The 244,355-nt window shown below is 43.3% G+C and overlaps 5 protein-coding genes and 1 pseudogene across 16 annotated transcripts; 2 read left to right on the top strand and 4 right to left on the bottom strand.

Annotated features, from left to right (window-relative positions):
* Window positions 1–14,460: 14,460 nt before the first annotated feature.
* Window positions 14,461–26,234, bottom strand: LACTBL1 (lactamase beta like 1). Its single transcript, XM_047868743.1, has 6 exons — window positions 26,099–26,234; window positions 23,645–23,754; window positions 21,241–21,398; window positions 20,054–20,292; window positions 16,379–16,484; window positions 14,461–15,439 (listed from the first exon to the last, which is right to left on the bottom strand). Exons 1-6 carry the CDS (start codon window positions 26,145–26,147, stop codon window positions 14,461–14,463), a joined length of 1,641 nt encoding a protein of 546 aa, XP_047724699.1. The 5' UTR covers window positions 26,148–26,234.
* Window positions 26,235–40,208: 13,974 nt separating this feature from the next.
* On the bottom strand, window positions 40,209–43,377 carry TEX46 (testis expressed 46). Its single transcript, XM_047872653.1, has 2 exons — window positions 43,105–43,377; window positions 40,209–41,124 (listed from the first exon to the last, which is right to left on the bottom strand). The coding sequence occupies exons 1-2, from the start codon at window positions 43,294–43,296 to the stop codon at window positions 40,828–40,830; spliced, it is 489 nt and encodes a 162-aa protein (XP_047728609.1). The 5' UTR covers window positions 43,297–43,377; the 3' UTR covers window positions 40,209–40,827.
* Window positions 43,378–43,466: 89 nt separating this feature from the next.
* Window positions 43,467–44,843, top strand: LOC125171786 (ubiquitin-40S ribosomal protein S27a-like; annotated as a pseudogene).
* Window positions 44,844–48,516: 3,673 nt separating this feature from the next.
* Window positions 48,517–110,849, top strand: KDM1A (lysine demethylase 1A). Of its 4 annotated transcripts, XR_007154815.1 has the most exons (21): window positions 48,518–49,019; window positions 57,551–57,716; window positions 71,752–71,811; window positions 77,376–77,509; window positions 82,810–82,888; window positions 83,464–83,556; window positions 84,553–84,659; window positions 86,239–86,320; window positions 87,025–87,119; window positions 97,160–97,302; window positions 97,675–97,765; window positions 98,997–99,131; window positions 100,300–100,373; window positions 101,285–101,396; window positions 104,558–104,690; window positions 106,164–106,351; window positions 106,773–106,887; window positions 108,377–108,504; window positions 109,351–109,497; window positions 110,345–110,719; window positions 110,764–110,849. XR_007154815.1 is itself a non-coding variant. In XM_047871185.1 (20 exons), the coding sequence occupies exons 1-20, from the start codon at window positions 48,666–48,668 to the stop codon at window positions 110,528–110,530; spliced, it is 2,622 nt and encodes an 873-aa protein (XP_047727141.1). In that variant the 5' UTR covers window positions 48,518–48,665; the 3' UTR covers window positions 110,531–110,849. The 4 variants fall into 4 exon arrangements, 3 of the variants coding, with proteins under 3 accessions (XP_047727143.1, XP_047727141.1, XP_047727142.1); XM_047871185.1 differs by having other exon boundaries at window positions 110,345–110,849; XM_047871187.1 differs by lacking the exon at window positions 98,997–99,131 and having other exon boundaries at window positions 48,517–49,019; window positions 110,345–110,849.
* Window positions 110,850–112,301: 1,452 nt separating this feature from the next.
* LUZP1 (leucine zipper protein 1) lies at window positions 112,302–217,758 on the bottom strand. Of its 9 annotated transcripts, XM_047871269.1 has the most exons (6): window positions 210,169–210,271; window positions 149,293–149,399; window positions 144,302–144,414; window positions 142,565–142,653; window positions 117,996–121,183; window positions 112,302–116,195 (listed from the first exon to the last, which is right to left on the bottom strand). In XM_047871269.1, exons 5-6 carry the CDS (start codon window positions 121,062–121,064, stop codon window positions 116,040–116,042), a joined length of 3,225 nt encoding a protein of 1,074 aa, XP_047727225.1. In that variant the 5' UTR covers window positions 121,065–121,183; window positions 142,565–142,653; window positions 144,302–144,414; window positions 149,293–149,399; window positions 210,169–210,271; the 3' UTR covers window positions 112,302–116,039. The 9 variants fall into 9 exon arrangements, with proteins under 9 accessions (XP_047727225.1, XP_047727221.1, XP_047727227.1 ...); XM_047871265.1 differs by lacking the exons at window positions 142,565–142,653; window positions 210,169–210,271 and adding an exon at window positions 217,645–217,758; XM_047871271.1 differs by lacking the exons at window positions 142,565–142,653; window positions 210,169–210,271 and adding an exon at window positions 217,645–217,758 and having other exon boundaries at window positions 144,302–144,391.
* Window positions 217,759–233,854: 16,096 nt separating this feature from the next.
* HTR1D (5-hydroxytryptamine receptor 1D) lies at window positions 233,855–234,988 on the bottom strand. The gene has a single exon (XM_047872906.1). The coding sequence runs from the start codon at window positions 234,986–234,988 to the stop codon at window positions 233,855–233,857; it is 1,134 nt and encodes a 377-aa protein (XP_047728862.1).
* Window positions 234,989–244,355: the final 9,367 nt, after the last annotated feature.

Here is a 244,355-nt window from a genome sequence, read left to right as displayed (position 1 = left end):
TTCCCCCCTGCTGCCAGGCCTCACCAAAGCCAACTGCCACGGGGCCATCTGGGCCGTTCAGAGACCAAGTGAGATTTGGGAGGATGAGGGGCCAAGGTGGAGGGGCACCCCACCCAGGACTGTTTTTGAAAGCACCAGATTGAGAAAGAAGTGAGCCCTAGGGCTGCAGAATCACACGACTTTGCCCACTTCTCCACCCGCCCTCTGCCCCAGTCTGTCCAGTACTTTCTAGACAAATAGGCCCCTTCGAGGTTCCTGAGTGCCCTCGGATGGCCAGAACCCAGTTTCGCCTCTGGGAGCCTAGACTGGGCCCCAGATCATTCACTGTGATATCCCAGCCCTCCAGAGTGTCACCCTCAGAGATGTGTGCAGGCGCTCCTCCCCTCCACTGGGGGGAAAGCGTATGGTTTCTCTCCCACCCCCTCCCCCCACCCCCAGCCCAGACCTTCACCCAGGTCTGAAGGTCTTGGCCGTGGGAAAACCATCAGCCACGAGGTCTGGCTACAAACTCCCTCCTGTGAGCAAATGCAGGCACTTGAGCAGAACAATCGGTTAGTGAACTGAATGGAAATAAACACTTTAGTTATAAAATGACCCCTGTTCTCTGTAAGTTCCAAGAGAGACTCTGGCACCCTGGGGCATGTCAAGTGACCCATGGTGCTCTTTTAAGGGATGCTTCCTTCCCCGGGGTTCTAGAAGGCCCAGGGCTGAGAAAACACATGGAGGACACCAAAGGTCCGCGTGGCCTTTCTGGCTCTGGCTTGTCGAAAGCACGGGCAACAGAAGAAGCAACTTGGAAGTGGCTCGGAATTCACGTTCAATGCCCTGCAAATCAGGATGAGCCGCTTCGGGAGGCATCAGGAGCAGGAGGTTGACAGGGGTGCACTCGGTTCTCCTGGGCCAAAGGAAGGGGGTCCGGGTGTTAGGTAAGCTGTGATAGTGGTAGTGCGAGGGTCCTGGAGTAGCCATGGGTCCCCAGTCAAAGCCACAGGTAAGATCCCCTTATCCTGGTCAACACCAATCTCTGTGCAAATGGGCTCCTACTTACATGTAATCAGAAGTCTTTGTGGAAGGAGGAGGCAGGGAGGCGGATGTGCTGTGGATATCAAGTCTGGCTGAGGAGGGAGAGGCAGAGACACCACATCTCAGGACCTTCCCCTTTGTCCATGGGAGACTGACCAGGAGGAAGGATCCCAGCTGCAGGTGGCCCATGGGGCAGCCTGGCCCAGCCTGTCGTCTGTCACTCACCTGTTCTCAGAGCCCGAGATGTAAAGGGAAGGAAGGGATTAAGAGGGAGCATGGGCCCCTGGGGGGAACAACAGAGTGAGCCACAGGGAAGGCATTGGCTTGCTGCCCACGAACTGGCCAGCCTTGGCCCAGCCAGCTGCCCTTTGTGCCCCAAAGCTGCCCAGCACGGGTGGCAGCTGTCCTAACACACAAGGTCACCTTCTGGAGGGAGCTGCCTTGATGCTCTTCAGATTAACTCCGTCTCCCCAGCCCGCCCCCCCACTACTCTGGGGCCCCACACAGGGCTGGCACTCAGTGCTTCCTGTCAGATGGCTTCCTGTCCTAAGCTGCTAGGCTGGTGCCTGCTCGCCAACTCATTTGCCCATCCACCCTTGAGTGCCGAGTCTTCAGGGGTCCCGGGCCCCCCTGTGCCTGCTTCTCAGAGTGAGGATGCCACCCAGACCCTCTGTGTCCCCACTTCAGGGTAACAGGTATCACTGTGACTGCCTCGGGTGTGGGCAGAAGCCCACCTCTCCCTGCTGCTGGGGCAGCTCTGTCCCCACCACCTCTTGCTTGCTTCTCGGCGGGGAGCAGCAGGCCATTCTGCCAAGCGCCTTCCGCTGATAATACCCACTCGCCTGGGCACACGGCTCCGAGCCTCCCGCTGCCTGGTTACTAATCCTTTCCTGGCTCAACCTCCCCAAGTGCCAGCCCCCACCTGCCCCGCAGTGTCAGAGGACTTTCCGGCTGCTCTGCACACAGTTGGTACTGGAGGAAAGAAAGCCGCCTTGTAAACACGGGCCAGGGCACCATGGAAATGGGGACCAGCTGCTCTCGGAGGGTGTGACAAGCAGACGTGTGTAGGGCCAGGCTGGTACTCCTACTCCACTCCTACTGCCCCGGAAGCCCCCAGAATGGGTTATTGTTGATCAGCAGGTCTCTTCCTGGGGGATGATACTCAAAATTTCTATCAACTGGTAAAATGTGGGCGGATCAATCAGAATAGATGATGGCCTTCGTGCTAGACCAAAAGGCCTCAGAGTAGGGGCTGGGATGTGAGGGCAGTCGGGGACACTTAAGGGACTGGGGCAGTGCTGTTTACTAACCAGTGGTGCCTCCTGCTCAGATGGCATCAGCTGGACTTTGTCCATCATTTCTGGTTGGTCCCCATGCTGCCACCTCTCAGGGAGCTCTCTGCTACCCCCTTGTGTGCAGTCACTAGCCTTGCACCCTCTCAAATCAGGGGCTCATCCCAGAAGACAGGGAGCTCCCAACCATGCCCAGCCAGCCCTTCCTCTGCCTGGCTGAAGCACAGGAAGGACCCAGGATCCAGACCACCACCCACCCCAGTGCTAGCCCTCGGGCACTCCTGGCTCTCTCCTGGGCCCCCATGGTTCCAAGATGGTACTAAAAGGCTGGAAGACTCTTGCCAAATAGGGTAAATGCATTCAAAGGACAGGATGCCCCATGATGCTAGGGGAAATACACCCTGACCCCAGAGTGGCAGCCTTGGTCCTATGACTAACTTGAGACATGAATCTGGATAAGTCATTTGCCTTCACTGAACCTCAGTCTCCCATCTGTAAAGTGAGAAGATGGGACTGGGCGAGCCAGGCATGCGAAACACTTTCTACGCCACCGTCCTGTGAGGAGGGACTATTTTCTCCCATAGGTGGGCGGGGGGGACGGGAGACTGAGGCTCAGAGAGGGGAAGTAGCTTCCTCAGGATTACACAGCCAGGAAGGGACAGAGCAGGGCTGTGTTCATCTGTTCCCAATGCCCACTCCACCACACTCGGGTGACATGAAGCACACGGTCAGTGTCTGACGCTGGTTGGTAAGAGAAGAGAATGCTCAAACCACTGGGGTTGTCAGGGAGGCCTTCGTGGAGGAGGCTGTCTTGAAAATGACAGAAGTTGAGAGGAAGGTCACTCCAGGTGGGAGGTACAGTATAACCAGAGATGCAGAGGCCAGAATTGTCCAGCCATGAGGAGTCAGGTCTGGATGAGCCAAAGGAGTGGTGAGAGGTGGGGGTTGATTGAAGAGGAAGGTGAAGTAGCTTGAACGTGATGCCCAGTCCAGCCACAGCAGGTTCTTGAGCAGAAGAGCAGCAGAAGGAGCATTGGGTTCTAGCAGAAAGAGTCCGTCCAGCCATCAGATGGATGGCAGGATGCCTCATAGCTCCCCCTCTCCTCCTGGAGGAAGAGCCCCCTGGAAAAGCCCTCATTTCTTCCAGGAGAATCCAAGCCCTGCTGCTTCATTGTCCATCCTCACTCACTGAGGCAGATAATCCAAAGAGTCATTTCAGCTGCTTGGAACAGCAGGGTGGGTTTTGTGCTACCTGGTTCCTAATTCAGCTGCACTCACTTGACCCTCACCCCATTTCCGCCAGGCCCCGCTGAGAGCTGCCGGGCACTGAGGGAGCTGCCACTCGGGACCAGAGTTGCGTGGATGCGGATGGCGGTGGTGGCGTGGGAAGGCAGGCCAGCATGCTGGCAGAGCCCTGGGGGCACAGAGCAGAGTGCAGGGGTGAGCAGGGGCTCGGGCTTGGGTGGGTGGCTCGCACACTGCCCAAGGAAGCCTGTCTCTGCCCCGGGAGGCCTGGCCCTGCCGACATTACCCAGACGCGTTGGAAGGGTCTGTCTGGGGTCCTGCCGTTTTCAGTAGTGTGTTGTGCTGGGGAAACCCAGAAAGAAGTTAGGGAGCCACATTGCACACGCCTATACCACTTGCTGGCCTTGACAGACTCCCATGAAATGGCTCCTGCCATATAATTTAGCATGAAGAATGACCTTGGAGCTGGCCAGTTTCCCCTTCAGGGAAACCAAAGACAGTGACTCGTCCTTTGTTCTGGGACACAGGAAGGCTCAGGGATGCTGCCCTGGGAGGCTCACCTCAGGAGGTTGATGCCGCGGGCAGGGTACTAATTGCTGGTACACTGTGTGGGGCTCTTACTGGTGTTATCATCCCCTCTCTGCTGGTGAGGAAACCGATTCCCAGAGGTGATTCCCAGACCATCCCAAGCAAGCCATCTGCCTTTAGTGTTCCCTCCTTCCTGCTTTTGCCATCAGCCACCTGTATTAGAATCTTCTGGGCCGTTCATCTTGCAGATTCCTGGGCTGCACCATGACCCCGTAAGTCAGAACCCCTGAGGCCAGCCTCTATTTTTAATAAACTCCTCTAGGAGACTCCTCCAGACACCGCAATCTCTTCACTTCCCCCACAATGACCTATGCCCTGATGTCTGCAGGGAGGGAGGTTCTGGCGTAGACAGGGATTAGGAAAGAGCAAGACATCGTCAGATAAGATGCCCCAACTCAGACATGGATTAGGACCCATGAAGTGGGGGCTGAGCTGACCCTCAGGAATGTGTTCAGACTGAGCTAAGCTTTCAGGAAAATTAGAAAGACCCCCAGACCCAGAGTCTGTCTGAGTTTAGCTCCACAGCATGAAGGCTGCCTCAGGAAAGCTGATACAGCAAGAAGAAACAGGAATTTAATACTTCACAGGGGCCCAGCAGCCCACCCAGGCCACCCTATGGAGACCCCCACAGATCCCAAGGCTACAATCCAGGCCTGTTCACTCAACACCTGGCCAGGTGGGCCAGGCAAAGTCAGGATGGGTCTTCTAGCTGGGCCCAGAGCATCACATATGCAGCCCCCAACAACCTCTGCTACCCAGACTAAAACATGGCTTTCCCTGGAGGGAGAAGAGGGAGTAAAGGACCCTGTCTCTACTCAGGGTTTAACAGCCCCTGCTGCAGGAGGGGAACGGGAGAGGGAGGAGGTAAGAGCCAGGACCACATGTACTCTGGGGGCCCCGCTGAGACTGTAAAAGTCCAATCTAACATCCCGCAGAGAAAAGATTCCAAGATTCTAAGACTGCAAGCCCCGTGATTCTAAGATTCTAACAGAAGAATTTCATGTTTTTAAGATTCCATCACCCTATGATTCTATGCTGATAGTTCTTAAAATTTCAAGTCCCATCGTTCATCCTCGGTCCTTAAACCGGAGTGCCCTAGCCGTGACGAGAGCGCGAAGAGAGAGTGAGAGACATGGGGAGAAAAACAGCTAATATCAAATATTAGCAACAGCTCCATTCTCTGAGTCAGAGATGGACCCTCGCAAGGGCCCAGGACCCTCCTTTTGAGTGTGACGCTGACTTGCTTTCCTGGGTAAGTGGCAGAATTGCCCGCACCTGGCCCTCCCAGTGGCCAGTGGGATGGTGCCCCAGCTGAGCAAGGCCCTCACACAGGCCACAGTGCCTAAGACAGTCTAACTCAGAAGCCAGGTAGGGACCTCAGTGGCTCCATCTGGGAGGGGACTTACTTATTTGGGGTGGAACATCCCCCTCCCCACCAGAGAGGAAGGTCCAAGGCAAAGAATTGGCTTAGGAAACTGCCCAAGCGCCCCACCTTGCTGTTCAGAGCCAGAGTCTCAACACTGGGCAACCAGAGGGTCTTACTACAAACCCCAGAACCAGGTGCCTTTCCACTGACACTTGGGCTGCAGTGTCCATGGCTACACAGCCCCTGCCTGATGCCAAGGACCCTTCACCCTTTCCGGTGAGGCCACTGCCTGTGGGATCTGGAAGGCCAAGGAGGCGCCTCTGGACTGGTCAGAACGAGTGGTCAGTCTGGCCGCCCTCCCTTCCATGGACAGGGATTCTGCTCAGCAGGGGGCACAAAGCTGAGTCCCTGAGACCAGCCCAGGGCAGGCCTGGCAGGGACACTTCCTGACAACCAGCCTCTTTGGACTCCAGAGAAGAGTAATTACTGGTTGATCATGCCCAGCCCCAAATCCTAATCATAGCTGCTATTTCTTGAGTGCCAACGATGTGCCAGGAAACGCACTTAACTTTTTATACACATTGTCTCGCTTCACCCTCACACAGCTCTGTGAGACAGGTACAATCAGAATTCCCATCCCAGAGACTAGGAACCTCAGAGACGTGTATGGTGGCTTTCCCAGGTCACAGAGCCAGCCAGTGGTCTCTGACCCCAGGATCTGCCCTCATCAACACTATGCTATGCTGCTACCAGTGGCCCCTACTCAGTCCCACCCCCTGTCAGACCCTTTGCCAATGAGATCCAGATCTCTGTGGGGGAACTCTGTTCAGGGCACATTTTCTTTGACCATGGCCTCCTGGAGCCACTGTCAGAGCCATGGGCGGTGGAAGTGAGCATTTGGACTCCTCCCTCCACAACCCAGGTGTCCATTCCAGCCTGGGCCATGCAGGCCAGAGCTCTCAACCAGGGACCAGGGGGTCTGGCAGGGTTTCACTGAACCCTATTCCCTTTGGTCGTGAACATGGGTTTTCCTGACAATGCTGGGGTGTTGGGAAGTGATGCGGCTGGGGTTCCGATGGCTGTGGGTCAGACCTAGCTCCTCCCCACTGCTATGACCAAGGAAATCTCACCAGCTATGTCCATGAGCAACCCTGATCCTGTTACTCCAATGCCTTTGTAGGAGTATTTTTAGCAGAACTTTTTTTTCCAAAATAAATGTGAATTGTAAAAATTATTGCTCTGACTCATGGCTTGTTCGTTTGTTTGTTTCTTTGTTTGTTTTCCCACTGAGGTTTCCCAGGGAACAAATGGGCACCCCTAAATGTTCTTAGCAGAGTTTTGAAGCATGGCTAGGAGTTTTCCAGGGCTTAGAATGGAGCCGGGGCTAGGACTAGAATTGGGGTTGGGGTGGGGATTTGTCCTGGGCTGGAGTAGGGTGTTGAACTGGAACACTACGAAGAACACTCAGTCCCGTTTAAGACTCCCATGTCTCCATCAGGGATCCTAGCCTTGGAATCACAACTCTGCCATTTGTTAGCTATGTGTCCTTGGAGAGGTCGTATAACTGCTCTGAGCCTCATTTTCATGTCTGTAAAATGGGGCAATAAAACCAATCACCTAGAGTGTAGTGAGGATTATATGGCAGAGCCTTAAATATGTGAAAAGGGCTCGTCTAAAAAGCTGTTATCATTTGCAGCCTTTCCCATGCTGGAAAGAGCATTTCATGGAACCAGTGTTCCTGGGAGCAGACTTGGAGAACCAGTGCTTGGGTAATGCTCTGGGGATTAGAGGTAGAGCAGGACTGAGGCTGAAGTCAGGCCTGGGAACGCGATGGGGTCGAAGTCAAAGGGAATGGGATCTAGGAGGTTGTCTTTTGATTCATTCATTCAATACTCATTTATTCAATCAAAAATTACTTACTGTATTCCTAGTACATGAAATGTGCTGTATTAGATACCTGGGGGAAACATAAATGACCCAATGTGCATCCTGCCCTGGAGAGCTCATCAGGGCATTTGGTTGACTTCACTGCACATGAATTGGGCACCCACAGAGTGCCAGACATGAGGCTGGTACTAGGAATACTGTAGTGACTTAGACATGTGCCCTCCCTCATGGAAGTCCCCAGTCAGTGGAGGAAACCAGTAGGCACTCAGGTTATTACAACTCAGGGCAACGCGTGCAACAAAGTGCCTGTAGATTCCAGGAAAGGTGCCATTAACCCTGAATGGGAGCCCCTAGGGGTCCTGACTGGGGTTCTAAAGCATGCCTGGGAGTTCTCCTGGAAGCTAAGGATAAAAGTGTTCCATGTAGAGGCAACAGCAGATACAAAGGTATGAAGTCAACATTGATGTATTTTGTGAATTACTATGTAAGTAATACAAATAGAAACGTGACTACCATGTTAAAAACTAATAAATGATTCTTTATACCAGTTTGTACATACAGACCTCAGGGCTGCCAGCCCCTCTCAGGGCTTAGGGTACCTGGTGGAGGAGACTCTGAGAGCTCACAGTGAGGCCAATTGGGTCACATACCACCTGCGGGCACACAGCACAGTTAGAGCCCAGTGTGCAAACTTAAGACCTTCCTTAGACATCCTGGGGCCTCTGACTCAATGCCAGAGACAGCTTCTGTCTGTCCCAGCCCAGTTCCTCTGAGAAGTATGAATCCCTTACTAGTTCCACTGGCCAGCCCAGGCCCTGGTCCACACCAGGCTCCCCCTAGATCCAGCACAATCTCATGGAGAGTTGCCCCAGCTCAGGGACGCTGCCCCAGGTCTCCTACCCCTCCCCCCAGTTCTTTCACCAAACCCTCTTCTCGCACTTCCTTCCCACCCAAGGAGTAGCTGCAACCTCCCTCTGCCCCTCCTGGCTCTATATGGGCGTCCGTGGTCTCAGTCATTTCACAGGGACAGAGACATCGCAGTGACAAGAGATGTCACCAAGGAGAAAAGAGAAACAGAGGAGTTTTCTCCATAGACTCTCACTAGGTCTGGTGTCAGAGCCATGGAATCCGCTCCCCCCCCCCCCATGCCAGGTGAGACTGTAGAAAAAGTCCATCCCCACCACCACCTCCCCCCCAGTCCCCACCACTCCCATCAGACCAAAGGGTGTGCCTGGGCCAGCCCTGCCCCAGAAACCCTGCTGACTCAGCATGTGGAGTCCTGGGGCCGGTAGCACCCCTGCCTACTGCTGGCATTCCTCCCCTGATGCCCCCTGGATGGAACAGTAATAAAATTTGAGACTATATTAGTGCTGCTGCTGCCATGGCCCCTCCTCCCCCTCCCCCTGGTGATGGAGGGTCCCGAGGCAGCAAGAAATGTGCAGAAGCCTGCCCCAATCCCCTTACCCCAGACCCCACCCCTACATACTCACTCACATGCATAAGGTCCCCTCTCATCCAGGGGCACTCGTGTTTATACACACATATTTTTGCCGTCAGCTACAAACAGGCACGCACCCGCACATTCATGCATGCACACATACACCCATAGCTGCAGGCTCATGTTCAGACTCACCCCATACACATCAAGTCACATATACACAACAATTACCCCACAGCATGACCGCAAGTAACTCTCAGAATACTCCCTCTGTGTCAGGCGTGGTTCTGAGTGCTCTGGACATTATCATCCTGCTTAATCTTTTAAACCCGTGCTTCTCGAACTATCTGTGGTGAAAGACCAGGTTTGCTTGGGGGGGAGGGGGTCTGTTTTGTTTTGTTTTGTTAATTTCCAGTTGTTTGTCGATCAATATAAGGTCTTACTGTGAATTCAACACCCAACCTTGTTTATACCCTGTTACATGAGACCTGTCCCTGATCTCACACTTGGATACTATGGCAATGTCACGATGCTACAAATATTTCTGTAATATCTGTACCTACCTTGTCAGAGACCTGAAACAAACAGTTCTAGGACAGGCACGAGTCCTATCTGTATCTTGAGTAGCAATCCCTTGAAGCATGCCAGAAAGTGGACAACTGGCATTATCCCCATTCAATAAATAAGAAAACAGAGGTAGAGCATTTTGAAGATTGCCCACAGTTACACAGCTAGTAAGGGCAGGAGCCAGGATTAGAACCAGGACGGTCTGCTCCAAAACTGTGCTGCCTCATATCCCTACACACTTGGGCACAGAGTTATACTCACATACACAACAAAAGACACACACCTGCAAATACACATATGGACAAGCACTCCAGACACAAATGTGCATGTATTTATTCGCTATAGTAAACACACAGGTATGCACACAGAACTACAAGCACAAACATACAAATGTGTCTGTTTTGCTAATTATTATGTCCCTGGTGCTAGTACATTGCCTGACACACAATAGGCACTTAGAAAATATTTCTGAACGAATCAATACTTTTATGCCCCATATGCCTTCCTTCCATAAGAACATATTGTCTATGAGTGTATAGATTCTCTTTCATGGAGGGACTAACACAACAGGTTATAAGCACAATCTTTGGGTTCAGGCAGATCACAGTTCAAATCCTGTCTCTGACATTAATGCTGTGTGACATGGGGAAGTTGCTTCACCTCTCTGAGCCTCAATGTCATCATCTAGAAAATGGAGATTTCAGGGGCACCTGGGTGGTTCAGCCGGTTGAGCATCCGACTTCAGCTCAGGTCATGATCTCATGGCTGTGAGTTCGAGCCCCCTGTCCGGCTCCGTGCTGACAGCTCAGAGCCTGGAGCCTGCTTTGGATTCTGTGTCTCCCCCTCTCTGCCCCTGCCCACCCCCCCAGCTTGCACTCTGTCCCTGTCTCTCTCAAAAATACAAAAATGTTAAAAAAAATTTTTTTTTAATTTTTTTTCAACGTTTATTTATTTTTGGGACAGAGAGAGACAGAGCATGAACGGGGGAGGGGCAGAGAGAGAGGGAGACACAGAATCGGAAACAGGCTTCAGGCTTCGAGCCATCAGCCCAGAGCCTGATGCGGGGCTCGAACTCACGGACCGCGAGATCGTGACCTGGCTGAAGTCGGACGCTTAACCGACTGCGCCACCCAGGCGCCCCCAAAAAAATTTTTTTAATAAAATAAAATATAGTGGGCACAGAAGAATGCATGACCTAAGACCTCATTTTTAAAAAGATTAAGGGGGCGCCTGGGTGGCTCAGTCGGTTGAGCGTCCGACTTCAGCTCAGGTCATGATCTCACGGTCCGTGGGTTCGAGCCCCGCGTCGGGCTCTGTGCTGACGGCTCAGAGCCTGGAGCCTGTTTCAGATTCTGTGTCTCCCTCTCTCTCTGACCCACCCCCGTTCATGCTCTGTCTCTCACTGTCTCAAAAATAAACAAAACATTTAAAAAAATAAAATAAAATAAAAAATAAAAAGATTAAGAGCAGCCAAATTAATCAATGGTGGTAGAATTCATGAGTGGTTATTTCCAGGAAGTGGAGAAGGGAACCACAGGAGAGGCTGGAAGTGTTCCACACCTCGGTCTAGGTGGCAGTTACACAGGTGCAGACATAGGTTAAAAAAAAAAATCATCAATTTGCAAGAATGAGTGGTCAGGGAAGGGCTCACAGAGGTGACAGGTGAGTAAACATCGGAGGGAAGGGAGCCGTGAGTGGTTCGCTGGAGAAGGAACCGTGCAGGCAGGACAACAGGAGCAAAGGCCAAGGATACCTGGCAGGTTCAAGGAGCAGCGAGAAGGCCAGAATGGCCGAGGCAGAGAGAACGAGAGGCCAGTGGGAAGAACCGGGGTCCTCTGTAGGCCATGATAAAGACTTTAGTTTTTCTTTGAATGAAATGAAAGCCCTAGGAGTGTCTGAGAACACAAGTGCCGTGATGTGACTTTTAAAAGGATCCCTCTGAGTGTTCTGTAGACTGATGTCTGTGAGTATATTAGTCAGGGTTCTCCAGAGAAACAGAACCGCTAGGATATATATTAAGAGATTTATTTCAAGGAATTGGCTTACATGATGTGGCGGGCAAACCCAAAGTCTGTAGGGAGGCTGAAAGGCTGGAAAGTCTCCAGCGGGAGCTGCCGTCGCATTCAGAGGCCAATTCCTTCTTGCTTGGGAACTGCAGTTTTACTTTTATGGCCTTTCACTGATTAGATGAGGCCCACCCAGGTTATCGATGCTACTCTCCTTTACTTAAAGTTCGCTGATTGTGGATGTTAACCACATCCACAAAATACCCACACAGGAACACCTAGATGAGTGTGTGAATAACCGAGGATCTTAGCCTCGTCACATTGACACAGAAAACTAACCATGACAGGGGGTAAGGATGGAAATGGGGAGACAGGAAGTCACTATAATAACCCTGGAGGGAGAGGATGGTGGCCTGGAAATGGCCAGAAGAGCAGAGGTGGGGAGGAGGGATTGGATTACAGACTCGGTATCTGAGTCTGCATGACCTACGGATGGGATGAATGTGAAAGTGGGGATCCAGGAGTCCAGCCTGGGCAACAGCAGAAGCAGAGCTTCCACTGATTGAGATGGACAGACTACAGGAGGAACTGGTCTGGGGTGAGGCTGACAGTCCCATTTTGGACATAAGGCAGAGATGCATCCTGCATACCCAGTAGGCAGGTGGGCACGTAAGTCTGGAGTCAGAGGAGTAGCCAGGGGTAGAGATACAAATTAGGGAGCCCAGGGTTCGGCCAGGGAAGTATGGTAAAGCCAGAAAGGGACAGAGAAGAGACAATGGCAATGACCCAGGGGCCAAAGCTGTGCAGACAATGAGATAACACCGCACACCTGTTGAGAGCGTTAAGTCTGTTAAGACAAGCTACAGACTGGAACATATTTGAAACCAGGGACTAGTATCTAGAATATGTAAAGAACTCTCAAAACTCAACAATTTCTTAGAAATCCAATCAGGAAATGGGCAAAAGACATAAAGAGACGTTTCACTGAAGAGGATATACAGATGGCAAAAAAGCACATGAAAAGGTATTCAACATCATTCATGATTAAGAAATTACAATTACAAAAATAATAATAGTGACCAATGCTGGCACAAATGCAGGGAAACTATATACATATATAACTGTATATATATATGTGTGTGTGTGTGTGTGTGTGTGTGTGTATACATACATATACATACTGATACATTGCTGATTGGATTATAAAATGGTACAGCCACTCTGGAAAACAGTTCATCAGTTTCTTTAAAAAGAAACAAAAACAAACAAACAAACAAAAGCCCTACCATATGGCTCATCAGTTGCACTCCTGGGCATTTGTCCCAGAGAAATAAAAAAACTTATGTTCACACAGATACCTGTAAACAAACGTTCCTAGCAGCTTTATTCGTAATAGCCTAACATTGGAAACAAGCCAGACATCCTTCATCAAATGAATGGTTAAATAAACTGTGGGGCATCCACACCATGCAACTATTACTCTACAACAAAAAGAAAAAAGCTGTTGATACTTGCAGCCACTTGAAAATCTCCGGAGAATTATGCTGAGTGAAAAAAAAAAGTCCCCCCCAAATTACATATTGTATGACTCCATACATATAATATTCTTGAAATGACAAAATTACAGAAATGGAAACCAGATTGGTGGTTGCTAGGAGTTCAGGAGGGGGTTGTGTTGGTAAGCAACTGGGCATGGCTAGAAAAGGGCAAGAGGGATTCTTGTGATGATGAAAATGTTCTCTATCTTGACTCCATCAATGTCAATGACTCTATCAACTTGCCTACGATATTGTACTACAGTTTTGCAAGATGTTTCCATTGGAGGAAACTGGGTTAATGGCACACTGGTTATTTCTTTCGACTGTATGTGAATCTACAATTACCTCAAAATATAAAGTTTAATTTTTAAACGGACATGCAAAACGCTAGCTTAAATTTTGTATTAGGTCCAACAGGCATAAAAGCCATCAACATTTTAAAACTTCTGCTCTTCACCAAAAGACATCGCTAAGAAACTGGAAAGGCAAACCAAAGACTGAGGGAAAATATTTGCAATACCAGCTCTGACAAAGCACTTGTATCCAGAGCATAGAAAGAATCTCTACAATATGAGCAATACAATGCAATTAAAACCACAGTGGGACAGGACTTCACAACCGCTAGCACGCCTAAAGTTGGAAAGACTGACAATGCTAAGTTTTCACAAAGATGTGGAGTAACAGAAGGGTCACATGTTGCCGGTGGAAATGCAAAATGGTACCGGTGCTTCGGAAAACTTCACGGCTTGCCTAGATATTTACCAAAAGAAATGAAAACACGTATTCACAAAAAGACTTATACAGGAATGCTTTTTCATAGCAGCCCCAATCTGGAAACAACCCAAATGTCCATCGACAGGTGAAGGGATGAGCAAACGTGGTGTACTCATACAGTGGAATGCTACTTCGCAATAGAAAGGAACAAACTTTTGATACACACACAGACATGGGTGAACCTCAAAAACGTCATGCTGGGGGCGGGGGGAGCGACCCAAACGGCTACACTGTATGATTCTATTTATATGAAACTCCAGAACAGGCAAAATCATCCACGATGATAAAAGTAGATCGGTGGCTGGGTGCAGGGAAGGGGACTGACCGCAAAAGAATAGGAAAGACGTTTGAGGGATAATGGAAATTTTCCCTATCTTGATTATAGTGGCATAAATGTCAAAATCATGGAACGGTACCCTGATAACGTGTGCATTTCATTTTATAAAAATTAAAACTCAGTTGATTTTTAGTACGAAGACAAAATACAAGCCCAAAGGGGCTCTATCAACTTGCTATGAAAGTTTCTAAATGTTTACTCTAAATTTCCGTACTGAACTCTCCCACCCCGTGGACAAAAAACAGCTGTGGTCCGCGGTCCACGCTCTGAGCAGCAAACACCCTACCCCACTTTGCCAACTACTCGCTCCTCTAACACATCTCCCCAGCTCCGCCTTTCCAACTCTAGATCGGAAAGCCCGGAGGCCAGCAAGGGGGAGGCTCCCGACAGAGCCCGCGGTCACTGGGTCTTGAATACGGGCTTGCGCTGCAGCCGCAGCACCCGGTAGGTGTTCAGGCCCGGCACGTCGAAGCCAGGGGACAGTCCGTGGCGGTCCAAGGGGTAGAAGTTGACGAGCTGCCCGTGCTGCGCCTCGAGGGAGAGCCAGGCGTCGCCGAGCGGCAGCTCGCAGGGGAACTCGCGGGCCACGTGCAGCTGGAAGACGCGGCCGCGCAGGTGACGCAGCGCCAGCGTGCGGAACGCGGGGGGCACCAGCGCCTCGACGCGGGGCCCGAACTGGCGCAGGCGCAGCTCGCCCTCCGGCCCGGGGCGCACCTCGTAGAAGGTCTGGTTGGCGAAGGTGAAGTAGCCGGCGAAGGGGCGCGCGCTGGGCGGCGGGGCGGGGCTGGGCTCGGCCTCGCGTAGGGCCCTCTCCATGGCGGGCAGGAGCACGTCGTAGGCCTGCGCCACCAGGTCGCGCCCGGGTGGCCGCGGCCCCGCCAGCAGCAGCACGAGGCTCAGGCGCAGCGGCGGCACCAGGGAGAAGGTGGCGGCGTAGCCGTCCAGGTCGCCGTCCTTGCGCACCACGCGGTAGCCCCCCTGCGCGTGGAACTCCCACGGGGTGCCCGTCTCGTTGGCGAAGTAGGCGCCCGAGCAGGCCAGCAGCGGCGCCAGCAGGGCCTTGGCCGCGTCGGGCCGCAGGAGCGGGGGCCCGCCGCCCAGGAGCACCATGGCCAGCTTGGCCAGGTCTGCCGGGGTGGAGTACATCTGGCCGGACGGCCGGTACCAGCCCAGGTCGTAGAGCGGCGCCGGCCGGCCGCTGCCGTAGAAGCCAGCCGCCAGGCGGGCGCGCACTAGGGGCGTGAGGTCGAAGCCCGTGTCCTCCATGCCCAGCGGTTCCAGCACGTTCTCCAGGATCCAGCGCTGGTAGTCGCCCTGAGCAGTGTGCGCTGCGAGGACATGGGCCAGAAGCGAGAAGGCCAGAGTGCTGTAATGGCACCTGGAAGAGGAGGGGTGGAAACTGGGATGCGGCCGTGGGTGAGCATCTCCAGGCCCTGAAGAGCCGGGCCCCACCTGCTCAGACCCAGATGCCACCAGAGGTTCGTTGGACTGGGCGCGGTTGAGAAGGAACCTGCTTCACTGCATCCCAGGTGGTCAGACCCAGCAGAGACCCCAGAGATGATTGACTACAAGGCATTATCCTACATCTGGGAAGACTAAGAACCAAAGAGGGGCAGAACTGCCCAGAATCACACGGCAACTTGGGGAAGAGTTGGACACAGCAACACACCTGGGAAAGTGGTAAAACAAATCTTTTTGGTCCTTTTTACTTTAGTATAATTGATTTTATCAAATGGAAGACTAGAGTCCTGGGGCGCCTCGCTGGCTCAGTCAGTTAAGCATGAGACTCTTGATTTCAGCTCCGGTCATGATCTCACAGTTCATGGGCTCAAGCAGCACAGATCCTGCTTGGGGTTCTTTCTCTCCCTCTCTCTCTCTGCCTTCCCCCTGGATGTGTGCTCTCGCTCTCTCTCTCAAAATAAATAAATGAAACTTAAAAAAAAAAAATAAGTTCACTGTTCACTCACAAGAATGCACACTACATGAGGAAAGGCTGCTTGTAATTGGCTCCCTGCTGTATCTCAGTAGGTAGGTGTTGTATCTCCGTTGAGTAGGTACTCGATAAAAGTTGAGTTGGTGAATTGACAGAATACGAGGTTCACACAGAACTGAACCTGGGCCCAGCTTCCCCCTGCCTTGCGGTGCCAGCCTGTCTGGGCCTGTGTTCCCAGCTGTGGACTAGAGGATGCATTCAGGGATCCCTGCATCTCCCTTGGCTCCAGATGTCTAGGGTGAGGCGACTCAGGCTCTCTCCTAGGAGGGGTGTGTCACCTCTGGAGGTTCCTAATGTCGGTGGGGCCTCAGACACACTCCTCACCTGGTTCCTGGGTCTGCCACCAGCACATCATCCTTGAGCAGGCTCAGGGCCTCCTGGGTGCTGCCCCTCCACAGCAGGGAAGTAGAGCGGAGCCTTCTGGGCAGCCCTGGGGAAGAGCAGTGATCAGAACTGCTGGGCCGGCTGAAGGTGGGAGAGTGGCCCCTGGATGCACTCCCTCCCCCACCTTCCGTGGATTGAGAGATAATGACCGCAGAATCACTTTAAAAAAAAAAAAAAAAAGTCTAGCATGGACTCTAACCCTCCCTGTGTTTGGTTGGGCAAGTCACTTAGCCTCTCTGAGCCCCAGTCTTCCTATCTTCCTATCTTCCCCAGTCTTCCCTTTCCTATCTTCCCGGGGAACACAAGGGAAATCATTTAATTTCCTATATCATAGGGCTCAGGTGAGACAAAATGCTCAGCTTGGGGCCTGGCCATAGTAACTGCTCAAAAAAATAATTGTTATCACCAACCCACAGAAGTTTGATTCCATAAAATTCTTGAGGTCAGTACCCAAACAGGTTTTGCCAAACTGGCTTCTCTGACCACTTGGAATTTTTTGTTTATTGGATGTGACACGTATGGGAAGGATTACAGGACTGGGATTCTTTCCATCCCTCCACCCGGCAATAGTTTTCAAGCACCACGTTTTGTTCCAAGGTCCGTTCTGGGTCCTGGGCATTCAGTAGTGAACAAAACAAAGTCCTTGACCACATGGAGTTTCCATTCTAGTGGAGGGGACAGATGATAAATAAATACTCGTGCTATGGGGTAAGAAAGGAGGAATTGTTATTTGATACAAGGTGATCAGAAGAAGGCCTCACAGAGAAGGTGACCCTTGAGCAGGTGAGAGCTGGAGGAGGAGAGGGGGAGAGCCAAGCAGCAGTGTGAGGGAAGAATGTCATGCAGAGGGAAGGTGTGGAACAGCCAAGTGTGGAGGCCCTGAGGCGGGAGTGACTTAGCTTGTTTGAGGACCAGTGTGGAACAGCCAGTGTGGCTGAAGAGTGAGAAGGGGAAGACTTCGGAGGTGAGAAGTACTGGGGTTGTAGGCACCGGGTGTCATGGGGTGCTATAGGGTACTGGAAGGACTTGGCCTTTTCTCTGAGTCGGATGTGACCATGGCTGGGGTCGTGAGCAGAGGAGTGATGAAATCTGACGTATATTTCATCAGGGTTGCTCTGGTTGCTGTTTGAAAACAGACTTGGCGGGAGGGGGCGGGCAGAAGCAAGGAAGCCTATAAGGAGACTTGAAAAATCCGCATTTTTTTCATGGTGGCTGGGACTCGGGAGCCAGCTGTGGAAGTGGTGAGGACGGGTTGGGTTCTGGATCTACTTTGGGTGTGGAGCCAACGGAATTTGCTACTTGAGGGGATGTGGAAGGTATGGGGGTTGGAGGTATCAGGGGTGACTCAAAGGCTTTTGGCCTGAGCAACTGGGAGATGGAGTCCCAGGCCCCGGGTGTAAGTTCTGACTCTGGAACTTCTTGCTGTGTGGCCACAAACCGTGTACCTTACCTCTCTGAGCCTCTACTTGTTCCTCTTTAAATGGGCTGCAACACCTGCTGTGGTTTCCCTAGGAAGTGTTAGAAGGCTTAACTCAGAGAATGGATGAAAAGCTCCAGGAACGGGAGACAGCTGTAGATTACAGTGAGAGTCGATCATAAAAGACATTGAGAGCCTAGAACAGAGTTATTCAGGCAGCTGTTGCCTCAGCTGGCCCCTTGGGACTGTAGAAGACATGTAGGGTATTTTTAAACTAACCAAGCACCCTGGGCTTGGTTCCCTGGGTATGGATGAAGAAGAGTCCACAATACACCCCTAGAGGGAGCCCTGGAGTCAGAGTTATAACCCAGGTGGCTTGAACAGGATGCCGGAAGAGCCTAAGTAAGCCTGAAGGCTCCTTACCTGCATGGCCCCTTCCAAGGCCTATATCTAACTTGGAATTTTTAATAATGCATTCTTAAAGAGGACCCCTATAATTACCTCCTCATCAGGCCCCACTGCACCTAGGTCTAACCCTGGCTAAAATAACCAAAGCTACATTGACAAGCACCTGCTGTGTGCCAGGAGCTCTGCTAAGTGTTTTACACTCATTATCTCATTTAATCCCCAATAATAAGGCAAACCACAGTCATTTTACAGGGGAGAAAATAAGGCTCAGAGAAGTTCAATGACTTGCCCAAGATCACCCAGCTGGGAGAAGGCAGAGCTGGAAGTTCAGTGCTCATGCCCTTAACCATCAGGCCACCCTCCCCCAAGAAGAGTGACCCTGTCCTGCCTGAGCTGCTTCAGGAGGTTCCATCCTCTCGCTGAACCTCGGGTACACCGCCTGGGCTCAGGAGTGATAACCAGCCATGTCCGTTGACTAAGACCTCAGGCCTTTTGAAACAGTGAAATGGCATCGTTTCAAATGAAATGGCCTGGGTGGCTCAGTGGGTTAAGCGTCTGACTCTTGGTTTTGGCTCAAGGTTCATGAGTTTGAGCCCCCATGTCTGGCTCTACACTGACAGTGTGGAGTCTGCTTGGGATCCTCTGTCTCCTCTCTGCCCCTCTCCCTGCTTGTGCATGCTCTCTCTCTGTCTCTCTCTCTGTCTCTCTCAAAATAAATAAGTAAACTTAAAAAAATGGCAGGCACATGTATGTCAATTTAGTTTATATAAACGTATTATAGAGTAATATGTACATTACACATTCTTATACGTATTCATTCATACACATATGTGCACTTTGCGTGTATATTATTTTATTTATTCAAATAGTAGCATATAATATATGCCGTTTGAGCTTTTTCCCCCACTTAACACTGTATCTTATTCCATCTCAGTACATAGACAACATTATTCCCCTTTTTTCTAACGCTACATCTGATTTGATTATATAGCTGTGTTACAGTTTGTTTAGCCACTCCCCTGCTTATAGATACGTAGGTGTTTCAGTCTTTTGCCGTTACAAACAGCGCTGCAGTGAATGCATGCAGACCTCACACCACACATGTGTGAATACATCTGTAAGAGAATCTCCTAGAAGGGTAATTGCTGAGCCAAAGGATCTATGCATTTTTAATTGTGGTAGATAGTATCATTGTCCCCCACCCAGGTTGCACCAATGTAAATTCCCACCACTGATGCATCAGAGGGTCTAGTTCACCATAACCTCACCAACCCAGTGCACCCGCCATTTTGGCCTTTGCCAAGGGAAAAATGTCTCTCCGTGGTTTTAATTTGCGTTTATGTTGTTATGAATGAGGTTGAACATCTTTTAATATGTTTTCATAGTGTTAAGGGCCATTTGTATTTCCTTTCCTGTGAATTGTCTATTCTGTTCCTATTCTTCACCCATTTTTCTGTCGGGTTGTTAGTCTTTGTATTGATTTGTACGTAATATTTGTATATTGAGGGAAATTAGGTCTTCATTGTAGATCTGTGTACAAATATTGACCTGTTCTTGACCTAATAAGCAGATCTTGACTTTCAACTTGCCACCTGATCTTGATTTGTCCCCTTGATCTAAACTCCCAGATTTCGCCTCCACTTTTACCTCACCAGATCTTTCTACCCCTGGTCCACCATCCAGGGCGGGTGAGAGGGAGGTGTGGCCGGCCTGGCTGCATGAGAACCTGCTGCTCAGTTGCCGCCCCTGAAATGGTTTGGGTTGAGCTGCAAAACTTCAGGGCTGCTCACCTGAGAGCTGGCTGGCCATCCTTCGGAGGGTGACGGACGAAGGCCTTGGGGCTGGGCCCACCTTCTCCAGCTCATCCATCAAGCTCTGTTGTTCAGGGGCTGATGCCATGCCCAACGGGTTGTTAATGGTGAAGGTGCTGGCATACCGCTCCAGAGGGTCATCTAGAGAGGCTACAGTGCCCTCCTCCCACAGCCGATACAGCATGAGGACTGGAAAGATCTTAGAGATGCTGGAGATTCTGGGAAGTGTTAAGCACACAAGGGTGCAGAGGATATACAGTTGGCCTTACAACCTCCGTCCTGCACCCCAGGTCCCAACTTGCACTGAGTCCACCCTCTTCAGTGTCTTTGGGATGTTCAAGAACATAGCACAGTGGCAGGTGGACACTCTTGAGTGCCTACCCCGTGCCAGGCCTTAACCCAAGCCCTTCCCATTCTGGGATAGACGTAGGTTGGGATCATGTACCTCTCCCTCTTACTAGCCAAGTGGTCTTGGGCAAGTACTAGATCTCTCTGTTTCTGTTTCATTGTCCATTTCACAGCTTGTAGAAAAGATTGCACGAGATTGGGCATGTGAAGTGCTTGGCAACATACCTGGAAGGTAGGTAGCAAGTGTTGAGTAAGTGATAGCAAATGCAATTGTGGGCCCAGGCCTGGCACATGGCAGGTGCAGTGTGAATGGAACCTCTGTAATCCTCACAGTGTCTCTGGGAGTGAACGTGTTCCCTTTGCATTGTCAGCTTGGAGGATCCTGCAGGCAGCACCGAGGAGGGGAGACTCTGGGTGTGCCGCAGGGGGTCCCAAGTTTCTTCCGTCTGGACTGCTGCCGCCAACTAACAGCGACCCGGGGCAAGGGCCCAAGAACTGGTTACAGTTCCTTCGTGGCACATAGTAGGGTGTGGGAGGTGGGACACAGGGAGCGTTTTCTAGTTAGGGAGGTTCTGGGCTAAGGGCTCTCCAGAAGAGATTCCTTCCTGACTTGTTACCCCTGTGGTGTGATGTTGGGCACTCTCTGGTCCTCTCTGGCCCTCAGTCTCCTCATCTATAAAATTGTCAGGACTTAATAAAGGGTCCTGGCAGCTTGGACCCCCAGTCATGATTCTCTTGAGTCCCCCTACCTCCTAGGTCTCCCTTGTCCTCCCATCCCATGCCCCCCTCCACAGGACCCCAGAGGTCACCCAGCTGACCGGTACATAGTGTATTCATTGGGGGGCCCAGAGGCCGGGTCTGATCCATTCTTCCTCCCAAAGTTCCCGGTCCAGAGCACGGTGTCATTGTGGATGACAACTGCAGACATGGCAGCCAGGCCCGGGGCAGACAGTGCCTGACGCAGGATCCTGTCCACCTTGGAGGAGAAGAGCAGGAGTGCAGGCGCAGACAAACACCCCTCTGGTCCTGCTTGCCCTACGCATTCCCACACCACACCCTGCACACAGCGCCCCCTGCTGGGACCCCCTCCATTCTCGCCCCCCCCCCGCCCCCCCGCCGTGGCTGGAGCCTCAGACCTCAGGTTCTCAGACCCCCTGGGATTGGACCCCCACCCAGTTACAACCAGAGCAGCTCCTCTAAATTTGTTTTTATGTAGGGCTTCCTCGTAAGATTTCTGTTCAAAGAAAATTTCTTCGGGAAAATGTAAAAGGAGAGAGGGGCTAAACTACTGATGTCGTCGAACCCTTGTCTGCTGCCCTAGAAAACCTCAGGAAGGCCTGGCCTGACCCCCTAATGTTGGAGGATTCACTATAGAGGCCCCTAGACCCTCTTCGAACATTTATTGAAAGGACATTGTTTTCAATAATGAAATACAGTGACAATGTTAACATCCAAAGTTATTGGACATTTGGAATGTGCCAGGCACAATATAAAGTGATTTTCATTCATTGTCTCATTTTTTTTTACATTTTTTAATGGTTTTTTTTTTTTTTTTTTTTGAGAGAGAGAGACAGAGAGACAGAGTGTGAGTGGAGGAGGGGCAGAGAGAGAGAGGGAGACACAGAATCCGAAGCAGGCTCCAGGCTCTGAGCTGTCAGCACAGAGCCCTACACGGGGCTCGAACTCACAAGCTGTGAGATCATGGCCTGAGCTGAAGTCAGACGCTTAGCTGACTGAGCCACCCAGGCACCCCATGCATTGTCTCATTTAATCCACAATAAGCCAGTGCTAAATTTCTCCCTATGTTACAGATGAGAAGATTGAGTCTATGAGATATGAAGCGACTTGCCCAAGTGGCTAATGGTTAGTGGAGTCAGGATTAGGACCCCAGGCTAACTCCAGCCCTAGGTCCTAATTAACTGCCAGACCTCCTTGCCGAGTGATTTAGCAGGTCCAGAATTGAGTTCTGTCCATGTGTGGTTTCCACCCCGGCACTGACTTTGCCTCTGTGTGCCTCAGTTTCCTCCTCTCTAGATAGGGATTCATGAGGCATTTGTGTAAAGAAGCTACCGCATACTCCGTGCCCACTAGAAGCCGGCTACGATGACTGTTGCTATTTCTTGTTTGAATTGCTATGACCCTGGAGCCTCATAGCACCGTTCTGCTCCCTCTCCTTCACTAAAGCTTTTCAGGTACTTGCAGACAGTGATGGTGTCTCTGCCCAGGCCTTCTCTTACATGGACACGTCATCTGCCTTCCCTTCAGCCGTTCCTTGGATGACAGTTTCCCGCCCCTCCCCTGTGCTGCTGCTTGTACACTTCCAGTCGAGTTTCATTTGTCTGTGTGTCTCCTAAGGTGAGTGAGCTGGCCAACAACCCCCTCTAGCGTCAGGCCATCATGCAGTGGTAAGAATTGTGTTATAAGGTGTGTGTGCTTAATTACATTGCAATGGCCTCTGTGATACGGGCTGTGTCCTCCTCCCCCCGTCCCACCTTTCTCCCTCCCCCACCTGCAGCCCCAGCAACCTGAATTCCCTGGTGGTTCTCTGTGTGTGCCTTGCACTCATTCTGCTGCCTCTGGACCTGTGCACATGCTGGTCCCTCTATCTGGAGCACATGCTTCCCTCCCTCAGTCTCCCTTACTGTATGTATAAGTGCATATCACCTGGGTACTTCCTACTTGTTCACATCTCCGTTTAGACATCATTCCCAGGGCATCTGAGTGGCTCAGTCCGACTTCGGCTCAGGTCATGATCTCACTGCTCATGAGTTCAAGTCCCGTGTTGGGCTCTGTGCTGATAGCCTGCAGCTCAGAGCCTGGAGCCTGCTTCCGTTTCTCTCCATCTCTCTTCCCCTCCCCTGCTTACTCTCTGTCTCTGTCTCTCTTTCTCTCTCTCAAATATAAGATTAAAAAAAAAACCATTAAAAAAAAAAAGTAGACACCATTCCCTCCAGAAGCCTTGCCTGACCCCAAAGCCAATTTCTTTGTGCCCCCGCAGTTCCCTAAATGTCCCCTATCCTCACTCTTCCAGACTAGTAGCTTCTTGAGAGCAGGACAGTCTCTTCTTCCTGCCATGTCCCCGGTGCTTAGCCCAAAGTAGGTACTCAAGGAGTATATGTTGAATCCACGAGTAAATGCCCCTGCCACTGCACAGAACGTGCCCTCCCCTTCATCCCCCAGGCCTAGCACACACGCCCAGTTCCCTCTTGGGTCATCACTGACCTTTTCCAGGGCCTCCTTCAACACAGGGAGGGGGTGGGCCAGCGGCACAGGCTCAGGGTGTCGGGGACACATCCTCACAGGGGCAGAGGCCACCTCTGGTCCCAAGGAACCTATAGGGAGCATCACATGGTGAGTGGGGGACAGAGCTCACGGTAGGAGTCTAGGGATCATCCTAGAAGGGGTGGGAAGGTGGCAGCAAAGGCCAGAACCGTGCCTTGGGGCTGGCCCTCCCAGCTGGCAACAGCCTCACCAGGAGATAGATAGCAGGGCACAGCGCCCACCGTGGGGGCGGATGCCTGAGAGGAGAAGGGACAGTCCCACACCCACCACCTGATGATTGGCCTTCAAAATACCAATTAGGCCAAGGCTCCTGGCTGGCAGCCCTTTTCCCTTGTATGACCAGCTTTCTCCCTCCACGTAGTCAGAGGAGTTAGAAAAGTTCTAGCTCCTTGGGGCAGGCTCAACCATGTCTGTCTGTCTGTCTGCCTCTGTTTCTCTAGTTCAGATTATATATTTGAGTGGAGAGGTGGACTTGGGCCCCGCTTAGGCTTCAGGCCTAAATCATAAGGCCAGTGCCTGTGTCACCAGAGCTGTGTGTCTGGAATATCAGGTCTAAGTCCCATTCTGCTTTGGTCCAGGTGTATGTCTTCCTTGGAACCTCTGGGGAGAAGGCGTGGGCCCTGGCAGGACAGGATTCAGGCTGAGAGATCATCGCACGGGCCCCAGAACTCCCCTCATCCTCAGAGAGCAGTGTAGGGTAGTGAGGGTGGAAGCGCCCAGAGGAGCTGCACGCTCCTCAAATCCTACTCAGACCTGAGAGGAGCTTCTCTGTGGGAGGCTCACTATGGCCGCAAATCCTTCCAGCTCCTCCCACCTCTTGAATCCGGCTGGCCTTGTGACTTTGTCAGGACAAATCGATTGTGCACCTTAAGGAAGGTCTCTCAACAAATCCATGACATAGGCTCAATCATTGGAGTAGGGAGGTCTTGGCCAAAACCTAAGCTTTGCTCAGCCTGGGACTCAGGTAGGGCTGGTGCCTACAGCCCTGCATTAACATGCACGTGCACAGGGGCACGTAGGTGGCTCAGCCGTTCTAGCGTCTGACTTCGGCTTGGGTCATGATCTCACAGTTAGTGGGTTCGAGCCCTGCTCTCAGTGAGGAGCCCGCTTCAGATCCTCTGTCCCCCTCTCTCTCTGCCCCTCCCCCGCTCTCAAAAGTTCTCTCCCCAAAATGAATAAAACCTTAAAAAAATATGCACGTGCCCAAAAAGTCATCTGGAAATATTTGAATGCATGTTTGATTCAGTAGATACGGGATGGAGGCAGGGCGTCCTCATTTCTAACAACCTCTCAGGTGGTGCCCATGCAAGGGAGAAGACTTCGATCACTGTGGACAGTGATGGACCCGGTGATGGACCCAAGCAGGTCCACGAACTGTTTGTTTCCCATTTGTGACAAATTAAGTACAAAATTTGAGCGCACATGTTTAGAAACTTCTATAGCAGTTTAATGTGGTAATTTTGTGTGGAATCTTAAAACTTGAGCTTCTGTTCTATAATATTTTTTTCATTTAATTTCGTTTGTACGTATTTATAGTAATAACTGATCTGCTTTGGATTGGTACTTTGACCGTTGGCGAAGCATGGTCCTTTAGGACAGGCTGACCTGCCTACTTGAAGACTGTTTGCTTGAAGGACTGAGAAGCCCCTGATAAAAGAATATACCCTAGAAAGAACGGGTTGGGGTGGGAGAGGAAAAAGCCAGCAAGAAAATAAAAGGAGCCATTTCTGCACAATGTCTCTGTGGGAATTTGGGAGCCCAGGCCACCTCATCGAGCCTTGGGCATCCGTAACACAAGAGGAACGGAGAGAGACATTCTCCCCAGCGTTAGCAGAGAACTGGGATTCTGGATGATCCAGGTTGGAGGGTGCAGGGGTTGCTATAGCAACAAAGGGCCTGGTGGACATTGCCAGCAGCGGTGGCTCACTAGCCAAGCTTTGACCGGCCCAGGATGGAGAGGCTCCAACAAATGGCAGCTTCTGTCCACGGACACCTCGTTGTTCCTCCCAGGGTCTTAGATATAGCTGGGGGGAGATCTTTAAAGGGGTGGGGGGTAGGGCCTGGAGATCCTACCATGGGGGCTGAAGATCAGGCAAGAGAAACTCTGTTTTACCTATTGGGAGTCCCTGAGATTTACAGCCAGACTGGGTGGTTTAAGGAAACTCCAGTGGCATTAGGATCTTCATTTTATACCCAAGGGCAACATGACACAGAAAGGTCCCTTGACTGGTCCAAAGATACACAGCTAGTGAGGGTTGGAGTCAGAATGAAGGCCAGAGCTTCTGAGTCCAAATCTTGTGGTCTTGCCCCTACACCCTCAAATCAGGTGCATCAGCTCCAGGCTCCCAGGCCCCACAGGGATAGGAAGGAAGTCAAGGATGCTTGTGCACTCACTGGTGTCCAGCTTGGGGAGGTGATATTGCCACAGGAAGCAGCCAGTCATAACCACAGAGAGCAGGAAGAAGAAGCTGCAGGAAGCTGGGAAGAGCCACTTCTTTTTCAGTTTCGGCAGGCTGGGCTGCCAACCCACCTGGGAGGGGAAGGACAAGAGCACGGCCCCCAAGGGGGTCAGCCAGAGGGAGGCAGAAGAGGGACCCCTACCATGCCTCAGGTTCACCCAGACATCACAAGAGCCCACAGCTTGGGGCAGATATCACACCTGTAAAACCAAGGTCCTTCCCAGTGTGAGCCCTTCAACAGCTGTGCCACGTGTCTCTCTGCACCTCTGGGCTTTTGCATGGCCTGCTTCCTCTGCTGGGCATGCCATGTCTCTCCTGTGTACTTAGTGAAATAGCTAAGGCCGGCTGAAATGCCGCCTCCTCCAGGAAGCCTTCCCCAACTCTCCTCACCCAGACCCCCTCCAAGGCACTTTGGACAAGCCTCCATTGTGGTGGGAGTCCAGCTCTCTAATACAACGGCTGTTCAGCTAGTATTAGCTGGTGCTCCTGATGGAGTGGGAGTTCTCCAAGGGCACTCACCACTCAAGCTTGTTAGATCTTAACATTTTACCCTGTTTTCCTCATATCTCTACATTTTAAAAAGTACCGCGTCAGCTCCTTGTTTAGTGTATGGTCTGTTCATCCCATCCCATTAGAAAACAGGAGTTCGTTCACTCTCCCCCCTCTTTGTCTGCCCCTGCCCTGCCTGTGCTTGTGCTCTCTCTCCCTCTCAAAATAAATAAATACACATTAAAATGAAAGGAAGGAAGGAAGGAAGGAGGGAGGGAGGGAGGGAAGAAAGAAAGAAAGAAAAAGAAAGAAAGAAAGAAAGAAAGAACAGAGATTCGTGATTTGTTTTACTCACCATGGTATTCCCAGTGCCTAGAACAGTCCCTGAAACATAGCAGACCCTGATAAATAGTTGATGATGAATGAATGAATGAATGAATGGACAAACATTCTGGGTGGAGGCGAAGCCCTTTTTGTGCCACCTGCAGATTCCAGCCTCCTCCCCTTCTTCCCAGAAGTAGCACCCATTGTGATCTTGGTGTTCATCATTACCATGCCTGTTTTCATCCATTTACTGTGTGTTCGTGCCTTCGTAAACAGCACGTAGTATCACTTTGCACATTTTTAAACTTATGTAAACTATAACCTACTGTATTATCCTCCTGAAACTTGCTTTCCTCCCCCCCCCCCCATATGGTACATGTATTCTGTATTATTCGGTTTGACTTCTGTAGAGTATCCTGCTGTGTGAATATACTTCGGAGTATACTAGTTAGAACATGAAGTCTGGGGCCAGGCTGCCTTAAAAACATGACTGTTTTATGCATTTGAGTTGAGAGCACTGTGCCTGGGAGTGAAATTTCTGGGTGGTAAGGGGTGGCCTTTTTCAGGTTCATAGACACTATCCCGTTGCTCTCCAAAGTTGTTCAGTTAACACTCCAGCCACCTGTGACCCTAATTGCTACTTTTTTTTAAGTTTATTTATTTTGAGAGAGAGAGAACACAAGCAGGGGAGGGACGGAGAGAGCGGGAAAGAGAGAATCCCAAGCAGGCTCTGCATTGTCAGCGCAGAGCCCAACGCGGGGCTTGATCCCATGAACCGTGAGATCATGACCTGAGCCGAAACCAAGAATCAGACAGGCGCCCCTCATTGCTATTTTTAACTTGCATTTTCTTGATTACTAATAAGCTTGAATGCATTTTCCTGCGTTTACTGTATATATTTCGGTTTGCTTTTCTGTGAACGGACTGTTCTTATCCATGGCCTATTTGTTCCTATTCAACTTCCCTTGTTTATTAGAGTTCAGTATAAGTTTCAGATACTCTCGCTTGTGTTTTGTCTGTTCCCATTATGTTTATGATAACTTGTTGGAGGCAAAATCATGTAGTGGTGAATCTGTGGCCAGATTGCCTAATTCTGAATCTCAGTTCAACCATTTCCTGGCTGTGTGACCTCAAGAAAGTCACTCAACCTCTCTGTGCCTCAGTTTCTGCACCTGTAAAATGGAAGTGATAATAGTGCTTGCCTCATAAATTAGTAAGGCTTTAGTAGGTTAATATTTTTAAAGTACGTTGTTTTGACACGTCGTAAGCTCTATTAGCTATCGTTGAATAGAGGGATTTGGGTTTGCGTTTTGGTTGCTGCCGATCAAATTCATCCATATTGTCTTTTTTGTTTGCTGTGAGTGTGCGCGGGCGTGTGTGTGTGTGTGTGTGTGTGTGTGTGCGTGCCTGCACGCACAGGAAATACATTATACAGAGGTAAATGTAGATTTCTCTACAGTCACAGACAAAAACTATTTTGGTTATGGTGTAAAGAAGGAAAATCTCATTCTATTTTTTCCATACAGATAATCAGTCATCTCATCACGGATTATTAAATACTCCAGTCCTGGGGCGCCTGGGTGGCTCAGTTGGTTAATCGTCCAACTCTTGATTTTGGCTCAGGTCATGATCTCACAGCTCGTGAGTTCGAGCCCTGTGCGGAGTGTGCCTGCGACTCTCTCTGCCCCACCCCTACTCACGCTCTCTCTCTCAAAATAAATAAGTAAAAATTTAATTAATTAATTCCAGCCCTGTGCCACTGACTTGTATGCCGCTGGCTCTGAAACATACTAAGCGCCTGTCTGTACCAACACCTGCTCTGTAGTCTGTGTTCCGCTAGGGTCTCACTGAGTTTCGATTCCTTCTGTCTCTGTTCAATCCTACATGCTCTTCCATGATGAAGAGAGCTTATACACGGAGCACAGGCACTGTCCTGCAGTAAACAGTCTGGCCAGAGAGGCTTGCTATAATCAGACCCCAGCAGATCCCATGCGGCCATTTCCTGCCTCTCCTCTGCCTCCCCCCTCCCCCTTGCATCTTTAGGCTCCCACACCCCACGTCCCACTCTCCGTTGCTTTGCACCTGCCATTCCCTCTGTGAGGGAGGTTCCCTCTGCAAGGGTCTGTGAGACCCTTTCTATCCTTTTCCACCTGACAAACTTGTGTTCTTCCCTGAAAATACATGGGCATTTGCAGAGCCTTCTGATTCTCCCCCAGACAGAACTGAGGGCCTCTCCTCTCTGCTTCATGCACACCCCTTCTTGCATTGTAACAGTAACCTACACTGGTTACTGCTAGCTTCTTTGTCTGGCTCCCTACTCCGCGTGTCTCCAGCACCAGGATCATTCCTTCTTGGCCTTTATGCCTGTAACAATTGTTACTCTGCCTGGCCCTGGCAGATGTTTCAGAAATATGTTTTGAACTTTACATTGTCCTGCAAGTTGAAAGCCTTGGGTTCAAATCTCAGCCCCACTTCCTGAGTCAGTTATAACTATGGCTGGGTCTCTTCCCCTCTCTGGACCTCTGTGTCTTCAGCTGTTAGCAGGATGGACTGACTATTTGTTGAGTTTACCTTTTACACCTGGAAATCTCACTTGATTTCCAGCTCTAGAATTCGGGGTTCCCACTAAAGCCACTCTTTATTCATAATTTCCAGAGATTGGAAATAACCCAAATGTCCCCCAACTGGTGAGTGGACAAACTGTGATATATCTGTACAATTGGATACTGATCAGCAGGCGTAAAGGAACGGACTACCGATATAGGCAGTAACGCGAATGAATCTCAAACGCATTATGCTAAATGAAACAAGCCAGACTCAAAAAGCCACAGTCTGTGCAACTGCATTTTTGTAACATTCTGGAAAAGGCAAAACTGTAGGGACAGAAGACCATTCAGTGGCTGCCTGGGGGTAGGAATGGGGGAGATGACAAAGGAACAGAAGGGACAGTGGTAGGCAATGGAACCATTCTGTGTCTTGATCGTGGTCGGTCTGGACTGTGTGCATTTGTCAAAACTCAGAATTGTACACCAGAAAGAGTGACTTTTAATGCATGCAAACTATACCTCCATTTTTTAAAAATGAAGCCATTAAGGAGCCCAAGAGCATTAGGATGTCTCCACTGGTGTCATCAGTAACATCAGACACAAGACCGTGCTTCAGCCTCGAGGAGCGGAGGGTGGGGGGGCTCTCTGGTATTGTTTATATGGGAGGGAAGTTGGAAGGTGCTCCCTTTCGAGCACAAGCAAAGGGCCACTGGGGCAGGGCCGGTGGCACTAAGGGAGGGCAGCCTAACCTCCCTCAACAGGCACCTATAGCATGACCAGAATATGGGCATCTCATTTTCAAGCGAAGAATGAAACTCAGAGACCTTAAAATGACTTAACGAAGTCGTGGACAGCACATGACAGAGCTGGGATTCTAGCTCTGTGCTCTGCACCACCGCACCCCCCCTCACATGTGACTCACATGTGAACCGCACCCCCAGTCTCTAGTTCTCCTCTGAAGCCCAGCCTCAGCACCACCGCACCCCCCCTCACATGTGACTCACATGTGAACCGCACCCCCAGTCTCTAGTTCTCCTCTGAAGCCCAGCCTCATCCCATGCCTGTCTCCAATCTCAGGATTTATTCCAACAGACCCAAAGGTGGGGTCAGTATTTAACCTCTAAGCCGCTCACCAGCTGCTCACATTTTGACTCTACAGTAGGAGGCACCAGGCATCTCTCCCCTCTCCCTTCCCAGCTGGAAAATGAGGCAGGGGTAGGGGGTGGGGGTTCAGGAAGAGCCTGGCTCCCCCAAGCCCCACCCGTAACCACAGTTCCCCCACCTCCTTCCCCAGGTGGCCTATGGCCCCAAGACATTCCCCTCCTTTCTCCTCACCGCCCACTCTGGTACAACCCTCCTCGTCCACTTCTTAATCCAGAATGCAATTTCCAAGGGCCATCTGTGTGTTGGGCACAGTGCTATGTCCTGAGGGCACAGAGCCTTTGGCCAACATCTGTCCCCCATGGAGCCGGCAGGACAGCAGACTGGCCACACACCAGGGCTCTGGAACCAGGTGAAGCAAGACTCGATTCTGGTTCTGCCCTTACTGGCTTTGGACGAACGACTTCACCTCGTTGAGTCTCCATTTTCTTGTCTGCCTAATGGGAAGGACCATCGTTCCTACATCTCATAGAATTTAGGTGAGGGTCAATGAGATAATGCATGCAAAGCCCCTAGAACACTGTTCACTAGCTGGTCACTAGTGTCGTAATTTCTCTGGGAGAGAGATGTGAACAGAGCATGTGCATACAGCTCTTGGGTCTCTGAGGTACCCGTGAACTCAGCCTCCGGGTGGGAGGTGGGGGAAAGCTTCACTGAACAGGTAGTAGGGATGAATTGGGGGGCACTCCAGTCAGAGGCCTGGGGATGTGAAGAAGGAGAGGAGTAATTTCTGCTTTGTTTTGAGAATTCAGTGGGTTATTACAGGTAAAACACTCAAAACTGTTCCTGGCCTACAGTGCAAATTCTAGAAATGTTAGCGATGATGATGATGAAGGTGATGAAGGTGATTTGGGTGATTTAGGCCAGTATTTGAAGCAAGTTTCCATGGGCTATGCCTCACCTGGGTCATCATTCTCTCCAAGGTGTGGAAGGTTCCAGCTCCTTGAGGACTCAGGCCTACAGTCCGGGAGACCCTGTGAGTGGGAAATCAAGTCAGAGGAGTGAAGGCAAAGAGAGGTCCTGAAGGCTGGAAAAGAGAGGAGGGGACAGAAAGGCTGGAAGACAAGGATGGGAGGGGGCAAAGCAAACCCTCCCCTTCGTGCAGCTCTGCTTCGAAGGCGGAGGGAACTGAACTCAGAAAACCTGTGAGCTTGACCAGTTGTCCAGGTCTGTCCGGGTCTATCATGACTTTAGCACTGAAAGTCCCAGATCTCTCAGTTCCAGGAAAATCAGGACACTCAGTCAGTGTCCCCACCACTGCCTCCCCGTCCAGCCTCAGAAACAACCCACTCAGACCCCCAGACGCTTAGCCCTAACTCACCCTCTTCTGGAAGGCTCAGGTAGGACAGGGCAGTTCAGGCCCAGCCACAGCTGGCCAGTGCCCTCCAGGAGTCCCCGTGTTCCAGGGGACGGGGATGGCTGGCTGGGCTCTGAGGTGCAGGCTTCACCGAGGCTCCCCAGGGGCTGGCAGATGTGGCGCCGATTACCCCGGCACTAATCCCTCCACGTGCCCTCCGCCATTGGGATTAGTTCCTGGGGTCCCTCAGCAACAGGGAGGGGGGCACATCTGTCAGAGAGCCTGGACAGCACCACGTGATCCAAGATGCTCCAGGCCGGAAGAGGAACGCTCTCTCCAAAAGGAGTGTCTGGCAAGCCCAGTGTGCAAGAGAGATGACCCACAGGCCTCCCAGACCTGTCCATCCCCCACACCAGCTCTTCAGCTGCCTCTGAGGAACCTCAGGCTCCAAGGAACACGGTTTGAAGACTTCCAGGGGTCAACCTAGTTGTTAAATATGCAGATAACCAGTTCTGTCACTGCCTGTGTAGCCTTGGGTAAGGCATGCCCTCTTTGTTTCTTCGTCTACAAAATGGGGATAATAATATCTTGGTTACCATGAGGATTAAATTGCAGGGTGATGGTAAAGCAGTTCGCCCCGGACCTCGCACTGAGTAAGGGCTCTGTAAAGGCCCGTTTCTTGTTATAACTTAGCTTTGTGCCACAACCTCTGCGTCAGAGATCAGATCTTTCTCAGTGAACATTCTAGAAAGTTACTGTCCATTGATTTTATTTTTTTAAGTTTATTTATTTTTGAGAAAGAGAGAGTGGGGGAGGGGGAGAGAGAGAGAGAGAACGAGAGAATCCTAAGTAGGCTCCAAGCTGTTAGCACTGAGCCGGACTTGGGGTTCAATCCCGTGAACTGTGAGATCATGACCTGAGCCAAAATCAAGAATCAGATGCTTAACTGAGACACCCAGGCGCCCCTGTCCGTTGATTTTAGTTGGCCCAAAAAGAGAAAATATATTTACCTTCCCTGACACTCGATATGGCTGCACATTGGGATTACCGGAAGAGCTTTGAAAAACCACTGGTGTTTGGGTCCCACTCTACAGATGCCCAGGGGCGTGGCTTGGTGATTCTACCCTCTGGTCAAGGTTAAGAACCACCGCCCCAAACCAGTGTGTCTCCAACCCACTTTAAATGTGTATAGGAACAGCCTGGGGCGGGGGGGGGGGGGGGGGGCGGTGGCAAATCAAGCTGCAAGTTCTGAGTCAGTGAGTCAGAGCAGGACCCAGGATCCTGCTTCTCTAACCAGCTCCCGGGTGATGCCGGTGCCAGTCCACGCACCACGTTTTGAGCAGCAAGCTCGTGCTGCAATTCATGGATTGCACCAACTTCCATATCACTGTCTCAGTAGGGCCCCACAGTTGCCTCCCAGCCACCCCGTCATTGACAGGGCTTGATTCTCTCCACTGTGCTGATGCTTAGGGTCTGGCATGTAAACGGATGGAGGCAGGCTTTCTGGATCTTAGTCTGTATCCCCCGTGGCCTAGAAATCTGGGCTGGCCTAGAAAATAGGCTAAATTAGGACGAGAAGAGGGCTGGGTGTGATTTTGCCCAAACTCCACATCATATGGCTGGTGAAACAGGCTCTGAGAGGGGAGGTGACTTCCCAGGGTCACACGGTAAGTTTAGTGACAGCGGTGGGGCCGGAACCCTCGTCTTCTTTTCTATTATTGTACCTGGCTGCTTGGTCCATCTTTGCTGAGGCTCAAGCAGGGTGGGAAGCCTGCCTCTGGGTCACGGGTTGCTGTCTGTGTCAGATATAGGTGCTTAGTGCTTCCCGTGTTTTCTCCTTTGGTTTTCACAACAGTCCCACGAGGCATATTCTGTTCTACCCAGGAAGTGGCAGGAACAGGATTTGGACCCAGGAGGCCTGTTTCCCAAACACGATGTACCTCCCCTGTTGTCTCCTTTTCAGACCATGAGGCCCTCTAGGGCAAGGACCATGTCTCACTTCGGTTTGTGTCTCCAAACCAGAGCTGAATATATGAATCAGTCCACCCCGGGGTTCTAGACCTCTGTTGATAAAGATCCTCACCCCCGGGACACCAGCTACTCTCTGAGCTCCTCCCTGGCCCCGTGCCCCAAAGCAGCCACTTCTCACCAACCCAGATCAGCCTCTCCCCCTCCCAAGTGAGTGGTAATCCGTAGCATGTCATACAGCAGAGTGGCCACATGGTGGCAGCAGACGCCCATGTGTAAAATCTTTAGGCCCCGCCTCAGCCTCCTCCGGAGGCTCATCTGTTCATTGAGTGCTTCCCTCACTCCAGGCATTTGTCCCAGAGCTTTCCTTGGCGGAACGAACAAAGATAATCCCCACGACAGCCCTGTGAGGGAGGAGTTATTCATCCTCTTTATACATGAGAGATCATATTAGTCCTTTGCTTAAATAACCTTCCACGGCTGCCCACTGCTCTTTGGAAAAATAAAAACCGGACGCTTGAGTCAGACTGCCAGGGTTCAAATGTCAGCTCCACCGTTTACTACTTATTTGACTTTGGTTGGGTTTGTTGGCTTCTCTTGGACTTCAGTGTGCTGACCTGTAGAGAGTAGTAAAATAGAGCCTACCCCCTTGTGGTGGGAATGAGGATTACATGAGCTAGGACACCCAAAGCGCACAGTCCTGAGCTGGCACAAGTAGGTCCTCAACAAATGTGAGCCAGTGTGATGACCATCGGTCGCTCCCAGTGCTCCCCGCTCATGACCCCACTGGTCTCTTCTCTCTCTCTCTCCATCTCCTGTTTGCCTACTTTCCCCGTCTCCCCTGGCTCCCCTCCCCTGCTCTCTTCCTCCCCATCTTTCTCCCTCCAGTTCCAGAACTCATTCTAGTTGTCCTAACATTTCTTGGAGGTGTTTTCTGAGGTCTCTTCCCTGTGGACCATGTTCAGGTTTTTAGAACTCAGAGCAGGACTTGTTACACAGAGGGGCAGGAGGCTCCAGAGTTCAAGTGCACTGTGGACTTTGGGGATTCCTGCTGGGTTCCTCTTTTTGCCCCCCGTCCCAAAACTTTTCTTCTGAGGTCAACTTCTCCATTTCACATGCTCCCCACATTATTTTGAGGTCACTCTCTTGTCCCCAGATCCACTCCAGAACATCCCCAGAGAAGGAAAACAACTGTCACTACCCTCACCGTCAGGATTAGGAAGAACGAAGAAAGCACCTGAAAACATATCAAGGATAAATTAAACTTGAAAAAGGAAAATATCTCTCCCAAAGGATCTGTGAAGATACTTAGCATCTTTCCCAGTCAGGCCTGGATTGATTAATTGGTTCGTGTGTTTGCACATGTATCCATTGAGTCATCCAACAGACACATATGGAGGGTCTACCGTTCACCAGGTCTTACACTCAGGTCTAGGGGAGGACACAGGGCAATAAGTACTCACCATCAACAGGTTTTTTTTTTAGGATTTATTTAAGTAAGCTCTACACCCAATGTGGGGCTCGAATTCACACCTCCAAGATCAAGAGTCGCATGCTATTCCGACTGAGCCAGCAGGGGTCCCAATACATATTTTCTTGAGCCCCTACTAAGTGCTGGGCACTGTTCGGGGTGCTTGAAGCTATCTCAGTGAACAAGACAGATAAAGATTCCCTGACCTTGTAGAGCTTACATTCCAGCAGAGGCAACAGAATAGATACGTGAAGTGGCATGTTAGAAAGTGTTACGTGCTACGGAAAATAAATAGAGCAGAAGTGATGGGTGCATTATAGTATTAAACTGGGAGGTGAGGATGGCCTCACTGAGAAAGAAATGTCTAGCAAATCAGCTAAAGGAAGTAAGGGAGTTGGGAATATGGCCAGCAGAGGAAGAGAGTCCCTGGTAGGGGGAACATGCAAAGGGCTCTTGGACGGTGAGAGTGTGCCTGGTGCGCTGAAGGAAAAGCAGGGAGATTGGAGGCTGGAGCACACTAGTGAGGGGCAGGGCGGGAGGCCGGGTCAGAAAGGTAATGGGGGACCAGGTCGTGGAGAACTTCATAGGCTGCGGGAAGGACTTTGGTCCTCACTCTGAGTGACATGGGAGCCATTGCAGGGTTTAGAGCAGAGGAGTGGCATGACCCAACTCACATTTTTAAAGGACCACTTGGACTTGTGTGTTGAGAGCCAACTGGAGGGCCAGGGCAGGGGTGGGGAGACCAGGCAGGAACTTGTTCAGATGAAAGATGGTGGGGGTCTGGAAGTGGAGGCAGCTGGAGTCCCAGACTCTGGACATGCTCCAAAGGAGCCAGTAGGGCTCACTTATGAATTAGAGCAGGACATGAGGGAGAATGAGAGGACCAGGAACAGCTCCAGAGTTGGGTTGGGTTGTTTTTTTTTTTTTTTTTTAAGTTTACTTATTTGGAGAGAGACAGAGACAGTGCAAGAGGGGGAGGGGCAGAGAGAGAGAGAGGGCGACAGAGAACCCCAAGCAGGCTCCATGCTGTCAGGGCAGAGCCTGATGCGGGGCTTGAACCCCCAACCCATGACCTGAGCGGAAACCAAGAGTCGGACACTCAACCAACTGTGCCAGCCTGGCACCCCAGCTCCAGAGCTTTGGGCCTAAGCAACTGGAAGGGGGAAGCCTGTGTGTGGGAGGAGTTTGGAGCAAAATTTTGAGATATGCAAGTATCGACATAGGTAATTGGACATTTGATATAGAAAATAACCAGAAAATAGCAGATAATATTTAAAGCCATCACCAGGGAGTGAAACGAAGAAGGGGTCTGAGGACTGAGCCCTGAGGTCCAGGAAACGTGAGTGCTGGACGATCGCAAACGCCACCAAGTCATGGAGGTTTGAGGGTCTGGGCATAGCTGGAGACATCCAGCTGGCGTATGCTTCAGAAGACCCCCCCACACACACACACACAGACCTACTACTCTGTTGTTTTTTAGGCAGTGTGACGTCAGCCTTGTAAGTAAAGAAAAACCGGTCTGAGCTCAGGCACCAGGGAAATTGCTTGCAGTGCTGAAGCCGCCTGAAGACACTGAGGTGAGTGGAGACCATGTGGAATCATTTCAGCTTTGGGGAAGGGAGTCCCTCTGGAGCCCACCTGCTGTCATCTCACCGCTAGAACCTGGAGTGTGCTCCCAGGGTCTTCCAATAGAATCCACATTGCTTTTTTCAAGGTCCATCCCCTGACTAGGGCTCATCAAACACGAGTCTGACCACCGGGGATAGAAATCAACAGGGTAGAAATCAGCTGGTCTCGTAATGGGATTTCCAGCGGTTGTTGGCAAAGCCAGGGGAGACGCTGTGGAAGAAAGGGAGCCTAGAGTGTTAGTCGAGAGTCTGTCGCAGAGGCCTGAGCCATGGAGTCCATGCCAGACGCAAGGACCTCTCTCCAAATCATAAAACAGTTCTGGGGTACAAAGCGCACCGCTCGATACTCTGCCAGTGGACCTTAACACCATCTGAGCGCGGGATGGGAGCATGGTTGTGGAGGCCCAACCAACAGCTGTCGTTGGTTGTGGCCAGGGAGGAGCAATGTCCAAGCCGCCGTCAGAGGGTGAGTCACTGATCAGTCTCCTCTGGCTGGGTATGGTGGGCAGGGGTAAGGGTGAGGGTATGTTCAGTACTGTGATAGGTTCCTGCCACGGGCATTGGCCTAGACAGCTGCTAGAGGCTGTTTGAGCACTGCCTGTCCAAATCTGGAAGAGAAGGCAAGAGGATATTTAGCCCTCCATCTTGGTCTGCTTGCTTATGTTCTTGCTAGATTAGCTGCGGTCTATCATATGCCTAGATGCGCCAGATCATTTGTCCTTTCCCAGAGCATTGACCCTGTAGGAACCCGGGAGTCGGCATTCTGCCTGACACATCAGGTGTGCGCCCCCTCTCTCCCCTAGGTGCCCACAGAGGATGATGCACAGCTGATGTAGCTGCACCTGGAGCGAGCCATAGCAAAGCTCCATTGGACTCACTTGGCTGCAGGTGGCGAGTGGGGAAGCGCAAGTGAATTCTGCGTTGACAAGGCCCACGACTGGGAGGCAGTAGCTATGAACCGAGTTCCATTGTCACATTGTATCATATCGGGGAATTTTAGCCCATGGCCAAGGTGCTCATCAGAACCTTAGGAGTCTGGATGATACCTGCTTGGTGAAGAGAACAGCCACCCCGTGTTCTAAACCAGGTCTATGGTGGTCAGAATCCACGGCAACCAATTTGCCTATTGTGCACTGATCAGATCCCAAAGTCATTGTGCTACACCTCGAGCCACAGGCCAGCACTTCTGGCAAGACGTACTCTGTGAGTGCCAGTGACATCATAGGTAAGTGGATTCTCATCGGGCCACCTCGGACCTCCACGCCGGTTTTTTGTCATTGTGGTGGGTCCAGGCATGGATCTAGAACACCGAGTAGATGTGACGCCATGTAGTTTTGATCAGTCTTTCTGTCCAGAGATTCTGTCAAGGTGCAGTGCCTTATTGTGAGCTTGTTCATTATCACATACAGATGGAGTTTGTGGCTGAATTGCTTTATCTGTTTCCACAGCAGAGGTTACCATGTGGATATGCTCCTAACGCTCCAGTTCTGGGTGGTCCAATGGCCTGGCCATACAGCAAGGCCATCAGCAGTGGCCCGGGACGCTGTGTGAAAGGGATGCTTTACAAAGGTGTGAGCACTATGTATACGGAACCCACAAAGATAGTGTGGTGCCCCTGGGCTGGAAAAATGGAGGGGATGCTACCACCCTCCCCTGGCTCCAAAGGAAACCTGGAAGAAGAAGGTCCTATAAGGAGAGCCTCCCTGAGAGGAGTGATCCTCTGTGAAGGAGCCCAGCCAGCCCTAAACCAGCCTGAGGCAAAGGGTGGAGAGTGCACTTGGAGAGGCAAGGAGAAGACGTTGGACCCACAAGGGAGGGTTGTGATTTTACGTAGGGAGGTCATGGGAGTCCTCAGTAAGAAGGAATCATTTGAGCAAAGACCTGAGGGGATGTGGTAACTCACCTAATGCTCACAACAAGCAATGAGGTTGGTAGCTCTACGCCCCCCCCCCCCGCCCCGCATTTTACAGTTGAGCAAACTGAGGTACAGAGAGAATAAACAACTTAGAATTGTCCGAGATCACACAGCTGGGAGTTGATGGAGTTGGGATTTAAAGCCAAGCAGTTAGGGTCCAGAGATCCTGCTCTTAAATAGGAGGCCATCCTAAAAGGAAATAGGATATAGGTGGCCATCCTAAAAGGAAAGGGCAGAGAAAATGTCAGGACACATAAGACTGTGATCAACAATCAGAGATGCTGTTTCTTGAGCACTGACTATATACTAGCCACAGTGTTGGGTGCTGTGGGGCAATATACAGATGAACAAGATGCTGAGCTTGCCCGCAGAGAGTTTATAATGTAGTTGAAGGGTGGGGAGGGAATATGGAAATGTGCGCAAATCAGATCCCAGCAGATTGTGGTACGTTGAACTGTAGATAGTACTATTGAACTGTAGATAAGATGCTGGGAGCGCACGAATGACAGAGACTACAGCTGGGTTAGGGAAGCGTTCTGGAGGCGTGGTTCAGGAAGCACTAAGGATTGTAATAGCAGAAAGGGGAAGATAAGGGATCCCAGGGCAAGAAAACAAGTGAGCAAAGATGTGGAGGCATTTGGGGGATGACCAGTCGTCTGGTTTGAGTAGAGATGATTTTAGGTGGGGCTCCAACAAGACACTAAAGCCACATTGGATCCCACAGTGAGGTCGTGATTTCCTTCCCAGGGCCCCTTATGGAGACATCTTAGCGCTAATACCTGCTAATCTCTCTTTTTAACCCGAAGTTCCCGGGCTCAGATGCTTCAGCGGACAACCAAGCTCCAACTGGCATTTTAGTAACAGTGTTCTGTCTTCACTGTCTTTTTTTTTTGGGGGGGGGGGGGGGTATGTTCTTTTTAAAACATTTTTTTTAAATGTTTATTTATTTTTGAGAGAGAGAGAGAGAGACAAAGCATGAGCTCGGGAGGGGCAGAGAGAGAGGGACACTGAATCCGAAGCAGGCTCCACGCTCTGAGCTGTCAGCATAGAGCCCAACACGGGGCTCGAACCCAAGAGCTGCAAGATCATGACCTGAGCCAAAGTTGGACGCTCAACCAGCTGAGCCACCCACGTGCCTCTTGACAGTTACGTTCTATTTCAGCCAAATGATAGAGCCTTTTAATGTACAGATAATAATTGTTATTTTTATTATCACTTTCCTTCACAGATAAATTTATTTAAGGAAAAAACCCTTTAAAGGGACAGTATTAGGTTAAACATTCAGGCGGTTCATGGCTCTGGCAAAAATCACAAAGGGGGTACCCCAATGACTGATGTTTAGGGTACTCTGGCACAAGGTATAAAGCATGTGAGGGAGAGTAAGGGGTAGGGGAAGCCTGGAAAGGGGGTCAGATCATGGAGGACCTGAACAGCATGGCAAGGAGTGTGGCTTTTATTCTGTCAACCAAAGCAAGGCATAGGCTCAAAAATAGGCAGTGAACTTGCCCAGAGCTATGCTTGGCAGGCCTTGGCTCTGGCCTCTGAGCAAAAGGGAAGGGGAAAACTGGGGGCGGGGGCAGCCATTGTAAGACTCAAGGTGAACAGGTAGAGGGCCCTGAACTAGGGTTAAGGTGGCCCAACTGAGAGGAAGAGCTGGGTTCTGGAGGCCTGTCAGGTTGTATCTTAGAATGCTGTCTGGCTGACCTAGTGAATACTGATTTCTTTTCCAAAAGTGATCAGCCTTTCAGCCTCGAAGTATGCTCTCCAGTGTGGTTTACTGAGAAAATTCACTAGTCTCTGACTGGGTTTTACTGAGTAAGGGTAACATCAGAAGAGGCCAGCCCACCCCAGTCTCCCTGACCTCATTAAGGGGAATTCGAAGTACAATCAGAGATGATGGAGAAAATTGAGTCGTGCCTCCTCAGTCTGTGTTTCCTCATGGGAAAAGTCCGCTGCCGGCTTGACCTCCTGTGGCGATTCATTCTATTCCATACAGCGAACATCTGATTTTCTAAGACCTTCAGCTTCATTTCGCTGAACATAAGCCGTTCAAGGACCTTGTCCTGGAGGGCAAAGCAGGCATGTAGTCTCTCGACTTCTTTTGTGTTCATGACGCAGCTGTTGGGTTTCGCTTCAGGTGGCTTAGGTTTCTCTGCCTCTTCCTAAGCTCCCCCACCACGAGAAAAGGAAACCTTAGTTAATAGTGATTTATAAACGTCATGTTAATCAGTCCTCACAACCAGCCTGCAAGGAGAGCATCTTTGCCACACCTGGTGGGGGTCTAGGGAGGAAAGGTCCCTTTCTTAGTATCACCCAACCCGCGTTTGGGAGCTCCCTGAACTCCCAAGTACGGGGACCCATACTTGCCTTTTGTTCATAGGAATAAATGCGATGGCCCAGTAATCTGCACTCACAGGGGACATAAGACACTTAACCCAGATATATCTGTTTCCAGAGCTTGTGTTTCACAGTGTGCCCTTCTGAGACTTGAGTCAGGCCTCATAAAATCACCAACTGCCAAGTCTCAGTATATCTCTATAATCCTCATCTGTCCCCATGCAGTTAGTAATACATTTTTTTTCTTTAGGGTTCAGCTACAAATCCCTCATCTTTAAAACCATTTTATTTTTTTAATGTTTTAATTTTTTTAAGTTTATTTTGAGAGAGAAAGTATGAGTGGAGGGAGGGGCAGAGAGAGAGGAGAGAGCAAGAATCCCAAGAAGCCTCCACACCGGCAGCGCAGAGCCCCACGCAGGGCTCGAACTCACAACTGTGAGATCATGACCTGAGCTGAAGTCCAAGCCTTAACCACCTCTTGATTTCGGTTCAGGTCATGATCTTGCCCAGTCATGAGATGGAGCCCCACGTCAGGCTCCCCACTGAGTGTGGAGCTTGCTTGGGGTTTTCTCTCTCTCTCCCTTTCTCTCTCTGTCCTTCCCCAACTTGTGCACATATGCGTGATCTCTCAAAATAAATAAACTTAAAAAATAAATAAAAGTAAAGTTAAATATTTCAGGGATGCAAGACAAGTGACTATTACAGCAAATACCCATGTTTCCGTTCCAGCTTAAGAAATAAAATATGATAAATGTAATGTGAAGTCCCCTGTGGATCCTTCTCCTAAGGTTTCCCTCCCTCCCTGAACCTCATCTCAACTGCAGTCCTGAATTCAGTATTTATTTTTTCCATACATTTCTTTATACCACTGGTTTTCAATGGGAGGCTCTTTTGCCTCCCTACAGGACATTTGGCAGTGTTTGTAGACATTGTTGGTTGTTACAAAAAGGGGGTGAGGGATGCTATTGGCATCTGTGGGTAGAGGCTAAAGATGCTGCTACACATCCAACAGGGCACAAGACAGACCCTTGAAATAAAGAACTATCCAACTCAAAGTAGCAATGGTGCAGAGGTTGAGAAATCCAGCCTTAATATATCTTCATTATACATAGGCATCCATAAACAAGGCACGGTGTTGTTTTGCATGTTTTTTTAAATTTTGTATAAAACATGTCATAATCTGGGTACGTTTCTATTGTTTTCATTATTCTAGAGATGTGTCTATGTTACACAGGTATCTTTAGCTCATCTATTTAAAATTCTCCCGCTTTAAAGTAGTTGTTATTGTTGTCAAACCATGGTGACTGACATCAAACATGAAGCAGAAGAGTCTGGGATGGTCCCTATTTTTATTTTTTATAAGTTTTCCTCTTTTTTTCTTTTTATTGAAGTATAATTAATATACAGTGTTATATTAGTTTCGGGTGCACAATATAAGGATTCGACGACTGTGTACATTTTTCGTGCTCATCAATGTAAGTGTACTCTTAACCCCCTTTATCTATTTCACCCCTCCCCCCACCCACCTCCCCTCCATCAATGACCAGTTCTCTGTATTTTAAGAGTTTGTTTTCTTGTTTGTCTAGGGATGGTCCCTATTTTACAGCCAAGGTAACTGAAGCCTTGTGAAGGAAGTGCTTCGTCCTCCATCACCCAGGTGGGAGCTGAAGAGCAGGGGCTTAGACCAGAGCTGTGGATTCTTCAGTCTTGCCCCATTATCCTGACATCTTCCCTGTCCCCCATCCTCCAGTCTAGCTGTAAATGTCCCATCATCCTTAGCTGAAGCTAAGGCCCCTCTCGCTCACCTGCTGGGGCTCTAGGGGGGTGGGCTGGACTTCATGCTTGACCAACCAGTTGCTAAGCAACAGCAGAAGGAATAGGAACCCAAACAAGGCTGGCTTATAGCTGATCAGCCAAGCCACCAATGCTCCTATGGTGCCCGAGGAAGCAAGTGTCCCATGGAGATTCCTAAAAAGAAGCATTAGTTCCCCCAACATTATGGCTTGGAGGCACCCAGGCCCCAAGACCCTGCCTTGGTGACCCCTCTAGGACAGTTACCCTCCATGACAGGAGCTGTGGCTGCGCCCTCCTCCAAGTCATAACCAGTCCCCCTCCCAGCTGCCGCATAACAATAATATTAACTTCTCCTATGTCTTAAACATCCACTATGTGTCAGACTTTGACAGGCAGTTTGCAAGCAATATCTCATGATGTCCTCACAAGAGCCAGGTGATGTAGACCTTAGTGATACCTCATTTATTCAACAGTACTTCTGGGCCTGGCCACTGGGAATAAAATGGCCAACAGCACAGAGCCCCTGCTCTCATAGTGAGGGAGTCTGCAAAGAAGAGTTACCCAAGATCTGTAAATAAGGCAAAAAGATTACATTGAGCTTGTTCACAGTCATGCTAGAATATTGTCCAGCTGGTCTACCTGTTGGTCACCTGATGCTTTAGGGGAAGGTAACTTTGTTTGACTTACTGTTTGATATTGATTAGGGTACTGACTCTGTAAAGTCAGATGTTAACTTTTTAAAAATTGGATAAGTTGCTCCAGCAATTACATTACTGGGTATATATCCAAAATAACTGAAAGCAGGGTCTTTTTTTTTTCTTAATGTTTATTTATTTATTTTTGAGAGAGGGAGACAGTGAACATATGTGAGCATAGGCCAGGGGTGGGGGCAGAGACGTGGGAGGAAGGAGCAGAGAGTGGGGGAGAGAGAGAAGAATCCCAAGGTACGTGTTGTCAGTGTAGAGCCCAACGTGGGGCTCGATTCCACAAACTGTGAGATCATGACCTGAGCCAAAATCAATCATTGGATGCTCAACCGACTGAGCCATCCAGGCACCCTGAAAGCAGGGTCTTGAAAAGATATTTGTACACCCATGTTCACAGCAGCATTATTCACAATAGCCAGAAGTGGAAGCAACCCCCAAATCCAACAACAGATGAATAAACAAAATGCTGTATATACACATACAATGGAATTATTCAGTCTTAAAAAGGAAGGAAATTCAGAAAACTCTGTTGGTTGTTGCAGTGCTCTCCTTTCCAATCCACCATCTGTGGCGGAAGGTAGAACCACTGTCAAGAGGCAGATTTTCATGAAAACCCTTATGGGAAAGACCATCACTCTTCTGGTTGCACCATAAAATACAGTAGAAAATAAAAGCCAAGATCCAGGATAAGGAAGGAATTCTTCTTGATTAGCAGAGACCGGTCTTTGCTCGCAAGCGACTGGAAGATTGGTGTATTTTGTCTGACAACTACGTTCAAAGGGAATCCAGTCTTCATCTTGTGTTGAGACGTCGTGGTGGTGCTAAGGAAGAAGTCTTACACCACTCCCAAGAAGAAGCAGCATAAGAGAAAGAAGGTTAAGCTGGCTGTCCTGAAATACTGTAAGGTGGATGAAAATGGCAAAATCAGTCATCTTCATCGGGAGTGATGTGGCGCTGGAGTTTTTATGGCTAGCCACTTTAACAGACATTATCATGCCCAATGCTGTCTGACCTATTGCTTCAACAAACTGGAAGACAAGTAATTGTATATGTGTTGATAAAAGACATGAACTAACATTAAAAATGTTTTAAAGGAAGGAAATTCTGTAACATGCTACAACATGGATGAACTCTGAGATTATGCTAAGTGAAATAGGCCAGTCACAAAAACACAAAAGCCATTTGATTCCACTTAATATGAGATATCTCGAGCAGGCAAATCTACAGAGACACAAAGTAGAATGGTGGTTGCCAGGAGCTAGGAGGCAGGGGGAAATGATGAGTTGTGGTTTAATGGACACAGAATTTTATACGAGGAGAGTTCTGGAGATTGTATAACCGTGTGAATATAATTCACACTAGTGAACTATACACTTAAAAATGGTTAAGGTGATGGGTGCCTGGGTGCCGTTGTTGGTCGGGCATCTGACTCTAGATTTCCACTCAGGTCTCACGGTTCCTGCTGATAGTGCAGACCCTGCTTGGGATTCTCTCGCTCCTCTCTCTCTGCCCCTCCCCCATGCACGCGCCCTCTGTCAAAACAGATCAATAAACTTTTTTAAAAAATGTGTAAGGCGAGGGGCACCTGGGTGGCTCAGTTCATCAAGCACCCGACTCTTGATTTCGGCTCAGGTCATGATCTCACGGTTTGTGAGTTCAAGACTCACATCGGGCTCTGCACTGACAGTGCTTGGGATTCCCTCTCTATCCCTCTCTCTCTGCCCCTCCCCCCCCATGCGTACTCCCTCTCTCTCAAAATAAATAAACTTAAAAAAATGGTTAAGGTGATACAGTTTATGTTATGTGTATTTTACCACAACTTTAAAAAATGAAATAAATTAGTTATTTCTAGGAAAAAATGAGTAATTGCAAATCAGTTTTTTGCAAATAGAGGCAAATGAGTTCTGTCCGATAGAAAAGATAATACCTAAGTCTAGTTTTATGGCCTTGTAAGACATTAACCATTTTTTTCTTATTCCAGAATTCTGTTTTCCACTGACTAGTGACTATAGATCAGCTTTTCGTAATTTCTTTTGTTGTTGTTTTAATGTTTTTTTATTTTGAGAGAGTGGGGAGGAGGGGCAGAGACAGAGGGATAGAGAATCCCAAGCAGGCTCCACACTGTCCGAGCAGAGCCAGACATGGAGCTCAATCCCACGAACTTTGAGATCGTGACCCGAGCCGAAATCAAGAGTCAGACGCTCAACCGACTGAGCCACCCAGGCGTCCCTATATTTTCCTTTGAACCAGTGTTATCATCTTGCTGGTTCTCTCAATAATGTGTTAAATAGGGGTGCTTGGGTGGCTCAGTCGGTTAAGCATCGGACTTCAGCTCAGATCTCATGGTTCCTGGGTTCAGGCCCCGAGTAGGCCTGGGTGCTGACAGCTCAGAGCTTGGAGCCTGCTTCCGATTATGTGCCTCCCTCTCTCTCTGCCCCTCCCCAACTCATGCTCTGTTTCTCTGTCTCAAAAATAAATAAACATAAAAACATTTTAAAAATAATGAGTTAAATAAATTTTTGACATAGGATCATTATTTTGTATGAGAGTTCTTCATGTTCAAATGTCAATTTTAATGGCTATGATATTTTAATATATTGAATTAGTGGCCACTTATTGGGCCTTTAGGTTAGTTCTTCTTTATTGTTATTATATATAACCTGAGGTAAACAGCATTAAAGTTAAATCTTTGTACACATACTTAAATCTTTTCCTAGAATGTCTTCTGTAAAGTGGAATTGCTAGGTCAAAGGATACATATATTTTAAAAATCTAATTTTAAGTTTTATAAAATTATTAAATGTGCAAACAATGTGCGTTTAAAACAGTCTTTGATCTCCTATCTCACCCCTTCCCATCCTCAAATTATATGACTCAGATAACTTGTTCCAACTTTTAAACTGTTTCTTCCAGCATTTATCTTGATATGTCTAAATTGTATGCTTGTAGTGTTAATTCTTGATTTCTCATTTAACATTACATATTATCTTTTTATGATGGAAGATGAGGATTTAGCTCCCGTGCAGAACCTCTCCCATTCCCTTTCGTCCCTGCTCTGTAAACCCCTCTCATCTCTCTCCTCCACAAATTTTCTCTTTTCTCCATTCTTTCAATATAATTCCATTACTTTGGTGAAAACAATATTCATTATGTTATTATGGCCACATCAGTGTAGTTCATAGCTGAGCCATATGTTGTACTATGATTACACCTTTTTTTCTCACACAGCTTTTAATTTTCCTGAACGTAACTGCCTTCCTTTTTTTATTTTTGTTTGCATAGTTAAAAAAAATTCAACTTCAGTGAAGTGAAATTGACATAAAGTAAAATATAAAAATATATACAGCATAGTACAGTGAGTTTTGGCTAATGGGTACACCATCCAATCAGGATAAAAAAACATTTCCATCACCCCAGCAAATTCCCTCCTGCTGTTTTGTAGTCAACTCTCACCTTCATCCCAAGGGATCGCTGACTGGATTCTAGCACTAGAGATTAGTTTTACTAGTTCTTGAACTTCATGTAAGTGGAATAATTTTTTGAAAATTACAGTTTGAGGGGCGCCTGGGTGGCGCAGTCGGTTAAGCGTCAGACTTCAGCCAGGTCACGATCTCGCGGTTTATGAGTTCGAGCCCCACGTCGGGCTCTGGGCTGATGGCTCAGAGCCTGGAGCCTGTTTCCGATTCTGTGTCTCCCTCTCTCTCTGCCCCTCCCCCGTTCATGCTCTGTCTCTCTCTGTCCCAAAAATAAATAAACGTTGAAAAAAAAATTAAAAAAAAAAAAGAAAATTACAGTTTGAAGGGGCACTTGGGTGGCTCAGTCAGGAGAGCATGTGACTCTTGATTTCACAGTCGTAAGTTGGACCCCACACTAGGTGTTAACATTGCTAAAAAAAAAAAAAAAAAGACTAAAAAAAGAAAGAAAGAAAATTATAGTTTGAAGAGAGAGATGTGTAAAAAAGCAATTGTAGTTGTGTGTAATAAGTTGAAACAAGCTTGAAGAAGACAAGCTGTTCCAGTGTTGGGTCACTAAAGGAGTCCTGGAGGAATTGAAAAAAATAAGTCACCACCACCATCTGCAGCACTAGAAAGAATTAACCTGGAGTAGAAAGAGGTGTTATGTATGGAACACATAGGGAGTGGGAGGAGGTATGAGTGAGTGAGAGCTAATGGGAAGGAGGTCCAGACAGAAGAATATGAACACAGCCCTGGAGGCAACAGCAATCCAGTTTGGACTCAAACCTGGGCTTCCTAATTTCTGTCCATTTTATTACGAGGAAACTCACTTGCTCTCCCAAGATTTCCCATGTCCGAGCCGGACAATTGCGAAACAGTAAGATGACTTACCAGTTACATTTCAATGTTTTCTCCTCACTAGACTTGTAAGCTCTTTGAAAGCAAAAACTTCATCATTAAACCCTTGTCACGTAGTAAGCATTAATAAATATTGGTTGAGCTGACAAGTGAGTGAATGAATGAATGAGTGAATGAATTTATGTATGTATGCAAGTCCCTGGAGGGAATGGTCACCCGCGGAGGTGCAGTGTGGCCCCCAAGCCCTAGGAGCGAGAAGGTGCTGGGGCCAACGCCAAAGGCCAAGGCGACGCTCTAGGAAAGCATCGTGCTCCGTGCCGTGGTGCCGCTCTAGCCGGGAGGATGCCACTCTATGGCAGCGGGGAAAGGCGGGGCTGTGGGCGTCTCGGGCCTTTTTGTCCGGACGCCGCGGGAGCGCGCTCAGCGCGTGCGTACGCCGTGGCGGTTGGCAGCGAGCTACCTGCGCGAAGTGAGGCGAGGCGAGGCTGCTCCGGACTCACGGACCGACAGACAGAGCGGCCCCTTCGGCCGTCGGCGGCCAGGCGGCCCGAGATGTTGTCTGGGAAGAAGGCCGCGGCGGCGGCTGCGGCGGCGGCAGCGGCGGCGGCGGCCGGGACGGAGGCCGGCCCCGGGGCAGCGGGCGGCGCGGAGAACGGCTCTGAGGTGGCCGCGCCGCCCGCGGGCCTGTCGGGCCCTGCCGAGGCCGGGCCGGGGGTGGCGGGGGAGCGCACTCCCCGCAAGAAAGAGCCTCCGCGGGCCTCCCCTCCCGGGGGCCTGGCCGAGCCACCGGGGTCCGCCGGGCCTCAGGCCGGGCCTACCGTCGTGCCTGGATCTGCGACCCCCATGGAAACGGGAATCGCAGAGACTCCGGAGGGGCGACGGACCAGCCGGCGCAAGCGAGCGAAGGTGAGGCGCGAACCCCTCCCGCACGCCGCAGACCCCGGTTGCTTGGCTTCCTCTAGGTTGTCCGGCCCCCGGCGACCCCCACCGCCCCTTGTCTTGGGCCTCGAGCCGCACGCCCACCCAGACCTCGCAGCCCGTCGGGTCTTCACCGCGCCTCCCCACCAGCTGGGTGGGTGGGTGGGGAGAGGGAGGGAGGGAGGGGAAGGGCCTCGCGGGTGTTGAAAGCAGTCTTTGTGCGGGGACCCGGCCGTCTTGGGAAGGGGGATTGGCGGGGAGGGGTGGTTTACTCCTGGCATCTGTACACCTTTTCATTTTCTGGCCTGGGAAACATGGCTCCCTGACGTGGAGTCCTGGCTGGCGCTGTTGGAGACGGGCATCGCCGGTTGGCCCGCGGATGTGTCTGGAGGCCTCTCGGCGGCGTTTTAAGGAGTTTCAGCTGGGCGCGCACTGGGGCTGGAGGGGCATGCTAAAGAAATGGCCTTGGCTATGGAGACCGAAAAGAAGTGCACATTTTTGTTTGTTTTCAGCCCTGCTGGGCGCTAGTTTTCCTCTTTCCTTTTATTCTCTCAACGATCTTTTGACTTAGGGTTGTTGTGTTTTGTTTGTTTGTTTGTTTTTTTGTTTTTAAACCGGTGAGGAAGCTGATTGAGAGGGCTAATGTCCATTAGTCAAGGTGCAAATACCTAGGAAGGAAAAGACTTGTCACGGAACAGAATATACAGACGGCAGCTGCTTCACATCTCTGGGTGCCAGATGCCGTGTGTTCAGAGAGTCCCTTACGTTTTATTTTTGCTCAGCAGCAGTGGGCAGGTTTTGTGAGCCCCACGTTAGGAAATGAGTAAGCCCCAGTTTCAGCAGCTTGGCCAGAGTCACCCAACTAAGTAAGTGGCAGAACTGGAAGCTGCGTTTCTGTTGCGAGGAGGTAGCCTCAGCCTCAGACAAAGGACCACATGGAACACCCAGCTGTGCAGGGCACCAAGGCAGTACCAGGAGCAGACTTTTTAGACTTGGGTTTTTTCTGGAGATGTATCCTTTTAGAGTACATATTTAAAACCGTGCGATTTTATAAGTTGCGCATACAGCTGTAATTCTTAACGTTTATTTATTTTTGAGACAGAGAGAGACAGAGCATGAACAGGGGAGGAGCAGAGAGAGAGAGGGAGACACAGAATCTGAAACAGGCTTCAGGCTCTGAGCGGTCAGCACAGAGCCCGACGTGGGGCTTGAACTCATGGACCGTGAGATCATGACCTGAGCTGAAGTCGGACGCTTGACCGAGCCGCCCAGGCACCCCTAAAAATGTTTATTTTTAAGAGAGAGAGAGAGAGACAGAGCATGAGCAGGGGAGGGGCAGAGAGAGAGGGAGACACAGAATCTGAAACAGGCTCCAGGCTCTGAGCCGTCAGCACAGAGCCCGACGCGGGGCTCGAACCCACGGACCACGAGATCGTGACCTGAGCCGAAGTCGGACGCTTAACCGACTGAGCCACCCAGGCGCCCCTACAGCTGTAATTTTTAAATGCATGTGCCGAGTCGGTGTGAGCTTCTTGAGATGGGTATTACCCAGACTGAGCCCTCAGATTCAAGTGCCCGCTTGAGAGATCTCTCTGCAAGAGTAAATGCCCCGTGCTGAAAGGAGGAAAGGCTTTTGGCGGCTTTTACTGGGTTAGAAGCCTGGGTTAGAAAAGACACAGATGGGAGACTCCCAGCCCCCAGAAATGAGCTAGAGGGCAGAAGCCCGAGCGTTTTTATTTTACTATTTCAATAGAAAGTATGGCTAGAAAGCATGTGGTAAACCATGTCTTAAAAACGTTTATTGAGATAGTTCACATAGGATAAAATTTACCTTTCTCGGGTGGTACGACTGAATGGTTTTTAGCATGTGTTGCATGTGTAGCAAGTGTTGCAGCCAGTACCACAGTCAGTTTTAATTTTAGGACATTTTCATCACCCCCAAAAGACACTTGGACCACTGGCAGTCATTCTTCGTTCTCCACTCCCCTAGCAGCCACTAACCTACTTTCTGTGGATTTGCCTGTTCTGGACCTTTTATGTAAACAGAATCATAGAATATGTGGTCTTTTGTGTCTGGCTTTGGTTATCTTTTCGGGGTTCATCCATGTTGTATTTCCATTTGGTACTTGACACAACTCCATGGCATAATAATATCCCATTGTATGGATATGCCACATTTTGTTTATCCATTCATCTTTGTGGTGGACATCTGGGTTTCCACTTTTTGGTTATGTGTGATGCTGCCGTGAACATTTACGTACAGTGTTTTGTGTGTATATACTCTCTCGGGTATATAGTTGGAGTGGAATTGCTGCATCATATGGTATCTCAGTGTTTTACCCTTTGAGGAGCTGCCAAACACTTTTCCACATCAGCCACACCGTTTTACGTTTCCGTCAGCAGTAGATGAAGGTTCCAGTTCCCCCATATCCTTGTCTTGAGCTCTCCTAGTGGATGTGAAGGGGTGTCTCATTGTAGTTTTCATATGCGTTACACGGATGACTGATGACATTGAACATCTTTTCTTGTGCTTATTGGCATTTGTTGTATATCTTCTTTGATGAAATGTTGGTTCACATCCTTGGCTCACTTTAAAATTGGGTTGTCTTTATTGCTGAATAATCACAGTTCTTTGTGTATGGTGATTGCAGAAGTTTTTTATTTTAATGTCCGATTTATCTTTTCTTCTTTTTGTCCCTTTTGCTTCTGGTGTTTTGTTTTGTTTTTAAGTTTATTTATTTATTTTGATGGAGCATGAGCTGGGGAGGGGCAGAGAGACTGGGAAAGAGAGAATCCATTCAAGGAGGCTCCTTGTGGTCAGCGTGGGGCCCAGCGTGGGGCCCGAGTCCGTGAACCAAGAGATCATGACCTGAGCTGAAATCAAGAGTCAACGGTTAACTGATTGAGCCACCCAGGCACCTGGGTGTTAGATCCAAGCTTGAGTCACACAGGCACCTGCTTCTGATGTTCAATCCAAGAAACCATTGCTTAATCCAGTGTCATGAAGATTTACTTCCATGTGTTCTCCTAAGAGTTTTATAGTTTTAGCTCTTGGATTTGGATCTGTGATCATTTTGGAGTTAATTTTTGTATGTGGTATGAAGTAGGAGTTCAGCTTCATTCCTTTCCATGTGGATATCCACTTGTCCCAGCACAATTGAAGACTGTTCTCTCCCCCCTTTGAATGGTTGGCATCCTTGTTGGTTAGCCCTAAATATAAGGGTTTATTTCTGGACTCTCAGTTCTGTCCCACTGATCAGTATCTTTGTTCTTGTGTCTGTATCGCACTGTCCCGATCACTGTAACTTTGTGTAATAGATTTTGAAATCAGGAAGTTTGATTTTTCAACTTTGCTCCTTTTTTTTCAAGATTGTTTTGGATGTTCTGAGACCCTTGCCTTTCCATATGAATTTTAGGATCAGTTTATCAGTTTCTGAAAAAAAAAAAAAAAAAGGCAGCTGATATTCTGATTGGCATTGTCTTGAGTATGTAGATTTTTGTCTTTGTAATTATCTTGTGTTTATTTTAATTCCCATTATACTGTTTTTTCTATTGTGATTAGCTTTGAAATTCAAAAGAAAAGTGGGTCACCTGTTTATTTGGGGGAGCAACTAAGAAGGAAGAAACTGGGGACACTGACTTATTCCTAGCCAGTCTTGGGAGCCAGAGAAAACAGACCTCAAGGGATAGAGTATCCATTAAAGGAAGAAAAAATCGAGCTGAGTCCATTGTAGTAGATGGGCCTTACTTCGAGAGTTCAGAGGTATATGTAGGGGTCTTTCTGTATTTGTAGTTATAGATATAACAGACGTAGATACAGATGTATTATATATATTATATATATACATGTACATATATATATATATATATACACACACACAAAATTATGTAACTAAAACCAGGTTCAGGGTATTGGAAGGGGTCCATGCATTTGAGGGTCCCTGAAGGTTAAGTTTTGTAAATTTCAGAATAAATTCACCCCTGAGTGTGTATGCTAACATTATGGCAAAATATTTAAGGGTTGGAATTGTTAAGTTGGGCTGGGACTTTAGGGACACTTCAGCATTCAGCTGGCCTTGAAAAGGTGCAGAATTTAGAAAAGTATTCTGAAAAGGACAGACTTTTTGGAATTGATTTTTCTTGCTATGATTCATTTTCCTCAGGAAGATAAACTCTACCTTGTAAGGCTTTTAGGTTTAGATACAATGTAAACAAAATACAGTGTCTGGCTTATAGTAAGGTGCCCAGTAATTAAGTATTACCAGTGGAGAAAGGAAGTGAAAAACACTTGGCATATTATGCGACAAGGTTTGAGAAGCAGCAGGGAGTCCAGAGTGGAAAACTGAATGTTGGGGACAATGGGCAAATGAATTGGAAATGAGGTTTTTAGGAGCAAGATAGGAGCCAGAGGGATCAGTAACGTTTGGGTTGTAGAGTCATGTTCAGGTTATAGACAAACACTAGATCTGTGTGTTCAGTATGGTAGCCACTAGCCCATGTGACTGGTACAACTGATGAAACTGAGTTTTTACTTTTGATTTAAACCTAAATTACCACATGGTAAGTGCTCAATAGCCACATGTGGCTGGCTAGTGCTGCCACGGTGGAAGCGCAGATGCAAAACGTTGCCATTTTCATAGAAAATTGTATCAGACAGCACTACACTAGACTATGAAATGCAGACCTTAAGTGCTAGGACAGTTCAGAGAAAGGAAAAAAATATATTTGTAAGTTTGGAATAGTTAGGAAATAATTTGTGGAGGAAGGGTGCCTTGAATTTTAAGCATTGGATTAACAGAAAAAGCTTTTAGGAAATTTAGGGATCAGTAGAACATTGAGGACTTTTTCATTAGTGTATTAGAAAATGGCTAAAGGTGTAAGTTTGCATAGTTAGAGCCAGAAAGTTTATCCCTGGTTTGAAAAAGTTGGCATTCATCTTTTAAACTATCTGAAAATAACATGTATGGATTTGGAAAATCAGTCTGGCAGTTGTGCCCTACTGAATTAAAAGGACTAAAGATTCAAACAAAAAGACTGGGGCTTTAAGGTGATTGGGAAGTGGATGAATCATTGTAGTAAGGGTGAGGGAGAGACTAGAGATGTAAATTTGAGAGTTGTCTGTGTAAAGGTGAGAATAATTACCCTACTGACTTATATCTGTCTATTGGATATCTTTATGTCCTTGTTTGTAAGTGGTTGTAGAAGTTCCAAAGTCTTTGAGGATTTTACTTAAGGATGAGAGGTTCCCACTCTTTTGTGTTCAAAGTATCTGTTCCTTTGCTCAGGGGAATAGTTTTTATTTTTTTATTTTTGAGAATTTGTACGATTCTTTCACTTTTTTATTAAGTTGAGAACTTTTTTTTTAAGCTTATTTATCTTGAGAAAGGGAGAGAGTGTGTGTAGAGAGAAAAGAAAGCAAGTGGGGAGAGTCAGAGAGAGAGAATCCCAAAGCAGACTCTGCCTGCCAGTGCAGAGTCCACTGCAGGGCTCGAATTCACCAACCCCAAGATCGTGACCTGAGCCAAAATCAAGAGTCCATTGCTCAACCTACCGAGCCACCCAGACACCGCCCACTAGAGGAACTTTTCTTTGTAAGTAATCTCTACGCCCATTATGGGACTCTGAACTCACGACCCCCAAGATCAAGAGTCACACGCTCCTCTGACTGAACCAGCCAGGTGCCCCTCTTTTTTACAAAATAAAACTTTATATGGAAAATTTCAAAATAAAGTACTATTTGCCTGTCTTATATTCAGTTTAAATTTATAACCCTTATTTTAGTTGTCAGGGTTTCAGAAAATGAGGCTTTTTTTTTTAATAGAGCCAAATTTGAGAATGGAGGTTAAACTTAATAGTTGTAGTCTTATTTAAGTCTCAACCCAATTTTATTTCTGTACTTTGTTTATGAAGCATTGTGAAGACCCAGTGCTTGATAAGTAGTACAAAAGGTTGTTTTTTAGCTTGCCTAGCCATTTCAGGACGCTGCCTTGGTTGAACAGATTGCAGAAGAAATGTCATTCTTAGGTCTACCCAAAATTTACCTAAGCAGTACAAGTTCATGTGTTGTTGGTCTCCAAAGTACTAACACGTATAAGTGTGTATTTAAATGAAATCCTGAAGAATTTTAGGGTTCTGTGGAACACAGATGGTTTTTTCTTGATATTATTGTTTTTAAATACTGCCTTTAGATATTTTTGCTCCTACTTCTAGATATTTTTCTACTCTTCCCCCCTAACCCCCCAAAAACTAAGAACTCTGTATTCCTTCTTAGTAGCTACTACTTCATCAAAACGTTGGATTAAACAATGTTAAAAAGATTGTTTTTGCTGCAAAACTTCTCAGTAACTTTAATGTGCATTGTGGTTCTCCTAGAGGGGGCCCAAACTTGATCATGGATTCCTTTTTCCTTCAAATGGTATACTGTCTTGTGGAACATCCTTTGGAAAGAGCTAAACTACTGCAGTAGAAAGGATCTTACATTATTGTTTCAGAATTTGTTCCAGTAGCTACATGGAAGCCCAGTTCCACAGTAGGCGCTTGTGAAGTGATTATTGATTAAATGGATGAGATTGATGAGCAGAGGATTAAAGAGCTGAATCTTTGGGGGTAGGGAGGGGTCAAGCACTATTGAAAGCTGAAAGAAGAAAGGATACTGCATACTTTAAACATATATTACATTTTCTGACCCCTCTCCCTCTTTGAAACTTTTCCCATGCTGCTTTTTTGCCCATTGTCCTGAGGTTTGCTCCTACAGTTTATCTCAATCAAGTAGAATGAAGTTTAGTGTCTAGACTTCTGGAGGTTTTATTGTAAAATCTTTCTGTGAGATGATTTGCCTGGTAAGAACCATTAGTTTGCAACTGGAATTTCAGCTTATTAAGTGCAGGAAGACTCTCATTTATAATTGTTTTCTCCATTGTGATCATGTACTCCGTGTTTCATATTTGATAGATGAATACTATTATTTGTGTGTTTAAATAAGAATCTTAGAGCATGGGTCAGAACTGTTCAATTTATCCTTAATTTTTGTTTCCATTTTCTGACACAATCCCTCTTACCTTCCCTAGCCTAGCCACCCACTCCCCTGCCCACCTGTGGTCATGTCATTTAAAAAAAAAGAAAAAGATATAAAAGCAGCCAGCCATATGGAACTATTTCAAAGATATTTCAAAAGTTAAAATAGATTACATTTGCTGTAATCCACAGGACTATTAATTTCAGAAATCTAATAAGTTAGGTACATTATTTGTGGAGACCATACTGTCTTTGCTCTGTCTCCATAGCTAATAAATTTTTATTTTATTCATTTTATCTTTTAATTGAATCTGAATAGAGAGCTGTTGTTTCTGTGGCTTTCTGGAATGTTTTTTAAGGGTGGGAGTCACAGTGACATTTTTCCAGTGTTCTAAAGTTGGTGACTATTTGTAATACCATATCATACATTTTGGTAAACAGGTCCATTATAATCTTCCCTATCCTAATGGCTTTACCCCTGATAAGGCTTCCTCTTTCTACTTACTACCTGGTTCTCTCCTTTACACTTAGAATATGAATTAGTAGTATGACCTGTAGTCTCCATTTCCGTTTCACTTCTTAATTTGTTATATTAAGGTTTCTTTGCTCTCATTGTTCAACTCTCTTAGGTCAACAGTTATTATTTTTTAATGTTTATTTATTTTGAGGGAGTGGGGGAGGGGCAGAGAGAGGGAGGGAGAGAATCCCAAGCAGGCTCCTTGGTGTCAGTGCAGAGCCTGAGGCGGAGCTTGATCACATGAACCGTGAAATCAGGTCATTGGTTATTTTTTAAGCAAATGTACCTTTTCATACTTTGAATTTGACTGTTGCCATTTGCGGTTTTTATTACCTGCCATTTTTCCCCATTTGGTTTCTGGAATTTTGCTGTTTTGCCATGGAATAGAAGAAGTACAGGCTTGACATTTGACAGACTTGTTATTCTAGTTGATTATATTTTTATCTCAGGGTTATTTTAGTCTTTTGTTGAAACTTCTAGTGTGATTATGATGTATACATACATATGTATAGATATGCCTACAAACCCACACACACACACACACACACACACACACACACTCACACACACACATTTTAAAAGGTTTTAGGAGTTGTAAAAAGCCTCAGATCCATTGCTCTAAATGTCAGTACTATGATGTAAAATTGATAGGTTGGGGTAAATGTGAACCGACATGAGATTGTTTCATGAGAGATTTTAGGGTTTTGTTTTGTTTTATTTATTTAAGTAATCTCTGCACCTAGTGTGGGGCTTGAACTCATGACCCTGAGATCAAGAGTCCCATGCTCTTCCAACTGAGCCAGCCAGGTGCCCTGAGATTTTGTTTTTAATAACTACCTATTATGGTCTAGCTTGTTCCTTGTTATTTACTTATTTCCCTTAAAATTTGAAGTTAAAAAGCCATTCACATTCACTGTTGGTTCCACATTAAGTCCCTGGTTTTAGATGTTCACTGTATTTAGCTTTCCCTGGTATAATCTCCATATAGGTAGAGTACAGAGAGATGGATGAAAGCTTGGCCAACCTCTCAGAAGATGAATATTATTCAGAAGAAGAGAGAAATGCTAAAGCAGAGAAGGAAAAGAAGCTTCCCCCACCACCTCCTCAAGCCCCACCTGAGGAAGAAAATGAAAGCGAGCCTGAAGAACCATCTGGTGAGTAATAGTAACCAACCAGTTTTGTTTTATCCTGAAAATAAGAGTAAATGAGTTAAATCCTATTCTACAGTGTTATTTATGTCTTTATCTTTGGTTTATATTCTGATATTGGCCATGTGTGTCAGTAGTGCGTGTATGTATGTGTAAATATATATGCACGCACACATACATGCATACATACATATGTAGTTATACTGAAACTTTGTGTGTGTGTGTGTACATATATAGAAGGAAAGTAAAAGATGGGGATGGAAGGATAGTGGCAGTATAAGGCACTCGGAAAGTTGGAGAAATAAACAATTAGAGAAAACATACAGAAAACCAAATCCAAAGAACCAAACCCCTCAGATTTATCTCTGATTAGAGTTTGTAGATAGAAGGGTTCAGAAATTACTCTGGTTAAATCACATATGTATCACATGGTTAGATACTTTCTGATTAAACCCTCAGAGTGGGGATCAGTTTTGAGAATATCCCAGTGAACAAATGTAAAAATATATTATGAGGTCAAAAAGAAAAGGCCTAAGTGCCTGTTACCGTTTAGTATTGAGCCCTCCGATCAAAGGAATGGTAGAAGAAAAGGCTATGAAGAGATTCTAAACTCACACAGTCTTCCTATGACAGTGGAAAGATTATTGGAGACTATAGTATTGGTTTCAGAGCTTCAAACATCTTTAAGGAATTCTCACTAACATCCCCTCAGATTGAATCCTACTGAGGATACCCAGAGCAAGTAGGGATACCCTTCTGGTTTGGATAAAGCAAACAAAAGTAGAGTCTTAATTTTTTGTATCTTCTGTCCTTAATGGCATTGCATTAATTCTTCTTGACTTTGAATTTTTACTAAGTTCTTCTTAAAACACATTTTATATTTCTGTAGCTCCAGGCCCATTTACCTCTTCAATTCTTGTGGTCCTGTATCTTTTAAAAATAGAATGTTTGTTTCAGATCCCATCTGCTATATCTTGCGTGACTTTCATAGGTACCCAGATACAGACATATTTAATTTGAGAAGTTTTATCTTTTGTTTTAGTTTTTTTTCCCCCTCCTCTGTAATGTTATATAAATCACCACATGTTATTTGAAATAATAGGGTTATTATTGATGTATCACTTGAGAAAATTACAAGTCAGTTAAATTAATTTAGATTTAGAATTTATCAAACAGATTCTGGCCAAAACTCTCAAAAATTAAAGCTTGTAATTTTATAGTAATTATAATAAAAACACAGTTTGAGAACATTGAGAACAAGATGATTAGATTCTGGGTTCAGTTTATCTTAGGAATCAGGGTTTTTCTAAGAATGGCTTTCCCAAAACTTTCTTAAAATGACCTCTTGGGCACCTATTGGGAGTGGTATATTAACTCTGGAACTAGTGTCCCTGAGGCAAATGCAGCCTTCCCTGTACCTCAGAACACCTCCTCTCTTTTTGTTGGTATTTTTTTTCTTTCTAGTCTTTTACATTTAGCTCTCTTCCTTTCTTTGTGTCGTTGCCTCCAACTCCTCCCTTGATTCTCTACTCCTTTTTCTTCTGTATTCTTTGGTTCTTGCCTTTCTCTTCTTCTACCTTTGCTGTAGACTTTCTGGTGAGGTACTGGGGAAAAGTCTTTTGATATCTGTGATAGGTCAAGAGACTACTGATTTCTTGGTTCAAAAGCTCTAAGTATTCTTCAGTAGATGTATTTTAGATGCTGCCTCACCCTCTTTTTTTGTGTGACTGTCAGTGTCTCCAGTAAACAACTGACCTAAGTAGGTACCAAGTTAGTATATACTCTGAACATTTTAAACCTGGTATTGGTGTTTTCTTTTTCATGAAAGAGGTGTTTTATTTTGTTTTTTTAATTTGTTTTTCCATAAATGTCAGGCATTGTTGCCCAAGAAGGAAATATCTTATTAAAGTGATCTAGGATTTGGGGAACTGTGTTTATGGTATTATGTTCTGGCTAAATTTTTATCCAGTGGTTTAGTTTAAATAAGTTATCTTAGTATTTGGGGGAAAAGTTAAAGTTTCTTAAGTTTAGAATATCTTCAGTGCTTAGAGATGTGTTGATAACAGCCAAAACTTGCAATATATTATTTGTGATTCTGAAAATAAAATTATTTTTCCTTTAAAACAACTTGAAATTTAAAAAAAATTTCTGGGGTGAATTAGGGAAGTACTTTCCCCAGTAAAGTAGTGGCAACTTACTGGCCTGTGTAATTTAGAATTAAATGGGGCCCTAATAGTGAATCATAAAATACTATCAGGTGAATTCAAGTATTTAGAAACTGTCCAGGGACTCCAGATCTCCTGTCTTATCAGAACTAGCTCTTTCACTTGAGTTTTCATTCAAAAATTGAACAGAACCATTGTCATATGGGTATCTTAAGGTCTTTTGAGAGAAGATGTGGGTCTTGTATTTTACCAAATCTTTTCTTCATCTCAGTCATTTTAGATGAGAAATTAATTTACTCTCTTTAAATATGTAAGTAAGGTTTGAATACGTTTCATTTTTACCAGCTTTTAAGTTTGTTTGGAAAATTTTGCTTTGCTTTCCACGATGTTGAGAATAAAATATTTTGTTAGCACAAGGTTTTGCAAAATCCGTTGGGTCAGATAATATTACTGGAGAAGATTCCTTTAGGAGAATTCTGAGAGGAGGCCAGAAGGGTAGGTTGGAGCCTTCATTACAAGGCTAAGAAATTTGAACTTGTCCTTTAAACACTGAGAGGATCTGGTCAGGGTGGCACTGAGATATTTTGTATTTTGAGTGAGAGGCGTTGTACAAAATACATTTTTTGGAAAAATCAATCTGATGTGCTCTATTAGAGTGAACTAAAGAGGTAAAGAGACTGGCTGGGAGAGATGATTTTGGTTGTTTTGATAATCGAGTTTAGTGAATTTTGGTCAATGGAAAAATCTCAATATCAAAGTTGAACTTTTATGGAAACGATGTTGGTTTTGTTGTTTGTTTGGATTTACGTAATTGGGAAGTTCTATGTTGTGGCTTAAAAATTATTTTTATATTTGTTTGCTTTTGATGATAACTGAATGTGGCCTGTAGTCCTATGGTAGTCACATGAGTAAATAACATATTTTTCATGCTAAGTATTGCTGCTTATACTTAAAATTAAAGTTTTCCTAAATGTTTCTGTGTATTTTTACATTTATACACTTCTGAATGTGTTTGTTTTAACAAATGATGGATTTATTTGGTTTCCTAGTACCTCATCTATCAAGATAAAGGTGTTTTTTAAAGTCATGCCAACTGAACCTGAAAATGTCCTTGGAATCGTGTGGTTATTAGTAATGTCAAATAATATGGGAACATCTATAAAATAGAGTAAAAATCTCAGTTGGTCTTTACTGGTTTCGATACCACTGTTAAAGTGGCCTTCTGTTAGTGAATTTTTTTTTTTTTCCTTTCTTGGCTCAGTTGTTATCCTGTGTATGTTTGATTATTCCTCAAAGACATTTTACTATATTAACTAATTTGTTAGCACTTAGCTTTTTAATTTTAATGCAAAAACATGATTTTTTTCTCCACTGCCTTTCAGCAGTTGAAAATTTTCAGAAAAGTCTTACTAGTAGTTTCTGAATTTAAATTTTGTGTTGGATGGCTGTTTAGGAACTCTGGTTTGGGAAGATATATTTCATTTTGGGTTAGAAATAGCTTAGTTGTATAAAGCTTAACACTTTCATGGAAGCTTGCTTTAAAACAATAAAATGAAATTTGAAATTGCTATTAAAATGCCTTTCTCAAGATGTTAAGTTAATGAATTTCTCAACAGAAATATCAGAAGTATGTTTAAAAATACATATATGTGGGGGAGCCTGGGTGGCTCAGTCGGTTAAGCGACTTCAGCTCAGGTCATGATCTCACGGTCCATGAGTTTGAGCCCCGCGTCAGGCTCTGTGCTGTCAGTTCAGAGCCTGGAGCTCGCTTCGGATTCTGTGTCTCCCTCTCTCTCTGCCCCTCCCCCACTCATGCTCTGTCTATCAAAAAATGAATAAATGTTAAAAAAAAATTTTTTTTAATATATATATGTAAAAGCACATGCATATGTCTGTGTACCAGTTTTCCAGCCTCAGTGGTATGCAAATACTGTAATGAAGCTCAAAGGCTTACGTCAAATTATTGGTTCATTTTGTTAGATATAGTTATTAGATATGGTTAGCTGATTGATGACAGCTCTGTATTATAATCTATTTTATTGAATGACTGTAGGAAGAATCACTTTATCTCCTTGTTTATATTCTTTTAAGAACACATAATAACTCTTACAACAATGTAAATAAAAGAAAGTACCTGCCCTCTCTTCTGTCTTACATGGTAATTTTGGGGGTGTGTGTGTGGTGTGTGTTTGAAAGAGATGTGGGCTGTTTAATGTACAGAAATCATTGATGTGAAAGATTGGTATGACCAAAAAATTTTGTGGTTTTAATAATTTTGGGGCCCTTTTCATGTAATAGTCCTATTGTCGGTTGAAAGAATATTTCACAAAATCACATGAAAGGAGATGCAACATAAATTAGTAAGAATACTAAATTATATAAAATAAATAGAATATGTGTATGGGTAGAAAAGTTTAAAATCCAGTGAAGTTTGATCACAAATACTATTAAAATGAAAATATTTATGACAAAAGATTGATGACCAGATATTTTATGAATTGCTTATTCAGTATAGCAAAAAATCTAAAAGGTAGAATCTTTTGAACTGTCCTTTACAACTTAGTATAATAATAGAATTTGACCAGAGAAGAGCTGAAGATGGATTTGCTTACTTCAAAAGAAAAAAAAGGGCGCCTGGTGGCTCAGTCGGTTGGGTGTCCAACTTCGTCTCAGGTTGTGATCTCATGGCTCGTGGTTTCGAGCCCCGCGTCGGGCTCTGTGCTGACAGCTCGGAGCCTGGAGCCTGCTTCGGATTCTGTGTCTCCCTCTCTCTCTGCCCCTCCCCCGCTCACCCTCTGTCTCTCTCTCTCTCTCCAAAAATGAATAAATGTTAAAAAAAAATTTTGGGGGGGGCGCCTGGGTGGCTCACTCGGTTAAGCGTCTGACTTCGGCTCAGGTCATGATCTCACGGTCAGTGAGTTCAAGCCCCGCGTCCGGCTCTGTGCTGACAGCTCGGAGCCTGGAGCCTGCTTCAGATTCTGTGTCTCCCTCTCTCTCTGACCCTCCCCCCGTTCATGCTCTGTCTCTGTCTCAAAAATAAATAAACATTAAAAAAAAAAAAATTTTTTTTTAATTTTTTTTAGAGGAAAAAAAATAAACGGTGGCCTAATACTTAAGTAACAGTCCTTATATTTTCATAGTTCTTTGTTCTTAGGTGCTGTGAGGCAGTCATACTGAGGTATTCAGTAAAGTCCTGGGTTTGGCGGCATGGCTAGTTACGGTCAGAGTTTGGTGAATAATTTTATCATGCCATAATTATTTTCAAGTGGCTTATCCCAGGCTTTTCTCTCTGATTTCTCTTGTACCTTCAGGTGCAATCAGAGAGCAGGTGTAACTTGCAGGTTTCCTGAAAATGGACTCGGATTACCTCCACAGGGAGAATTATAGAATTCTGTTACAACCCCATACCCAGCAGGAGTCCCTCTTTTGTAGATCTACTAGAAGTTGTTGGGAAATTCATTCCTAGATTGTTTATGTTGCCATTTTGGCCTGCTAGTGTCAAATAAGTGCCTGAAATCACTTTATTTCTCCTTATATGAAATATGATGCATACATTTAGAAAGGAGACCTAGGATTACTTTTCTTGCCCCCTCCCCTTTTTTGTATAGCATCATTTCAGTGTTCTGATTTGGAACTGTGCTTCAGAATAATTTACTGGAAGACTGAGAAAAAAGCGCAGATTAATTCAAAATTTTTATATTTTGAGAGATAACATTTGGACCAAGCTATATATTTTACTATGCAATACATGGTCCCCACTCTCAGATGATTTATAGCCTAGCAGAGATACAGATGTGTACATAAATCTGTAACAAAAGGTAAAATGAACCTGAAATATTAAATTTTAGTATAAAAATTTGGAGGAACTTGGAAAAAGAGTGGGACGAAAGTAAGTCTTCCTAAATTTTTGGCTTACTGGAAGAATTATTTTTAAAAATAGTGTGGAAGTGAAAAAAAAAATTTTTTTTAAAGATTTTATTTTTAAGCAATCTCTACACCGGTCTTGAACTCACAACCTCAAAATCGAGAGTCACCTGCTCCACCAGCTAAGCCCAATGCCCTGGAAGGGAATTTTTTTTTTTTCCCTTAAAGAAGACAGATGGCTCCCTTACTCTTTATTTTTATTTATTTATTTTTTTAATTTGAGAGAGAGTGCAAGCTGGGGAGAGGGGCAGAGGGAGAGAAAAAGAATCCCAAGCAGGGATGGGGCTCGATCTCACAAACTGAGATCATGACCTGAACTGAAATTAAGACTCGGACTCTCAATCACCTGAGCCACCCAGGCGCCCCTGGACAGGAAATTTAAAGAAAAGAAAAGAAAAGAAAAAGTGGAGACATTTTCTACGCAAAGTAAGATTGCCCCAATCTTGGCAGTTCCTCATTGACTTTATTATACACCCGTTAATTGTAAAACTACAGTGCTTTGTTCCTGGCATGGTGCTGCGTTCTGAGGGTGCAGCGCTGAAGACTAGGTCTTTCTGCAAAGAATTCATAGTCCTCTTTAGGGTTACAAATTTAATAACTGGCTACAATGAAGAAACAATATGATAAAAGTGTATTCAAAGTACGGTGAGAACCCAGAAGTTGTTTTTAAATGTTTTTCCCCAAATTGGATTTTGGAAGTTTTACATGAAATGTGAAGGAACTAGGCTTTTATGAAGCAGTTGAGATCCTTGATTCTTTTTTTTTTTTAATTTTTTTTTTAACGTTTATTTATCTTTGAGACAGAGAGAGACAGAGCATGAACGGGGGAGGGGCAGAGAGAGAGGAGACACAGAATCCGAAGCAGGCTCCAGGCTCTGAGCCGTCAGCTCAGAGCCCGACGCAGGGCTCGACACAGGGCTCGAACTCACAGACCGTGAGATCGTGACCTGAGTTGAAGTCGGACGCTTAACTAACTGACTGAGCCACCCAGGCGCCCCTGAGATCCTTGATTCTTAACTGTTAACTGCTTTTGGCCAAAACCACTGAATCAAATGCTACCAGTTTTAGGTTCAGTCTTTGACAGATTGAGCTGCTTTTAATGATTTCATTTCACTGATTGATTAGGTTTTTTTTTTTTTAATTAAGGCAAATTAGTAATTTGTTTAGCTGAGCAACTTTACTTTTATAATTTCCTTTCTTTTTGCTACCATCCTTTTTTGGTCTGCTCATGATATAATAGAACAGATACTTTGTCTATGAGGATTTTCTCATCTGCAAAATGGGACTTGATACGAGAGATCAAAGGAGAAAATATAAATTCCACTTTTGTGTACAAACATCTTGTATTTATTAAACACAGACTTGAACTAGGAATAGGGTTAACAAATGTTAACATTTTGCAGTATTTGCTAATTACGGTGGCCTCAAACATTTGAAGATAGGGTTGTGTTTTTTTCCTTTTTTTTTTTTTTTTTTTTGGCATCTTCTGATGTGAAGATAGAAGAACACATATGATTAATTAATGCCTAAGAAGTCAAATCTCCCTGTAGCAGTGTAGACGCAAATCATACTGAGGTTGGGAAGAGCCTCTGATTGTGGTTTGGGAAGATACAAGATAGCCAGCATTCTGAGAAATTTATTTGAGCAGGAAAAAGGTATTCTCTTGTTGAAATTAATTCATGATTATCAGTTGAGAAAAGTTATTACAGTTCTTTTAATAGCAGGTCCAGGGTAAAATTCACTATTGGCCTTTTTAGAAATAGGTGAGGAATACCTACCTGGCTGGCTTGGTGAGAAGAGCATGTGACTCTTGATCTTGGAGTCCTGAATCCAAGCCCCACGTTAAGCGTAGAGATTGCTTACATACATAAACTTAAAACAAACAAACAAACAGGTGAATAACTAGAAAAGTAAGCTTTGTTGTTAACTACTCAAATTCACATTAAGCTTGGTAGTCGAGCAACATAGCATCTAAATTGTAAACTTTCTTTGGAACATTTTGAAAACTGAACTATAAGCCAAGATTTTACAACAAAATAGGTGAGGAAAATCCCTACTATGGAATGTGGAGGGAAATAGCATATGAAAAAGTCCATTCTTTCCTTTGGCTTCTAAAAGCTTTGCTTTCCTTTTTAGCTTATAGGGCTTTTATTTTGTATAGGATTTCTGGTACTGAGGTTTCTCACTTCTACTCCAATGTTAAAAAGTCTTCAGGTGTAGATCAGCAGTGCTACTGCTCCTCCAATGGTAAAGGGAGAAAATTTTAGGCAGGTTCCTACCTTAAGCAGCACCCTTTTCCTGCTTTCTGGGCCTTGATGACAGTATAACACTAGGATTGCTGTTCTAGTTGGAACCCATAGATTTCATTCTGGATAATTTTGTTGGAGAGTATTGATCAATGTTAGCTGTGTTAACTGCCTATGATGTGCTTCAAAGGAATGCCTGAGGCTTTCCCTTTAGACCAGTTTCATCTATCTCAGGGAACCCAATTCACTTGCTTTTGCATTTCTTTGAACTGCTGTAGATCATTTATTCTGTCCAGAATCATAGTCAAAAAGTTAGGAAAGGGATGCATTAAGAGCAGTGTATTTGAGGTTATTTTTAAAGCCACCTTTCACTATGGAGAGGACTGGAAGGCAGCAGGAAGTGGTTATAGTCACCAATAACTTGCTACCTTTCAATTATTTAAAAAAATTTTTTTGAAACTGTGGCTTTCCTTATGAGATTAGTCATACATTTAAAACTGCTTCAAATTCTCTGACCCTATTGTTACCCCCATGCTATTTTAAGATTTTTTTTAGGGGCGCCTGGGTGGCTCAGTTGGTTAAGCGTCCAACTTCAGCACAGGTCATGATCTTTCTGTTTGTGAGTTCAAGCCCCGCATTGGGCTCTGTGCTGACAGCTCAGAGCCTGGAGCCTGCTTCAGATTCTGTGTCTCCCTCTGTCTCTGTTCCTCCCCCACTCATACTCTGTCTCTGTCTCGCTCTCAAAAATGAATAAAAACATTAAAAAATGTTTTTTAATATTTAAAGTGTCCCCTCTCTTTCTGTCCCTCCCTTCACCCCCTCGTGCTCTGTCTTTCTCTCAAAAATAAACATTAAAAAAAATTTTTTTAAGACTTTAAAGTTTTAGTCCTAAAGTTCTAGTCTTTAATTACTTTAAAGACTGAGTAATTAAGTAAAAAAATATTTCCATTTAATTTTACCTAAATTTTCCCTAAATTTTGCATTTGGTCCACTGCATTACTACTCCTGACTTAAAAGAACTTGGAGCCATCTTGAAAGTCCCTTATCCGTTTTATCAAGTCTGTTGTAAAGTCATGTAACTTCCTGTGCATAGCTTCTTTGACTTGTTATTGTTATGCCCTATCCACTTTCATTGTCATCTTTTTATTCTAGTGAATTTCACTTGATATCTAACTTAATCGGCCTTTCAATTGGATCTCCTTTGTGTAGGTCACCTTTTTTCCTGTAATCCATCTGGTACAAAGTGACCGGATTAGTTTAATTAAAGTATCACTTGTTTTGCTGTTTTCTGTGACAGGTCATACAGTTACCCCATTATTAAGATCAAGTTTAGGTTTTGTCACTGAGGGTGGCCCCTTTTACCTATCCTGCTCTCCCACTTCTGTAAGTACTGTGTCATTCTATACCATGTCTGTGCTTTTCTCCTTGCTTTTATAAGTGTTCTAGACCATATTGGTGGTTTGACTGCCTCCCAGTATATCCAGACCTCTGTGGATTTATTGACAAAAGCTTCCCTGATTCCTCATCTGTATTAGCCTCTTGTTTCCCTTTTTTTAAAAAAAAGTTTCTTGGGGCGCCTGGGTGGCTCAGTCGGTTAAGCGTCCGACTTCGGCTCAGATCATGATCTCATGGTTTGTGAGTTGGAGCCCTGCATCAGGCTCTGCGCTGACAGTTCAGAGCCTGGAGCCTGCTTTGGGTTCTGTGTATGTCTCTCTCTCTGCTCCTCCCCTGCTTGCACTCTGTCTGCCTGTCTGTCTGTCTCTCTTTCTCTCTCTGAAAAATAAACAAACATAAAAAAATAAAATTTAAAAAAGTTTCTTTGTGGATATTTTTTTTTATCTTTCCCCAGGTAGATTATAAGCCCTTTGAAAGTAAGTATTTAACCTGTTCCACTTTCTATTTGTGCTTGGCAGTTTTGAGATAGGTATTTGGTAAACATTGAATTAGTGAAATTATTAAAATATAAACTGAGGTGTTAATAAGAGCAGAAACTTGTGTCTTTTTTTTTTTTTAATTTTTTTTTCAACATTTATTTATTTTTGGGACAGAGAGACAGAGCATGAATGGGGGAGGGGCAGAGAGAGAGGGAGACACAGAATCGGAAACTGGCTCCAGGCTCTGAGCCATCAGCCCAGAGCCTGACGCGGGGCTCGAACTCCCGGACCGCGAGATCGTGACCTGGCTGAAGTCGGACGCTTAACCGACTGCGCCACCCAGGCGCCCCGAAACTTATGTCTTTAAAGATGTTTTAAACTTTAAAGATTTTTCCCCCTCTGCTAACATGTCAGGTTTGATTGAAAACAAGAGCTTGGCAGTCACTTTGTTCTGTAAATTTGGTAAATTTTTGATTAAATAAATTTTAATAAATTGTTGTGTTTTTTTTTTTTGTTTAAAAATTATTGCTTCCCAGAAGAGTTAGGAATTTCTCAAATTGTGTACAAAGTTATCAACATGAATATGATTTCAAGAAACTAAATAGTCACGGGGTGCCTGGGTGGCTCAGTGGGTTGAGCATCTGACTTCGGCTCAGGTTGTGGTCTTGCCCTCTGTGAGTTAGAGCCCCATGTCTGGCTCTGTGCTGACCACTCAGAGCCTGGAGCCTGCTTTGGATTCTGCCCCTTCCCCGCTCATTCTTTGTCTCTCAAAAATAAATAAGCATTAACAAGAAACTAAATAGTCACAGTGTGAGTCTGTTGGTCAGTATGTACCTGAGAACAACACGTCGGTGATCCTGCCCTTCTTGTTGTCAGATAAAAAATACTTGAAAGTCATCTTAGATTTCCTTTTAAGATATTGGCAGAATGGTCTCTTGGGAATCTGAATCGAGACTATAACTACAATGCTTCACTGTTCTTCAAGAATAACCTAACAGGTCTGTAGAAGGTTTATTGGAGGGCAACCGAAGAGCTGCTATGTAAGATAAATCAAAAAGATTTTATCTTCAATTTGTAGAAGATATACACAAATACAGGTCTTAAGGGTCTCCCTTAAACTTGAGTGTGTGTGTGTGTGTGTGTGTGTGTAGTGAGAATGAAAACAAAAGGAGGTCTCCACAGTAGTGCCACAATCAAGGTGATAGGAAAAAGTTGCTTTTGTATATTTTCATTTTCTATTTTGAGTTTGAGCTCATGGAAGATAACAACTATACTTGCCTGCTGTTCCATGTCCTTTTGCAGCAGAGTCCTAGGACAGAAGGACCCAAAGAGCAAATGATATGGCATTTTATATGTTCTAATCAGAGACAATCCTGGATGGAAAGTTAGCTGCAAATATTTGTGTGTGTGTGGTTTTTAAGAAAATGATGGAAGAATTGGTCTATAATATCACTAATAAAGATGATGCTGTTATCATCTGTCTTTGGAGAAGTAGGCACCCTCCAAATACTCATGACTGCGTTATGATTAGAAAATAGCAACCTCCTCTTTTGAACCTTCATCAAGTCAAATGATATATTGTTCCTTTACTTAATGTTAAGCACTTATTTTGTTTTTCATAATTTCTTACATGTTTATATCGCCTGTTTGGTTTTGCTCTATTTCTTTGCTTATGCAATGCTTTGGAGTTTCTTTTTTGACTTTCTGCTGTTAAGAGACATCCCTTTAAAAAAAATCTTCCCAGGGTATTGAATATTTTTCATATTACTCCTATATATTTTTATCAACTAACAGTATATGAATTTTGTTCCTTTTTTCAAAAGCAGAAGACAAAAAAGACTTCCCTGCCTTGTTATAAAAGAGCAATCTTGTTAACCTTTTGAGCACATAAGTCAGGCTTAAGAAATCTGTTTCTATTAAATACCATTGACAGAAAACAGTCAAGAGCTACCTGCAGGTTAAAATAATTTAGCATTCTGTATGACATGTAGCGGGGGGAGAAGGAAAATGATAGAAATGGGAAGGATAAAATAATTCAGACTTAATGGCTAGCATGAAAGTGGTTTTTGTTTTATTTATTTTTAGAAATGGTGAGATGCCTTTGTGACAAGAGACTGTTGCTTTTATTCTTTGCCAAGCTGGGAACGTAATTTGAGAGAGAGGAGCTATATTGTTCCTAATGCTTAAATGTTTCTTGGAAACTGTATTTATTTTATTGTGTTGAGCCCGCCCCCTTGAGTCAGTCTTTTGATCTAGTGGGTTCTGTTTGGAAGAGTTTCTTTAAAAAAACTCTGAAAGATTTTTTATGAATAAATTTAGAAGTAATTAAGAGTGAGTATTTTTTATTTAGACTTTAAAAATTTTAACATAGGGCCTGCATTTTCAAGATGTTTGCAGATTGGATTTTGTAACTGGAGTCATCTCTTCATAATTATATGCCCTTTTTTAAAGGCTGTAAACAACAAATCCTATACCTTGTGCCTTGTATGAGAACCATAACCTTCTAGAACCTAAAGGGCCTGTCAGGAGTATAGTGAGATAGCTTTAGAATGAGATTCTGTTCTACCTTAACAGCAGAGCGTGTACCTTCTAGCAACATATTCTAATGTCAGGAATCATTTCTATCTAGACACTTTGGTATACATGAAGATAGAGATGTCATTTTCACTTTCCTGTTCCCCTTTAATTCAAATGGTAGATAATCAATCTTTCTTGTTGAGATTCTTTTAAAATAAACTATTTAATGAAGCTTGTCCAGTTTTAGATCACTGGAGAGTGTTTTCATATCTTCCAAAGATCATGCTGTAGTTTCCCCATAATGTACCAGGTAGACAGAAGCTTAAGAAGATCATAGCATCTGTTTTGGTGATAGATTTTGGAAGAGTCCGGAAGATCATCTATCCTGACTTTGATTGAACTTTCAAGCTGTGATACTTTTCTTGAAGTTTTCTATATATTAGTTAATGAGGAAAATTTCTTAGGCTTACTGTGTAGCTTGAGGTAGGAGACCCCCTCCCTACCATATCTCCCCCTACCCCCCCCCCACTGTGTGTGTCTATCTAGTTGACTTGGCATATGACTGCAGGGTGTCTTGTGGTACAGTTGAAAGTTTTACTAAGGAGGCCTGGCATATTCAGATCTAGCACTGTCTAGCATGCTTAGTAAATGAAACTTGTTTTGGAGCTGAGTCTTTAAAGTTCTTTGAAGTCAAAGGGAGAATTTTTCATTAAAACTATGTCTTGGGACACCTGAGTGGCTCAGTTGGTCAAGCGTCCAACTCTTGATCTCAGCTCAGGTCTTGATCTCAGGGTCATGAGTTCAGGCCCCACTTTGGGCTCCATGCTGGGCGTGAAGCCTACTTAAAAATACATAAATAAAATTGTAAGTCTTGTCATTTTATGTATATTCTTTTTGGATAGAAAGGTGAAGATAAAGAGATTGAGCAGATGCTGAATTGCTGCAGCTCTAGACCCTAGAGCCCTGCCACACCTACCACTCTTAGCATAGCAACAAGTAGTAAAAGACATCTGGAATCCTTTTTTCCCCCAATCCATGCTGGACTGACAGGAAGGATTTAGTGATTAGAAATACTATGTACTTTGTTCTCCTACTTTTCAACAAGAATCAGTGTGTACAGTTGAAATTTTCTGACCAGAATTTGGAAGACTATGATGTGATTCCCTGGGCCTGATTTGAGAAGAAGGAGCTCTCTTGAATATGGGTTTACTAGTTGGTGGTGAATTTGTGAGTCGCCAACTATTAGGCCTTTATGTCCAGATATTATCTTAATTTATGGAGTAAGGTCCCTGAGTTCTCCTCTTTCCTTCCACAGGGCAAGCAGGAGGACTTCAAGACGACAGTTCTGGAGGGTATGGAGACGGCCAAGCATCAGGTGAGGGTGGCATTAGATGCTTGCCACTTAGTAGCAAGAGCCGCCAAGTCAGGGATTGATGCTTGCAAGAGTTTTTGGCTATGGTATCCACATTTTAGCCAGAAGCACAGGGGAAATTTAACTCGCAGGACAGAGTAGTAGAATAGGAGAGTGTAGCCAGAACAAAGGCAAGCAAAACCTTTTGAAGTCCTCAGGCCGATCTCAGCCCTCCACTCTTCATGTTTTTGAGGAGATGGCAGGTACTTTTCTCCCCAGCAGCTTTTATAGTAACAGTAAACATACAAAACAGAATCATGGGACCTTTAAAAAGAAATATAGCTGAACACACAGAGAGGAGGAGCCATAGGCCAAAAGCCTTCCAAAAAAAAAAAAAAAATAGGACGGAAAGGCATTCTAGGACTAGTCAGATGAATTATGCAGGTAAGGGACTTTTCAGAAATGGTTGTTAGATAGTATTTGGGTACATTTTTTTCAGTTAACATTGCATAATTATTTTGTAGTGTAAACATTTTGTCACATGAAAATTAGTCATTTTTTTAAAAGTCTGCTCAAAATGCTCTTTCTTTTCAGACCAAACTATGAGATTTTTACTTGTAGGAAAAAGTAAAAGGTTAAATGATTTATAGGGCCCATCTGGAGCCATTAAAGTTTGTTCCAGGAATCCAAAGTAGTATGTCTGGATTTCATCCTTTGCCCAGGATGTTTTTGTGTGGTTCAATGCTCAAAACTGACTGATACATGTATATACATTATGATAGAACTGGAATAGGTGTTACTTCACTTTTGGAGTTTGTCACTTTTCAACTGTTAAGTCTACCTTAAAATTATTTGTATTTTGCAGTTTGTGTACACCAGGTCTAGGAAATATTTGTATTTTACTCTCTTGGGTCAAAATTCACTGTTAATGCAGCAATTAGTACTTAGGGGATCCAGAATGTTAGAGGTAGACTTGTTTCAGTGCTGTCCCAAGGATTGGAGGTTGATAATCAGTACATGGTTATTTTAGAGGAGTTAAAATCCTCATTCAGAGTATCTGTGGCAGATAAACCTTTTAAGAATGCTCTTTATTAAATGATGCACAATTGGATCTTCCATGGAACTGTTGAGGATCAGGGATAGCCTTTAGAGCTTTAATCTTGAAGAAATAAATTGAGTTTTCTTGTTGCTTTTTGTTTTAACGTGAGTAAATTTACTCTTTTGCTTTAGTAAATAATATGTTGTATTGCTGAAAGTAAAAACAGACTTTCATATAAAACTGTGGTGCTTCTGACTTACTGTTTAGTAGAACATGATTTTTTTACAGTGTTTCCAAGAGTGGTGGTGACTATTCTAAACCCTTCAAGATCTCTCTTCAGATCTTTGCCATATTCAGAAGCATGCATTTGTAAGATGATCAGTTAGAAGCATGTGCTTGTAAGCGATCAACATTCTTTTTTTTTTTAAATAAAGCCAAATGACCCTCATGAGTATCTTGGGACCAGGATCATATCTTGACTTTTATAAATCCACATCAAGTTGGTGTATACATCTTAAATCTTAAAAGTTAAGGGAACTTGAGGTCATTTTCTCTAACTTCCTGCAGTCAAACAGATATTGTATCCACCCATTTTATGGATGAGGACTTGAAACAGTTAAATGGTATGACCAAGGATACACAAACACTTGGAGGAGTGAGAGAACCCAGAGATCTTCTTTCTTATGCATAGACTAGTCCTTATATCCTCCCTCATAGAATCATTTAAAGTGTGCGTTTACCCTAAAAACAAAAAATCTAAAGCATAAGAAATTATATGATTCTCCTCTTTTTCTTTCCTCTACCCCTATTCTTTATTTTTAAACTATTATAGGACTGAATATGGTGCATCTAGAGTTTACTAATTTAAGTAGTCTTTTGTATGAGGATTCTTGTGAGACTTTTGTTTTCCCTCTTCAACTAGAAATCTAGTTAATTTATCTACCTCGTGAAAAAGAAATGAAAGCTAGTAACTTTTATGGAGGCCTTCTTTTCTTTTAAGTGTTATATCTCTGTTACCTTATTCTACTCAAGGTGCTACTTATATGTCAGAATCAGGGAGGAAATGATTTCATGGAATAGAGTGTCTATATCCTCACCTCCCTCCCGCCCCTTTCTGCTTCTCTAATCTACCCAAAAAGGTCTTTATATTCCCTTAAATATTTTATGACTTTTAACTATGTTTTCAGAGAAAGTGTGAGCCTGTCAGACCATTAGAAAGGCATTTCTGCTTTAGCATGACTGCATTTTGAAAGGTGATGCTGGAATTTCCTGTGTGAAATTGAGAGAAAGGAATTGAACTGAGGGGCAAGATTGATATGTAGGCAGCCTTGAAGCTTTAAAAAAATTAGGATAGCATCTTTGAAACATTCTAAATTTCCGGAATACCAGATTCTGTTAAGAGCACACAAACACTAAGTGTAAATTAGGGCTGAATTATATGTACTACTGGTACTTTTTAATAAGGATATTTTTTTTTTTAAACTTTTTTTTTTTTCAACATTTATTTATTTTTGGGACAGAGAGAGACAGAGCATGAACGGGGGAGGGGCAGAGAGAGAGGGAGACACAGAATCGGAAACAGGCTCCAGGCTCTGAGCCATCAGCCCAGAGCCCGACGCGGGGCTCGAACTCACGGACCGCGAGATCGTGACCTGGCTGAAGTCGGACGCCCAACCGACTGCGCCACCCAGGCGCCCCGATAAGGATATTATTAAAGTCAATTGTATTCTTTAAGGTTTTTCCTTCAAAAGGTGATACTTATGAGTTACATTATCCAGAGTGGTCTGTTAGTTCATTTTGGAAATATCCTATTAAAAGAGTGCTTTACTTAGCTTTTGAACAGCTTAGGTTCCAAGTTAACCTATTTTTTGATTCTTTGATAAAAGGTTAGAATTTTATGTTATACAATTTTCACTTTTATATTGATAGTGGTCTTCCTTCCTTGAAATAATAGTCTTCATCCCTAAAAACCAAGAGGAAGAAAATAATTACAGAGTAGAGACTTTTTTGTTTTTAAAAATTGACAAAGTATTTAAGAATAACTGGGTGTTTTGGATGTTATGTAGAAGAGAGAAATGGAGAAGAATATTACTCCACACATATATTAGTGTCATAACTTTTGGCTTCTTTAATTCCTTTTGATAATCATTTGGTATTTGATTTAAAGGCACTTTTTTTTTTTTTAATGTTTATTTTAGAGAGAGAGCAAGCAGGGGCAGGGCACAGAGAGGGGGAGACAGAGGATCTGAAGCACATTCTACACTGTCAGCATAGAGCCCAATGCAGGGCTTGATCCCACGAACAATGAGATCATGACCTGAGCTGGAGTCGGACGCTTACTGACTAAACCACCTAGGTACCCCTAAAGATACTTCTAAAACTGCCACATGAATTATGTAAATTAAAAAAAAAATTATTCATTTTTGAGAGACAGAAAGTGAGTAAGGGAGGGGCAGAGAGAGAGGGAGACACAGAATCTGAAGCAGGCTCCAGGCTCTGAGCTGTCAGCACAGAACCCCAGGTAGGGCTCAAACTCATGGAGCCACGAGATCGTGACCTGAGCCAAAATCAGATGCTTAACTAACTGAGCCACTTAGGCGCCCCTAAATTTTTTAAATTGTTACATATTCTCAAGATTCTCAAAGTTAGCCAACTATTTTAGAGTGATTTTTGACATACAAGCACTTGGAATGAGGAGCCAAGTATCATAAAATTTAGTGTTTTTCCCTATGTGGTTTTTTGACTGACAGTAATATTTTGCAGTAGGATTACTGTTCAGTGATGACTTAATAAGCATGTAGAAATTAGTATAGCTAAAAAAGAAAACTACCCGTTTTGGGGAGGAAGAAGTACGGTTTGTAGAGTTCGTTGGTTTTCATGTTAATCGTATACACTTATGAAGGTAACCTATTTTAAGAGATATTTGTTCTGAGTACTCAGGATTATTGTGTAGATAATGCCCATTATAATGAGACATGTTTTTGGTCTTGGTTTTAATTTTTGTTTATTTTGATTGGGTGGTAGGTGACTAGGGACATCAAAGCTATATATAGTTTTAGAAAATTTCACATTACTGAAATAACCTATATCCCTGATAGCCAGCCTTTTTTTTTTCTTGCCTTAATTTCATGTTCTACCCTCAGTAGTATGGCTCTTACTGATTATTTTTTTCCTTAGGGAATAATTAATTGTCCTGACAGTTTTTAAGTTAGATTCATTAAATGAGAGAATTGTTGGTTTAGTAATGTAAATACATGTGTCCTCATTATCTACTGTCAGTGGGTAAATTTTTCTTCTCTCCCAAGAATTTTGTTTCTTAATATGCAGTCCATATTAGCATTAGGCATTTTTGCTTGACCTCTTGTTAACCATTTCTAGGTAGTGTTTAATGTCTTTGTGGAAACAACACCCTAATAGCTTAGCTATAATTTTCTAAGTTACATCTTTACCTGCCTTGTTCTTTTTATTTTCTTAGTCTCACTGTGCCTTTCCTTTAATTTTGTTTCCATTATCAGTGTTTCTAACTTCTTGTTTTATGTGCTTTAAATGATTAAATATGGATATCTGGAGCCTATTTGATTGCATATAATCACTTCAATGGTGTTGAATTCTGAAACTCTTTAAATTATGTCTTGATATTTCCATGAGCTGGTAGTTAAGTATATCTTTTATAAGGTGATCTTAGAGATAGAGGTAAAATTCATGTAAGTATATTTGTAAGGACATCTTAGAAAGATGTACTTAACTACTACGATGTACTAACTACATATAAAAATACCCAATTTGAAGAGTTTCAAAACAATACATTTCAAAATAATACAATTTTACTTGTATAGAGGATATGTATACATTATATGTACATGTAGTATACAGTACGCAGTAGCATACTTTACTTGCAGTGTGTAGTAAAGCATTCCCAATGTTTTTGCTGGGAAAGGTAAATTCCTTGCTTTCTTCTGTGTCTTCATCGTAGTCTGCCTAACTGATCTCACTGTTTGCCAGTATTGACTTATGGAACTAATGGGTGGTACCACTGATGAGATAAGCGTTCCTTACTGTTGGTTATTAAACCTTAAAGACCTCTCCGTGTTCTCTGCTGTAATCTTAAAAGACAGCATTTGGTTGTGTTTTCACTCTAGTTTCTTTTACTTTTCTGTTCACATATTTTCCTCTATTCTAGTTCTTTAGTTTTAAGATTTAATGTGCACTATCAGTGATGCTAATTTTAATTAGAGTATCTTCTAATGTTACAAAGTTATGTTGTGGATGAAGAAAATATGCTCAAGGCTTTGTTATGTTTTCTAAGGTAGATTGTGTCACTCATTACTAAACTGTAATTTTTGGAATGTTAAGCTCAAAAAAGTGAGTAAATTCTAAAGATGTTGAGCTTTTGGGCAAAATAAAAAAATTTTTTTTAAAGGAAGTAAGATCAGTCTGTGCATGAGGCAGAGCTTTACAGGGGTTCTTCAGGCAAAAAAACGCAGTCTCATTATCCCTAGTTTTGTGTTTACTTGCACGTTTCCCAGAAGTCCTTTGCTTTCTTTGCTAGGTGTGGAGGGTGCAGCTTTCCAGAGTAGACTTCCTCATGACCGGATGACTTCTCAAGAAGCAGCCTGTTTTCCAGATATTATCAGTGGACCACAACAGACCCAGAAGGTTTTTCTGTTCATTAGAAACCGCACAGTAAGTTTCCATGTCTGCTTTTTTCCATTTGGATTATTAATAGTGCTTATTACTTTTATGGAGAATATGGGGGAAAGGAGAGGAAAGAATTATAAAATTATCTATAACATGTACCACTATCCAGAGGTATTACCATTGTTAAAAGTTAGTTGTTTTTTTCTCTTCAGGTAGTTTTTTAAAAGTATACTTAATTTTTGTTTTTAAAAAATTGAAATGCTATTTCCATACATTCTTTGCATCCTTTTCATTCTTCATAACCTCATAAATGCAAAGAATCTTTATTTAAACTTAAAAAAATTTTTTTATTTATTTTAAATGTTTATTTTGAGAGGGAGAGAGGGAATCCCAAGAAGGCTCTCTTTGTACTGTCAGCATGGAGCCCGATGTGGGGCTTGATCCCACGAATCATGAGATCATGACCTGAGCCAAAATCAGGAGTTGGATGCTCAACTGACATAACCACCCAGATATCCCTGTTATTTTAAATAAACTCCACACCACATGTGGGACTCGAACTCACAACCCGGAGATCAAGAGTCTGGTGTTCTACTGACTGAGCCAGCCAGGTGCCCCAGACTTTTTTTTTTAATGTTATTTTTGAGGAAGAGAGAGAGAGAATGGGGGAGGGGCAGAGAGAGGGGGAGACACAGAATCTGAAGCAGGCTCCAGGCTCTGAGCTGTCAGCACAGAGCCCGATGCAGGTCTTGAGCTCATAAGCTGTGAGATCATGACCCTAGTCGAAGTTGGACACTTAACTGAGCCACCCAGGCTCTCCAAAACTTTTTTTTTTTAAATAATCATTTTGTCTTTCCTTCTCAGGATGAAAGAAACTCTTACTCTGTTCTTGTCATCTGGTTCAACCTCCTTCTCAGGCCAAATGCTTGATTTTAATGTCTGCATAATATTTCATCTGACAGTTGAGTCATACTTTTAATTTAGGCATTTAAATGTCTGTTTGTGCTTTATTAAGCTCTGAGTAGCTTTATACATTCTTGAGTCTATCTCTGGTTATTATTTCCTAATGGTAGAGTCCTAGAAGGAAAACTACTTTGTCAAAAAATAGGAACAGTTTTGATATATATTGTCAAATTGCCTCCCAGAGAGACTGAGTCAGTCGGCACTCCCATTGCTCTGCCCTTGCTTTGGTTATCAAAATGATGATAATCTATGCTGCTATAATAGACTGAAAATATTTCATTTCTTTTCCATGTCTTTAATTACTTAGACTGACTTCTTCACATTTATTAGCCATTTTTTCTCTGAATTTTTCTTTCATGTTCTTTATTCATCAGAAATTTTTTAGCCATAGAGTAGAAAAGGGCAGCACATATTCATTATACTCTAAGGTGATATAAAGTAAAAGAAATTTATGTTGTAATTTTAGCTACTTTGAATACAGTTCAGGAATGTCATTTTTAGCATATCTGCTTTTTAGCTACCACTAACTTCTTTATATTGGGTATTAGATTGCAAAACCACTGCTGAACTTAGATTGCTAAATGTTATTTAGCTAGAGTAATTGGTGGGTTGTGCTGGGTTCTCGTAGTACAGAATAAAGGGATTTGGGGTGTATGGAAAAAAACGGTGATTTTTTTTTTTAAAAAGTGAATGGAAAATTCATACTGTATATTTCGACACTTGTTTGTCTTAGAATCAGCTTCTGTGTATAGCATATCAACGTTTGATCTGAATGGGCTTTTTCAATAAGATTGTCATTTTTTTTGTTGTTTCTTCTGAGGAAAGTTTTCATTCTTTACTTGAATTTGAGTGGTTGGTTTACAGTGATTTCTGTTTTCTCTGATTTATATTCTGTGACCAAAATCCAGATTTCGGGAAGTAAGGACTGGCCCAGGTTAGAGTTGTGGCGTTTGGCTATAAAGCTGAACACAAATCATTCTCTTATGAGAATTGTGTCAGTTCTCTCATTTTTTTTTTAATTTTTTTTTTTTTTAACATTCATTTATTTTTGAGACAGAGAGAGACAGAGCATGAACGGGGGAGGGTCAGAGAGAGGGAGACACAGAATCTGAAACAGGCTCCAGGCTCTGGGCTGTCAGCACAGAGCCCGACACGGGGCTCGAACTCACGGATCGCGGGATCATGACCTGAGCCGAAGTCAGCCGTTTAACCAACTTAGCCACCCAGGCGCCCCTCAGTTCTCTCATCTTAAACTACATCTTTTGCCTCTGAATTTTGAAACCACAACGTTAGGATTATTGAACTACATACCATGACTTGAGCTTTATTTTATAGGACGGACAGAGGAAAACGGCTTCTGTTGAAGGGTGAGGAGCTTGGGCCTGGTGTGTATGTGAGGAAGTCCATTTTGCCTTGACCGTGGCCACCGAGAAAAGTAGAGGGTGCTTATGAATTTGGTCATATCCCTTTGTAATTATATTTATTTATACAGAACCACATTTCTTTGTTGAACTTTGTGGAGCAGTTAATTTTTAGCTAAGACTTAAATATGGTGGTATTTAGTTGGTCTTGCATTTTTACAGATGTGTATTCAGTTTGAAGAGCATTTATGTTAGAGTCTATTGATGGTACCATAATATTTTTCATTCCCCATCTTACTGCTTTTTCAGCAGTATTTGAAATAATTGACCACTCCCTTCTTCTTAAACACACTTAGTTTAACACAGTATTCTGTTTTTTCTCCTGCCTACCTGGTTGTTTGTCTTCTCTGACAGCCTTGTAGTCTTATCTTTTAAAAAAAGGCCATTTTGTGAACTGGTTGGAGTTCCTTAAGGCTCCTTACAGTCTTTTCCTGCCTCTGGTGTATTTTTGCTCTAGGACCCCTCTTCTGCACATTGGCTTCATTTATCACCCATAAGCAAATGGCTCCAGACCTTAACTCTCTTAAGAACCCTAGCTCTTTATCTAGATGCTAGTCTTGTATCTCTTTTTGGTTGTCTTGAAACTAAACTCATTATCCCTTCTTTGAGTGGCCCTCGTTTAGTGAGTAACATACCAACTCATTTAGTTGTACAAGCCCCAAACTGGAATATCCTTGGCATCTCTTCCCCCCTCCCCCTGCCACCTCTGCATATCTAATTGATCATTTGATTTTGTGGATTTAAAAAACAAATTTTTTTTAATGTTTATTTATTTTTGAGAGAGACAGAGACAGAATGCGAGTGGGCTAGGGGCAGAGAGAGAGGGAGACACAGAATCCAAAGCAGGCTCCAGGATTTGACTGTCAGCACAGAGCCTGACGCGGGGCTCGAACTCACTAACTGTAAGATCATGACCTGAGCCAAAGTCGGACGTTCAACCGACTGAGCCACCCAGGTGCCCCTGATTTTGTGGATTTTTTTAAATGTTTGTTTATTTTTGAGAGAGCAGAAGCAGGGAGCTGGCGGTGGGGTGGGGTGGGGTGGGGACTGAAGATTCGAAGCAGGCTCTCTGCACAGACAGCAGAGAGCCAGGCTGAAACTCACCAAGTGTGAGATCATGACCTGAGCTAGAGTCAGATGCTCAACCAACTGAGCCACCCAGGTGCCCCTGATTTTGTGGATTTTACCTGCTCAGTATCTCCAGAGTCATGTAACTGAGTTGGTCCTTGTCAGCTGTATGATACTGGCAAGTTACTAGGTTTTTTTGTTTTTTTGTTTTTTTTTTTTAGGCTAAATATCTTGCAGCTTCTTCATTATATATATATAAATTATATGTGTGTGTGTGTGTGTGTGTATAATTTATTGTCAAATTGGTTTCCATACAATACCCAGTGCTCATCCCAACAGGTGCCCTCCTCAATGCCCATCACCCACTTTCCCCTCTCCCCCACCTCCCATCAACCCTCAGTTCTTAGTATTCTTAGTTCTTAGTTCCTCAGTTCTTAGAACCCTCAGTTCTTAGGGTATTCTTAGTATTTAAGAGTGTCTCATAGTTTGTCTCCTTCCCTCTCTGTAACTTTTTTTTTCCCCTTCCCCTCCCCTCTGGTCTTCGGTTAAGTTTCCCTAGGATCCACATATGAGTGAAAACATATGGTATCTGTCTCTGTATGACTTATTTCACTTAGCATAACACTCTCCAGTTCCATCCACATTGCTACAAATGGCCAGATTTCATTCTTTCTCATTGCCAAGTAGTATTCCATTGTATGTATAAACCACGTTCTATTTATCCATCCATCAGTTGATGGACATTTAGGCTCTTTCCATAATTTGGCTATTGTTGAAATTGCTGCTATAAACATTGGGGTACAAGTGCCCCTATGCATCAGCACTCCTGTATCCCTTGGGTAAATTCCTAGCAGTGCTATTGCTGGGTCATAGGGTAGATCTATTTTTAATTTTTTGAGGAATCTCCACACTGTTTTCCAGAGCAGCTGCACCAGTTTGCATTCCCACCAACAGTGCAAGAGGGTTCCCGTTTCTCCGCATCCTCTTCAGCATCTGTAGTCTCCTGATTTGTTCATTTTAGCCACTCTGACCAGCATGAGGTGGTATCTCAGTGTGGTTTTGATTTGTATTTCCCTAATGAGGAGTGACGTTGAGCATCTTTTCATGTGCCTGTTGGCCATCTGGATGTCTTCTTTAGAAAAGTGTCTATTCATGTCTTTTGCCCATTTCTTCACTGGATTGTTTTTCGGATGTGGAATTTGGTGAGTTCTTTGTAGATTTTGGATACTAGTAGCCCTTTATCCGATATGCCATTTGCAAATAATCTTTTCCCATTCCGCTGGTTGCCTTTTAGTTTTGTTGATTGTTTCCTTTGCAGTGCAGAAGCTTTTTATCTTGATGAGGTCCCAATAGTTCATTTTTGCATTTAATTCCCTTGCCTTTGGAGATGTGTTGAGTAAGAAATTGCTGCGGCTGAGGTCAGAGAGGTTTTTTTCCTGCTTTCTCCTGTAGGGTTTTGATGGTTTCCTGTCTCACATTCAGGGCCTTCATCCATTTTGAGTTTATTTTTGTGAATGGTGTAAGAAAGTGATCTAGTTTCATTCTTCTGCATGTTGCTGTCCAGTTCTCCCAGCACCATTTGTTAAAGAAACTGTCTTTTTTCCATTGGATATTCTTTCTTGCTTTGTCAAAGGTTAGTTGGCCATACATTTGTGGGTCCACCTCTGGGGTCTCTATTCTATTCCATTGGTCTATGTGTCTGTTTTTGTGCCATCTTCCAGCTTCTTCAATAATTCACTTATTTGACCTGGCTTTGTGTTCTATCAGTTTGTCAGGAATGTAACCCTCACTGTTTCAATGAAAGGAAAGTGTATATTTGAGGCCTTAAAGTTGAAAAGATACTTTAAAGTTTATGTCTGCTTGTGTAATAAAATTTCTATCATTTAAATACAGTTGCAGTTGTGGTTGGATAATCCAAAGATTCAGCTGACCTTTGAGGCTACTCTTCAACAATTAGAAGCGCCTTACAACAGTAAGTGGTGTTTTTAGTGGGACTAGTTTTGGCTTATAGTTCGCTGATAATGAGTTTTTCACTCATATTTCCATCTTTGCCTTGTGCTATGCAAAAATAAGCCTTATAGAAAACTATTATGTGTTTTTAATTATTAGTTTTTACATTGTAAGTTTAAGAGATTGCTAATAATTTCCCAAGGACTACATTTCAACTTTAATCCACGGCGTACCTTGTTGACATTTGATTGGCTGTCTGTCTGGCTTTCTCATTTTCCACTTGCCACCAACAAAGTCTTGAAAAATTTTTGCCAAAGTAACTGATATAATACTACTTTTAAAGGGTTGGTTTTATCCTTTATTTCATCTATAGCGTATTGTCCTTCTTTAAAATAGCAAATTCTATGATATGCATTTTGGACTACATCATAGACTAACATGCTAGGAATCACTTTTCTAAAGGAGTCACATTATCTGAGGCTCGTGGATAATATGTACTACAGAATAACTTCATGATGGAAAAACAGAAGAGTTAAAGAGCTTTCTGTTTAAGCTGCCTAAAATATAAATATGTTGTAAAATCCATTTATTCCGTAGGTGACACTGTGCTTGTCCACCGAGTTCACAGTTATTTAGAGCGTCACGGTCTTATCAACTTCGGCATCTACAAAAGGATAAAACCCCTACCAAGTAAGGACTTGGCCAGTGGACTTCGTGGTCTTAAGTTACAATTCTAGGACTCTGTTTTATTTCTAGGAGGCTTTTAGCATTTTTTTTTTTTTTAATTTCTTAGTCTAAAGAGATTTAAAGTAAAATCTCTTCATAAATGTGCATTTCTTGTAGTTTCTGGTCTGACAGGTGTACTTTAGTGAAAGATTCTGAATTTCAAATTTAAGAAAAATCAGAAAACAAAATTTGTTGGGGCGCCTGCGTGGCTCAGTCGGTTAAATGTCCGACTTCAGCTCAGGTCATGATCTCGCAACTTGTGAGTGCCGCATCGGGCTCTGTGCTGATAGCTCAGAACCTGGAGCCTGGAGCCTGCTTCGGATTCTGTGTCTCCCTCTCTCTCTGCCCCTCACCCACTCACACTCTGTCTTTCTCTCTCTCTCAAAAATAAATAAACATTAAAAAAAAAATTGTTAAAAACAAGAGAAGTCTGTTATGAAAGCAGAGATTTGAGGTTTTCTCTCATTGACCAGTTCTTTATACTGCCAGGAATCCAGGAGATAGGGATATTTTGAGAATTAACAGATATATTTATTTATTTTTGATGCTTTAATAATTCTGCAAAAAGAGATACTAAGGACTGCAGAAGTAGAGCTGAAAGAAAACAGCTTTAAGAATAAATTGGCTACTCAAATTGTCCTAGTATAATTGGGAAGTAAATGAAACAGATAGTCATAAGTTAACCAGTCACAGATGCCAAAGCAGATGATTGAGGTGTACTGAGAAAGTTAATGTTTAAAGGATTTCATTTATAAATTTTTAACATTGGATTAAAGTTTGTAAGTTTCAGATATTTGCTTATTTGTGTTAGTTTCTCTATTTTGAAAATAAGTGAATTGTTTACTTGGTAAGACATCATGATATGGTAAGAACCTAGAGGTTTTCATGATTTAAAAAAATGATGAATACAAATTCTTAAACCTACGACCAAATATTATAATTTTTGTTTTTTACTTTTAGCTAAAAAGACAGGAAAGGTAATTATCATAGGCTCTGGGGTCTCTGGCTTGGCAGCAGCTCGTCAATTACAAAGTTTCGGAATGGATGTTACACTTTTGGAAGCCAGGGTAAGAATTTTATTTTGTGTTTAGAAGCTAACCTAATAGAAATATGATAGGTATTCGTCAGTGCAATAAGAAATTATCTGTTGCAAATTAATGAATCCTACAACTTGAACTAAACCAAACTGATTTATATAGTACTCAAAGTGTTTTAGATAGTGTTAGTATATTGGATAAAGCATTTTTGACAGTAAAGCTTTGAAAGGTGTTCAGTGAGTATTTAGAGTTTGTGAATGGTCCATATAGCCCTTTGATGGATATTTTCAAGTCATTGTTTCTTGCAGTTAGCTTTCAAATTTTGGGCCTTCGTGGATGTACCCTGTGCAGGTGGCAGTTATTTTTAGTGTGGAACATAGTGAATTGTGTTCCCTGTTTAATAGTAAAAGAGGTGCTTCTCAGGTGCTTCTCAGGTGCTTCTCAGGCAGCAGCTGTCTTGAGGGCCTGATGAAGCCAGATATATTGGTTCCCTTATCATTTGTCCTAGAAAGAGAAATGGAAATTGAAGGAGGAAAGGGATGATGGCACAGAGTGGGGGGAAAAAAGAACATCAAATTAAGATGCTACTATTCAGATTATTTTCATGGGTAATTTTTGATATTTAGTTATCTTCCAGTGGCTTAAAGGCCTCCCTGGGCTTACACCATTTAAAAAAGAACAATAAAACAAACACTTCTCGGGTAACCTAAAAATCTAAAATTTTATAGAAGCTTTCAAAATGTTTTGTGCAGTACAATCTAGGTTGCTTTTTATTGCTAATTTTTTAAAATATTTTCAAATAGAGTATGAAGAAATCAGAATAATTTTTATGTGGTCTTACTAAATATAGGTAATTCAGGAAACATTTGTGTGCCCTCTTGCCCTTTGTACTAGCAATACAGTGATGAATAATGGGATCATTATGATCCCTACCCATGCAGGGTCCTAATCTAGCTGACAGGTTTTTGTTTTACTTTTGTTTATTTGGAGGTTACAGAGTATTCTCATAATATCCATGATTGAAGTATCACTACAGCTCAGTAATTTTTCCCATGGAACCTCCCTGGTCAGCAGAGATAAACCAGGGCCTGTTGAGGAATGAGAGCTATTGTCGCAAGTTTATGCTCAGTAGACACCCTGCCCCTGGGCATGGGGCTGCACTGGAGAATCATTTGTTGAAGTCATCTGTCATTCCCAGCTGACTTAGGGGATGAAGGGCAAGAGTCAGAACATGGTGGTAGAAAGATGGCATTCAGTGCTACGTTACAATTTGTGAACAGATATTTTCTGTGTGAGTGGCCCTTGGTCAGCCTGTATAGTAAATGGTATTAGAGACAGCTGGGGAGAGAGAGAATAGCAGCTGTAGCTAAATAGTATCTCTGGCTGTCAAATTGTTTTCTATCCCCTGTCACTTAATTCTGTGTCATTCATTAACCTACCACTCCCAAAGTTTAAATAGTTAAACTTTGTTTGCACATGGTGCCCACACTGCATGCTATGTATAAACTATACCTTGTTAAATTATAAAAGAGGCCTGGGATGGTACCATGCCAGGTTCTCATGGTTAAAATAGAATTGATGATTTTAGCCATTTAATTTCTGAAAACAGGATCGAGTGGGTGGACGAGTGGCTACATTTCGCAAGGGAAACTATGTAGCTGATCTTGGAGCTATGGTAGTAACAGGTCTTGGTAAGTAGTCCTTAGTTGTGTGCTGTTAAACAAGGTCTGAGACTCATTATCAAGCTTCTGTTTTAAAGCCGTAAATGTGGCTTCAAGATATTTTGGTTTAGGATACTGTTCTTAGTGTTCATAAGAGGTAGATTGACAAATAGTCTTCCTGAAAAGGTACATCACTATATGCAAAATTTAAATTGTACATGTTTTGACCTATTAGCAGATTCAGTTCTAGGAAATTATCCCAAGAAAATGACAAGTGAACCGTGTTGTTTGGAGCTTTTTACATGTGGCACAGCAAAACATTAGAACCCATAGTTGTGAAGATTAAGTTATTATACAAAGTGAACTATACAGCCACTAAAAATTATGTAGCCGTGTATTAACCTGAAATGATGGCCAGTTTATTGCTAAGTTGAAAGAAGATTCCAAAACAATACATGTGTTATGATCCTTTAGTGTGTGTATGTCTCTAATTTTATGCACACAAAATCTAGAAGGATCTATAATAAAATGTTAACTAACATGGGGTTTTTTTCCTTCTTTACGCTTATCTTACATATTTCATATATCCTACATTTACTTTGGGCATTTTTTGATCTATAATTCATGTACCCTAAGCTTTGAGTATTTTAAATTTTTAGTAAAAATACTTTTGCTTCGATTTTTTGTTCTCTTTTCATAGTTGTGTTGAATATAATAGTTTGAGTTTTTTTTAGGAGGGAATCCCATGGCTGTGGTCAGCAAACAAGTAAATATGGAACTGGCCAAGATCAAGCAAAAATGCCCACTTTATGAAGCCAATGGACAAGCAGTAAGTTGAGGACAAACAGAACTTTTCAAAATTTATTTGGTTCAGTTGAAAACAACAATGTGGGGGAAATGTGTGGATGAACGTGCACACATACCAGTATGGGCCAAAGGTAGAAATGATGTGATATTCTGATTGTTCCTTAACTCTGAGCTATATAGGAAAGGATTATTACTGTATAAATGCAAATTTGCATGCCTATTTAGGCATTTATCTTTAGACATTTAATGAAGGCTAGGTAGACAGGTAATTTTTTTGTTTGGCTGTGGCCACCTACTCTAAGAGACCTGTGGAATTGACGCCTGATTCTTCGTTTCCTTGTATTGTGCCTTCCATCATGTGCTTTAGCTCTATGTGCTCTTTATGACTTCAGTTTTGTGTGTGTAGGTTCAAGATTTTGTTGAGCTAATAACCAGCTGGTGATATTGAACTCAGATGCTTAGGTAGATTAAAGTATTTGTTGACCAGAGGCATAGGAGCTTCCATACTTAGCAGGTAATAGTGTGGAAGTGATGTTTGCTATGGAGAGTGAGAGTAGTTTAACAATTATGTTGAGAGGCTTAGACTATAAGTGAGTCCTAATTTTGGAGGGTGGGTGAAATTCAAAAGTTTGTATTCAAAAATTTTTACTAACTCTTCCCCTATCAAGAATGAAGAAGTTTATAATTCTGGGGATATAAGCATCATTATATTTTGAGGAAGGGAAGATTCGATATGCATATAGTTTAGCTATTGTTGCTAAAAAGGGTAAGGTCCCAACTCTTGAATTTAGTCTAAGTTCCATGTACATCCTCACTAAAGCCTTTAGGTTTTATGGGGTTCATATCAGAAGAAGACAGACTTTCAGGGAATGCTTTGGCTCCCGTTCACATCAGTCTGGGTTCAGATTCCTCCCAGGGCTTGTTTGGGGGGCACAGGTTAGCCTCTGGCAGCATAAACAAAATAGAATGAGCAAGAAAAAAAGGAGGAAGTAGAGGTTAACTCAGCAATTCAGAGAAAAAGAAAATTTCAGTAAACTTCTGGGGTGCCTGCGTGGCTCAGTTGAGTGTCTTACTCTTGATTTTGGCTTAGGTCATGATCGTACTTGGTTGTGAGATCAAGCCCCATGTCAGGCTCTGCACTGGGTGCAGGGACTGCTTAAGACTCTGTCTCTCCCTCTGCCCCTCCTGCACACGTGTGCACACACGTGTGCACACACGCACGCTACGCAGAGGTGTGCACTCTCCTCTCAAAACAAAACAAAAAAACCATTCAGTAAACTTTCGTTACACTGTAAAGATCTGTAAAGGCTATAGAGAGGAATAAGACAGTCTGTGGAATATAAGACCCTACAGTCTAGTGGGACATGTACACAGATGATTTTTTCCCAGCTTTTTATTATGGAAATTTTCAAACCTATACAAAAGCAGGGGCACCTGGCCGGCTCAGTCAGTGGAGCATGCTACTCTCTATCTTGGGGTTGTGAGCTCAAGCCCTAATTTGGGTGTAGAGATTATTTAAAAATAAAATCTTTAAGAAAAAAAAATAGTAGAATAGTATAATATAATAAACTTATTCCAGTCTTGTTGCATCTGTTAAGTTTTCTGTCTCTCTCTCTCTCTCTCTCTCTCTTTTTTTTTTTTTTTTAAGAGTGAGCTGGGGCAAGGCAGAGAAGGGGCAGAGGGAGGGAGGGAGACAGAGCTGACATGGGGCTCAATCCCGTAACTCTGGGATCATGACCTGAGCCAAAATCAAGAGTTGGATGCTCAACTGACTGAGCCACCCAGGGTCCCCTAGTCTGGGGTATTTTAAAGCAATCACAGTCAATCAAGTATTTATTAAATATTTACGAAGATCTGGCATTGTTCTCAGCATTGACTATTCTCTGCCCTCAAGGGTCTTAAATTCTAGTGACTTCAGATATTTTATGAACCCAAGAACATCCGGAATTGTAAGTGTCATTAAAATCTGTGCTTCCCCCTGGGCTCCTGGGTGACTCAGTTGGTTAAGTGTCTAACCTCGGCTCAGGTCATGATCTCATGGTTTTTGAGTTTGCGCCCCACATCAGGCTCTGTGCTGACAGCTCAGAGCCAAGAGTCTGCTTCAGGTTCTGTGTCTCCCTTCTCTGCCCCTCCTCTGCTCAGTCTGTCTCTCTCTCAAACATTAAAAAAACAATGTTTTTAAAAATCTGTGCTCCCCCTCTTCCCCCACCACTGAAACAAAAAAAAACGACCCAACCACAAACATATTACTGATACATATATGAGTAACATAAAATCAAGGCAGATTAACATAAAATCAAGGTTAGATAAAGGATAAATTGCTACAGAAGAGCCAAGGGTGGGGGGTGGTGAGAGAGAGACACTCTCTCTGAAAGTGGGAAGGGCAAGAATAGAAAGAGATTTGGAGGGAAAAAGCATTGGTTAAGATGGCTTAGAACTTACCGTGGTTGTAGAGGAAGGTTTAAGACAGCTTGCTTGCTTGCTTGCTTGCTTTCTTTCTTTCTTTCTTTCTTTTTAAATATTTATTTATTTATTTATTTTGAGAGAGAGCATGAGCACAAGTGAGGGAGGGGCAGAGAGAGAGGGACAGAGAGAATCCCAGGCAGGCTCCACACTATCAACATAAAGCCCAACATGGGACTCCATTCCATGAACTGTGAGATCATAACCTAAAACGAAATAGAGACCTGGACACTTAACTGAGCCACCCATGTGCCCCTTTTGGTTTTTTGTTTTGTTCTTAAATGTTTACTTGGAGAGGTTTCTGAAGGAGGATGAGATTATACTGGTGAGGGTAAGATACAAAGCTGAAGTTGAGGGTGGAGGGTGTTGCTTACTGTGCTGATTTGTAGGTTGGGACTTCAGAGGGATGAAAGCAGATAGGTGTTTTAAGTAGATAGGCAGTAATGTAGAGAAATGAATTGAAGCAAAGTCTCTGAAGCGGATATTACATTAATCCTCAAGAAGTAATGGAATCCAAACCAAAGATGATCGTTGAGACACATTGTCTTTTTGTTTAGACTCTCCTGAATGTAGAACAGGTTTATTTAGTCTTTCTGATAGTAAAAAGAATTTTTTATAGTAGAAATCTCTAGAGAAATGGTTATCTCTTTTCTTGGTGTTAGAGGAACTTTAACACATTTTTAAAGACATTTGTTTCCAGATAGTATACCAGTATTCCCCTCAAGCATGGCCTAAGTCAGTTTGTTCCTATATAGCTAGAATAGTAAGGAGGATTCTTCAAGCACTGTCAAATTTGGGAGAAAATTCTTTGCAGCTTTGAGTCCTGTTTGCCTTGAGTTAATCAAACATAAGAAGACATGTTAATGTTTCTGTATCTTGCTGTTCCCAGTAGTCTAGCTCAAAGTAGAAATGGACACTTTTTAAACAGTAGATTGGCTTTTGGCTTATGGGACAGGCGCAAAGAGCTTCTAGTTCCATTAATTTTGCTTATAATTGCAAATATGTTTCTTGACTTTAGAAACTGAGGATTAAGTAGGTCAGTTACTTCATTCTCTCATTTTGCAGGGGAGGAATCTAAAGCTGAGACATGGTGTTTGCATAGGGTCATTGTAGTCAATACGTTGTAGAACCCAAGATACATTGCCTGGTGTTCCAGATCAAATTTCCTTACAGGCATACCTTGTTCTGTTGCACTTTGCTTTACTACACTTACAGATATTGCCCCCCCCCCCCCGCCACCTTTTTAACACAAATTGAAGGTTTGTGGCAACCTTGCATAGAGCAAGGGTATTGGCACCATTTTTCCAGCAGCATTTGCTAACTTTGTGTCTCTGTGTCAGGTTTTGGTAATTCTCACAGTATTTCAGAATTTCTGATTATTATTTGTTATGGTAATCTGTGAACAGTGATTATAGCTTACTGAGAGCTTAGATGATGGTTAGCATTTTTTTTTTAGCAATAAAGTATTTTTTAACTAATGTGTGTACATTGTTTTGTAGACATAGTGCTGTTGCACACTTAGACTACAGTACTGTGTAAAAAAACTTTTATATGCACTGGGAAACCAAAAAATTCATTTGACTCAGTTTATTGTGGTGGTCTGGAACTGAACGCAGTATCTCTGAGGCATGCCTGTACTTCAGAGAAGATGGGGGCTGGAATAAGTGTGTGCAACCCCAGCTGCCTATGTGCATCAGCTGAGTCTCCTTCTCCAAGAGCTTTCTTTTAATAGTTAATACTAAAGAGGCATCAAAGCCGCCTTAGAGTGGACATTCACTCAGCCATTGATTTTCTTTAGTAAACTGTCGAATGAAATGGGATTGTCTTCATTCTTTGTGGACAGCCTCAGTGCGAAAGAAGGTGACTTGATGGTTCTGTTAGTACATAGAAATTAATTTTCATCTTACACAAAGTCAGCAGTTAACTCAGAGTGACAAATATCATTTGTAATACGGTCTTAACACATCCACCATACCTAGTCCTTTTGCTGCTGTGCGAGAAAAATCACATAGCAAGTGGTTTTTGCTCTGTTAACTTGTTGTTTTAATCACAATCATAAGAATCCCTGAAAGAGTTCACTTCTTTATTGTCTGTGGTTGTGCACTGGCAGCTAGGCTGTTGAGCTTCTGTGTTTGTTTTTGATAGAAGCTTTTTTTATGGCTCCAGATGACTAGAACAAGGTCTTTCTTATTTGGTTCTAACATAGGATATCGCAATGAATAGAAGTGTCTTCTGAGCCTATAAAAACAGAGCCAGTACAACAGCTGCCCTCAGATTGACTGATGATGGAGTTAAACTCTGAACTATGTTGTAACTGGATATGGAGATAGTTGGGAAACAGGGTAATTCATATTTCAGAAATATTTTGGGAGTCACCAGTGAGGATACTGGAAACATGGATTGGTGGGGAGATGGGAGAAATATAACTGTAAATGTTTTCCGTATCTCCTATACACCAACTAGTAACTCAGGTGCTTTAAAATCGACTTTTGTTTTGGCTTTTTTGAGTAATGAAAAGGTACCTTAATCAAATTCCTTCGGTGTGTAGCATTATGTATTCATTATAAGATCTCTGGTCTCCATGGTGGGGAGGGAGTTGTTTCTTTTGTTTTTCTTTTTTTTTTTTTTTTTTTTTTTTTTTTTTAACAAAGTGAGGCCCAAAGACTCAGTTACTTGGAGAAACAGATCTTGGTTTTCTCCTTGGGAGTGGCTCAACTGTTATGAGGAAGAAAAATATACTTGACAGGTAACAAGTACTGGGTCTTTTATAAAGGCCATTAATTGGGTGTATACTCAGTACCTACCACAGTTTACCAAGTTTTTGCCTATATTCACATACAGTGATGCTTATTAGGTTAGTCACACTTTTGACACAGAACTACTGCCCTTTTCAGTCTTCCTATTCCTTTGTGGAAATAGTTTTAGTATTTTAATGGTAGTTTCTCTTTTACATTTTATAAATCAGAAAATCTCATGCCTGCCTTTAATGTTCCTAAAGTTGTAAAATAGTTACTTTCCTTTCAAATATAGTTATAATACTGACTTTGCTTTTCCAAACTTTATTATTCATTTAATAAATTTATGGAGCATCTCTACTATGTGCTAGAAACTACTAGAGTGAACTCCTTCGACATGTTGTGTGTGCCTTCACACAGCTTAGTTACTGGTTTATGGAAGTCTATGACATCTCCTAAAGATTTCTTATGAGGTAAAAAATTGGGAGGAGGCAACCGTCTCCATTTCTAGAATCACAATGAATCTTATTTGGATTAGGGACACACCTGTTGTTCTTATTCTCCCTTTAGGGATTATATAATGCTATATCTCCTTTCTTTTAGCTATTTGGGAATTTAAATTAAAGACTCTTCCGGTGTAAATTTTTCTTCCAGGTTTTACCAAAGGTACTAATCTTAATCTTTCGTTTGATCATCATTTTAGAAGTGCATGGAAATGGTATCAGCAGAGATTTACCAGAGCCTCTGTTGGCCAAATTGGGTCACTATAGCTATTTTTCATTGTATTACTCTTCCTGAGGATTTCTCTGGCTAAATCTCCAAACTTTGGGTGTCTAGAACCTACCTGCCCATAACTCCAGTCTGCCTTGCTGCTAGAGAACTTATGCAGACTGGAAGTCAGAGAAATGGACAGTGTTTTGAAGACCTACTAAAGACCTCATGATGACAGTGCAACTAGAGGTAGAACTAAGGAGAGCTGCCTTCCTATGAGATGACTTCTTGCAGGATTAGGGACCTTATCCAGAAAGTCGCTTGGTTCTCCTTAAATTTATTCTACATGGGCTAGATACACAGGCTGCTCTTCCCCCAGCCATGTTCAGGGATGCTCCATATAATTTCTACAGGATCAAAGCAATCAAGATTGTACCCATTCAGAGCCGTGAGACTCACCAGATTCTTGTTTGAAGGAGCTGTTTGGAGCCTTTCATAGAGAAATAAATGGCTCTGAAAAGTCGGAATCAAAATCTGTTTAAAAAAAGATCTGTGTCAAGTGATACCCTTTTTGTTTGATTCTTTGCTAGAAAATGATATCAGAGATCCTTTTCCTTCTTAATTTGTTGTTAATAGGTTCTTAATATGTTGTAATCTAGAAATCCAGCTGCCATCAAACATGGTACTTATTAGCCTTTTGCAATCATTTGCTAGGTTCTTTTCTCAGAATGCAGTATAAGAAGCTAGAATAGAATGGCCAGGTAAAATTAAAATTGTGACTTGTGTTTAAAGATGGCCAGTATTTCAGCTCCTTTCAACAACTATTCGTGGAACTAACAGTTCAAGGGTTCTCACCAAGGGGAAGATGGTAACCTGAAACAGGTACTTAAGGGCTGCTCAGGTTTGTCAGTTCTTTTCATTGTCAAGTAGAACATACCTGACTAGCTTGATTTTAGAAACAGATTCAAGATTTAAATATATCAAAACTGCATTTTGGTTTTTTCCCAGTGTTGATTTCCTAATGGACAGGTATTTGCTGTTTTCCAAATATTTCTTAAATTTCAAAGTGGAATTTTAAAGTTAATGGGGAAAAACTCCAGGTTTCAGAACTATCCCTGGTCTCTCTGGCAACAGTCTTAAAAGTGCTTAACTAGGTGGAAAACGGATGGGGCCTAAGTGCTGTTTCTCTTATTCTGAAGAGCAGAGTCTCGAATTAGAGCAGTGGACCCCAGTCAGTGGACCAGAGATGCAGTCTGTCATCCTTGCTGTCAGTCAGAGGAGGCAGTAATCTTTTGGTTTGGTGTTTGTTTGTTTGTTTGTTCGTTCGATTTTGTTGTTCTCGTCACTGTTCCGTGTTTCTCCTTTTCTGTTTTACTGAGTTTTGCTTTATTCCTCACTGCTTTCTGACACCATCTCCCTTTACACCCTCACCACCCCCCACCCCCAATCCCCACCAGCTGCTTTTCTTTTGCCCATTTATATGCCTTGACTTTCCCATTTTGGTGTCTATACAGTCTGTTCCTTATTTCTCTGGTGGTTGCAGCTTCTGAGCTAACAGAATGCTTCTGTCATGCTATGTGTTTAAAGCCTTGATTTTACTGCTGTCGTACAAAACTAAACTTGACGTGGCTGTTGGGCTGTTATTTACAGTTTATTTCTCTCTCTGCTGCACTGGTTAAAAGGACACTGTCAAGGTATTTTTTTTTAATAATTTTTCAAATCATTTTCTTCACTGTTTACAATAACCCATTAAAAGCTTGAAACTTTAGATCTTTCCCTTCCAAAGATCCTCTCCATCATACATTCACACTGGTTTGTTGTTGTAGAGTTGCGCCTATATGTTGGGCTGGTGCCATTTGAGTTTTTGTCATTGAAAGCGCATGTAAAAAGGTTTTTTTGTGGGGGGTGTGGGTGGATTAAAGGGGAAAGTGTTATGAATCAAGTGGGCTGCTCAGCAGACAGAGGGAAGAAACAAAAGGTCAAATTTGGTCACTCTAACCTTGACAGTGTCCCTTTAAATGTTTCTCTACCACACACCCTGGACCCCAGTTACTGAGCCTGAGTGCTGCGTACTTTTTCAGTATGAACTTCCTTATTGTGACTGTTACCCTAGCTACAAAGATTAAAGCTTGTCTGAAGCAAGCCATCCAGTTGACACTGGAAGAGCTTTAATCTGTACCATTTGCACACTTGTGTATTGGCACTTTCTGCCCTATTGCAGAGGCACGTGTGATCTGGTCCCTCTTGCTTCTATAGCATCTTCTTGCTGGGCATTTTTGAAGCCACATATAGAAATATCACTATTTTGTACTCCAGGAAAAGCAGTCATGTACATTGCATCTGTGATCAATTAAGATCTCATAACTGTATAGATCGTATATTAAAAATATAATTGTTTCCTTTTTTAAAGAAGCACCAAATTTAGAGTTTCTAGAAATGTCTTTGGTAACATCATTGTAGGAATTACACCAAGCAAAATTTCAGCATTGCTTTGAGTTGCTCTGTATATGACCCATCACATCATTGAGGAAAAGTAACTGATGAGAAAGTAAATGAAATTCCTGATAAGAGGGTTTCTTCCATCAGCTCTGATGCTGTGGAATCAGAACAAGTAGGGATGTCACTAAGAGCTCCTTTCTTTGGGCATGGAGTTGAATGGGTAGGTTAGATATGTTGCATCCACCAAGTCTTAGGTACCACTCTGATATATAAAGGGCACCGAGCATCCAAAGCCTGATTCTCTGCCTTGTTTCTCAGCATAAGCTGGAAGATTCTCAGGGATTTATATTTCTTAGGCCAAGGAAGATTCTCTAAATTCATAAAGATTTCCTGATCACTCCCATCTGTGGCCTTTTGGAATTTGATGCTTTGGAATATGACTGATTGGATAAGTAGTTATGGTGTCGTATCTACAATTCCCAAAGAGAGTTATGGTCCTTTTCCCTTTCTTGTTTTGGTTCAGATTGTACTTCCTGCTATATTCTTTTGCCACACCATGGCTCATCTTACAGAGTTACTGTGCGACTCCTCAGTAAAGGGGCAGAGACTAGTGCTTTAAAATTGTTTAATTGGAAAGGCAAACACTAAGGAGTTTCAGATGAGAGAGTCTTACTGTGATGATCTTGTCCACAAGTTACCCCTGATTAAAAGATCACTCCTCCTTGGCCTTAGTGTTTATTAGAACTTTCTTTAATGCTAACCAGTTTTAGGTTGACTGTAAAGTGAAACTCCATATATTAACTTCCATTTCCCAGTTGATGCCCCAGTTTATTCTGGCAAAAGATGCTTGCTTTAGACATGCTTGCCTTAGCTATGCTTTTTCCGTCTTGCTGCTACCACGAGTTCAGGAGAATTGCAGATGCATTTTACTTTAGGGTTCTAAGAATTAAGCAGTAGCAGAGGGATTTGTGTCAACTAACTGATGGCATCAATAGGCAGGGGCACAGTAAGGATTAGGAACACGGTCTTGCAGCTTGATGATCTGCTTTGCAGTCTCCTCTCTTCTTGCAAAATAATGAGCCAGACCTGGTACCTCAGTCAGTCATAGTCTAAGAGCTTTGGACATTCAATTCTGAACCTAATTGGTGCCATAAAACACTGTTACTCTGCAAAAGAATGAAGGTGCTATTGTGTTCTTATTAATAGCCATGAATTTCACTTTTCTCTTCCCTACTCCCACCTGAAATTCATCTTTGAGGGGAAGGCAATACCTTGGGCTTCTTATTTTTCCATCTTGCCCTTATTCTGGAAGGTCCTCAGGTGTGTTGACATAGTTTTTGACATAGACTTCTCCAGTGTGTCGTTTGCATGTCGGCCCAGCTTATCTCAGTGCATGTCAGTTATGTGCTCCACATAACTCCAGTTAGCACCAATTAGCACCAGTGTGAATCCTGTGGCTATTTATAGAGGTGGAGTCCCAGCTCTGATGGCACAATTGGGAGAATAGGAAAATATCAGGGCCAAAACATTTCACATGTCATTTAATGAAATCGACCACTTCATAGAAAAGAAAGTTTGAATCATTGCCCTCAAAGGTTCCCCCTTTGAGGTACATATTTTGACCTTTTAAAAACTATAGAGCATTTGTGTTTTCATGGCTGGTTATGTTTAGTCTTTTTGTAAGGACCAACTCTGCTATATTTCGGGTTTTCAGGTTCCTAAAGAGAAAGATGAAATGGTAGAGCAAGAGTTTAACCGGTTACTGGAAGCTACATCTTACCTTAGTCATCAGCTCGACTTCAATGTCCTCAATAATAAGCCTGTGTCCCTTGGGCAGGCATTGGAAGTTGTCATTCAGTAAGTACTTTGATATTGCTTATTATATAGTGAATTACATTTAGACATTTGCTGTTTATGTTTTTGAGTTTTTCAGCAAGTATTATTTCAGCTAGTTTTCACTTATTTTCATGTGAATTAAATCCCAAAGTAAAACCTTTTAAAATAATTAAATTATCCTTAAGTCCCCTCTCAATTCTAAACTTCACAGCTTTTATGGTACTGAATTATATTTAACATAACCTAGAAAATAATTTGCCACCAGCTAACTTTCTTGTTCCCAAGTATTAGAAAGTTCAATCTTGATGTCCTTGAATGGTTTTGATGGGCTCCTGTCTTGTGCTGCAAAGCTAGCTGTGTGGCCAAGGCATATATATGTAGTATCTCTTTTAGGTTACAAGAAAAGCATGTCAAAGATGAGCAAATTGAACATTGGAAGAAGATAGTGAAGACTCAGGAGGAGTTGAAAGAACTTCTTAATAAGGTGAAATTTTGTATTTTCTTAATAGCTAAAGCTGCATCAGCTGGGGGAAGTGGGGGGGGGGAGGAGGAGCAAAGCCTTTAGAAATTTAAAAGTTTTTTTTTTTTTTTCCCTTAGAAAATCGTGACTAACAAAAGGCACTGTTTTTCTCTGTCAGTCTTTCAGTACAATATTATTGGTAAATTTTTGCCAGGGGAAATAGGTCTTTCCTATGTCAGGTTCCCTTTGGCTGTTGCAAAGGTAGCCCAGTGCCCTCTGCTGGATTCTGTGATAAAAGGGAGATTCGCTGTGCTGGGGTGAAGTTCCCACTGAGGAAGACAACAGGTCAACAGCCAGGACCATAATCTGTTGCCATAATTACTTGGCTTGAGGTGCCAGTATGGGGTTATTCCCCAGTGGTATGTCTGTTGAGGGCTCTTCTTTCCCACCACTTCCCAGAGACCCAGCTCCAGACTCCGAACCATTTGTTTCTCCTGATCCTACCAGCTGCAAACACAACATCAACTTAGGAAGAAACCATGAAGTGGGACAGCCCCTGTGGGGAGCTTTTTAATGCAAAATCTGGGTGCATTTTGTGACCAGACTCTTCCCTCACTCTGTGCCTTGTTTCTTCATTCATCCTGTCAAATGAAGAGGTCTGTGGCACAGCCTCTTCGTGGATTATGGCACGTGTGAAATGAGCAGAGAAGCTAGAGGATGGCCAGCTGGTGGGATAGCTGTGGGGCCCAATACCATCAGAAACCTGAGAAACTAACATTAGGAATGGCTTCGGATGGTCCTGCGTGGTTATTTAGCCTTTTACATAATTTAGAAAACGAGTCGTGACAATTTGTTTCCCAAAACAGTAAGTTTAACTTAAATTGGTAGTGTTTTGTTTTTCCTGGAAATATAAATATATATAACATATATGTTAATTTATGTGTATTAATATATATGAGTATATATAATGTATATTATATATATATTAATGGAACACTCCTGGTTCTCCATTTGTTTTGGAAGATAGAGGTGATCTCACTTCTCTGATAATGATGTGATAACTCTGTGTTGAGCCATACGGGATTTTTTTCCCTGTCCTAAAATATGATGTAGAAGAGGTATTTAAGAATTCTAAGGACCTTGCATCATAACCTGTTTTGGTATAATAGCAGTTTAGGGGAGGAACCAAAGCCTGCGATTTGGAGACGGATTACATCACTATCTGCAATGGTAAATTTGTATTTTTCCCTCTTAGATGGTAAATTTGAAAGAGAAAATTAAAGAACTCCATCAGCAATACAAAGAAGCATCTGAGGTCAAGCCACCCAGAGATATCACTGCAGAGTTCTTAGTGAAAAGTAAACACAGGGATCTGACTGCCCTGTGCAAGGTGTGGTATACGTACATGCCTGAGTGGGTTTACTAGGAGTCCTAAAAAAGAGTATAGATCTAGGAAACTTTGGAAAAGGGAGAGCAACTAGCCAATCACAGGTGCCTATGATAGGAAGGACAGGGGTTTGGTAACAGGAGCCAAGGTGACTGAATGGGTTAGTTCGGTTTGGGATCTGCATTTTCTTCAGAATTTCTACTTCGTTTTCATAATCTCACCCTTTAACTTACTTAAATCTCAGTTTAGCTCCTTGTCACAGTTTATCCCTGGCAGTTTAGAGTAATGATAATGGACATGGACTTCAGTCATTTGATATCAAACTGTCAGATTGAAATCCTTAACTTAGTCTCTCCTAGCCATGGGACCTTAGACTCCTTAATCACCTCATCGGTGATGTGGTTAATACTTCCCAGTTTTAAGGGATCTAAAATGCTTTATCCCAAGAAGATTGTGTGTGTGCGCGCGCGCGCACACACACACACACACACACACACATAACACAATGGAATGCTACTCGGCGATGAAAAAGAATGAAATCTTGCCATTTGCAACAACGTGGATGGAACTGGAAGATATTATGCTAAGTGAAATAAGTCAGTCAGAGAAAGACAGATATATGTTTTCACTCATGTGGAATTTGAAAAACCTATCAGAAGATCATGGGGGAAGGAAAGGAAAAAAAATAGTTATGAACAGGGAGGCAAAGAGAGCTGATGGGATGGGGGTAGGGGGTAGGGAAAATGGGTGATGGGCATTGAGGAGGGCACTTGTTGGGATGAGCACTGGGTGTTGTATATAAGTGATGAATCACAGGAACCTACTCCTGAAGCCAAGAGTACACTGTATACACTATATGTTAGCTAACTTGACAATAAGTTACATAAAAAAATCAAATCAAATGCTTTATCCCATGCTAGGGACATGGTGAATGCACAGGAAGTGGTAGTTGCTATTCTTTTCCACTCTGATTTTGTAGCACAGTTGTATGCTATTCCTTTATATCCTTCTCCTGCCTGCCCTCTCCCTGCCCTGATCCAGCCTTAAGCTGAGGCACCCTTACAGATAGGACCTGGACAGGGATGTGGTCCAGGCCTTACACTTTGTGGTATAAATGACCAGGTTGGTCTCTGACCCATCAAGATCAACCCAGTTCTCTTAACTTTATCAGGAATATGATGAATTAGCTGAAACACAAGGAAAGCTAGAAGAAAAACTTCAAGAATTGGAAGCCAATCCCCCAAGGTAAGGAAAACTTGGCAGATGTTCAGAGAGATAGCTTCTGCTGTTCTTTCTGTTATATTTAGAAGGAAAATTATAAAGCACTCTGGGCTTTTATTTATGTCCAATGAATGGATTATAATTTTAATGTGTAAGAGTGTCCTAGATACTTAAATACATTGATTTTTTTAGAAAGAGCCTTTCTAGGGGCACCTGGGTGGCTCAGCCGGTTGAGCGTCCGACTTTGGCTCAGGTCATGATCTCACGGTCTGTGGGTTCGAGCCCCACGTCAGGCTCTGTGCTGACAGCTCAGAGCCTGGAGCCTGCTTTGGATTCTGTGTCTCCCTCTCTCTCTGCCCTTCCCCCACTCTCACTTTGTCTCACTCCGTCTCTCAAAAATAAATAAATATTAAAAAAAAAAATAAAAGCCTTTCTCCATGAGACCTGACATTTGAATAAAATATATTGTCTTCTTTGTGTGGGGTAGAAGGTCGTACTATCTTAAATTCCCATAATTTTGAGGACTAGGAAAGTATTACACTGTGTTTCCATTGAATTTTTGACAGTGAATACTTGTATGCTGATACTGTAGTCCATGGTACATTTGGCCTCCACATATGTATCTACTCTCTTCTGTAATTGGGAATGCTACCCATTCTTGTTTAAAAAAAAAAAATCATGCTTTCAAATAAGCTTTTATAATGACAGGTGCCAATATGAAGAAGTCTTTTATTCAGACAAATGAAGCCTGATAGTAATTTGCTTTAGAAAGTGAGCTTGGCACAGTCTAGGCACCAGTAATAAAGGAATTTCTTTATAAGAGGCACAGTACCAGGCTTAGGTTCCCTCACAGATACTAAGATCATCCACATCAGCCCACTGAGAATAGTATTGATGTCCTTTTAATAACCTGTGTTCCTGGTTTCATTTTGCAGTGACGTGTATCTTTCATCAAGAGACAGACAGATACTTGATTGGCATTTTGCAAATCTTGAATTTGCTAACGCCACACCTCTCTCTACACTCTCCCTTAAACATTGGGATCAGGTAAGTTTCATTATCATTTCTTTTGTTGTGTATGTCTTTGAGAGAGCTCGTAGGAGAAACTGTTAATTTGTATGTAGGTGTTTAAACAGCTTTATTAAGAGGTATAATTTGCGTACAGTACAATTTGCCTGTTTTAAGTGAACAGTTTGAAGTTTTGCCAAACCAACATGGTCGTGAACCACCACCACAATCAAGATACAGAGCATGTCCATCATCCTGAAAAGTTCTCTCTTGCCTCTTTGTGGTCAGTTCCCAGCCCTCCCACTCCTGGCCCAAGACAACCCCTGGTTTGCTTCCTGTCACTATTGTTTTGCTTTTTCTAGAATTACATATAAATTGAACCATATGGTATATAATCATACAGAATATAGCCTTTGGGTATACTTAGTATTGCCAGTTTTTGAAAATTTAGCCATTCTAATGGGTATATAGTAATATTTCATTGTGGTTTTATTTCACATTTGCTGAATAATAGGTGATGTGAAGCAACTTTTCATGTACTTATTGGCCATTCATATGTCTATTCCTTGGTGAAAAGTCTGTTCAGATCTTTTGCCCATTAAAAAAAAAATCTGGTTGTCTGACCTCTTGTTGAATTGTGTTAAGAGTTCATTATGTTCTAGGGCACCTGGGTAGCTCAGTTGGTTAAGCGTCCGACTTTGGCTCAGGTCATGATCTCATGGTTTGCGGGTTTGAGCCCCACGTCGGGCTCTGTGCTGACAGCTCAGAGCCTGGAGCCTGCTTCAGATGCTGTGTCTCCTTCTCTTTCTGCCCCTCCCTCCCCTGCTCGTGCTCTGCCTCTCTCTCTCTCAAAAATAAATAAATGTTGGGGCGCCTGGGTGGTTCAGTCAGTTAAGCATCCCACTTCGGCTCAGGTCATGGTCTCGTGGTTTGTGGGTTTGAGCCCCACGACAGGCTCTATGCTGACAGCTCAGAGCCTAGAGCTTGCTTCAGATTCTGTGTCTCCTCCTCTCTCCGCCCCTCCCGTGCTCATGCTCTCTCACTGTCAATAAGAAATAAATGTTTAAAAAAATTTTTTTAAGAAATGTTAAAAAAAATTTTAAGAAGTTCATTATGTTCTTTAGATTGTGGATACAATTCCTTTGTCAGATTTATGTTTTGTAAGTATTTTCTTCCAGTCCATAGCTTCCTTTTTCATTTTCTAAGTAGTACCTTTCAAAAAGCAAAACTTTTTAATTTTATGAAGTCCATATTTCTCAACTCTTTTATTTAGCCTATGTGCTTTTTTATCCTGAAAAATTTTTGTTTAAACTTAGATCACCAGTTTTTCTCTTATTTTCTTTCTGAAGTTTTATGAACTTAGCTCTGTGATTCATTTTGGTTTTTTGTTGTTGTTTTCTTTATGATCCATTTTAATTTTTGTGTACAATGAAAAGTGAGGTTAGGGGTCATATTTTTCCATATGGCTATCTAATTCTAGCACCATCCTTTTCTTTGTTTGTCTTGGCATCTTTGTTGACCATGTGTGAGACTGTTTATGGTTACTCCTTCCTGTTCATTTATTTGTCTATCCGTATGCCACTGTCATATGCTCTTAATTACTATTGCTTTATGATACATGTTGAAATTAGTGCAAGTTCTCCGACATTTTTTATTTCTTAAAATTATTTTGGCTATTTTAAGTCTTCTGTATTTTCATAAAAATTTTAGAATCAGTTTATTGATTTTTATAAAAAAAATACCTTCTGGGATTTTGATTGGTATAGGGATTTGAACATGGTATGGTATATCTCTCCATTTTTTAGGTTTTCTTTAATGTTTCTCAGCAATATTTTAACAGTTTTCAGTGTACAGGTTTTACACATCTTTTGTCGATTTCTTTTTTTTTTTTTTTTCTTTAAGTTTTTATTTATTTTGCGGGAGAGAGAGAATCCCAAGCAGGCTCCATGCTCAGCACAGAGCCCTGACATGGGGCTCGATCTCACGACAGCAAGATCACGACCTGAGCAGGTATCAAGAGTCAGACGCTCCACTACCTAAGCCACCCAGGCGGCCCTTGTTGAATTATTCTTATGTATTTTAAGTGTGAATTACTCTTGAACTGGTGAGAAGTCAGAGGGCTTTTTGGATCCTGAATGGACTAATCTCCAAATCTCAGACTTTGACCAGACCGAAGACTACAGAAGTCAGTATTATATTTTTACTTAGATATTTGTATTTTCATTGTACATTTTCCTAGTAAAATTAGTTTGAATTCTTAATCTTTAGGTTATACCCTTGTTATTCTTCAGTATTTGAATTATAGTGAGGATTGGACTTGCTAGTGGTAAAAATCCTACAGAATTCCCAGTTTCTTTTCTTTCATGTAAATACTAAATTAGACCTTTCCTAGTCACTGATTTATCATTTGAAGTGTCAATATGTACCCATTTGTCATCTTATTAAATTTTGAATGTTTTGAACTGACTGGTATGGGGAGCAGATAAATCTGTCACTAAGTTGTGAGTTCTGCCAACCCAGTATTTTTGTCTCATTTGAAAGAATCATGCTATTTTCCCCCAGAAAGTTCATAAGATTAGAAAATATGACTAGCCTTCAAGAATTTCTCTATATAGAAAAATTTCCAGTAAATTCAAAGAAATAGGATCATTTTGGGAATTCTTCCAGATCAAATGTTGACTTCTTCACTATATGGATCATCTTGGGCCATTCTTTATAATCCCAGATTTTCATCTAGTTTGACCACCTTGAGTTTTGGAAGTCTTCCTCATCTTTCAAACTTGTTAAGTTTATTAAATAAAAACTGATTTTGTTCTCAGGTAAAAGAAAATGTAATTAGGATGGTGAATCTGACATCCTACCAAATCTGTAATGTGTTCAAAAGCCAAACAGACTAATCATCTAAATGTATTGAATCATCTTTCTTCATGAGATCCCACCTCCCTTTGCACAGTCTGGATTGAGGAATGGGGTATAGGACTGTGAGGAGAAAACTCTCTCAGATACGGCCATTAGGGACATTTTGGCATCTTGTCTTGTCTGGGGCAGCTGTAGCTGATGACTGAGTGGTAGTTTTAATTTCTGCCTTAGAATACTGACTTCTCCACCAACTAGTGTTTTTCAGTGTTGATCTTACAGAACTCCGTATATTTGGCATAAATTAAGACAACATGGATGTATGTCCTTTTCTGTCCTTTTAGGATGATGACTTTGAGTTTACTGGCAGCCACCTAACAGTGAGGAATGGCTACTCTTGTGTGCCTGTGGCTTTAGCAGAAGGCCTAGACATTAAACTGAATACAGCCGTGCGGCAGGTTCGGTACACAGCTTCAGGTATGTCACTGCTTCTCTGATAAGACAAACCTCTTACTCTGAAACTGATCTTTTGTTGAGTTTGACCTACAGAAAAAATGTTTCCTCATCAAATGTTGCGTAAGCTAGGACTCCTGATTTTTAAAAATTTGCATGTACAAAAGGATTGAGCCCTTGTAGAGCCTCTGACATTCTGATCCCATCATTGTGTAAGCCAAAAAACGGAGGCAAGTTTTAGTTTCCAATCTGTACGCAAATTACTTTGGTACGGTAACAATAGCCAGTGAATTTAGGTCTCATTTTGCTGAATGTATTCTTAAATACCAGGATTTTGGCCTCTAGACACAGTGGGCCCCACCCCTTGTATTTCACCGTCTGCGTCTTGATCTTTGGATCCATTCCCGTCCATGTGGGCTAACAGCTCAGGCTGGTTTCTGATTCTAGGAGCAATCTGCTAATAAGATGACTTCAAAGCTGGAATTGCCCTGTGATTCCCATGGCGGCTCAATGCTCACTGTTGCTGGTTTCAGGGAACATTTAATGTTGAGTAGAGAACCCGCTGTCCACCCATCTTTGGAATGAATAGTCTAGAACTCTTGATGATAGCTGGTCACCCCACTCCCCTCTCCCAGGGCCCTCATGACAAGTGGAGATGTGGCCATCAACCTTGCTTGCCCTTTATGGCCCATTTTCTAGAATGGCAGAGTTTACCACAGATTTTGTTTTGTTTTGTTTTTAAACAACCACTGAAACCAGTTTCCATTTAATTTTCCCTTCATATGCAGCTTCTAGCTGATGTTGAGACCTATAGCTTTTAAATAGCCATTTGCAGGCAGATTAAGAACAGTGAGAAAGTAGACATGAATTGAGCTTTCATACCAATTTTGAGCTATCTATATATTTTTTGAAATTATATAAGTAGGTATCGATTGCAGAAAAAATTCAAACACAAATGAGGAAAAATAATATTAACCTATTTTCAGTGCCTTTTCTGTGGTCAACTTTGAGCTTTATTCCTGCTCTGGCGAGTGAGGCATCACAGTACATTCTCAAGAATAGCATGCTCTGCACCAGTCTTCTGTTCTGGTCCTTTAGTAAGCTCCTAACCACAGTGGAGAGGTATTGCTTTTACCGGTATAGCCCTTTATTCTTAACTTGGGCCTAAATTTACTTAATCTCTGATAAGTAATAATGTTCTTCTGTTAGTCCAGAAGAGCACCAGTGTCTCAGGAAGGTAAGACAGTGCAGTGGTGGTGAAGATCCAGGACTCTGAAGTTGGACTATTAGCGTTGGAGTCCTGGCACTTGTTGCCCATGTGGCCTTAGACAAATTATTTCACCACTGTCTCAGTTTTCTTCTGTCAAAAAATGAATAGGACGGATTTCATAAACTTATGGTAAGAATTAACAGAGGTAGTACGTAGATTCTGTTGTGCACTGGACATTCAGTGTTGTCTTTATCACCAGTAAAGTCTTTTCCCTCCATCCTCTCTAGGATGTGAAGTGATAGCTGTGAATACCCGCTCCACAAGCCAAACCTTTATTTACAAATGTGATGCAGTTCTCTGTACCCTTCCCTTGGGTGTGTTGAAGCAACAGCCACCGGCTGTTCAGTTTGTGCCACCTCTTCCTGAGTGGAAAACATCTGCGGTCCAAAGGATGGGATTTGGCAACCTTAACAAGGTAACTTGCCCGAGGCACACACTTCTCTGCATACCCACTGTACAAATACCGGTCTTAGTGCCCTCCAGCCAGAGAGCCTAGGGCTTTGCATTTTTGTATGTTCTGCTGTGCTCTCTGCTCTGTGATATCAGGGTGAGTTGAGGCCTGTCAATTCTTTCATTTCAGTGCCTAATTCTATATAAAGTATCCACGAAGACTTAGTCTTCTGGGATCACTTCGCAAGCTTAAGCCTGTAAAAAGTTCTAAATGTTGTCCCAAGTAATACGTTGATAATAGGGATTTCTAGGCTTATATTGAGAGTGGGTTAAAAGGAACTTTAATAAGGTCTGAGGAAGAAGTATTTCCTGTTGAGGCTTAGCTCTGCTTAAAGCCATGTTCTTGGAGTTGTGTCGTCAGTTCATGTGCTCCTTTTTTACGATAGGTGGTGTTGTGTTTTGACCGTGTGTTCTGGGATCCAAGTGTCAATTTGTTCGGGCATGTTGGCAGTACAACTGCCAGCAGAGGTGAACTCTTCCTCTTCTGGAACCTTTATAAAGGTAACTCCTTCCTGGTTTTAATCTTCTTTGTATCCTTATGGAAGTAAAGAATTAGGAATATTCTGGTTTTTCTCAAATACGTATGTCTTGATTTTCCATTAACTCAACCAACCAGCAATTTCTAAAAATCCTGCATAGGTACTGGGGATATGGGGGGTTTTGGAAAAAGGCTGCCTTCAAGGAGTTCAGAACCTAGTGGGAAATACAGTAAAGAGGTGAACAGTCTAGGAACAGGGCTTATAAGTAGAGGGTCACAGTGAAAGCCCAGGGCACTGTAAAGAAAACATAAAGAATCAACCCAGCCAGAAGGCACAGAACCAGGGAAGCTTCCCAGAAGGGAAAATTGTATTTATTCCTAATTCCCAAGACTTTTGTATCTGACTGGCCCCTGCATCTTTGATCACTTCCTTTAGGATTTTGTAGCAAATTCCTACCTTCTGTTTTAAGTTCTCCTGTAATTGGATTGCTCTTCTCTATGGTGCTTAAAATATTTTATGTATGTGTGTGTATACATGTATGTAAAATATTATCTATTTTATGTCTTCTACTTCAGGGCCTCTGTATTTACTTTGGTCTGGGCCTGGGCAGCTTTTATTTTTCTTCTCTTTGTTCCCAACATGGCATACTCTGCCCAGCCTTTCAGGTCTTGACCTAAATGCCACTGTCTCAGAGTCCCTTCAGGACACACGTACCTCCACTGCCTCAAATCTAAAATAAATCCCTGTAGAGATGCCTGGGTGGCTCAGTCGGTTAAGCGTCTCACTCTTGGTTTCGGCTCAGGTCATGATCTCTTGGTTTTGTGAGTTTGAGCCCCACATTGGGGATTCTCTCTCTCTCCTGGTCTCTCTGCCCCTCCTGCACTCATTCTGTCTCTCTCTCTCTCTCTCAAAATAGATAAACTTAAAAAAATTAAACCCCTATATTATTCTTTCTGTATCCTTTTTTGTCATTGCTTTTATCAGTGCATAATTATAGGTGTGATTATTTCTGCTGATCTGTGGAGCATATCATTTAGTTTATATCTTTTATATCCCAGTAATCTAGTACTGTGCCTATCACAGAAGCCTGTTGCATCAATACTCACCAAATGTGGGTGGGTAGAAGTGGTGATGGGCCTGGAATAGGTAAAGGGATGTAGCTCTTGCTATGGAGCTAAGGTGGTCAGGGCTAAGGATTCTGTGCCTAAATATAGGAATACTTGGTTTTCTTAGCAAGGTCTGAAGTTCTGTCTTCAAGACTTCTGTATTAGACAGTTACAAGTGGTTAATTGCATGAGTCACACTTCACTCACCTCTATAGTTTGCCAGCTCACTTCTAGCGATGGATTTTAAGTTGCTGTTTCAGAAACATTGCTTGTCTCCAGCCAAGTGTTGCATGTCTGTCCATTGGTCATCAGATTTCAGGGTGCTGGGAATAATGTGGGCCCTGACAAAGCAGTTCTTGAGAAAAGTCTAAGAAAACCCTGGAATTATCCTTTCTGTTTTTCTAGCTCCGATACTATTGGCACTAGTGGCAGGAGAAGCTGCCGGCATCATGGAAAATATAAGTGATGATGTGATTGTTGGCCGATGCCTGGCCATCCTCAAAGGGATTTTTGGTAGTAGTGCGGTGCCCCAGGTAAGTAAGTGGGTAGGAGCAAGTGGGGATCAAGAGTTCACACTAAAGCAGGGTTTGACATAGTCTCTTTACGTTGGTCAGGACAGTTTCAGTCAGAATGGAGAAGTGGGTGCTGGGTTTACATGAATGCTGATGTTTGGAACCATAATGTTAGGTGTAGGGTTCAGAAGAGCCCCCCTCCCACTCCCCCGTACATGGACTAGGGAATTGAGGTGGCTGTTTGCTGCACATCCCTGCTTGTCTCATCCATTGTATCTATGTGTGGAGTCACACCACTGCTACCTTTTAGACAAAGTAGTCAGAGTCCCTTGGGGGCTGCCTGGGTGGCTCAGTCAGTTAAGTGTCTGAGTTCGGCTCGGGTCATGATCTCATGGTTCATGAGTTTGAGCCCCGCGTTGGGCTCTGTGCTGACAGCTCAGAGCCTGGAGCCTGCTTCGGATTCTGGGTCTCCCTCTCTCTGCCCTCTCCCGCTCGTGCTCTCTCCTAAAAGTAAATAAACATTAAAAAAAAAAAATCTCTTGGTACTTTTTTCTATTCTTTAGGTCCATTGAAACACTTTTTAGATCCTTAGGATTCCTTTGAGAGAATGCTTATTAATGCTTCATGTGAATTAGAATGAAAGTCAAGCCCTGGGTAGATGTCATAGGCAAGGCAACGGGGAAGCTTAGTCAGAAGCCATTTGCGTTGTGTGTCGTATAGCAGCAGCATTCATCACCTGGCTAGCCCATGTCTCCTGTCTCTTTACCGCTCGGTTACATCTCCACCCACCCCAGCTTTTCCACTTTTCAGAGATGATTGGTTTGTCCTTTGTCATATAATAACTACTGCTCATGCTTTTTCCTTTAGCCCAAGGAGACTGTGGTATCCCGCTGGCGTGCTGATCCCTGGGCACGGGGCTCCTATTCATATGTAGCTGCAGGATCATCTGGAAATGACTATGATTTAATGGCTCAGCCAATCACTCCTGGCCCTTCAATTCCAGGTGCCCCACAGGTGAGAAATTGGCAAACCACCAAGGCTTATTTGGGAAAAAGCCAGTATCCCGGGATTTCAGGTTAAAATTGATGCCACGGATTTGTGGTTTGTTTTTTGTTTTTTTTTTTTTTAGATTTTAGTCATTCTGTCCTTGGAGCCTTTCAAATACTAAGAGCAGAGGAAAAGGGAGGAAGAGTATTATTTGTGTCTGATTTCTCACATTGTGGCTCCGTAAATCTAGGCAGTCCACATTCCCAATGGAAGAGTCCACAGTATAAGCCAGTTACTTTTTCCTTATTCAAGTTTGTCCCTAAAAGTTAGGACGAAAAACATTTTTAATTGCACCCCATTTTGTAATGGCTCATAGGATTATTGCAGGTATCAGTTACTAGGTGTCTCCAGTACATGCCCCTGAGGGGTTCTTATCTAGATAATGCCAAACCCTGCTCCAGAGAGTAGTAAGCATTCCTCAGGACCCTGTGAACCTGCTCTGGAGCTGAGAGGCAAAGGTGTTCCTGAATTAGAACAAATGCTGGACTCTATGTGGTACAGAGCAGTCAGGAACCCCTCTGCCCCAGTAGGTACCGTATGAGGCAATGGAAGCTCTAGAACCGGATATCCCCCAGCATTAAATAATCCCTAAGAACAGATGCAGTTATGCATTACCCTAGGACTAAGGCTGGGCTGAATTTTGTCATATTTCTACTTTTACCAATTTTAGGATGCCTACTGTTAAGGGAGACCCTTTTTGGTAGGATGATGGTCTGTGATTGGCAGACCAACAGGAATTTGGCCGTTTAAGTACAGCAGAAATGCTGTTTGCAACCTGATTTTTCTCTCATTTTTTTTTTCTTTCCTGAAATAGCCAATTCCACGACTCTTCTTTGCTGGAGAACATACAATCCGTAACTACCCAGCCACTGTCCATGGTGCTCTGCTGAGTGGGCTGCGAGAAGCCGGAAGGATTGCAGACCAGTTCCTGGGGGCCATGTACACCCTCCCTCGCCAGGCCACACCAGGCGTTCCTGCACAGCAGTCCCCAAGCATGTGAGACTGATGGGTTCCGAGGGAAGCAGCCAATGTGCGTGTCTTTTGCTGTGTAGACAGAGCTCTTGTAGCAGTACCGGATCCCACTGAGAAACTCACTCTGGCATCTGGGCTCCCAGTCAGCTGCTGGAACTCATGATGCCAGGTGGCCAAGGAGGTTGCCTCCTTTGAGTGACTTAGAGCTAGAGAGGCAGTTGTCCGTTAGTGTGGAAGTTGGCGTTCTTCCTAAAGACTGAGGTAACCAAGTGTGGGGAGGGGACATCTTAGTCTCTTGGTGTGTGGTGGGTTTTTATATTTTAAAAATAAAACTTCATATAAAATTCTTCCTATCTTCTTTTGTTGTTGTTTCCCCTTGGAGTTATACAAGACAGGAGTACTGTGCCTTTGGAAACGGCAGTTTTATCCACGTTTAGATAGGACGAGATTTATATAAAGGAAAAAAATGGTTGGGTCAGGTCTGAAGACAGGGTTGAGGGAAGCCCCACAGAGGCAGTGGGCTCCCTGATCTGTGGAACTGGAGAGTTCCCTATTGGGATTATAGGGTGACTGTATGCTAAGACTATGAAGCTACAGGTCAAGCATATGGATATTAGGAAATTTTGAATCATTAAGACGAAACAAGGCAGAGTTTGGGTGTGTCTCTAGCAGACCATCTGGCTTTACTCCCCAGGTTCCCTCCATGGGTATGTGCTAACTTTCCACTTTTGTCCAAAGTACTGCTATAAAAGTTTAGGAAGTGTTACATTAAGAAGATCAAGGGTTTAGATGACTTACTTAGCTGGTGTGTTAGTTTCCTACTGCTGCTGTTAACAGATTACCACAGCAGGCTTTGGAGGGAAGGTTCCATTTCCTTGCTTTTTTAGCTTCTAGTGTGTTCCTTCTATATTCCTTGACTTGGGTGGCCTCTTCATCCATCGTCAAAGCACACTACTTGAGGGTTGGCTTTAGCTCACTTGATTCACAGTTGATTGTCAGAGCACATTACTCCAATCTCTGCTTCTCTTGTTCTCTAGTCCTATCTTCGTGCCTCCCCTCTTACAAGGATACTTATGATTTCATATAAGGTAGTAAAACATTTTTATAAGAAAGATATTACAGTAACTGTTCCTTCTCAAGCTTTCCTAACAGCGTTACTAAATCCATGTACATGATCTGTTTCTGGAAATTGGCTTTTACTAATGTTACAATTCTTCCCTGTAATTAGTCTAAATGAGGTTTTATTCTTAGTAAGATTTAGGTGACATTACATTGATGGTCTGAAGAGAAGACGGAGAGGGCTTTTCCCCTAGTCTTGGAACGAGTAACAGCAGTGGAGAACATCTGCGCAACAGGATCAGGGCAAGTGGTATAAAGGTGAGAACAGCATGCAGTGGAAAGTATATGGACTTTGGACCTATATTTGAATCCCAGCTCTGCCATTAATATTGTTACCTCAGGGGGGGTCACAGTTATCTGATCCAGAGTTAGGTGCTTTAAAACGTGTGTTTTTTAAGTACATGGCATAGGTAGCTTGAGACTGATCATCGTTTTGTGTGTGACAACAGACAAGCCTAAAACTAAAATGTAGCAATGAAATAGCTGCTACAATTCTAAGTCCAGTTATGTGGGTGGTAGGTGTGTCATTTTCCAAGCCTCAGGTCTTTACAGCATCATTAATTAGTTGGCTGAGTATTTTAAGTAAATAAAGTACAATGAAATATACTAGCTATACCAGTGCACGGACAACAGTTGTACTCAGGACATCAACAAAAATGGCATCACTGACTCACACAGACCACATGGAAACTAGGGAGCTTTATTGGTTACATATTGTGCTGCAGAGCCAACAGACAGCATTAGAGCCAGAGGATACATGCAGACAGGCAGCTTCCACTATACACATGCACCCAAGGAGCCCTGAGTCACTGCTCATGGCTTCGCCCTGGTTTCCAGCAACAGGGTCCGGCCTCCTTGGTCCCAGGCTTGGAGCAGGAATGTAGAAGCTGCTGCACCTAGACTCCAAGGGGCAGGGGCGAGACCAGAGCACCTGCCTGAACAAGTAGATGTGGACTGACAGATACTGATGCCCCCTCGCAAAGGGGCCTTTAATGCATTAACAGGTTTTTTTTGAGGGCTGTACTTCCCTAGCCCTCCCAATCTTTAAAATACAAAAAAATAGACTTTATTCTCTTAAAAATACATTCCATTCAGTACATGTTCTGAGCTGTGAAGCAGCAGGAAAATAGGGCCCCTTTCCTATGGTCTTGGTTGTGAGGCTTTGAGGAGAACACCCTGTGGCCCACCCAGGGTAGACAAAAGATAATCCCTAAAAGCAGCTCTTCCAAAGCAATCTCGTCAGAGTGACAACAAACCCCACATCGACAGAGGCAGCTAGGGACCCAGCCTCTGGGTCCCGGTTCCTTTACTGGAAAATGGTAGCACCTGGCGCTAACCCACTAACTATAAAGCACTAAAACTGCCCCAGGATGACAGGTCCAAGATCAACATAGACCCTCGCACACCCCATGAGAGGGGAATGATTTATGTGCAGGCTTGCCTGGGGCAGAGGTTGGAGTCCTTGGCCCCACTGCAAATCCCCTTTGCCCACCATCCCTGCAGCTTTCTCTGGTTGCTTTTAGTACCAGAGTAGTGAGATGCAGCAGCAGGTGGAAGAGAGACCAGCCTCTGGCATTCAGCCAGCTCTGCTTCCTCCAACCAAGCAGCTCTGGAGTGCCAGGTTCCCTGGGCTCACTGGGAACCCTCCCACAACAAATACACCTGCCAGTAAAATCTAGAGTTGGAGCTACGCTGCAGAAGAGGCTTGTCATGTAAGTGGGTTTATTGGCTGGGACAGTGGGAATATTTGGCTTGACTGGACCAGCTACTTAATTACCAGGTCTCCCCTTTATATGGAAATTTCCTCCAGGACCCCTGGTGGTGAGGCCTGGGTCCAGAAGGTCACACAGAGGTTGCTTTTCAGAAAGGTGCCTTCCAACTTTGGAATCTGAAAGCCAGCCTTGCCAGCCATTTGAAACCCAGAGGAACTGAGCCTCCAGCCTTCATCTGCTATTACAAATGGTATCTTCTGCAATGCTGAGGACACTTAAAAATAAAATCTATTTTACAATGGTTCTAGAAAGTACGCAGATTAAGGAAACAATATTTATCCTGAAATAATTGTTACAATCAAACCCTATTGCACTCAGATTTTAAGATAGCAGCCCCCAGCAAGAGGGCACCATAGCTGTCCCTCTTCCAGAGCATTTGGGTAGTGGCAGATGTTGGTGCTGCTGCAGTGTGGAAAGATCCAGACTTTGGCACCAGGAGCTACAGCACCAGAATCCAGGGCTCCAACGCCCAAAGAAGAGAATTAGCGGCGAAATCTTTGTAGGCATGGCTTGGCACCCTTTTGTTTCCACCAGCAGAGAAGAGCCACAGACTTGGTTTCCTATAACCTCAGTTGACCACCGCAGAGGTCTGTTTCCTAGTTTCTGGCCAGGGACCCAGGAGAAGCAGCAGGAAGAGATTTTGAAAACAGCATCTTAAAACTGAGCAGCTGAGTCAGCACTATGTAGAGGAAAGATGAGCTACACAGCAATGCCCTTAGACTGGCAGACCTCCAGAAAATGGAAGTAAGCGCAAAACATTCCTGACCCCGAAAGGAAGCTCATCAGCGTGCCCCCAAGCCGCCTCCAGGATGGCCAAGTCTGAAGGCAGACACGGACGGGCGAGATGAACACTGGTTCCCACACCAAGTGCAGGCAGGGACTATGGCCCACGAAGCACAGCAACAGGAGACAGCCAACTTGTGTCACAAAAGCCAGGGGGTGCTGTGTGGCAAGTGGGCAAGGCTGGTGCCAAAAGGGCTGCAGAAGCCATCTGATCTTATCCCTTCATCTTACAAACTAGAAAAAGGAGGGAGCTTCTCTGAGCTCATCCTCCTGACATTAGAACATGGAAAGAGTAAGGCCCAGAAAAACAAGGCCGGGGAGGACCCATTCCCCAAAACCATCTGGATGCTACCTTCCAAAAGCAGAATCACCCCCCACAGGACAGTGTAAACAGAACAACCTCAGAATGCCAGATTTAGGACCCTTAGAGACCATTACAAAGAATTCATTTTTATAGATAAGGAAACTGAGGCCCCACGAGGACAGTGACTTGCCCAAAGTCACACAGCAAAAAGTACAAAGCCATGAAGCAAATTCAGCTTTCCTGACTCCTAGTAATGCTCTCTTTCACTATGAAGGAACAGTGTCTGTGCCATTAAAAGTAGCCTTTGAAAAGGGAGCCCTTCTCTGAACTGAGAAAGTTACACAAAAAGCAGTGCCAAGAATATACGGTTCTTTTCAACTTCCCCATGTGACGTAAGGAAACTATTCAACTTTATGTGGCTTCCTGAAACGTTTGCTGCATTTTGTATTATATAAACCTGGGGCCCTCAGTGGGCACGTAGTACTTTTCCTCCAGTGAAGTCATCACGACAGTTTGCAGAAACCACGGGCCCACTTCTGTAGGAACGCATCAGTTCGGTAAAGTGCGATTCCTCCTCCTCCATGGGGGAATGAAGGAAGAGGAAGAAAGTCCATGCCTTTCGTGGAACTATTGCTTTGTGGAGTGACTGGGGAAATGTTTCTTCCAGCCCACTTTCCCCCTTGCTGGGCACTTCCTAGAAGGCAGAGTATGCTGGGTCAGGCCCAGTTTAGTCCGGAAGTATTCCAAAGATGGAAACGACGGAGTCAGCCTGAAGTCTCCAGCCACGGGAGAGGAGCAGGCAGTGCCAGCAGCATTACGGGTGCCCAGAAAAGGAGATGCGTGAGGCTTGTGCACTTCCAGGTGCCTTTGGAAGGTGAGCATAGAGCCAGGGGAGGGGAGGGATGATGCCATTCCAATAGGTGGGTACCCGTGTGCTCTGCCCCCAGGAAACAATTGTCAGCCGGGGGCGATGTCCGAGAAGCTTCAGCCTAAAGGTTGGTCCCGTAATCCCTTAGAGGCAGCACAGACCTCTTCTGCTGTACAAGTCTGAGGAACTCCAAAGGGGAAAGGAGTAGAAGCCCCCTAGATGGAGGTGACGGCTGCTAAGTCTTAGGGGGTACTTAGGCCCCCAGGGCAAACAAGGAGTGAACTGGATGCGGTGAGACGAAGAAATGAACCACACTGAAGGGGCTGCCCTCTGACCCACTGAGAAGCAGAGGAGAGCTTTCAGCTGTTGTGGTATGGTGAGGATGCAAGGGGCTTCTAGATCTTTCCCCATCTGGGGGCCAGAGTGGCCCATCCGATCTGGGGACAGGGGCAAGGAGAGAGAACTCATGCATCAGGGAAGGCTGGGCCTGGGTGACTATGTCCAGCTTGTAGTTTCTGATCCCCTCTGGCCAACTGGCAAAATGACCCGAGCCACAGCCTGGTTTGCCACAGTCTCCCAGCCAAGGCCTGGCGTCTAGCCTGGTTAACTGGCCTTGCATCCTTCATAGGGCAGGAAGGCAGGAGAGCGGAGAAGCAGGAGCAGAGGAGACAGCAGACCTCACCCAGCTGGTTCAGTTGTCCTCGGCACAGGGCCTGGCTGGCCGTAACCGTTCCTCAGCCCGGGCTCGCCCGGGCTCCGGCAGCCCCTGCTTCGCAGGCAGTTCAGACCGCTCCAGGGAGTTGTACAGTCGTCTGTGGACACCGAGTGTGCAGTCGTCACCTTCCTCCTGTGCCAAAAATGACAAAAAGTGAGCTGCGAAGGACAGTAGCGAGTAACAAGACACACTCCCTCCCTCTCCCAGTGGTCTTCTTCAGCCTGGCAGAGGGAGGCAGAGTGCAGACAACAGCTGAACTGCAGAGATTCGCTTTGGCCTAAGGAAACCGGTAGACTACAAACTCCCAAGCTGCTGGGGCTCAGAGGGTAGACTGGCGGCTCCCAACTGAGCAAGGGCGTGTGGAGGACGGGGCCTGCACCACATGGTCCTGTAAGGAGGCCCAGAGACCCTTGAGTTCTGCGCGTGCAGGCTGCATTTCCCTGCTGGGAAACAAGGGAGTATATACTGCCGAAAAGGACACTGGACCATGCTTTTCCTACTTTCCACTTACAAACTACCAAAAAGCCCAGGTGCCTTCCCTTTTGGGTCCTACACCTATGCCTTATCCTGTTTGTCAGCCAGAGCTTCAAGGGACTAAACACCCCTCTCTCCCTCTCCACTCTCCTACCAGAGTTCTGCCTTTTCAGTGTTGGTCCTTCAGAGAGAACGCAGATCAAAACAGAAGTAAGAGTGAGAAACGTTGGCAGGGTAGAGAGAGTACTGGATTCAGAAACGGGAATCTTGCGGGCACCGGGGTGGCTCAGCAGGTTAAACTTCTGTCTCTTGATTTCAGCTCAGGTCATGATCTCAGTTTGTAGTTCAAGTTCCACGTCATCAGGCTCTGCACTGACCGCATGGAGCCTGCTTGGGATTCTGTGTCTTCCTCTCTCTTTGCCCGTGTTCTCTCTCTCAAAAATAAACATTTAAAAACAAAAACAAACAAACAAAAAAAAAAAACGGGAATCTTGGATTCAAATCCTAGCTCTCATCCAATAATTCATTTGGGTGGCCTTAGGTATGACACTTTGTGGCTCTGACCATCCGTGTAAATCTAAAAAGTGGAGATAATACCTGCCCACAGGGCTCTTGGAAAAACTGTGGCAGTGGGAACGTGCTCTGTCAGATGGTGAGTACCCTATATGGACTCACAGGACATTTCAAGTGAATACACCTGCCTTTTAAAAAGAAGGAAACCACTTCCAAAACGTCTCTCATCCTCAGAGGCTCCACATCTAAAAGACACTCCTAGGGGCTTCCCCTTTAGGTGCTGTTCTGACACTCTGACCCTCAGAGGTGGAGGTGGTTCTGGATTTATCTATCCTGTAATGAGCCGTACTGAACTAGTCCTGCCCTCAGACTGATGATAAAATGGCTTAGACAAAATAAAGTGACACATGGACACAAAGTATATAAAGTAGGCCCAGTGGAAGCCTCACTCTCCTCCCCCATATGCCAGCAGCTGGCAAAACTTTGCTGTGAAAACCCTCTCCCTGCCCCCCCACCCCCGTCCTACGTGTGCTACAGAAGGGTCACCGGGTACCCTGGCATAGGGCTTCCCAGTGGCCACAGCTGGTTCTTGGGCTTCTAGGTGCTGCTCTATAGGGTTTTAGGGGGAGGTTTTTTTTTTTCGCTATGCTGCCAAACCAAGAGAATGGAGGCTAGATCTCTCTTTTTTGTGTGACCTTCATATATAGAAGAGATAAACTGGAAAAGGGGGTTGGGGAAACTCATGCTGCTCTCTGGCAAACACCTCCTTCAAGGTACTAAACTTCCTCAAGGCCAAACCTACCTTATTTTCAGTTCTCTGAGCAATCCATCTAGCTCTCCCAGGATTTCTCAGCCGCATAATCCTGAGACACACAGGCCAGAGCAGAGGGAGCAAAGAGGAAGGTAAAAGAGTAAAGGGGGGGGGGAAGCAGCAGTGGGGCTCACCGCGCCTGCCGAGTGGTTCCAGGCTGCAGCCGAGGCAGTGTCTCCCACCCGATTCCGACGAGTCAGCACCTCAGACACGGTGAGGCTACTCTGGGTCCTTCTGGAGGTGAGCTCAGGGGCATCCCCTGAATTTCCTGCCCTTTGAGCACCCTGCTCACAAAGGTACAACTTGGGCTGTCCAAGGTCTGAACAGTCTGTGGAGGCCCTCTGGGTGTAGGCGTTGGTGGCTTCCACGTTTCTACCTATTCGAGTTGGGGGGTCTTCTAAGGAATTCAAGTCTCGCCTACTCTTCCAGGCGTTCCGCACAGTAACGTGTCTGGCATCTGAAGAGCCCACTTCTGAAGGGGCACTATGGCTTTTCCACCTGATTGTCTCCGCTGGGGGGGCATGGCTGTTCCTCTCCACAGGATCTGATGGCTTGATTATAATGCTGCTCCGAGAGACCACTGTTTCTGGCTTGTTCTTCAGGGGCCCATCTCCCATTCTTTCAGCTTCTGTGAACTGCAGAGCAATGTCATGTTTGTGAATGGAGAGCTCAAAGGGAGAGCTGACGTGGTTGCTGACTGATGTGAGCTCTGCTGGCCCAACCTGGATGTTGCTGGTGGATGTGTGCCTTTCCCTCGGGGCCTCACCTGGGGCAGCTCTGGGGCTGCCGCTGTCAGAGGGGTAGATAGTTATGCTGCTTGTCACCTTGTTTGGCCCTGGTTTGGAGGTGGATTTCTGCTTCTCCATTGTGGCCTCAGTTCCAGATCCTCCCATGATTTTTTTCACATCCTTATCAATGATGACAGGTTTGATGATGGCTCTAGACCGCAACGCCTCTCTGGGGCTAAAGGGCCGCTGGCTTTTTACCCCAGCACCATTGGCGTCTGGGAATTCCGTGGCATTGGTGGAGGCTCTGACAGGTTTCACAGACTCACTTTCTGTCCCAGCATCTTTATCATTCTCAAACAGGGAGGTTCTGAGTCCCCCTCGGGATTTGGCTCTCTCTCTAGAGTTGGGCTGGTGTTTGAGCTCTGGCTCTGGAGTGATGGTGGTGTTTACCAATTTGGCAGTAACAAGAGACGTCACATCCACGTCGTCATCCGAGTCTGGCTTCTCTCTGCCACTGGGCTTGATGACCCGGCACCTCAGGGTCTCATGTTGACTGCTGTCTTCCATCACGACTGCTACGGGTTGATCAACACCTTCTTTATTTGGGGTTGAAAAGCCCTGAAGGATGTTCTCTTGGCTTCTGGAATTATAAGGATACTTTGATAAAAGTGGAGGCTTGGAATTTGGGGAAGTGGTATCAGCCTCCAGGCCACTGACAGCCTTTTTGCCCTTGGAGAGCCCTTCTGAGGAAGATCTTCGGGATGAGGCCAGAGCTCCAATTACCTTAGGACTGCCACAGTCTGCAGCCTGGGTTACCTGACTTCCATTGCCAGGTACCTGCCCCCTTTTGCCAAAGAGGGCCTCAGAAGAGGTGTCAGAAGCCTTGTCAGCTCTACCCAGTACGTCACTGGGAACAGATCCATGGTTGGTATTATCACTAAATGTTCGTGTTGTCTTCTCCACTTTTCCCTTCAACCCACCCTCAGTACCTGGTTTGGGAGTACTCTTCCAAGCTTTACTGTGCTCCTGAGCAGCAGGTGGGTAGCGGCTAAGCACTGACGGCTGCTCCCTGGACTTCTTCCCTTCGCTCTGAGAGGAGCCAGATACAAATCGGTCTTCAGTTCTCCTTGTCTCCTGAGTCCCACTGTCTGTACCCGCCCCAATGTTGGAAGCTTTGGCTGCCCTCCTGTTGGTGAAACTGGGAGAGGAAACCTGCCTGTTGCCGAGAGAACAGTTTTCATTGTTGAGCGCAATATCTCTGTTTCGATGCCTCTCCCGCTTCTGCTGAGGGGACAGTTCCCGCAGTGTGTGCTTGGACACAGGCACCTCATTGCCATGGCCTCTTAACTTAGTCCTCTCGTGCCTGCCTTTGCCGGACAGGAAAGCCTCTTCCCCTTCTACCTCCCCGTTCTCTAACTCTTTCTGTTTCTTGATTTGTAGCTTTATCTCCTCCAGCTGGCTGGCTAAGAGTTTGTTTTTATTTTGTTCACTTAGGTAATTATCCTGAAGATCATTATTTTTGGCCCTCATTTTCTTAAGCTCTTCTTCCAAAGATTCAAAATGTTTGATTTGTGTCTTGAGTTTCTCAATCTCTTGGTTGAGATCTTTAACTTTGTTGTCTTCTTGATTTCGGTTCTTTTCGTTTTCTGATTTGTTTCTTGTTTCATTCTCTACCTGCTTTAGATAGTCCAGAGCGCCCTTCCTTCTTGATTCTTTGCACGGCAGTGTGGAGGAGATCCCGTCCTCAATCCGCAGGTCATTCCTTTCCAGAAGATTAGAAGCATTCCTTGAATAATCTCGGTTCATTTTTTTGTTCTGCTCCAGTTTTTGAGTGAGCTCTTTTATCAGTTTCTCATTCTCTTTCTCCTTTTCATTCAAGTATTTTCTCTCACTTACAAAGTTCAGAGTTAATGACTTCAGTTTTTCTAACTCTGACACTAAACTCTGCTCAGTTTTATCCAGGCGGTCCTCGGAAGATTCTAGTTCTTTCACTTTGACCCTGAGCATTTCCAGCTCAGCGGAGATCTTCTTTGTCAGGTTTCTCTCCTCATTCAGGCTCAGACAGAGTTGGGTACAATCGTTCTTACTCCTGCCAAAGGCTTCCTCCAGCTTCTCCAGTTCAGCCATTCGTTTCTGAAGCCGTTCAATCTCAGATTTCAGCTCCCGGGTGAGGTTTTCTTCCTCTTCAAGCTTCTCCTTCATCAGCTGACACAGATCCTCTGCTCTCTTAATTTCCTCATCTTTGCCTTCAATTCTCAGCACTCGCTGGCGCAACACTTCAATCTCCGCCAACATGCTGGAATTGCTGCCTTCCGCCTGAATCACCTTGTCCTGGAGATCCAGGAGCTCATCCTCTGCTTTCTGGAGGTTTTTTGTGGCTTCCTCCAACTCATCGAGGCGGCGACTTAGACTTTGTAACTTAAACCGCAAGTGGCGGCTGGAGGCAGTATCCTTGTAGCTTGTAAATTCAGCCATGTCTACTGCTAGCCGGTGTGGGCTCCTAGAGGCATCCAGTTCCACTCAGGGGGCTGAGAAATGGTTACCTTTCTCTTGGCATCCACAACCTTCTTTGGCAGCTGGAGACCATTATCAGTCTATAGAAGGAAAGCAGATATACACAATGGAATATTACTCGGCAATCAAAAAGAATGAAATCTTGCCATTTGCAACTACATGGATGGAACTAGAGGGTATTATGCTAAGCAAAATTAGAGAAAGACAACTATCCTATGACTTCACTCATATGAGGACTTTAAGACACAACAGATGAACACAAGAGAAGGGAAGCAAGAATAATATGAAAACAGGGATGGGGACAAAACATAAGAGACTCTTTATATAGAGAACAAACAGAGGGTTGCTGGAGGGGTTGTAGGAGGGGGGGATGGGCTAAATGGGTAAGGGGCATTAAGGAATCTACCCCTGAAATCATTGTTGCACTATATGCTAACTAACTTGGATGGAAAGCAGAAAGCATGTCAGGCAGCAAATCCAATTATCTGTACTTCAGCTCCCAGTTGTTAACAGACCTCTCGTATTAATTCTTGTGCCTAGAACACAGCAGGTGTTCAAATTTGTTGAATGAATGAATTTTAATAAACCTGCAGAAAAACACTGGTTTTTCTTTATGACTGATGTTGAGGTGATACCTAGTTTCATCCTAATGAAGAATGCTACCAGTGGCTGCATGGCAAAAAAACACAGAAGAATACCCCATTTCTCATGGCAAGCTCTAAGAATCTCTTTACCATCTGCCACCTACATAATGTCAGGAGAGTCATCTCAGGAGAGTAACAGCTCCAGTTTTACTTAGTTGTAAAATGGGTATAATAATCCCTACCACATCTCTCCCCATTATCATTCGGAGATAATGCATAGAGCTCTAGGTAACAAAGCAGTAAATAATCCTAAAATTATTAAGAACTACAACAGCTTCAGGGAAAGTAGTAGATTAGTGAAAAAAAGTCACCTCACTGACACCAGGGAGATAAAAGGACCTAGGCTCCGTGAGGGGAGAAAAAAAAGGGTATATCCCTAGAGAATGTATAATCTTTGGCCTGCCTTCACTTGAGTTCAGAGTTCAGATTTACACTGCCTTGAGGGGTCTGATATCAACTTCTCCTCACAGAGAATCTAACCAAAAATGGTCTCAGCCTGGTAAAATCCCTGGGAAACCTACCAGAGGTAAACAAAAATACTCTGGAGAGAGAGACTCTCTACCAAGGTCACATAAGAGTCCCATACATGAAGTCCTGCTGAACCTGAGTTTACAATTCTAAATTACAAAACACAGAAGGACCAATCTTTTACTATGACTGAACAACAGGTATTTACACCAGTAAGAACCAAAGTTAGTAAGACACACTAGAAACTGTAAGTACATTCCAATGTTTAAAGTCATAGAAGAAGGAATCAAAACCAGGAGACAAGAAAATGGTATCAACAAAGATCAGAAGATTTTTAAATTAACCAAATAGAATCACTTAGAAATGGAAAGAGAAATGGCAAATTAGATGCAAATGAAAAGAATGCAGTATTTGAGAAGAGCTATAAGGAGATTACAAAAGCTAGCACAAACTTAAAAATTTTGTGAAAGAAAGGTTAATAGGGGGAATAAAATACAGAGGTCCATAAATGAAGTTTTAACACGTGGCCCAAAAGGAAGAACAGAGAGAATGGGGGAGAGGCAGAACTACTAGCTAAGTATTTTTCAAGAGTTGATGAAAGGGAGCCTCATATTTAGGAAACAAAGTCCCAACCAAGCAGGGTAAAAGTTAAATCTGCACCTAGACACATGATAAGGACACAGCAGAATACCACAAAGAGAAGAGAAGCAACAAGAAGGAAAAATATTCTAAGAAGTAACAACTGAACTGGCTTCTCAACAGAAACTTAAGTGTCAAATAGAAGACAAAAGACAGGATGGGGCACCTGGCTGGCTCAGAGCACGCAACTCTTGGTTCTCAGGGTTGTGGGTTTGAGTCCCATGCTGGATGTACAGATTACTTAAAAATCTTTTAAAAAACAAAACAAAACAAAAAAACTAGAGAGGTGCCTGGGTGGCTCAGTCAGTTAAACATCCTGAAGACTTCAGCTCAGGTCATGATCTTGTGGTTCACGAGTTCAAGCCCTGTGTCAGGCTCTGTGCTGACAGCTCAGAGGCTTGAGCCTACTTCGGATTCTCTCTGCCCCTCCTCTGCTCACACTCTGTCTCTCTCTCTCTCAAAAATAAACAAACATTAAAGAACTTACCAAAACAGTATGAAGGTTCCTCAAAAAGTTCCTGCCCTATGATCCAGCAACTGCACTACTAGGTGTATATCCAAGGAATACAAGTGTGCTGTTTTGACGGGGCACATGCACCCCAATGTTTATAGCAGCGCTATCGACAATAGCCAAAGTATGGAAGGAGCCCAAATGTCCATCGGCAGATGAATGGATAAAGATGTGGTGTGTACACAAACACACACACACACACAATGGAGTATTCCCTGGTAATCAAAAAGAATGAAATCTTGCCATTTGCAACTACGTGGATGGAACTAGAGGGTATTATGCTAAGTGAAATAAATCAGAGAAAGACAAATATCATATGACTCCATTCATATGTGGAATTTAAGATACAAAACGAATATAAGGGAAGGGAAGCAAAAATAATACAAAAACAGGGAGGGGGACAAAACATAAGAGACTCTTAAATACAGAGAACAAACAGGGTTGCTGGGAGGGGCTGCGGGTGGGGGGGATGGGCTAAATGGGTAAGGGGCATAAAGGAAGACACTTGTTGGGATGAGTGCTGGGTGTTACACATAAGGGATAAATCACTGAAATCTGAAATCATTGCACTATATGCTAACTTGGATATAAATTAAAAATAAATTTTAAAAATTAAAAAAAAAACCGGGGCGCCTGGGTGGCGCAGTCGGTTAAGCGTCCGACTTCAGCCAGGTCACGATCTCGCAGTCCGTGAGTTCGAGCCCCGCGTCAGGCTCAGGGCTGATGGCTCAGAGCCTGGAGCCTGTTTCTGATCCTGTGTCTCCCTCTCTCTCTGCCCCTCCCCCATTCATGCTCTGTCTCTCTCTGTCCCAAAAATAAATAAACGTTGAAAAAAAAAAAATTAAAAAAAAACTGGACACCTGGGTAGCTCAGTCGGTTAAGGGTCCCACTCTTGGTTCCAGCTCAGGTCATGATCTCATGGTTTGTAAGTTCGAGCCCCAAGTCAGGCTCTGTGCTGACAGCGTGGGATTCTCTCACTCTCCACACCACCCCCCCCCCCGGCCCCCCACTCCCACTCAAACTTAAAAAAAAAGACAAAAGACATGGTAATATCTTTATGAAAGAAGGTACAATTGAACACTTTTCAGAACACAAAGGAAAATAAAAACCTAAGTGTTTACTATTAACAGACTTTCACTGAAAAAACTATTTATGGATGTAATTCAGAATATAGATGGGGCACCTGGGTGGTTCAGTCGGTTAAGCATCTGACTCTTGATCTCAGAGTCATGAGTTCCAGCCCTGTGTTGGGCTCTACGCTGGGGGTGGAGCCTACTCAAAGGAAAAGAATATAGAAAATGATCACTTAGGAAAGGCATGAGATGCAAGAAGAAACAGTAAGCAAAGAAATCAACCCAAACAAGCATTGGTTCAGTTAAACAATAAACAAAAATTAACTGGGAGTGGGAAGGGGAAGGGCAGGATAAAACCAAAGTGGAACTACCTGAAATGGTAGATAATAACATGGTAGGTCCTAAAGAAGGAAATCAGAATTCAAGTGTTCTTAAAACTCTGTATTTTGAAGGAAGAGGATAGAATTAGTATAACTTTCGACCTTGGTAAGAGTAGATATTAATAATATATCTGATAAGGCATCAATAAGCAGAGTATATATAAAGAACTCCTACAACCTAACAAAAAACAAACAACATGATTAAAAACTGGGCCAAGGACTTGAATAAATGATCCAAAGATGATACCCAAGTGACCTACAAGCATACGAAAAGATACTCAACATCACTCATCATTAGGGAAATGCAAATCAGAATCACAATGAGATATCACTTCACACCCATCAAGATGGCCACTATCAAAAGAACAAGTGGTGGTGAGAATATGGAGAAACTGGAACGCTTGTGCACTGTTGGTGGGAAAATAAAATGGCAAAGCTAAACAGTATGGCAGCTCCTCCAAAAATTAAAAATAGAATTACCGTATGATCCAGCAATTCCACTTCTAGGCCTAACTATAAAAAAATTCAAAACAGGATCTTAAAGAGATAATTTGTACAGCTATGTTCATGACAGCACTATTGCAACCAAGTGTCTGTCTATCAATGGATGATGGAGACACAAAATGTAGTATACGCTACAGTGAAATATTAGCCTTAAAAAGGAGACCTGGATGAACCTTGAGGACACTGTGCTAAGTCAAACAAGCCAGTCACAGAAGAGAAATAGTATATGATTTCACTCATATGAGGTATCTAGGAATATTCAAATTCAAATAAACACAGTAGAATGGTAGTTGCCACAGGCTGGGGGAGGGGGAAATGGGAGTTACTGTTTAATGGGTATGGAATTTCAGTCATGCAAGATAAAAAAAAAACTGTTCCAGAGACCGGTTGCACAACAATGTGCAAATATATACTTAACCCTACTGAACTGTAAATGGTGAATGTATCTTATGTTATGCATTTTTTACCACAGTTTAAAAAAAAATTAATTTAAGGGAGGAAAGAAGTAAAAAGCACAGAGAAGGTAGGGCAGATTTCCCACTTCTGGTCCAGAAATGCAAATGTAAAGAGCTTAGAAGTCATCACTCTGTGTCTTAATATATAAAAAACTGAACAGACTGAAAATTCACAACTCTTCTTAGGTCCATGAGAGAAATGAGGTCACAAAAACCACTTCCCTAAAACTTAGACAAGTGGATGCAAAGAATCAACAATTTACAAAAATAGAAATTCACCAGTAGAAACCTCCATGGGAACCAGCAGCAGGGTAGGAAAACCTAAACTGCAATTGACAAACTGCTGGAGGCTCAGTGTGGACAACTCTGAGAGTTAAGAACAAGAGGGAGTCTGTGTTGGGGGGGGGGGGGGATGCCCCCTATTTGGTGAGCTTTACCTCCATGAGTTGAACGAGGTTCTCACAGTGAAGATGAGAGACTTCCCCCGCCCTGTGCATCCAACAGGGGAGTGTTAAATCAACCGTTTTGAAACCAGAACCTGGGGGAAGGGAAATCCCCAATTCCTGCTCCCTCCAGCCATCCTGTACCACCTGAGAGGTATGGGAGGTTGGGAGGAGAAGGGGAAAAGGCTATCACTAAAGGCTTACTTACCTCAGTTTTTTTTTTTACCCAAGACATCATGTCCTGCTTTCACCAAAAAAAATCATAAGGCATACTAAAAGGCAAAAAATAGTTTGAAAAAACAGAGCAAGCATCAAAACTGGACTCAGAAATGGCAGATGTTGGAATTACCAGAAATTTAAAATATCTACTGCGATAAGGGCTCTAACGGAAAAAGTAGTCACCATGCAAGAACAAATGAGTAACAGAAATGGAAGTTCTAGGAATCAACAAAATGTTACAGGCACCTGGGTGGCTCAGTAGTTTAAATATCCGACTTTGGCTCAGGTCATGATCTCGTAGTTCATGACTTCCAGGCCCATATCCCTGCTTGGGATTCTCTCTCCCCATTTTTCCCCTCCCCAACTAGCGCATGCATGCACGCTCTCCCTCTCTCTCAAAATAAATAAATGGAAAAAAAAAACCCACATATTTTAATTTTTAAATTTTTTTAAATATTTATTTTTGAGAGAGAGAGCACAAGCAGGGGAGGGGCAGAGAGAGAGGGACACAAAGAATCTGAAGCAGGCTCCAAGCTGCATGCTATGAGCACAGAGCCTGATGTGGGACTTGAACTCACAAACTGTTGAGATCATGACCTGAGCCAGAGTCAGATGCTTAACCAACTGAGCCACCCAGGTGCCCCAAGACCATATATTTTTTAAAACAGAGATCAAAAATACTGTTACAGCAATGAAGACTGCCTTTGATTATCTTATCAGTAGACTAACAGAACTGAGTAAAGACTCTCAGCTTGAGGGTATGTCAATAGAAACTTCCAAGCCTGAAAAGTAAAGAGAAAAATGACTAAAAAAAAGGGAACAGAACATCCAATAAGTATGGGACAACTATACTTGTAATGGGAATTAACAGAAGAAAAATTTGAAGCAATAATGACTGAAAATTTTCCCAAAATTAGTGTCAGACACCGAATAACACCAAGCAGGATAAATGCCATAAAGACAAAAGAAAAACAAGAACCCAACACCTAGACATACCATATTCACACTGCAGAAAATCAAGGATAAAGAAAAAAATCTTGAAGCCCAGGAAAAAAAACACAACCTACAGAGTAGCAAAGATAAGAATTCCATCTGACTTCTCAGAAGTCATGCAAAGCAAGAAGAGAGTGAAGTGAAATATTTAAAATATTGAAAGGTAAGGGGCGCCTGGGTGGCGCAGTCGGTTGAGCGTCCGACTTCAGCCAGGTCACGATCTCGCGGTCCAGGAGTTCAAGCCCCGCGTCGGGCTCTGGGCTGATGGCTCAGAGCCTGGAGCCTGTTTCCGATTCTGTGTCTCCCTCTCTCTCTGCCCCTCCCCCGTTCATGCTCTGTCTCTCTCTGTCCCAAAAATAAATAAACGTTGAAAAAAAAAAAATTTTTTTTTTAAAAAATAAAAAAATAAATAAAATATTGAAAGGTAAAACAACAAAAACCCAAAACTACAATTCTGTACCCCACAAAAAAGAAAAAAAAAAAATTCAGTACCATTTCAAAAGTGAAGGAAAAATAAAGACTTAGACAAATAAAAATTGAGATCTGCTGCCAGTAGACCTGCCCTGCAAGAAATGTTAGAAGAGTTCTTCAGGGGCATCTGGGTGGCTCCGTCGGTTAAGCGTCTGACTCTTGACTTCAGCTCACGTCATGATCTCACAGCTTCATGGGTTTGAGCCCTGTATCGGACTCTGCACTGGCAGCATGGAGCCTGCTTGGGATTCTCTCATTCCTCTCTGAGAGGATGTCTCTATTTCTCTCAAAAATAAACTTAAAAAAAAATTCTTCAGTGAGAAGAAAAATGATATGGATTAAAAACTCAAACCACATCAAGAAAGGAAGAGCATTAAAGTTAAAGTAAAATAACATTTTTAATTTTTCTTACTTTTAATTGATCCAACAGATAATTCAAAATAATAGCAACAATGTATTCAATCGTTATACAGCTTATGTATAAATAAAATGAATGACAGCAGTGATACAAGGGACAAGAGAGGAACTAGAAATACTTTATTATAAAGTATTTGTACTACCTATAAATGTACGCTACAAACTCTAGGGCACACTCTTAAAAAAGTTTAATTGGGGGCACCTGAGTGGCTCAGTCGGTTAAGCATCCGACTCTGGCTCAGGTCTCAATCTCGAGGTTGCTGAGTTTGGAGTCCGCATGGGGCTGGCTCTCTGCTGTCATCACGGAGCCCGCTTTGGATCCTCTGTTTCCCTCTCTCCCCGCCCCTCCTATGCACTCTCTGGCGTGCATGCTCACACTCTCTCTTTCTCTCTTTCTCAAAAATAAATAAGCATTAAAAAAATAATATAAGTTTAATTGATATGCTAAGGAGAGAAACTGGATCCATATACAATGCTTAATTAAAACCACAAAAGGCAGGAAAAAAAGCCAAAAAGTAACAAAAAACAAGAGCTTATAATCACTTTAAACATCAACAGTCTAAATATACCAATTAAAAGAGAGAGAGTATATCAAAAGACACGACTGTATGTTTACAAAAACCCCCTTCAAATTTTTTTAATTTCAGTATAATTAATGGACAGTGTTACAGTTTCAGGTGTATGACATAATGATTCAACAATAATATGCATTATTTAGTGCTCATCCACTTTAAAATTTTAATAAAGATGCATAATGATTAAAAGTAAAGGGATGGAGAAAATTTTGCCATACTAATCAAAAGGAAGTTGGACTAGCTACATTAATATCAAGACCGAATATTTCAGAGCAAGTAATCAGGGATAAAGACAGACTTACATGATGATAAAGGAGTCTCAATTCTCCAAGACGTAACCATCCTTAATGTGTATGCACCTAACAAAGAAGCATCAAAAACCAATAGAATTGCAAAGAGAAACAGATGAATCTACTACTATAGCTGGAGACTTCAGCACCCCTCTTTCAGGAACTGACAGATCCGGCAAGCAGAAAATCAGTAAGGACATAGTTGAAGTCAACAATGCAATCAAGAAACTGCATATAATGAACATATATATAGACTATTCATCCAACAACAATAGCATACACATTCTTTTCTTTTTTTAATGTTTATTTTTGAGAGAGAGCAAGCAGGGGAGGGGCAGAGAGAGAGGAGATACAGAATCCATAGCCAGTAGCGTTCACATTCTTAAGTTCACATGGAACATTCACCAAGAGAGACCACATTCTGAGCCATAAGACACAACAACTTGAAGAACAGAAATCATACATTGTATGCTCTCAGACCACAATGGAATTAAACTAGAAATCAATACCAGAAAGATAGCTGGAAAATACCCAAATATTTGTGGAGATTAAACACACTTGTTTTAAAAATTTTTTAAATATTTATTTTTGAGAGAGAGAGAGAGAGAGAGAGAGAGAGAGAGAGGGAGGGGGAGAGAGAATGAGGCAGGGGCAGAGACAGAGAGGGAGACAGAATCTGAAGCAGGCTCCAAGCTATGAGCTGTCAGCACAGAGCCCGATGTGAGGCTCGAACTCAAGAATCACAAAATCATGACCCGAGCCAAAGTCGGATGCTCAACCAACTGAGCCACCCAGGCACCCCTAAACAACACACTTCTAAATAATTCATGGGTCAAAGAAGAAATCTCAAGAGAAATTTTTAAATATTTTGCACTTAATGAAAATGAAAATACAACTTTATCAACATTTGTGGGGTGTACCAAAAGCAATGCTTAGAGGCAAATGTATTAGGTAAGAACAAAGATCTAATAGCAATAAGCTAAGCTTCCATCTTAGGCAATTAGAAAAAGAAAAGCAAATTAAAACCAAAGTTAACTGAAGAGAAGAAATAAAAATTAAAGCAGAAATCAACTGGTTCTTTGAAAAGATCAATAGAATCAATAAGCCTCTAGCCAGGCTAATGAAGAAGAAAAAAAAAAAAAGACAAATTACTAATACCAGTAAGAGGGGCTATCACTACAGATCCCATGGACATTAAAAGAACAAGGGATTATGAACAACTCTATGCCCACAAATTTGATAACCTAGATGAAATGTACCAATTGCTTGAAAGATATAATCCTCAGGAACTCACACAAGCAGGAAATAGGTAATCTGAATAGGATTGTATCTATTTAAGAAATGGAATCAATAATAACCTTCAAAAACAGGAAACATACTGGGCCTAGATGGGTTCACTGGTAATTCTACCATACATTTAAGAAGTAATTCTATCAATTATAAGAGGTGCCTGGGTTGCTCCACTGGTGAGCATCCAACTCTTGATTTCAGCTCAGGTCATGATCTCATGGTTCGTGGGACAGAGCCCTGGGTTGGGTTCTCTGCACTGAGCACTGACAGCACAGAGCCTGTTTGGGATTCTCTCTCTCTCCCTCTCTCTGCTCCTTCCTCTCCCCCCACTCACAAGCATACCCTCTCTCTCAAAAGAAATAAATTAAAAAAAAAAAAAAAGAAGCAATTATACCAATTATACAATTTTCTACAAATTCTTCCAGAAGTTAGAAGCAGAGGAAATACTCCTTAGCTCATTCTGAGGCCAGCATTACCCTAACATCAAAACCAGACAAAGAAAAAAAACCCCACAGACTAAGATCTCTCATAAACATAGATGTAAAAATCTTACGAAATATTAGCAGATCTAATCCAACACTGTATAAAAAGAATTTCAGACCATGACCAAGTGGGATTTATCCTGAGTATACAAAACTGGCTCAACGTTCAAAAATCAATTAATGTGGGGCGCCTGGGTGGCTCAGTCGGTTAAGCGTCCGACTTCAGCTCAGGTCACGATCTTGCGGTCTGTGAGTTCGAGCCCCACGTCAGGCTCTGGGCTGATGGCTCAGAGCCTAGAGCCTGCTTCCGATTCTGTGTCTCCCTCTCTCTCTGCCCCTCCCCCGTTCATGCTCTGTCTCTCTCTGTCTCAAAAATAAATAAACGTTAAAAAAATTAAAAAAAAAATCAATTAATGTAATCCAGCATATCAACAGACTAAAGAAGAAAAATCACATGATCTTATAAAAAGATACAGAAAAAGCATTTCACAAAACCCAATACCCATTCACAATAAAACTCAGAAAATGAGGAATAGAGGGAAACCTCCTCAACTTTATTTAAAAAAAAAAAAATCTACAGCTAGCATCATACTTAAAGGTGGAAAACTGTTCTCTGATCAAGAACAAAGCAAGAAGTCCCCTTACCACAGCTTCTCAAAACTGTACTAGAATCCTAACTGATATGGTAAGACAAGAAGAAAAAAAAAAAAAGGGGGAAAGAAGAAATGAAACTCTTTGTTTTGCACAGGACATGATTGTAGAAAACCCAAATGAATCAACAATAACAAAAAAAAATTCCCCAGAACTAATAAGCAACTACAGCAAGAACGTAAGATACAAAGTTAGCATTCAAAAGTCAGCTGTAGGGCGCCTGCGTGACTGGAGTCAGTTAAGCGTCTGACTCTTGATTTCAGGTCATGCTCTCACAGTTCAGGAGATCAAGCCCTGCATCGGGCTCCATGTGCTGAAAACGAGGAGCCTCCTTGGGATTCTCTCTCTTCTTCTCTCTCTGTTGCTGCATGCATGCTTTCTCAAAATAAATAAGCTTAAAAAAAAATAAAAGTCAGTCTCTTTCCTATATACCAGCAATGAACAAATGGAATTTGCAATTAAAAACAATACCATTAGAGGCGCCTGTGTGTCTCGGTTGAGCGGCTGACTCTTGACTTAGGCTCGGGTCATGAGTTCATGGTTCGTGGGATCAAGCCCTGTATTAGGCCTGCACTGACAGCATGAAGCCTGCTTGGGATTCTCTCTCTCTCTCCTCTATCTGACCCTCCCCCTCCCCAAAAATAAATAAATAAACATTTTTTTAAAAAATAAGAATACCATTAAAAAACACACACACAATACCATTTACATTAGCACCCAGCTCCAAAAAAAAAGAATTACATAAATATAAACCTAACAAAATATGTACAAGACCTATGTAAGGAAAACTATATAAAACTAATGGATTGGGGCGCCTAGGTGGCTCACTCGGTTAAGCGTCCGACTTCAGCTCAGGTCATGATCTCACAGTTTGTGAGTTCAAGTCCCGCGTCGGGCTCTGTGCTGACAGCTCGGGGCCTGGAACCTGCTTCTGATTCTGTGTCTCCCTCTCTGCCCCTCCCCCACTCATGCTCTGTCTCTCTCTCTCTCTCTCTCTCTCAATAATAAATGAACATTTTTAAAAAACTGATGAATCAAAGAAGAATTAATAAAGAGATATTCCATGTTCATAGATAGGAAGACTCAATAATGTCCAAATGTCAATTCTTCCTAACTTGAAAGAGTAAATGTAATCCCAATCAAAACCTCATGCAAATTATTTTGTGGATATCAACAAACTGATTCTAAAATTTATATGGAAAGGCAAAAGATCCAGAACAGCCAACACATATTGAAGAACAACAAAGTTGGGAGACTAACACTACCTGATCTCAAGACTTAACTATAAAACTGCAGTATTCAAGACAATGTTGTATTGGTAAAAGAATAGACAAATAAATCAAAAGAACAGAAAAGAGAGCCCAGAAATAGATCCACATAAGCATAGTTAACTGATCTTTGACAAAGAAGCAAAAGCAATACAATGAAGCGAAGATGGTCTTTTCACCAGGTAGCACTGGCACAAATGAACACCCACATTCAAAACAGCGAACCCAGACACAGACCTTAAACCCTTCAAAAATACTAACTCAAACTGGGTCACAGACCTAAATGTAAAACATAAAACTATAAAGTGCAGGGGCCCTGGGGTGGCTCAGTCAGTTGAGCATCTGTCCAGCTCTTGATTTGGCTCAGGTCATGATCTCACTGTTAGTAAGTTCCATCCCTGCATCAGGCTCTCCACTGATAGCATGGATCCTGCTTGGGATTCTTCCCCTCTCTGCCCCTCGCCCACTAAATAAAGAACAGACTTAACAAACTTTAAGTTAACAAACTTAAAAAGAAAAAACTATACAGTGCCTAGAAGGTAACAGACCAGAAAACTTAAGATGACCTTGGTTGGGTATGGTATGATGAGGACTTTTTAGATACAATACCAAAGGCATGATCCATAAAAGAAATAACTGGTAAACTGGACTTCATTAAAATTAAAAACTACTCTTCAAAAGACAATGTTAAGAGACTGAAAAGATAGGCTATACAGTGGGAAAAAATATCTGCAAAAGACATATCTGATAAAAGAGTGTAAACCTAAAATACAAAGAATCCTTAAAACTCAACAATAAGAAAATAACTTGATTAAAAAATGGCCAGAGAAGATATACACGTGGCAAATAAGCATATGAAAAGATGCTCCACATCATGTCATCAGGGGAACACAAAACAATGAGATATCACTATACACCTATCAGAATGGCCAAAATCTGAAACACCAACAATACCAAATGCTAGTGAGAATGTGGAACAATAGGAATTCCCAGTGCTAGTGGGAATGCAAACTGATACAACTACTCTGGAAGACAGTTTGGTGGTTTCTTACAACTAAACAGTTTTACCCATATGATCCAGCAATAGCACTCCTTTGTATTTACCCAAAGGAGTAAAATCTGCATGTAGATATTTCTAGCACCTCTACTCATAACTGCCAATACTTGGAAGCAAACAAGATGTCCTTCAGTAGTGAGTGGATAACCTGTGGTATATCCAAATAATGGAATATTATTTGGCTAAAAAGAAATGAGCTATGGGGTGCCAACCATAGCATCCAACGTCGGCTCAGGTCATGATCTCCTGGTTCGTGAGTTCGAGCCCTGCACTGGACTCTGCACTGACAGTGCAGAGCCTGCTGGAGATCCTCTTTCTCTCCCTCTCTCCCTCTGTCCCTCCCCTAGTTGCACACACTCGAGTGTACTCTCTCAAAATAAACTTTAAAAAATTTGAAAGAAAGAAAGAAGTTATCAAGCCATGAAAACACAAGGAGGCAGCTTAAAGGAAAAGCAGCCAATCTGAAAAGGCTACATACTATATGATTCCAACTACATGACATTCTGGTAAAGTCAAATTATGGAGACAATAAAAAGATCAGGAGAGAGAAACAGAGTGAATTTTCAGGGCAATAAAGCTACTCTGCATAATACTATACCAGTAAATACATCTCATTATAAATTTTTCCAAACTCAGAGAATGTACAACACCCAAGAATGAGCCATGTAAACTATGGACTCTGGGTGATAATGATGTGTCAATGTAGGTTCATCAGTTGTAATGAATGTGGATAATGAGGGAAGCTGTGCACATGTGGGGGCAGGAGGTATATGGGAAATCTCTACCTTCTGCTCCATTTTGCTGTGAACCTAAAAGTGCCCTTTATAAAAAAAGGTAAGTTTAATAGACAACAAGCTTTATGGGAGGGCGGGGTGAGTGCTGAGAGGAGGCTGCAATTTTAAATAGCGCAATTAGGGTAAGCCTCAAGGTGGCGCCTACGCAGAGACTTGAAGGAAGCAAGGAAGAATGTTTAGGGAAGAACATTCCAGGCAAAGAGAAAACTGAAGACAAAGACTACAAAAAAAAGAGCATACTCAATGTATTCAAGGAATATGAACAGCGTGTCTGGGGCTGAGGGAACAAAAGGAGCGGATCAAGAGATGGGGTTGAAGAGGCAGTGGGGGCACCTTGCAGGCCCTGGGGAGGCCTCTGGGTTCTCATTTATGAAATGGAGACCCATCCAAAGGTTCTGAGCAGAGCAGTAACATATTCTGACTTGGATTTAAAGGGATCGATCTGGACTATATGGTTTCACTTTATGTGGTTGAAAAAGAGGCAAAAACTAATCCATAGAGAGAGTGGTTACCTCTGGGGAGACAGTGACTAGGAGGAGACTGCTGGGGATGTTCTATGGATGATAGATTCCTGACATCAAGTTATAGAACTAAAGATCTGTACACCGTATGTTATACCTCAATAACAAAAAATAAAGATGGATGCCCTATAAAACAAGATATAGATGGACGTGACTGCTGTGCTCAAAACAGACCACAGAGGATAAGAGTAAGAGCAAGAAGACCAAAAGGAGCCCAGTACAGTAATCGAATCAAAAGGTAATTGTGGCCTGGCCCAGGACAGTGGCCACACACATGGTAAGAAGTGGCCCAACTCTGGCCACTTGAAAGCAGAACCACAGCATTTGCTCTTGAATCGCATGTGAGGTGTGAGATAAAGGGATTAAAGAGGACTCCAAGGGTTTCGGTCCGAATTTGCAGCAGGATGGAACTGGTATCAGTTCAAACAGGGACGACTGGATGAGCAATCTGAGAAGGAAGATCAGGAGCTCCGTTTGGGACACACTATTTATGAGATGTGTATTAGTTATCCAAATGGGGATGTTAAGAGACTGTCTGAATATACAAGTCTGGAATTCAGGAGAGAGAATGGGCTGAACAGATAAATCTGTGAGTCAACAAAGAATGGATGGCTTAGAAAACCATGATCTGGATGAGACTGTCAAGGAAGTGAGTAAATACAAAGAAATCAAGAGGTCAAAGGTCTGAGCCCCAAGGTGGCCAATATTTTTTACTGGTGGAAATGCAGAGTAAACAGCAAAGGACACAAAGACAAAGTCGGCAAGGTAAAGGAAAACGGGGAGAATATAGTATCATGGCAGCCCAGCAAAGAAAGCCTTTCAAGGAGAAAGGAGTGCTCAGCTCTGTCAGGTGAAGCTGATGGCTCAAATAAAATGATGGCTGAGAAGAGACCACTAAATTTCACAACATGGAAGTCACCCTGACAAGAGCAGCACTGTAAAGTGATGGAAGTGAAAGTTTTATTAGAGTTTGAGGGGTGCCTGGGTGGCTCAGTTGGTTGGCATCTGACTTCGGCTCAGGTCATGATCCCGCAGTCCGTGAGTTGGAGCACTGTGTTGGGTTCTGCTGACAGCTCAGAGCCTGGAGCCTGCTTCAGATCCTGTGTCTCCCTCTCTCTGCCCCTGCCCCACTCACACTCTGTCTCTTTCTCAATAATAAACATTTTTTTTAATTTTTTAAAAGAAAAAAAGAGTTTGAGAAAATAAGGTGATGAACTGGAGAACACAAATATTAGATGACTTCTGAATTCTGTTAAAAAAAAAAAAACAGAGCAAATAGGTGGGGAGGCCACTGACAGAAAAAGTGGTAGCAAAGTGTTTCTTTTTAAGACAGAAGAAAAAGCATGCTGGTATACTGGAATACGATCCAGGAAAAAAGGGAAATTTTGACAAATTATGAAAGGCAGAAACCTTCTGGAGCAATGAATATTCTTGGGTAAAGGAGAGAAAATGGGGCTCTAGCATAAAGTACAAGCAGCAGTGCTAGAGAACACAGTTCATGCATGGTGACAGACAGCAAGGCAGAGGAAGACAGGTGTGGTGGCAGGAGTCTAGTAAAGTTCTCTTTAGGTGGTTTTTGCATCTTCACTGAAATAGAAAGTAAGGTCATCCTCTTAAAGTGTCAGTGGGGGGTAAAGTATTATAGGTTTCAGATCTGGTCAGCCAGGTGAGTGGGAAATACAGAACAATCACCAGGCAACATTAAAGGCCCACTTAAAATTCATGGTTAGGATTTAAAGTGAAACCAATCAGCAAGGTTGTATTTTTATAACCAGTCTTGTTCAGCTGACCAGATGAACGCACAGAGAAGACAGAGTTGCACTGAACCAGGTTGGAACTTGATGAATTCAACAAAGCAAGAGAAGGCCACAGGAATTACAGGCATGTATAAGGGAACTTAAGCTCATTCAGTAAAGAGGAATGAGAACATACAAAGAACAGTGAAAATGTAATAGGACCAAATGAATGGAAAGTACCAACAAGGACAGAAGGACTGCTGGAGTTAGGGTCCTAGTGGGAGTGAGCTTGAACGACAAGAGATGGTAACCAGAGGGGGAATCTATCTCCAGGAACTGAAATTACCAAGGGGTTGCAGTAACTGATGTCAAAAACTAAGGTATGAATAAGTGGAGTACAGAATTTTTAGGGCAGTGAAACTACTCTATATGATACCACAGTGGTAGATACATGTCATTATACATTTGTCCAAACCCACTGAATGTACACCACCAAGAGTGAACCAGAACATAAACTACAGATTTGGGGCAATTATGGCGTGTGAACGGAGGTTCATCAGTTGTAACATATACCACTCTGGTGAGGGATGTTAATAATGGGAAAGGCGGGCAGGGAGTATATAAGGAATCTCTTCCCTTCCCCTTTCTTCTGTGAACCGAAAAATGCTCTAAAATAAAGATTTTATTAAATTAAAGATTTTATTTTTTACAGTAATCTCTACACCCTATGTGAGGCTTAAACTTACAAGCCCGAGATCAAGAGTTGCACACTCCATCAACTGAGCCAGCCAGGTGCCCCTAAGATAGTCTTAATAAAAAATAAAATAAAAAACCTGAAGTTTTTGGTCACAGATGAGCATGATTGTGCGAATGCTGGGGGCAGGATGGGGTTTTAAAAAGATCACTGGAGGGGCGCCTTGGTGGCTCAGTTGGTTGAGTGTCCGACTTCAGCTCAGGTCATGATCTCACAGTTTATGAGTTCAAGCCCCGCGTCAGTCTCTGTGCTAACAGCTCGGAGCCTGGAGCCTGCTTCAGATTCTGTGCCTCCTTCTCTCTCTACTCACATTCTATTCTGTCTCTGTCTCTCTCAAAAATAAACATTTAAAAATTTAAAAAAAAAAAATCACTGGAAGAGAAAAAGAACTGAGAGGCAAGGACCACAGAATTGTACATTGAAAGCACCACAAATTAACAGGACCAGAGGGGCGCCTGGGTGGCTCAGTCGGTTAGGCGGCCAACTTCGGCTCAGGTCATGATCTCGCAGTCCGTGAGTTCAAGCCCCACGTCGGGCTCTGTGCTGACAGCTCAGAGCCTGTTTCAGATTCTGTGTCTCCCTCTCTCTGACCCTCCTCTGTTCATGCTCTGTCTCTCCCTGTCTCAAAAATAAAAACGTTAAAAAAAAAAAAAATTTAACAGGACCACAGCTGGAAAAAGTGACATTAAACAAGAAGCTAAAGCCACTGAGAAATCAGAGGCAATTTGGGGAACTGGGGGTGTAAGAAGGTGACAGCAGGACTAAGGGTGCTGGGTGTTATAGTCTGATGAGATTAGATTTAAAACTAGGGGGAAAGAGGGGAGGAACGTGGTCTGAGCCATAACAGAAAAACAGCTACCACTTGAAAGAGAATAATGGATTCATCAATGATCCCACAAGAAAACATAGGGCCAAAGGAAAGATTTGTGGAAATGACAAAAGCCACTTGTCTCCAACGCCAAGATCCCTTCTACTGACTGCACTGCAAGCCTACAGCCACCAGATGGAACCCATGCACTGCCCTTAAAAATACCGAGACCTCTGAGGTTTGGGAAATACAGTCTCCCTCTCTCAGCCTCTGAGATCCTACCCTCTCCCGGATTATTTCTCCACCACTTTGCTTCCCTGGATACATCCTTCTCTAACCTCTCATCTTTGCTTCTTTTGGTCTCCCATCCTTCTCTTGCCAGTTTATATGCTTTCTCATTCTCAAAAATGGAAGGGGAGGGGTACCTGTATGGCCCAGCTAGTTAAGCAGACTTCGACTCAAATCATGAGCTCAAGCTCCGCTTCGGGCTCGCTGCTGTCAGCACAGAGCCTGCTTCAAATCCTCTGCCCACCTACCTCTCTGCCCCTCCCCAGCTCATTCTCTCTCTTGCTCTCAAAATAAATAAATAAACTTTAAAAAAAAAAAACTGGAAGGGAGAGAAAGATATATGTTTACACTCATATATGGATCTTGAGAGACTTAACAGAAGACCATGGGGGAAGGGAAGGGGGGAAGAAAAGATACAGAGAGGAAGGGAGGCAAACCATAAGAGACTCTTAAATACAGAGAACAAACTGAGGGTTGATGGGGGGTAGAGAGAGGGGAAAGTGGGTGATGGGCATTGAGGAGGGCACTTGTTGGGATGAGGACTGGGTGTTGAAGCCAATTTGACAATAAATTATATTTTTAAAAAATGGAAGGGGGAAAACCCTAAATTTATATATTTATATAACAAAAAAAACCTTTTCCCTTATTCCCATCCACTTTTCCTACTTCAAGTGCCATTTGTTTTTGGCCTTTTGCCTAGTGGTATGGTAAAAACAAACTAACCAACAAGCAAAATCCTTACCAATCTATACACAGGGTGAAGGAAATAGAGGGCTGAACTAAATACGGGCCATAAACCAATTTTAAAAGGATCTGTACTGGCACAGTAGTTACTGGAAAACAAATGATATATGATGTGTCCACAAAGTACTTTAAATCAGCTTATCCTTGTAAATATGCTAGAAAGCCATAAAGTTATATGCTTTAAAGAGATGAACTTTATGATATATAAATTAGATCTCAATAAAGCTGTTTAAAAAAAATCCCAGCTTACCCCAAACTGAAACATTCCCCTCAGCAACTTAGTTATACTAGTTTATACTATAGTTTTCATAAACAAATCCCATTTTCAGAAGAGAGAAATGTTAAACTCTAATATAGTCCCATCTATAAATTGTAATTCTGAACTAGCAGAATCCACAAATCCTACTGCTTATTCATTTGGCTTTTAGTGCCAATTTTATATGTTCTGTTCAAAACTCGATATGAACCAATCAGTACACCACTAGAAATGGAAAAGCTAAGCCCAGTAACTATACAGCACATACTTACTACAGGTGTGAAGAGAAGGAGTTTCACAAACCACTACTCAAAATCCTTTCAAAGTACTTATTGCTCTCAGGATAAAGACCAAAGTCCCCAAGAAGGCATGCAAAGCCCCAAAGGATCTGGCCCTGCCTACCTAGTCAACCTTGTCTTCAAACTCCATGTGGGCTCCACACTCTTGGAGCCCACCAACTTTGCACTCTATCATCTCCAGGCCTTTACTAGCCTGACTGGTAATCCTTCTCATTTCTCCAAATGCCACCTCAGACAATACCTCCTCCTGGAATTGTCTGTAGCAACTTCCTCCCCAAAATTGCAGGGCAAAGCAGGGCTTCTCCTTCTTGCTTTTACAGTGTGTACTGTACTGGTCCATTCACAGCACACATCACACTGTATTCAAGTTGTATTTACCCATTTTGTTTCTCCAACTTGTTTCTTATTCACCACTGTATTCTCAGTACCCAGCAGGAAGCCTAGTACATTATTAATGCGTAAAATTTGATGAATGAATGGCTGAATGGCTGGAGCCATTATTAAATGGCTTATCGGTTCTTTGGCACTAACCATTAACACAAAACAATAAAAATGATGTCAACAAGCTACTCATGGATTACAAGGGTGAAAACAATTGGCAGATATGGCAGCACAGATACCTGGTCCTGTGGTGATGCCCTAAACGACCTCATCCCAAGCCCAGTGTCACCTGTAGAGTCTCAGTCCTGGTGCTTTTCCATTTGAACTTGCCCTTTTGGGCTTTCAGGTCTATACCAGATCTTTTTCCACTCCTTAGAGTGGGATTTCAGAGCCAAAATGTAGCTAAAAGATCATTCAGTCCACTGGTTTTCAATCTGGGCTCAGCAAATCCCCTCAGGGGTCATTCGGAGCAGGGGAGAGAACAGGGAGAAGGTTTGAGCAGACTGAGCTTCAGGCTCCTTCTCTCATTTTCATCAACCAACGCAACCGATTTCTAGCTTTTTAACATACTGGGTTTCCCCAATATGACAGTAAAGAAAGAACTCCACCACTTTCGTTTAAAATAAAACCACCTTAGGAGGCCTGGGTGGCTCAGTCAGTTAAGCGTCCAACTCCTGGTTTCTGCTCAGGTCATGATCTCGCAGTTGTGGGTGCAAGCCCCACATCAGGCTCCACGGTGATGGCAGGAAGCCTGCTTGGGATTCTCTCTCTCTCCCTCTCTCTCTGCCCCTTCCCTCCCTGCTTGTGCTCGTTCTCTCTCTCTCTCTCTCTCTCTCTCTCTCTCTCTCTCTCTCTCTCTCTCAGAATAAATAAACTTAAAAAAAAACTTACAAAATAAGACCACCTATTTGGCCCAATCCCCTTACTTTAAAAATGAAGAAACTGAGATTCAGAAGTAAATACTGTGGTTTCTCTAGCAACTCAGAAAAGGTAAGGACTTTAGTCTCCTGACTATCCAGAATTCTTCCCATTGTGCAGAAACACCTGCCTGGAAACTCTTAAGCATTTTTACAAAGTGAGGAGTTCTGATTATTCACAGACCAATAACAAAAAGGTACAGAGGACAACCACCAATGGAGCACTACTGTACTGTAGACAATATATTAAGTACTTAATTCACATGCTTTCTCTCGGAACCTCAGATCTACCCTTTACTTTTTCTTAAATCACCTAAGGCTTTCTCTTCCATACAAGTATGGTAATCCCCAGGAATGTAAAGGACTTAGCAGAATGCCTTGCCCTAAGTCACAACAAGCAGTAGCTATTACTATTATTCTATTCAGTCTCCACAAAAATGTTATGGGATAGGAACCTTTGAACTCCTAATGTCACACAGCTGGCAAGGAGGAAAGCCAGATGTTGAACCCAAGTCTACTTCCACAGTCCATATTATTTTGAGAATGTTACTCTGTTGGCCAAATCAATAATCTCTGTGCCCCAGCGCCCTCCTCTGAGCAAATGAACAAATACCAACCCCACCTACCACACAACAACAACAACAAAAAGTCAGCTATAAAGGGCTCTGAAAAGTCCTATGCATACCTAAGGTAAGTTTCACCAGGCAAAATCCTCCTAGAAATAGCCTCTCACTAAAATCAGCCCTTCTGCCCAGAGCAAACAAGAAATTTGATCAAAAATGGAGTTAGAGTGCCACTTTTCTCTAACCTTTTGGCCCTACGCATAGCCAGAGAAAGAAATGGCTTTGCTATCTCCAGGACCATCCAAAGGCGAGGGGCAGATGCCTCTCTTCCCAGTACCTCCCACATGCCCTAGTAACAGTATGTTTATCCAGATAAAATTCATTTGTAGACACCTACAAAACATCTATGATGCACCTAGCATTTTGCCAAGTGCTATACAGATTATCAAGACCTAACCCTTGCCTTTAAGTCATCAGAAAGAGAGAGCTAACTATAAAACAATAATGAAGAAGCCTCCCTGACAGTCACACACAATACAACACCCATCCTTTTGCTTCCAGTCCTCTTACCATACTTTTTCACTTAGCACATTTTACCACTTGATGTATGTTGCACTGGAGGCTCAGAAGAAGTGACTAATTGTGCCCAAGGGTGGATTCTGGGGAAAAAAATTGTTGATATTAAACCTCAGGAATCATAGGAAAGGGAAAAGAGGCAAGGGTGGTCCCATCCTTTAATGCCAACTTGCCCTCCACACCAGTGTCTAGCTGAGTTCCCATTCACATGAGAAAGATACGGCATCAATTCTCTCTCATTCAGGGCTCCTTTCTGCCAAAGTTCTTGAACCCAGTTCCAAATGGCCCTATCTAGCATTTTGGAGGCTGGCTCTTCTTCCTGTCCCACTGGACCAGGAAAGTCTGAAATAGAACATAATCAAACTTGCCCTGCCCTTTCCCCCTAACATAGCTGTCATGATTCACACTTCCTGTTCCCAACAGTCATTGAAGATAGGGGGTCGACAAACTTTGTCTTTAGAGTTTGACAGTATCCATCATCATAAGCTAGGAGTAGAATTGCTGAATCAATATGTGGTACATCTGAAACTAATATAACATTGCATGTTAATTATACTTCAATCTTGAAACGTTTGATAGTATACATAGAAGTATACAACTTAGTTTAATAGTAAATAGTTCAGGCTTCAGAAGACCCAAGTTGGAGGTCTGTCCTTGTAGCATGAAACAACTGTACACAATGTATGAGCTGTGTTCCATCCAACTTGATTTACAAAAACAGGCAGTGGGCCCGTGGACCACCATTTGCCAACCCCTGATCAAAGGGAAAATGGGAAGACTATTTTTAAGCAGCTTTCTCCCAACCATTTCTAGTCACCTGTCTTAAGCCCTTAGACTATCCATGTCACACCACTTCCTCTTGAGCGCTTCTATTTCATTGTTGGGCCTAAATTATTTTTCCCAGCATCACAAATTCACGTCTTAGATATGCAAACTTCAAAAGTTAGTAGCCCAAGGAGCACAGAGAGAGATTATCTAGGTGGGAAAGGAGTCAAAGACCGTCTGTTCCCACCTCCTAGTCAATGCAGAAGGTACCTCACAAGTAGCCATTTAGCTCCTGTTCAAATACTTCTAAAGACGGGAAAGACACTCATTTCTTCCCAAGGCAACTCACTCCACCTCTGGACAGCTCCAAGACTTTTTCTTTTTTTTTTTTTTAAAACACACTTAACCACTTGATTACTGTCTCTTTTTAGTAGAATTTAAGATCCATGAGGTCAGAAACATGGTTTTTCCATATCTGTAGCTGTTTTTTACTGCTGTCTCTTCAACACTCTGAACAGTTTCTGGTACATAAAGGGTATAAAATAATTATTTACAGAAAGCAAAGAAAGAAGGAGGGAGGAAGGGAAGAGAGGAGAGGAGGGGAGGGAGACAGAGGGAACAAAACATCACTGCATTTGGGGAACTTTAATGCAGCAGGACTGAGTGAAGAGGCACAAGGGGAGGAACAGAGCAGGTAAGGCCAGAGTGCAGACAGGGCGCAACATAGACACCCTTGAAATCTCACAGCAAGTGCACAGGCTGAGGTGGTGGTGTTTCAGGAAAAGTTTAGGATTGCGCTTTCTCCCCTATCCTCTTCCTTCCAGCCTCCTCCACCCCATTCCCATGGTGAACATCTTTCACAGCAGGACCTGTTCTCTCAAGCTTTTTCAGACAGCCCCCCCCCACAACAATATGCACCCCCGTAAGCTTTGTAAATACTTCCATCACTGTACCCATGATACTTACTTGGTCATATAGCTGTATTCCTCTACTGGGCTCTAAGTTCGGAGAGCAGGGACTGTGTCATCTTTATTTTCCTGATGTGGGCACTGAATACTGTGATGGAGCCAGGCAGGAACCTTATAAATGTGTGGTAGATTAAATGAAGGTTAAGTCTGACTGTATCCTGTATTGACCAAACTACATCTAAGGAATTTTCAGATCTGGGTACCCCATTCAAGAAAGCACTTAGCCTTCTCTCTCAAAAATGAATAAACATTAAAAAAAAAATTTTTTTTTTTAAAGGCAGCCGGTGGGGGGGAGGGGAGCGCCTGGGTGGCTCAGTCGGTTAACCATCTGACTTTGGCTCAGGTCATGATCTCACGGTTCGTGGGTTCGAGCCCCGCGCTGGGCTCTGTGCTGACAGTTCAGAGCCTGGAGCCTGCTTCAGATTCTGTGTCTCCCTCTCGCTCTACTCCTCCCCCACTCATGCTTTGTCTCTCTCTCAAAAATGAATAAACATTAAAAAAAAATTTTTTTTTAGAAGAAAGTACTTAGCCTTTATGCCAAAGGTTGCAAGTGCAAATGCCAAAGAGATCAGGCCAATAATGTTAATGATGACAGGGGCCTGGTCACACGATAGCTAATGGGAGATCATGTTCTACTTTTATATGAATCTCTTATATGTAGCCAACTCATTCAAAAAGGAAATAAAACGGACGCCTGGGTAGCTCAGTTGGTTGAGCATCCGACTCTTGATTCCAGCTCAGGTCATGATCCCAGGGTGGTGGGATTGAGCCCTGCTTCCAGCTCCATGCTGACAGTGTGGAGCCTGCTTAAGATTCTCTCTCTCTCCCTCTCTCTCTCTCTCCCTCTGCCCCCCTCCCCTGCTCATCCTCTCTCTCTAAAAACAAATTAAATAAATTAAATAAATAAATAAATAAATAAATAAATAGAACACCCTGTACAGACCCTCCAAAACATACTACATGCCTACAAGTGGACATGGGAAGCAAATTTGCAAGCTGCTTTGAACAAAGGGATTTAAGCAAGAGAGCAACACAATCAGAACTGCATTTGTGAAAGAACATTCTGACATGACAAACTAGGGAGCTATATTACAATAGTCAAGGCAAGAGATAGAATAGGGGCCTGAACTAAGACAGTAGCAATGGGGTAAAGGGGTGGGGGAGGATTTGAAAGATGACCTGGTTAATCCAGTTTTAATAATGAAGCTTAAGACTGCATGAGCTAATCTGGCAGTCACACTACCAGTGTGTAGTTTCCGTGATTTTTTTTTAAATAAACTGCTATTAAATCTAATTTTAATAACTTAAGTATAGAACTTATTTCTTACATCTTTTGTAGGCAGTATGGTACAAAGATTAAAGATTACAGACACTGGAGCCAAACAAGTTCAAACCTTGATTTTGCCACTTACTAGCTACGTGTCCTTGGATAAGTTACCTGACTTCTCTATGCTTCAATACCGACCTTAAAGGGTTACTGTAAGTGTAAATGAGTTAATACGTGAAGTGCTTAGATAAGTACCCAGTTCATCTTAAGTGTTATGTAAGTTTTAGCTCAAATTATTTACTATTTTTCACACTTTAACTTGAAAGTTAGTTTCAATCAATAGTTTCAATTGTCTAAATATTTCTACACATTCCAGCTTAGAAACATTCACTGTAAATATGATAGGCACATCTTTTCTGTATCTTCATCCAAATTTATGTTCAAGCAGTTAAACAAAATATAACCAAGAACAGCTATCCAGAATGCCACAAAAAAACAGCCCCTCTTGATAAACATTGATCCATTATTGATACTTCTACAATACGTGCATGCAAGCCAGCCCAAAATTTTGTCTTGGGATCGCATGAGAAAATGTTAAATACCTAATTTTAGCAATTAGGATGTGTTATTTTTGTAGCATATTCCTGACCATCCAGCCTAGAATCTTTTCAAAACTGGATTGTCCTGATATACATCAAAATGTTATGTAGTAATTATATAGAGGTAGTTTGAGTTTTTTCCCATTAATCTTTACTTTCTATATTTCTAAAATAAACTTGTCCTGCTTTTACAGTTTAAATAAAATCAAGGCAGAGCTTAAAGGAAACAAAGAATTGTTATCAGTTAACATAACTTACTTAGTGAACACAAGTGGCTTCTAGGACACACTGTGTTCTCATCCTTTGCTCAGTCAGTTTTAGAATTTAACCAGGGATCACTGTCAAGTTTCCAATGATACCCTCAAACCCATGTGACCTAGACGTTAAGTCCAGATAAACAACTCTAGGGGCACCTGAGTGGCTCAGTCGGTTAAGCATCCGACTCTTGATTTTGGCTCAGGTCATGATCTCACAATATGTGAGTTCAAGCCCTGCATCAGGCTGAGCTATCAGCACAGTGACCACTTCAGATCCTCTCTCCCCATTTCTCTCTGCCCCTTCCCACACTTGCACACTCTCTGAAAAATAAACTAAACAAAAACAAAAACATCTCTACAGGGAGAATTAGTTGACCATACCTTCAAAATATGTCCAAAATCCATTACTTCCTGGCTATGCACCCTATGACCCTAGTCCAAGCCATCATCCCTCCCCTAGACTATACTGATCACTGCAAAAGTGGTCTCTACGCTTTACACTGCCTACCTTTCCCCACCTTCCCCCACCCCCCAGTCTATTCTCCCACAGCAACCAGTCTAAGCTTCTCAAAAAATAAGTCAATTTGGGGCACCTGGGTGGCTCCATCAGTTGAGCATTTGACTTTGGCTCAGGTGATAATCTCACGGTTTGTGAGTTCAAGCCCTGCATTGGGCTCTCTGCAGTCAGCGTGGACCTTGCTTGGGATTCTCTGTCCCCTTCTCTCTCTGCCCCTCTCCTGCTCATGCACTCTCGATCTCTCTCAAAAATTAAAAATTAAAAAAAAAAAACCTAAGTCAATTCTTGTCACTCCTCTACTCTGACTCTCCAGTGGCTCCCCCATCTCATTTAGAATAAAATGCACTCTAAAGGTCTTACACTAGCTCTGAGCACCTACCTACTCTGGGTCCCGCTGCTTCTCTGCCCTGACTCCTACTACTCTTTCCCTACCACTCCACTGCAGCCACACTGGCCACCTTGTGAAGGACATGACAAGTCACATCATACATCAGGGCTTTTACACTTGTCGTTCCCTCTGCCTGGGATGTTTTTCTCCCAGATATCCCTGGCTGGATTCCTCACCTCTTTCAGAACAGCTTAAACTGTCACCTCATCAGAGGCTTTCCCTGATCTTACATAAAGGAGCAATGACCCCAGGCTCCCTATCACTTGACTACCTACCCTGCTTTTATTCTTCTGGGCACATATCGCCTAGTGGACATTATTTATCTACTTACTAGTTTATTTGTATCTAGTTAGTCTTTTTTTTTTTTTTAATGTTTCTATCCTTCAGGATATAATCCTTGAGAACAAGGACTTTTTCTGTTTAGTGCTGTATTAGCATTTTGTTTAGAGCTGGCTAGCTCTAAGAATTGTACTAAGCATGTAGTTAAGTGGTCAATTTTTACCATCAGAACATAAGCCCCAGTATATATAATAAAATACTCTATGTACAATAGGTACGTGTAATGAGTTTTGTTGAAAAAAATGATTACCCGCCCTGTCAAATTCATGAAGTCTATTAGAAAACATTGCTGCTTAACTACAGAGAACAAACTTAGGCTAGCTGGAGGGGAGGTGGGCAGGGAGATGGGTTAAATGAGTGATAGGTACTAAGGAGGGCACTGTTGTAATAAGAACTGGGTGTTATATGTAAGTGATCAATTACTAAATTCTACTCCTAAAACTAATATTACACTATATGTTAACTAACTAGAATTTAATAAAAACTTGAGACATACAAAAAAAAATTGGTGCTTCAATAAAGAGACTATAACACCATCAGAAAGATCAATGAACAAATGATTGTTCACACTACCCAACCAGAAATGAGTGTCATAACCCAGTTCCCTGAGGTAGGAAAAACGCCCCAGGGAAAGGAATAGAACAAGAATCCTGAACCAGTTAACAGGGCAAGAGTTTGCCTCAAAGTTTCCCACCCCTTTAAAAGAAGAGCCTGAGCTATATCTAATGTGCCCCTTTTCCAGGAGGGGTCACCCTGACAGTGAGAGGCCTTGCTGAGATCCCTTTCCTATGTCCCACCACAACCATCCCTAGAACCCAGTTCCAAGACTCATTTTGCAGCTGCCCCATTGCTTTGCCTGTCCAGAGAACTTTTCTCTAGCTATTAACCAGCTACCACAGGTGACCAAAACCACTAGGTAAGGGCCTCTGGCCATGCACTGTGCGAGCTGCTTCTATTTCATTGTGCTCTCCACCTTGGTCAACAACAACCAATAAAATAACTGGCACACAGAATCCAGAAAGGCTAGGAAAAGGAGCTAGTTGTCAATCAAAAGGATCTTTCATTTGTTTATTTTGCTTTGCTTTTTAAAGATTAAGTCACTGTCTCAACCAAAAAAAAAAGTAACTTTCTCAAAAGAGAAACATTACAGTACAACGAAAATAACCCGGGGCTGAAATCCAGTCCTCCCATTTACTCCCTGTGTGAACTTGGAAGTTCTTTAACTTCTCCAGGTTCATTTCCTCATGGCAAAAATAACAGCACTTACCTCATAAGGCTGGTGCAAATGCTAAGGGAGATAACATATGTCAAACAGGACCATGCCTGGCATACAGTAAGTATTCGATAAGTCGTAAGTGCCTGGCATACAGTAAGTATTCAATAAGTGGTAGTGAGGCCTATTTCTGAAAGTTGTTGACCAAATGCAAGGTTAGGCTGGCTGGCTGGCTGGCTGATTACATCAGAAAACACATTAAGTACTTAGCACTGTGTTTGGTTCATAATAGGTCATCAACAAATATTAACTTTTCTCCCTTTCCTGCAACGCTGCACAAATTGTAGAGACTTCAGAAACCATCCAATTCTATCAGTGTGGCCAGGTTTTGCTGTACAACCATACTTACCATTTAGGTAATTTAAGCTTTCCGTTAATGCTTCTGGGGGCTCTCCTGATACTTTGCTGTCTTAGAAACAGGCACTCACTATCTTTCAATGGCAGTTGCCTCTTGACCTGGACAGAATATAAACAGAAAGTAAGAGATAGGTAAAATGTGAATTGCACCAAGACCGAACTGAGGGGAGAGAAGACTTTCCTTTTCCTATCAGATGATATGGTCTCAAGGGAGACTACACAGTCTTTCTTAAATTAACACACCTATACATTTCCCAATAGTCTAAAAACTCATGACATCTTACATGAAATCAACCAGTTAGATGCCCTTGATTTATGGAAAGAAACAAACTTGGAAAGGGTGAGTCACCCAACTGTTTAGGGTAAAAGCCAGGAATCTACTAAAAATAAGATGTTCTAGAAAACGGGTAAGAAAAAAACCCCAAACATCTGTGGAGTACCTACCACACCCGAGGCAATATGTTTTATGTTGTACACAAGACAGTATTATACAGGGGCACTCTGGCAGCTCAACCAGTCAAGTGTCTGACTCTGGCTCAGGTCGTGATCTCGTGATTCATGGGTTCGAGTCCCACACTGGGCTCTGTGCTGAGAGCTCAGAGCCTGGAGCCTGCTTCGGACTCTGCATCTCCCTCTCTCTCTGCCCCTCCCCCTCTCGTGCTCTCTCTCTCTCTCTCTCTCTCTCTCAAAAAACAAACATTAAAAAAAATTTTTTGAGACAATAATACAATATTGCCCCCTAATAAAGAATCTAAATTTCAAGAAGTCAAATGACTGGTCCAAGGTCTTACAGCTTGCAAATAAATGGTAATCAGGCCTTAAACCCACACCTGTCTAACACAAAAGCCCCTTCACCAGGCTGACTGTCACTGGGTTGCCTTCTAGATGTGGTTCTCCAAAGGGCCCCGAACCACCTAATACCAATTAGAACCAAGCATTGCATCTCTGTCTGCAAACTTACCCTCTGGTTTTGTAATGAGCATTCTACAGGAGACCCAAAAAAGTCTACTAACCCACCGAACATTACCCCTAAAATTTCAAAAGAATTACTGGAGGTGGAAGATCTGGGGCAAACTTCTGTCCATCCAAGTCTTGCCAAAGAATGGAAAGATACCTTCTAAGCTGGAAGTAAAGCATCTATACCTGGTCTTATACGCAAACTATCCCCCTTCTTTCTCACAACTGCCCATACCTCCCTTACACATCACACAGGTCACCATGTGACCTTCTTCCAAACTGTTGGTCCCTTTAATCTCATTTCCACACCTCCACTACCAAACCCATTACACATATATAGTAGAGTCCATCCCCACCTCTATGCTCCTACAGAGCAAAGCAAGAGGGTTTAGAATTAAAATGGAGAGATAATCAAATGATAGGTTTTTTTTAATGGCTTTAAAAGAAAGATGAGGGGCTTGAACACTCAAGCCAGTACCAGAAAAGAATTAGGGACAAGCAACGAAACTAGAAAAAAAAAAGTAGGAGAAAAGATCTATACCAGGGTCAGCACCCAAGGAATGGCTTGAGTGGATGTGGGAGAAGTTTTAGCTCTCCCCAAATACACACACACACTTTTTAAAAAGTATTTAATGTACTTAAACAGCTATTTTAATTATTGAAACAGCTTCAGAACTGGTGCACAGACCTTGAGCCCTGCCCCTTACCCAACAGCTGTCTCTTTTCCCCTCTCCACCCACCTTAGACACACTTTCCTCTCCACAGCCTAGAACCTCTCCTACATAAGAATTCTGAACTCCAAAAAATGCCCACATACATCTGGTCTGTCTCCACTCAGCCGTAACAATGACAGCAGCAGCCCTGCGAAAGCTACTGCCTCCCCCATCTCTTGCCACATTTCCTGGCATATTACTAAGGCCCAGGGGGCTATTCTCTTCAAAACAGGATAGAATGCTCTGCCCAAAATCAGATGAACAGGAACTCCTGATGATCCTGATTTGTTTTCAACTGTCTACATTCTGTCCTTATTTCTAAGGGATGGAAGTAAGCAGCAAATGACTTCTTTCTTTCCTTTACTTCTTGCATCCTTGGCATACTGACCCTGTGTCCCCAGAACAAGAGGATGACTGTAAATACCCTCAGGCTCTTTAGTGCTGCCCCTTCAGAGAGCTTTCCACCCCGGGAGATCCACCCACACCCCTTCCTTCTGGCACCTCTTCTGCTCCTTCTTGTTAACTTCTAGTGAAGACAGTGGTGGTAGTATGGGTATGGGTGGGTGTGTCTGTCTCTGTCTAGAAGCAGAGATGAAAGGACCCTAACAGATCATGCAGAGTCTAACTGCCTCATCTACCAGAGGAGAAAATGAGTCTCATGGAGAAGAGACTGATCCCAGGTTGCAAAGCATGTTAAAGTGAGCATGGTTGAATCCACCTGAGGTAATGAGCCATACTGAAAATGAGTCCATCCTTATTTGATGGCTGAAGAATGAAGCTCTCTTAAATATGTATCACTTTTGTTCCCAAAATACTTTCATAATGGATAGAAATGCAAGTAGGAAATTGTGGTTCCAGCATGATCCCCCAACAGATAACATAAACTCTGGATAAAATGCCAAAAAAAACTATCTGTCTGAAGTGAACAAAGGCTGGCAGATTTTGGAGGGAAGTCAAAAACTGGTAGAAGGGGCGGGGATGGGATGAATTCTCCATTTTTGGAGCTTTCCCCAGAGAGCTATCCAGCTACACTGCCAGTCAAAAAACAAACCCTAGACTTTCTCTCTGGAGGAACCATAAGACAGTGCCCAGAGCAGCCACAGATAATGGGAAGAAAGAAGAGAGCCAGAGAAGCAAAGTCCCAGGTGTTGAGTATGAACTCTGTCCAATCTCTAGCTGACCCCTGCACTATGCATGCACAGGGTGGGACCCAAGCACCTCAGTCAAGGGCAAAAGAACAACTGAGATCTGAACAGCCACCCCTGCAGGGGAGACAAACCTGGCAGTTTTGAGTCTGAGTTAATTGCCTGCTAAAATAAAAACGTCAACAGAAATCAGTGTCTCCACAGCATAACATTTACATGCATTCATGTTCAGGAGACAACCCCAAATTACATAAAGAACTAGAAAAACTACAGCCATTTGCAAGGGAAAAGACAATTAGCAGAGGGCAACTCCAAGATGACCCAAATACTGGAATTATTTGACAAGGATATTAAAACAGAAATTATAGCTAAACAGAGAAACTGAATTTTTTTTCTGAAAGTGGAAGTTTCAGAACAGAAATTATAGCACCTGAAACAACAACAACAAAAATCCTCTGAATGAGCTTAAGAACAGAATGGAGGGGCGCCTGGGTGGCGCAGTCGGTTAAGCGTCCGACTTCAGCCAGGTCACGATCTCGCGGTCCGTGAGTTTGAGCCCCGCGTCGGGCTCTGGGCTGATGGCTCGGAGCCTGGAGCCTGTTTCCGATTCTGTGTCTCCCTCTCTCTCTGCCCCTCCCCCGTTCATGCTCTGTCTCTCTCTGTCCCAAAAATAAAATAAACGTTGAAAAAAAAAATTAAAAAAAAAAAAAAAAAAAAAAAAAAAAAAAAAAAAAAAAAGAACAGAATGGAGATGACAGAGAAAAGAGTTCATGAAATCTACAGATAAACAGAAATTATCCAAAGTGAAAAACTCTGGGTCATCTGCAGTCTCTAGAAGAACCATCCTCAGCTCTTCACCTGAGTATACAGTGATTACTTTCTGTTACCAGAAAAACTGATACCAGAGAGACCCAGAATAACTAAGGATCACAGAGATACCATTAACCTGCAATTCTGTTGGAGCAGGCCACCCCTCATATCTACTAATTAACTTTTTGAGGTCTTCCAGATATAAGCAAAGAACAAAGTGTGAAGGTGGAAAATGAGAGGGCAGGATAAAAATTTAAACCTGAGATAACCATAATATCCGAAGTCCTAGGAGTCAAATCTGGTGCCCCATTGTGTCTACTGAGAGGCAAGGAGACCATCATTTTTTCACCTGGAATTGCTGAAGCAACATTCTCAGGCAGGAGAAAAATGAGGAGGGATTTAATGTTTTTCTTCTGCCCTGTGCAATCTCTTCACCAAAAAGCCAACCTGTAAATGGGCCAATGGAAGGATGAAGTGTGACCAATCAGTGGGTTTGAGGCTGAAGAGTGCCAGCAGCTTGGTGAGAGCCAACCTGGTGCCACCCGGTTGATAAAAGCAGCTAACCTGAATGCCATACCTGACCAGCTTCCTGCACTCAGGTCATTTCATGTTGGAGTTCAAGACATTCCAGGTAAAAGCAGAGGGAAAAACATAACCTGCAGAAGAGATGTCTGAAAGCCTTGCCTTCTTCTCATCCCCCTCCCACCCATCCCACCTGCCCACGAGGGAGAAGGGTACAGAGCAAGTGAGAAACTGGTAAAAAGAAGAGGTGCCTCTTAGGGTGAAGAGCCTTGGACAGGAAGTTCAACCACTGACACCTCAGATATGACTTTTATACTCCCTGGGCCTCAGCTTCATCAGTCGAACAAAAAACTCAGACGACATGATATTTAAGGCCCTTTCCAATGACAACATGTATGAACCCTTACCCATGCTGTTTCCGTCTGCCCCTGAAAAAACCGTAATAGATCCCAAAAGGCAAAAGTGGAGACATGCCAACTCATTTGATTTATTAGAATATCTCAATTATTCAATTTGTTAAAGAATAAATTAAGAGTCTTGTTATTAATTCTTAAATTATGTTAATAACAGATTTCAATACCCATCTATGATGGAGGGCTGCTAAAATAAGGTCTAATTCTCCCAGGATATAACTTTTTTATCCGTGTAACTCTTGGGATAAGAAGGCAGATACTCTTATCCCCCCTACAACAGATGAGCAAACAGATTAAGACCTGTGACTCTTTTAGGAAGCTAATAACAGAGACAGGACTAGAATCCAGTAATCCCATCTCTGAGCTCCAGGGCTTTTTCCACCTTACCAAAGAAACCTTACTTAACAAAGAACCAAGAGTATAAACAAGATTAGAATTAGAAAGAAAGGATTTAAGAACTTTCAAACACTATGGAAGCATTTATTAATAAACAATTGATAAGACTAGTTTGCGATTAGGACATCTATTTAAAAGCAGACCCTCAAGGACTGCCACCTGTCCGCTGTTTCCTTTTCTAACAAGTAGGCTATAATTGAGACTAGGCTTCCTTGCAATTAGCCCGTGTTTGTGGGGTTTAGCAATAGAACCACATGTCTAAAATTGCTGGTTTTAGACCTGCTTTAGAAAGTTGGCTAAATCAGAAGAACATGCTGGCTCCCTTTAACCTCTGGAAGTCTATAATTAGGATACCAAGGGGCCCAAAGGATTAGACCAGGTAATGGCAAATGTAAACAGCAAAGTCACAACAACCAGTCTAAGGAGAAAGAAACTGAAAGTGCTTTTATTACCTAATTCAATCTTCATAGTAACCCTATTGGGTAAATACCATCATGATTACTTTATAAATGAGGAAGAAATAAAGGGTCAAAGTCACACAGCTGATAAGTGGATTCTCACGTAGGTATTTTGGATCCAAAATGTGCTTTCTCCTCTCCATTATACCACCCTGGAAGAATTCTCTCAGATCTTACTCTCAAGAGAATCAGTCCTGACCCACATCCCAAATAACACAGACCGACAAGCGGTTGATAGGTAGTTTGTGCATTCTTTCATTCATTCACGTATTCATGCAAATATTGACTGGCTACAGTGCATCAAGCTCTGAGGAAAATAGGGAGCAGAAACAGAACTGTCTTCATGCCATTTATTGTATAGCGCAACAGGAAAACACTAATTGAAGAATCATACTATTAAATTAATAGAAGCTGACCCATTAATAGGGAGGTCTAGGAAGGCTGCCCCTAGTGGTGAAGACATTTCCAAGCAGAAGAGGGAGCATGTTGAATATGAGGAGCTCAGGTAGATCTGGCTGACCAACAAGGGAGAAGTGTGACAGGAAATGAGGCTGGAGAGGTATGGAGCAAGCCACACCATACAGGCCCTTGGAGGTCCCATACCATAAGATTATGACCTGAGCTGAAGTCGGCCGCTCAACTGACTAGACCACCCAGATGCCCCATCATTTAACTCTTAAGTAGGGATAAGGTATGCACATTTCCAGATCACTTTGGCTTCAGTATGGACAACAGATGGAAGCAAGGACAAATGGTGCCAAAAGATGGGTAAGAAGGCCAGTTCCCTGTTTCAGGAGATGGTGGCCATAGAGCTAACACTGCCAGCTGCATACAGGGCACTTACTGTGCCCCAGGCACCGTTCTAGGCACTTTATAGGAATTAACTAAATCCTTAGAACAACTCTGTGAAACAGATACTATTATCCCCATCTTCTAAAAGAGGAGAGGAGTGCCTGGGTGGCTCAAATGGTTAAGTGTCAGACTCTTGGTTTCAGCTCAGGTCATGATCTCACAGCCTCATGGGTTTGAGACCCACATCAGGCTCTGCGCTGACAATGCAGAGTCTGCATGGGAGTCTCTCTGTACCTCCCCTGCTCATGATCTCTCTCAGAATATACAAACATTTAAAAAAAAAAAAAAAGAGAGAGAAGTTAAGTAATTTAATGGAATCAATGCCTCCCTTCATGTGGTCATTTCCCTTATAATCAGTTCCTTGCAAATATCTTTAATTCATTTGTCCCCCTCCCCTAATATTCAACTAGTAAAACTTCAATCTTCACTAAACCAAACTAACAACCTCTCCAGGCCTACACCAAAGCACTAAGTTATAAACTGTGTCTGTAGAGAAAATGCAACTACTGACTGGTATCATTTAAAAAAAATTTTTAGGGGCGCCTGGGTGACTCAATAGGTTGAGTGTCCGACTTCGGCTCAGGTCATGATCTCACGGTTATGGGTTCAAGCCCCACGTCGGGCTCTGTGCTGACAGTTCAGGGCCTGGAGCCTGCTTTGGATTCTGTGTTGCCCTCTCTCTCTGTTCCTCCCCTGCTCACACTCTTTCTCTCAAAAATAAAGATTAAAAAAAAAATTTTTTTAATAACAAAATAAAAAAATTTAAAAAAAATTTTAAACAGGCTCCATGCCCAACGTGGGGCTTAAATCCACAACCCCAAGATCAATAGTTGCATGTTCTACCAACTGAGCCAGCAAGGCACCCCACATTTTAAATTTATCACCACAAAATCTCAAACATGTCCCTCGATGCTGCCAGCAACCCTACTATATCTCCCCTTGTTAGGTTCACTTTCCAACTCTCCAAAACGACTCTTGCACCTCTTTTTTTTTCCTCAATAAACCTCCAACCCCCATCAGCTAAATGACTGTCCCCAAGAAGCAACACTCAGACCATCATCTCCCTAATTCCAAATCTAACCATATGTCAGCATTCTGTGTTCCCTATTGTTACAATGAAGAGGGTCTGCTGATACATAAAGTACAACTTTTCATGTCTACTATGGATCTGATTCCCTCTTATCTTCATATGCAGTGATCTCCACTCTCTTACGTCATTTTTCTCCTGTACAGACTCTCAAATGACCCTAGCCAAACAGTATGAGATCCACAGGCCAGCACTGGCTCACAAAATCTTACCAGTGTAAGTACAGGAATAGAATAGGCACCTAGACATTTGTGAAGCAAGCAATGTTGTAGACACTGCTACAACGTGCAAGCATAGGATCTGAGGAGGACTTCTCAAACAGGGTCTAGACCAGTGAGGGTGCTGATGAACTCACACAGTGAGTCACACGTGGAGTGAGTTACAGACAAAAATCTGCATAAGAATACCACATGTAGGTCCTGGACAGACTAGAAAAAATTAATTTGTCCTGCATCACTGACAGCTTGAGAAGCCACACTCTGGAACAGTGCTTTTCAAACTTGAATGTGCACACAAATCAGCTGAGGATCTCACTGAAACACAGACACTGACTCAGGTCTAGGGTGGGGCCTAAGACTGTATTTCTAAGAGCTTCCCAGGTTGATCCAGAGGCCACATTTGGAAAGCAAGATTCTAGAATTTCCCATCTTAAAAAACAAAACGAGGGGCGCCTGGGTGGCTCAGTCAGTTAAGCGTCCAACTTCGACTCAGGTCAGGATCTCGCAGTTCGTGAATTCGACCCCCGCGTTGGGCTCTGTGCTGATGGCTCAGACCTGAAGCCTGTTTCAGATTCTGTGTCTCCCTCTCTTTGCCCCTTCCCCACTCATGCTCTGTCTCTCAAAAATGAATAAACATTTAAAAAAAAATTTAAAACAAACAAAACAAAAACCAGAAACAATAAACTCTCCCTTGATCTCACACCTCCTTCCAGTTAGTCTAGCCCCAATGTCTCTGCTTCTCTTCTCTTCACAGCAAAACCTCTCCGAGTACTCTACACGTTTTATTTCCATACCTCTAATGCTCAGTCACTCCAATCAGCCTTCTATCTTCAACACTCCACAAAAACTGTTCATCAGGGTCAAAGGCCTCAATACTGACAAATTCTGTGGTCACTTCCCTATCCTCCAAATGGCATTTAACGCAAATAACCACTCCTTCTCCATCAAAACACTTTCTCCCTTGGTTCCAGGACATCATACTTTCCTCATCATCCTACTCCACAGGTCATCTTCAGTCTGCTCCACCTTCTCCTCTACATGACCAGAGATAGTCCCAGGACCTCTTTTCTTTATCTGCACCCTCCCTTCTTTGGGCAATCTCATCTAGTCCCATGACTCAATATCAATGACTTCCAAATTTTCATCTCCAGCACTGACAATTCCAGAAGCATTTCCGACGGCCTACCGGACATCTCTACCTGGATGTCTAATCGATATCACATATCCATATATTCCCATATTGTTGATTGTATTGACCTCCCACCCGTCTTTCTCCCAAACTCATTCCTCCTCACATTTTCCCCTATTTACACTATCACCATTCACCCAACTGACCAGGCCAAACACCTAACCATGCTGAATGTGTCTTTCCCCCACACCGAACATGAAATCCATCAGCAGGTCCTATCAACTCCAACTTCCAAATTTTTTTGAACCTGTCCCTCTGCTCTCTACATCCCCATTAAGCACCCTAGTCCAAGCTACTGGACTCTCTCTCACCCTACCTACTATAATAGCCTCCTTAAGCCTCCCTGCTACCAACTGTCCCCTATGAGTACCACTCTCCAAACAGCAGCAAATTTCTAAAAACTTAATCAGATCAAGACTCTATTCTGCTTAAAAGCAACACAACAAAATACCTCTAACAGCTTTGCCTTCCACTTAGAATACTCTAAAGTCCTCACCAGAGTCTACTAGGCCCTGCATGATCTGGCCCCTTACCTACCTCTCTGACCTCATCTCCTACCAGGTCCCCTTCCTCACTTCCTGTTTCTTGCACACACTGCATTCATTCTGGCCTTAGGGCTTTTGCACTAGCTGTTCCCTCTTCCCTTTGTACAGCTGGCTCCTTTCAGGCATTGAAGGGTCAGCTTAAGTTTTATCACCTCTCTAAAGACTTGGCCAGATAATATTAAGTAGCTCTCAACCTCTAACATATCACCCTAGTTTATGTGCACCTTAACACTTAACCCCATCTGGTATTTTGTTTACTTACTTACTGTTTATCTCCTCCTCCCCACCTCTACCCCCACCTTCTGTCTACCTCATCACTATATCCCCAGGGAATTCTGTACCCTAGAATGGTGCCTGGCTGACAATAAATAGATGGGTCTGTAGCACAGGGGAGCAATCCAGGCTGGATACATAAATTTATGAGTCATGTGCATAGAGGTGTGGTTACTAAAGCCAATGGGGTGGATGAGATCACCCAGGGAGAGTGTCTAGTATGACCAGGGAGGAGGGCCTGCGAGAGTAGTACATTTAATAGCTGTAGAACGGAGGATGAACCCGCAGAAACAGCAGAGAAGTAGGAGAAAGAACAAGACAGTGTTATATCACTTGAGCCAAGACAAGAGAGTATTTCTAGAAGGAGTAGTCAACAGCATCAACTTCACCGAGAAAATGAATTTGAAAAGTCTGTTGAATTCAGCTTCATGAAGGACATCAGTGACTTTACTGAAGTGTACAGTGAAATGACAGGGCAGAAGCCAGCCTAGGACAGGCTAAGAGGAGGGAGGCAGTAAATACAGACATCTTGTTTAGATTCGAGAGGATGCAGGGTTGAGGATGAGCTGTTTGGTCTGTTTCTGTTTAAAGGGGGCACCATCCTCGCACTGCCACATGTACAAGCGGCAGGTCCTGGCAGCCGCAAGTCACCCAAGGGCTTCAAACCTTTTTATTCAGCTAAGAATTCCGTTCCCCTTGGACCGATTCCTAAATGTCCAGAGTATCAATCTGGAAGTCTTTTTTCAAACACAGATCTCATCTTCACTACAACGGAAGATAAAAATGTACACTTTCCCTTGGTGTGTCAGGAACAGAACGCGTGGCTTTTTATACCAGAGGGCCTGGGTTTAGAAAGTTTTCTCTGCCATTTTAATTCCAAGGCTCATTTTGGGGGAGTCACCGTTATTTCTACCCCCAGCAAGAAGTTTCTTTCCATTTTACAGCCTCTAGAGAACTTCCCATTGTCTCTGTTCCACACTCCTTCTCCACCCTGCCTGCTGCCCAGGCAACATACCACAATGGGAGGAGTACACATGGTCTCAGAAGCCAGGGAATCTTGGTTTCCTCTATACTTCAGTCACACAGCAGTCCGGGTGATCAAACTTCACGATCTCAATTTCTTCAAGTGTACACAGAGACTATAATATCTAAACTTCATGGGACTGATGTCAAGGACTATATGGAAATACAGATTCAGTATAAGCAGATAAGGGCTGGCATAATGTGTTCTATAAATGTTAATCCAATTTTCTTCTTCTCACCATTCTGATAAAGCATTGTATCCCCTGTGTGTTTTTATTTAGTTTCTCTTTCCTTCTAAGTGTACTAGGAAGACCTTGGGAAAGGAACCCTGAGAAATTTACTTGCCCAGTTCCAGCAGAAATAATTTTAAAGAAGTACCAGGAGAGGTGGTTGAGGCCAGAGGTGTTGCTGGGCAGCATGTGAAAGGGCAGGGAGGATGCCCCTGGGCAGAAGACATCAGCAGGCTCTCTGCCAGGTTCTCTGCATCTCCCCACCACCAACCCTTGTCCAAGTTCCTTCTTATAGCCCTGGATGTGCCTCTTTATCTCATCTGCTCAGAAAGCCATGCTTGCCAACAAGTCTCAAGTCAGTGTCTTCAGTATTAAAAACAAACAAAACAAACAGCACACACACTCAGAGCACACATACTGAGCAGAACACAGGGCAATGAAATCCTGAGACCCAGTCCTGTCTCTCTAATTTACTGGTTCTGTGATCCTTAATAGATATTATAATTCTCTGAGTAGAAGTTTCCTCATTTGTAAAACAGAGATAACAATATATCCAGACTCCAAGGTTGTAAGGACCAAATGAAATAATATATGTGAAAGTACTTTGTATATTATAAAACATGGTTATTGTTATATTATAGGTACACAGAGCAGCTGCAGAATCTACCTTTGGCCAGTTGAGGTGTGTTACTGAGAAAGTCCACATTCTTGGAGTAGTCTGTTCTATGATCTAAGGCTACCTGTTTCCAACTTAAGTGCTCCAATCTCTAGCCGCTAAAAAAGTTATATTCTAACTTCACTTGATTCTCTTATCTTAGCGAGAACTCAAACTTCTCTGACTAAATGGCTCCATGTCTCCAAATGGTAAAGACCACTGGCCCTGATGCTAAGGGCCCTTTTTGACTCTAACATTCTAAGATTCTCCATCCTTTGCTCCCAAAGTACTTTGTCCATATCTCTACTTGCACAATTCCCAGTCTACTTTGCATTATAACTTTGTTTTGTATCATCCCCTAAGGAGAGAGCAAAAGGCTGTCTTACCGAGTTTGATATTCTCCATAGCACTTAACATGGAGCTTTGCACACAGAGCTTTGTGCACCAAACAATATTGGCCGATTGACTCAACGCTAATTTCTAATTTTTTGCACTTATTGTCCATCCCACACAATAACTACAAACTCTTATTCTTCTATGCTTTTTTTGTACCTCCATAGGCCTGGCACAGTGTGAAACACATAGTTAATTTTTTTTTTTTTTTAAAGACCAGTGACTGGTTTATTTCTTGGTCAAGGTTTGAAAAAGCCCAATCAACCTATCCTACCTATGATTTTTAACAACTGGCTCTGGTTATTGACATATATAAACATGACATTTATCAGAGTGTCACAAAAGGAAACTGCATAATGGAGTTATTACACAGATGGAGGGAAATGAAATGCGTGAGTTGAGGGGCCTTGTTCTCCCCAGTGGCACCAAAAATATGGTAAAAAGGCAAATATATTGATAGTCAGCAGACCTGGACTCTAGAGTTTATCTCTAGAAGATGGGTAGTCTTCTAAAATGGCTCCCAAAGATCTCCACCCCCTAGTGTCCATGTTCTATGTGGGCTCTTCCCCTTGAGTTTGGTCTGGGCCTCAAGACTGGTGTCTAACAGTGAGAACATAGGCAAGAATTATGAGATGTCATTTCTGAGATTAGCTTATAAAAGACTGAATTCTTTCTTACTGGCTCTTTCTCTCTTTTGCCATCTCTTGCTTGCTTTGATGAAGCTAGCTGCTGTGCTACAGAAGCCCATATGGCAAGGAACTAAAGGTGGCCTCCATCTACCAACCAGTAAGGAATGGAGGCCCTCAGTCTAACTGCCCACAAGGACCTGAATCCTGCCAACAACTGAGTGAACTTCAAACCCTTCTTCGGTCACACCTTGATGGCTGACATCTTGATTACAGCTAAGAGCCTGAAGCAGGAGACCCAGCTAAAGCCATGCCTGGCTTCCTATCCCACAGAAACTGTGATATAATAAATGTATATTGTTTTATGCTGCTAAATTCTGTTATGCAGCAACATATAACTACCATACCCTGTATGTTTAAAAAAAAAAAAAAAGGAGGGGATATGGAGAGATTATAAGATTAAAAGATTCTTAAAAAAGATATAACCAGGGGCGCCTGGGTGGCTCAATCGGTTGAGCGTCCGACTTCAGCTCAGGTCATGAACTCACCTTCTGTGAGCTCAGGTTCCACGTCGGGCTCTGTGCTGACAGCTCAGAGCCTGGAGCCTGTTTCAGATTCTGTGTCTCCCTCTCTCTCTGCCCCTCCCCCGTTCATGCTCTGTCTCTCTGCCTCTGAAAAATGAATAAACCTTAAAAAAAAAAATTAAAAAAAAAAAAAAGATACAACCAACCAGCCACAATGTATGGATCTTAACTGGATCCTAATTCAGACTAACTGTAAGAAACAAAACAGAATCATTGATGAGAAAATGAAAATTTGACTGACTGGATATTTGATGGTATTAAAGAATTCTGGTTTTTTATGTGATATTAAAATTATAGTTTTTTTAATTGTAAGAAGTCCTTAACTTTTAGAGATACATAATGAAATGCTTACAACAGATGAAATGATATAATGTCTGGAATTTGCTTCAAAATAATACAGAATGGGGTTAAGTGGGTAGGGTATAGATGAAACAAGACTGGCCATGATTTCATAACTATTGAAACTGGGAGTGGATACATGGGAGCCCATCATGAAGTTTCCTTTTGTATACATTTTAAATTTTCTCTAACAAAAAAAACTAGGAAAGGGAAGAAGGGTAGGTAGAATCCTAAAGTCCAAGGGCCCCTCTAGTTCTCACAATCTAACTACACTACAGCCACTCTGACCTTCCCTAGGTTTTCTGCACTGGATATACCATTTCAGTCCATGCCAGTGACCAACATTATCAACTCTCCCACAAAAATTCTGTCGAGCACTTAGATCTGATAAGTTACTTAAAGTAAGATTATTTAGACAATTTGGCCCTTATAGGTAAAGAGGGTGGAGTGAAATGGTAGCTAATTGCTAGAAGGTGCTTGGCACAAACTAGAAGGAATCACCATAGGTCTTCCTGGTGTGGGAAACCATCCCCTATTGCACTTTATTCTGGCCTGCCTTTTTGGACACCCCAGCCTCCCAACTTGATAGGTATTTTAACATTTCCTCCCTGTGCTGTGTACAGACTTAATTTCTTACCCCTTAAAGTTTTCTTTAATTAAGCCTTAAGTATCTTAATTGCTGTGAATGATCTATTTTCCAATTTCCCACTGTGTTCAGCTAATTAAAAAACAAAAAAACAAACAAACACACACACAAAACTCATGGTCAACAGTTCTGCAAGAAAGTAACTTCAACAGGAAAGAAATCATATCTGCTTTTTCTTGTCAGAGTCTCTGATTCTTAGATTAGAGAATCAACGTTTGAAGTTCCTACTAAACAAGAAAATTCACACAACAAAGTGAAACTGGGATAGACAAAAGAGAACTTCGTGACTAGTTCCCACACTCTTTCTCTGGGCACACCACAACTGCTACTACCATATCCCAGTTCTATTGTATAAGAGGTCTATGCTCAAATCTGTTATGATAGCTTCAATCACCCATACTATATTTATATTCTAGCCCCTACCTTTCACCCTCTCTTTAAAAGAACAGTCCTAAGATTTACACTCCTGGAGGTTTTCAATGCTAATTATTGGAAAAACCTAGAAGCTTTCAAAAATATCATTTATCTGATAAATGACTGAATTTCTACAATGAGTCAATGATATGAAAAAGTGGGAGCAAGGGAAGGACTTGAAATACAAAGAAACTTAGGAAACATAACAACTTAATGTACTGTATGGGTTCTGGTCAGATCCTTACCCTAACAAAGTAACTGCAAAGACATTTTTTAGACAATCAAGGAAATCTGATTATATGATCCTATCTAGATGTTATTAAGGTTTTGTTAATTTTCTTAAATTTGATAATAGCATTATGGTTATGTGAGAAAATGTATTTAAAGATGCATAAAACAGTGTGTAGGTATAAAATGGTATGATTTCTGGGATTTGGTTTAAAATTCTTCAACACATTAAAAAGAACTGAAGGAAATGTAGCAAAATCTTGAAAATTACTGAATATAAATATATGTAGGTTCACTGTATTAGCCTCTCTCCTTTTGTGAATGTTTGAAATTTTTTTTTCTTTTTTTTCTTTTTTTATTTATTTTTGAGACAGAGCATGAATGAGGGAGGGGCGGAGAGAGAGGGAGACACAGAATCTGAAACAGGCTCCAGGCTCTGAGCTGTCAGCCCAGAGCCCAACGCGGGGCTCGAACTCATGGACTGTGAGATCATGACCTGAGCCAAAGTCGGACGCTTAACCAACTGAGCCACTCAGGTGCCCCGAAATTTTTCATAATAAAAAAAATTTTAATACTACCACCTAGTACAACCAAACTCTAGCAATATCTACCAGAGCTAAACATATGACCCAGAATCTTATTCCTAGGTATACACCCAAGAGAAATGACTGCATATGTTCACCAAAAGATATACATAAGACTAAGAGTGTCCATGGCAGCTTTGTCATATAGCCAAAACTGGTAAGATCCCAAATGTCCATCAACAGTAGAATAAATAACTGTGATACATCCAAACAATGAACCATTACATACTGCTACATACAACATGGATGAATATCCAGACACAATGTTAAACAAAAGCAGCCAGACCCAAAATAGTTCATGCAGCTGAGGCTATTTATGTTCTATTACACGCAACTCAAAAATAGACAAAACTTATCAATGGAGATAGAAGTCAGAATAACTAGTTACTTGGGTAGCCAGTACCGATGAGGAAGAAGCACGAGGGAGCCTTCTGGAATTCTGGAAATGTTCTCTATCTTGACCTGATGCATATCTTGATGTGAGTAGTCTTTACATGACAGCATACATACATAAAATTTCATTGAGTATTTTACTGAAAAATCTGGATAATTTACTGTAGCTATATCTCAATAATGAACAAATAATGGGAGTAAAAATCAGAATCCTAGGTATCAGTATTTTATAAAAGCTCTGTAAGCAATTCTAATGTGCAGCCAATACAAAGAACCATTCTACCTCAGCAAGCTCAAAGTTAAGCCTCCCAAGTCTTCCTACTTCCAGTTCAATAGTACCTGTGAGATAAGGTAATAAGAACTGAAGCTTGAAAAGATGGTGGAGCAGAGAGGAGGGAGAGAGTTATCCCTTTGAAAAGAGTAGGAATCTAGGGCAAGGGAGGAAAAGTTGAGGTCAGTGCTGATGGAGCTAAGAACAAAGCTGCAAAAGACTGAATATGACAACTCATTTTAATTCTAGCTTTACCACCAACGAGCTATGGGTATGACCTTAGGCAAACTGCTTTATCTCTCCAGGCCTCCCTATGATCTCGTACAGCTTTTAAACAAAGTCTGGAGAAGAAGGTGAGAGGAATCAAGTAAGAACAGGCCCTTTTAAAAGACCGTAGGTTTCCCTCTAACACAGACAGCACTTACCATCCTGTATTGTAATTATCTACTTCTTTATATCCCCCCACCAAACTGTGAGCTCTTAAAAGGCCAAGATTATGTATTTCATCTCCAAATCCAAGCACATGAATAGAACTTGGCACATAGTAATAGTTCGGTAAATGTTCAATGGCTACATAGCTGAACACTATGAGGGGTGCTTCTATTTATATTCTTATAAGTATAGGTATGTATACATAAAAAAGAACAATTCATCTCCCACATGTATACCTTTAAATAACATTGAGTAATATTATTTTCTTTACTAACACCAACTAAAAGAAGTCCAGATTCCAGGATGCCCAAAATCATCAGAAAGGCTCCCCAAAGATGTCCTGCCAGAGGCCTCAAAAGTCCATGGCTCCTCCTCCCTAAATAATATAATGAATAATAATATCTAATGCTTACACATTATTTCATACTTCAAATCACTTTCACTCCCATCCACTCAATTCTCACAACTCTATGAGGAGATACTATCAAACCCATTTTAAAATGTGAGGAAACGGAGGCTCATATTTTAAATAATTTGCTACTCTAAGGCAAGCTGAAAGCTTCTAAAGAAAGGCTTTCGTAGGCAGCCCCTTTCTTCAGCACCCAGGAGAAACATCACCAGTTCTATTCCCCCAGCCTCCCCAAATAAGATGGATCCATCAGTTCACTAGCTGCTTTTATTAAGCTAACTACCTCTTAGGTTTTCCTTGTACCCATGAGACTCAGTTACACAGATTACTTTTATTATGTTTTAAGCAAAAAATAAGACCAGCACAGGGAGAAAAATCCCAAGACTACAGAAACCCACACTCAAAAGTTGCTGTTTAACCTCTTTGTGTATAAAGCTAAAAAGAAACAAGACTAAAACTTGCTCCAACAAGCAAGCTCTAAACCCTACTTACTGACCAGAGAACTCTGCAGCACTCAGGGTATTCGTTATGCACAGATGATTCAGTCTGTACTTGCTTCAATATTTTCTTCAATAATTTGTACTATCATTTTCTCCACACCACTGTAAATTCTTACAAAGGCAAAGGTCATATCTTCCAGTTAGGAAGGTCCAGCTCCTATAAAAAAGTACACAGTACCCCAAATCACACCACTAAACATGTTTTTCTGTCCTAGTAATTGATATAAAGTCTTTCCCAAAATTAAAAATTAAAATACTTTAATTAACAAGTTGACATTCTTCAACAGAACAACACATATAGAATCTAGAGTCTCTAAGAAACAAAGATCAAAGGGCACTTGGCACCACAGTAATGCCAGGCACACATTTTAGTGGAAACTAAATCAAAGTGTGCTGAATAATGTTAACTAGGAGCTTAAAATTCATTAAAACTCAAGGACCAAGGACAAAGAAAGATGGGCACAGAACACAGAGTTAATTGGAAAAATAGCAAATCAGATTCTAAGGCAGTTCCACCCAAGGTCATGCTGGGGTCCCACAAGGGAACACTCTGGATTTAAGCACCAGAGACCTAGAGCCCCAGTGCATGCATCAGAACAGGGGCCTAGCACACAGGTTCTTTCGCCTTAAGGAGCATCTCAAACAGCAGCAGCTGGCCCCCTCCCCCCAATTACCCTCCACTCACATGCCCTGAGGCCCTGCAGGCCATAGGACTGCTGGAGTTAAGCCAGACAGAACTAAAAGTTGGAGGAAATTAGCATGTCACCTGACACTTTTCTGGCATAGCCTCAACTGATTAGTTTAAGTTACAAACATGACTGCAAGATTCCACTATGCTGGTGAGACTACTCTTTTTCTGCAACTAAAAATAACCTATTTATCAAATAGGGAGCATTCCTCAAGTTTTTTCTACCCTGTCAGCAACCCAAACTTCCATTTCCTCAACTCCTTCATCTTCATCTAGAGTGTTTTCTTGGATCAAGTCTCCTCACCTCTCCGACCTTCCCAACTCCTCACCCTAATCCCGTGAACACAGCATAAGAGACCTAAACTCCTTTCTCCTAACTCAAACTTTTAGTTTCTTTCCAGTTACAAACATTTACAAAGGTTAGAGGCTCCTGCCTTGTGTAAAGCCACAACTAGAAGATGGGTTGAGCTGCAGCAAATAATAATGAAAAGCAACGAAAAAATGAAGGACAAGACAGGGCATGATCAGGAAGTCAGCTAAAGGCTTTTCATTCAGGCAGGAATGGAGGGAACCCCACCCACTGAGAAGAATAAAGCACGAAGGTGAATGGTTTCCAGTAAAGAGCCAGACTGTATCTGGCCTTATCTCCTTACAACACAGCCATCAAGCCTGCTCTGGGACAGAATCATACCCAATGAGTTCTGAGTAACCTACAAGAATCATTAAGCTGTCCTGGGGTTGCAGTGACATTTTCAGGGGGAACAAACTCCCATCATTTAAGCCAAACAAGCCAAGCTTCAAGTGCAGATTTTCTGGTCCCACAGAGCTGAGGGGCTCAAATCATTCCACCAGGAGTGGGAGTTCTAAGGAAGCTAGAAACCGTGTCCTCAGTAGCTCTCCCACCTGTTGGGTCCTGAGGTAAGCGGGCACACCTTTTCCAAAGGTGGAAACTATGTGGACTTTGAACTTCCTTATAGCCCCTTGGTCTCTGCAACAGCATCAAGAGAATGCCACAATACTATGCCACCCTACACAGACTGAACAAAGCATCTGTTATTCTACAACAGTTACTTGAGATACACATTTATATATTCTCCACAGATCCAACTTTAAAGTCTTCTTTCACTCTTATTTTTAACCTTTCACATTCTCTTTAAAAATAAAAACAAAAACAAAACTCACTTATCTATAGAATCCAGACTCTCAGAAATATTCCTCCTGAAAAAGAAAAATTAGCCTGAAACTACGCAAGGTACACTGTGGTAAAGTTCCAATGCAGCATCTATACTGTGTCAGAGCAAACTGCAAGCTGTGGCCCTTCATCAGAGCATCAGAACCTTTCAGGATTCATGAAATCAAAGAATATCAGACCTAAAAAGATCTTTGAGGATCAATAATCCAGCCTTTCATTTTAAAGATGGGGAAAATAAGATCCAAAGAGAGGAAAATGGAGGCTTGGAGCAAAACTGGACCTAAAAGCTAGGTGTCCAGAATCCCAACTCAAACCTCTTAAGCCACACCATTCCTCTTCATAAGACTGAGTTTATGGAAGTCCAGGAGCTAAAGAAAGGGAGGGAAAGGAAAGTAAATACATGGTTCCAAGCAGAGATCAACGCTGTGAACTCTCCTCCTCCTCTGTTGCTTTGTAGTGTGCCTCAGGGACTGTTTCTGTTCCTCCATATGCCTTAATTTTAGGAGCTTTTCTATTTTATTTTGAGTGAGAGAGAGAGAGAGAGAGAGAGAGAGAGAGAGAGTACAGAGGAGGGACTGAGGGAGAGAATCTCAAGCAGCCTCCATGCCCAGGCAGAGTCTGACACGGTGCTGGATCTCACGACCATGAGATCATGACCTGAGCCAAAATCAAGAGTAGGATGCTTAACCGACTGAGCAACCCAGGTGCCCCTCAAAAGCTTTTCTCTTGAACGTTACATAATTTTTAAGTATGAAGCAAGATATAAATTCCCACTCACACCTTAACCAGGCCTCCCAATCACGGGTCAGGCAAAGTCAAAAACAACCAACTGCTAAGATAAAATGACTACAAGAACCCTTAAGGAGAAAGATAACAACCCTTGGGGGAAGGGACATGTTTTAAAAAGATGACTCAACTGGATGACCCTAATGAAGGAAACTACATTACTAGACTTCATATTCTAGTGTCTAGTATCTAGGTCTTGGAGAAAATCTCAATTATCTGAATCTTGGTTTAATAGTAAAATAAAAAAATAAAGACTTTCATTCATTCTAAGGCCCTTTCAAGTTCTAAAAGGCTCAACCTCTTTGCAAGAGGCCCTTAATAAAGGAAGACACTAGCCATGGTAGTACCCAAAAGGCAAGGTACAAAAGTCATAAGTTTGGCCACCAGCCCGGCCCTGGCAAATAGGCTTCCTAGCTACTCTAGCCTTCCCATAACCTGACAGTGAACATCAATGGTACCACTAAAATTAAACATGGGGGAAAGAGTGCATACTGTCTTTAACAGTGTGTCCACTAGAATGTTGGCTGTGACGCCTTTAAGGATCTGGTTTGACCATCTACAGATGGTTTAAATCTGCCACTACTGATTGTTTCCATCCTCTCCAGTGAAATCAAACTGAATATTTATTGTCTACCACTAAATATACTAAACACTTTCTCATTATCTTCATTCTCTATTTTTTCTTTGATTTAGCATTTTGCATGTTAAAAGACCTATTAAAAAATTTAAAAATCTAGTCACAAGTAAATAACTAGACGTTTCAATTAGCAGAAAACCAAAAAAAAAGAAAAAAACAATTGAGCATAAGCAAGCTTTTTCTATAGCATCTAAGTGTACATAGCCAATGCCACATTCTTTCAGAGACCGCTCCTTCCCAGAGATGTGGCTGATGGTGAAAATGCCATATAATATAAGCAGAGAAGACCAGAATTTGGTTTTCTGCTGGCTCATCAACAACACATCTTAACATAAAGGCTACAGGGGCGCCTGGGTGGCTCAGTCGGTTGGGCGGCCGACTTCGGCCCTGGTCATGATCTCGCAGTCCGTGAGTTCGAGCCCCGCGTCGGGCTCTGTGCTGACAGCTCAGAGCCTGGAGCCTGTTTCGGATTCTGTGTCTCCCTCTCTCTGACCCTCCCCCGTTCATGCTTTGTCTCTCTCTGTCTCAAAAATAAATAAACACTAAAAAAAATAGAGAGAGAGAGAGAGAGGCTACAGTATATCAGAGATTAAAGACAACAACTGAACTGATGCAAAAGGAAATGCAAGCTCCAATGTAAATTATGAAAAGTAATGAATTTTAAATAAGCAAGTACGTGCCTGCCCAACCCACTAAGCCTGGGATAAAGACGATTTCTATCAACAAGATTACAAATAGTAATTTTCAAACCTCATTATGGATATGGAATTACTTGTTAAAACTGCAGATTCCCAGGCACCATCCTTGAATATTCTCATTAACTGGATCTGTTGTGGAGTCCACAGATTTGCATTTGTATTCTGATACAGAAGGTCCAAAGACTATGCTTCTTAAAAAACCATGATGAAAAAGGACATTGTTAGGTCTCCAGGACACCTAAATGTACATTTTCTGGGTGGTGTAACCTACAGTATGTGTTCCAAAGATGCCAGGTCAATTTTCAACAGTACCAGACTCACTCCCTCCCATACTGAGAATCAATATGGGCTGATTTCAAGCACTTTACTTTTTTTTTTTTTTTTAATGTTTTTATTTTTGAGACAGAGAGAGACAGAGCATGAACAGGGGAAGGGCAGAGAGAGAGGGAGACACAGAATCGGAAGCAGGCTCCAGGTTCTGAGCTGTCAGCACAGAGCCTGACGCGGGGCTCAAACTCACGGACTGTGAGATCATGACCTGAGCTGAAGTTGGACGCCCAACTGACTGAGCCACCCAGGCGCCCCCCCCCCTTTTTTTTTTAATGTTTTTCAAGCACTTTAAACTAGGTAATCCTCCCTTCCACCTCCTAAAGCAACTTTTTTTTTAACAATGCTTTTTTTTTTAATCTTTTTTTTTAATTTACATCCAAATTAGCTTTTTTTCTTTTTTTTTTTTTAATTTTTTTTTTAACGTTTTATTTATTTTTGAGACAGGGAGAGACAGAGCATGAACAGGGGAGGGTCAGAGAGAGGGAGACACAGAATCCGAAACAGGCTCCAGGCTCTGAGCTGTCAGCACAGAGCCCGACGCGGGGCTCGAACTCACGGACCGCGAGATCATGACCTGAGCCGAAGTCGGCCGCTTAACCGACTGAGCCACCCAGGCGCCCCTCCAAATTAGTTAGCTTTTAGTGCAACAATGATTTCAGGACTGGATTCCTTAGTGCCCCTTACCCATTTAGCCCATCCCCCCTCCCACAGCCCCTCCAGTAACCCTCAGTTTGTTCTCCATATTTATGAGTTTCTTCTGTTTTGTCCCCCTCCCTGTTTTTATATTATTTTTGTTTCCCTTCCCTTATGTTCATCTGTTTTGTCTCTTAAAGTCCTCATATGAGTGAAGTCATATGATATTTGTCTTTCTCTGACTAATTTCACTTAGCATAATACCCTCCAGTTCCATCCACGTAGTTGCAAATGGCAAGATTTCATTCTTTTTGATTGCCGAGTAATACTCCATTGTGTGTGTATGTGTGTATATATATATATATATATATATATCCCACATCTTCTTTATCCATTCATCCGTCGATGGACATTTGGGCTCTTTCCATACTTTGGCTATTGTTGATAGTACGGCCATAAACACGGGGGTGCACGTGTCCCTTCGAAACAGCACACCTGTATCCCGTGGCTAAATGCCTAGTAGTGCAATTGCTGGGTCGTAGGGTAGTTCTATTTTTAGTTTTTCGAGGAACCTCCAGACTGTTTTCCAGAGTGGCTGCACCAGCTTGCATTCCCATAAAGCAACTTTTGAAGTCAGTGCTACCTCCATTTCTCATACCAAAGACTCTTCTAAAGGTTACTCAAACACACTGGTTGGGCTCCTTTTCTTGCATGGTCACTCAGTGGTTTCATTCTGGGCTGTGTTTTTATTACGTCTCAGAAAAGTCTTCCATTCCATTCTATGTAAAGTGAGATCTCTAAAAATAAGCATCCCTTCCTTAACTTAGTTCTTGCTTCTCCTGATTTATTTCTCTTCATGGTACTTAACATTACCTGAGATTCATTATATTTTATATTTACTTACACTCTCCCCTACTAGAACATGAGCTCTATTAGAAAAGGGGCTTTCCTGGGACACCTGGGTCGTTCAGTTTAAGCGTCTGACTTCGGCTCAGGTCATGATCTCACAGTCTGTGGGTTCAAGCCTCACACTGGGCTCTGTGCTGACAGCTCAGAGCCTGGAGCCTGCTTCAGATTCTGTGTCTCCCTCTTTCTCTGCTTCTCCCCCCAGTTGTGCTCTGTCTCTCTTTCTCTCTCTCAAAAATAAACAAACACTGAAAAATAATTTTTAAAAAGGGGGGGGGGGGGACTTCCCAACACTAACACTGTATCCCTAGCACCCAGAACATATCTGGTACATAGCAGGTGCTTAATAAATGTTTACAAATTAATAAAGCACCATTTCAAAAAACAAAATAAGTTCTCAGTCTTTCATTCCATTCAGTTTGCCTAGCATATGCACTGTCACCAGTGTCATCCTTTAGATGACTACATCATTCAGGAAGCTGAATCTAGGTGCCAACTCAGAGAGGTTCCCTACCACATGATTTTGACTCCCCTATGATAACATGAGATTTTTTTTCCCCCTAACTGAACTGCAATACAGGTTTAAAGGTCCAGCCCACAGATGTTTCCAAATGACATACTCCACAGGAATGACTTGGCTTCTACTATGTGAGAAGTTAAATGCAATGCTGGCAAACACCAGTGTGAGAGCTGCAAGTTTCAACAAAAGCAGAACATACTACATTGGCAGCCAAAAATCCCTTCACCCGATTCTGCATTAGGTCAGCCAAACACTTCCTGTCAAGACGCAGCTAACTCTCACCACATACATCTGTCAATTCATTCGCTTAGGGGCAATGACTTATAAAACACATACTATACTAAGTGCTTCATATACATCACCCTAATCTTTAAAACAATCCTACAAAATAGGTATTATTATCCCCATTTTATAGATTAGGAATTTGAAGCTCCAAGGAGTTAAATAATTTGCAACTAATAAATACATAGCACACTGGGATCTGAATTCAGGTCTACCTGACTTCAAATTCTTGCTCTTTTTTCATTTTAACACTTTCATTCCTAAGGCTCCCCCCATCTCCCATCCCCTGCACTAAGCCTGGCACAACATTTGATAAATGTTTCCTGAATTCATAATAGTTAAATAGGATATGTTAACTCAAACTCAAGAAGCTGCCTAAGATCAAATTGTTCAGTCCAACTTTAGTGTAAAAAAAAAAAATAAAAAAAAAAAAGTTCATTCAACTCCCTTTGAATAATAAGTAATGGAAAACATAGCTTTTCCAGTTTAAAAAAATTTTGAGGTTATTCCAAAATGGAACCTATCAAAACGTAATTCATTACTATGGAAATCTGGATATAAAGCAAGTGAAATCACAGAAGCAGTGTTGTTTAGTACATTAGGAGGACATGAAGTAAAATCTGAGTTCAAGTTTCAGCTATAAAAGAGCCACCCAACAGTGGTGCACTAAAATTTGAATGTGATAATGCTTATAAAAATACTTCATAAAGTATAAAGCATTATACAGAGATAATTATTAGTGTAATGTGAACCTTGATAGCAGAATAAAAATCTGATATAAGATGCCATCTATAAGGCCAACATTATTAAAAGTTCCACTACATGTGGGAGCACTAAACTCCAACTCGTCCTAAACTTTAAGAAAAGAAGGATATGACCTAGAGAGTACTATGCTAAGTAAGTCAGAGAAAGACAAATACCATGTGATTTCACTTATATATGGAATCCAAAAAATAAAACAAACGACAAAAAGTGAAACAGATTCATAAATACAGACAACAAACCAGTGGTTGGTTACCAGAGGGGAGAAGGGTGGGAAAATAGGTGAAGTTATAAAATAAATAAACTTCCTCCAAAATCTATAAAGAACCTATCAAACTCAACACCCAAAAAAACAATAATCCAGTGAAGAAACGGGCAAAAGACATGAATAGACACTTCTCCAAAGACAACATCCAGATGGCCAACCGACACATGAAAAAATGCTCAACATCACTCATCATCAGGGAAATACAAATCAAAACCACCATGAGCTATGCTCTTACACTTGTCAGAATGGCTAACATTAACAACTCAGGCAACAACAGATATTGGCGAGGATGCAGAGAAAGAGGATTTCCTTTGCACTGCTGATGGGAATGCAAACTGGTGCAGCCACTCTGGAAAACAGTATGGAGGTTCCTCAAAAAAATTAAAAATAAAACTACCCTATGACCCAGCAATTACACTACTAGGTATCCTATCCAAGGGATTCTGGTGTGCTGTTTCAAAGGGGCATATGCACCCCAATGTTTACAGCAGCACTATCAATAACAGCCAAAGTATGGAAAGAGTCCAAATGTCTATCGACGGAAGAATGGATAAAGAAGATGTGGTGTGTGTATACACACACACACGCACACACAATGAAGTAGTATTCGGCAGTCAGAAAGAATGAAATCTTGCCATTTGCAGTTACAAGGATGGAACTAGAGGGTATTATGCTAAGCGAAGTTAGAGAAAGACAAATATCATATGACTTTACTCATTTGAGGAATTTAAGACACAAAACAGATGAACATAAGGGAAGGGAAGCAAAAATAATATAAAAACAGGGGAGGGGGACAAAAACATAAGAGACTCTTAAATATAGAGAACAAACAGAAGGTTACAGGAGGGGTTGTGGGAGGGGAGATGGGCTAAATAGGTTAAGGGCATTAAGGAATCTACTCCTGAAATCACTGTTGCACAATACGCTAACTTGGATGGAAATTAAAAAATAAATAATTTTTTTAAAAAAAGGAAAGGATGTGGCTTACCCATTATTAATCTTTTTATGTATTAAGTCCTATTTATCCAACTGCATTATTAAGTCTCTCAATGGCAGAGAACTGGGATATAAACATCAATATGTTGTTTTGTTTTGAGAAGAACCATGAATGATCCCACCATAAGGTATAGAGGGGAGAGGGAAGGGAAGCCTGGGTTCCTCTATATCCAGATAATTCCTTCCTTTCGTGCTAAGGCACTTACCCATTCAGATAAGTCAGATCTATAAACCGGGGTGATTAAAACAAGAATCCAGATGATTTCTTCCGGCTATAAAAGCTCTGACTCTTAGGGACAGCCAATAAACACTATCAGCATAAACCTATATGGCTTAGTCCTCCATAAGCTAAATAGAAAATAAGCAGAATGCAGAAAAAACTCTCAATAATCTTAAATAAAAGACTACATGACATGAGTCCTAATTAACACAATAAAGTATTTATCAATGACATTGATGAGATTGTAAGAAATGATCAAATCTTTCTTAAACCAGTGTGGTTTGGGTAGGTGAAACAGAGAGTGAGTTAATTAGTTAAGGAGCTACTGGGATTGTATGTGTAGGTAGTTGCATTTTAAGTAATGATCAAAATAAGAAAATCTCACCAGTAAAGCTCACATTCTCTTACTTTCAACCTTTAAACATAAGTGACCACTGCCTTATCAAAATCCAGATTATAAAAATGACGAGATTTAGAATCTTGCAACACATTCTAAATCAGCATAGCCTTTCTTATAGTTTCAACATTTTCCCCCAATCCATCTCTCTATAACAAAATCCTCCAACTACTCAGCACCTACTAGTGATACAACTCCCACCCCATCAAACTTTCCCAAGGAAGGAAGATCACTTAGAAGAATTTGTTTTCGGGACACCTGGGTGGCTCAGTCAGTTAAGCATCCAACTCTTGATTTTGGTTTCAGGTCATAATCTCATGATTTGTGAGATCAAGCCCCTCATCAGGCTCTGTGCCGACAGCACGGGGCCTGCTTGGGATTCTCTCTCTCCCTCTCTCTCTGCCCTTCCACTGCTCATGCTCGCTCTCTCCCTCTCCCTCTTTCTCTCTCAAAAATAAATAAACTTAAAGAAAAAAAGAATGTGTTTTCCTTGTCCACTATGTTTTCTGCATCTTTCTGTATCTGCATACAAACCATGTTCCAGAATCACAATTTCACATCTGCAAGTGATCAATGCTGTTAGAATTTCAAAGAATACAATGCACATAATAGCAATAAGTATTAGTTGATTAACAGATTCAGAATACCAGAGACAAATGCACAAATAAGAATATATGAGGAGCACCATTACAACTACAGACTAAAGTCTAAATTCCTCAGATTGTCACTCAAGGCCCAGGCATGTCAGCCATTATCTTTTTCTTTCCCAGGACAGACAGACCTACTCATTATTTCCTGAGGACAAATTCCTTCATGCAATACCTTTGCCTGGACATCTCCCTGCCTGGAATGGCTGCCATCTCTTCCATCTCATCAAATCTGTTCAAGAAACAATTCAATGTCATGTCCTCTTCAGTGGAACTCTTCCATACCCACTACTCATTAATTCTTCCCCTCTTCGGGCGCCTGGGTGGCCCAGTCAGTTAAGTGTCTGACTCTTGATTTCGGCTCAGGTCATGATCTCACGGTTTGTGAGTTGGAGCCCTGCATCAGGCTCTGTGCTGATAGCATGGAGCCTGCTTGGGATTCTCATTCTCTCTCTCTCTCTCTCTCTCTCTCCCTCCCTCTCCCTCTCTCTCTGCCCCCTGCTCTCTCTCTCAAAATAAACATTAAAAAAAAAAAATTCTTCCCTTCTTGAACTGCCATCTAGCATATAAGCATGTACTACCAAGATGGAGGTAGTGTTCTCTTCTCCAATACACTCATTTTTTTTGTGTTTAGACAATATTACTCCAACTATTATGTAAAAGTCCTTAGGGTTAGTATAGATTTGTCTTTCCTTTATACTCCCACCAGTACTATGTTATGAATATAACAGTTATTCAATAAAGACCTGTTTAAGGAAAAAAGCAAGAGGAAAGGAGAGGGGAGTAGCCTCAGGATACACCAAGTTATAGTTAAAACTGAGCTCTTTACCAATGATCTGAATCCTTCAGATATTTGATGGAGTACAGTTTGTATTTCTCAATGGTTTCCAATCACTTAAAATAAATAAAAACCTTACACAACTTGGTCACTGCCTTGCTGTCCTGCTTCATCTCCTGTCATATTCTTCCGCCACTCTCTCTGATCCTTCTCACTCTGCTCCTCCATACATATTGGCCTCCTTGAGTCCTCACAACAGCCAGCTCATCAAAACCTTAGGATCTGTGGGGGTGCCTGGGTGGCTCAGTCAGTTGAGCATCCAAATTCAGCTCAGGTCATGATCTCACAGCTCGTGAGTTCAAGCCCCACGTCGGGCTCTGTGCTGACAGCTCGGAGCCTGGAGCCTCCTTCAGATTCTGTGTCTCCCTCTCTCTCTGCCCCTAGCCCACTTGCATTCTGTCTCCGTCTCTCTCAAAAATAAATAAACATTTTTAAAAAAAAATTTTTTTAATAAACCTTAGGATCTGTGTACTTGTAGTTTCCTCTGCCTTCCCCCAGATCTTCCCATAGCTATTATCTCCTCATGACTTGTCAAGTTCAGTGTCACTTCCTCACAAATGCTTCCCCTGACAATGCTAGCTAAAGCTATACTCTTCACTTCCTATTACTACCTACTGTATCAAACTTCTATTTTCTCTATCTGAAATCATTCTGTTGATATGCTGATATGTGGTCTCTCTTGACTAACATGTAAGCTCCACGCAGGCAAGAATTTTGTCAGTGTTGTTGAGCACTGTATCCCAATGCCGAAAATACTACCTGGCATACAGAAAATAGTCCATAAATATTACCCCAAAAAAGTGTTTGTTTCCTCTCACCTAATACTATAGTCCTCCACAAGAGCATAAATACTGTTTCCTATTTCATCTCCCACAACACCTAACAGACTAAATATACTGAAATGCACTGAAATCAATGTTCAGTTATAATCCTCTGACACACACTTCCAATTACAACTTTAATAAATTCAACAAATATTAAGTAGCTACTATAAGCCAGGCACTAGGCTAGGCATCATTCTAATTTCTTATGTTTTCAATTTATCATGTGCATGGATATCCTGAAAGTTCCAACACTCCACTATAAGCTAAAGAAGCCCTGAACCTCCTCCCCTACAATCAGATGACTTAATTTTATTGACCAATGAAATGCAACTAAGTGCAGCTACCTGCAGAGCACCATATAAACTTACAGTTATTTCTGTATCACAAACCACACAAAGCACTTCACTGCTCAACTGTATGTCCATCTCTCATCTATTACCATTCTTCAAGAGAGTATTTCTGAAAAACAACTATAAAAGACAATCTTGAGAAATCTGGAAACATGGGAATATGAACTGATATATTAGGAACATAATTTTTTCAGGTGTGATATAACAATATGGTAGTTATCTAGTAGAGTGCCTTTATTCTAGGGGGTTACATGTCTGCAGGTTTTCAAACAGTTAAGAAAAAATGGATACGTATATATAGATATACATATAAACTACATAAGTACAATAAGGCAAAAAGTTCACAATTACTGAATCCAGCTACAAGGTGTTTTAGTTTTCTTCAGTAAGTTTCAAAATTTTTCATAAGAAGGTAGTAGGGGAAATGTCCCTCTTAAAAAATTAAATACATACATTTTTCTAAGCTGTAACTACTTGGTTTTCAGCACAGCCTTTAACATATAATTAGGCAAAAATTGATCCAGACAATACTATAGGATCCACAAATTGAAACAGTAAAGCAGAAGAAATATTGACAACATGGGTAAGGAACAGGTAAAACTAGCCATGGTAAAGACGACTTCCAGTCCGGAATAGGCCAGGTCCCTTCTTAAGCAGACTTGGGCTCAGAAGAAGACACCATATTTTGGAACCCTGCTTCTAGAGGGCAGCTGTTCAGTGCAACACATGCAGACCCAATCTTTCAGCCTCACACTCCCAGGGAGAGAGTCTACAATGGGAAACTAAACTACAGAGCACAGTAACAATATATATTAATAGGGCTTTCTAAATAAGCTCAGGAGTACTATTCTAAAAATATAATTTGCTTTTTTATTGCTATTGTTAAGTAGATGTTAAGAACTATACCAACACCACCAATGTAATAACTGATTCAGGCAAGGATCATCAGTGTATGCTAAAAAAACATCTGGTAGGAGAATAAGATATTCACAATGTCTCAAACTCACCCCACAGATTACTTACAAAGGGGAGTAAGTACCTTTTTAATGAAGAGGTGAAATTTTACCATCAACAATAATGGGGCAGACTAACATCATGTGTCTCTCAATATGATACAAGGAGAACTTCACAGCGTTTACCCTATATCTAAGCATGAGAGAACAATTAGACAAATCCAACTTATAGGACATTACAACTGGCCTAGACTCTTCAAAAGAGAAAGTGTTATTAAAGACACGCACATACACAAAAGAGTAGAGATTTTCTAGGTAAGGGATCTTCAAACTAAAGTTTTACTGGAGTACAGCCATACCCATTCATTTACACACTATCTATGGGTGCTTTCCTCTTAAAGAAATAGTATGGCCCACAAAGCCAAAAAATATTTACTATGTGGTCCTTTACAGAAAAAAATTTGCCAATCCCTGCTCTAGATTAAAAGGGACACGTGGACCAAATGTAACAAGAAATCCTTGAAGTGGATTCTAAAAGGGAGGGAAGCTATAAAGAACACTTCTGAAACAACTGGGATATCTGAACATGAACTAACATTAAACACTGGTGTATCAATGTCGAACGCAGAATTATATAGGGGTACAGATTATGATGTTTGCAACTTGCTTTCAAAAGTTTCAGAAAAACAAATTAAACAAATGGAAAAAGCAAATATGACTTAAATATTAATCATGAACCTGGGCCAGTAGTTCTCAAACTTTTTGATCTCAGGACTCCTTTGCACTCTTAAAAATTACTGAAAGGGAGGCCTAGGTGGCTCAGTCTGTTGAGCATCTGACTCTTGATTGTGGCTTGAATCATGATCCCAAGGTTGTGAGACTGAGCCCCGCACTGGGCTCCGTGCTCAGCATGGGATTCTCTCTCTCCCTCTGCCCCTCTCCCTTGCTCTCTTGTGCTCTCTCCAAAATAAAAATAAAAATAAAAAAATTACTGAAGACCCCCAAAGGCCTTTTGTGTGTATGAGTTTTATCTATCTGTATTCGCCATATAAGAAAACAGAGAAAATCTTAAAATGTATTAATTTTCAAATTATATAAACTCATTATAGGTTACCCTAAGTAACATATTTTTATGAAAAGTAATTCTCCAAAACCAAAAACTTTAATGAGAAGAGTGGCATTGGTTTTTGCACTTTGGCAAATCTCTTTAACATCTGTTGTTGCAGTACCCTACCTGCTTCTGCGTCCATGCATTATAACATCGTATTTTGTTTGAAGTATGAGAAGAAAATACAACTTTACACAATATGCACTTGAAAAAGGAGTGTCTTAATAGCCTTTTAAGAGGATTAGAGATATTCTTATATGATACCATATAAGATACCACCATAACTTGACAAGTAGTAGTTTCTCACAGGTCAGTTGTAAGGTGGAATCTGAAGCCACATCAATTTTTCATACTCTGTTATATTAAAATCCATTGGTCTATTTTGCACTGTGAATAGATCTTTACCCAAGTGTGATTTTATAAAATCATGCCTTGATAATTTGGCAAATACTAGTTCACTAAGTTAACAGGCAGATCTTCTTAAATACTGACACATTCCATTATATAATCTCAAAAATTCACTATCGTTACTATTGCCACCAAACTCCAAACTCGTCAAAAAAGACTTGAGTATTGGGAAGTTGACAAGCTCATAGTGAAAGATGTAAGTAACACAAAATTCTAACTTTTGCTTTAAAGTCTGAGTGTTATCACTGACAATAGATATTGTCAGTTGTTTTCCCTGAAGTGACAAACTTAATTTCATTCATTTCCAAAAAATGTCTCCCAAATACCCAAAACTGAGTAACCAGTGTGTCACTCATTCTTTCAAGTAAAAATGATGTCATGAAAGAAGAGGTTAGTTTAGTTGCAACTCAAACAATAAACCAGTGTTTATCCTCAAATAAACGCTATATCCTGATATGCAGAAATATTTCATAGAACTCCCCATTTCATCAAATGGAACACTAAAAAGATGTGTATTCAAGAATCGAAATTTAAGGGGCGCCTGGGTGGCTCAGTCGGTTAAGCGCCGACTTCAGCTCAGGTCACGATCTCGTGGTCTGTGAGTTCGAGCCCCGCGTCGGGCTCTGGGCTGATGGCTCAGAGCCTGGAGCCTGCTTCCGGTTCTGTGTCTCCCTCTCTCTCTGCCTCTCCCCGTTCATGCTCTGTCTCTCTCTGTCTCAAAAATAAATACACGTTAAAAAAATATTTAAAAAAAAAAAGAATCGAAATTTAATAAAATTAGTAACTTTTACTGCTTCAAGGACTTTTTTTTTTTTAAGATTTTATTTTTCACTAATCTCTGCACCCAACATGGAGCTCAAACTTACAATTCTGAGATCAAGAGTCGCATTTCTACTGACTGAACCAGCCAGGTGCCCCAAGGACATTCTTAAATGAAACTAGAAATTTTGTTTTACTGCAAGTGTGCTGCAAACAATTATTACTAATACAGTTTGATACCACTACCTTGATTTGTGCTAAGACACCAACAGCACCATTGACTGCTTTTGCATCATCAATACAAACGTCACCAGAGTGAAATAGGCAAATGATAACTTAGAATTATTATTATGAAAATAGTTCTAACCTTGCAGATTCCCTTAAAAGGTCTTGGGGACCCCCAGGGATATATAAATAACCCTTTGAGAACCACCGATGTAGTGAAAGGTATATGAGTGTTCATAATACTATTCACACAATCGTTTAGGTTTACAAATTTTCAAAAACAATAACTGAAGAGGAAAAGAAAGAAACCATAAAAAATTCTTTTTTTTTTTTTTTAACGTTTATTTATTTTTGAGACAGAGAGAGACAGAGCATGAATGGGGGAGGGGCAGAGAGAGAGGGAGACAGAATCCGAAGCAGGCTCCAGGCTCTGAGCCATCAGCCCAGAGCCCTACGTGGGGCTCGAACTCACAGACCGTGAGATCATGACCTGAGCTGAAGTCGGACACTTAACCAACTGAGCCACCCAGGCGCCCCAATTCTCAACTCTTTTAAAGAGCGAGAGAAAACTCCTTCCCCAATATTAATAAATAGGTGGCACAGCAATGTCCTTTTGAAAAACAAAGAACAGTATGGAAATCAGCTGTCCAATGAAGGCCCAATACAAAAACTCAACTCCCTTGGGTTTATCTCAACAAGAATCCATGTAACAAGGAACTATCAACAACAAAACAAATACAGATCCATAGCCCCTTGTTTTCAGCTAAATATATTTTGGAAGTCATAATTTTTTTTTTAATTTGGAAAGATAATAGGGACTAGGACAATACCCAGTAGGCAAACACATCAATTATTTCCACAATTTAAAGACAGAAATAATCATGGGGTGCCTGGCTGGCTCAGTTAGTACACCATGTGACTCTTGATCTCAGGGTTGTGAGTTTAAGCCCCACACTGGGCACTACGGGTAGAGTTTACTTTAAAAAAAAAAACATATATTGGGGCACCTGGGTGGCTCAGTCGGTTAAGCATCCAACTCTTGGTTTCGGCTAAGGTCCATGATCTCACAGTTCATGAATTCAAGCCCCTCTGTGTTGACAGCACAGAGCCTGCTTGGGATTCTCTCTCTCCTCTCTGCCCCTTCCCCATCCTCAAAATACATAAACATACACCCCCCACCCCCAACACACACACATTATAAATAGCCTCACTTTAGAGGCGCCTGGGTGGCTCAGTTAAGTGTCCAACTTCAGCTCAGGTCATGGTCTCGCGGTTTGTGGGTTCGAGCCCCGCATCGGGCTCTGTGCTGACAGCTCGGAGCCTGGAGCCTGCTTCAGATTCTGTGTCTCCCCCTCTCTCTGCCACCACCCCCATGCTCCTGCTCTGTCTCTCTCCATCTCTCAATAATAAACGTTACAAAAAAAATTAAGCCTTTAAAAAAAAGTCTCACTTAAATTCAGGTCAGATTTTGCTATGAAGTGAATCAGGTTTTTCTTTTTTTTAAGTTTATTAGAGAGAGAGAGAGAAAGACAGCACACATGCGCAAGAGAATTGGGGGGGGGGGCAGAGGAAGGGAGGGAGCGAGGGAGGGAGGGAGGGAGGGGGAGAGAGAGAGAGAGAGAGAGAGAGAGAGAGAGAGAGAGAGAAAGAATCCCAAGCAGGCTCCACTCAGTCAGCATGCAGAGATGGGTGTGGGGCTCAAACTCACAAACCTGTGAGATCATGACCTGAGCCCAAATAGTCAGATGCTTAAGCAACTGAGCCACATAAGCACCCTTTTGTTTTTCATTTTTAAGTGTTTTCTAGGTTTTGATATTGCACATAAATAACTGCAGACTCCTTGGGAATACACTATCCTCCTATTCAAATAGTTCCATTAGTCCACACAGTACCTATTTATGGGGCAAGGTTAGAGACTTTTGAGATTTTTTAAGAGAATCCAATGAAGTTGCATATTCTACTGAAGAAATTAGAAAAACCACATTAACAGAGAAGTGGTTAAGAATAGCCACAGTGCCAGTATAAATCAGGAGTCAGTGACCAGGGAGACCATGGGCTGAGTCAGTGCAATATCACTGGTGTTATAATAAATCACAGGTAGCCAACTGGAAAACTTAGAGCCACATATAACTTTCTAAGGCTGAAAATTGGTCCCTGAAGGAAAGAGAAATGATTAAAAATTAAAACTATCCATCAATTTATACCTAAAATATGTAACAGATATGTCAATTCCACTTGGAGGGAAATTATTGCAACCCTTCATTGAAACACTGGCAAATTCCTGATACTACTTCTTAACCAGACTCTAAGTAACCCATGGCAAAATGGTATACTGGAAATAGTGAACTGAGAGTACAGGACACCTCAGTTCCACCTCAATTCTGCCACTAACTACACAGCCTAAGTAAGGAACACAGCAGACACTAAGCAAATGCAATGTTAAATCAATGACCTTAAATTTTGTATGCCTCTAATTAATCACTTGTAATAGCGAACACTTGATTAAAACATCCTTAAAGGTCTCTTTTAGGTATAAATTCTTTTTTCTTTACTTTTTTAACATTTTTATTTTATTTGGGGGAGAGAGAGAGACAGAGCATGCGTGTGCTGTCAGCACAGAGCCCGACATGGGGCTCGAAATGATGAGCTGCAAGATCATAACCTGAGTGAAAGTCAGACGCTTAACCAACTGACCACCCAGGCTCCCGTATAGCTATAAATTCTTTAATAAAAATCCAGGTTTATTCATATGACTGGAGCTGGTCAGAATTTATTATGACTAGTTTTAAAGAAAGCCAGGGTTGGAGAGAAAAAAATAAAAAGTTTTCTAGCAAAAGTAGCAGCATGCACAAGAGTTCTACTGGTAACAACAAATGAGATGGGGTATAATCTGACCTATAATATATGTGTCTCCAAGGACCTTATCAACTCGAACAACGTTAGTGGAGACCTTAAATACTACCTAGTTCAAATCATTCACTTTTATAGGGGAGAAAACGGAGACCCTGAAATTACATTATATACCCAAGGTCATACTATCTAGCTGTGGCAATGCTAGGACTAAAACTCAAATTTCTCTAGTCCCCAGTCAAATGCTCACTATCTTTCTTGTAACCCAAGACCTCTAGAACAGTGCTACCTGTAGTATGGCAGTTCCTTCAATCAACATATGCTCTTTCAGGACCTCTAGTTCTACTGTATCATATTGATGTATGAGGTAGGCAGTGAATTACAGGCAAATAGATCCAAAAACTCAGAGAATCATGTATCTGATGAGAGACTAATATCCAAAATATACAGAGAACTCTTATAATTAAAATATAAAGAGACAAATAACCAACTTTTAAAATGGCAAAGGATTTATATAGGCATTTCTCCAAAGAAACATACACCAATGGCCAATAAGCACATGAAAAGATGCTCCATCATCATTAGTCATTAGGGAAATGCAAATGAAAACCACAATGCGATACCACTTAACACCCACCAGGTATGGCTATAAACAAAAAGGACAATAACAAGTGTTATGAGGATATGGAGAAACTGGAACCCACATACACTGCTGGTAGGTGCAGATGTTCTGAAAAAAAATCTGGAAGTTACTCAAAAAGTTAAACATTACATTATCATAGGACCTAGCAATTCCATTCTAGGAATACACCTAAAAGAAATGAGAACTTGTGCCTACACATGAACTTCTATGGCAATCTTTATTCACAACAGCCCAAAAGTGGAAACAACCCAAGCGTCTTTCAACCAATGAATAAACAAAATGTGGTATATCCATACAGTGGGGTATAATTCAGCCCTAAAAATGAAGGACTGATAACAATGCTACAACACAGATGAACCTTGCAAATACTACGGTAAGTCAAAGAAGCCAAACACGATAGTCTACATATTGTATGATTCCATTTATATAAAATGTCTAGGAAAGGCAAATCCACAGAGAGACAGAAAATGGATTATGACTGCCAGGAACTGGAGATAGGGGAGAATGGAGAGTGACTGCTAATGCTATGGGGTTTCCTTATGGGGTGATGAAAATGTTCTGAAATTAAATAATGATGATAGTTGTGAATTTTATGGTATGTAAATTATATATATATATTTTTTTTTTTTTTTTTTTACATTTATTCACCTTTGAGAGACAGAGAGACATAGCACAAGTGGGGGAGGGGCAGAGAGAGAGAGACACACAGAACCCAAAGCAAGCTCCAGGCTCTGAGCTGTCCGCACAGAGCCTGATGCAGGGCTCGAACCCACGAACCGTGAGATCATGACCTGAGCCGAAGTCGGACACTTAAATGACTGAGCCACCCAGGCACCCCTTTGTTTGTTTATTTTAAAACACATGCAGAGACACCAAAGTGAACTTCTCACTCAAGTCCTTTTGGGGTTGGAAAAAGAAAAATACCAACACAAGGTTGATGCACCGAACTCTCAATTGATTACATGGTGAGCCAGGCATGTGCTATAAAATAGGAATACAGAGAACAAAATACTCTGTTCTTATGATAGTCACAGTTTATTATAAGTAGACAAAAGTGTAACAATGTGCTAAGTGCAACAAGTGCTACAGAAGATGTACAATAACAGAAGTACAGAAGAGACTTGTATGAGTTAGGAAAGGTTTCATGGAAGACATCTAAACAAGATTTTAAGAAGGAATGGAATATGGGGCACCTGGGTGGCTCAGTCAGTTAAGCGTCCGACTCTTGGCTTCAGCTCCAGTCATGATCTCACGGTTCATGAGTTCAAGCCCCACACTGGGCTCTGAGCTAACAATGCAGAGACTGCTTGGGATTCTCTCTCTCTCCTTCTCTGTCTGCCCCTCCCCTGCTTGTGCACTGTCTCAAAATAAATAACCTAAAAAAAAAAAAATCTTTAAGAAGGAATACAACTTCAGCCAGATAATGGGAGCAAAAATATTATGTATAAGTCCATGCTAAGTGTCATAATGGCATTTAGAAGTGAGACAAATCATTTCTGTGGAGTGACTTATAAGAGCTCCATGGTAAAATTTAAGCTCATCTTTGAGAATGAGTAGAACATGATTATGCATAAAAAAGAAAGGCCTGGACCTTGAGATAAACTGAGGAAATAATGAATCACCGGCAAAATACAACTGGAAATGCACATATTTAGCTCAGCACAGCAAGAGTAACACAAACAGACTGCTGAAATAGCACTGACTAGTTGCTGGTATGATTTGGGTAGTATTTCAATTTGTTTCTCCAAAAGAAATATTGCCTCAAGTATTCCAGTTGTTCCAGTTCTTTACTGCACATGTAATATCTACATGCCAGCTACCTATCTACTCTCATTTTATCTTTTTTTAAAAATGTTTACTTATTTTGAGACAGAGAGAGAGAGAGCAAGCATGAGAGCAGGGGAAGGACAGAGAAAGAGAGGGAGAGAGAGAATTTCAAGCAGGCTCTACAATTAGTGCAGAGCCCAATGTGGGACTTGAGCTCACAAACCATGAGGTCATGACCTGAGCCAAAATCAAAAGTCGACCACTCAACCGAGCCACCCAGGCATCCCTCTACTCTCACTTCATCTTTACAACAAGGCTGAACTAAGTACTAATATCCCAATTTTAAGGAGGAACCCCATCAACTTCAGGAAGGTTAGTCAACATTTCACAGCACTGTATCATGCGTTCTGTTCAGGGTTATCAATTTATTCTCTCAAACCTTAAAACAATCCTAAGAAGTAGGTTTTATAGATGAGAAAATTGAGATTTGGGAAAGGTAAGCAATTTGACCAGGGTCACATTGGGAATAAAAGGCAGAACTGGGAATTAAATCAAGGTCTGCATGATTCTAAAACTCCCTTGATATATTATTGCTTCATCTATCCTTAATCATTATTCACTCTAATGCAATATGCTTCAATTTTTATACTCTGCATTTCCAGTGACTAGCAGTAGTCTCTTGCATGGACAGGTACAATATACATTTGCTGAAGACACTGTTCCTATGTTTTAGAGCTAAGGGAAAGCTAACAGCCGTTAGCTGGGGAAATCCTAGCCAAGAGAAACCCCAACACAAGGTCACTTCTCAAAATAGAAACGCTTTTTAGGTTTTTCCAAGGAGTAGGGAAGAGCCTCCAATGCTACAGCAAACTAGCCTGAAAAGAGATGCACAGAAATCTTTTCGTCAAAGACATGGAACGGCAAGTCTTACCAAGATCTGGTTACAGCAATGCAGAGAGCATGCAGTACATACTGCAGCAAAATCAAGTGCTGACAGCTGAGATGTATCAAGCCGCATAAAACCGGTTTAAGAAAAAAAAAAAGCTAGAAGCATTTTAAACCCTAAAAATGCCTCTAAACAACTGCAGAAAACTGACACACGACACAAGATCGGGATTCAGTTGAAGCAGGTCAAGAGTTAAATCCATAAAACTCACATGACGGCATCAGCTCATACTAGTAGTTCACGTCTCCCATTCGTTTTACCTTTTCTTCCACATAGAAAAGGTACACTGTTTTTTCTCAGTTCCCAGCCAATCTGATACCCTTCAAATGTTGTTTCTCAGCTTGCTAGATGGCTACACCAGGACATAGGAATGACGCAGCAACATCCCCCTCTAAGAGCGGAAGTGAATCAAGGTCTGGAACAAGAAATGAGTAGCTAGGAATGATCTTCCTTCCCATTCCAAACACCACAGACTTGTCCTACTTATACAAGAGAGGTGACTATTACATGACACTCATCCCAAGCCATTTGTTTTTTCTTTCAGACCAGGGTTAAATAACCTTTTAAATTTTATTCCATTTAATTCTGATCTGGTGTCCTTAAGACAACTTGCTTCATGGAATTCTCGTTTGTAAAATGGGTCTAAATATGCTAGACCCTAGGGGTGCCTGGGTGGCTCAGGGGGTTGAGCATCTGACTCGATTTTCAGCTCAGGTCATGATCTCACCATTCGTGAGAGCAAGCCCCACATCTGGCTCTGCACTGACAACATGGAGCCTGCTTGGGATTCTCTCTCTCCCTTTCTCTCTGCCCCTTCCCTGCTCACACAAACATGTGCTCACACTCTCAAAATAAATAAATACATTTAAAATAAATAAATGAAATAAATAGGCTAGACTCTAGACCCTACCTCTCACATAGGAATGTCATTTGAGGGGTGCCTGGGTGTTGCAGTTGGTTAAGCATCTGACTCTTGATCTCAGCTTATGTCATAATCTAATAGTCCGTGGGTTTGAGCCCCACATCAGGCTCTGCACTGATGGCATGCAGCCTGCTTAAGATTCTGTCTCTCCCTCTCTCTGCCCCTCCCCCGCTTGTGCACAGGTGCGCTAGCTCTCTCTCAAAATCAACTTTAAAAAAAAAAAAGGAATGTTATTTGAAGGAAATGGTATTTAAGGTACTTGGAAAAGTTAAAAGCTTAACAACCAACATTTACTACATGTTTACTTCCTGTCATTCTAAGCCCTTTGCATCAACTCATTTATTTCTCACAACACTAGGAGGCAGGTAACTCCATTTTTCAAATGAGTAAATTGAGGCACAAGGAGGTAGAGTTCCTTTCCCAAGTTTACACAAAGATCATGTGGTAGGGCTGGAATTCAAACCCAAGCCATATAGTCAGTAAATGTGAGTGAATATTACTAAAATAATATAATTGTAACATGTAATGAAAATTATGTTAAGATATTATAACACATGGCTTAAGGAAGCAAACACAATAACCTAGTCAAACATTGAATATATGAATTATACTTTGTTCCCACCACTATATACCTTCATGTGTATGCACTCTTGATGTTAACATGTAACAGATACATGTATGTGGAACAGAGACTCTGGAGTCACACAAACCTAGTCATACAATATGTCACTTAATAGCCGTATGGACAAGCTGCTTAACTGTGCTTCAGTGTCCTCATGTGTAAAATGGGGATAGTAACTACCATACAGAATTATTTAAGGACTCACCGCGTTATAAAATCATCTGAGAATAGTGGCAGGCATAGAGTAAGTGCTAACCAAATGTCATTAGCTACTATTAATATTATTTCACTCTGCCATTTTACCTGTTTTCCATGTGATTTCACATTTTAGGATCTCCATAGTTCAGTCATGTTCTCTAGTAAATTTTTTTTTAATTTATTTTTGAAAGAGAGAAAGCACGTGAGCAGAGGAGGGGCAGAGACAGGGAGAGAGACAATCTCAAGCAGACTCCATGCTGACATGGGGCTCAAACTCACAAACCATGAGATCATGACCTGAGCCGAAATCAAGAGTCAGACACATAACCGACTGAGCCAGGCACCGCTCTAGTAAATTTATAATCCATTTAACACTGCTGCTGATGTGAGCATCTATTCTACCATTTTGAAGTTATAGCTCCACTGTATTTCTTACGTGTCAAACGATATACTGTAAACTCTTATCTCTTAATACAAATTGTCACCAACTTATCAGTACAAATTATCACATGTCTAATTGGTAAATTGACTTTGAGAGTCATTGTGAATGGATTTTTATCAAAACATCTCAAATTAAAATGGTAGTTATCTTTCCAGAAATTATTTACTTCATCTTCTCATTTGACAAATACGAAGCCCAAAGAGTAAAGTGAGTTGCTCAAGTCTATATATAGGTAAATAATGACAAAAACTGAACCAGAACCTCCAGACTCTGTCCAAAGCTCTTTATCATCTCTCTAGGCTGAATAATTCCATTTCCTGTACAGGAAGGTGATAAACATCTAAGAACAGAGAATGACTCAAATCTCTAAGGATAAAAAAAATTTCGGGATACAAGCCTTCAATGGTCATTTAACATAGCAAAACAACAACAAAAAGTGGCATTACTCAATACTGTTTCCTTCTCAAAAAAATCATGTCATCTCAAAAATTTGCTCTACTAAATTTCTATTAGCCTAACCCACATTTGCTCATGCCACTACTTCTCAGCTATCTCTACAACTTTCTGAAACTGTCTTGGCAAATTCAGGTCAAAATCCTAACTCCAAACTCCAGGGAACTGTAACAGTACAGTGTTATTATAGCAAATACCCCTAAAAATACATGGGGCTTAGAAATTCTATTATACTGAGATTTCAGTGTAATTATTTTTGCTGCGATAGAATCTGTTTTTTCCCCCAGAAATAGCCTTCCATGAAAATACTAAAATAAAAGAGAAGGCATAAAAATTTTCTCATTAAGGCCACTACTTGATATTCATTAAACTTTCCCAAGTTTTCTGGAGCATTTCAAATCTCACATGAGTTTACCAAAGAACTTAATTCATATCATTCTTTCCCAAAGTCTGCTCTATAAAAAGACATGTCTGGGGCACATGGGTGGCTCAGCTGGTTGAGCGTCCAACTCTTGATTTCATCTCAGGTCATGATCCCAGGGTTTCTGAGATCAAGCCCCGCACTGGGCTCTGCTCTGACAGTGGGAAGCCTGCTTAGGATTCTTGCTCTCCCTCTCTTTCTGCCCCTCCCCCGCTCACACTCGCTCTCCTTTCAAAATAAACATTTAAAAATTAAATAAAAAAGACATGTATGCTTTTATATACTATAGTATATAACCAGAGTCAAGAGCAGAAGTGGGCAATCCATTTTACAAACAAGCCATAGCAGGATTAGGGAGAGAGGATGAGAGAGAACAGGAAGACTAGCAAGTCAAATAAATTATTTACTTAAAAGTCCACAGGGTACAGAGCACTGTGAGATGCACAGTGCCAACCAGCTCCACCCCTTCTCTGCTAGTCAGTACAGGTCCCAAGATGAACATCAGAGTCAAACAACCAGCCAAGTTCCACGTAAAATGGCCTTACCAGGCTAGATGGGGCCAAACACAAATATTTTTAACTCCTAGTCAAAGAACAGAGGTCCAAGGAAGATGATGATCAATAGCTCCAATACTGAAGAGAGATTAAGGAAGACAAAGGCTATGAAAATGACGGAATATATGGGCACTGGGTGTTTTGAAAGGGCACTTACAGTAAAGTATTGGGAGCAGAAACAAGACAGGAAAGATATTTAAAAACCAGTGTAAATGAAAAGGCAGTATACAGAATACTCTTTTTTTAGATGTTTGAGAGTAAAAGAGAAAAAAATATGGCAATAACTCTAAAAGAAAGGCAGAGGGTTTTCTTTATTTAAGATAGAAAAGACTTCAGTGTATTCCAATTCTCAAAGGAAGGACTCAATAAAGAGAGTTAAGGATGAGACAGTAATTGACAAAACTGAGGTACTAGACAAAGTACGTACTAGGAAATGGGATGGGGAAGAAAAGTGATCCATGTGCATCCTGAAAGTCACCAAACACAATTAAAACAGAGGAGAGCAGATGGCAGGAACTTTGAAAAATCAGAAGCCATGCAAAAATGGCAAAACAATGATTTAGAAGTGACAGTGAAGGACTAGAAATACATTAATTGTTCCCACTGTCCAAGGAGTGGCAAAGTATTCGACCAACAAAACTACAAATAATAGCATTCATCAGAGGGAAAAAAGCTTGTTTTCAGTTATGGGTTAGGAGATGGAGGAAATGTTGAGAGAAAAAATTAAGAACCTAGGACTTTGCTCACATTTGTGCACAGGTTCTACTAGCCCCAATACAAGCAGCTGGTAAAGGAACATCAGGAATGAGGTGGAGGGGGGGGGGGGGGGGGGGGGTCTGAGCTCTCTTTATAATACTGAAGAGAGAGAACTTAGAAGAAATTACACCAGCACACATGAAGAAAAACTAAAAACTTTTATGGGTGTGGATGATAAGGAGAATGAAGAGAGGAACATCCCCCAAAATAGTGCTATGTATCAATGACAGCTAGTGTCCAGCACTAACTACATTTTCAAGGGGAATGACCTTCAATCCCACTTTCCCAGAAGCTGGACCCTGAAACTTCCTTAGATTTCATTTGCCAGGCCAGCAATTTGCAGAACTGTCAATAATTGTTTTATTTTCTGAATTGGACATTTTTATAAAGGGTTTATTGAAAGCTGTACAAAAAGCTTTGAGAGACATTATCCAAAAGATAAGTGAATGTCCTTGAGTAGAACTATGGCTAGATCATATTTGGTCTTTTACACCATCCCCACTCCCACCCCTGCACATGCAGACAGGGTGGAAAAGGCCAGATAACACCAGTTAATATTTGGGTAGCACTTCACTGATTTGAATTACTGTCTAATCTGGGTAATCTATCTTACCTTCCTCTCCTTATTCCTATTCTTATGACCCCTAATCCAAGAACAGAGAAGAAGAAAGAACATAGATTCTGTGTCACAGAGATCTTGAATCCTAACTCTACTTCTCCCCCAGGGACATTTCTCAAACCCTCTCTGAGCTTCAGTTTCCTCATCTATAAAGTAGGAGTAACAATACCTATTTCATGCAGTAGTTTTAAACATTAAATAGTAGACATCAGATCCTGATATATAGATGTTAATGAAATGATAATATTACTCTGTTAATATATAGAGGACAAATTCTGCTAAATGAAAACATTCTAAAGTAACAAAAATTCCAAAAATCCCTCTGCACCTGATAATCTAACAATGATATTTATTAGGGTACAATATCCATAACTAAGAACTTATACAATGTTTAGTGGTTTGAAATATACTACATATATTTCCTCTAAATGAGTGTTTCCAAAATAAAGGAAACCTTTTAACTTCCAGTTCAATCCCAAGGGAATTTTAGAGAATCTCAATATATCTCAAATAAATGATGTCAAAAAAGCATGTGGATATAGGGTAACACAGCAGAGAATCTGAGGCAGAAAGGCTAACCCCTTAGGTCCTCCCCAACTTTAGTTAACTAATATCACAAATGCCACCAGCTCTACCAATAATCTCATAACCTTAGAGCTTACTTTCTTTCTCCATAACATCATTAACTCCTAACTCTCCCTTCTTCAAAACTTCTAATATACTTTTTTTTAAACTCCTAAATTCAGGTCTTGATAGATAGAAAACCACACCTGAATTCCTACAAAAATCTTTAACTGGCTTCCTTTCCAATAATTTATATAACACCTCCTGATTAATCAGTCTACAATTCCTAATTTATCAGTGCCTTACCTTCAGTGGTTCCTAAGTGGTAGCAAGAGCAAGTCCAAATTCCTCAGTATAATGTTCAAGACTGTTCATAATCTGAGCATGACCACACTAATCTTATCTCCTCCTAGTCCATAATCTAAACTCTATTCTTGGAGCAGGCAAGTCTTCTTTTCTTTCCATAGTCCACAGAAAGTGGTTTACTGTTTTTAGAATCAAAGAAGATGTTTTCAGAATTTTCAGTAGTGAATAAAAACTGTTGGAACTTGAAAACTTTTCTGAAACATTGTTTTTTCAGCTGAGGTAAACACTTCAACAGAAAACTTCCAATTTGCAACTGTGTGGATCCCGAGGTGTCCAACTAGATACAGCTAACCGCTTAGCAACTAGATAAAGCTAACCCCTTAGAAGCGGGGCTTGCGCCTGCGGCCAGTGTACTGAGTGTAAGGTCTGACCTCCTTGCCCTGACGCATGAAGAGCTCCTTCTTCCCCAGCACTCACTCACAGCTCTTCCTCACCACCCCACGCCTCACAATCCCATACGGGACCCCACAGAGGAGACACGGTTCTGAGTAGATGGATGGATGGAACAGCCTGGCTGGCATCCAAGCTAATCCAGGCAGAGAAAAATGGTGATCCTCCCTGAGTTAAGTGGCCTGGGAGGCCTCTTTTACAACAGAAGTCCCCACTCTTGGACACCCTCTCCTCCCCTGGTGATATTCCCTGGCACCAAAGCAGTTGTTTAGTAGGAGAGCAGGTGAGAAGGCCTACCTCCTCACAGGCATCTTTGTGGTAGATGACTATTTAGGTGTGTTTACTTGTTAGGTGCTGCCTATGGGGCAGGCAGGGGGCCAAGCTACTTTGGGAGCAACATAGGCCAGGATCAGCTCATGAGAGACTAACACTATCCAAGGAGAGCCCGAGGCCCCACCCCCACTGCCATTTCAGATCCTAGTCTGGCTGTGGGGTTGGCATGCCTGCTATATAGACCAAGTGGGGGCTCCCAGCAACTACAGATGTCTGAAGGAGGAAAACAAGGTTGCCAGGTCAAGGCTGCCCCAACAATGATCCTCAAGGGTGGAGTAGACAAGTATTCTTGGGTCCAGTCAATAATATAAGTTTATCCCAACCTCAGTATCTTTGTTCTTGTGTTGCCCTGGCCTGGAAAACCATCCCCCTCCTTTCTGTCTATTCATATCCTATCATTGTAAAACTCTAGTCTGACTCCATGAAGACCTCACAGACCACTTCAGCCCAGACTAATCTCACTGAACTATTACCTGTCATTTTGACATAAGTCCGTAGCATAACAACAGACCTCCTAGAGCATTTACCACTGTGCCATAGATTGTGACATTTTCACCAAAGAATACTAAATTTCCCATACGGCTATATTACTCAATATAAAAACTTTCATCTGAGACTATGCCCTTTCACTTAACTGTTTTAAAATGTTCCATCTTTTATGAAACAATGGTAATTAGACAAAAAGTTAGTTTTTCAATTTTGTGTCCTTACTTAGAAAACAAAAAGTTCTTTTGAAATATGACTGGTTTATGAAACCCAGGCTCTGGAATCAACAGTCAGTATCACCCATTTTGGCATTTACATATGATCCAATATTGTCATGGAACTGTTTTGGTTTTTTTTTTTTTTTACTTTTTTTTTTTTAATGTCTATTTATTTTTGAGAGACAGCATGAGCAGGGGAAGGGCAGAGAAAGACGACACAGAATCCGAAGCAGGCTCCAGGCTCTGAGGTATTAGCACAAAGCTTGACGCAGGGCTCAATCTCACAAACTGCAAGATCAGGACCTGAGCCAAAGTCGGATGCTTAACTGACTGAGCCACCCAGGCGCCCCTGCCATAGAACTGTTTCAAAAACCAGGTACTGTCTCCCCAATTAGAATTTTATTCCTTAGAAACAAAGGCTATATATACAGCACTTTTTTGGTCTTTTTGTTTTGTCCACATTAATTAGCCCTGAGTTGAATATAAAACAGGTACTATAAATTGAATACACTAAATTATTGGCTTTTAAATTTGATGTGAAACTGACCAAAAATGTAAATGAAGCCAGTGTTCCTTGTCTCCTCTCTACCTCTCTTCCATAAAGATTCTCCGCACTCTTCTGGATTATACCCACTTAATGAACAGCCACCTACCTCCCCTATTTCTGCTCTAATCCCGCTCTTCTTGGCTTTTATGATCTGAAATTTTATCCCTCCTACCTTATTATTTCTCCCTGCTCCATTAACTGCCTCACTACCAACCCAACTATTTTTTCATCAGACTTCTTTACAATTCCGATAGTCTCTTTCAAATCACTTCTGGATCAAGTTTTATAAATTTTTTTTTTCAACGTTTATTTATTTTTGGGACAGAGAGAGACAGAGCATGAACGGGGGAGGGGCAGAGAGAGAGGGAGACACAGAATCGGAAACAGGCTCCAGGCTCTGAGCCATCAGCCCAGAGCCTGACGCGGGGCTCGAACTCACAGACCGCGAGATCGTGACCTGGCTGAAGTCGGACGCCCAACCGACTGCACCACCCAGGCGCCCCTGGATCAAGTTTTAAAACAAGCCTAACATAATCATCAGTCCTCAAATTCCTACAAAAAAAAAAAAATTTAGTCGGAAAGTATATCATTTTATAAAATTATATTAAGAATATCTCCTATCATACTCCAGTACAGCTGTGGCAGAAAGCATAAAAACTGCTATTCTGATATAAACCTACCAGCAACCATTTCTTTGTCACACAAACAACCTAAACTACCTTTGTACTATCTTCAATACTCATTCAGTTTCTGTGTATCTGGAGCAGTCTTCCATTTTAAAGATATTTAATACATCTTTAAGTTTATCAAGATCTAAAAATGATATTATTCCTATGCTAGGGAACATAAGCCAATGTTGACCTCATTTACTCAGGGAATAGTGATCTTAAATGCACATAGTTCATAAAATCGTCATGTGCTCATTGTAATATTCAACAGCAAACTCAGGAGTCAAATCCTAGCTTGGCATTCACCAGTTGTGTTGACTTTAGGCAAACTGATCTCTTATCTTAAGGATTTTTCATCTATTAAACGGGGATAATAATAGTACCTACCCCAAGGGATTGTTGAGAGTAAGATTAAATAAAGATATAAAAAGCACTTAAATACAGTGGCTGGCACATAGTCCATAAATGTTAGGTTTTATTATTATTCCTCAATGACTAAGAATCCTTAGAAAATTTTCAATTATAATTCTGCTTATTCACTGATACTAGACACAAATCACTAAGATGGCCTAAATAAGATAAATACCCACAGGTAATTGGGAAGACAGCACATTTGTGATAAAGCTATTCCAAGGTTTAAAGAGCCAAAAATTAACTACATTTATCTTGCTCAGCATTTAACTTACCCAGTAAACTTGAAACTAGATAAAACCAGAGATGTCTTTATTTTTAGAAACAGGAAACGTTATCAGAGCAAGGTAAATTATACCATTTTTCTATCTGAACTCTTTCAGTCTTACAGAAAGTCTACACACATAATGCCTGGGTAAGTGGGTCAAGAAAATATATTTCACCTTTTAATCATAATGAAGTTCAAATCTGTTCCTATATATATTTGCCTCTCAGCAGACTGTTTTCTTTTTTAAATACTTACTTTTTAGACAGAAAAAGAGAGACCAATTTTTTTTTAAGTTTATTTATTTTTGAGAGAGAGAGAGAACAGAGGAGGGGCAGAGAGAGAGAGAGAGAGAGAGAGAGAGAAACAGAATCCCAACCAGGCTCCACACTGTCAGCACAAAGCCCAACACGGGGCTCGATCTCAGGAACCATGAGATCATGACCTGAGCAGAGATCAAGAGTAGGCATTTAACTGACTGAGACACCCAGGTGCCCCAAAAGAAACTAATTTTTAAAGGCTATATGTAAAATATTGATATTAATACAAGATAATGCTTTCATTATAGAGAATTTCAATTCAATCAAGAATCCATTAAGCAAGTTATATTCAAACAATGATTTCTATTTATACAGGTTCAAAATCAGTGCTGTTATTTAAGTCATCTTGGGAAGCAAGACTCATCTTACAATGCCGCCAAGGCTCAAAACCTTCTTATAATTCTATTAGCAGATGTTCAAAGATAAGCCTTCCTTACACACGAAAATCCTAGTGTCCACCTCTCAGAATTACATCTCATGTATTACCAAAAACCATAACTGATTACTCACTTCATTCACCAGACTTGCTTATCTTCAAAAGTTAAATATAACTCTCCCAAAATGAAGACTTGTCAGGATTGAGTGTGCAATATGCTCTAAAGGCAAATCCAAAAGAAGTACACCAAACATTTCAGTTTGGAAGTCTCATTAAAATAAATATATAATTGCTTCTTTTTGGAAACTTCTGATATTGGTTTTCAAAAAGCAGTCATATTACCTTATAGATACCCCTCAGAGACAACCATAAAACTACAGCTAACAAAACTGAAAATCTGAAAAGCAGTTCTATGTAAAAATCAGCAAAGTTGATACTGTGGATAATAACTAAGGTTGTTTAATTTGAACAATTAAACTATCATGCTTCCATAACACTGGCTCCCAGAGTGCCTCTGAAGCAACAGTATTTAATACAGTTATTTACATCCATTCTTCTTGAAAATTTACATTTGGTTCAGGCTAGTTTGGGTAAATTGGAATTCTCCAAATGAAGGAACTTCAAAGTTGTCTTTTGTTCTTTTGTTGGTTTTTGTTTTGAGATGGATTTGGAGAAAGAGAGGAAATTATCCTAGCTTAGCTTACCTAGCCTAACACATCCTGCTCTAAGTACTTTGACTGTAACCTATTTACCACATACTTCAAAATTTGATTAATATCCTTCTCCTAGGGGCACCTGGGTGGCTCAGTCGATTAAGCGTCTGACTCTTAATTTCGGTTCAGGTTACGATCTCACAGTGAGATCAAGCCGCTCATCCTCAGGCTCTGTACTGGCAGTGTGGAGCCTGCCTAGGATTCTCCCTCTCCCTCTCCCCTGTGTGTGTGTGTGAGCGTGAGCGTGAGCGTGAGCGTGAGCGTGTGCGTGTGCGTGTGCGTGTGCGTGTGCGTGTGCGTGTGCACGCCCTAATATATATGTATTTCCTTCTTCTAAAATGGCACCTAGCTGGCTCAGTTGGTGGAACATGCGATTCTTGATCTCCAGGTTATGAGTTCAAGCCCTACACTGGGTATAGAGATAATTTAAAAATAAAATCTTAAAAAAAAAAATACATATATAGAGGCACCTGGGTGGTCAGTCAGTCTTGATCTCAGCTCAGGTCTTGATGTCACGGTGGTGAGTTGAAGCCCTGCACTGAGCTCTGTACTGGCCTTGAAGCCTATTTTATAAAGTTATATAGATACATATATCCTTCTAAAGAAAAAAATCTGACATAGAAGTAACTTATACCTAGATTTTAGCAACTGTCATTCAAAGTTTTTTAAAAATGCCAAATCTGACCATGGACGATTTTGTGACACAGGACAAAATACAAAGCTTCTCTGTGCCCCAATTCCTCATCTGTGAAATGGGACTAAAATAATAAACAATATACCTATTTCATGGGTATGGTGAGGATTAAATAAGATTATGTGCCTGACACATGGCGGGCACTCAAGAAATATTTATTAAATGAACGAGTAAATGAAATAATGTACATAAAATGCTTAAGATAGTACCTGACAGGGGTGCCTGGGTGGCTCAGTCGGTTAAGCGGCCAACTTCGGCTCAGGTCATGATCTCTCAGTCAGTGAGTTCAAGCCCCGCGTCGAGCTCTGTGCTGACAGCTCAGAGCCTAGAGCCTATTTCAGATTCTGTGTCTCCCTCTCTCTGACCCTCCCCCGTTCATGCTCTGTCTCTCTCTGTCTCAAAAATAAATAAACCTTAAAAAAAAAAATTTTAAAAAAGATAGTACCTGACAAATATCATAAATAATGTTATAAAATCATTTGTGATCTGTACTTAGAAAAAGCAAAAGTAAATGGCTAACAATATAAGTATCACTATCCAAAAATTCCATAACCAGATTTTTAAATAATTCTTATTTTATAATTTCTAAAAATTATTTTTAAATAATTTTCAAAAGAAAAATAAATAATTTTCAACAACTACAATGGTTTGAAATATTCTCATATATTATCTCACCACTAGTCTCAATTTCCAGTTGTAGGGTCTATCTTTAAGAGATGAAGAACTGACTAAAACATCCAGAAATTGTCTCTCCCTTGTACCAATTATAACCACACAGCCAATATTTGGGCCAACGGTGAGTCATTCAAGGAAAATAGATTAATAAAGGAAATTAAACTAGTCACTGATGGGTGCCTGGGTGGTTCAGTCATTTGACCTTCCGATTCTTGATTTTGGCTCAGGTCAAGATCCCAGGGTCAAGGGATGGAGCCCTGCCATGGGCTCTGCCCTGGGTGTGGAGCCTGCTTGAGATTCTCTCACTCTGCCCCTCTTTCCCATATGCTCGCTCTCTCTCTCAAATGAATAAACAAACTAGTCACTGAGAAAGCTACTTAGCTTCATCAGAAATTAGTAAAGTTAAGGGTCACCTGGGTGGCTCAGTAGGTTAAGTGTCCCACTCCTGATATTGGCACAGGTTGTGATATGGAGCCTCGTGTCAGTGTGGAGTCTACTTAGGATTCTCTCCCTCCCTTCCTCAAAGTAAATAAATAAACATTAAAAAAATTAGTAAGGTTAAAATTAAGCTTTTAAAAATTCTTGAGTTTTTTTTTTTTTTAACGTTTATTTACTTTTAAGAGACAGAGACAGAGCATGAGCAGGAGAGGGGCAGAGAGAGAGGGAGACACAGAATCCGAAGCAGGCTCCAGGCTCTGAGCTGTCAGCACAGAGCCTGAAGCGGGGCTCGAACTCACAAACAGCAAGATCATGACCTGAGCCAAGGTCAGATGCTTAACAGACTGAGCCATCCAGGCGCCCCAAAAATTCTTGAGTGTTTTCTTGTCTGCCCAGTATATAAAGAGGTTATCTGACTTTTTTTTTTTTTTAATTTTTTTTTTTCAACGTTTATTTATTTTTGGGACAGAGAGAGACAGAGCATGAACGGGGAAAGGGCAGAGAGAGAGGGAGACACAGAATCGGAAACAGGCTCCAGGCTCTGAGCCATCAGCCCAGAGCCTGACGCGGGGCTCGAACTCACGGACCGCGAGATCGTGACCTGGCTGAAGTCAGACGCTTCACCGACTGCGCCACCCAGGCGCCCCTAAAGAGGTTATCTGACTTTAGACTAAATCACATTAATTTTAAAAATAATGAAAAAAGGAAATTTTTCTTCTTTTCTTTGGGTAAACAAAAATGTAAAACTGAAACGACTAATAGTTACTGTGTACCAGGCATTATGACTTAAATGCTTCTGTACATTAAATTACTTAATCCTCACAACCACTCTCCCCATTATAAAGATGGAAAAAATGAGGCTTTCTGAGGCTGTGGAACTGGAACCATGTAGTTTTAAATAATCTCAAAAGGTAAAGCACTATCTAATCAAAATGGTCAAGGAATGAAACTAAGACACAAATAGATAACCAATTGTCAAAGAATCAGAATACAACAAACCACACTTAATAAAAGTTTATTTGACTAAAAGTGAAGGATTCAGAAACACTCTAAGATCTCGTGATGCCTAGAAGCCAATGTTACAACCAATTCTGCTGTGAATTTCTAAGAGATTGGGTTGTGTACACACTACCTTTGTAATCCACTCTGAAAGTCACTTCTTACAATGAATTCCCATAGTTTATCACTTGTCTCCTCACATTTCAAAAGAAAACTTTTAGTTAATGAAGTCCAGTGGTGCTCTAAAGTATGGATAAATGTAAATGCATTTTAATTATACTTCTTATTTTGACCTAGTTGGAGTAAAAAGGGTAAAAAGCAAATAGACTGGTTTTATAAAACATTTATGAAGTAAGTTAGAGACAAAAATAACAGTAAGAAGACTCTGAACAAAATTACTCCAACATCTCTCAGAAATTTAAGTACCTCTGCTCCAATGTTTCCATAAAAACAACTACTAAATTACCCCACAATCTTCTGATATAATTCCACCAGAAAAGTCAAAATGGGGCACCTGGCTGGTTCAGTCTGTACAGCATGCAACTCTTGATCCCTGGATCATGATGAGTTCAAGCCCCATGCTGGGTGCAGAGTTTACTTAAAAAAAAAAAAAAAAAAAAAAAAAAGTCAAGGGGCACCTGGGTGGTTCAGTCAGTTAAGCGTCAGACTCTTGGTTTTGGCTCAGGTCATGATCTCACAGTTCGTGGGTTGGAGCCCCTCGTTGGGCTCCATGCTGGCAGTACAGAGCCTGCTTGGGATTCTCTCCCTTCCTTATTTGCAAGAGCGCAGGCTCTAGCTCTCTAAGTGAATAAATAAACTTTAAAAAAAAAAAGTCAAAATAATCATTAAAATACATATTAGGCACCTCTTTAAAATATTTTACATTTGGGGTGCCTGGGTGGCTCAGTTGGTCAGCATTTGACTTCAGCTCAGGTCATGATCTCACAGTCCGTGGGTTCGAACCCCGCATCAGGCTCTATGCTGACAGCTCAGAGCCTGGAGCCTGCTTCAGATTCTGCATCTCCTTCTCTCTCTGACCCTCCTCCACTCACACTGTCTCTCTCTCTCAAAAAAGTAAATAAACATTAAAAAAAATTTTTTTAATTTACATTTATCACCCAATTGTACCACATGTATATTAAGTTAAATCATCCCAGTTACTAATTTAAATTTGCATTTAAATTGGTTTAAAGTAAGTATATACAATATTAGTACATATATTCTTCTGCCTTTAATAAAAAAGGAAGAAGGACTACTGAGACAGCTTAGTGGCCCAAGTCAGAGAAGGTAGTTTTTTTTTTAAATTTTTTTTTCAACATTTATTTATTTTTGGGACAGAGAGAGACAGAGCATGAACGGGGGAGGAGAGAGAGAGAGGGAGACACAGAATGGGAAACAGGCTCCAGGCTCCGAGCCATCAGCCCAGAGCCTGACGCGGGGCTCGAACTCACGGACCGCGAGATCATGACCCGGCTGAAGTCGGACGCTTAACCGACTGCACCACCCAGGCGCCCCAGAGAAGGTAGTTTTAAACAGAGTTAATTGGATTGGAATTTTCATTGTTGACATCAAAATAAAATGTTATTCAACAAAACAGTTCAAGTGAGGTACTACCTCATATCTCATTTCAGTTAATAACTCCAATCTGAGAGCATTACACAAGCACTGATTAAGCATCTTTCCAAGAAGGAACGGTGCATAGTTACTTCTTTGCTAGTCACAGATTCCAAAGGAGTATGTGCTTTGTGGCAACAGGACTGGACTCCTGTACTTTCACACCCTAATAATTGTTATAACTCCTGAAGCAGTTGGGGCACTCCCAACCTCTGGATTAGAGAAAACACTAAGCTAAATTCTAATAAAAGGAGTCCATGTAAATAAGCCTGAAAAATTAAAATTGCTACCTGTACATAAGCATCATTACGATCAATCATCAAAAAGTCTACTGAGGGCCCACTATGTGCAAAGCTCAGTGAAAGGAACTGAGGGGAGTACTGGCTAAAACAACTTAGCTTCTGATGAAGAAGCTCTGATCCAATTAGGTAAAGATACAGACTAGTGAAATTAACTAAGAACATAAAAGGTATTGGCATTACAAGCAGCAAGATTTTTTTTGGGGGGGGGGGGGAGCTTTTGACCCACCAGGGTAGATAAGATACATGCCAGTGTAACTTCCCAAGAACACGAGGGTTATCAGCAACAAATGTCAAAATGTTGAGAAGATTTACTTTTGCAAAGTAAATTTATGAAGTCAGCATAGACTTCATAGAGGGGAATTGAGCTGAGCCTTGAAGGATGGAAAAGTTTAAATAGTTAAACAGCATAAGAACAGAAAAGGACAAATGATAATGGGAACAAAGGTGCTGAATGGGAATGTGATCATTAAATATTTATTAAATACCTACTACATGTCAGTCACTGTTTCAGGTACTAGGTATACACTAATGAACAAAACAGATGAGTTCCCTGCTCTTGTGAAGTCTCGTGAGGAAGGCGGATAATAATTATGCAAGCAGATATATATCATTATAAATTATGATAGGTGCTGTGAAGGGAGGCAACAGATGCTAGTAACAGGGAATAACGGAAAAGGACTAGCAAAATAAGATGATGAGGGAAAGTATTTCTGATACATCTGCTGAGGCTTGAGGAAGGCAGCCAGACAAAGAACAGGGAAAAGAGTGTTCAAGGAAGAGAGAGCCATATGTACAAAGGCCCTGTGGTAGCAAAGAGCTTATCAAGGATAAATAAGAAGCTGATATGATTGAAGACTGGCAGAAGGTGAAGCTGGAATAGTAGGCAGGGGCCAGATTATACAAGACATCATATGCCAAGATAAAGAGTTTGAATCTGATTTTTATCCCAAGCCCTAAAAAACTTTTAAAAGTTTTTGCTATTCACAAACATATTGTTGAATAAAAGGAACCAGACTCAAAACAGTATGCACTGTATGATTCCAGTTTACAAAAGTACAAAACAGGCAAAACTAATATACACTGTTAGAAGTCACCCAGGGAGGTGAAAGGGAGGCAGGAACTGGAAAGGAACTCAGCAGGGACTTCTGGGTACCAGTTCTTGACTTAGGTGCCAGTTACATAGATATATTCAGTTTGTGGGGAAAAAAAAAAAAAAATGATCAAATTGTACATGTGTATTTTTCTAAACATATGTTATATATCTTATATATAACTTAAATAACAAGATATGATTTTTAAAATTTTTAATGCAAGTTTTTAATAATGTTTTAAAAATATTACTCTGTTCAGATAAAACGGGAATAGAGGAGCACACCCAAATATGTTATGATTGACAGATTAACCTGATGGAAACTCTTAGATTCATATAAAATAGGGAAAGGGGTAAGTCAAATAGCCAGCGAATACAAAGTACCATGTTCATAAAGAATAAACACAGGACTTGGGAAGGGAGTTAAGCAATAAAAAATGAGCTATAAATAGGGGCGCCTGGGTGGCTCAGTCGGTTGAGCGACCGACTTCAGCTCAGGTCCCGATCTTGCAATCTGTGAGTTTGAGCCCCGTGTCGGGCTCTGTGCTGACAGCTCAGAGCCTGGAGCCTGCTTCGGATTCTGTCTCCCTCTCTCTGACCCTCCCCCACTCATGCTCTGTCTCTCTGTCAAAAATAAATAAACATTTAAAAAAAAAATGAGCTGGGGCGCCTGGGTGGCTCAGTCAGTTGAGCGTCCGACTTTGGCTCAGGTCATGATCTCGCGGTCCACGAGTTCGAGCCCTGCGTCGGGCTCTGTGCGGACAGCTCAGAGCCTGGAGCCTGTTTCAGATTCTGTGTCTCCCTCTCTCTCTGACCCTCCCCCGTTCATGCTCTGTCTCTCTCTGCCTCAAAAATAAATAAATATTTTTTAAAAAATGAGCTATAAATGCCTTAGAATGAAAGGAAGAATCTCTAGAAGAAAGGAACAGCTAAAGACAGCAATGCCTAAAAGATTAACAATGCTTGTTATCTTTTGGCTTATATTTTAATATGGTTATTTCCAAGCTCTTCCCTTGACCCCTCAACCCTAATACACAAGGAGTATAATGAAAATGATCCCAAACTTGAGCAACCATTCACATATGAGCTCAAATGAATGGCCTCCACCCCTTACTATCTCTGGCAGTAACTGCTGAGCTCAGCTTCCTCACGTAAGAAGAGGATAAAAACTACCAACAGAGTTATTACTTTCTCCCTATCACCACCCAAAATATTGAGCTGTAAACTGGTATTTTAATTATTATTTCCTAATGATATACTGAGAGCCCATGGTTGCTGAGTTTCCATTCTCAAGACTGACAAGTGGAAAAGAAGGATTATAGAACGGTCAACGTGTAGAAACAGAATGGATAAGGAGAAACCAGGGGTAAGATAAAATGGGGCTGCTTCTAGAAGCCTGGTAACAGAGGTTTTAAACTTTTTCTAAGACAGACTTGAGCTACAGCTCAAGACAGACTGGGAGTGGTCCAGTAACCTGAGAAATTATGAGAAGGAAAAAATAATGTTAGGTCTTCCCAAAAAGACACAATTCCTACCTGATGTATTCCTTTTGCGGAATAGTAGCTAAAAGAAGTTAGACATAAACACTAAGGATATTCTGTCATAGGTGGAAGGGCAAGGCCTTCAATTATTTTATAGCATCCCCACCCTTAAGAATTACTTGAACTATAATGGGTAAAGCTCGTCTTAAGTAGAGCCAAAGATGTTAAGTTTTATATTTCAGGTGGTAGCATTTCAAAAAGAAAACAAAAATAAAAGTTCTACTCCTTAATCAATCTTTGGGTAATTTTCCCCCCACGGCATATATCCCATTGTCCTAAAATGAAACCTGATTCCTCATGAATTTCTTTCCCCTGATATAACCAGGGTTCCTATCTCTACCAGTCTTTCTCTTCTCATACACCTCACCAATAAATAACTATGATGTCCCTGTTTCCTACAAAGTTGGCACACTGACTCTCTAGTACTCACTCTGATCTCATCAGTTTGAATCAGAACACAGAAACTTCACAGCATTCCCAAGGATCACTCTGCTAACCAATATCTTAAAAACAACATACAGTTTAAACAATGATGGCAGTCACAGTGATTACACAATTGGATACATTTGTCAAAGCTCATCAAACTGTACACTTAAAACTGATGAGGGGCGCCTGGATGGCGCAGTCGGTTAAGCGTCCGACTTCAGCCAGGTCACCATCTCGCGGTCCGCGAGTTCGAGCCCCGCGTCGGGCTCTGGGCTGATGGCTCAGAGCCTGGAGCCTGTTTCCGATTCTGTGTCTCCCTCTCTCTCTGCCCCTCCCCCGTTCATGCTCGGTCTCTCTCTGTCCCAAAAATGAATAAACGTTGAAAAAAAAAAAATTAAAAAAAAAAAAACTGATGAATTTCACTGTATGTAAGTTAGACCTTGACAAAACTGATTTTTCTTTTTTACTTTAGAGAATGAGAGCACGAGCAGGGGAGAGGGACAAAGGAGAAAGAGAATCTTAAGCAGGATCCAGACTCAGAGCAGAGCCTGGAGTGGGGCTCGATCCCACAAACCTGGGATCATGACCTGAGCCTAAATCAAGAGTCAGACGCTCAACCAACTAAACCACCCAGGCGCCCCAATAAAGCTGATTCTTAAAAAAATGAATGCATGTACATCTTCAGCAAATATTTACTGAGCATCTATTATGTGCATCAAAGTTTAGACCACATCTTTCAGCTTGACTATCTGGGTCCTACCTGTTAAGTAATATGCTTTACTCACAAGCTGACACTGTCCCAAAAAGTCATGTTACATGAAAGAAAAATGGTTCAGTTTCAGACCATGAATGTTACCCTAACAGTCACGCCTCTACAGTGGAAGGACCATTAGCTACCCATCATCTTCCATTACATAAACCATATCTAGGATCACACTGGCACTCTGTATTTCAATACAAATGCTTCCTTCGTTTAAAAAAAAAAAAAAAAAGATTAAGTACCTACTATATGGAGAACACACAACTAGCACAGCCTTATATGTTTGTCTTTCTACCAAAAAACAAAAACATCTCAAAAGCATACTGACAACATTGCTGGAAGAAAAGAAGGGAACACTATTGGGGAACAGACTTAACGGACTTGGGTCTACAGTCCAAGGTGACCCAGTGGCTCAGTCAAAGGCCTAGAAACTAATGCACTATGCATGACGGAGAGAACCGTGGAACTCAGAAACAGATTTGGGTTTGCATTCCAGCTCTGCTTCTTACCAGCTGTATTTGTAAACTTAGGAAAGTCACTTTACCTTCTGACCCTCAGTTTGCCCATCTGTGAACCAGGGATGCCAACTAGCACCTCGCAGCATTGTTGCGAAGACTATATGAGAGATATGCCACCTAGCACAATTCCTGGGCACAGAGTAAGCAACTCAACAATATCATTAGTTCCCTTTCTTGCTCTTAAGTTACTTAAGAGTAAGAAAATACCTGTGAATCAAGGTAATCCACAATCCCCGTTAGTAATCACAGAACAGAGAACCCGCATTTGCTGCCTTGTTCGTACTCTAATCAACTCCTTCCCCGTCCCACTACTTCCAGTTTTTCAAACCTTAGTTACTATGTTTAGAAAAGTGATTTAATTTTAGAAACTTGGAAAATTCTTCTGAGTAAATCAAGCAAAACCTTAATCTGCCCCAAGGGGAATCCTGAGCAAAATAATTATTTCTGACAAAAGCATTTTCTATGGGAGTTATTTAATCTAGCCACACGAATGCCACCGAAACTGCACACAAAGTGACAGAAAATAATCTGGAACATACTCCGAAGAGAAATATCCTCCTAAACACCCAAACGTCTCCCTCCCTAATCTGAGCTAATAAAATTACTAGGCGATCTGAATTCCCCCAACTCGGACACCAGCCCAGCGCCTTGGGCCGGAACTGCAGCAGCCCGTAAAATGCCCTGAACAAACCCCACCTCTCAAAATATCCCCAAAAGGCAGGGAGGTCCAGAGAGTGTGTTCTCCTCAACCAACAGATAAGGCACCAGGAGCTCAGAAGCGCAATTCTTTCCCCAAGGTCATTCAAGTCAGTGAAGGTGTGACGGCGAATCTGCAAGCAGCCTCCGGTTTTCCGGAGATTGCACTGCAGGGTTTTTTGAGTTTGTGTGCTGTTGTTTTTTGTTTTTGTTTTTTTTTTTTTGGGGGGGGGGGGCGGTTGCCTATTCTCTTCCCTTCTCCCACCCTCAAGTGTGAGCACTGGTCTCGGCATTTCCGAAACAAGCCACAACAAGCTCTGCAGTGTTAGGAAAGGGGCTGACGCGAAGAAACAGATGCTCCAAAGCAAGATGGTCTTTCTCGGCTCACAGAGCCTCCTCCAAGGTTATTAAGAGAAACCGCAGGCACCTCTGAGAGCTCCAACACGGGCTCCGAATCCCCAGCCCGGCCGCTCCGGGACGCCGGGTTCCCCGCAGGCAGCCTCCGCAGCCAGAGGCCACGGGCCCCAGAAACCGCACTTCATTCCTGCGCTTCGGGAAGCCATGGCTCCTTCCCGGCCCGGGCAGGGGCGGGGGTGCGCAGGGAGGCGGGCCGCGCGCGCTGCGGAAAGTTCACCGCGGCGGCGGGCGGGGGGCGGCCCCGGCCCGGCTCGCCCGCGTCCCCCTGCAGATTCCACCATTAATTAGTCCTAAGGACTGTCTACTGGCAACTTAAACAAAGCGAATGCCTTGAATTCCTTCCCAGCCCAGCGGTCTGGCTGCGAGGCCAGCATCGGCCGGGACGCGGGGCCGGCGCGGCGGGCCGACAGCTGCGGCGGCGGCGGCGGCGGGACCCCTCCCCAGCCCGCCCGCGCCCCCCGCAGCCCGGTCCCGCAGCCCGGCCCGAGCGCTCCCAAACCGCCCTCCTCCTCCTCCTCCTCCTCCTCCTCCTTTTCGTTCTCCTCCTCCTCCTCCTCCTCGGGAGCTCCCGGGCTCTTCCTGTAAGATCACTTCCTTCCTCCCCGGGTGCCCGCGGGCCCCGCGCAGCCCCCTCCCCGGCGGTCCCGACCCCCCGCCCGGCCCGCCGCTCCCCGCCCCCACCGCGTCCCGCGCGCCCTCCCCCCCAAAAGCCCAAACTCGGCCCGAAACTCTCCTCCGCCGCCCGAAAATGTCCCCTCGGCTCTCTGCCCCAAACATTTCTCCTCAGATTCTCGCTCCCACCAGAAGTCTCTCAGAACCTTCCCTCCCCCTCCAAAAGGAAAATTTCCAACTCCAAAAAAATTCTCAAGGTCTCGCCCCAAAAGATGACCCCCTTCCGAGTCCTTTCTCCAAAATTCCGCTCAAACTGCCCCCCACCTCAACTCCACACCCCCACAGCCCTCCGCGGGGTGCGCCCGCCGATTCTGCCCAGTCGCCCCTGGGTGCCCCGACCCCTCGCCGGGGCAGGCCGCCCCCTCCGGCCGCCCTCCGCCGCCCCCACCCGCCCGCCTCAGCCTCCCGCGCCGCGCGCCCGCCGCCTCCCCGCACACCCTTCACCTCAGGGACTCCGGCCCGCGCTCCCGCCCGCCGAGGGGTCCGGCGCTCAGCTCCCGGCGTCCGGCGCCTCCTCCGGCTCCCCGGGACTGACAATGAGGGGCGGGGCCATGTGGTGGCGTCAGCACCTTGTGGGCGGGGGCCTGAGGTGGTGGGCGGGGATTCCGGCTAGTCCCGCCCCCTTCGTTCTTTTCCCCCTTCCCAGGACTTGGACTTTGCCAAGTTTTCATTGCGTGCCTAGCTAGGTGCCCAGGGCCTGTGCTAGATGCGATGGGAAATCGAAATGGAAGACAAGGCGTCCTGCTTTCAAGAGGGGCACTCCCCAGGGAGTTGTGAGGATTAAATGAGATAATCTATGTAAAGGTGGTTAACCCAGGGCCTGGTATGGAGTAATCACTCAACAAATACTATTTCTATTACTCAGCAAATGTGGAAAAGGCACTCAGCTTGGAGACATGGGTTCCAGTCCCCAGCTCTGCTATTAATTCATTGTGTGACCCTAGACAAGTCTTTGTCCATCTGTGTTCCTCACTTTTACCTTAAGATGGGAAGGAGTGATGACCAGATGATCTCAAAAGTCCCTCCAATAATTCTGTGACACATTTCCTGTGGAGCTACTATGTGCAAGGTACCTGGGGGCCCAGAGAAATAGGGAGGGGGACCTTTGAAGGGAGCCCAAAACCCACAGCCAACGTGGTACAGGACACAGACACAGGCACACTCTCCCCCACAGATGCCCTCCCACGTGCTGGCACAGGGCTGAATTCACAAGCCAGGACACAGATGCACTGAAGGCTGCTTCCTCTCTGACTGCAGCAGCATAGCTGGTCTCTTGAGACATCTCTTGTGTAAGCTCCTTATTGCCTACGGAATAAAGGCCAAAGCCCTGGCCTGGTCTGGTCTCTTCCTACCTTATACACACACACAGACATACACACACTGTAAAGTTTATCCAAACTTCCACTCGCACACCCACTGCTTTCCCACATCTGTCCCATTGCTCATGCTCTTCCCGTGCTGTCTCATCTCCACTTAGAGCTCCTCCTAGCTTCCCCCATCCAGAAGCCAACTCTGCCTGCCTGAATACCCGAATACCTGTGTATTGTGTTTAACTCTCATGTGGGCATGAACACATTTTAATTTGTATCCAATTGACCTCCTGTGTGTTTCTTAGCACTCCCTCACTTCCTTTAGGTCAGCAACCACACATGTTTGTTGGGGCCAGAAAACCCTGGGATTATATACCCACGTTCGGGCTCTCTCTGAGCCTCATTCTTCTCCTGTGTAAAATGGGGATATTAATATAGTCCTTGTTTGTTCTGAAATTACATAAAACACTGTGTGGAAAGCACCAGGCACAATGTTCCAGAAAGGATGTAGTTGTCATTCTTATTTTCATTATTATCATCAAAATTATTTCCAGCTCCAAACACCACAGAGCACCCCTAGTGATAATCATTTCATAGTGGTTAGACATCTGAGGTCCCGAGAGAGGAAGAGGCTCACTAAAAGTGGCCCTACAGAGCATTGCCATTGGAACAAGAGCCCACACTCCAGTTTCTAGACCCCAGGGGGAATCTGTGGAGTCACATCTGATGCCCCCAAGGATCAGTCAGCACCCCTCCAAGTAGGGGACAGCTTCAAGTTGAGTTCTCTCTGCAAGTTATTTGCGGCAGAGCTGACCTGTTTCTCCCTTATGCCTTTCTGCTCTCGGTTCCCTTACAAAAAGATAGATCTGTGTTCAACTGCCCTTGGCATCTCTGCAGTCCTGGACAAGAGCTGCAGCAAGGCACTGGGCGTTTCCAGAGTGCTGGCCTGTGGGAAAAGGGAAAGGGCTTTGGGATTCTGATTAATTTCCTGAGCTGCAGACAGGCAAAAATGGCTGTCCTGAAATGCTGGGCTGGTTCTCAAGGGCCCCTAACAAATTGCAGCTTATTTTTAGAAGAGGAGATTCAAAAATGCCACTTCCACGAAAAGTAAGCATGGCCACAGGATTGCTGCAGGCAAAGAAAGGGCTTTTACTAAGTCCCTCCTATGTGGGGATGCTGATACCAAGCATTGCAAACCATTGGCAGAGAGAACCCAGGACATACAGGGGAGGTTCTGAAGACAGAACTTTCTCCCCAAGACCCATGAGTCTATCAATCACTTTAATTAGTTCATTCACAGCAAAAGTTTTGGCACGGAAAAGATCAGGATTCAAATCTTAGCTCCACCACTTACCAGTTGTGTGACCTTGGACTTTCAAGTCCCTCAGCCTCTCATCTGAAAAATGGAAATAATAATAGTACCTATCTCATACAGTGGCTGTGAGAATTAAATGCAATAACATGTGCAAGAGCTTAGTTCTTAGGTGGTAGCACCTCATGCATGCCACTATATGGTGGCTACTGTTAATATTTCAACATGTCCTCCCAGAAAGGCCTATCCTGTGTTGCCCTCTGGGTCAGAAGTAGGGCTAATGGATAGTCCTGACCTCAAGAATCTCAGTCTGAAAAAGGAATGGGGTAGATTTTTGGTTCTAGGTACTTTCGACTAAGTATCTATGCTGCAAGCAATTTCGCTGCAAACATTTTCACTGCAAACATTTTCACCATATAACCCATTGGACTTAAGACAATTTTACCATAAAAGAGCAAAATAAATTGGTGGACAGTTTGATTTGATAGTTTGGTTTCATCAAACTGGTAGACAGTTTGGTTTCATTTCTCCATTGACTCGGTACTCCTCTATTTTTATATTATATAAATCCTAGCCATCATAACGGTCTGTGCTGTAGCACACAGTTTTGAACCCATATTTCCCAGAGAACTTTGGAGCATTAATCAATGGACATGTGACAATATTCCAAAACCAGACAACAGCATAGAAGACTTTCACAACGCAATAGAAAGCTCAGTTACAAATATGCATCCTATTATTTAGAGACTGACACCTCTCTTAATAAAGGAAGATATTTTAGTGAAAAAAGAAAAAGTCGCTCAGATAGGGCACCTGGCTGGCTCAGTAGATAGAGCATGTGACTCTTGATCTTGGCGATGTGAGTCTGAGCCCCACATTGCATGTAGTGACTACTTAAAAATAAATCTTGGGGCACCTAGGTGGCTCAGTCGGTTAAGCGTCCAACTTCGGCTCAGGTCATGATCTCACGGTCTGTGGTTTCGAGCCCCGCATTGGGCCCTGTGCTGATAGCTCAGAGCCTGGAGCCTGCTTCAGATTCTGTGTCTCCCTCTCTCTCTGCCCCTCCCCCACTCATATTTTCTCTCTCTCTCTCTCTCTCTCTCTCTCAAAAATAAACACTTAAAAAAATAATAAATAAATAAAATAAAATCTTTTTTTTAAAAAGTCTGATGCCAAATAAGGAGAGGAATTAACAAACAAACAAATAAACAAACAAACAAAAAGTATGACACTACAAATGAAAAACTTTGAACACAAGTGCTTAGGTACAATCCACAAAATAAAAGCAGTTTTTTGTGCAGTATTACAGTATTGCCATGAGTCCACATACATTTTAAATGTATTCAAATATATTGTATTTCGCAATAAAAGCTTTTTAATTTTGTTTTTCATTTTTCATTTTAAAAATTTTTTTAAATGTTTATTCTTGAGAGAGAGAGAGAGAAAGAGAGAGATAGAGCATGAGCAGGGGAGGGGCAGAGCGAGAGAGAGGGACGCAGAATCCAAAGCAGGCTCCAGGCTCTGAGCGGTCAGCATAGAGCCCGATGCAGGACTCAAACTCACGAACCCTGAGATCATAACCTGAGCTGAAGTCAGACGCTCAACCGACTGAGCACCCAGGAGGCCTGTTTTTCATTTTTCATGTTTCACTCTATCCTTTTTAAGGAAGGTCCCTCTTTCATTTTTCATGATTTTATCTTTTATGGCGAAAACTGCCTTATGGCCAATTAGCTTGGCAGCAAAAAATGTCTGCAGCAAACATGCTTGTGACAAAGATATCTAGGGAGAAAATACCAGATGAGAGATTTTCACATATAGGCGAAAAAGGGGTTGAGGGGCTATTGTTAAATGAAAAGGGTAAGAGTAGAGGCCCCTGGGTGGTTCAGTTGGAGGAGCACGCAACTCTTGAGTTCAAGCCCCACATGGGGAGTAGAGATTGCTTAAATAAACAAACTTTAAAAAAAGAAAAGGGATAAGACTAAGGTGCAGAATTATAGGTATAGTGGGTTATAACTTATATGCTCAGTACATGCCTAAAAAATGGAGAATACAGAGAATGAAATAGGAGGCTTTCACCTTTTTTCTTTCTTTATGACTTGCTTTTTCTATGTGTGGGGGGGGGGGTGGGGGGGTGGGGGGGTGGCTGGGTGGGTATGTGGGTGTGTAGCAGGAACTTTCAAAAAAGACTCTACTATATTCTGAGAGAGAGGAAAGGGGATGAAAACACAGCTACAGGGGTGACTGGCTGGCTCAACCAGTACAGCATGTGACCCTTGATCTCCAAGTTGTGAGTTCAAGCCCCACAATGGGTGTGGAGCCTACTTAAAATAAAAAATTGTTTAAATATACTTTAAAAAAGAAAAGAAAAGAAAACATACTAAAGAAACTAACATACTAAGAAAACATTTAAATATACTTTAAAAAAGAAAAGAAAAGGCCATTGGCAGTGGGCATCTGAACTAACTGTGCACACTGCCATAGAAAGTTCCACATGGGCACCTGGATGGCTCAGTCAGTTGAGCGGCCAGCTTCGCTCAAGTCAAGATCTCACAGCTTGTGAATTCAAGCCCCACATAGGCTCACTGCTGTCAGCACAGCTTCAGATCCTCTGTCCCCCTCTCTCTACCCCCCCAAAATAAAAATTTAATTAGTTAATTAATTAATTAAAAAACAAAATTCCATAAGTTCCATCTCATTCCAGGGAAGGCCCCTGCCCAGACAATTCTCACCTTCTCCCCACTCTCCAGCCCTTAGCTGCACATGAACTTTCAGTCCCACAACCAAAGCAAGCCTCCTAACAAAACCTCCAGAAACCACAGCAGGGCCAGGAGAAACGACTTTAAAGTAGGAAGAATTTTTTGCTGCCTGTCCTGTGCCCCTCACAAAGAATAACAATTTGCTGGCATATTGTGTCTATGGTGCCTAAACTTGCACTTTCATCTTTCCTCATATCTTTCTGCAATTTCAATTTTTTTATGAGGAGCATACATTATTTGGTCACCAGAAAAAATGCAGTAAAGATAGGTATAAAAAGAAAGCTAACCGAGCTGGTGTTGGTTCACTTTTGTTGGTAGCAAACAATAAATTACAACATTGTGGTCGAGGCCAGTGCTAAGTCTCTTAAGAATCATAGAAAGTGAGAGTGGGGGGGGGGGGGGGGCGCCTGGGTGGCTCAGTCGGTTGGGCGGCTGACTTCGGCCCAGGTCACGATCTCGAGGTCCGTGAGTTCGAGCCCCGTCGGGCTCTGTGCTGACAGCTCGGAGCCTGGAGCCTGTTTCGAATTCTGTGTCTCCCTCTCTCTGACCCTCCCCCGTTTGTGCTCTGTCTCTCTCTGTCTCAAAAATAAATAAACATTAAAAAATTAAAAAAAAAAAAGAAAGAAAGTGAGAGTGGGAAGGGATAAACTTGCCCTCAATTTCTCCTGCTCTCCCCCACATGGCATGATTTTCAGTCCCTTCACATTGTAGGCCACCCACCAATATCTGCATTTCATTCATCCATTCCACAAACACTTATGGATCCTTTACTATAGACCAAGCATCATACTGGGCACTTCACAGGAATTATCTGATACAGGTTATAGAGGTCATTATTCCTACCTTGTAGATTAGGAAAACAAGGCTCAGAGGAGGTAAGGTAACTCGCCCAAATTCTCACATCTAGTGGGATCTAAATCAAGACCTTCACAACATCAAAGCCCATTTCCTAAAGAGTGTGGGCTGAATTCCAAAGCTAATGACTTATGTCCTTGAGCAGCCATTATTTCGTGGATGGCCTTGGGCAAGTCACTGAACTCTTCTCAGCAGCGGTGTCCCCATCTCTGTGGGATGAGGCTTTACCCAGATATTTTATCAGTTAAGTACTTTGTAAGTTATAATACATAATTCAGAGGGAAGTAAGTGTTCCCATCAACTCTGGAGAGACTGAGTCTCACTCCTCTTTAGATCTCTTGGTGCTTTCCTCATTAGTGTTTCTCCCCCTTGATGTTTATTCCTATTAGTGTTTCTCCCCCATTAGCACATTTAGGACAATCCTACTTGCAGGAACTCTATCATTACCCCACTAGCCTGGGACCTCCTTCAGGACAGAAATGATACTTACTCCTTTCTGATCCCTTTCTGCCCCCGCTGCAGCATCTGGCATGTAGCCCTCCAGCTTCCCTCCCTCTTTTATTTATTTCATAACAAATGTCTGAGAGCCTAACATGCGCCAGGCACTGTACATACTATAAGAGAGCAAAGGGCCCTGCCTTCCTGGAGGGAAGGGGGGATGCGGTAGAGAGACAAAATAACATTAAACACAATTAGTTACTTAAAAACAATTGCATTAAGCACCACAGAGCATCAGGTTTGGGAAATGTGGGGTGGGAATCTAACTGAATCCAGGACAGAGGGAAGGCTTCCTAGAGGAGGTGGCCTTGAAGCTCAGAAAGGCTAAGAAATTAGCTCAAGATCACACAGCTGCTAAGCACAAAAGCTGGGATTTTAACCTAGAAATGCCTGACTCCAAAGTCCATGCTGTGCCTCCTGGAGAACACTGCCTTTTATCTCCTTCATCGTATTCTTCCCTGTTTTAACACTGGATGCTCTAAAGCGATGGTTTTCCCAGGTTTGGGGATCAGACATTCCTTTGACATCTATGAAACCTCTCCCAGGAATTACATGCATACTACAGACCCACTATATCTTGCCTACAATTTCAAAAGGTTCATAGGCATCCTGAGGCCCAGATTTAGAACTCACACCATGGAGGACCATAGGACTTTACAGTGAGAATCTCAGAACCTCCCAAAGAGACACCACCAGGGTTCCATAGGGACCTCAAATCCCCAGACTGACCCCAGAAACTCTATGGAAATATTCTCAAGATCCAGAAGAAAAATCCTGGGATCCTGTAGAAAACCCAAGTCTCTCCAGGGTAGCTGCAGGACACTGCAGAGATATTCTCAAGATGCTATAGGCTGTAGAGGAACCTCCAGTCCTCATAAAGCTGGAGTCCCTGAGGAGGAACCGGGGAGCCTTAAAAAGCTATGGGTCTTAACCCTTTTTGGGTCACTGACACCTTTAAAACTCTGAGCAAAAATGCAATACACAGCATGTTACACACAAAAGCAAGAGGTTCACAGACCTCCGGGAGTCCCCGGATTCAGATCTCCTGTTCCTGAGCTTCCATTAGAACCTGAACCCCTCAAGAGCCTGGCCCAGGACCACAGACTGAAGGCACCCACTTCAGAGTCCCAGCAGGTCGCGGGTCGAAGCCGGTCTTGCCGTTTGCTAGCCATGACCTTGGACCACTCACCTACAAACCCTCAGGCCTCAGCGACCTCTCCTCCCCAGCCCAGCCCCAGCGGCGTGGGCTCCGAGCCGAGCCGGGCCGGGCGGCGGTGTCGAGGAATCGGAATCTGCGGGCTCGCTGCACCGGCAGTGCGGACGGCGGGGGAGGCGGCGCGCTTGCCGCAGTGACAGCTCCGCGCGGCCGCGAGCCTGGGAAGCCGGCAGTGCGGGGCGCGCTCGCGGCCTTTCCCACCCACCGGGCAGGGCGTGCCCGCCAGCCGGCTTCCTGCAGTCGAGGGCCGGGGAGGAGGGAAGGCGCAGAGGGGCCCGGGGCCTGGCAGGCCTGGTTCCTGGCTTTCTCTGCACGTTTCCTGAGCAGGACCGCCGGGGGATGGGACCCAGCACAAACCTCCTTCCCGGGGAACGCGGCCAGGAAATCGCGTCCTTGCTAACTCAGGTTCCTCCTCTCTGCCGGAAGGTGCTGACTGCCATCCACAATCTTTCAGTCCTTACGAACTGGGTGTGATGTGACCCACTTACCCCAGGAAGCACCGGAGAGACGACGACATGGCAGACCGCAGACCCCACAACACAGCAAAACTCCAGCCCTGTGGTGTACGTTCAATGAACTCCGTCCTACGGATGAGAAAGCTGAGGCTTAACCATTGGAATGACCTACGCAAGGTCATCGTTAAAGTACTGCTAGGCATAAAATAAAGTGTTTACTGCATACCACTGTGCTACGAATGTTCTAGATATAATTGTGCCATTGAGCCCTCAGAATCTATGAAGATAACATTGTCCCTATTTTACAAATGAGAAAACTGAGAACCAGAAGCCAAGTGGCTTCTCCAGTGTCACACAGCTAAAAGCAAGAGTTAAAAAGTAGCCTCCAGTCTCCTGTTTTCGGGGCTCAGACCATTCTGCTATCCTGCTTCCCAGATATCCTGCATCAACACATTAGAGCCTAGTAACCTGAGGGCCAGAACCTTGTCTCATTTGTTTTTGGGCCCCGAAAACCCCTCCTGGAGCTTGGCACAAAATAGGTATTCTGAGATTACTATAGAGCCCAGCACAGAAGCTCAAAATTAGAAGGACTAGTAGGAGGCATCTAGCTTGTCTCCTTCTAGAACCTTCAGCCAAGTGAAAATTCAGCCGCTGCTTGAATACTTCTATCATGATGAACTCTCTCTCTCCATTCCAGCCCATTCTCCTGTTGGACAATTAATTATGTTTGGTCCAAAATGCAAATACTGCATTTTGCTCAGCGTTCCCTATAAACAAAGGAAGACCATTTCCTTCCTCATGGCCACAATATATATTGCACGGTACTCTTAGCCATTTGGTAAGAATTGATGATTCAGAAATGTTAAGTTCCTTGTGAACTGGGACAGTGTCAGCTGTTCACCAGAGATGTTTGCCTTCCATGGGTAGAGTTGTTTCAAAGTCAAGAGCCCAGACTACATTTTCCAGCACCCGCTTGTATTTAAGCACGTGACTGGTATTCACCAATGGGATGTGGGCAGAGACAATGTGTGCCATGTCTAGGGCAAATCCAAATGAAGAGGTATGTGTGCTTTCTCAAAGCTCGACCTTTTCTCTGTCATCTGCCAGATGTTGGATGCCAACACCAGAAGACACTCAAAAGAGAACCATCTAGCACCAACTGTCTCTGTTCATGTAACTGATGCATTACGTCCTGCCTATTCCCAAAAGAGTTTTGAGGTAGTTTCCATTGCAGTCTGAAGCCTATCTGATGGATAATTAAACAGCAAGAATCAACGAATAATGAAAGCCTGGACGAAAGGCCAGTGGGGAGGAAGAAAGATGAAAAATTGACTAATTATAGGAGAAATACTAGGTTAAGTGTCCTAAAGATAGCACTGTGACAGAGCAAAAACCACAGCTCTGAGTTGCCTGGCAGTCAAAGCAAAGAGGGAAATTACATGAGCTACAAATTATATGGGAAGTAGCAAACATGTGGTCAAGCACACACAAAACCTGAGGCCAGACCGTTGTGGTGAAGTCCAATTCCACTACGTACTAGTCATGTGACCTTAGTTATTGGATTTCCCTGTGCTTCTTCTGTTTCTTCATCTGAAAAATGGGAATGATACAATAATAAAACCCCTCTCTTTGGGTCATGGGGAGGATTAAATGAGTTCAAGTATATACAGTTCTTCTAACGGGCCTGTCATATGGCAAATTCTATACAGGAATTAGCTATTACTCTACCTGATGGGAAGAATTAGTTTCATAATTTGGGAGAGACAAATTTTTCTCCGCACTAAACTCTCAGAGGAATGTATTATACAAGGGACACCTTCCCTACCCCCGCCCAATGCAATGGACTGTGCCTCAATCAGGGTTTTATGACAACTGTTGGACTGTGGGTCACATGGTTGTTTCTCTTATTGGCTTTCGGATGAGACAAGCTTTGGCATCCCACTCACCGGAGAATTCTGGGGACAGGCTGCTTGGGGTTAAGCGGCAGCCCTAGGTCTCTTTCTGCTGTCCGTAGGAAGGGAAGTGTCATAGTGAGGAGCAAAGGGTTGGTGTTAAACAGACCCAGATACATCTATTAACCTCTTTAAGCCGGTTTCTTTATTCATACAGTGGAGACAATAGCAATCAGGATCTACCTAAGAAAGTTGCCACAAAGATTATATGAAAGAATTCTGCAAAACACTTCCCATAATAGCAAGACTGCAGTGCATAAGCACCCACAAAATAAGGAAGAATCTGAGAAAAGAAAATAAGAACTCTTGCCTGAGACCCCTGGAGTAAGGAGAATAACTTTTTTTTTAAGTTTTATTTTTTTTATTTTGAGAGAGAGAATGGGGTAAGGGTAGAGAGAGAGAGAGAGGGAGAGAATCCCAAGTAGGCTCCATGCTATCAGCACAGAGCCGGATGCGGGACTCGATCACACAAACTGTGAACTCATGACCTGAGCCGAAATCAAGAGTTGGACGCTTAACCTACTGAGCCACCCAGGGACCCCTAAGGAGAATAATTTTTAATGCTTCAAGAAACAGTACAGAAATGGTACATTTCCCTCAGAATGTGGTCCTGGGCTGATCAAAACATCATTTCCATCACTCCTCTGCTTCTGGCTGGAATTCCCTTGGCTCAAGGCCGTGTGGTGTGCAGCCCAGGCTGGTCCATTTTTGGAGCCACCCTGGCCTGGAAAGGTGTCACAGAGCCGGAATGACCACCATGTCATAGCAACAGACTCTGTGTTTGAGGGGGATTGAGGACCTGAAGCTCCCCCTTGGGCTTCCACATTATAGGTGGAGAGCACTGTGCTGAGCTTTACACACATTGCCTTGTCCGGCCCCCACAACAGCTTCATGGGATGAACTCTATTCATAATCGCACACTTGTGGATAAAGAAACCAAGGATCAAAAGCAGCAAAATGACCTGTCTATGGTCACACAGCTAAGAAGTGGCAGAGCTGGGACATAAAAGATGTATCTGACACTGTTATGTATCTTTAACCGTTAGACCACACTGCCTCTCCCATCCAGCCTGACCCAGGATCTTGTTTCTCTCGTTAGCCAAACTCTCTCTTCCCAGGCCATTTTCATCAAGGATCTAGGAAACAGCTGCTGCTGGGACCACCTATGCCTCCTGCCTGGCCCCAGGGTAGCCCCTGACCCTGTGTGAACTAGCTCATGGGCAAGACTAACAAGTTTCATTGGGGCGCTTCAAGTTGATCAGAAGCTCTGAGTGGATGGAAAATCAGCCATCATTGCCATCACCTGAGTTCAGCCTGCAGCTCTTATTTCTCAGCCTCCTGGTTGGTCTCTCTGCCTCCAGGCTCCTCCACCTCCATTCCTCCTTTCGCACACAGCCAGAGTGATTGCTCTTAACATTTATCTAACCAAGTCATTCCCCTGATGAATAATCTTCAGTAGTTGCCCTTGTTCCCAGTTTAAAGTTCAAAGTCAATAGCTTGGTTTAGCTCCCAAGGCCCAGCCTATGTACCTCCAACCTTCTCCTTCCTCTCAGGCATCCTTGGCCCCAAACACTCATGGTTGCCAGCCTCAGAGACTTCACACATACTTTCCTTGTGATACGAGACGAACAAATTTGTGGATGAGCTGCCAGGCTTAAGCTGAGCTGTGAGGCTGTCAGATGACATAAACCTCATCTTCTCCAGGTGGCAGCAATGACTTCCTGCCATTGGACGGAGACTTCCCTGCTGGGGAGGGAGTGGCCCACCATCCACCCGGGAAAGGGACCCGTTAGGGAGAGACTATCAGCAACTCCGACTCTGTGTAGATCCCTGGGAAACAACGGCCTTATCTTGCACCCACTCTATGTGTCAGAGGTTAGGTGTCAGGGAGGTGTCATGATAAAGCAGCACAGGGGAGCTAGATTTCCTGCAAGTCTATGTGGTACCTATGTCCAAGCTTTTAACAACTTAGAACTTGCATTGTATTCGTTCTCATTCATTCATCAAAAAATTTACTGGGTGTCTCCTGGGTGCCCAGGGGTCTCAGTGATGGGGATACAGTGGCCAAGTGGTCAACTAGAACTTAGCTCCTCCTGGAGCTCTGAGCTACATGCAGGAAAGGCTGACTCAGAAACAGATGATTACAATTGCATTTGGAAAGCCCATCTTGGTTGCCTTGGGTGGCAGTTGTTCTTTGACATTTCTTTGCTTGAGAAAGAATTCACTCTGTATATGTTTATAATATATACAGTTGCTGGAGTCCCCTCCCAGAGTGGACATAGGCTTCCCACCTCACCATTCCCATTAGCAAAGGAAAATCCGCTCTGAATGAGGAAGGTACCCACCCACCTTTGATTTCCGTGCCTCTCTAGTGCCCCTTCGCCACCTGGTGGTCATTTCTGGAATAGACCAGGATTTCTGACCAAAACTCTGAGGAAAGAGACCTAGTGTGGGTCCACTTAACAGCAACATTCCAAAGGGTGGCGTTTTCACCCAACTCTACATCCCTCTCCCCAGGGCTTACCTGTACCTGAGGTTCTGAGAAAGGCAGAAATATATTTTGTCTCACTGTGGAATCTTGGATCTGTTACTGCCCTTCTCTGGGCTCAGCTTCCTCATCTATAAAAAAAAAAAAGGGCAGGAGATTGGGCCTTACTAGCTCTGATATTCTAGGATCTATGTCTAAAGTTCACCAAGTGACCTGTGACTCTGCCTCCTTCCTTAGCTCAGTGGGCAGATGTATATTCAGGAAGGGCTGAAAAGTTGCTGACTTATTCACTCTCTACCCAAGCGCTTTAATTTATTTTTTTAATCTTTATTTATTTTTGAGACAGAGAGGGAGAGAGACAGAGTGCAAGTGGGGGAGGAACAGAGACAGAGGGAGACACAGAATTTGGAGCAGGCTCCAGGCTCTGAGCTGTCAGCACAGAGCCCGACGTGGGGCTCGAACCCACGAACCACAAGATCATGACCTGAGCTGAAGTCAGACGCTTAACCGACTGAGCCACCCAGGCGCCCCTCTACCCAAGTGCTTTATACATGGAAGATGTTTTATTGGGTTTAGGGCTGCATTAATAGAAGAACTGTATGGTCAGTGAGGGAGGCGATAGTCCTTCTGCCCATGTTTGGAGTCCAGTGCTCCATCTGAGATTAGAATTTTGAATGGGACGTGGAGAAATTGTGACGTATCCATAGAAGAAGGAACAAAATAATGGCTGAGGGGGAACCATAAAGCCACATTTTATGGGGAACAATGGAAGGAGCCAGAATATTGACTCTGTTATAAAAAAAAAAAAAAAAAAAGGACTCAAGGGGTATGAGCATCTGCACTCAAATATCTGAAGAGGGAATCTGGGGAAGAGGACTGGGAGAGTTAGGAATTAGGGGCTACTACTTCAAGGGACAGATGTTTCTACCCCCAAAACTAAGAGAAGCTTTTAGTCTGAGCTAGCTAAAGAACAGAACCACATTTGAATCTCAGTCTGGTGTCCCTAACTAGTTTGTAACCTTCGGCAAGTTCCTTCATCACGTGAAAATGTATAAAATAGGTATAATATGGAGCATGCAGGACCAATGACAACGGAACGATATAAAACGTTTTTTAAACGCCTAGTGCAGGGGTGTTTGGGTGGCTCAGTTGGTTAAGTGTTTGACTTTCGATTTTGGCTCAGGTCCTGATCTCCCAGTTCATGAGTTTGAGCCCTCGGGTGGGGCTGTTCAGCGTGGAGCCTGCTTGAGATTATCTCTTTCTCTCCTTCTCTCTCTCTGTCCCTCCCTCCCTCTCTAAACAAACAAACAAACAAACAAACAAACTTTAAATAAATTGCCCAGTGCAAGGCCTAGTGCCTGGTTAGTGCTCAGTGAGTGTAACTATGGTTAATAAAATAGAAAGATAGTGAGCTCCCTGTCACTGGACGTGTGAGCAGAGAGGCTCGAGGATACTTGGTAGAAGTGGTGAGGAGTCAAGCAACCGGCAGAGTGTGGCTTAGGACAGTAGTGTGGGCTGATAGCTAGCAGCACTGGCTCTTGGGTCACACTGACCAGATATGAATCTCAGCTTTGCTATTGCTATTCCTGAACCCTTCCAAGCCTCAGTCTCCCCATCTGCAAAATAGGGGTAATAGTAGGTCCCACTTCACCTAGTAGTTGGGGGATCAGGGAAATAAAGCAATCAAAATGTGTGAGCTACTGCTCTGACATTAGTGATCTGATTGGGGTAGTCCCAGGTGACCTTGAAGGTCCTCTTCCAGAATATGTTGGGTGCCCTGGTAGAGCAGGTAAATCCACTATTCTTTTTTTTTTTCAAAAAATTTTTATTAGTTTATTTTTTGAGAGAGAGAGAGAGAGAGAGAGAGAGAGAGAACAGGGGAGGGGCAGGGAGAGAGGGAGGGAGGGAATCCCAAGCGGGCTCCCTGTGCTGTCAGCACAGAGCCCAATGCAGGGCTTGAACTCATGCACCACCAGATCATAACTTGAGCCGAAATCAAGAGTCAGATGCTCAACCGACTGAGCCACCCGGGCGCCCCCAGTAAATCCACTATTCTAAGACTCCCAGGTGCAGAGGACTGCTTCCATCTGCTCCTTGCCAGCGGGAGTGTAAACAGGGCACTGTCCCTTCCCCTCCCCCACAAGCCAGCCCTTCCTGTGACAGGAAGGTGACTAGAATGGCACCTGAGGAAGCTGTGGGGGCAGGGCACAGGATGGGGTACAGGACAGGCACGGTGGAGCACAGGCTGTCTGGCTTTCTAATCTGCTTATGCACTTTGGTCTCTAGATAAACTCTGAGCTCCGTGAGGGAACCAACGGCCATACAGGGCACAGAAATTAGCCAATAGCGTGGAAGATCAGAGGTTGCCAACTGGTGGCCCAGAGGCCAAACCTGGCTCACAGGTTTGTTTTGCGGTTGGCATAGTAGCACCGTGGTTCGGGTTTGTTTTTAATTAGCTGTCAACATTAAAAATAAGGGGACTGCATAGAAAATCCAGATTCCTCACTCTGTTAAAAATCAACAGCACTAGCACATTTCTGCACAACATGAGTCAGTTGTTGATGAGTAGTGGCCACCATCTTAAGATAGGACATGTGAATTCCAGGTCACCAGAGTCCCCATATCTCCCTATTGTGTCACAGCTAGTTTGCTTTACTCACTTATGAAGGCCCCCAAAGCCTCCTGAGTTTGTGATTCCTGGGGTAGAGGCGAGAGCACTTTGCAAATGTATCGGGACAATGGGTGGTCCCACCCTGGTTATGGCACTCATGAGTGCTCCCAACTCCCTTTCCCCATCTGCAAAAGGGGGATGAGGACTTGGATTCCTCCCAGGGCTGATCTGAAGATTAAATAAGAAAAGGTCTGTAAAGTACCTGGAATGTAGTAGGTGCCCAAACAAAAATTCCTCCTGAGTAAACTGTGGTCCAGTCTCACTCAAGAATGTCCCCTGTCTTTGAATGTCACAGTGCTGGGCACAGTGCCAAGCCGCCACCACCCTAGGAGGCTGACATTACTGTTATCCACGTTGGTTAGAGGAGCAAGATGAGGCACAGAGCCTCATAAAGCATAAAGCAAGGCATAAAGGCATCCAGGCATAAAGCAAGCAAATAGAAGAGCTGAGGTAGGTAGCCCCAGCTGTGTGATTCCTAAACCTGTGCTTTTTCTCACTGCCTCACAACCACATGCTGTTTTGACCGTGGCCACATCCAGAGCCTGGGGTTAAGACTGTGGATTCTGGGGGCATAACTGTATGGCTCGAATTTGGCCCCACCGCTAACTAGAGGCATGACACTGGGCACATTATTTACTTTCTTGGGACTTTCAGTTCTTTATCTGGAGGATAATAAAAGGACTAGCTCTATGTGGGTTAAGAGAGTTTATGCTCATAAAATGCTTAGGGCAGTACCTGGGTACACAGCAAGAGCTCAATAAATGCCAGCTATTATTATCATTAATTGAGCACTGGCTGTGTGCCAGGTACTAAGAGTGCAAAGATCAAGGAGAATCCCTGTGAGGCTCAGAGTTGGCTGAGAGATCATAGGTCAGAGTGACATGTGCTGTAAGGAGCCTGGCTGTGAGAGTGAGAGGGGAGTGATGGTTAATTTTATGTGTCAGTTTGTCAGGGTCACCATCCCCAGATACTTGGTCAAATGATTCTGAACATTTCTGCATTCAGAAGGGTATTTTTGGATGAATGTACATTTAGGTCAATGGACTTTGAGTAAAGCAGATTGTCCTCCATAGGGTGGGTGGGCCTCATCCGCTCAGCTGAAAGCTTGGATAGAACAAAAGGCTGACCTCCTCTGAGCAAGAGGGAATTCTGCAGAAGATGGCCTTTGGACTTCATCTGCAACATTGGCTCTCCCTGGTTCTATAACAGCCTGCCTTTGGACTCAAAGTGCAACTTATTTTCTGAATCTCCAGCCTATTGGCCTCCCCCATCAAATTTTGGACTCACCAAGCCTCCACAACTGTGTGAGCCAGTTCCTTGAAATGAATCTCTTTCTGTACATATGCACATCGTGTTGGTTCTATGTGTCTGAAAAACTCTCATACAGGGTTGGGGGGAAAGAATCAATGCCTCTGCCAGAGCAGACATCCTCATCTTGTTTGGCAGTGCTAGCTTGGAGGAGGTGGTCCAAGGGCTTTGTCCCTGTCCCCAGTGAATATAACAGTTCTTTAATGATTGGGTTGCATTTACTTACAAGGATCCCACAAAGCTGGGAGAGCCAGCACATATAGAGGTTGCAGAATCAGGATTCAAAAACTACTTAATCTGCAGAATGAAATGCAGGAAGCTGCAAGGAGAAATGTAGCATGGATCGTGGAAAAGTCCTGCCCTTGGTCCAGTTGCACAGATACAGAATCAGGGGCCGGGGGTGGAAGAGTGCAGTCAGCTTAAAAGCACTAGATGGGTCCAAGACTTAGTGCTTTTAGGCGCCTGGCAGGCTCAGTTGGTAGAGCGTATGACTCTTGATCTTTGGGTCCTGAGTTCAAGCCCCAAGTTGGGTGTGGAGCCTACTTAAAAAAAAAAAAAAAGATTAGTGCTTTTAGTTTGACTGCCAGTGAAATATGGGCCAATTCTTTCCTCATTTATGTTAAGAGAAGAAAAGCTGATGTGAGACTGATCAGCATGGGGAGGCACAGTCCTGGCCTCCAGGTTTCAGAAAAGCAGGATCAGGACATGCACATAGAAAGAAGTTACTAGAAATCGGGGCACCTGGGTGGCTCAGTTGGTTAAGCATCCGACGTCAGCTCAGGTCATGATCTCATAGTCTGTGAGTTCGAGCCCCGTGCCAGGCTCTGTGCTGACAGCTCGGAGCCTGGAGCCTGCTTTGGATTCTGTGTCTCCCTCTCTCTCTGCCCCTCCCCTGCTCATGCTCTCTCTCTGCCTCAAAAATAAATAAAAACATTAAAAAAAAATTTTTTTTAAAGAAATTACTAGGGGCTCCTGGGGGGCTCAGTCGGTTAAGCGTCCGACTTCAGCTCAGGTCACGATCTCACGGTCCATGAGTTCGAGCCCCGCGTCGGGCTCTGGGCTGATGGCTCAGAGCCTGGAGCCTGCTTCCGATTCTGTGTCTCCCTCTCTCTCTGCCCCTCCCCCGTTCATGCTCTGTCTCTCTCTGTCTCAAAAATAAATAAATGTTAAAAAAAAAATTTAAAAGAAATTACTAGAAATCAGATTTGGCCCCATTGGGAAAGCATTCGGTGCTGGCTGACCAATGATGGACTGGGTGTCTCAGGGGAACTAGATTTCCCTGTCACCAAGAATGTTCCAGGAGATATCCCTTCTTGGTGGTGTAACCAAGAGAGTGCGGTGAAGAGAAGGAGCATGAGCTTTGGTTGGGACAGACTGAGATTCAAACTAAAGTTGGTGTGGCCTCAGATGAGTCACCCTCTCTGAGTCTCCATTTCCTCTGCTGCCACGGGAGCCTGCAGACCTCGCTGGACCACTTGCGCCACACTGGAAATCCCTGGGTCACCTCTCAAAGCAGCCAGTGAACATAAGCTGTTTGTCAGACTGGCTGTCCCCACTTTCCTTCCCCAAGCCCCAAGCCTGTGCTAACCCGAGAGTGCCCCACGCTGCCCAGCCCTGTTGCCATCCAACCCACGGAAGGGGCAAGGTAGCAAGACTGAGGTGTCAGGATGTATTCAGCATCGAGTAGCAGAAAAATCCAGCCAACAGTATTTAAACCATAAGGCTTGTTACTGCTCACTTATCCCAGGGATGCTTCAGTGGCTCAGCGATGTGGTCAAGGAACTGGTTTTGGTCTTTCCCCTCTGTCATCCTCAGGGCATCAGTGACATTTTCTTACAGAATCACAGAATGGCTGGGGGTATAACAGTCCCTTGGATTCTCCCAGGGCTGATGTGAAGATTAAATAAGAAAATATCTGTAAAGTACCAAGCTTCCCATCCTCACAGGACTACTCCCAAGCAGGAGGAACTTTTCTTCCTTTCCTGTCTCTCTTTTCCTGCAAGAGGCATCTTTCCCAAAGCCCCAGGCGGTTTCCCCTTACATCTTGCATGACCAACTTGTTCTGGTTTGCCTGGTACTTTTGCGGCTTGTACTGAAATTTGCAAGTCCTGGGAACCCCCTTAGTCCTGGGCGAAACCGACTGGTTGGTCTTCCTACTTACATTTCATTGCAAGTACTAGCTCACATGTCTATCCCTTGACCAATCCCTAGCAAAGGGAATGGAAATACCCCAACTGCTTAAACCAATGAGGATTCGCCTCCTGGGGGGCTGGGTACTTTCCCATTGGAAGTGATTCGGGGTTCTGCGAGGAAGCAGGATCAGCTGTTGGGTGGGCACCGGCCCCACTTGCTTCAATCAGAAATGAGCAGAGTCCCCTCCTAGCCAAGGCTTCGCTCTCCCCCAGCATCATCACTATCATGCTAGATGTGTGTTTGTGACTAAGTGTGAAAGAATTAGGAGCATGACAGGGATGTTGGGGGAGGGAGAGGAGTGGAGGAGAAAGGCCTCAAATACAGGTTTCCGGTGTGGTCATGGGAAACAAGTTTATTTTTATTTTGACCTTCATGTGGCCTAACTAGTGTGCAGTTCTCCAGGCATGATACCCAAAAGGGCAGCTTTCAGGTAAAAATAAGGAAGGTCAGAAAACAGCTGATCTTTCTCCTATGCTGGCCTGTCCTTTGACTGTAACTGTGTAGAGACTCTGGAGGAAGGGTTATCTGAACAAAAGGACAGAGGGGCCGGGCTGAATGCAGGCTAGGGGTCAGCCCTAGCCGTGGCTCCTTGGAGACACTGGGGTCACCCGGCCTCCTCACTCACCTCTTGCATCAGCTACACTCAGGACAGAACTGCTCTGAGTCTGACTTAGGTCTGCCTGACACCAAATCTCATGACTTGTGAGGTTCCAGCCCCAGGGCCAGTCACTTTCTCTTAAAATGTTATCAATTTTTAAAAATGTTTATTTATTTATTTTGAGAGAAAGCAAGAAAGAGAGAGAGAGAGAGAGAGCGACAGGCAGAGTACGTACTGAGGAGGGGCAGAAGGAGAGAGACAGAGAGAGAGTCCTAATCAGGCTCTGTGCTGTCAGCTCAGAGCCTGATGCGGGGCTCAATCCCACGAACCCTGAGATCATGACCTGAGCTGAAATCAAGAGTCAGATGCTCGACTGACTGAGCCACCCAAGCACTCCATCCTTCTCTTAAAATTTTGAAGATGAAGACTTTGAGTATAATTCATTTGTAAACCTGGAAATGGTGTTTCATTCATTCATTCATTCACTCATTCACTCATTCAAACAAATGTTTATTGAGTATGTATTTTGTGCCAGGCACTATGATGTACCGAGGATCAAACAGTGAATATGACAAATAAGATCCCCATCCTGAAGAAGCTGACACTCTCGAGGTGCCAGACAGAAAATAAGCAAGAACTACCATATACACATCATCATTAGTAAGAAGTATAATTAAAAAAACAAAGCCAGGGGGGCGCCTGGGTGGCTCAGTGGGTTAAGCGCCCAACTTTGGCTCAGGTCGTGATTTCGCAGTTTGTGAGTTCGAGCCCCGCATCCGGCTCTGTGCTGACAGCTCAGGGCCTGGAGCCTGCTTCAGATTCTGTGTGTCCCTCTTTCTCTGCCCCTCCCCCGCTCATGCTCTCTTTCTCTGAAAAATAAGTAAACATTAAAAAATTAACAAACAAACAAACAAACAACAAAGCCAGAGAAGGGGTTGGAGAATGACCAAGGTGATGCGGGGAAAGGTGTCTGCTCTTTTTTTAGATCTGCAAACTACAGCCTGTTAGCAGGCATCTATTTTAGTAAATAAAATTGCATTGGAATACAGCCAAGCTTGCCTACTTACATATCGCCTGTGGCTGCCTTCATGCCACAATGGCAGAGATGAGTAATTGCAACAGAGATGATATGAACTGCAAAGATGAAACTACTATCTGGCCCTTAAAGAGTTTGCCTTCCCAATGAGCTGTCACTTCACACCCACTAGGATGGCTATCATCGGAAAGATGGACCATCCCAAGTACCAGTCGGATGTGGACAAATTGCAGCCTCATGCTAATGGGAATGTAAAATGGTGCGACCACTTTGGAAAACAGTCGGGCGGTTCCTTAAAAGGGCGAACACAGAGTTACCATAGGACCCAGCAATCCTAGCCCGGGGTGTGTGCCCAAGAGAAGTGAAAGCCCGTCTCCACACAAAAATCTGTACAAGAATATTCATAGCAGCATTGATCATAATGGAAAAAGGGAGAAACAACTCACATGCTCATCAATGGATGAATGAATAGGTAAAATTTGCCATAGCCATACAATTGAATATTAGCTGACAATAAAAAGAAATGTAACAGTGACACTTGCTACAACATGAGTGAGCTGTGAAAACACTACATCAAATGAAAGATGCCAGCCACAGGGGTGCCTGGGTGGCTCAGTCGGTTAAGTGTCCGGCTGTGGTTCGTGAGTTCGAGCCCTGCGTCGGGCTCCATGCTGACAGCTCAGAGCCTGGAGCCTGCTTCGGATTCTGTGTCTCCCTCTGTCTCTGCCCCTCCCCCGCTCATGCTCTGTTTAGCTGTCTCTCAAAAGCAAACAAACAAAAAGCCACTCGTGAAAGAGCACAGATTGTGTGATTCCCCGTGTGTGACATGTGCAGAAGAGGCCATCTATAGAGAGAGACAACGGGTTAGTGATTGTCTCGGGCCAGGGAGGCCAGGGAGTGTTGGCTAAAGGGTACAGGGTTTCTTTGGGGCGTAATGAATTGTGGCGTTGATGGTTCTAGAACTCTGTGAATATACTAAAGGTCAATGGATTGCATACTTTCATTGGGTGAATTATTTGGTGTATGAGTTATGTCTCAATAAAGCCATGTTTTAGAAGGTTTATCAAACTTCTGTTCTAGATAGTCAGGGAAGGCCTCTGAGTAGGTGGCTTTTCAGCTTTGTTGGTAATTGGCTCAAAGCTCTCAAACAGTAATAGATGACATTTTACTGAGCATTTATGTACCAGACACTGTGCAAAGCATTTTTTTTTTTGAGAGAGAGAGAGGATGAGAAACGGTGTGAACAGGGGAAGGGAAGGGAGGGAGAGAGAGAGAGGGAGCGAGAGAATCCCAAGCAACTTCCACACTGTCAGTGCAGAGCCCGACGCAGGGCTCCATCTCACACACTGTAAGATCATGACCTGAGCCAAAATCAAGAGTTGGACCCTTAACCAACTGAGCCACCAAGGTGCCCCTGTGCAAAGCATTTTATAATTATCACCTCATTTAATCCCCACAAAAACCTTGTGGCTTAGATACTGACAACCCCACTTAATAGATGAACAAATTGGAACACAGAGAGGTTAGGTGACTTGCCCTAGATCACACAGCTGATAAACGGCAGAACTAGGATTCAATGCTGGCTGTTTCTGACTTCGAGGCTATGTCCACTGAGCTAAAATACTGAGCTATACTTCCTGTCCAGTCTCTGAATTCCTGATGTTTCCCAGATCAGGAAGATGGCCCAATGTAAGATGGAGGAGATGGGAAAGAGCAGAGCCTTAAAGGAAGGTAGGGAAGGACATGCTAGGTGTAGAAGAGAGCAATGAGCATGCTAAAGGGGTGTTTCTGGGCTCAGGGAGGACCCTCACAGGGGGAGCAATATGCTAACATAGTGGTTCCCAAATGTTAGAGAGATAGAAACCATCTACTGCAAGAAGTGAACGAGAATCTTATTTAAAATGCAGATTCCTAGGCCTCACTGCCAGAGATCTGATTTAATGGGTCTAAGTTGAGGGCCAGGAACCCAGTGTTAACAAGCTCCCTGTATAGAATGCAGAGGGTCCAGGGAGCACATTGTGAGGTGTTCAGCACGTTCAAGGTCAGCACAAGACTTCTCTGTGTGCCTGCCCCACCCCATTTTGGCATCCTTCTTTTCCCTCCTTCCTGATATCCCGTATCCCTGGCTCCCATTCTTCTGTCTGAGCCCAGAGACTCCACTGAGCAGGACAGACCTCCCATTTTTGTTCTTGTTCTTTCCTCCACTTGGTGTGACCGTCCTACCTTCCTTTTCTCTATCTCTCCCAAGAGGCCTCATCACATCTCCCCTTCCTTAGCCTCCTATTCCACAAGGGCCCATCTTTTGGGAGTCTGCTGAAGTGTCCCCTCTTTATGAAATCTTCTCTAACAACATGAACATTTCTTTACTGCATCTATAAAATGGGGCTGAAGCGCAAACAAGAAAATGTGCACAAAGGGCATTGTAGGCACTCAATAAATTGTGCCTATTATTTTTATACAGTAACATGCCTCTTCTGATTCCCATTTTACAGTTGAGGAAAGTGAGGCAAAGAAGGATTAAGAAACTTGTCCAAGGCCACCTGGCTAGAAATTGGTGGTACTTGGATTTGAACTGAGGCATCAGACACTCAGCTTTAATCATCATGTGAGACTGGCTCTCATTGTGATGAGGCTCTACTGAGATAACAGATGCCAGGATTTTGGCACAGGGCCTGGCCTGTGGTAGGTGCTCAATAAATACGGGAGACTGAAGTGAACTGAAAGGCTTCTCCATCCAGGGAGAGGGGGGAGATTACCCAAAGTCTTTACTGACCATGACGTCTCATGCTTTTTATTCGACAAGACTCAACATCTTAAGATCTCTGATGAGAACAGGATGTAAAAAAATAATTCAGAAAAGAAAATTCAGAATGGTGTCCCACTCAAAGCTTGGTGGGTCCAAAGCCTGTCGATCTACTTCACGGAGGGTGATTGTGGTCTTTAACTTTTCAGAACATTAAGGTGGTACAGAGATACTGGGGAAGGAGGAAGGATACATGGCAGTTGATCTGGGTGTTATTTTCCAATCAAGGCTCCATATGGAATGGAGACCCCTCCATCCTGACTCCCAATTCTCTTTCGGCTCAGGTCATTCACCTCATCTACCCTACATTGAGCTCCATACAAAACTTAGGTAAACCAGAAAGCCTCCCATTTGTACCTGGGATCTTTCTACAGAGTCAGACAGCTTCCCCTCTGAATCGAATCAACGGGGAATCCTGTGGGTCGCATTTCTTCCAACATGGAGGAGCTGTGAAAATATTGGAATAATAAGTGGAATCTCCGGTCTTGTCCCCCTTCACAAAGCTTTTGGTGGCACCGAAGTCAAGAAGACAACAGGAGGAAGAGAACGCCGAACAATTCTATTGATGGAACCGAAACCCAAGAGCCCAAGATTGGCCCAAATCTCTGGAGAAACAAACAAGACAATTCCAGTTGGGTTACAGGTCACAAAAGATAACAAGAGTCACCACCAAATAAGACTAGGAGGCTTTCCGGAAATGGACCACTTTCTGAAATGCTTGCCGAAACTCTTTGTTAAACGCAGTATATATTATTGGATTGATGAGGGAGTTTAAATAGCCTAGCCAGGTGAAGAAGTCAAAGAGCGCTGGGTGGAGCCAGCAGGAGTCCCGGCAGATGGGAAGGACCAGAGATGCAACAAAGAAGGGCAGCCAGCAGATGATAAAGGCCCCCAGAATGATCCCCAGGGTTTTGGTGGCTTTCCTCTCTCGAGCGGCGTTAATCCTCTTCCGCTCCAGGACACTATCAGCCAGCTTGATTTTCACGTGGTTGAAAAAGAGAGGGGAGCCAGCCGCATGGGAATGCCCCTCATGGAGGCTGGAGCTGAGGGAGCAGAGCGAGGACCCCGCAGAGCCCGTGATGAGATGGGCCGTGGTGAAGCGCTTCCCATAGAGCGAAGGCGGATTCAGGATGCGGTTCCGGGCGGCCACGTAGATGCGGCCATAGAGGATGATGAGCAACACAGAAGGGATGTAGAAGGCCCCACACGTGGAGTAGATGGTGTAGGAGAGCTGAGACGTGTTCACCAGGCAGTCTGACATCTCCTCGTGAGTTTTGGCCTGCCGCCAGAAGAGTGGCGGGATGGAGATACAGATGGAGATGACCCAGACGGTGGCAATCATGGCGGCCGCGCGGCCCGCTGTCCGGCGTTTACTATACTGCAGGGCGTCAGTGATGGCCCAGTACCTGTCCAGGGCAATGGCACAGAGATGCAGGATGGAGGCCGTGCAGCACGTGATATCAGAAGACAGCCAGATGTCACACAGGATCTGGCCAAAGCTCCAGGTGTGGGTGATGGTATAGGCGATGCTGACGGGCATGACCAAGATGGAGACTAAGAGGTCCGTCATGGCCAAGGAGCCGATGAGATAGTTAGCTGGGGTGTGGAGCTTCCTGGTGAGGAAGATGGTGGTAAGCACAAAGGCGTTGGAAAGGACGGTGGCCAGTGTGATGATGGAAAGGAGCAGAGCAAGAGAGATCTTGAGGGCCCGGAGTGTCCCTGGACCCCAAGTCTCTGGGGTTTCTGTAGCATTCAGGGATCTGTTAGAGGCCTCCTGGAGAAGGTCTTTCAGTGACTGGCTTGGCAGGGACATTCTAGGTGGCTCTCTCTTCCCACAGACTTTGACACCCCCAGTTCCCTTCACAGTTGTCCTGCTTACAGAGCAAGGTTGCACGCTGTTGCACGCTGGTGGGGACCTTCCATCAGAACAGACCACAGTGATAGGACCTCGAGAAGACTTGACTATTTGAAGAACATTGAGACGACAGCTGGTAGTTAAAGGTCTTTCCTAAATGGGATGAATCCCAAGATGTCTCACTATTCTGAAAGTTTGTCCAGCAAACGGTCAAGCCCAGGGGACATGTGCTGAATTTGTTAGACATTTATCAGAATATCATACACCAGTGTGGGCAATGCTTTGGGACTCTTGCTTTTGGCATTTTGGCTCCTTCCAAAGCTTGAGGGATAAATGTGTTTAATGAAAACTTCAGAATTTCCCCCATCCTATTCTGAGAAGAGTCTGGGTTTCAGGTTTCCTCTGGGGAGCTTTTAAAACTTTTAAAAGAAGTACCAGCAGATTCAGAAAAGCAGTCCAGTCAATAGCTCACCGTTTCCCCAGGTTCATCTTGACACATCATGTGGCACTTAACATCGGTTCCTGTCCCAGTGATCGGTTTGAGCCCGAATAGACAAAACATTCTGGTTACCAAGACCTGAAGTGTGCATGAGCCGGGAGAAGGCAAAACACACAGATCACTGTGGGTTCATCGACAGGGGCACATGTTCAGAGCTCTAGGGCTTAAAAAAGAAAAAGAGGAAAGAGGTTTTAGAAGGACAATGTAGATACTTGAGATTAACCGTAAGTTTAAAAGCATACTGCTTAGTGCTGGCAATGGTGCAGTGACACTGGCATTGTCAGAAGTGTAGGGAGAATACGGGAGAGGGCAATGTGCCCCACCCCCACAATTCCCAGAGGGGACAGAGCTGTTGGAAGCATCACAGGCTTGTTATAAATTCATGAAATCAGCTTTGTAAATTATGAATCTGAAAAGTAAACAAAATAACTCCACACACAGGAAAAGAAAAGAAAAGAAAAGAAAAGAAAAGAAAAGAAAAGAAAAGAAAAAAAAAAGGGTCACCAGGAAAGATACCACATTTTTACAATGTTTTTCTCTAGGAATTGGGGAGGGGGAGGTGATCTTTCTTCTCTTCATAAAAATTTTCCAAATTTCCTAGAATGAGCATGCATGATGCTTTTTTTTCTTAAATGTTTGTTTATTTTTGAGACAGAGAGAGACAGAGCATGAGGAGGGGAGGGGCAGAAAGAAAGGGAGACACAGAATCTGAAGCAGGCTCCAGGCTCCGAGCTGTCAGCACAGAGCCCGACGTGGGGCTCGAACTCGTCAACTACGAGATCATGACCTGAGCTGAAGTCAGACGCTCAACCAACTGAGCCACCCAGGCACCCCTGAGCATGCATGATTCTTAAAGCAAACAAAAAAAGCAAAAACAGAAACACCTTTTGGTTAGTGAAGAGGTTAATTGCAAAAAAAAAAAAAAATTAAAACCTTAAGCATTTTTTCACAGTGAAAGTTCAAATCCAGAAAATGTAGTCAGCTTTCTAAATGGAAACTGGCAGTTTGGCCACAAAAAACCTTAAAGACTCATTTTCTCCCCTGTGCCCCTCTGGGCTTGAATCTGAGTTTCAGTTTTTAGAGATGTGGGGTTCTTGGAGGTTGGGACCCCGAATCAGTGATCAGGGTGAGAGAAACCAGAGCCCGCTCTGTACGAGGCCCATCTCTGGCATGAGCCCAGCTGAAGTCTGTGGGGCCCGTGGGTAGCCCCTGATATACAGGGTTACCAAGAACAGTACCGGGGCACCTGGGTGGGTCAGTCGGTTGAGCGTCCGACTTCGGCTCAGGTCATGATCTCACGGTCCGTGAGTTCGAGCCCCACGTCGGGCTCTGTGGTGACAGCTCAGAGCCTGGAGCCTGCTTCGGATTCTGTGTCTCTCTCTCTCTCTGCCTCTCCCCTGTATGCACTCTGTCTCTCTCTCTCTTTCAAAATAACAAATATTAAAAAAACATTTTTTTTTAAATATCTTCATGGAGGTGGGGAAACAGTCTCAATTTAAGAAAACCAATCTTAAACCACCTGCTCAAAAACATTCCCAAAGTTTGAAGGGTATTATTATTATGTCTTCCATAGAGCTCTTGCTATGTTCCAGGCATGGAGCTGGCCCTGGGGCCAAGAGTCACCCCCGTGACGTGGGCAGTGTGGCCCCTGCCTTACAAATGAGCTGACCACACTCACAGAGGTGACATAACTGCCCAAGGTCACTCAGGTGGAAGTGGAAAAACTGGGTCCAGAGCCACTCTTGAAATTTCCATCCTTCTTCACGCTGCCTTGATCAGGAAGAAAAAGCCTTAAGGCACATGTGCTTCCAGGAGTGAAACTGGTTTGGGGCCTCACGATGACGGGTGAAAATGACGGCCTCTCCTGACCCCTCTCGCTCTGTGCTCCACCTCAAAAGCCTCTGGGTTTTCTCCCACTTTGGTTCACATGGAAAATGTGAAGTTGGGTTGGATTCTTTGGAATCTTCTCCTTTCCAGACAGACTCGGTGCAGTCTTTTCTCACAAAAGACTGTATGCTTGCCCCCACAAACCCATGCAGTCACTCCTTGCGTTTCAGGCATTCCAATGACCTCATTCAGTGAAAGGCGTGGGCTCAGAAAGGCCTGGGAGGCTGCTGGGTGACATCTTGGGAAGGACAGGGTGGCTTACCTTGGTTAGGGTTAGGAATTCTGGGCTGGAATTCTGAGGGAAGCCACACGATTCTGAGGCTGCCTCCCTCCTCTCCTGCCCGCTGTCCTGCCCTACCCTAGACAAAGTTGGGGGCATTTCCCATAACCCAGCCACCTTTGGAGACAAAGACTGTAGCTCTATAAACAACTACCTCTCCTATCGCACTGCAAATAATAGATGTGCTTCCAGGAGTGAAACTGGTTAAAACAAATTAAAGCAAATTAAAACAACAGGGAGGGGGCACTTGGGTGGCTCAGTTGGTTCAGTGTCTGACTCTTGATTTTGCCTCAGGTCACCATCCCACTGTTTGTGAGTTCAAGCCCTGAGTCAGGCTCTGTGCTGACAGTGCGGAGCCTGCTTGGGATTCTCTCTCTCTCCCTCTCTCTCTGCCCCTCCCCTGCTTATGCTCTGTCTCTCAAAATAAAGACATAAACTTAAAAAACAAAAAACAAAAACAGTGAGATACCATATTCACCTAGCCAATAGGTAAAACATTTTGAATCGGTCATGTCACGTCATTTGGTGAGGGTGTGGACCAACAGGAATTGTCACCTACCACTAGAGCGTGAAGTGGAGGAACCTCGTTAGCAAACAATCTGATATTATCTCATAAGGCAAAAGATGCAATGATTACCTCACCACCCAGTAATTTACACACAGCAGAGAAACTGTTCTCTGTGTTCACCAGCAGAGAGGAACAAGAATGGTCACGGTGGCGTTGATTAGAACGAACAACTAGAAACCGCCCAACGTCCATCCACAGCAGAGTGGTAGAACATGGCGTTTTCCTCTGAAAGTACCACGGAGAAGCAAACCTAAGTGAACCAAAGCTGCATGCGTCAAAGTGGGTGCGTCTCATCAACACTTAGTGCCAAAGCCAAAAACACGTAAGAAGAAACACACTGTCTAGAGATACAAATATGTGTGGCAAAGCCATAAGGAAAAGCAAGGAAATATTAAATATAAAATCCAGGATGGTGGTCACCCCTGGAGGGGAGAAAATGCAGGAATATGATGGTGGAGGGTTTTTAAAGGTATCAATGATGTTCTATTTCTTAAGGCGGTGGTAGGTGCATAGACGTTTATTATTATTCTTTGAACTGTAGGTATATTTTAGATATACTCTTTTGTAGGGAATGATAGATTTGTAATTTTTCTTAATCAGTTTTGTACATTGTAAAAAAACCAAAAAGAACCCTACTGCCAAGAGTAGCACTGATATATTTTGATACATTAATACCTGTTGATACATTTGAATACAGAAGTTCTGGGTTCTGGTCCCAGCTCTGCCACCCACCAGCAGGTAACCAAGGGCAGGTCACGACTTCTCTTTGACCCTCAATTTCTTCCTTGGTAAACTGGGAACATAAGCATGGCTATGCTGCCCCAAAGGGTGTTTGGTACTTCCAATAAGATCATGTACATGATGTGCATTAAATTGTGGAGACCTGAACAAATGTAATGAGGGTGACAAAGATGACAGGCAATGGCTAAAAGCATACATTTTAAGTCAGGCAGGATCCGGTTCCAATTCCTGTTGTCCATTTTCTTGCTATGGCCACTGGACAAGTCACTTAAGCTCTCTGGGCCTGCACAGCCTCAGTGATGGAGATGATAATCCATTCCTCAAAGGAGCTTGGGGAGAACTGATAAGATCATGGATCCAAATGCCCGACATAGTGAATGACGAGTTCTTTGGTTTCTCTAGGATGTGTCCGAGTACATTCAGGTCTGCAGGCAACAAGGTGTCTTCTGTCTACTGTCCAACGAGTCACCAATATCCATTTTGGTGAGTGATCTCTGCCATTGTCAGAACTACCAGCCACACTAGGGACTCCCCGAAATCAGTAGCATCTCCCCGAAATCAAGTTACACAGACCCCAGCTACACCATACACCCACAGCTCTAATGTCTCTGCTGCAAGATGGCGGGGGGGGGGGGGGGGGGGGGGCGGGGGCGGTGGTGGAAACCAGAGTCTCATTCTCAACTTGCTCCACAGACCACCTCTACCCACAGCTGATTGGACCAGGGTGACATGTGATCCCAAATGGACCAATCAGATTCTCTCCTGGGAATTCAGCAAAGATACCGTGAGCAGGTTAATGGATTGATGATGGAAGGGGAACAAACTTCAAGCTAAGGATCCTGAGGCTGATGTCTGGCCACTGTCATGACCGAGGCCAAGGCAGGTTTGGGGGCCGCAGAAAAGCGGTGGTAAATAAGAAAAGAGGTCTGCAGAGAGAGGCAGAAGGGAGGGAACAGAGAAAAGAGCAGAGAAAGGAGAACCACCTACCTCAAGAGAGGAGGAGAAAGGAAGCTTCCAGACCCAATGGCACTCCTTCCTATTCTTGGATGTCCATGAGTGACCTCTGTACCCAGGAAACCTCGTTTGTACCAGCTCATGCTTTTCCTAGTTGAGCCAGTTCAAATGGACTGAGAAACAGTCCAACAGGCCCCCAGCAGGATTTCTGGGTTCCTTCCTCTCCAAACAATCCCAACTGTGAGATGGAGGCAAGTCATTTCACCTCCTGGGATTTCTTCTTCATCTGTAAGTTGGGGTAATAGCACCTTTCTCCCAGAACTGCTCTGTGGATTCAGTGGGAAGGGTACAAGCCCAGACAGTGGCTGGTCCCCAGCAGGGCCTCTTTGGAGCCGTCTTAACAAGGGTTTCCTACCCAGGGCTCATTCGGTTTGCAGAAGATCAGTCACCTCCCCTTTCTGAAGGATCTTTATCTTAACAGAGTCATAAAACCTTGCCAGAAACCAAGAGGATATGTGGGTTTAATGTAGCCTCAGAAGCCAGGCTCATCCTTTTGTAAGGAAAAGCAAAACAAAACAAAACAGGGTTCTGTGATAAAGATTTGTTGCAGTAGGAAAAATACCCCCCAGAGAAATTGTTGTCTGATCTTTCTCTAAAAGCCGTGCGGTATGGCTGCATGAGCCCTGGATGGGGAAATCATTCTCCACAAATCTGAAGAGTGCTTTACATTTTATTTTTTTTAATGTTTATTTATTTTTGAGAGAGAGAGAGAGAAACACAGAATCTGAGGCAGCTCCAGGCTCTGAGCTGTCAGCACAGAGCCCAATGCGGGGCTCGAACCCATGAAACGTGAGATCATGACCTGAACCGAAGTCCGACACTTGATCGACTGACCCACCCAGGCACCCCAGAGTGCTTTATATTTTACAAAGCGCATCCACATTTGTTATATCGTCTCCTTCTCTCTATGGCATGGGACCTCCCTCAGCCTCAGTTTCCTTCCCTGTAAAATCACAGTATCAATTTTACCTCCTGAGGGCATCAGGAGCATGAAATAACGTATGTGGGTAAGACTAGAAAAGTGTTAACAGGGGTATGTACGTGCGTGTGTATCTATCTACATCTGAGTGCAAGTTTTGACTTCTAATTAGTATCTTGAGTGAGTCAATCTTTCACCCTTTTCTCTAATTATAAAATCTGGAAAATGTAGAAGATAAAACATAGCTAAACCGCTGACCAAAAACCTCCACTCCCAGCTCTAGAACTAACAAAAACATGCATGTACATCCGCCTAAACACTTGTGTAAGAATTGTTCACATAGGCACTATTTAACAGCCATAAACTGAAAACTACCCAGACAGACAGCAGCGGAAGAAGGGACAAATGATTGTGGCATATCCATCCAGCAGAATATCACACATCAGTGAGAAGGAATGCCGACTGCCCCCTACACACAACCATACAGAAGAAGCTTCTTATGCTCAACACTGTGATACCACATGTGATTCAAATTTCATAAAGTTCAAGAACAGGCAAAACAGACCTGCACGGATGGAAGTCATGTGAGAGTGTTGCCCTTGAGGCAAGGGGATACAGTGACTGGGAGGGAGCACGAGAGGGCTTCTGGGTGAATGAAGGTCATGTTCTATTTCTCCAGCTGGGTGTGTTCATCTTTGAAAGTTCATCAGGCTGTACATGTGTGTTTGGGGCACTTTTGTTTTTGTAAAACGTTTACCCCAAAAAAGTAGTGGTTAAGTGCCTAAGTGCCTAAGAAACTTAGCCACCAGTTCTACGGGTCAAAAGGAGACCCTGGGCTTGTCACTTAACTTCTCTGAGCTGTTTCTTCAGGTGGAAAATGGGGACAAGGGGTGCCTGGCTGGCTCCATCGGTGGAGTGTGTGACTCCTGATCTCGGGGTTGGGTACAGAGCCCTACGCTGGGTATAGGGATTACTTAAGAATAAAATCTTTTAAAGGAAAGAAGGGAGGGAGAAAGGAAGAAAGAAAATGGGGGATAATAACAATACGAACCTCAAACTGCTGTTATGTATTAGTGAGCCGAACAGAAAGCCCAGCCATATAGTAAATGCTCCATCAATTACAGTTAGTTATAATTAACAGTCCCTCTCCGGCAAACATGATTTAAGTTTTTTTTAATGTTTATTTATTTTTGACAGAGAGAGAGACAGAGTATGAGTAGGGGAGGGGCAGAGAGAGAAGGAGACACAGAATTCAAAGCAGGCTCCAGGCTCCGAGCTGTCAGCACAGAGCCCGACGCGGGGCTCGAACTCATGGACCGTGAGATCACGACCTGAGCCAAAGTCGGACACTCAACTGACTGAGACACCCAGGTGCCCCACTGGCAAACATGATTTAGAAGGAACATTTTTATTATTTTTTTAAAATTGTAAATGTTTATTCATTTGAGAGAGACAGAGCATGAGTGGGGAAGGGGTAGAGGGAGAGAGGGACACAGAATCCGAAGCAGGCTCCAGGCAGGCTCGGAGCTTTCAGCACAGAGCTCGACGTGGGTCTCAAACTCACAGACCTGAGAGATCATGACCTGAGTCGAGGTTGGATGCTTAACCAACTGAGCCACCTAGGCACCCTAGAAGGAACATTTTAAATGATGCAATCCAATCTAATCAGCTGAGATTGCTGATGCCCAGAGAGGCAGGTGCCTTGTCCAGGACCACATAGCGAGGGTTGGCACCCCTTGCAGCTCAGCTCAGTATTTCTACTATCCTGTGCTGCCTCTACCTTCCCCTGTCAAAAGGAGGGGTATATTTCCTTGTCCCTCAAGTCCGAATTCAGCATGGACTACCTATCGTCAACAGCATGAGGCAGAAATGACAATGAGCCAGTTTCAGATTTAGTCTTGAAGAGGCTGTGCGTGTTGCCACTTGCACTCTGCCATTGCCATGAGAACATGTACGGGCGAGCCCACTGGTCCCGAGAGGAGGCGAAGACACATGAAGCAGAGCCACTTCAGCCAACTGCCCCAGCCAAAGCCAGCCTAGAACAGAGCCCCTCAACTGACCAACAGATGCATGTGTGAGCCCAGCTACACCAGTAGAAATGCCCAGCCAATTTCAGATTAAATCAGCCAATCTCCAGATGCATGACTCGTAGTAATAAATGTCCTTTTAATCCATTCAGTTTGGGGATGGTTTGTTACACAGCAATAGCTGACTGATATAGTCCCCTCATTTGCTGAATAACTAAATTCTAATGCATAAACCTAACTCTGCCTTGGCTCTTTTCTCCCTTCTCTGCCCTTGCCACCACTCTCCTGTTTCAGGCCACCATCTTCTTTGGCTTAAATGGTCTCCCTGCTGCCACTCCTGGCCTCTCTCTATTCGCTTACCATATCACATCCAGAATCTTCCTTTTAACTAAAAGTTTGACCATGTCACTCTTTTACAATCGTCTAGTGGCTCCCAAGGCACCTGGGATTCAGTCCCAGCTTCACAGCTTGGTCTAAGAGACCCTTTATGAATTGGTCTTTATTTATATTTCCAGCATCATCTCCTGACCCAGCTGGCTGTGACCTTTGTACTCTGGTGGCACAGATTTGGTAGTTTTCATGGCACAGGGTGCCCAGTGCTGTTTCCTGCTCTGAACCTCTGTCCCTGTTGTGTCCTCTGCCTGGAAAGTATCCCCTCTGGTTGCCTAACCCAAATCACACTTCAGGACTAAGCTCTGGTATCTCCCCAGGAGGCCTTCCTTAACCTCCCCCCAGCCCAGCTTGGGTTAGATATCCTGATTCTGGTTGACCACCATATAGTGCTTACCATGCTGGACTGTCTCCATCACCGGACCTTGAGTGCAGGGACCATGTCTTATTTAACCCCTACAGCCCTGACACCTGACCCAGAGCAAGAGATCAATACCTGTTTATGAAAGTCTCCCTGAACTGGTGAGGAATGGACTCTGCGAACAGAGCCTGGCTTGAGAGGTGGGAGCCCTAAGCTTTTGCTTGGCTCTGTCATGAACTCTCTGTGGCCTCAGATAAGTGAGTCCTTGCTCTGGGCCTCAGTTTCTCCATCTTGAAAATGCGAGGATTGGAGCGGATCAGAGATTCTCTGGCTGTGCACTAGAATCTCCTAGGGGAGCTTTAAAAACATACAAATACTGTTAAAAAATATATACAAATGTCCAGTCCTTACCCCACCTAGAGCCCAGGCACTGTAATTTTTTCAAGCTCCCTAAATGTTTCGAGGAGATTGAGAACCTCTGGCCTGGGTGATCGCTGGTTATCTTTAAAAAGTCCAAGGCAGGTGAAGCCTGTTTTCCAGGCCTTTGCAATAGCCAGGGAAGTATGAGAACTCAGCCTCTTCCTACTTTCAGCTTGGCACTGGGTTATTACCAGCTTTCAGCAGGGAAGGGGCCACCTT

Source organism: Prionailurus viverrinus, chromosome C1 (assembly GCF_022837055.1).
Source record: "Prionailurus viverrinus isolate Anna chromosome C1, UM_Priviv_1.0, whole genome shotgun sequence".
NCBI lineage: Eukaryota > Metazoa > Chordata > Mammalia > Carnivora > Felidae > Prionailurus > Prionailurus viverrinus.
Note: the sequence above shows the minus strand (reverse complement) of the source record. Positions and strands in the feature narration are given on the sequence as shown.

Bases quoted from the DNA above. Each gene is read 5' to 3' on its own strand.
- LACTBL1 (XM_047868743.1), bottom strand. From the start codon at position 26,147: ATGACTGGCTGCTTCCTGTGGCAATATCACCTCCCCAAGCTGGACACC. The intron at 20,293-21,240 runs GTCAGCTGGGTG...AACACTTCCCAG, and splicing joins AATGAATACACTATGTACCG to AATCTCCAGCATCTCTAAGA. The intron at 16,485-20,053 runs GTGAGCAGCCCT...GCTCTTCCCCAG, and splicing joins GATGGCCAGCCAGCTCTCAG to GGCTGCCCAGAAGGCTCCGC.
- TEX46 (XM_047872653.1), bottom strand. From the start codon at position 43,296: ATGTTGGGGGAACTAATGCTTCTTTTTAGGAATCTCCATGGGACACTT. The intron at 41,125-43,104 runs GTGAGCGAGAGG...GGGGGAGCTTAG, and splicing joins CCCCCCTAGAGCCCCAGCAG to GAAGAGGCAGAGAAACCTAA.
- KDM1A (XM_047871185.1), top strand. From the start codon at position 48,666: ATGTTGTCTGGGAAGAAGGCCGCGGCGGCGGCTGCGGCGGCGGCAGCG. The intron at 97,303-97,674 runs GTAAGTACTTTG...TATCTCTTTTAG, and splicing joins GCATTGGAAGTTGTCATTCA to GTTACAAGAAAAGCATGTCA. The intron at 109,498-110,344 runs GTGAGAAATTGG...TTCCTGAAATAG, and splicing joins CAATTCCAGGTGCCCCACAG to CCAATTCCACGACTCTTCTT.
- LUZP1 (XM_047871265.1), bottom strand. From the start codon at position 121,064: ATGGCTGAATTTACAAGCTACAAGGATACTGCCTCCAGCCGCCACTTG. The intron at 116,196-117,995 runs GTGAGCCCCACT...TTTTTGGCACAG, and splicing joins GGAACCACTCGGCAGGCGCG to GAGGAAGGTGACGACTGCAC.
- HTR1D (XM_047872906.1), bottom strand. From the start codon at position 234,988: ATGTCCCTGCCAAGCCAGTCACTGAAAGACCTTCTCCAGGAGGCCTCT.